Here is a 288,358-nt window from a genome sequence, read left to right on the forward strand (position 1 = left end):
CAAACCCTCCAATGTTTCCCTGATGAAAATAGAGATGTCCTTTTCTGTTTGTTTCTGTTTCTGTTTCTACGGTGGTACCTCAGGTTAAGTACTTAATTCGTTCCGGAGGTCCGTTCTTAACCTGAAACTGTTCTTAACCTGAAGCACCACTTTAGCTAATGGGGCCTCCCGCTGCTGCCGCGCCACTGGAGCACGATTTCTGTTCTCATCCTGAAGCAAAGTTCTTAACCCGAGGTAATATTTCTGGGTTAGCGGAGTCTGTAACCTGAAGCGTATGTAACCTGAAGCGTATGTAACCCAAGGTACCACTCTATATCCTATTTCTATTTCTATTTCTATTATTTATATTTCTATTGCTACTGCAGTTACTAATTACTTAAGAGTCAGTTCTCTAGTAGCCTATTTACTGAATGAACTTTTTTTTTAGCCTTCTCGGAAGTCCTCAGTCAAATCACTAATCCAAACCTTTTTCAATCTTACATACAGCTGAGATCATTGCTAATCCTGCTAGTTGTTCCTGTGAAGAAGAGTGCAGATATACCATATTTTTCTGTGTATAAGACTATGTGGTTTTTTTTAGAAAAATGAAGCTTAAAAATTGGTGTCGTCTTATACATGGATAGTGGTGAGGTTTGGCGGATGATTGGTGGCTGCCGCGAACCAGAGATTGTCAGCTGTGTTTTGGCAGGTGATTGGTTGTTGCAGCAATTGGGTGAGCGATTGGTGTTTGTTGTTGGTGAGCGATCAGATGATTGGTTGCTTCGTCAATGTGTGTGCGATCAGCTGTGTTGGTCCCACGGTGAGAGATTTTCAGCAACCACCCCAAAAAGCTCAACAAGTCTGGGCAATCTCTCCCCAAAAAAGCTGAACAACTCTCGGCAATTTCACCCCCATTTTCTCAATTTGGAGTCCTAAAAATGAGGGGACGTCTTATTCATGGGGGCATGTTATACACGGAAAAGTACAGTGTGTGTGTGTGTGTGTGTGTGTGTGTGTGTGTGTGTGTGTTGATTATATAACCTAAAAAAGCCCACTTGATCTCAGTCAGCCACTCTGTTGAATCAGCATCTCCCCTCCAGGTACACATATCCATCTTTCCTGCCCTTTGCAGTCCTTAAACTGCACCATTTGCTTAAATCTCTCATCTTGGTGATTGTTTCATCCATCATCAAATTAAAGAATTCTATGCGGACATTTGTATTTGGGCTCAAGAATGGGGTCAACTCATGTTTCCTCTTGTAGGTTAATTTAATGCAACCTCAACGTTTGCAACTGTGCTTGCCAACAGCCAGTGCAGTAGATAAGTCCTGCCATCATGTCTCATTCCCTAAAAGCCACTGCTCCACACACTAATCAAAAGAGGTAAAAGGCTGAAATCCTATGCATGTTTACTGAGACGTAAGTCCTGCTGTATTTAGTAGGATTCATTCTCACAGAGGTTTGTATAGGATTATGCATTTGTATAGGGGTGAAAGGAGCTCAGGCCTTCCCCTGGCCATAAGAAGATTTTCTGCTCAAAAACCAAGTTACCTTCCATGGCCTCTTCATCCTCCTCCTCCAGCTTCTAGTCAGAGCCAGTGGGAAAGTCTGAAGGACAATATTTGTGAAACCTGTGGAAGTGTGAATCTCCTTTCTCCTCTTACTAAAACAAAATGGCTCTTGCCTATCTGGTGTCCTGAATGAACTGGGTGACTGAGCATGCGCAGAGGAGAAAACAAGACATAAAGGACCACTTCTCCCAAAGGAACAGGTGCAGGAAGTATTGATACAGCATACCCTCCAACATTTCTCTGATGGAAACAGGGACGTCCTCAGGAAAAGCGGGACATTCCGGGATCAAATCAGAAACTGGGACAGCTTCTCTAAATCAGGGATGTCCCTGGAAAACAGAGACACTTGGAGGGTCTGATATGGATCTGGCTAAAGCAGGAGATGGAAGACCTTCTGCTTGCGTCTTTGTAGAGAGCAACTTGGTTGTCTGCAATGCATTTAGACATGGCATACCGCAAATGACTATAAAGGAGGCAGGATTTTGCCTAAGATTTTGGGGGGCCCTAAAGTGCGTGGGCCCTGGCAGTTGCCCAGTGTGCCTTGTCTGCTCCCAACATTCCCTACCAAATTTCTCAGATGAAAAAAGAGACACTATCCCATATCTGATCTCACCGCACTCATGTGTGTCATAAACAAATATACATCTGTCACCTTGAGCCAATTACAACCTCTCGGCCTAACCTACCTCACAGGATTGTTGAAAAGAAAAAAGGTGTGAGGGAAGGGATCATGTACCACACCTTCAATGGATAAATGGAATGAAATAAAATTTTAGCTGTAAGCTGCCTTGAGCCCCTGTCAGGGGGGGAGTGGGGTATATTATTATTACTATTATTATTATTATTAACTGTGAGAATGATTAGGAACATTCCAGAGCGTAAATCCTATTGAACTCAATGGGGCTTACTTCTGAGTAGACATGTAGAGGCTCAATTTACAACAAAGGAATAAACACTCCTTGTGTTTCCTAAAAATAATAATTGCTGGCTGCTGAAGTATGGCATTTAAAGAATTTTAAGTGGATTGGTTACATTTTCCTTCAAAATTATACGAAGGGGTTTGTATGCCAACTTCATCACTTCTTTCATCTGGTGCAGGTGTTTTATTTTCAGCATAAACAGGATTCCGCTTTTCCACGTACACAAACACACAACTTTTAATTCTTCTCCAAGACATGGAGGGGAGAGAAAAGGAAAACCGGAACATTCTTCGATCAAATCAGAAAAGCGGGAAGGCTTCTGTAATTCTGGGACTGTCCCTGGAAAACTGGGACACTTGCAGGCCTTGTCCCAAGTCGCTACTGTGAGCAGGAAAAGGAACAGAGACAGTCATTCTGACTAGTGAAATCAGAGAACCAAGACCTGTTTTTACTGCTGTTTTCAAAGATGCATATCCATTATTTTTGTCTCCTTAAGATTTAAGCAAAAGAAAGAAAGAAAGGACAGGTATTTCTGACAGCAGCTATCCGTTCATCCTCGTTTGCCTGGAAGGAGATCACTTTCTTCCTCGGCTAAGGAGAACGAAACGCACAAACCCCATTTCATAACACCGTACACTTCTCTGGAGATTAAAGAAATCACTATCTTTCATCATTCACATCTATATAGGGGTGAAAAATAATCTGTTATTATCTGGAGCAAAGAAAGAGTAATTTATAGCCAGCCGTGAATACTTAATCATCCAACCGAATGATGCTGCCCATATTAATACAGGCAAAATAAATCCATCTCCAAACCGACGGCAAGAACTTACCATAAAATGAAGATAAATCAGGAATGTTTGTGACTCAGAAATCTTTCCAGTTTGTAGACATAGTTAGCAGTTAATTGGTCTCTCTCCCCTCAACCCCACGCCAAATAAACAATCCAGAAATGACTTTGTAAAGGGGATTTAGCCAGAGTTGTCCAAAGCAAATAAAACCAATGCGGGGAGGGGGGGAAACAGAGGAAATTTGCAATGGATTTGGGGCATAATCTTTGTGGATTTAGGGGGCGAGACGTCTGAGTGAGGATGCTGGAATCCATCAAAGGCCTGGGAATCCTTCTTGCCTGATGGGTCTCACTAAATTCATGCCAAGGTTTGGTGTATCCAACTCCCATCCATACAAGCCAATGACGTCTCTGACCCATATTGGCCTCCTGGCTGTAGGCACTAACAACAACAACAACAACAACAACAACAACAATAATAATGATAATAATATAATTTTATGATGTATATGTCGCCCATCTGACTGGGTTGCTCCAACCACTCTGGGCGGCTCCCAACAAAGTATTAAAAACACCATACAACATCAAACATTAAAAACTTCCCTATACTGGGCTACCTTCAGATGTCTTCTAAAAGTCAAATAGTTGTTTGTTTCCTTGATGAGACGGAGGATGGGGAATCTCAGGCCCAGCACCCAAATCATCTCTATCTGGCTCTCAGAAGTTTCTTCAAGTCAAATCACCTCCAAAGCCACAACCTCTCCTTGTCCTGATGCACATCTTCCTTGAGTGTTTTTTGCCTGGCTGGAATGTGTCCTTGACCTCGGATAAGCCTCTTGCTTGTCTGGATGCAGAGGGGTTGATGGATTTATGTAGAAAGAAGTCTACCATACAAATGCAAAAGCATACTTTTACTGTCCACCCATCGTTAGGGTATGCTGTTAGGGCCTTTGTAAATTAACATAAGTTTTTTTTAAAAAAAAGTAAAGGCAAAGGACCCCTGGACGGTTAAGTCCAGTCAAAGGCGATTATGGGGTGGCACCGCTCATCTCGCTTTCAGGCCAAGGGAGCTGGCGTTTGTCCACAGACACCTTTCCGGGTCATGTGGCCACCAGGACTAAACCGCTTCTGGCGCAACGGAACACCATGACTGAAACCAGAGCGCACAGAAACACCGTTTACCTTTCCACCACAACAGTACCTATTTATCTACTTGCACTGGTATGCTTTCGAACTGCTAGGTTGGCAGGAGCTGGAACCGAGCAACGGGAGCTCACCCTGTTGTGTGGATTCGAACCGCCGACCTTCCGATCGGCAAGCCCAAGAAGCTCAGTGTGGTGTAGTGGTTAAGAGTGGTAGACTCGTCATCTGGTGAACCAGGTTCGTGTCTCCGCTCCTCCACATGCAGCTGCTGGGTGACCTTGGGCTAGTCACACTTCTTTGAAGTCTCTCAGCCCCACTCACCTCACAAGAGTGTTTGTTGTGGGGGAGGAAAGGAAAGGAGAATGTTAGCCGCTTTGAGACTCTTTGGGGTAGTGATAAAGCGGGATATCAAATCCAGACTCTTCTTCTTCTTCTTCAGTGGTTTAGACCACAGCCCCACCCGCATACTGTAAGTACTGTACCTTAAACTTGGTCCAGGAACCTACGATCAGCCAGTGCAGGCTTCTAAACGCTGCAGTTATGTGCTAGCAGTAGTCTGTCACCACCAGTCCAGTTCCAGAATTCTACAGCAGCTGGAACTTCTGGACCTCACAGACCATATGGCAATGATGGAGTTTTGAGGCTACCAATGCATGAATCCCTGTGACCAGGCCTATCCCCATCCAAGAGTTGCTGTAATTGACATACCATCATACCCTCCAACAACATTTCTCCGATGGAAAAAGGGGCGTCCCGTTCCATAATGATAATTTTACTATTTATACCCCACACATCTTACTGGGTTGTCCCAGCCACTCTGGGCAGCTTCCAACATATCTAAAAACATAATAAAACATTAAACATTTTTTTAAATGTTGGAAGTGTAAAGAGAAAGAGGGAACATTTTATCATATGTGGTGGGAGTGTAAAAAAGTGAAATGCTTCTGGGAAATGATATATAATGAATTAAAAAAAATGTTGAAATATACATTTGTAAAGAAACCAGAAGAATTTTTATTAGGAATAATAGGAAATGAAATTAATAAGAAAGAATGGAAGTTGTTTTATATGCAGTAACAGCAGCAACAATATTATTGGCCCAGAATTGGAAACAAGAAGAATTACCTACGATTGAAGAGTGGAGAATGAAATTAATGGAATACGCAGAACTTGATAAATTAACAGGAAGGATCCGGAACTGGCGAGACCAGAAATTCACTGAAGACTGGACTAAATTTACAGACTATATGAAAAGTATATGTAATGATCAGACAACGTTTGTGAGTTTTCAGGAAGTGTTGTGAAAAATTAATAGCAGAAATATTGTATAAAAAATAAGGTAGATTAAGCTATTATTATAGTGCAATATTAATAAGGGAATGTGAAAGAAGTGAATAAGACAGAGAATTATCGGACGAGTTGATGGAAGTCCAAAAAGATGAAGTTGGTGATAAATTGGATGTTTTATTTGTACAATTTTATATTGGAAAATTAATAAAAATATTGTCAGGGGTTCAGGAGCAGAGGGACAGGAGAGGGAGGAAGTAGAGACCGAGGGAGAGGAATCGGAGGGAGAAGTCAGCGAGGGTAGCCATCCGAGGTCTCTAAGTCTCTCCAGTGAATCAGAGGATTCACAGAAAGGGGCCCCAGTGGTCAGAGCCAGGGGGTTGCCAGAGGGTACACCCCAGGAAGGAGGGGCCAGAGGGGACTCAGAGAGCAGCAGCTGGAAATCGGGACCAACTTTCCCACCGGAGAGCAGTAAGGGGGAGGAGTCCCAAACATCGGCAGCAGGCAGCCTTCCGTCAGCGGAAGGACATGAGTCAGGGTTAGCCACGCCTGCATCAGAGAGCGAGGTAACGGTCAAAAGGAAGGTCAGGGGCAGCGCGCGCGCGCCAAGTTCAAATGTACAGGAGGGGGGCGCAATGGGCAGTCCGGAGAGAGAGCCGGGTCCCAAAGCCCGCCGGAGAGAAGGGGAGGAGTCCGAAGGGTCCGCTTCCGAGGCATCCCGGAAAGAAGGCACCCAGGGGGGTAGTAGGACCCAGAGGAGGAAGGAGAAACGTAGAAGGTGGAGTAAGGCTAGAGTCTTAAGCTGGTGTACAGGGGGCGGAGACTCAGACGAGGCTTCGCTGGTCTAGGGTTTAGACGTAGAGACGCACGCTAGTGTTTGGAAATGGAAACTAAATGCCAATAAAGACTTCTGTACAGTTCTAATGGCTAGCGTTGGTCTTCTGTGAGCTGAGACCGGGAGGCAGTCTCTGACAGTAAGCCTCGTCTCACAGTTACCATCGGTTTTCTTCGCCTCAAGCATCGCTAAGGAAGCGAGGCAGGGAGGGTGGAAGACTGGTGCCTTGCGAGCTCACAAGAGTCAGGCAAGATGACTACAGAACAGAAAATAGCTTCCCTGCAAGAAGCGGTGACGCTACTCAACGCTGAAATAATCGCATCCAGGAAGAGAGAGGAAGAAGCGGCAGCTGCATGCAGAGATCTTCAAGCCAGGTTGGAAGGGCTTGTAAAGCAGGGGATCCCAGCACCCAGGTCCGAGGGGATCGGTTTGGGGAAGAGAGGAGGCAGCATTGTATCTCATTTTGATGGGAATTTGCAGCAGTACCCCAATTTCCGAGCAGATGTGCTGTTTGCGCTGCAGCTGCTGGAAAGAGACTTTAGAGATGAGCGGGAAAAAGTGGGGTTTATTTTGTCTCATTTGCATGGGGACGCGAAATCATGGCTGCGCAACCTGTGGAGAGATAAGGATCCAGCGCTCCAAAGCGCAGATGCGTTCATTAAGGCGATGGACTCCTGTTTCTTATCCAAAATAGACCTGGACATTGCCCGGAGGGACATATTTGGGCTAAGACAAGGGAAAGCCAGCGTAAGGCAGTATCATTCCCGGTTTTTTGCATTGGTCAACGCGCTGAATTGGGATAAGGATTCTCCGCCGGTTAGAGACCTTTTTTGGGAGGGTCTGAATGCACAGATCAAGGATGAGATGGCAAGGGGTGAGAGACCCACCACCACTCAGCAAGTGGTTGAAAGAGCGTTGTCTATTGGGGTGAGGCAGGAAGAACGTCCGTGGAGCAAAGAAGAAGGGCGTTGGGGACGTTCACCAGCGAGAGTGCCCTCCCTCTTGCCCAGAGAGGCAGCGCGTGCGCAGTCCACGCCTCCACAGGGAGGGGGCGAGGAGCAGATGGAGATTGGCGGTGCTAGGGCTCACTCAGCTACCAGAGCCTTAACGCCGGGAGCAGTAAAATCGAAGCTGCCTAGAAGGAACAGGAAGTGTTATATATGTGAGAGTGCAGAGCACATGGCGAAAGAGTGTCCCCAGAGGAGTTTCAAGCACACTGCAGCTTCAGTGACAGTATTGGAAACAACTCAGCAGAGAGCACCACAGCAGGGAAACGACCAGGTCTGGCTGGAAGAGGAGGCACTGGGGCCCAGCCAGACGAGTCAGTGAGGAAGTCCCCAGAGATTTTGCAGCCCACAGACCCCCTCCCGCCCAAGCCAGTGGTGCAGCTAACCGCATCGCTTCAGCTGCCCAATGGACTCACCTTAGAAGTGCCTATTACAATTGACTCTGGCAGTAACGCAGACTTTATAGGATTGGAGTTCATTCAACAACACAACGTAGCATTACTGCCAGCCACACTGCCCCTGAAGGTTGTCACGGTGGATGGCAGGGAACTGCTAGGGGGGCAGGTGGTGCAGCAGACGCCGCCTATGGTGATGCAAATTGGGAATCACCGGGAAGTCATCAGTTTCAATGTCACCCAGCTGTCCGACACGCCTATAGTATTAGGCATGAGTTGGCTGCACAGGCACAGCCCAGCATTGGCGTGGTACCAGCGCCACCTGACTTTTGGCTCCTCCTACTGTGCAGAACACTGCATTATACCCAGCCCGGAAGGGGAAGAGGAGGACCCGCAGTTGCAGTTGGGCACGCTGCAAGCAGTACCCCACAAGTATGCGGAGTTTTTGGAGGTATTCTGCGAGAAGGAGGCGGACAAGCTACCCCCTCACAGACCCTATGATTGCAAGATTGACCTCCTGCCGGGGGCGACGCTGCCAACTGGGAAACTGTACTCCATGTCTGAGGATGAACTGCAAGAACTCAGGGAGTTCATAGATCACAATTTGAAGCGTGGGTTCATCCGGGAGTCGAAAGCGGTGGGAGGCAGTCCCGTATTCTTTGTGAAGAAGCGGGATACGCCCCAAAAAAGACTGGTGGTGGACTTCAGAATCTTGAATTCGAAAACCAAGCCCTCAGCTTTCCCCATGCCCAAGATAGACGACTTGCTCGCGACGGTGCGGAAAGGACGCGTTTTCACCAAGCTGGATCTACGTGGCGCGTACAACCTGATTCGCATGCGCGACGGAGACGAGTGGAAGACGGCCATGTTCACGCCACTGGGCACCTACGAATACAGAGTTATGCCCTTCGGATTACAAAATGGCTCTCACACTTTCCAAGCCTTTATGCATCACGTGCTGGCGGGGCTCCTTTACAAGAAGTGCGTATGCTTCCTGGACGACATCCTGATTTTTTCAGAATCGCGAGAGGCGCACGAGAGGGATGTCAGGGAAGTTCTGCAGAGACTGAAGGAGCACAGGCTGTACGCCAAACTGGAGAAGTGCCAGTTCGACGTGACGGAGGTGGATTTCCTGGGCTACAAGTTGTCGGACAAGGGGCTCGCCATGGACAGCGCCAAGGTTCGCGCAGTTTTGGACTGGAAGAGCCCACGCAATCGGAAGGAAGTCCAGCGGTTTGTCGGCTTTGCCAACTTTTACCGCAAGTTCATCAAGGGATTTGCCATGCAGACAGCGGCCATCACCGACACGCTCAGCTCCAAGAAGAAGAAATTCATCTGGACGGAGCAAGCGGAGCAGTCCTTTCAGAAACTCAAGCGTCTCTTCGCGTCCGAAGAGCAGCTGCTGCATGTGAATCCCAGCAGACCCATGAGGGTGGAGACGGACGCCTCAGACAGAGCCGTGGGAGCTGTCCTGTTGCAACAAGACCAGCAGGGGGACTGGAGGCCGTGCGCCTTCTACTCGAGGAAGCTCAGCAAGTCGGAGCAGAATTACACTATCTGGGACAGGGAGTTGCTAGCCATACATGCAGCATTCAAGGCATGGAGGCACTTCCTCATCGGAGCCAGACATACAGTGCAGGTCCACACGGACCACAAGAATCTGGAGTACTGGCGCACGGCTAGGTTCCTCAACCAGAGACACATTAGATGGGCAGAGTTCTTCGCGGACTTCGACTTCAAGATAGAGTACATCCCAGGCGACAACAACGTGATGGCGGATGCATTGTCCAGAAAGCCGCAATACCTGGAGGAGGCGGCACCGTCGGCGGCCAAGCACATTTTCGCACCGGAAGCGTGGGCATGCGCGTCGGCAACCGTGGACCTGGACGCCGTACGTCGCGCGCTGCGGGAAGACCCCTTCGCACGGGCCAAGATGGAGGAGGTGCACAGGGGCACAGCGAGGGCCGACGAGTTCCAGATCCGCAATGGGTTGCTCCTCCACGAGGGAGCACTCTACGTGCCGGGAGACGACCTCCGCGCAAGGGTCCTGCAGCAGCTACACGACGCTCCCACCGCAGGGCACTTTGGCAAAGAAAAGACTGTCGAACTCGTAGCCAGAGACTTTTGGTGGCCCAAGATGCGGGGGGAAGTAGCGGATTACGTCTCGAGATGTGACACCTGCCAAAGGGCCAAGTCAGTTCACAGACCGCCGGCGGGATTGCTGGAACCGTTGCAGACACCGTCTGAACCGTGGGAGAGGGTGGCCCTGGACTTCGTCACGGATCTGCCCAGCTCGAGGGGAAAGACAGCAGTGCTAGTGGTGGTGGACATGTTTACTAAGATGGCACACTTCATTCCGTGTGCGAAGGTAGCCACGGCAGAGCAGACCGCCAAACTGTTCATAGACCACGTGTTCAAGGTCCACGGTCTGCCACGGTCTATTCTTTCCGACCGGGGGCGACAGTTCATCTCGAACTTCTGGCAGAAGCTGATGGGCATTCTGAACGTCAAGGTCAATTTGGCGTCGGCGAGACACCCGCAGACCAACGGACAAGCGGAGAGGGTCAACGCCGTCATGCAGCAGTACCTAAGATGCTACGCCAACCAGCAGCCCACGACATGGGTGGACTACCTGCCGCTCGCCGAGTTCGCTTACAACAATACGAAGCACGTGTCGACGGGGGTGACGCCGTTCTTCGCCAACAACGGGAGGCATCCCAGAACCTTCCCGGGTTTAGAGAGAGTGGGGGAGGGGGAGCCACAGGCAGCGGAAGCCTTAGCGTCAGAGTTGCAGGAAGTCCACGAACAGCTCAGGAGGCAGCTAGAACTAGCAAAGCACGCATACAAGGTGCAGGCCGACAGACACAGAAGAGTTGGGGAAGACATACAGGTGGGTGACTGGGTCTGGCTAGCAGCGCAAGCAGTGCCGACCAGATCATTAGCTAAGAAGAAGCTAGGACATAAGCAGCTAGGACCTTACCAAGTCCAGGCGCAGGTCAATCCAGTGGCCTTCCGGTTGGCTCTTCCGGAGGGTTCCAGAATGCATCCGGTGTTCCATAGATCGGTGCTCACGCCCTACAAAGCACCTCATAGGTTTCAGGAGCCAGACACAGCACCAGACCAGAGCAGTGAAGGGCCCAGAGTGAGGGGGCCGCCTAGGAAGGGACACATCAATGAGGTCACAGAGATTTTGGACTCCAGATGGGGGGAAGAGGGAGTAGAATATTTCCTAGCCAGAGAGGGTACCCCGGCCAGTGCCAACAGCTGGGTACCGGACTATGCCTTGGAGGAACCGCTGCTCAAAGAGGAGTTTCATGCCCTCTTCCCGCACAGGCCCATGCCAGCAGAGTATTTCGATGACTGGCTTTTCACACCCACTCTTTCAGCCAGCACATTCCTGGGGTTCGACTCGGACGAGGAACAGGCACCAGTCACCAGCTCTCAGGTGGGTTCGCCACCGGGGTCTGCCTCAGACCACTCGTATTGGTGGGACGATCAACCAGAGGAGCAGTGGCGCAGGAAGTGGCTGAGGGGTCCTTGGATGGGACCACCCGAAGAGGGGGAGAGGGGCGAGACGGACATGGACGTGTTGGGGGACAACGTGGGGTTCGAGCATGAAGACAGAGAGATGGAAGCAGAGGAGAGCGACGTTGACGAGTACATGGGGGATGAACTGTATCCGGCAAGCACCCCCGCGACGACGGAGCACCCAGTACCCGCACCGGAAGGAGGGGAGGGGGGAAGGGGGGGCTTCGAGGGGGGGATGGATGTCAGGGGTTCAGGAGCAGAGGGACAGGAGAGGGAGGAAGTAGAGACCGAGGGAGAGGAATCGGAGGGAGAAGTCAGCGAGGGTAGCCATCCGAGGTCTCTAAGTCTCTCCAGTGAATCAGAGGATTCACAGAAAGGGGCCCCAGTGGTCAGAGCCAGGGGGTTGCCAGAGGGTACACCCCAGGAAGGAGGGGCCAGAGGGGACTCAGAGAGCAGCAGCTGGAAATCGGGACCAACTTTCCCACCGGAGAGCAGTAAGGGGGAGGAGTCCCAAACATCGGCAGCAGGCAGCCTTCCGTCAGCGGAAGGACATGAGTCAGGGTTAGCCACGCCTGCATCAGAGAGCGAGGTAACGGTCAAAAGGAAGGTCAGGGGCAGCGCGCGCGCGCCAAGTTCAAATGTACAGGAGGGGGGCGCAATGGGCAGTCCGGAGAGAGAGCCGGGTCCCAAAGCCCGCCGGAGAGAAGGGGAGGAGTCCGAAGGGTCCGCTTCCGAGGCATCCCGGAAAGAAGGCACCCAGGGGGGTAGTAGGACCCAGAGGAGGAAGGAGAAACGTAGAAGGTGGAGTAAGGCTAGAGTCTTAAGCTGGTGTACAGGGGGCGGAGACTCAGACGAGGCTTCGCTGGTCTAGGGTTTAGACGTAGAGACGCACGCTAGTGTTTGGAAATGGAAACTAAATGCCAATAAAGACTTCTGTACAGTTCTAATGGCTAGCGTTGGTCTTCTGTGAGCTGAGACCGGGAGGCAGTCTCTGACAAATATATTTTAAAAAAACAGTAAACATTTTTTTAAAAAACACACACACAAAAAAAACCCTTCCCCATACAGGATTGCCTGCAGATGGCTCGGGGGTCAAATAACTCCATACCTGCCAACATTTCTCCAATGAAAATAGGGACATCCTACGGAAAAGTGGGACATTCCGGAATCAAATCAGAAACCGAAAAGGTTAAATCAGTGATGTCCCTGGAAAATAGGGACACTTGGAGGGTCTGAACCATCAGAGAAGCCTCTAGGGCAGATGTCCAGAACCCTGCTCAGCAAAATCTTGCACCATCTTGGCTGTGAGTCCTGGAAAACCTGCCCCCCTGACTTGTAAGCCTTTGTCTACCTGGCCTGGAACCTGACTGACTCCAGCTACAAAAGCTGAGACTGCTGAACAGATTCTTGGACTGAGGTACTGTTTAGCAGGGGGTTATTCGAGGTGCTTGTTGCTGTTATCGATATTATTATTTTGTATCTCTAATCTTATTGCGATTTATGTGGACACTGTTCAGTTTGGTTGTGTACTTCTTGGTGTGCTTTCTTTAGTGTTTATGGCTACTTTTGTTATGTCTGCAATTATGCAAATCTTTTTATGTTGCAAGCCACCTTGAGGATGGTTTTAATCAGTGCTTTTTTCCAAAAAAAATAATGTTTAGGGGTACTCTCATTTTCCTACTCATATTGAAATACTGCCCCTCAATGAGAACAAACTTAGATTCACAAAATGTTTGATGGTATGCGTACCCCTGCGTACCCCCAGGAAAAAAACACTGGTTTTAATTATGGAAAGGTGGCATACAAATAAAATGATGGTGAAGCTACTTGAACCCCCAGTGGCAAATACAGATCTAGAAGCACCCCAAAACTGTGGACCTCTTCTTTTAGGGAAAATACAGAATACAGTTGTGTCTAGAAAGGCAACTGGTTGATTCTCCCGTGCAGGAACCATGCATCCATTCAGGAGAAGGGCTTGCAAAAGTGTACATACTTGGAGCGATTGCGTACCAAAATGTGTGCATTGGGACAAATGCACCCTAAAATGTGGGTAATTTTTTAAGGAGGATTTTTTTTTAAGGCAAACTGGTTCAAACTGACTGGGGAAACGAGAAATTGAGAAACTGAAAAGGCAGGTGTGTCCATCCCTGTTTTGGAGCATGAATCCATGAAACAAAAGTGCTTACAATTGTGTGCTCTTCTTTCGTTTTGTCCTTCTCTATTTCTGATATGCCACCTCCACAAGTGACTCAGTTGCACTCCAGGTCTACTCAACCTCAAGCTATTAAAAACGACAGAATTTGAGTTTTACAGGGCCTCAGTTCAAGTCCTTGCGCTTCTGGTCGAAATGGTTGCTGTCGCCAAGGCAAATCAGGATAAATGTCCCTTTTATCTCTCAAATGAAATATTCCATGTAGGGGGAAAGAAAAAGGAAAGAAATGCTTCCCTCCCCCCTTTAAGCTAAACTCCATTTTGTTAAAAGATCTCCCGATGTCTCCTTAAAGCAAGCACAAAGCCTTCAAGATTAAAGGGACAGGTAAAGACAGGGTCTGCAATAGAAATTCCCATTTGATTCGGGCAGCTGTAATCTTTCTTGGCAATGAAATGCATTTACTAATGAGAAATTCTTTTGAAAGCAGATTGGTAAAAGTAATAATAGATTCTTGCAGATTTCCATTAAGGGGGAAAGGGTCACATGCTCCAGCCTTACAAAGGGAGATTTAATTGAATAGAATAATGCACAAGAACTCCTAAAAGGGCTAAACATGTTTGCAGCTAACCCGCTCGATGGTTGCGGCTGCTGTCAAGCACGGCTGCCTGTGTTTTTTGTGCATGACAACCGCAGGTTTAGTAACATCCACCTGCACTGAGTTTTGCTGAAGGCTGGTTTGTTTCCAGGCTCAACTAAATAGGACAACTTTGGCTTCAAAAGGCTGAAATACCTGGGGCACTGTACACCATAGGGAGGAGATAATTAGAAATGCAGCCAAACCAACAATTCACGTTTTGCTGGATAGGCACATGAGAAGAGATGAAGCTCACAGAGTTTTCCTGTAAATTTGCTAGAGAGAGCTCTGTGAGATACACTCCCACTGTGCCCTGACAAAGGGTAGGAGTAGCTCCCTATTCTCCTACCTGCCTGGGCACATTCTCTGTCTCTTTCCATTTCTTCCACTCTTCACCAGTAGGAGAACTCTTCAGTCTCCCAGGACATTCAATACAGGATCTCAAAGCAGCAGTCTTATTACAAAAGAATATCAGAAACAGACTTGGAAGAGAAGTTGGTGAATTACAACTTATCAATAAACTGAAAACTATGGAGAGACCTGGTCACGTTAATAGAGATATTGGATTCCTGTCTCATTACATATACTACTCACCTGCATATTATCCCTTGCTTTTTCCTGTAGGACTAATGGCAGTTGTTGACAGACGTCAACAGGTTTACCATACCCATTGAGTCAATCACCCATCTCCTACTACCCTCCTGAGAAAAACCCCACCCTCCCAGTATATATAAGGGTCTGGTGACTTCTGTTTGAGTGTATCTGAAGAAGCGTCCATGCACACGAAAGTTTGTACCAAGAACAAACTTAGTTGGTCTCTAAAGTGCTATATTTCGACCTCGTCAGACCTCTTAGGATTTTTATCCATCTGTGCTGCTCCAGCAGCAGCACTATGTTTTGTGTATATCATATGAGTGACTGAGAGAGCGTGAGACAGGAAGTCTCAGTACTGTTGGAAGTTAGTTTCACTTCTGTTTGTGATGCTGTTCTGTACTGGTGCTCAATGAGCACAGACGTGATGATGGATTCTCTGTATATAGACTGTAAAATAAAGTAGTTTAGAGCTACTGATTGACTCTTCTGCTATGATATGCCAGAAGACAAGCGTGCTCCTCTCAGGAGGGAGAGGTCGCCTATCACCAGTCTCTCTGGACTGAGGAAGATTTACAGCCAGGGAGGACCATCGGAGAGATGCCCCGGTGGGAAGTTGGCGGCCTTCCCGGGCGTGTTTCCAACAAGACCAACACGGCTACCTGCCTGAATCTAGACTCATCACCATGCCAGCTGTGTGAGAGCATCTGCTAAGTCTGAGCCACATGTGCAGCTGTTACTCAGAAGCATCACTGGTTCCAGCTGTGGAGGCAGAGCATAGCCATATTGGCTAGTAGCCATTGATGGTCTTTCCTCCATGAATATGTCCAATCCTGTTTTAAAGGCTTCCAGGCTGTCTCCTGCGGAAGTTGTGCAACGTTGGGGGGGAAAGGCAGCACACTCCAGAAAGGCTCGCTCCTCCTCTATTCTCCATCTTCTCTTTTTCCATAACCTCCTGAGTCGTTTATCCCTTTTCTCCTTGGGTTGATGATAAATTCCATTGAAAAATAGATTTCAGGAAAGCAAGCAAGGCTTCCACCCACAAAATATCCCCCGTCCCCACACAAAATGTGTGAAATGTCAGTTTCCACATGCTCTCAGTCAGATCTCATGTGGCTTATTTATTGCTGCCCTACTTCCTACTGTTTTTTTTAGCAAATTTGCATTACAGTTGCGCTGCTTCATGAGCTTTGTAGTCTGTAGCGCATAAATCCCTTCATACACTGTTACCATGGATGTAAGGTAGACGTGCAAAGGTGTCTGAGGCTTTTATGTGGGGATGTTTACGGAGGCAGGAGAGGATAGATTATTTTATGATATCCTTCTATAACTTAGCAGAGTTGTTAAACAATCCCCTTTTTAAATGACACAGCGGTTAGCTAGTTGCTGGCTCGTCTGAGCCTCACTATTTAGGATTCCTGGTAAAATCCCTTTTTATATCCCTCCTAAAAGAATAGACACGACCATCTGATTAAAGTTAACATAAAACTAGTTTACTAACAATCATCCAGTTCACAATAAGATCCCTAAAGGCAGACTTAATTTACAGAACAACATATAACTATGTGAACTATCCCATAAGGGAAATAGTCTCAAGTGACTGCGACTCAGCAGTCACTTCTCCTAACTCTTAAGAACACAAAAATGGAGAACAAGAAGAGCAGAACATGGAGGCCGTGTGCTCCTCTGTCCAAGATTAGATCATACCCACATTAAGTCACATGCAAAGGAAGTCTGTCCCAGCTCAGGAGGAACTAGCAAGTTTTCTCCTGAATGATACAGTGGTACCTTGGGTTACAGATGCTTCAGGTTACAGACGCTTCAGGTTACAGATTCCGCTAACCCAGAAATAGTACCTTGGGTTAAGAGCTTTGCTTCAGGATGAGAACAGAAATTGTGCGGCAGCAGCAGTGGAAGGCCCCATTAGCTAAAGTGGTACCTCAGGTTAAGAACAGTTTCAGGTTAAGAACGGACCTCCAGAATGGATTAAGTTCTTAACCAGAGGTACCACTGTACAAAGCATTCCCCAGCATGCACATTGTAGGAATGTTGTATTTGACTCCAATACGGTTTTACATCCCACATTTTATACCCTTAAATATAGCAAGTACAGCATGCCCAAACACACACAAAACCTAGAGCAAAACAAATAGGCCAGTCACATCTTCACCCTTGTGCCTGGATTCAGTCATGCATCATAATTTTCTGCATGGTATTTTTAAAATTAATTGCTTTAGTAAATGCGCCAGCCATCTTACTCTGAGCTTCTTGTGGGGCACAACACAATGATTATCGTTTTAATCAAGAATGCCACCCCATATTCTCATTTCACTCTCCCGGAACCAAACCTAGCAATGCTCTCTGTGTATGCCCTTGTTTATTTTCTGTAGTTATTCATGGGCAGTAGAGGCAGTTGATTAACCATTTCTTTATCTTGGGATTTTTATCTATGGCTTTCCATTGTGTATTGCTAGGGATAGCTTTAACTAACTGGACTTAATGAAAAATTGGAGGCTTTTAAGCCTTCTTAGCAATATCAAGTTACTTTGGGTGTGCGAGGCTGGGTTTTCATCAGTCTAATGAGTTTCAGAAACATAAAGGATTAGCAACTACTCAAATCCCTGGCAGATTACATTGAAGCGGATCCAAAGGGCCAGCTTGGAAAGATTCAGGAACTTCAGAAGAATTCTTAAGATAGCCTGGAGCATGGAGGCAGGAAAGAGAGAATAAAGCTTAGGCAGAACATCATTTGGGACAGTACAGAATGCCAAGGAACTTCATATATTAACAAAGGCAGTATTCCTACACCTACAGTGTACACCATACGCAGGAAGAGCAGAGCAAAGAAAGTCTACCTTAATGCAAACCTTCTGTACACCCCAGATGTTCTGTTACCCCCATCAAACTGCTGCCATTACACCTCATTCATTGCTGCTACCCTAAACATGCTCTGACGTGGCCAAGCCATTATGGGAAAGCCCTTCTGCACTGGTGACAGGAAGCATCTAAAGTGCTCTTTTTTCTGCAGGCCATTGTGTTAGGGGATGGGCAAGTGATTCTGTGTGCACTCTGTGTGGGATGTGCAACACAAGAGCAGTCAAGTACAACATTCCTAGAGTGAACATGTTTACACATGGGGAGGAATGTTTGTCCAGCCACCAAGTAAACTTCCTGTTTCCTTCTGGGCTGGGACAGACTTCCTCTGCATGTGATTAGAGGTGGGTGTGGCCTCACCTGTGCAGGTAACAAAAACATAGGACTGGACGCCATTCTCTGACTACTTTCGTCGAAGAAGCAACATCTGCTTAGCCAAAGATGCCCTCTTGGCTCCAGCCAAGAGAGGACAAAGGGACTGTCTCCTTATGAGATAGTTTTCAGGTGTATGTTACTTTTCTAAGCTAAGTCTGCCTTCTGGGATCCGATTGTGAACAAAATGTGAGTAAACTCTTTTTATACTTTTATAGAAGACTGTGCCGTGTCTTATCTTTTATGAGGGAATAAGGGGGAAATACCAGAACAGTTATTATAGAGGCTTTGGTGAGCCTGAGCAAACACATCCGTTGTGAGTTTAAAAAGGGGAATGTTACTCTGCTAAATTGTGAACTTGTCTACACAATTTGGAAAGGCTATAATCAAATAATATAACCTCTCCTGCATTCCTGAACATTCCCACAGTCTGTGCCACTTCTCCATGGGTCGACCACTGTGCACCCCATAAATCTTCTTCCCGGTTCCACCCAACCCTCTGGAACAGAATTGAGGAGGGATTCCCTCCCCTGCTTCCATCCCCATGCCCTGGCCAAATCTGCTTCCTGGTCCCACCTCCAGGTGTCTTTCTTCTGCAATGAAGAAGCCTACACGACAGTGACTGTTCTTCAGCAGGCTTTCACATGATCAGCGACATTGGCACAATCAGGTGTCCACACTGTGTGGAGTCATAGGAGGACTTAGGCTCCTTCTTGACAGACAAGGGTCTGGGAATAAATGAGCAACTGGAGGTGTGGGGTGTGGAAGGAGCTCACCTGGCTTGTATTCCCTGACTGCATGCAATAGACAAGTGTGTCATAACCTGGAGGGTATGAATTTGAGCCTACAAGGGGAAGGCCTACCCTAACATATGACTTTCAGGTATCTCCTAAATACTATTTTCTGCCAACAGGTCTTTGTTGTTAAATTCTGCATTGCTTATATTTTTATGTTGCTGTAGAACATCCTGATTTATTTATTTTTTAAGAGGGTGGTTTATTATTATTATTATTATTATTATTATTATTATTATTATTATTATTATTATTATTATATACCCCGCCCTCCCCAGCCAGAGCCGGGCTCAGGGCAGCTAACACCAGTAAAATTACAGTAAAAATATAATGGGAGGGGACTAATTTAAAATACAGGTTAAAATGCAATTACAAAATAAAATTACAGTAAAACATAATGGGGGGGGGGACAAACAAACAAACAAAAAACCAGTTTATTAAAATACAATTTAAAATGCAACCTCATTTTAAAAGTAGCCCATAGATCAAAACCATAAGGGGAGGGGAACATAAGGGTCAGACTCAGTCCAAACCAAAGGCCAGGCCACAGCTGTCAACGTTTTCCTTTTTTAAAGGGAAATTCCCTTATTCCGAATAGGATTCCTCGCAAGAAAAGGGAAAAGTTGACAGCTATGGTGGAACAGCTCTGTCTTGCAGGCCCTGCAGAAAGATATCAAGTCCGGCAGGGCCCTAGTCTCTCGTGACAGAGCGTTCCACCAAGTCGGGGCCAGTACTGAAAAGGCCCTGGCCCTAGCTGAGACCAATCTAACCACCTTGCGACTTGGGACCTCCAAAATGTTGTCATTTGTGGACCTTAAGGTCCTCCGTGGGGCATACCAGGAGAGGCGGTCCCGTAGGTACATGGGTCCTAGGCTTTTACTTTTTAATAAAATAATGGCAAGGACATTTAAATGTGAAACATTATTCTGCACTGTGTGGCTATCTGGCTCAGGGATGATGGGAGTTGTAGTCCAACTGCATCAGGAGGACATCCCATTGGCTACGCAGCACTCTTACATTAATAGACCAGATAACATTTTTTTAAAAAAATATCTATGTGCTATTGCCAAATTGCTGTGCTCACAAAGGAGGAGGGCTCAGAGCGGGGGTGGTTAAGAGTAGATTTAGGTGCTTTGGGTCTCTAGAATCCATGCCAACAGCAGCCGTCAAATTCTGATTAACTCTGATACAAAACTGATCTTTTCAATTAATGGAAATGAGCCGGTCTTTTATGTAGTCTATTACCAGAGGCCATTCAACGATATTTTTATTCCTCCACATTTGACCTTAAAACTGTTTTGTAGTCGTCAAGGATACAATTTTTCACACAGTGGGGATGTAGGAACAGCTAATTAAATGGTGTTTAATGACATTTGTTCCTTAAAGCTGGGCTGATTAAATGTAGCATGTAATTTTTCCCCCCACTTTTTTTTTTTTTACCAAATCAAGCAATTCAGCCAATTTCCAAATGTGCTTAATAAGCCAGGCCAAAATAATTAGACAGCATCTGATGGGGCCCACCACAGTCATAAAGTCTGGAGAGAGGAGGTTGGCATGTTTTATGCCACTTATTGGAAAAGTTTAAAGGTTTGGAGGTGGGTAGCAATCGTGAATATTAAGGCTTTGCTGAAAATATTCCAGCTGAACAGTTGAACAGTTTTGATTCCCAAGACAAAAAATAGCAAGTTGGATGCAATGGAAATGTTTCCTGTTATACTTTCAGGCTAATAGCAATACAGGCTCAGCAGAAGTAATAATAACAATTATTATTATTATTATTATTATTATTATTATTATTATTAATACCCCATCCATCTGGCTGGGTTTCCCCAGCCACTCTGAGTGGCTTCGAGAACATATAACATATAAAACCATAATAAAACATCAAACATGAAAAACTTCCCAATACAGCACTGCCTTCAGATGTCTGTTAAAAGTTGTATAGTTCTTTATCTCCTTGATAAAGTGCAGAAGTAATGATTCCAGCATACATGAGCAAGCCAAGAGGTTCATAACCGAATGGATGTGATGAAGATGTCCCAATAGTTGGCACACCCTTCCTGCCAAGCTTTGAAAGAAAAGGCAGGGTGAAATCACTTCTTAGATTATATTATCCCGTGATCCTGCCATGGCTGCACATGCTTGCTCCATCTACACCTGAGTAGGACCCTGGCAGACACACATGCCCGACTGGCATGTTGCTTCCCTTCTGGTCAATCGTTCAGGAGCTTCAAAAGCTTTCTTCAGCCCAATCATCACAGTGACTGGTGCCAACTTACACCCAGCACACTTAGGGATCTGCACTTTGTGGAGTCAAAACATATGCCGTCATGTGATAGACAAAAATCCCATGACTGCAATCATGGAGCAGGAATTCTAACATGTCCTACCTACGAAGATGGTGCCTAGTTCCTCTGTCTTCAGCTTTGCCAGAAGAAGAAGAAGAAGAAGAAGAAGAAGAAGAAGAAGAAGAAGAAGAAGAAGAGTTTCGATTTGATATCCCGCCTTTCACTCCCTTTAAGGAGTCTCAAAGCGGCTAACATTCTCCTTTCCCTTCCTCCCCCACAACAAACACTCTGTGAGGTGAGTGGGGCTGAGAGACTTCAAAGAAGTGTGACTGGCCCAAGGTCCCCAGCAGCTGCATGTGGAGGAGTGGAGACGCGAACCCGGTTTACCAGATTATGAGACTACTGCTCCTAACCACTACACCACACTGGCTCTCGCTTCTTGCCACCCACTTCTCCTGCTCAGACCTTCCCTCTGGCTGGTCAAAGTCTTCCCCTCTCCCTGATTAGGCTGCTTCCCCCTCTCTGACATCCAGAGTCACAGGGAGAGGACAGCCCTCCTCCTCCATCCCTGGGTGCCAGCTTTCCCATCCTCCATTGGCTCCCTCTCAGCCCTCCTCCTCCTCTTCTGTCTGGGGCTGCCAAGCTAGGGCAAATCCTGATGGATCCGAGAGTCCCATGGAGATCTGTGTGAATATTCACCTTTTCCAACTCCTATCCAGAACCACTTCCTCGGATGCCACTGTCTTCTTCCTTGCCACGGTTTCTTTCGCTTCTGATCGTCAGTCACCTGGTCGGTCCTACTCAGTCAGGTACCACACAGCGAACAGGGTGACATCGTGGTGATACGAATCCAATCCAGTTGGATATGCGATGGTGGCGCTGGGGGAAATTGCAAGCCGTTGAGAGTAAGAGGAAAGCAGAGTGCTGTAATTGAGTAGGTCAACTTCCCCAGCCCGCCAAACGATGAGCAAACAATAATAATTGGTACTGACCACACTGCCAACAACTGTTTAGGAAAACGGAGTTGACTCAGCCCTAATTAGTATGCATTTACCCAGAGTCTACTTGAGTGCATGTATTCATGTCCAGCTATTCTGTCAGTGCGGAAAAATGAACTACAGCCGTACCTCAGAAGCTGAACGCCTTTAAACTTGAACGTTTTGGCTCCCGAAAAATTGAAAATCGGAAGTGATTGTACCGGTTTTTGAATGTTTTTGAGAAGCCGCACATCCAGTGCTCCTGCAGCCAATCAGAAGCCACGCCTTCATTCTTGAACCATTTTGGGAGTCAAACAGACTCTCGGAATGGATTAAATTCGAGAACCAAGGTACGACTGTTAATGGTTTTGGTTTCAAAGATACCCTGGGGGGGAATATTGAGGATCCTTACCACTTAACTTGTGGTGGGGCAATGAGACTTCTCTGAGATATTATAAGCTGTGATGAGTTGAAGGATGAACTGTGGGGAACAGCGGGAGGCAGGCAGGAGAATTTCCCTGAGCTAGCAACTGGCTCTGATTTAGGGCAGTGATGGGTTGAGATGTCAAGTGTAGGCGAGAGAGGGGATAGCGAGGGCAGGAGAAGGGGAACAATGTCTGCCCTGTGTTTCTAAAGGCAGGATAAACAAAATTAAATGAATAAACACCGCAAGCAACAGACAAGATAATAAACAGTGCACTTCCGGTGTTGTAGTATTTTTATTTGTAAGGTGTCTAAAATGGGCAGCTCCCCATGCGGTTGTGGGTCCAAAGGTTTTGTGTTGAGGCAATTGGGGGGGGGGGGACAAACCCTGGTTTCTAGCTCCTTCCAGAAACATCCCTCAGTTCCTCAGCATGAAATGAAACTTTGCTTCTTCTTTTTCCCTTTTCTGGGTGTTTTTTTTTAACTCCCCGTTCTTCTCCTCCCCACTCCCCCTCCCCCCGTCGCCGGCAAGCCTATGAAAGGAGCTTTGAAAGGAAACGCAATATTTCCTTTCATCATTTATTAACGTGTTATTATTGTACAATAAATTTGGGCTAAACAGATAAGAGGAGGCTTCAAATTAAAAATTTAATCTCTGAGAATGGCAAACAACAGAGGCGAAAAGATTCTTCGCCTAGTAGTTTTTTCGGGCTTGGCATTTATTTCCCTGACAGATTTGAGATCTCATAGATGTGTCAGGGTTTTGTTTTGTGGGGTTTTTTTCCCCACATTGGCAGGACCAGCTGAAGGAAACAGGGAGAGCAGAAGCTGGAGATGGGAGAGGCATAATTTGTATCAGTTCCATGGCACAATTCACTCTAAGGTGTTTGGGTCTTAAACACATCCTACCTGACTTTTGATAGAAAGGCAGCAGAGAGAGCTGTTTCTCTATTAATATTAATGTTGAGGGGGGGAGGAATCCAATCAGGCAGCGTTCCCTGTTCCTCGTGAAATTGTTTTATTTATTTTAAAGGGGGGGGGGTGAGGAACCATACACACCAGAATGAGAGAAAACGCAAGGAGCTGTATCAGAGGGATTCTCGTTCTATATTTATTCCGACAACTGGCACAATTTTGGGGGGGAAGCGGCAAACGAGTTTTGCATTGTGTTTTCAATAGCTGTTTTATTGATATAAATGAGCACTTGAAAAAGAATTGCAGAAAAATTAGGTCTCTTTCTAGGGTGCAGGTTTACTCACTCATACTATCTCTCTCTCTCTCTCTCTCTCTCTCTCTCTCTCTCTCTCACACACACACACACACACACACACACACACAGAGCCAGATTTAGTTTTGATGAGGCCCTAAGCTACTGAAGGTAACGGGGCCCTTTATATGTCCAGCTGTCCTTTGTCAACAACAAATTGTCACTGTTTTTTGTGTTGCATATACCATGCTATATGGTAATTTATGGACCTAATAGGTATCTAAAGCCATTTGCAAATAACAAAATGTGTATTTTCTCAAAGTAATTGTTGAACTGAAATACAATTAAGAAGAAGTATATTAATAGTGAAATACAATTAAGAAGAAGAATATTAATAGTGATAGTGATATCTTAGGGAGCAGGCTAGCAGGCGGGGCTCATTACTTACATCATAGGAGCCTACACAACACAAAACACTGTTGCTGTACCGTGGTACCTCTAGTTACGAACTTAATTCGTTCCGGAGGTCCGTTCTTAACTTGAAACTGTTCTTAACTATAGGAAAGCTTTTGCTAATGGGGCCTCTTGCTGCCGCTGCGCCACCGGCGCACGATTTCCATTCTCATCCTGGGGCAAAGTTCTCAACTCAAGGTAACTCTTCCAGGTTAGTGGAGTTTGTAACCTGAGGCGTTTGTAACTCGAGGTACCGCTGTATGTAGGTTTTATTTTATTTGTTTTTTATCTTATATTTTGGAAATGTATGTCCAGTTTTTTTTTCTTTAGTTTTTTTGGGGGGGCCCAAGAGAATGGGGCCCTAAGCTATAGCTTGTTTAACTTATACATAAATCCGACACTTAAATCCGACAAACACACACACAGAAAGAGAGAGAGACCTAAAACTGGGTTTTGGAAGCAAATGAGTCAAGTTTCCAGAAAGAGAAGCATCATAACATTATCCTGGCTTGAAGTGACTGGCTTCAGTCTGTCTGTTTGCCATAGAAAGAAGATTCCACCTAAACATTAGGAAGAACTTCCTGACAGTAAGAGCTGTTTGACAGTGGAATTTGCTGCCAAGGAGTGTGGTGGAGTCTCCTTCTTTGGAGGTCTTTAAGCAGAGGCTTGACAACCATATGTCAGGAGTGCTCTGATGGTGTTTCCTGCTTGGCAGGGGGTTGGACTCGATGGCCCTTGTGGTCTCTTCCAACTCTATGATTCTATGATTCTATTCTATGATTCTATGAATTATAGAATTGGAAAGTACTCTGAGGAACCCTCTCGTCCAACCCCTGTGATGCAGGAATCTCACCTAAAGCAACCATGAGAGATGGCCATCCAACCTCCGCTTAGAAACCTCCAAGGAAGGTGTAATGGTTCTATGGGTTGCTCGTGCGTAAGCCGGTGCAAACACCTGGCTGGGTTGCCTGAGTGAACCTTTCCTGTCCGGACAGCCACTCACCCGTGGCTGTCTCAATCGCTGGCAGAATCCGTCAGTGGGCGTTTCTTAAACTTCTTCCAGCAAAGAAGCTCTTTGACACCCAGTCTCCTCCTACTCTCCCTGCGCGGAAGCCTTCTGCGCAAGGAGGGCGTAGGCAGCGGAGGACCCTTCCTCTCCCCGCTGGTCCCCGGCAAGGAGTCATGTGACCGCCTCGCTGATTCCCCCATCTGCCCCCCTTCACCACTGGAGCTACGGTGATTCCCTTCCTCAGAAGATAGGCTGCCTCTCCCAATCCCGGGACGCTCTCTGGGATCCCTCTGGAGCTTGCTCTCTCCCTCCGGCACTGATGGCAGTTCCCTGACAGAAGGAGAGTCCACAACCTTCTCAGGGAGACCGTTCCACTGATGAACAGCTCTTACTGTCAGAAAGTTCTTCCTGACGTTTAGTTGGAATCCCACCTTTTCTTCCAAGGACCTCAGCGTGGTGCACCTAGTTCTCCCTGCTCCTCCTTCACTCTCCACAACAACCTTGCAAAGTAGGTTAGGCCGAGAGTGAGAGACTGGATCAAGTCTCTTGGTGGGCTTCATAGCTAAGAGATGATGGGCTTCATAGCTAAGAGATGATTCGAACCCTGGTCTCCCAGGTCCTCGTCCGGCACTCTATTCCCCCCCACACACCGCACCTTGTTTTTGAGACACATAACAGGATCAGGTGGATCCCATGTCTGCTGAATTGTGTGGCAGCACTGAAGGCGACCCTAGCATCTCAAGCAACTCGAAAGATAAATGAATCAGTTTGGAAATAGCAGAGCAGGAAAGGGGCTTGCTAGATGGTTGGCCTAAGCCATTCATTTTGCGGAACAGCTGGCCTGTCTGCCTGGAGCTCCACGAAGCCGTCGCGTTATGAGAGTCCACAATAGCAAAAAAAAAAAAAGGGCTTTTAAAGTTTTATTCCTCACTTATCTAGTACAATAGGAAATCAGCTTCTTCAGAGGGGGGCTGCAGACGTTTGTATCCTCGCCCAATTCTCCTTCAACCTGGAGGGCTGAGCGTTACAGATTCAGTCATCTGAAGACACACCAGGAGTTCATGTAGCCCACGGACTGTAAACTGCCCGCCACTATTTGAGTCGTTGACCTCTTTTGATTCTCTGTCCTCTCGCGGATCACGGTTCCCAGGGCAAGATTTGCTATGGCATTCATTTAGATAGTTTGGAGGCATTTGATTTATATATATCAGTATCTGTATATATGATTTCAGATGCAGTGCTGCCTAACTGAATTTAATATTGGGGGAAAATGAGAAACTGAGAGGACCAACGTTGACAGATGCTTCCATCTCTAACTGCGACATCGTTCAGGTATTCTGCTGCAATACTCTGGACACATTTGAGAATTAAAGAACGAGAATCTGAGGACAAGGAACTTCTTCTTTTTACAATTCTGGTCTCTAATAACTGCCTGCTTTCCTCCCTCTCTGATCTCTCACCACTTAAATCCCTAAACAGTAGGAAGTCTGGTGTTATGTCTGCTGCCTCACCATTCTTTGTTGCAAACAATATCCAAGGCGACACAATGACCAAATACAATGATACGATATCAATATACACTCTTATATAATATGAAATATATGAAATCACATAAACAGAAAGCTTATTGTTAAGTTGTGGGTGAACATATCAGACAACACAGCGGTTCTTCAAAACAGCTCTTGTTTATTCACAGGCCAGAACAGAGCTGAACTGAAGGGTTCAGCCAGCCTGCTTATATAGAGCTCCACTACCACGCAACTGTAACAACTTTCTGTAACTATCCAATCACTGAATGTCACTTTCAATCCCTTATTTGCATATGTGGACCTGAGTGAAAACTATCTACAGTATACAGCTGTTCCCCGACCTGCTCTTTGGGGCTAGCAGTGGGGGAAAGCAGCGCTTCCCCCCGCCAGCCCCAAAGAGCAGGTCGAAAGGAACCCAAAGCCTCCAGAGCCTGGTGGGAACTCCTGCCATGCTCCAGAGGTTTCGGGTTGCCTTCACTAAAGCCTGGAGAGCGAGAGGGGTCCGTGTGCACCGACCCCTCTTGCTCTCCAGGCTTCCAGGAATTCCCGCTGCGCTCTGGAGGCTTTGGGTGAATGCACCTTGTTTTAGAGGGGGAGAACAAGAAAAAAAAATTCTCCCCCTCTCTGCGCAGCGCCCCTTCAGCGAAGCGGCAGGAGAAATGGAAGGGGCTCCTATGGTCCGGTGCGTCCTATAGAACAAAAAATACGGTAGTCACTGCTGCCTCTCCATTTTGGACACAGCCTGGAATTAAACAGGCTGTTAATAGTTCAAAAACATACGTAGCTAAATAACTGAGTTTCTTTCCTTTCTTTCTTTACATGTGAAGTATCTGCCATGCAGCACAAATCCAGCAATCAGTTACATTTTAATGAATTTGTGGTCAGCTTATACCTGAACCCTGGGCACTAGGCACAGACCATGGAGGTAAAATATTACCTTTATAGTTTTGGAAAGTACAATGGCATTTATCTGGCCTTTTGGAGGGGGCGGGGTGTTATGAAAAAGGAGCAATGCAGAAGCGAGCTCCAGATGGCTGGAATGCCAGACAGGATGTTGATGTTTGTGACTGTACCGTGGGAACAAAGGGGCAGTCTATTCACTGTGCTGAGCACTGGATGTTAGCTCAAAGTGTCATCTGACCTGTACTGGAAGTACAGGGGAGGAGTTTCTTTCTCTGCTGTTGGTGTTAAGAGAGTACAGACACGTTTCTCTGTACTGCTGGAAAGACAGAAATAAAGGCATGTAAATACATTTCTGTCTGTCTCTTTCCCCTCCCTGGGGATAGCAGGGAGGAGGGAGGAGTAGCGTGTTCTTCTCACGTTGAGGAGGATCGCTGATAGAAGATCTCGCCTGGTCTTGCCGGGAGTCGAAGACGGGGAGGTCAACAAGGAATCATAGCCGGGTGCCTGGAGAGTGGCCAATTCCTCTGACAAGGCTTAAGATTCCAACACGGGGGGGGGGGGGATGCTAAGCTGGATGGAACTTGGCCAGAAACAGATCTTATCCATAGCTGTCAACCGTCCCTTATTTGGCGGGAAACTCCCTTATCCCAGCGCCGTTTCCCGCTGCTGTCCCGGATTGATGATATCCCGTAAATTTTCCAGGTTTCAAAGGAAGCAGCTCCTCTCCCTCCCTCCCTGCCAGCCAGGGAGGAGGGAGGCTCCAACTGTGTTGCTTGGCTGCGTTGCTCACCCAATAAGGAGTCTAAGATTGACTGGGGGGTGGAGCTTGCATGCCTTGTGCCGATCAAATCGGCCGCGTTGCCTGGGGACTCGCCTTTGCTCAGCGCTTCCCAGCGGAGAGGTGACAGTGGTTGTCCTTGCTGCATCCCCTTTGCCGGGTTGCTGCGCTGTGGGAACCACCGCTTGAGGCTTCGTTTGGCTGCTGGCTGGGCTTTCTGCCTTTGGCTCAGAGGGGCTCAGAAGTTGAATATACCTGTGCTCGGAATCGGATGGATATGTCAATGATGGCCTACTCACCCTTGCCGGGGAATAGGTCTGTCTGGAGTGGGGGCACATGGTGGGGCAAAAGGAAATCCTTTATTTTGGCTGCTGATCCCTTATTTTTGAGGCTGCTGGTTCCTTATTTTCAAATCTGTAAGCTGACAGCTATGATCTTATCTGATACTTTTACTTTTTGAAAGGGGTCCTCACAGCATCCTGTAGCAGGAACCTCGGGCCATTTGCAACCATGTTCAGACAGAAAATCAAGGGGATCTTGTGATGTAGTTTCCCAACCAAAGCATGCATAGAAAAGTACACTCTAAAATGCACGTGTTAGTGAAAATAGCAAATAAAATTGTACTGTATTTGATGGAACAGATTGTAAAACCATTTATGATAGGCAAAATTGCATATTTTAAAATGAGCTTATTGGCAGACATTTGCATGGAGATGTCTATAAATTTTTTGTTCAATTTAAAATACATATCAGAAAGTTCTACAGAGACAGAAACCAAAGTTGACAGAATTGCCCGTGTCTGATCAAAATCCATTTGTGCTTTCCCAAAATAAGAAACCTTGGAGATTTCCAAAGAGATGCTATCATCCACTGGATATAAGTGGATCTCTAACCAGCACAAGATCTTCCAGGATCTGTTTTTCAAATGTGTCTGAGGCATCATTTTTTTGGATTACATAGAAAGCCATAGCCAGCGATTCCTTTTATTGTTTCAAAAGGGCTTTGTCATCAGGCAAGCCCAGAAAACATGCAAAACACCTCCTTCCATTTGACACCTCCAGCTGAGGGTTTTCCCTTCCCTTTTTTCCCCTATTTTGTTCTGCGCGAGGCTTCCATTGGAGAAAAAGAATCCCAGCATGTGCACCAATTCAGTCACTTCCGATCAATTCATTCGAGCAATGCTTCTTCAAGTTGAACAAAAGCAATAAAGGAAAATGTGAGGTGCTCTGGCGATTCTTCCTCGATATTGGAATCTGGAGCCAGCCTGTTTCTACCTTTCTCCTTACCCAGTGGACACTTCCATCACAGATTAAGAACATAAAAGCCATATTAGATCAGGATAAAGAGAAATCTAGTATGGCAATCTGTTGTCACGGTAGCCAAACAGGTGTCCCTGGGAAGTCTGTAAGCAGAACCTGAGTACAACAGCACTTTCTCGTACAGTGGTACCTCGGGTTAAGTACTTAATTCATTCCGGAGGTCCGTTCTTAACCTGAAACTGTTCTTAACCTGAAGCACCACTTTAGCTAATGGCTTCCTGCTGCTGCCGCACCACCGGAGCACGATTTCTGTTCTCATCCTGAAGCACAGTTCTTAACCTGAAGCACTATTTTTGGGTAAGCGGAGTCTGTAACCTGAAACGTATGTAACCTGAGGTACCACTGTATTGAGATTCCCAGCATCTTGTACTCAGAGGCACATCGACCCCACAGTGACAGGGGAACATAGTCATCTTGGCTAGTGGCTATCGATGACCTTATCCTCTAGGATGTTTTGCTTAGCTGCTCGGCAACCTCTGACGTTGCTGCAGACATCTCCATTTTTCTTCTCCATTTCCCCCCAAAAAACATTATATATAAACAAGAACTAAAGTAGGCCGAATTTTCTTTTCCACCTTTCCGTGTTCTCATTTTTGACAGACAAATTCAGTGTGAAGATTCGGAGACGTTAGCAATTTGTCAAATATAAATAAATAAGGCCATTTGGACCATTTCATTTGGGTTCTGTTGAAAGATGTAGTGTTTGGGAATGGCACCCGGCGTTGAGATGCCAATTATTTCAGGAATTGCCTGAAATGGCTGGCAGATTTCTTTTGTTTTGTTTTTTCTGTTGCTGCTGCTGTTCATTCATTCATTCATATATTCAATGCCTGCATTTTGGTTGAAAGTTTAAATAGAGAGGGTGAGAGGAGAAAGTCATGTGGAGTGGAATGAATATTATTATTATTATTATTATTATTATTATTATTATTATTTATTACATTTGTATACAGTCATACCTCTTGTTAAGGGACGCAGGTGGCACTGTGGGTTAAACCACAGAGCCTAGGACTTGCTGATCAGAAGGTTGGCGGTTCGAATCCCTGTGACGGGGTGAGCTCCCGTTGCTCGGTCCCTGCTCCTGCCAACCTAGCAGTTTGAAAGCACGTCAAAGTGCAAGTAGATAAATAGGTACCGCTCTGGCGGGAAGGTAAACAGCGTTTCCGTGCGCTGCTCTGGTTCGCCAGAAGCGGCTTAGTCATGCTGGCCACATGACCCAGAAGCTGTATGCCGGCTCCCTCGGCCAATAAAGCGAGATGAGCGCCGCAACCCCAGAGTCGGCCACGACTGGACCTAATGGTCAGGGGTCCCTTTACCTTTATAACCCTTGTTGCGTTTGCTTCACATTGTGGCTTTTCGGGTTGCGAACGCGGCAAACCCAGAAGTGTATACTTCTGGGTTTTGCTACGCATGCGCAGAAGCATTCTGCATGCTTCGCACATGTGCAGAAGCGCATTATTGCACTCCGCGCTTGCGCAGAAGCACCACTCTAGTTGCAGACTTTTCGGGGTGCAAATGGCACCCCAGAATGGATCGTGTCCGCAACTAGAGGTATCACTGTACCGCCCTTTGCCCGCAGGACTCAGGCTGGTTCACAAGATGAAATCACAATATAAAAACACATAATCAATGCATAATCAAAGCAAAAGCAACCCAATATCTCTCCCCCCACAAAATATACATTTATACATAATATAAATATGTGCATAATATATACATAACATATATTTACAGAGCCACCACTTCTTGATTTTTTTACTGATCTTATTGTGGTATTGCATTCTTATGTGCACTTCAGAGACCCCAATCAAGAGAACCCGCCCTGAGAGCACAGGGTTCAAAGGTGGTGGCTCAGGGTCTGTGGCCGCAGCTAGCCAACCTCCTTGGACTTTTGGAAACACTTCAGATTTTGAGAGCAGAATCCATAATGTGGCACACAATGTGAGCCCAAAATTTGGTGCCCCAAATAGATCTTTTCAGTCTCCTTTTCTCACCCCCTTGGATCAGTGCCCTGTGTCTGTGGTGCCCTAAATCCAGCATTGTTTGAGAGTGAGGGCTGTGGGCACCGGTCACAAAATGCCTGCCATGGCAGCGGCATGGCCAGGCATTGTACAAAATTTAAGGTAAATAGTAAAGGTGAAGGACCCCTGGACGGTTAAGTCCAACCAAAAGTGACTATGGGTTTGTGGCACTCATCTCGCTTTCAGGCCGAGGGAGCCGGCGTTTGTCCATAGACAGCTCTCCTGGTCATGTGGCCAGCAGGACTAAACTGCTTCTGGCTCAATGGGATGGAAGCCAGAGCGCTCAGAAACACCTTTTACCTTCCCCCCTATTTATCTACTTGCACTTTGATGTGCTTTTGAACTGCTAGGTTGGCAGGAGCTGGGACAGAGCAATAGGAGCTCACTACATCATGGGGATTCGAACGGCCAACCTTCTGATCGGCAGGCCCAAGAGGCTCAGTGGTTTAGACCACAGTGCCACCCGCATCCATACAAAATTTAAGAGAGTACAGTGGCCTGCTGCTGCTTCCCCCACTTCCCCCAGACAATCTCACACTTACTGTGGGAAGTCAGCTATGTCCTGCTGGTCCTGGTAGTGGAAATAAAGCTGTCAAAGGCACAAGAACCCCGCTTTCCTCAATGCCAGCCCTAAACCCAAACCCAGGCTGCCATTTTGTACCCACTTAAGCCATCCATCTCCAGTTATGGCCACAGGCTCAAGAATGTTACTTGCCCAAAAATGGAAAGAAGAAGAATTTCCAGCAAAGGAAGAATGGATACAAAAACTTATGGAGTATGCAGAAATGGCGAAACTTACAGGAAAAATAAGAAATCAAGATGACAAACTTTTTATAAGAGAATGGAAATGGTTTATTGAATGTTTACTAACAAACTGTGAACAGAAAAGAACATTGGCTGGTTTATTGTGATAACCTGCAGTTTTATAAGAGTATATATTAAAAGTAGATGAATAAATGAGCACATTAAGTTAATTTGGATGTGCAGAAAATATTAAAAATAAATTTAAGGAACCGCAGAAAGAGGGGGAAGGAAGTCGAGTTTTGAAACGTTAGAATGATTGTAAAATTATTGAAATGTATAAAACTGAGAAATGAAATATATTTTTAAAAGTTGTGGCCACAGGATTGTGGTCTTTTTGAAAGGCTAGTGTGTTGAGAAGCAAGGCAGCTCACCCTTTATATTGGAAAGGAAGGGAAGAATTTGAGAAAAGAAAATGCACACAGCAGACAGGGCAGTTTCAAAGAATCTTTATTAGTCTGTTTCGTCCTTTTTTGAATCCTTCTCAGCAGTTCCTTTCTGCTACACGTTTTAATGAAAAGATCTTCCAGCTGATGTGAAGCCCCACGTGGTGCCATAATGGACAACGAAGGAAGGAAGAGCCCAGCTCTTTATTCTCCTTGAACTTGAAAGCATTTCCTCAGCGATAGCTTGGGGGCAAGGCTGAACTGGTGGGAGACTCTGCAATGTCATGGTTTCCAGCGTTCCAGAACATTTGCACAAAGCAAACCTTGTCCTGTGTCTTTCATTATATTTGTGTGTGTGTGTGTGTGTGCTTGTGTGCAATGAACATAGAAATGTACATCAAGTGTGCATATCTTAAACAATCAGAAAAAGAGTAGTTTGAGAAACGATGACCGGTTTTTATGGTTTATTTGAAGCAGAAATTTAAAATAGAACCATTTTGTGCATTATTCCTGTTGTCATTAAAAAAAAAATTGACTATATGATTATGATTAGTCAATTTCAGGTACTCTTAATTTCTATTTTTTCCCTAGTCTTGAGTTCTGTTATCCGCACTTCCATATCAGTTTGCAAGGCACTTTTAAGTCCTTGTGAAAATTCACCAGCATTTTCATGCAAATTTCTCCTAATAGACACGTTTTTGCAAAGCAGTTTCCCACTTTTGCATCTTATTTTCATTAATAAACTTATGCATGCTTCTTGGCTCGTAAATCAGCTATTGATACCATTGGCTAAGGCATCTTTCTGGACCATCTCCACGGGTTGAGAGTTGGAGGCACTGCTTTAGAGTGGTTCCATTCCTACCTCCATGGCCAGATTGGGGGGTTATGTGTCTGCATAGGGTAAAGGGTAAAGGGACCCCTGACCATTAGGACTAGTCGTGACCGACTCTGGGGTTGGGCACTCATCTCGCTTTATTGGCTGAGGGAGCTGGCGTACAGCTTCCGGGTCATGTGGCCAGCATGACTAAGCCGCTTCTGGCGAACCAGAGCAGCGCACGGAAACGCTGTTTACCTTCCCGCCGGAGCGGTACCTATTTATCTACTTGCACTTTGACGTGCTTTCAAACTGGTAGGTTGGCAGGAGCAGGGACTGAACAATGGGAGCGCACCCCGTCGTGGGGATTCGAACCGCCAACCTTCTGATTGGCAAGCCCTAGGCTCTGTGGTTTCACCCACAGCGCCACCCGCGTTCCATGTGTCTGCATACTGGCAGCTTAATTACGAGGGAACACAAGGTACTACTTTGTCCCCAATGCTATCTAAAATGTACATGAAGAAGTGGTAGCAAGTGGTCATTCATTCATTCTATCTATTTATATACCACCCTTTATCAAGAGATTCCAGGGCAGTGTGCAACATTAAAAACATAATTTATGCAGCATAATAATAATAATAATAATAAATCACACAGCATAATAATGCACAGCTAAAAAAAGCTCAGCTGAAAACTTGCACCAGATCAAAAAAAAATTTTTCTTTTTTTTTTTCATGCATAATTTTTATTGATTTACAGAAATCAAAATACAAATCAAACTATATCAATACTCTTGTTGTTTTACATATAAAAGAAAAAAGACTTCCTTCTGCCATTCCACAGATCATCCATAGTAACAGTAAAATAAATCCGCATTCCTTTGTATGTAATGCCGTAAGTCGTTCTCATTCTTCCATTTTCTTTTGGTATTACCCTTTACTTCTTACAGAGCGTCTTTAAAGCCCACTAGTGTTATCTGTTCATCGGATAAACTTTCCAGATATTCCGTAAAACTTTCCCAATCCTTTACGAACCTCTGATCTTTTTTATATCTAACTTTTCCTGACAGCTTGTCCATCTCCACATAGTCTAGTAATTTGGCTCTCCATTCCTCTATTTTCGGCAGACTCTCTTGTTTCCAATTTTTAGCTATTAGCACCCTTGCTGCCGTTATTGCGTATTGGAACAGTCTGTAGTCCTTCTTTTTTATCTCCGTTCCTACCAAACCTAGCAAGAACGCCTCAGGTCTTTTAGCAAAGGTATATCTTAACATTTTCTTTATTTCATTATATATGCCTTCCCAAAACTCTTTGACCTTTTTGCATTCCCACCACATGTGGTAGAAAGTCCCCTCGCTTTCCTTGCACTTCCAACATTTATTGCAAGATCCGTACATTCTGGCTAGTTTTACCGGGGTCAAATACCAGCGGTAGAACATTTTCATTAAGTTCTCTTTAAGTGACACACAGGCCGTGAAGTTAAGGTGTTGTTTCCAAAGTTTTTCCCACTCTTCGAAATGCACCAGATCAAAATTGGCCCTCTAGCAAGTGCTAGGAGAGGGAACAACTTTTAAGAGCTTTCAACAAACTGGAGGAAACTACCCCTAAAATTGGGGTGGGGGGGGATCATTGGGAAACAGACCACAGTGATTTACTATCCTGGTTTTATTTAATCTGTCCATCAGGGCAGCTGTAGACTAGCTATGCGATAAAATGCACAGGGAATGCATTATTTTACGATCATTTTAAATGATGTAAAAATATTACAGTTAATGCCGTTTTGATGGGATCTGCAAGAAGAATCCCCGCCGCCGCCATAAATCAATGGTCAAATTATTATCTGTGAAATTCGCTGGGCCTGTTGAGGTTGCTCTTGAAATTTTCACTGAAGTTGGTGGCGGTACTACACAGTCGTTATCATGATGCAGAATTCAATCTAGCTGGCTGGGATAAGCTGGGATGATTTACAACAGGTTAGCTTGACTGCCAAAAGTAGGGGCGGGGAGTCTTTCATTCTACACAGGCCCTTCAGGGAATTCATTGGGTCAGTAGCCTGGAGCCAACGATGAGTGGGCCCAAAGAATGTCAGAAGAACCTGGCTACTGAATCAGGCCAGTGGTCCATCTCGTTCAAGCACTCTGTTCTCAAAGTGCCCAACCAGATGCCCAGGAGAACCTCGCAGCAACTCTGAAATATACTCGGAGTCGAGTGTGGATTTCATGCTCTTTATTCAGCTCATAGTAGTGAGGAATGCAAGTTCCCCCTAAGTGTCTGCTTTATATACATTATTTACACAATGGGCCCCATATGATTGGCTAGTTCCAGGATTCTCCTGTAGGCCAATCAGGTTGCAGATTCACTTCCACCTGGAGCTGGATTGGGTGGCTCCTGCAGACCAATCAGACTGCTGCATTCTGGATCCTATTGTTCTAGGACCAATCAGACTGCTGCATTTTGGATCCTATTCAACTCAGTACATGACCTGTCCATCTTGGGTGTTCCTGCATGGCATAGCTCATAGCTTCTCTGAGTTATTCAAGCCCCTTCACCACAGCAAGGCAGTGATCTGCACCATGTATAATTTTATATCCGTCTATTGTGTTGCCCCTTACTCACTTTTCCCCTAAGCTGAAATGCCCCAAACATTACAAGCAGAAGTGGGGGGTCCGTTCCTCTTCTCTCTTTCCTACATCCCCCTTTGCTCCTTCTCTCTCTGCTACTTTCTTTTCTGAATTTCATCCACCCCTGATGCTCCCATGAAATCAGGCCCAATGTCCCTGACATAAGGATTAAATCTGAAGCAGGATTTACCGGTGCAAGAGGCTTTGTAATTGGTTTCTTATTCCAACCCATAAAAGTGAGATGATGATTATTGTTCCCATTTCACTGATGAGGAGCCAATGCAGTGAGACAGCCGCCTTGCTAATTCACACATGCATCACCGTCTCTTTATGACTGCAGCATTGGGTGATGAACTGAGCTGGTGTAGAAACAATCTCACAGGCAGGCAATACACATCACCTCACATCACCTGGAACTAGAGTTCCTTGAGGAGTTGAGTCCTTGCATACACCTGGGAAGGTGAAGGTCGGGGCAGATCTGCATCAAAATTTGCAAATGCTAGGAAGTAGCACTTGCACTTTCCAAATTTTCCATCGCAGTTATTGGCTTAAGAGAAACAGAGGAAAAATATTTCACATACAGTTTAGAATTAGGTGCAGTGTATATTCTAGATAGGGTTGCACTTTCTCTGAAAAAAACAGGTGCACATTTGGTATGCTACAACAGCTGCAAGAATACTTATCGCAAAGTACTGGAAGATGCAAGATTTACCCACTCTGGAAGAATGGCAGATGAAGATGATCGATTGTATGGGATTGGCAGAAATGACTGGCAGGATCCGAGACCAGGGAGAAGAGTCGGCGGAAGAAGATTGGAAGAAATTCAAGGACTATTTACGGAAATATTGCAAAATTAATGAGTGTTGAATGATGTTGGATAGAAATTAAGGGGTTCATAGCTGTAATGCGATATGGGATTAAAAAAATAGGGTATAGAAACAGGTCAAAATTATGGATAAGGATTTGCTGAACTAACAATTTGAATTGGAATACAAGAAGGGGAGGTATGAGGAAGTCAGTGAAATATGTTATTGAAAAATAAGTATTGTGAACCTTATGTGTTTTTAAACCTTTTTGCTTTTTGCTTTTTGATTCTTTTTTACTGTATTAAATTTGAAAACCTTAATAAATATCTTTTTAAAAAATATATGAAAAAACAGGTGCACATTTGCAGGGGACGGGGTGCTTAATCCATTACTGTCACAGGAATTGCCAGGGACACCTTTTCCCAAAGTTGGCTGATATTCCAGTGTTGGACCTTCCTGGATAGAAGGAGCTTCGCTACAGTGGCCCATGAATGGCAATCTCATGACTGGACTACTGTGATGCACTCTAGGGCGGTTCATAAAAAACCTTTTTTTTCCTTTCCTTTTTTTGAAAATGCCTGCTATGTCGTGAAGGCTGAAATTTCAATTCTGTAGAGCAGGGTCAAGGGCGGGTGCCACTACCGAGAAGGCCCTCTGCCTGGTTCCCTGTAATATTGTTTTAACTTCAAGAAAAGAGTCAGTATTGTACATGATGTTGGCTTCCTAGCTGCAATTTGGGTATTCTGCTAACAGTAGGGACGCGGGTGACGCTGTGGTCTAAACCACTGAGCCTCTTGGGCTTGCCGATCGGAAGGTTGACGGTTCGAATCCCTACGACGGGGTGAGCTCCCGTTGTTCTGTCCCAGCTCCTGCCAACCTAGCAGTTCGAAAGCATACCAGTGCAAGTAGATAAATAGGTACCACTGTGGCAGGAAGGTAAATGGCATTTCCGTACACTCTGGCTTCCATCACAGTGTTTCGTTGCGGCAGAAGCGCTTTAGTCCTGCTGGTCACATGACCTGGAATGCTGTCTGTGGACAAACACCAGCTCCCTCGGCCTGAAAGCGAGATGAGCACCACACCCCATAGTCGCCTTTGACTGGACTTAACCATCCAGGGGTCCTTTACCTTGTTTACCTTTTTATTCTGCTAATAGTTGTGGGGATTAAATGAGGAAGGAGAGATCCATGTTTGCCACCTTGAGCTCCTTGGAGAACAATGTAAAGGTAAAGGTAAAGGGACCCCTGACCATTAGGTCCAGTCGTGGCCAACTCTGGGGTTGCGGCGCTCATCTCCCTTTATTGGCCGAGGGAGCCGGCGTACAGCTTCCAGGTCATGTGGCCAGCATGACTAAGCTGCTTCTGGCAAAACAGAGCAGTGCACGGAAATGCCATTTACCTTCCCGCCGGAGCGGTACCTATTTATCTACTTGCACTTTGACCTGCTTTTGAACTGCTAGGTTGGCAGGAGCAGGGACCGAGCAACGGGAGCTCACCCCGTCGTGGGGATTCGAACCGCCGACCTTCTGATCAGCAAGTCCTAGGCTCTGTGGTTTAACCCACAATGCCACCCGCGTCCCTGGAGAACAATGTGGGATGCAATGTGGGACCAGAAAAATCCCCACAGAGCATTTGTGGATTCCAGCAGATAGTTATGGGGCATGCACTGGTTGGAGTAGGCCCATTCCATTCCGAAACCTTCGCAGGTGCAAAAAGTATTCAAAGCAGCATTACATATAAACGCCCATCATGAACACAAATCATCCTGGTGCAAAATAAAGACATCTGGAAGGGGGTGATGCTTCACTGCATTGCTTTACCTTGGACTTTTCTTTTAACTGAAAAACAGTATTCAAATATTTGTCAATAAATAAAATATGTGTGGGCGGGTAGATGCCTGGACTAATTGCTTAGGAGGTGATTTGGAGTGAAGACGTAGCAAGCAGGTAAATATTTAAGCACATTCTCTGAAAAGTGTTCTTCCCAACGCATCTCTCTGCTCCGTTTTAAAGATTGGGCTTTGTTACACATATTTGCATGCAGTATTTAGTTAGACCCTAAGTGTCTTAGGTTTATGGGGCTTTTTTTCCAATTAGGAAACGGGAACAGCCGTGTACTCTCACGGGGATAATATTCTGAAGTGGCAAATGTACTAAAGCGAGGCAAATGAATGCATTTTTCATTTTCTAAATTGTCAATTTGCCTCGCGAGCCCTTGAAGATGCTTTGCAGTCTGGACAACAGCTGAAAACCGTTTTGAAAATTCAGGACATGGGAAACGTGAGCTTTGTCTTTATTGCAGGGTGTTCAAAGAGGTGTCGAAATTCAAGCCTTCACCTGCCAGCCCCTGAGGTCTCAATCTCTCAATATTCTAACCACAGTGATAATGAAGGTTTTTATTTCCCTTTAATATTTAGCTTCCCCTGCGTGCGCACACACAAATGAGATGAGCATACTGGGGAAATGGCTAGACATTTCAACTGTTATTTAGTGCACCTTACTGCAGTCAATCCACACTAAACTGGACGCCAACATTCAACCATTATGCAAAAGCATTGGATTTGTGCAGGAAGTCTTCTTGCACAAGAGATCAGCAGGACGTTGCCTGAAGATGCTGCAAAAGTTCCTTCCAAAACAGGGGAAACTGGTCTGTTGGGACAAAGGAGGCTCTTTCTGCACCACCAACCTCAATCTCATAGAATCATAGAATCATAGAGTTGGAAGAGACCACAAGGGCCATCGAGTCCAACCCCCTGCCAATTTTGTTTGCTTGGGCCCAGTTCTCCAATCTGTTAAGGTCCTTTTGAATTCTGATTCTGTCTTCTGTGTTGCTAGCTACCCCTCCCAGTTTGGTGTCAACTGCAATTCCTTCATCCAAGTTGTGTTGTTGTTGTTGTTGTTGTTGTTGTTGTTGTTGTTGTTGTTGTTGTTGTTGTTATGCTCATCATCAGTAGAAGGTGACCTGCAAACTACAGCTAGACTGGTGACTGGGAGCGGCCGCCGAGACCACATAACACCAGTCTTGAAAGACGTACATTGACTCCCAGTACATTTCTGAGCACAATTCAAAGTGTTGGTGTTGACCTTTAAAGCCCTAAACGGCCTCGGTCCAGTATACCTGAAGGAGCGTCTCCACCTCCATCGTTCTGCCCGGACACTGAGGTCCAGCTCTGAGGGCCTTCTGGCGGTTCCCTCACTGCAAGAAGCCAAGTTACAGGGAACCAGGCAGAGGGCCTTCTCAGCAGTGGCACCCACCCTGTGGAATGCTCTCCCACTAGATGTCAAAGAGAACAACAACTACCAGACTTTTAGAAGGCATCTGAAGGCAGCCCTGTTTAGGGAAGCTTTTAATGTTTGATGCATTACTGTATTTTAATATTTTGTTGGAAGCCTCCCAGAGTGGCTGGGGAAGCCCAGCAGGGTTTAAATAATAAATTATTATTATTATTATTATTATTATTATTATTATTATTCCAGGTTGCAACAATTTAAAATTCAGAATTAAAAACATTTAAAACCCAGCCAGGTGGGCGGGGTATAAATAATAAATTAATTATAATCGATATAGATGATGATAGATAGATGATAGATAGATTAGATAGATAGATAGATAGATAGATAGATAGATAGATAGATAGATGATAGATAAATAGATAGATGATAGATAGATAGATGATAGATAGATAGATAGATAGATAGATAGATAGATAGATGATAGATAGATAGATAGATAGATAGATAGATAGATAGATAGATAGATAGATATAGATATAGATATAGATAGATGATAGATAGATATACAGTAATTACAATAGCTTAAGCCAGGTACAGCTATTATGAACCTGTTTTGAATCTTTCAGAGTTACCCCTAAACATTTTGTGAATCTTTATGCTTTGTCCATTTACCGTATTTATTTCCCCTGATTTGAAAATGGTGGTTTTCTTGAGTCAAACTCAGAGTATCCCTAAACATTTTCATTTTAGAAAAATAGCACTGGTTAAACTCATCCCCTCTCTCACACACACATACAAAAATCTTAGTAAAAAGGAGGGAAACTGCTACTGAACAGGGGATATATGGCGTCTTTGTGTCTGCAATTCTGTGTTGCATGCCAGAAAAGAAGAAAAACCACACTCTTCCTTTCTCCTTCCATCCCCCAGTGCAGGAGAGGACCCCTGCATGCCTGTGTGTCACACTCTTCTAGGAAATGTCAGAAATGTCATCATCAATGAGTATTAGCAATTAATTTAGCATTCTGAAAACCACTCATCTGCTCATCAGACATGGAAACAAGGGTCCCCCACGGTGCCGACTCCTTAGGAGATTTTATTCCATTTGCATATGGCACCAACAAACCCGAAAAGGTCTTGTAGCACATGCCGCAATTTGGAAAGGAAATCAGGGTTTGAAATGCACAGTCAACGTGGTCCAGAGATAAAGGGCCTTAAAGTGCTTGGCACATAAATGGAGCTGCCCCACCATCAAACTTAATTTTTGCATATTTCTTCAGCAAGGGGGTGTTAAACTTACGTTTCTAGTTGTGCGGAATTCAAATCTGCTTTTATTTTATTTTTGTGTGATTGGGCAACATTTAGCTCGGCAAGTCTACATTTGATGAAGAAGCACATAAAATGCTTTCGGAAAACCAGAGCATTTTGATTTTACCTTTTGAAGATGTCAGGTAATGCGAATAAATAATGGTAATTAATTAATGAATAATCACAATTTTAAGACAGAATATAACTGTGAGTACTTGGCAATCGTTTTCAATGATTTCTATGCCATTTTACAAACACGTTATTTTCCAAGTAACACTAAATTGCATTAATTTGACCAAAATATCTTTTGAGTTCCCATGTCACGTTACAACTTCATAGCATCATCTTCCTTTTGGGGGGAGTTGGAAGCTGAAAAATTCAACACACCACCACAGTAGGGCAGGCTTTGACTGGCTGGCCACACTGGGCAGTCAAGGGAAGAGAGAACTTAACTCTGCCTTAACTTAAACTGCTGTGCTTTGCCACAGCGTCTAGTGCACTAGACGCAGGTGGTGCTGTGGTCTAAACCACGGAGCCTCTTGGGCTTGCCGATCAGAAGGTCGGCGGTTTGAATCCCCGCGACAGGGTGAGCTCCCATTGCTTGGTCCCTGCTCCTGCCAACCTAACCGTTCAAAAGCACATCAAAGTGTAAGTAGATAAATAGGTACCCCTCCGGTGGAAAGGTAAACAGCATTTCCGTGTGCTGCTCTGGTTTCACCAGAAGCGGTTTAGTCATGCTGGCCACATGACCCAGAAGCTGTACGCTGGCTCCCCAGTAAATCGACATGAGCGCCACAACCCCAGAGTCGCCCGTGACTGGACTTAACAGTCAGGGGTCCCTTTACCTAGTGCATTGGATGTGGCATCTGTTTTGTGTTATGCCATGCCTCTTCACAGCTATTTTGTGTTAGGCCACAATGCTACAATAGCCATTTTTTGATTTCCCAACATCCCAAATGTGTCCACTGGCCCCTGAAAGGTTGGCAGCTCTTGGACCAGCTCTCTGGAAACCGAGGCTTCTTCGGCACATTCTCTTTCTGCAGCGATGCGTTTGAGAAGACCATAGCAAAGCAGGTAAGGGGCAGATCCTCTCGAAGGAAAGAAGCAGCAGAGCAGGAGCACGGTTGTGCCCGCCTGACTCTTCTTGAAATTCTGCTTTGAACACTAAGATGCTTGAGTCAATATTGTTTTCCTGCAGCAGATGCCAGTATTAATTATTAAGCACTGTGGATACTGATCGCATCCACGAAATATGACAGAGTCCCCAGAGTCATGCAGCAATGAGGTCTTCCAGACTTTATCTTTCCCACTGCAGAATACTTGATTAGCATCCTGCCCAGTTTGGTATTAAATAAACCACGAACTTTGCTTGGGAAACCATTCCGTAGTCAAATAACAGTAGGCATCAGGAAATTTCCCTTCTGTTCAGCCGAATCCCGAATCCTCTCTCCCCTCTCTCAGTCCCCTTTCTGCATCTGTGCAACAAATTCACTCTGTTGCTGCCATGCAGACATTAAAAAGAGTCGTGTTGAGTCTGGAAAACTGTCCACATGGAGGGAAGAGTTCAAACTTTCCCCCCAGCATTGGATATTCAGAAAGGTATACTGCTGCTTTCCATGGAGACTCCTTTTAGTGACCAAAGCTATAAATAGCCCATAGGGTCCCAGCTCAGTGTTAAATCATCTGTTTTCCCTGAAGGTCTCAGGTTCAATAAACTCCAACTTTATAAACTTTCAGAACTTTGAACATTCCTGAAATATACTCGGAGTGGAGTGTGGATTTCATGCTCTTTATTCAGCTCATAGTGGTGAGGAGGAATGGAAGTTCCCCCAGAATGTCTGCTTTATATGCATTATTTACACAATGTGCCCCACGTGATTGGCTAATTCAGGGATTCTCCTGTAGGCCAACCAGGTTGAGGATTCACTTCCACCTGCAGCTGGATTGGGTGGCTCCTGTGGACCAATCAGACTGCTGCATTCTGGATCCTATTGTTCTAGGACCAATCAGATTGCTGCATTTTGGATCCTATTCAACTCAGTACATAACAATTCCTGTTTACCTAGGCGTTTGGTGGTTGATTAATACTATTTCTCATGACCCCAAGGTCACAGGGTGGAAGAATGCATTTAAATGCTTTTAGAGTGTTTTCTAACTCTAGCTTTTAGAAGTTTTTAATTGCAACTGTTTTAAAAATATTTTGTAACTGGCTTGAAAGCAAACCATCAAACATTCCTCTAAAAGAATAACATCAAAAAGAAAGAAAGAAGCCCGATTTGCATCTCTCTATCAGCACAGATGCAAGCTAGATGTATTCCTTGGAATGTGGAATCATTTCAAGAAAATGTAGGGTTCCCCCCCTCCCTTTTCCTTCCCTGCTCCCCACTTTTGTTTGCAATTTACTTTCTTCATATTTGTTGTAAGGTCAAGATATTTATGAATTATAGATTTGTGAATAATCTTCAGTGCTGTACAATATAGAAAAATCAAGGAATCCGCACCAAATAGGATTCTGGCACTCATCTCCCTCATCCCCTTTAACCACAGTTATAAAGAAACTTGAATATTGTGAGGAGAGGGGTGGGGGTGCAGAATCCAGTTAGAAGGAGAACATATAAATATTTCATCGAGTGCCGCCACTCCGAAAAATGTGAACAAATTAAGAATACTGGGTCTCACTTGCAGCGATCTGTATTTTATGCAGTCTCTCTCGACAAGACTACAGAGCAGGAGAAAACCAGAAGGAGATGAAACCGTTGACTAAGGCAAGGTCTCCCGAGCAACATAGGTGGAATACACACAAATTTTAAAAATGCTGTGGAAATGCTTTTTTAAAAAAAAAAAACGTTTTGAAAAATGCATTGAATTTGCCATAGCTCACTGTCGCCATCTAGTGTCACATCTGTACTTTGTACTTTACAACACACTTAGAACGTTTCATTTGCAGCTGTATAGCTGAGTCCATACACTAGGTCATTGCTTATATCATGAGGGACCTGATGAGCCAGTGTGGTGTAGTGGTTAAGAGTGATAGACTCGTAATCTGGGGAACCGGGTTCGCGTCTCCGCTCCTCCACATGCAGCTGCTGGGTGACCTTGGGCCAGTCACACTTCTCTGAAGTCTCTCAGCCCCACTCACCTCACAGAGTGTTTGTTGTGGGGGAGGAAGGGAAAGGAGAATGTTAGCCGCTTTGAGACTCCTTTGGGTAGTGATAAAGCGGGATATCAAATCCAAACTCTTCTTCTTCTTCTTCAATTAATGGCTGCTGTATCAATGGCATCTGTTCACTAGGTTTTTGCCCCCTGGCAAAACCCTGTCCTAATTGTTCCTTTTTGGAGGAATGCCCCTTAAAATATTTTAGTGTGAGAGCCCCTCCAGAAGTCATTTGTATTGCACTCATGAATACTGCTTGTGCTTGCAAACATTTTGGGGTGGTCAAATGACTTCGCTGCCTATCAGTGCATATCCCATAATGTACTGCTGAAATCCCCTAACTTGGGCCACATTCATACCATAGATTGATAGTGTTACTACACCACTTTAAGCAGATATGGCTTCCCCCAAAGAACTCTGGGAGCTGCAGTTTATTGAGAGTTGTTAGGAGACCTCTATTCCCCTCACAGAACTGCAATTCCTCACAGAACCATCAATCCAGATTCCCAGGGAACTCTGGTAATTGTAGCTCTGCTAGGAGATTAGGGACGCAGGTGGCGCTGTGGGTTAAACCACAGAGCCTAGGACTTGCCGGTTCGAATCCCCGTGACGGGGTGAGCTCCCGTTGCTCGGTCCCTGCTCCTGCCAACCTAGCAGTTCAAAAGCACGTCAAAAGTGCAAGTAGATCAATAGGTACCACTCCAGCAGGAAGGTAAACGGCGTTTCCGTTCGCTGCTCTGGTTCGTCAGAAGCGGCTTAGTCATGCTGGCCACATGACCCAGAAGCTGTACACCGGCTCCCTTGACCAATAAAGCAAGATGAGCGACGCAACCCCAGAGTCGGCCACGACTGGACCTAATGGTCAGGGGTCCCTTTACCTTTAACTCCCAGAACCCTGAACAAACTACAGCTCCCAGAAGTCTTTGGGGGGAAGGCATGACTGTTTGAAGCGGTATCGTAGAGCTTTCAAACTATGGTGTGAATGTGGCCTTTGTTGACTTGTTTATTCCAGGGGTCCAGGCGCTTACTTGGGGTTCATGTTTCCCTTTGGGAATGAGGCACAGCAGAGACTGTAGTGTCTTTAGGATATATGGTTTATTTACACATATATACAAGCTGAGGCTATGTTGGAGGGGTTCAAAGCATTACACTCCAAGAGGGTTCTGTTTCTTCAATGTCCACAGTCCTGGATTCGAACTGTCAGCCCGAATGGTGCTCCGACCCAACTTTCTCCAGCCTGCCGCCACTTGCAAACTGACACCTTTTACCCTGCAAAACTTCCCCTAAAAACTCTTGCATCGTCTTCTGCAAACTACCGAGAGCCAAAGGCAGGGATCCACCCATTTGCTGGTTGTCACATATCCTGGTCTTTGCTGATGGCTTTCCTAATGGGTCGTAACAATTCCCTTGGTCCTCTTTTAATGGCCCATTAAAATGGCAATTTGCTGAACTTGGAAAACTGGTTTTGCTTTGTTTTGACACTGCTAAATTCAGCATCTGGAGCCCTGGACTAGAAGTGGAGTTCAGGAATTAGAAGGGGAGCCCAGGCTCCCCACAAACTCATAGCAATATACATGAGTGTGTGTGTAGAGGGAGAGATGGGGAGTGGTAATGGTTAGCTAGGACCAAGACCTGGATAAAAATCCTGACTTAACAACAAAACACAACTGGGTGACCTTTGGTTAGTCATTTTATTCTAACCTAAGCCTACCTCAAAGAATATCATCTATAATCACATTATAAAATGTTGGGGAGCAATCCAAGCATGACCCCTTCACAGCTCGCTGGAGGAAAAAGTATGAACGTAGCAAATAAAAATAATAAATTGTGCTTTTATGCTTTTTGGAGATCCACTGAGAACAACAATTACAGAGCAGCCTCTCCTTGAACTGCTGAGTCTGGCAGCAGCTGGTAAGATTTTCATTTGATACCTCAACTTTTCATAACAAATACTTTAATATGCTTTCTTGCTTCGACTGAGATCTTGCTGATGTTATGGCGTGGCTGCCAAATGCAGCTGGCTTGGTGAAGTGCCAGCTCAGCCATCTTGCCAGACCATCAGCTCACCCAGGTTCAGTCCCCAACATCTCCAGGGACATTTGGGGTGAAACTCCTGCCTGAAACCTTGCAGACCCAAGGCCAGTAGCCAGGGCTGAGCTAGCAGGGCCAATGGTCTGCCTTGGTATCATTGTAGTGTTAGCTTAAATTGGCACAATATGTTGTTGTTGTTGTTGTTGTTGTGCCCCACGGACCAAATTTTATTTCGGCAGCTCTTCTCCTCATCGAAATTGTCAGTTTGCCAACTGATGATTTGGAAGGAAGGGAGAAGTGTCAAAAACAGCAGTAGGGATTTCCCCTTAATTAGTCTCAAATAGAGACGGTGAAAGAGATATAGTGGAGTGCATTGGATGAATCCCAAATCCTGAACTAAAACCATGTGCCTCAGAGAGACTATGGATTTCACAGAGGTGAAGCAGGGTCTATAGGAGGCAGCAGAAGTCAAAGCAGTGATCCCTGAAGTGCTTTGTAGTGCCTTGGTGACCCAGGTGTTGGGGTGGAGGGGGAAAGCCGCAGACATGGCATCTGCTAAAAGTGGAACTAAACATCTCTAAGTTTACCATTTAAGAAAAATATAGGGTGGGGGAAGGAAGAACAGACAGCAAGGTGGAAAGAGGAAGTGGATCCATTGTAATGGATGGACATTCCTTGCATTGGAAACTCATAGAATCATAGAATTGTTGAGTTGGAAGGGATCGCGAGTGTCATGTAGTCCACCACCTGCAATGCAGGAAGCTTTTGTCCCACATTGGGCCTGAACCCTGAGATTTCAAGTTGCATGCTTTACCGACTGACCTACCCATGCACTGGTATAGACTACAGTGACATCTCTGAATGATGGACATAACAGTGGATTTCTTATGAATTGCAGTTGCCTGATCACTGCTCCAACTAAGGCCCCATCTGCACGATCCATTTAAAGTGGTATCATAACACTTTATACAGCCATGGCTTCCCCCAAAGTATCTTGGGAGCGGTAGTTTCTTAAGTCTGCTGAGAGTTGCTAAGGTAAAGGTAAAGGTACTTAACAGGTAACCCTGACAGTTAGGTCCAGTCGCAGACGACTCTGGGGTTGCACACTCACCACGCTCTATAGGCCGAGGGAGCCAGCTGTCAGCAGTGCGTGCAGGAGCCAGGCCCTGTGACCGGTAGGGCTTCGCTGGACTGGGGCTTTCCTAGGTTTGTTCTCAAGAGACAAGGCGTGGCTGCACAGGTAAAGCCGATTGGTAACTCACAGGACCTGGTGGCAAGAGCCGGGAAGGCATATAAGGTCAACATTTCCCTTTGGCTCTTTGCCACAACAACCTGCTTCCTGCCTAGCTGTGTTTGGCTTCTTGACTCCTGGCTTCTGGACTCTCATTCCTGCTCCCACCCCGCCATCTTGCCCCCAGTCCTGATGTTCTCCCCCAGGACTTCAACCACCCATGACCCTGGCGTTTGTCTGCAGACAGCTTCCGGGTCATGTGGCCAACATGACTAATCCGCTTCTGGCGAAACCAGAGCAGCGCACGGAAACACCGTTTACTTTCCCGCCGGAGCGGTACCTATTTATCCACTTGCACTTTAACATGCTTTCGAGCTGCTAGGTGGGCAGGAGCTGGGACCGAACAACGGGAGCTCACTAGGAGAGCCCATATTCCACCTCGTTGTTGTTGTTGTTGTTGTTTAGTCGTTTAGTCGTGTCCGACTCTTCGTGACCCCATGGACCAGAGCACGCCAGGCACCTCTGTCCTCCACTACCTCCCGCAGTTTGGTCAACCTCATGCTGGTAACCTCGAAAACACTATCCAACCATCTCGTCCTCTGTCGCCCCCTTCTCCTTGTGCCCTCCATCTTTCCCAGCATCAGTGTCTTCTCCAGGGAGTCTTCTCTTCTCATGAGGTGGCCAAAGTACTGGAGCCTCAGCTTCACGATCTGTCCTTCCAGTGAGCACTCAGGTCTGATTTCCTTAAGAATGGATGCATTTGATCTTCTTGCCGTCCATGGGACTCTCAAGAGTCTTCTCCAGCACCATAATTCAAAAGCATCAATTCTTCGGCGATCAGCCTTCTTTATGGTCCAGCTCTCACTTCCATACATCACTACTGGGAAGACCACCTCAGAGAGTTGCAATTTCCTAGAGTTCCCTGGGATGTGAAATGGATTGTTAAACCCCTCTGAGAATTGCAGCTCTTCGGAGGGAATAAGGGGTCTCCTAACAACACGCAGTGCCCCTAACAAGTCACAGTTCTCAGAATTCTTTATGGGAAGCCATTACTGTTTAAAGATGATGCCTAATGGGGCATAATTGATTGAGGCAGTAGTCTGGAGGTGGTATTCCAAAGCAGCAAATAATGGAGGACATAGGTGCCAACTCCTAGGGCATGAGGTCCCTTCATCCCCCACTAAAATATTTGAGGAGGGCAGCTCCCCCCAAAAGTTGATGGAAATTGCTTTTCCAATGGTGTGTGCACCAAGTCTTGTGATCGATTATGCAGGGTAGGCTTACCCTCCCTGCCCAGTGTTCGAAACTCCCATTGTTCTAGGTGCATTTTGCGACAGGGAATTTTCATGTGTGAGCAATTTGTGAGCTCTGGGCACAGTACCGCACCTAATATTTCAGATTAAAACTGCAGAGTGGAGGGAAAGGAGGAACTTTTTCTGCCTCCCCACTTCCAGCTACCCTCTGAAGACTGTAGAAGAGACCCTCTTAAGAATGTTAGAGGGGTGGGCAGGGGAAGGACTGGACCGTGTGAAAAATGAACATAATATTTTAGCTGCAGTTCATTCATTTTCAGCTTTGTATATCTCGAAGCTACCAGCGTGAGTTTGACCAAACTGCGGGAGACAGGAGTGCCTGGTGTGCTCTGGTCCATGGGGTCATGAAGAGTCGGACATGACTAAATGACTAAACAACAACAGCAAATATACAGTGGTACCTCTGGTTATGTATTTAATTAGTTCCGGAGGTCCGTTCTTAACCTGAAGCACCACTTTAGCTAATGGGGCCTCCTGCTGCTGCCGCGCCGCTGGAGCACAATTTCTGTTCTCATCCTGAAGCAAAGTTCTTAACCTGAGGTACTATTTCTGGGTTAGCAGAGTCTGTAACCTGAAGTGTATGTAACCTGAAGCGTATGTAACCCAAGGTACCACTGTATATAAAAAAGCACACCTAGACATTCCGTTGCAGTGCCCATAACTTAGGTTTAAGGTGCCATTTAGACCTGGCCTTCATATCTCAGTTTTTTTTCTTTTCTTTTTTGCACACTAATGTTTATTAACGTTCTTATGTTACATCGGTAAAGAATATCATATTACAATGGAATGCTTATTATCATATAGTGTTCAACATGTATACAAAATTTATATACAAAGTTTATATACCTAAAGATAACAAAAAGGCAAGAAAAAAACAGGGACAAAAAAACTAGTCCAAAGTCATATCTTTACGAACACTTTGGACTTCCTGTCTCTCCCATTGTATATTCCTTTTTTACAATTGAATGTACTCTTATTATTGTACATTTCTTTACATTTTGTCCAATACATTCCTATATAAATATGTACCCTTGGTCTTATTTCTCAACTCAGTCTCTCTCCAACGTCAATCAAATGCTCACATAGATAGCGAACCTTTACTGTATTTTTGAACATATATCTTATATCTATCCCACTTTTCCATTGGCCCCGCCCCAAATATTTTATTCAAGTTGGCACCCTTGGTGGAGGGGGCTTCCACTTCATGGCTCGGCCACCAAAATGACTTAAGCACCTCCTCCTGACAGAAACTGCAATCTTACCAACTGGAACCAGGTGTGTTGGGGGGAGAGGAGGAGGGAGGTGCTGCACAGAGATCTCTAAATCATTCCATACTGAGTTGCAGACTGAAAAGCTCTGTCGCCCCACCACAATAGGGACTGAAAGGGATGGGCACGCCATTGTTTCTCCCCATCGTGAAACTTGCTCACTTTCCAGATATATCCTTGCCCAGATTTTCCCATTCCAAGCACTGGATGTAATGCAAATCTGCCGGCCTGAATCATCCTAAGGCACAAAAGGCAAATCAGTGCATTTCCCCAGTGAAAGCTCCCTTCCTTGTGAGGGAGAATAAAATAATGCCCTCTGGGTTATTTAGCAACAATAGCCTGCCAAGGGTTTTTTAATTTTATCTCCAGGGCTCATGGCAGGCTGCAGAGTCATGAAAGGTCGCACCTCAATGGAATTCATTGTTATTTGAATCGGGGACTGAATGCTCCAAGCATGATGAGCAAGAAGACTTATTTAAAAACCAAGGAATGATTCAGAGCAGGGGGCGGTGAATCCTGAGACCCAAATGAATGGTTCAGAATGAGGAGAACAATTCTATATTTCCATATATTGTATTGCTCTTCTGAATTCACAGCTGCCTAAAGAAATTGTTTGACAAAGATTCTCACTCTGCAAAACACCAGGGCCCCGATCCAAAAGGAGGAAAGGTTCTAGATGTACAGGCGTGCCTTGGATCCTGAACGCCTTGGTACTCAGATGTTTTGGCTCCCAAACGCCGGAAGTGAATGTTCCGGTTTGCGAGCATTCTTTGGAACCCAAACGTCCGACGGGGCTTCTGTGGCTTCCGATTGGCTGCAGGAGCTTCCTGCAGCCAATCAGAAGCTGTGCTTTGGTTTATGAACGTTTTGGAAGTTGAACAGACTTCCGGGACGGATTCCATTCAACTTCCAAAGTACCACTGTACATTGGCTTTGCAATGCCCATTTAATGGTTCATTTAAAGATCTTGTTTGCACTATACAATTGTACATCATCATCATTATTACTAATAATACTACTGTTGCTGCTTCTATTAATTTAGGTTTTGCTTCCTATGAGGCATCTAGAATATAGAATCATAGATTTGTAGAGTTGGAAGGGACACAAGGGTCATCTAGTCCAACCCGCTGCAAAGCAGGAATCTGAACTAAAGCATCCATGACAGATGGCCATCCAACCTCTGCTTAAAAACCTCTAAGGAAGGAGAAGAGCATACATCATACAGTTGCATAGGTAAAAACAGACAATTGACAATATAAATACAATTTAGAAACAAAGAAGTACAGCTGGGTATGCAAAATCAATTTGAAATCCGATATAGATAGCAGCTGAGAAAGCAATCTCCACTTACCTGTATTACAGTCATACCTCGTGTTGTGTTCCGCTCTGGTTACAGACCTCTGGGTTCACCGCCCGCGCATGCGCAGAAGCGATCTGCGCACTTTGCGCACACACAGAAGGGCTTGATCGTGCCGCGCACAAACGCAGAAGATGCGCTGTAGTTGTGGACTTTTCGGGGTGTGAATGATACCTTGAAATGTATTAAGTCTGCAACTAGAGGTACCACTGTAATAGTGAAATACAATTAAGAAGAAGTACAGTGGTACCTCAGGTTACAAACACCTCGGGTTACAAACACCTCAGGTTACAGACTCCACTAACCTGGAAGTAGTACCTCGGGTAAAGAACTTTACCTCAGGATGAGAACAGAAATTGCACGCCAGAGGTGTGGCATCAGCGGGAGGCCCCATTAGCTAAAGTGGTACCTCAGGTTAAGAACGGTTTCAGGTTAAGAATGGACCTCGGGAATGAATTAAGTTCGTAACCAGAGGTACCAATGTATATAAATAGTGATAGTGATATTTTAGGGAGCAGGCATTACTTACATCATAGGAGCCTACACAACACCAAACACTATTGCTGTATGTAGGTTTTATTTTGTTTGTTTTTATCTTATATTTTGGAAATGTACATCCAGGTCGTTTTTTCCTTTAAAAAATTTTTGTGGGCCCCAAGAGAGTGGGGCCCTAAGCTATAGCTTGTTTAGCTTATACGTAAATCTGGGACTGTATCCACCTCACTCTGCCTAGTGGCAGAGCTGCCCCATTGTGTGTTCCCACAAAGGCACTCACACAAATCAGGATGAAAGTGAAGCATTTCTTTCCTAAGTGTGCTCATTTCTCAGGTGGCCAGTCAGCATCTCTTGACAGAATATTCCACTGCTGTAATTCTGTCCCCCTCCAGAACGTGGAACACCAGGAGAATCCGAAGTCAATAAGAATATTTAATAAACACAAGCAGTCCAGGAAGAGTGGGACTGAATTATTGCCAGCTTGTTATCCTTAAGGGCCCTATTCCATTCAATTTGATCCCCTTAAAAACTAATTTTCTTTTATTTCATTTGAGCAACTGCCCTTCCCCGCCATTTCGCAGCAATCACCTCTCTGGTGAAGAGATGAGAGGAAGCTCTGTCAGATGGGGGAGAAAGAAAGAGAAGAGAGAAGAGAGGAGGAGGAGGAGGAGGAGGAGGAGGAGGAGGAGGAGGAGGAGAAGAAGAAGAAGAAGAAGAAGAAGAAGAAGAAGAAGAAGAAGAAGAAGAAGAAGAAGAAGAAGAAGAAGACAACAACAACGGGAAATTGAAACAAGTGTCAAACCATATGAAAGAGTGGAAATAGGAAGTCTCTTGGCTGGAGATCCTTGCCTGATATGTTTTGTGTGGGGTTTTTTAGTGTATGTCTTTAAAAACTAATAAAGATTGAATTTTTTAAAAATTGCTTTATGATACCAAGATTGAACAAACTTTAAAAGGAACGTGCTGGAGACACAAAGCAATGACTTTACATCAGTGTTTCCCAAACCTTAGTCTCCAGCTGTTTTGGACTACAATTCCCACCATCCCTGACTACTGGGCCTGCTAGCTGGGAATGCTGGGAATTGGAGTCAAAAATCAACTGGAGACCCAAGTTTGGGAAACCCTGCTTTACATCAATCCTTTTAATAGTGAGTTCAGCTGGCCAGTGCCACTAGGACTGCTGCCAAAATGGGGAAACAGAGAAATAAGAGGGTGCAGGAAGTATACTGGGGGTGACCCCAGTAGAGAATGGTGCCCATTGGGACTGGTGGAGCAGAAGGCAAGTAGCGCAAGAGTAGACAGGCTCAAAGCCAATGACAGTCAGGGCCTGCCGACTCTAGCTTTGTCCTCATCCTCTTCCCTTCTAGGTTCTTCAAGGAAAATAAGGAGCTGACAGGCACTTTCACCCCCTGATCTGACTGCAAGTAAGAAGGCAATCAGTCAGGTGGGAGCTGGCCGAAGGCAGACTTTGGTTGGTGAGGCATTGCTTCATTTGCCTTTATGGAGCAGCCTTCACTGTCCCTGTGCGTTTTGCTGCTGCGCCTTCACGGGAACCAGCTGACTTGCGAGAGCACCGCACCACTACAAGTGCAGAATCATGGGATGGTTTCTGTAATTCTGGAGATGTCCAGGGGAAATCAGGACACTTGAAGGATAAGGCTTCCTAATAATAAATGTCATGAGCTAATTAGTCATTTCATGTTTGGCAGTGCCCCTACAACGCAACTCCTGGGCCTGCCTTGAATTAATGGAGTTCAGCGAGAGGGCAGAAAATCCCCGATCACTTTTAGTTGTTTGTGCTGGAACTCTCCAAAGGAGGACAGGGAGCCAAGGTACTTGGGCTTTGCTCAGACGAGATGCAGAATGACTGCTAATTTGCGAGGTCCTACAGAGACAGATTATAGCCGCTTGTATCGTAACTGGGAAATCAAAAGCTAGAGGGAGGACAGAGGAGAGCAAGCTCCATCACTCTACCACGCTCCAAGGATCCTTGTGGTGTTCTGCACGACAATCTATAGAAGGTATTAGCCTCATCTAATCCAGCTCCCATAATTCTTTGTCGGAAGCCATGACTTTTTAAAGTGGTATCATAATGTTTTTAATGTATGGTATGAATGTGGCCTACACAGTGAATAATTCAACTAAGGAGCTCATGTCCACAGGAGGCATTGATGTCCACCAACGTGGATGGCTTTAAAATAGAGAAATTCGTGGAGGAGAGGACTACTACCCGTGAGGGGTATCCACTGCCTCTGAATACCAGCTGAATACCAGCTTCTGGAGGCCATAGGAAGGCTGAGTGCTCTTGTGTTCAAATCCTGCTTGCTGATTTAGAAGGTCCCTTGACCTGTTTCGGTAGGCTCTTCTTATGTTCTTATGAAACTTGGTCACCTATGGTAGCAGCAACAGCTGCCTCCTAATTGTTGACGATCCTGCCCATCATGGAAACTGCTGCTTTGATAAAAGTACTCTTCTACTGTGGCAGACGGGAGGAGTTTCTGCTGTCCCTGGAACATGTGCAGAGGAGGGCAACCAAGATGATCAAAGGCCTGGAAACCAACCTTATGAGGAGTGGTTGAAGGAGTTGGGTATGTTTAGCCTGGAAAAGAGGAGACCGAGAGGAGATTGGATAGCCATCTTCAAATATCTCAAGGGCTGTCACATGGAAGAGGGAACAATATAGGTTTCCGCTGCTCTGCAGGGTAGGACTCGAACCAATGGCTTCAAGTTACAAGGAAGGAGATTCTGACTCAACATTAGGAAGAACTTTCTGACAGTAAGAGCTGTTCTTCAGTAGAACAGATCCCCTTGGAAGATTGTGGACTCTCCTTCCTTAGAGGTTTTTAAGCAGAGGTTGGATGGCCATCTGTCATGGGTGCTTTAGCTGAGATTCTAACGTTGCAGGAGGTTGGACTAGATGACCCTCGGGTCTTTTCCAACTCTACAATTCTATTATTCCATGATTCAGTGAAGCCTTCAGAGTCCAAGGGTGGCAACGCCGTAACCTGTGGCCAGAGGGACATGGACCACACACACCCCAGGCTTGTGGGAAGCAGGGACTTTTGTCTTAGGCTGCTGGCCTTCTGGTTCAGAGTTCTCAGCACCATCACCTGAACAGAAGTTGACTCCTGGTCCCTGACATTCCCCACTGCTAAGGGTTAGCGCAGCAGAATCAGGAGGCTGCAGAAGAGAGGAAGTTTTTTATTTAAAAAACCGCATTCCTTTGTGTTCCAGAAAATAATGGAAATGCCTTATTCTGCCCACAAAAGCCAGTCTAAGTAGCACTTCTGCCTCAGAAATGAAAGCCCAGGCCCACCTTTGAAAAGGTGACCTACATTTGCAAATGCAAAGGGCGGCAAAAAAAAAAATAGCAGGAATCTAGAATGGCAGAGACGGAGGAACGGAAGCTGTTGTTTTCACCGCAATGCTTGTGCCAAGTAATCGCTTTGATAGGAATCCTTTTTCATCTCTCCCGTTCCCTCCTCTCGCTGCTGTCGCTCGCCATCCTGTTTTAAAAGTCAAAAGAATAAAGGCAGAAATTTTGAGGTTTGACTTATTAAAAGCTCTTAGACATATATATATATATATATATATATATATATATATATATATATATAAGCATTTCAGGAAAACTCATTCTGAGATAAAAGTCTATCATCAGAGAATGAGAATTACAGCAGACTTAATCGATTCTGATATAAATCAGATTTCTTTTTTGCTCTCTCCACCCCTCCCCCATCCTGCTAGGATTCTTTTCTTTTCTTCTTTTCTTTTCTTCTTTTCTTTTTTTTTTAAAAAAAAACATTTTTCTATGCCAGCAGCATAAGGTATATTGTGCTGAATGCAATGGCAAATGAGAAACTTTATCTTCTAACCTACCTTTGTCTACAAGCCTCCGAAGGGAACCAGAGGTCATCAGCGATGGCCGATGGCTGAAAAAATTGTTCCCAGATGAGCAGAATATTACACACACACACACAATTTCAATTACACCAGTGTGGGAATTGTGAATGTAAAAAAAACTAGGGGAGTCAGGGAGGGATGTTGGATCTTAAAGTGCTGTTTTGCAAAGCATGATTTAGCCCTGCACAAGTAGGAAAAATAAATGGTTTTCCTGGAGTAACAGACAGTCTGACAGTTTTATATTAGATGGGGAGATGAAGCTGTCTCTGCAGAAGATATTGGCTAAGAGCAACCCAAAATGTCAGCAAATCTACGTATCTCTTTACTGCAGGAGAAATGTCTATGTGTGTGTATTGCAAACATACATATGCATAATCTGCTAAACGGGGGAAAAACCACATCCCATTTGTAGGAGCAGAACCTGGAGATTTCTTCTTGCCTCCAGAAATGATTCAGAAGGAAGAAATGAAGCACGTGAACGTAAGCCAGTACTCGCTTGGCTATAAAAGGATCAGGCAGACGCAGTAATGGAAAATAAGAAGGTGAGGTTTATTGCCAGGCAATAAGGACCCAGTTTGGAATCTCTTCCAAAAGGAACTGGGACCCTGATTGACAGAAATCCAGAGGTCTTTATACCTGAGCAGATCACAGCAAATCATAGATCATGAGACAACCATGAGGGATTCACGATATTGTCAGCGGAAATTAGCCAATTAGCAAGCTTCTTGTCACGCTACCAGCTCCTGGTCAAGCACTGGTCAAGCACAGAGTTCTAGTTCTGCTTTCCGTTGCTTGCAGTGACGCTCTGTCTAACCTCTCCCCTAGTTATGACAGGACAGGGAGTTTGGAGATTTTGTGGTTTTGCTCTTCCTGTTCTGTGGATTAATTTAGCCTGTATCTGAGGGGATTTTGTACCAGTATCTCTGATTCACGTCTTCCCCTTGTCCAGGGTACACAGATGTTTGTAGGGGAAAGGTCGGCTCCTAATTTTGCTGTTTCAAGCAATATGCAGTTAGCTAAGGCACAGCTTCCCTTTGATTCAAAATGGATTATAAAATACTGTAAGCCCTGATTATGTGTTAGCATATATGAATATATTGATTACTGATAACTGATTATATGGATAGCATAGGGGTAGCCCTTCTTCCTTGCCTCAGAAACAGCATCCTCCAGTCACACCTGGATACAGGCACTCCTTTGCCGGGCATGCATTAGACCCCAAAGACAACAAGAAGAAATCAAAGCGGACCATTCTAGTGCATAAGTACTGCATCACAGACTTGCAATGGCATTCCAGCAAGAAAATCCACGTCTTTTGGAGAGCTGACAATTCAGACATTTGCTTTCTGGTTCCAAGCAAGCCCACTTTTTGACAGCAGATTTCATTTTCAGCATTCAAGAGGAAAGCTTAGCAAAAACCCAGCCTCGCAATTATTATTTTTGTGTGTGCTGATCTTCCCATTAAAAGGAATTCAGCTGCCAGAGTCCCTGGGTACATCAGCGTACATGCTGGATATTTGCCTGGCCACTGTTAGAGAGAAAACGCTGGAGTAAATGGGTCCTTGGTCTAATCCAACAAGGCAATTCTTATGCCCTTATCATGTGCAGTCAGAGGGGGACAGGCCATAATGCCTGTTCATATATAACTGAAGTGTCACAGCAGCTGTTTCCACATGGCTGGGTCCTACACTGCTGGGGTGCGATCTGTAGAAAGGAACTGCATGGGTCAGGTAATTGACGTGGTTACTTCTGACACCAAGGTTCCCACTGGGAGTCAGTGACAGTAATATGGGAACGAACCTTCATTTACTCATAGTTATCACCTAACCAGGGAATTGGGCAAAAACATGTCAGGTGAGGTTGACTGTATGTGCAAAGTGATGCCTAATGGTTCAAACAAGTCCAACTTCACCCAAGTAAGAATTATTTCTATACAGTGGTACCTTGGGTTAAGTACTTAATTCGTTCAGGAGGTCTGTTCTTAACCTGAAACTGTTCTTAACCTGAAGCACCACTTTAGTTAATGGGGCCTCCTGCTGCTGCTGCACCGCTGGAGCACGATTTCTGTTCTCATCCTGAAGCAAAGTTCTTAACCCGAAGTACTATTTCTGGGTTAGCGGAGTCTGTAACCTGAAGCGTATGTAACCTGAACTGTGTGTAACCTGAGGTACCACTGTATTTCCATCAGTATATTTGTATCAGTACATGTGTATAGACGGAAACATACTGTTATGAGTTTGTGGACACTAGACACTTCTAAATTCCTAGACCCCAGTAAGTGCTAGAATTTAATCAAGCCTCCTGAACCCCTGGATCCAGCAAGGGCTGGAATATAAGCCTGGCCAGCTTCCTCAGGAGGTAATCGCCTGGGAGATGAGCCATTAAGAAAACAAAGGAAAGGTAATGAGCCCATTAAAGAAACCAAGGAAATGGGTTCTTTGTTGGACGGGAAATGGGTTGGACCCCTCCTCTAGTTCTAAGATAGTGAAACAAGCTAAAGCCAGAGTTCAGAGTTGAGAGTTGATTGTGACGTAACCTAGAGGAATAAAGGTTGCAGGCTGTTAAAGGCAGCAAGCTGGGGAGAGGATCAGGGCACGATGAGTGATGACCGTTTGAAACCAAGGCCTATGGGAGAAGCAATTTTTGGGGTAGTGATGCTGTGAACCCCTCCACCTTAGGCTCAGGTTGCATATATGTATAAATAAACTATATATTATAAACACGCCACAGTCTCTGCTGTGCCTCATTTCTAAAAGGAAACACGGGCCGTGCGTGAGCCCCTGGAAATCTGTATGCATTAAACATTGAGCTATATTTATGTAGCTGTGCATCATCCTTGATTTGATTTTTCACTAACAACAACAGTAACAGTAATAACGTGTAAGCAAAGAGCTGCACTGCCCCTTTCACTCAGCACTGCTGACCACTGCAAAATGTAAAATTGTTCACGCAGTTTATAGCAATCAGTGCTTAATAGCTATAGTCCTCCTTGGCCCATCTATTCATTTATAATTTTGCTATGTCCAAATGCCAGAAGCAAAACTCTTCCCCTCTCCGGTTGCCTTAACTGTGTGCTACGATCTTGGCTTGCATTCTCATCCACACTTCCCAATGGCCCATCAGCTTTGGTGTGATCTCTCAAGTAGACCAAACCAAACACTGGGCTATAAAGTCAGAAATCAAAGCCCTCATCAATTAGATCATTGTGTTTTCAAACATTCTACCTGGAAGGAACTTTTCCCACATTGACTGATGGTGCAATCCTGTGCATTTTTTGTTGTTGTTTAGTCGTTTAGTCTTGTCTGACTCTTTGTGACCCCATGGACCAGAGCACACCAGGCACTCCTGTCTTCCACTGCCTCCAGGAGTTTGGTCAAACTCATGCTGGTAGCTTCGAGAACACTATCCAACCATCTCATCCTCTGTCGTCCCCTTCTCCTTGTGCCCTCCATCTTTCCCAACATCAGGGTCTTTTCCAGGGAGTCTTCTCTTCTCATGAGGTGGCCAAAGTCTTGGAGCCTCAGCTTCACGATCTGTCCTTCCAGTGAGCACTCAGGGCTGACTTCCTTCAGAATGGATAGGTTTGATGGGAGTCCATGGGACTCTCAAGAGTCTCCTCCAGCACCAGAATTCAAAAGCATCAATTCTTTGGTGATCAGCCTTCTTGATGGTCCAGCTCTCACTTCCATACATCACTACTGGGAAAACCATATCTTTAACTATACGGACCTTTGTTGGCAAGGTGATCTCTCTGCTTTTTAAGATGCTGTCTAGGTTTGTCTTAGTAGCAATTCCCACTGTAATCAGCAATGTGTACACAGGATTGCAGACTCTGACTGTATGGTAATCCTACACTTAATCTCCTAGTGGTGCAGTCATGCAACTGTTTGCACATTTGCAAAGCTAAGCAGGGTCCAGTATGGTTTCAAATTGGATGAGGAAACTGCATAGTGAGATTCCTGCATTGCAGGGAGTTGGACTAGATGATCCTCAGGGTCTTTTCCAACTCTACAATTCTCTGATTCTCTGATTCTAAGAGAACCTGAAAAAGACATGCATTGGGGTTGCACTGCTAATTGCGGAGGAACATGAATTGAATATGATTCTGGGGTGCACATTATGTCTGTTGGGTCAGCATATTCCAGCTGAGAGATGAGCCCAGAAAAAAAAGCGTGACAACATGTTATTCTTTAAAGGAGAACTTACTTGAAAATGATTTATAGATGGTATTTAACTCCAAGTAGGCTTGCTAAGATGTATAAGATTGAATCTGATATGTGCTGGAGATGCAAAGAGGTTGAGGGAGTGTTTATTTCATATGTGGTGGACTTGTAAAAGGGTATTTAGAAATGATCCATAATGAATTGGAAAAAAAGGTTTAAAAGTACTTTCCCAAAAACCCAGAGTCCTTTCTGTTGGGGACAATCCAGACTGATTTTTAGTATTCGGTTGGAAGCCGCCCAGAGTGGCTGGGGAAACCCAGCCAGATGGGCGGGGTATAAATATATTATTATTATTATTATTATTATTATTATTATTATTATTACTGCGGCCTGTGTTTTGTTAGCCCAAAAATGAAAAACAAGTGAGGTCTCAACCAAAGAAAAATGGCAACTTAAGCTGACAGAATATGTGCAGCTTGCAGACTTAACATATAGAATAAGAGAACAAGAAGAACATACGTTTAAAGAAGATTGGAAAGCGTTTATCGAATATATGGGAAATAACTGTGTACAGCTGAAAATGCTTGCAGCATTAAGATAAATTCAACAGTGTGAATAAGTTTTGATGGATGCAATAATGGAATACTGAATGGTATAGTTTCTGTAAAATATGCAGGGATTTAAGATATGTAAAATGAACCATGGAAAGAGAAGAAGGGAAGTCATTGATATTTTAAAGATGTAAAAATGAGTGCTTTAAATTGTAAAACAGAAAATGTAATAGAAATTATATTAAAAAAGAAAAGGGGGGGAAGTGTTGTAATGGTTATGGCAGATCAATTCCAGGGTTCCAGAATAACCTGGGCTGTTCCTAGACCAGTTCATTGCATGACTTGCAGGAGGCAGACAGAAGAAATTGGAATTCTGAAGGGAAGAATGGCTGCCTGTATGTAGCTATGAGCAAGGAAGGAAATCTAAAAAAAAAACCTGTTCATCTAATAAGCATAGCGTGAATCCAGATTCTTATTTCAAAGAGTTCCAGGCCTCTGAATACTTGGGTGTTATTCCCCTGAAGGGATGGCAGGGGCCGGCTGGGATAGCAGTACATTGGTACCTCGGGTTAAGGACTTAATTCGTTCTGGAGGTCCGTTCTTAACCTGAAACTGTTCTTAGCCTGAGGTACCACTTTAGCTAATGGGGCCTCCTGCCACCACCGCACAATTTCTGTTCTCATCCTGAGGTAAAGTTCTTAACCCGAGGTACTACTTCTGGGTTAGTGGAGTCTGTAACCTGAAGCGTCTGTAACCTGAGGTACCACTGTACATTGTGGAACACCCTCCCTTCAGATGTCAAGGAGATAAAGAACTACATAACTTTTAGAAGACATCTGAAGGCAGCACTGTATTGGGATGTTTTTTAATGTGTGAAGTTTAATATGTTTTATATATGCTGTATGCTTTTGAATTATGGTGCTGGAGGAGACTCTTGAGAGTCCCATGGAGGACTGCAAGAAGATCAAACCTATCCATTCTTCAGGAAATCAACCCTGAGTGCTCACTGGAAGGACAGATCCTGAAGCTGAGGCTCCAATACTTTGGCCACCTCAGGAGAAGAGAAGACTCCCTGGAAAAGACCCTGATGTTGGGAAAGATGGAGGGCACAAGGAGAAGGAGATGACAGAGGATGAGATGGTCGGACAGTGTTCTCAAAGCTGCCAACATGAGTTTAACCAAACTGCAGGAGGCAATGGAAGACAGGAGTGCCTGGTGTGCTCTGGTTCATGGGGTCACGAAGAGTTGGACACGACTAAACAACAACAACAACATATGTGCTATAAGCCACCCAGAGTGACCAGGGAAACCCAGTCAGATGTACAGGGTATAAATAAAATAAGTTGTTGTTGCCGTTGTTGTTGTTGTTGTTGTTGTTGTTGTTGTTGTTGTCGTCTTTGGTTGGCTTTGTCAAACCATCTCCCTAACATGGATTTCGAAAATTTTCCTTATTGTCTGAAATATGTTTGTCTAATTATTTCCAAAAAATTGCTGGTCTTGAGGTATAGATATGAATAGCACCTCTTCACCAGTAGCACACTTTTTACATTGGGGTGTGTGTGTGGGCGTGTGAGGTATCTATTGTGTGACAACAACTCTAATATTAGAAAGTGGCTGAAATTTATTGGGTTATGTCTGCACAGTGAAAATCTGAAGTTGGATTAATGTCCCTCCAGCACATACTAAATCAATTTCATACATATGCTCATATTTTCGCTGGAGTGACACCTTGTCATGGTTGTATTTTAGTTAAAAGATGAGGGAAACAAGCCAACTACTGAGAACCTGAACCCCTGCCCTCTTTTTCTTTTTTAAAATGTTTTCTCATCATTTAGTCTTCAGTATGTTTCACACTTAAATGTGAAATAGGAAAAAATGCATCGTTTATTGAGCGAAAATGTCTTGTTATAAAAGGCTCCACATGAATCGTGTTATTGTTGCAAGTGCAACCTGCAACAGAAAGTTGCAGTGTGGCATTCTCCCTGTTCAGTATTTCAGCTGCACAATTCTCTCCAGTTTTCTGTCCATTTCAGGTGAATCTACCTGATTTGCACTTTCCAAAGCGAGTCACACTTCTCTGAATTTTGCAAAATGCACATACTAGGGTAACTTGTGCATATAAATTTATGTATTCATGAAAGCAGCGTACGAAAGTGAGTTTTATTAGGAAATATTGCTTTGCAAATCTGTGGATACAAGGCAAAATCGTATACAAACCTGTGTTTTAGAAATTCATACTAAAATGCTGGTGAGTACTCATTAGTTGTAGTTTTTTTTAATGCAAACTGATGCGGAAATGAGGGGAAAAGATTAAGTGGCTGGCAGAGATGGTATATAGAAATAATAATAATAATAATAATAATAATAATAATAATAATAATAATAATAATAATTTATACCCCGTCCATCTGGCGGCTTCCAACAAAACACTAAAATACAATAACCTAAAAGCTTCCCTAAACAGGGCTGCCTTCAGATGTCTTCTAAAAGTTTGGTAGTTATTTTTCTCTTTGACATCTGGTGGGAGGGCGTTCCACAGGGCGGGTGCCACTACCGAGAAGGCCCTCTGCCTGGTTCCCTGTAACTTGGCTTCTTGCAGTGAGGGAACCGCCAGAAGGCCCTCAGTGCTGGACCTCAGTGTCCGGGCAGAACGATGGGGGTGGAGACGCTCCTTCAGGTATACTGGACCGAGGCCAGTATAGAAACACAGGGTCATCTCGTTCAACCCCCTGCAATGCAAGAATGTCAATTAAAGCATCCACAACAGATGGCCACCCAACCTCTGCTCAAAATCCTCCAAGGAAGAAGGATCCACAACCTCCCGTTCAACTGCTGAACAGCTCTCACAGACAGAAAGTTTTCCTTGATGTTTCACTGGAATCTCGGGTGCTCAAAAGCTATTTTTAACTTAGCAAAAACTGAAGTGTTGACAAGAAACTGCACCAGGGCTGTTGACTCAAGGATCTTTCTTTTGTCCATTTTGATATCTGTTGTTTACAGCTTGCGCTGAGTGAATTATCTCCTATTTGTACATGGGCCTCCTCACTGAGCTGAGACACCTCTCCTGTCACACAGGGCAAAGGTGACGCCAGGTGATTGACACCGAGGATATAAACAGATTTCCGGGTGTGCTTAGAAGGCCCCGTTGCCCTACGTGTTAACAAGCCTCTCCTTGAAAATGGCCGCTGTTAAAATCAGTTGAAATGGAGAAAGGGTGTCAAGCTGTTTCTTCACCTAAGACAGTGATGGAGGAGCTTGGTCAGCCCCATGGCAACTCCTGGGGGTCACATGACAGGGCAGGGCCAGCAGTGGAAGCAGGTGAAGCAACAGATATGGAAGTCACCTTTCTGTAGACACAAAGACGCTTCTCTCTATTCTCCATCCAGGCCAGCCAAAGACATTGCCAGGGTTCAAAGGCAGAATGTGATGGAGAGGAGGAATGCTCAATGAGCGGCTAAAGCAGGATCAGTGAGGAGTGAGGACTGGGAAGAATTATGAGGTCAGAAAGAGAGAGTTGGAGGTTGTTATGCAGAGTCTGGATGGCCATCTGCTTTAGCTGAGATTCCTGCATTTCAAGGGTTGGACAACATGACTCTCGGAAACCCTTGCAACTCTACAATCAATTGGTATTGTCATCCGTCTGTCTCTCTTTTTTAAAAAAAATTATTAAGAATTTCAACAGTTTATCAAAAACATATCATCCTCATTTTTCCCCTATTTTTCCCTCCCCCCCCAACCAGAAACCCACCCTCCCACCCCCAGACTTCCCTCAGCTCCTCTCTCTGGTTTTTCAGCACATGTTAATCTCTGCATATTATAAAATTGTAAAGATCCTTAATTTATCTATCTATATGTTACCAATAATAAATTTGTTTAGGTTTATTCAAAACCTGCCAAGGAGTCCAATTCAGTTTGTTGTTCCTTTAAGTACAGTGGTACCTCGGGTTAAGTACTTAATTCGTTCCGGAGGTCCGTTCTTAACCTGAAACTGTTCTTAACATGAAGCACCACTTTAGCTAATGGGGCCTCCCGCTGCCGCCACGCCGCCAGAGCACGATTTCTGTCCTCCTCCTGAAGCAAAGTTCTCAACCTGAGGTACTATTTCTGGGTTAGCGGAGTCTGTAACCTGAAGCGTATGTAACCTGAGGTACCACTGTACTTTTCAAAAGGTTCCCATTCTTCTTTAAAGTCACAGTTGTCCTTATTGCGCAGTTTGTGTATCAATTTCGCCAATTCCGCATAGTCCATCAGTTTCTCTTGCCACAGTTCTTTGGTCGGGATTTCTTCGTTCTTCCATCTTTGTGCAATTAAGACTCTTGCCGCCGTTGTCGCATACATGAAAATGTTATTCAGTTTCCTCGGCAAGTCATTCCCTACAATCCCTAACAAAGTCATCCATCTGTCTCAAGAGACAATGGAGCACACCTGTAGGGGTGAAGTCAAACTGTTGAGGTAGCAGCACCAAAGTGACCTCTTTACAAGCCTGGGCAGTGTGTCTGGAGGTCCTGGGCTGCCCAGATAATAATAATAATAATAATAATTTATTATTTATACCCCGCCCATCTGGCTGGGCCTCCCCAGCCACTCTGGGCGGCTTCCATAAAAACCACAAATACAGTAAAATATCACACGTTAAAAACTTCCCTGAACAGGACTGCCTTAAGATGTCTTCTGAATGTCAGGTAGTTGGTTATCATTTTGACATCTGCTGGAAGGGCGTTCCACAGGGCGGGCGCCACTACCGAGAAGGCCCTCTGCCTGGTTCCCTGTAGCTTTGCTTCTCGCAATGAGGGAACCGCCAGAAGGCCCTCGGCGCTGGACCTCAGCGTCCGGGCAGAATGATGGGGGTGGAGACGCTCCTTCAGGTATACTGGACCGAGGCCGTTTAGGGCTTTAAAGGTCAGCACCAACACTTTGAATTGTGCTCGGAAACGTACTGGGAGCCAATGTAGGTCCTTCAAGACCGGTGTTATATGGTCTCGGCGGCCGCCCCCAGTCATCAGTCTAGCCGCCGCATTCTGGATTAGTTGTAGTTTCCGAGTCACCTTCAAAGGTAGCCCCACGTAGAGTGCATTGCAGTAGTCCAAGCGGGAGATAACCAGAGCATGTACCACTCTGGTGAGACAGTCTGCAGGCAGATAGGCTCTCAGCCTGCGTACCAGATGGAGCTGGTGAACAGCTGCCCTGTGAAACCCGTCTCTTGGCCTTGCTGATGCGGTCCAAAGGAAAGCAGAGCAATACATTTGGCACCAGCTTGGCTGCAGGAGTTTCCTGAAGGAGGCGTACAAGGCACCATCCAACTGCCTTGGGGCCTCCACTCTCGATTTGTGTGGGGTTTACTCTCTAGCCTTTTCTTCTTCTGAAGATATCCCACAAAGCAGCAGAGCTTTAGGATCAGGTTTTTACTTCTCCTACTCGGGCTGCCTTCCCAAGTTGACAAACCCCATGTGCCCCTCACTTCCCTCTTCAGCACATGCAGTAACCGCCTTCTTGTCTGTGGGACCCAGTTTTGATCTCGTCTGCTCAATCTGCCAAAGCGTGTAAAGGTAAAGGGACCCCTGACCATTAGGTCCAGTCGTGGCCGACTCTGGGGTTGCAGCGCTCATCTGGCTTTATTGGCCAAGGGAGCCGGTGTACAGCTTCGGGGTCATGTGGCCAGCATGACTAAGCCACTTCTGGCGAACCAGAGCAGTGCACAGAAACGCCGTTTACCTTCCCGCCGGAGTGGTACCTATTTATCTACTTGCACTTTGACATGCTTTCGAACTGCTAGGTTGGCAGGAGCTGGGACCGAGCAACGGGAGCTCACCCCATCGCGGGGATTCGAACCACCGACCTTCTGATCAGCAAGTCCTAGCCTCTGTTTACATGCAAAGAAAGTCCCTACTCACCGAGGGGAAGTCCCTAACTCAGCACACTTTATATCATGCAGGACGGTGTTACAACTAATCTTGCACTGCAACAGCTAAGGTGGGTCTAAAGGGTATTTTTTAAAAATGCTTCCAGATTTTTGCACCAGTTATTCCATTTGCAAAACTAGAGGTACAGCGGTACCTCGGGTTACAGACGCTTCAGGTTACAGACTCCGCTAACCCAGAAATAGTACCTCGGGTTAAGAACTTTGCTTCAGGATGAGAACAGAAATCGTGCAGTGGCAGTACAGTGGCAGCGGGAGGCCCCATTAGCTAAAGTGGTACCTCAGGTTAAGAACAGTTTCAGGTTAAGAACGGACCTCCAGAAGGAATTAAGTTCGTAACCCGAGGTACCACTGTACATGCAGAACTCTGCTTTAATATATTTTATATCTATATAGAGATATACACCCGCCTTATGCTGGATGAACTGCATTTGCAGCTACGAGCTTGTACCTTTGTGCATGTGTAATTTAAGATTTTCCCAGTTGCTAATCTGTCCGGCCACAACTGTGGTCAAAGACATATGCCTGATGAGGGGCATAATTAACTGGGTGCTGAGCCGATAATGATCCCGTGCGCTTCTGCCGAAACTGGATGTGAACCCTGCATCAAACGGTAATGGCAAGCAGATTTCACAAAGCACATTATGTGAGTCAAATAGCTACATGGGAAATACTCAGATCTGCTTTATGCTCAGATCTGTTGAATTACAAATACATAAAAAGAGGAAAGGAGGCAAAGAGACAGACCAAGCTATTTCCATAAGAGAACAATAAACAAGGCCAACACCCTGCCATAAAAAGGCAAGAAATATGGTTAGGAGAGAGGGGAGGCAAGAATACGCTTTGTACTTTTCCTTTGCTAACTGTCATGCAAATCTGCGTAACAAGCTGAGGTGAGATTTTCACAGCCTTGGAAACCTGCTGCTGTGGAACAGAAGAAAGAAAATGTTGACCTACGACCTGGAGGAACACATGTCCATTTCCCTGCCCCATGAGAGAACGGATGGGTGATCTTGGGAAATCTGTCAGCATCAATTTCCCTACCTACATCCACTACTTTTCTATCACATTCTTCTTTCTAGGAATTTGGAGGAAGATACAATGCGGGGAGGGCATCTTATTCCCCTCCATCCCTCACAACAATTCTGCTTGCATGATGAGGCTGAAAAATCGTGGACAGGCCTGAGCTGTGTGGCCTTGCAGGAATCCGAATCCAGTGATTCTATCCAACGTTAGTCAAACTCAGAGTAGACCTATTGAAATTACTATGTGTGCCAAGCTGAGGTCCAGTAATTTCAACTACTCTACTCTTAGTAGAACTTATCAGGGGTCAGCAAACTTTTTCAGCAGGGGGCCGGTCCAATGTCCCTCAGACCTTGTGGGGGGCCAGACTATACTTTTTTGGGGGGGGAAATAACGAACAAATAAACCTAGGCAGCATCTTAAAAAGCAGAGACATCACCTTGCCAACAAAGGTCCGCATGGTTAAAGCTATGGTCTCCCCAGTAGTGATATATGGAAGTGAGAGCTGGACCATAAAGAAGGCTGATCACCGAAGAATTGATGCTTTTGAATTATGGTGCTGGAGGAGACTCTTGAAAGTCCCATGGACTGCAAGAAGATCAATCCTATCCATTCTGAAGGAAATCAGCCCTGAGTGCTCACTGGAAGGACAGATCGTGAAGCTGAGGCTCCAGTACTTTGGCCACCTCAGGAGAAGAGAAGACTCCTTGGAAAAGACCCTGATGTTGGGAAAGATGGAGGGCACAATGAGAAGGGGACGACAGAGGACGAGATGGTTGGACAGTGTTCTTGAAGCTACCAGCATGAGTTTGACCAAACTGAGGGAGGCAGCGGAAGACAGGAGTGCCTGGCGTGCTCTGGCCCATGGGGTCACGAAGAGTCAGACACGACTAAATGACTAAACAACAACAAATGAACGAATTCCTATGCCCCAGAAATAACCCAGGGATGCATTTTAAAAGCACACATTCTACTCATGTAAAAATACACTGATTCCCAGACCGTCCGTGGACCGGATTTAGAAAGCGATTGGGCCGGATTTGGCCCCCGGACCTTAGTTTGCCTACCCATGACTTAGCTGATGGGAATCCCAGGTTTCCCCCCAAAACAGTTCTGACAGTTTGGGCTCAGGCCCAGCTGAAATGACAAGCCCACCAATTTGCAAATGGCAAAAATCGTAGAATCATATACAGTAACTGTAGAGTTGAAAGGGGTCCCAAAAGCCATCTAGTCTAACCCCTGTGGTGAAGGAATCACAGAGCGTGTTCTCCTTCATAGAGAGCATGTGTTGCAGTGGGGTCTGACAGGCCACCCTTCTGTTGCTGGGCGGGTTAGTATGGATGACCATCCGCAGTGATTGGGCGGTTGGGTTACTGGGCAAATTTTGGTGTTGCCATTTAGGGGGATGGACCAAAGGTTATAAAATCAAGTCACGCAGCACTGACTGGGCTCTTTTGCTGTGTGCATCGGATCACCCGCCCAACCTCCCTAATCTAGGGCTATTGCGTTGACCTTGCTATGCCTGTCATGGGGTCGCCTGCTTTTGGGGCAGGGGCCTGGTAGGAATTTTGTCCATTTGGCTGATTGGCTGGTGCCATTTGGTTTTTGCCTACTGCGTAGCAAATCGTCACAACTTGTAAGGTTGCGGTTAGGCATTGGTTAAAAAATTGGTTGGTGGAGGGGTAAGTGCCTACCCCTCCACATGCTGGTGCTGCAAGGGAATTCCGTTAAAGGAATCTGGGGGCTTGCCATGCTTTCGTCCAAGTCCCTGGCATCAGGCTTGGGCCGTGCAAGGCCTATGGGAGCATGCGGGGAGAGGTGAGGGTCTGGTGCCCAGCTTCATTTCTCCCCAATATTGTTTTCCCTGACTAGCTTTCCCTGAATCTGGAAGTCAGTTCTGTCCCTGGGCGTGGGGACAGATAGTCATAACCAATGCCTAAGCAACCACTCACATTTATGTATTTTAATAAAGTTGTGGCCAAAATTATGCCAAAAACCTTAAACAAAAATTATGTGTGTATTGTGAATTATTTAGGGGTGGCTTGGGGGACCTAGACACGCAACTAAAGAAACCTGGACGTGTGGTCCTCCAACCTTTGTTTAAAATTCTCCAGTGAAGGAGAGCCCACCACTTTCCACTTTAAACTGTCATGACTTTCTGCAAAGGATCCTGGGAAGGACTTTGTTAAGGGTGCTGGCAGCTGTTAGGAGACCCCAATCCCAATGTGGTTTAACAATCAATCCCTCTTCCCACAGAACTCTGGGAACTGTAGGGGAGGAGGTGGTCTCTCAACAATTCTCAGCGCACTTGAAAACAACAGTTCCCATGATTCTTTAAACCACCATTATGTGCAAAGTGGTCTGATACTGTTTTCAGTATTACGCAGATTGTTTTTTTGTGGAACACTTGACTCTTCCAATGCCATATTCTTCACACACACACACACACCATTCAGACAGAAATTCAGTGTAGAATCAGAACAAGGAAAAGAAGGAAAGATCACATGCACTTGCTCTATTGCCCTGCCTCTGAGCATTGATTGAGCATAGGGTCTCTTCAGAAGACCTGATCAATGCTTGGAGGTCAGAGGTGGGGTCAGCAGCCCAGCCCCACTCCCCCTGTGGACAGATTGAATTGTGGTCTGAACCAGATTTGCGAGCGCTTGTTTTTCTTGTTTTCATTTTAAGGAAGCGTGCGATCTCCGCATCACTGCGGCGAGCATCTTTTGACCCGGCAGATTTCTCCCAGCGAATGGTCTCCAACCACATCATTCCAGTTCAAAACACCTTCTTCTCCTCCTCCTCCTCGCCAAAATAACATGCAGCTCAAAACAGGCATCAGTTCTATAAAAGAACGGAAAGCAAAAAGGGGTGGCGTGGGGAGAGAGAACTGAGCTTTCAAGTGAGAAGGAAATTAGGACACCGACGTGGGGAATTGGGAAAGAAGATGCAACTGACAAGACAGTGGATGGAGTCTGAAATAGTACAAAGAACCTAAGAAGAATCTGGATGCAGGATTAAGCCAAATGCCCACCTAGTCCAGCATCCTCTTCTTGCGGTGGCCAACCAGATGCCCGCATGGGAAGCCTGCCAGCAGGACCAGAATGAAACAGCTCTCTCCCTGCTTGTGAACCTCAGAAATTGCCATTCAGAGGTTTGCTGCCTCTGGCAGTGGAAGGAAAGCATAGCCATTGACAGACTCTGGGCAGATCTATGCCATACATTTAAACCCTATCCAATACCCATTTAAAACATTCATTATCTGAGGCCCTTCTTTGTGTGCCTCCTCCACGTGAGGTCTGGAGGGTGGCAACACAAGAACGGGGCCTTCTCTGCAGTGGCTCCCTGTTTGTGGAATGTTATCCCCAGGGAAGTTCGCCTGGAGCCTTCATTATACACCCTTAGGCACCAGGGGAAAATGTTCCTCTTTAACCAGGCCTCTTGGCTGATTAATATTCTACAGCCTTTTAAATGTGTCTGTGGGAAGGGGGGAGGGTTAGTGTTTTGCTGTTTTGTTTTTAATTATTTACTTGTTTTTATCCTGTATTTTTTTTCCCTGTGAACCACCCTGAGATCTTATGTTTTATCTTATGGTATATAAATCTAATAAATAAATAACACATGACTTTCCCAGAAAATATTGGGAACTGTAGTTTGCTAAGGAATTGTAGCTCTGTTATAGGGAAACTATCCAGCTCCCAGGATTCTTTGGGGCAAGCCATGGGCTTTAAATGTATGGTGTGGATCTGTCCATGTTCTTCCATTAATTTGTCTAACCATCTTTTAAAGCTATTAAGTTTGGCGGCCATTGCTGCATCTGAGAATCATAGAATTGTAGAGCTAGAATGGTTCTCAAAGGTCATCGGTTAAACTCCCTGTAATGCAGGGCTATTGTGGGAGTGAATTCCATAGCTCTTTGAAAAACTTTAGACAATGCTTATGAGAAAATTAGTCTGTTAGAGAAGAAGGCATACGGAATCCATACTGTTAAGTTGTGGGCAAACATATCAGACGACACAGCGATTCTTCAAACAGCTATTGTTTATTCAAAGGCCAGAACTGAACTGAACTGAGGAGCTCAGTCAGCCTGCTTATCTAGAGCTCCAGAACAATGTAACTGTAGCAACTTTCTAAAACTATCCAATCACTGAACGTCACTTTTGATCCTTCATTTGCATAACTATCTACAGTATCCCCCTGCTGGCTCAGGGTGAGAACTTCAGTACATAACACCCCTCCCCACCGAGATAAGGCGTTAGTTACAATCGTAATGGTTTCCTTATATACAGCACTTGTTAGGAAAGTTGGAGGGCACAAGGAGAAGGGGACGACAGAGAATGAGATGGTTGGATGGTGTTCTTGAAGCTACCAGCATGAGTTTGATCAAACTGCGGGAGGCAGTGGAGGACAGAAGTGCCTGGCGTGCTCTGGTCCATGGGGTCACGAAGAGTCGGACACGACTAAACGACTAAACAACAACATATACAGCACTACACGTAATGGTTCAATTAGGCACAAAAGCATATCGGTTACATTTCACATACTTAGACCAACAGTGATACATGTCCAACAACATAGTCCTTTAAATAAGGTGGGTGCTTGGAAACTGCCAGACCGCCGGGGACTGGTAGCCAAGTTCGGGGGCCACCCAATTCTTGCTGAGGCTGTGGTGCGACCCTAGGTGGCGTTGAAACCAAGTCCCTTGGATCCGCTGCTGTGGGTGGAACCTCTGCAAGTGGAGTTGGCGGAATGTCAGGCACGGCAGTGGTCTGAGTCTGTGGGAAGTCCGGCAGACCCTCTGAAGTGGCATGGTTCGGCTCCACGCCGGCAGTTTGCGAGAGAGGTGTAGGTGGAGCCTCACCATCTGTAAGTGTCTGTTCCGGAGCCACAAGCACAGTTGGGGGCACCATGGTAGTGTCCAAGTCCCCAACCCTGCGCCTAAGCTGGTCTATGTGCCGGCGCCACAAGCGTCCATCTTCGAGTGCCACCTGGTATGAGCGAGGTCCAGTGACTCCCACTACTGTGGCTGGCACCCAAGGAATGTCCCCCACAAAGTTCCGGGCAAAGACCTGGTTTCCTGGAACAAATGAGAGTGGCGTGTTGGCACAGCCTGGGGGTTCAGCCACGGCAAAGTCTGGGTGCAGCCGGTCAAGCGGGGACCTGAGGCGGCGGCCCATAAGCAGTTCAGCAGGACTCCGCCCTGTGGCCTCATGAGGAGTGATGTGTTGTAGGAACAAGTATTCGGCGACCCGCTCGTGCCAGTCTCCCCGGTCCAGGCGCGCCAGTGCCTCTTTTGCCGAGCGCACCATTCTCTCTGCTTGCCCATTGCTGGATGGATGAAATGGTGCCATTAGGGCATGGAGGATGCCCAGTCCCAAAAGATACCACTCAAAAGTGCCTGACATGAACTGTGGTCCGTTGTCGGAGACAAGGACATCAGGACACCCATGCGTCGCACAGAGGCCTCATAGCACCCGGATGACGGCCTCAGTAGTGGTTGAGGACATCAGGGCCACCTATAGCCATTTGGAATAGGCGTCCACCACTACCATAAAGGTCCGGCCGTGAAAGGGGCCGGCCAGATCGATGTACACCCTCGTCCAGGGTGTCTTGGGCGTCTCCCAGGTGTGTCCCTTAGCTGCCGGTGGCGCCGGCCTCGATTCTTGGCACGCTTGACAGGTGGAAACCCAGGCAGTGATGGCATCGTCCATGTTAGGCCACCAGACGTAACACCGAGCCAATGCCTTCATTTTGACGATTCCCCGGTGGCCAACGTGCAGAGCCTCCAGGACACGTTCACTATGTGAATCTGACCAAGCCCAGACCATGTGTTTAAAATCATTTTACAACCAGATTTTGTACCCAAGTTTAGCCTGTGTTTTCTTGCTGCTGTATGGAAAGCACATGAATCTGACTTTTGAATAGTTTGTAAGTAAACTGTGTGGTGTTTTTTTAAAAAAATTACCAAACTGCATGGTCTTTTCTATGTTATGTTTTGAGTGGTTTTTAAATCTCTGCTGGTGCTCTTTTGCCAGAGAGTGCTTGCCCTGTGTCTGGATCTAGGGATCCAGGGAATTCTTCTTTAAACTAACCATAACAGACAAAGATAGGGGAATGAGAGGAAATTTTTATCTAACACTTAGAGCCTTTGCACCCCCACTCTCCATCTGAAAAGGCCCCTTGAGTGGCGCATATACATTTGATTCAAACAAGACAGTCCTTTCCCACAGATTTACAATCCAAAAGACATATGACAAAAGGAAAAGGGAATAGGGATGGAAGAAGGGAAAAGAAATTGCCAGCACTAGCTAAACCAGGGGCTAGCAAACTTTTTCAGCAGGGGGCCGGTCCACTGTCCCTCAGACTTTGTGGGGGGGGGGCGGACTATATTTTGGAAGGGAAAAAATGAACAAATTCCTATGCCCCACAAATAACCCAGAGATGCATTTTAAATCAAAGGACACATTCTACTCATGTAAGAACACGATGACTCCTGGACCATCCGTGGGTCGGATTTAGAAGGCAATTGGGCCAGATTCGGTCCCCAGGCCTTAGTTTGCCTACCCATGAGCTAAACAGTAGGGTTTTGTTTTTACAATGGGAGGAATACAAAGAGAAGAAACACCACGGTGCATCTGTAGCCACACAACCGGACACCTTCATCTGCCCCAGCTGCAACAAAACATGTCTCTCCCATATCGTTCTCTACAGCCAAAGCAGGCGCTGCAGCCTTCCAACAGCTTGACTTGACCCCCCAAAGTGCACCCTTCCATTGTCTCCTGAGATGGACTGATGTCAAGAACGATCAGCTGGAAAGGTCACAAAGACAGATGAAGCCTGATGGAAACAGATGGAGCCTTGTGGAGATAGTATTGTGGCAGAGCTGATGGGTTGGATTCTGCTTCTCCTCTTCCCCACTGCTGCAGCCAACACACACACACACACAGAGTCTTTGCTGACAGATGGAACTTGGGCTAACAGGATTTGAGACAGGTAACTTTTGTCTATCAAAAAGAATTAAGGAAGCGAGAAAGAAGCCAACATGATATCAGCATTAAAAATGGATCAAAATGAACCAAAGGCAGCACAAAGCAGAGCACAGACAGATGGGCTGCCCAACAGAGATCCAACTCTCTCGGCAAGAGATGTCATTGAATTAAAACATTTGGGTGTAGGAACCGTTTCTGGATGTTCAGTTCCCTCTCCTGCACCTCCACTCAGAGAAGAAGATGGCAGGGAGGAAGGAGGGAGAGAAATAATGTTCTGCTCAGGACGTTTCCTGCACCAAGCAGGGGAGTAAATCGACACCAGGCCTTTTTACAGGCAGGGCAGAGTAGAAATGGCACATGCTTCTACGAGAATGTAAACCCAGAATGGATGGGGCAGGCTAATCCCATTTTTCTCCCCACGGAGGGCAGGGGTATTTATTTATACCCTGCCCATCTGGCTGGGTTTCCTCAGCCACTCTGGGTGGCTTCCAAAAGAACACTAAAATACAATAACCTATTAAACATCAAAAGCTTCCCTAAACAGGGCTGCCTTCAGATGTCTTCTAAAAGTCTGGTAGTTGTTTTTCTCTTTGACATCTGGTGGGAGGGCGTTCCACAGGGCGGGTGCCACCACCGAGAAGGCCCTCCACCTAGTTCCCTGTAACTTGGCTTCTCATAGCGAGGGAACCGCCAGAAGGCCCTCGGAGCTGGACCTCAGTGTCCGGACAGAACGATGGGGGTGGAGATGCTCCTACTGGACCAAGGCCGTTTAGGGCTTTAAAGGTCAGCACCAAGACTTTGAATTGTGCTCGGAAACGTACTGGGAGCCAATGTAGGTCTTTCAAGACCGGTGTTATATGGTCTCAGCGGCCGCTCCCAATCACTAGTCTAGCTGCCGCGTTCTGGATTAATTGCAGTTTCCGGGTCACCTTCAAAGGTAGCCCCACATAGGGAGCATTGCAGTAGTCCAAGCAGGAGATAACCAAAGCATGCACCACTCTGGCAAGACAGTCTGCAGGCAGGTAGGGTTTCAGCCTGCGTACCAGATGGAGCTGGTAGACAGCTGCCCTGGACAAAGAATTTTACCACCAGGCCGAAAGGACAAGATGGAACTTCTCACCTGTTATTTATTTAAAGTTACTATGAATATGATTGTGATGATGATGATTCCACTCTTCGGCCAAAAAGGGAGGAGAGTCTCCCAGAGTGGTTTACACACATCCGTGATAATGAGAGTCCCTGCCCTCAGATATACAATCTAAAAAGACATGACACAAAAGAATCAATTGGGAGGGGAGGATGGGAAAGAAAACCCAGGAACAATGACTTAGATATGGAGTTCTTGTAGTGGCCATCTTGTCCTCTCAGTGGCTGCTCACAAACTTTGGAACTCCCTCCCTGGAGAATTTAGCCTAGCTCCCTCCTTGCTGTTCTTCTGCCAGCAGGTGAAGACTTCCTTGTTTCAACAGGAAATTGACTGCATTTAATGAAACAGCTGGTGCTGTTTTTATTGTGATTATCTGTTTTGAACAGATTTTATATCCAGGCAACGGCCATTTTACGCATGTTCAGTTGACCCGCAATCGCCGACGAGCAAGTCCTTTTGGACCCAGAAGAAGACAGAATGGGGTCAGAACAGGGCAGGGCATACTTATTTTGATGCATGTGGGAGCCAGGAACAGAACCCCATATGTATATACAGTGGTACCTCGGGTTAAGTACTTAATTCGTTCTGGAGGTCCGTTCTTAACCTGAAACTGTTCTCAACCTGAAGCACCACTTTAGCTAATGGGGCCTCCTGCTGCCGCCGTGCCACCGGAGCATGATTTCTGTTCTCATCCTGAAGCAAAGTTCTTAACCCAAGGTACTATTTCTGGGTTAGCGGAATCTGTAACCTGAAGCATATGTAACCTGAAGCGTATGTAACCCGAGGTACCACTGTAGTGTACATACCGCCTATATGTATATAGTTTTAATTCTAAAACATTTGATTGCTTTTTTCTATGTTTTTAGCAATTGTTTTCAGTCGTAAGCCACCTTCGGTCCCATCAGGTCAAAAGGCGGGGTATAAATAAATAAATATAGAAGAATACTTTCTCGTGAGAGGGGTCACCAAGGCAGTACTAAAGGAATAACAGCCTGGATGGCAATAGACATAGCAGAGTGAACACTATGTCTGACAGATTTGCCAACCCTTGGACTAAAGCCATCCTTGGTGCTGGATGGAGCTGGAGCTGGGTTTATCTGGCAGATCTGAGGACCGTGGGCTCAGGAACTTGCTCCTTCACTTGCCTCTGAGACTGAGCCCCATCAGTGTCCTCCTGACACCAAGCCACTGCAGAAATAACTGGAATAATAGAATCATGGTGATGGAAGGAACATTACGGGGTCCTTGCTGTGGGATCACATTCATCCAGTGCTTTACCAACTGCACTGGCTCCCGGTGGAGTACAGGGTCAGGTTTAAGGTGCTGGTTTTGACCTTTAAAGCCCTACACGGCCTAGGACCCACATACCTACGGGACCGCCTCTCCTGGTATGCCCCACGGAGGACCTTAAGGTCCACAAATGACAACATTTTGGAGGTCCCAAGTCACAAGGTGGTTAGATTGGTCTCAGCTAGGGCCAGCGCCTTTTCAGTACTGGCCCCAACTTGGTGGAACGCTCTGTCACAAGAGACTAGGGCCCTGGGGGACTTGACATCTTTCCGCAGGGCCTGCAAGACAGAGCTGCTCCGCCTGACCTTTAGTTTGGACTCAGTCTGACCCTTATGTTTCCCTCCCCTTATGGTCGTGATCCATGGGCTACTTTTAAAATGTGGCTGCATTTTAAATTGCATTTTAACCTGTATTTTACATTGCTTTTTTCCCTATTATGTTTTTACTGTAATTTTACTGATGTTAGCCACCTTGAGCCTGGTTCTGGCTGGGGAGGGTGGGGTATAAATAAAAATTATTATTATTATTATTGTCAGGGGCTCAGGAGCAGAGGCACAGGGGAGAGAGGAAATGGAGAGCGAAGGGGAAGAATCTGAGGGCAGCGGAGGGGAGAATGACAGTGACCCGAGAGATTCCATGAGCCTCTCCAGTGAATCAGAAGATTCCCAGAAGGGGGCGCCGATGGTCAGGGCAAGGGGGGTCCCAGGGGGGACGCACCAGAAGCAAGGGGCCAGCGGGGACTCCCAAAGCAGCAGCTGGAGATCAGGACCAGCTTCCCCACCAGAGCGTAGTGGGGGGGAAGAGTCCCATGTGTCAGGGCCAGCGTCTCCTCCAGGAGGGAGGGAAGAGGAGTCAGGGCTGACCACGCCTCTATCGGAGAGTGAGGGAACGGAGGGGAGGTCAGACCCAGCTAGCCTCCCCGAAGGGGGAAGCAGTGACAGGAGCAGTGTAACGGTCAGGAGGAAGGTGGCTGGCTGGGCGCGCGCGCCAAGTTCAAATGTACAGGCGCGCGGGACAGCAGAAAGCCCGGATTGGGAACCAGGTCCTAAAGCACGCCGGAGGCAGGGGGAAGACTCAGGGGACTCAGCGTCAGAAGAGTCTAGGAAGGGCAAGACCCCAGCGGACAGGCGGACCCAGAGGAGGAAAGAGCAGAGGAAGAGGTGGAGCAAGGCTAGAGTCTTAAACTGGTGTCTGGGGGGAGGAGACTCAGACGGAGCTTCGGCGGTCTAGAGTTTGAGACGTAGAGCTGCGCGCCACGGATGTAAAAGCTAAACTGAGCTTCAATAAAGACTGTTTTATATAACAACGAACTGGCGTTGGTCCTTTGTGAGCTGGGACCTAGGGCAGCTCTGACAATTATTATTATTATTATTATTATTATTATTATTATTATTATTAGACACTTAGTCTGACCCCACTGCGCAGGACAGCAGGACAGCTGCTGTATCCCTGTCAGATGACTATCCAGCCACTGCTTAAAACACCTCCAGTGGAGGAGAGCCCACCATCTCTGGTGGCCATCTGTTCCACTGTCACCCAGCTCTTACCATCAGGAGAGGTGCAGGCAACCTACTGCCCCCTTGATGCCATTGGACACCAGCTCCCATCATCCCTGGCCATTCGGACAGATGGGATTTGGAGTCCCACAGCATCTGAGGAATAGAGCATTGGTTACCCCTTCATTCAAAAGCTTCCCATAATGTTTAGCTGGATTCTGCTTCCTTGCCATTTTCACCCACTGCTTCCAGTCCTCCCTTCTGAGACATTTATGGAGATTGGTTGATTCATCGCTATCGATTCCATTGTTTATTTTATGCTCTGATTTTATTTGTTGGATTAACAGCCCCGGGCAAGTGTCATGGGAGTGCGATAAGGTGCTTTGGTTAGCAGAAGAAAAGCAGCGTTGAAATATATTCAATACAAAGGAAATAAAAGTGTTCCGCCTCCATATCATGGTTAGCAGGCGGAGGGCTGAAGCATGACATTGCAGGTTCCTCTGGGAATTGGGGGGTCGTGACCCTGCCAGCCAGCCACTGACTGCACACAGACGCATTGGCCTCCTTGGGGACAGTGTTAACTAAGGAGTATAAACTAGAGGCATGCAAAAGACTTGGGCTATCCTGAATCAAAAGACCTAGTCTGGCTACTTTGGACAGATTCAGAATTTGTCCAAGATGGAGTATGTCAACATGAAACAGATTCCACCCAAGTGTTTCTGAGTGCTTCACTGTGCCTACAAAAATGGGGCGGGGTGGGAACCTTCCATATAAGGAATGGGAGGGATGGGAGAGCTCTTTCGTGATTGATAGCTCTGGGTTCTAATGAGAGGGAATTGTTTCACCAGGGCTCTCCAGTCACAGTGGTGTGGGATGTTAATTTGAGGTACAGTGTTACCTCGGGTTACAGACACTTCAGGTTACAGACGCTTCAGGTTACAGACTCCGCTAACCTGGAAGTAGTACCTTGGGTTAAGAACTTTGCCTCAGGATGAGAACAGAAATTGCACAGCGGAGGCACGGCAGCAGCAGGGGGCCCCATTAGCTAAATTGGTACCTTAGGTTAAGAACAGTTTCAGGTTAGGAACGGACCTCCAGAACGAATTAAGTTCTTAACGTTAGGTACCACTGTACCACCTTGTTCTTGTCTGTTGTGTGCTCTTTGCTAGTTCTGTGAGTGCTGCTTGCGTGGAAAATTCTGGACACTGAAGTCCTTTTGCCACAGGCCTACACACCCACTCCTGTCAAAACAGCTTTGCTGCGGCTGTTGGTGCCAATTGAGCAGAACGTAAGCCTGGAGCTGTTTTATTCATTCATCGTAACTCCCTAGATCATGCGCTCATCGTTCTGAAATTATGCAAGCTACCTTCTAACCTTTCTACCCCAGGAGGAAAATCCCCAGATCACCTTTTCCCCCCTGTAATTGTGAAGTTGTGTGACTCTCTCTCTCTCTCTCTCTCTCTCTCTTTCTCTCTCTCTCTGCTGTGTTATTCTCACACAAATCACAAAACAAGAGGGTTAATGAACTGATTCCTTTTCAACTACTCTAAATTGTAAAGGTTGCTCATGCAGGAGAACCACTGCAGCTGTCCTTCTGAAATTTGGTGTGGTTTGTCCTCTCAGAAGGGGCTGCTAAGCCTGCACAGTTTATCCAATTCTACTGAGAAAATAAAAAGGTAAAATTTGTTCCTTACTTCCAAAAAACAATTTATAATACAGTGGTACCTCAGGTTACATACGCTTCAGGTTACAGACTCCGCTAACCCAGAAATAGTGCTTCAGCTTAAGAACTTTGCTTCAGGATGAGAACAGAAATTGTGCTCCAGCGGCACAGCGGCAGCAGGAGGCCCCATTAGCTAAAGTGGTGCTTTGGGTTAAGAACAGTTTCAGGTTAAGAACGGACCTCCGGAACGAATTCAGTACTTAACCCGAGGTACCACTGTATACTAATTTTATATTTTAATGGGGCCCAGCAAAAAAGCCCCTGGACCTATTTGTTTGTGATTTGGCTAGCTTTACTCACACATCACCTGCCTGCAAATTTCATTCAATTCTGCCAAAAAGAAGAAAGTTACAACCCTTCTTTGATTCTGCCATAATAGTGAATGAGTGTGGCATAAAGCTTCATTTTTCCATATCAGGGTGGATCCTAAGCTGAATCAGGCAGCTTCCTGATTACTGCAAAAAAGATCTTGCTATTTTTCTGAAGCACCTAATTGAGATTCAAACCAAACCTCAAGCAAAAATCCATCCCTGAATTCCAGTACTGGAAGAAAAGCTAGTTTGCAGTGTGCATCTACCCCACAAAATAACTCAATGGCTGGGGTGGGGGTGGGGAATGCTGTTTCTGTGGCTATGTTTAATGGGCTCTGCCACTTTTCTCCTGATGAGATCTCAAGTACAATAAAAGAATGTGTATACAGAAACCTCACCTTAAAATGCTTATTCACTCCAGAAAATTGCAATCCTCAAAGCAATTTGGAGTTCTTCCTTTTTAAATGATGCACATTTGTACACAACCCACTTTGTGAAACATCAAATCTACCTGTAAGTCCCAATTACATATTAAAAATATTCATCTACCCCTGAAATGTTAAACAGAGTTAAGAGCAAAACCGTCCCCTCCCTCCCCGTTTTCTCCACCACAACCCTCTAAATGATCTGACTGTTTTACTAGCGTTTTCCCCTACACTGACAGCCTGCTTTGATGGTTTTCCTTTAAAATAAAAAAAAGCCATCAAATAAATTTAATGACAGCTGGCAACCCTGCAAAGATGCTTTGATGGAATCTGACATGGCCACCGATGCTTTTTCAGATACATGCTGCTTGGGAGGTAAGAAGAGGGGCTGCTATCATTTCCGAAACGTAATCTCCTTCCAGTTATGCATATATCTAAAACAGATAATTTTTAAGTCAACATTCAGGGTCAAATTACAGTTTGTATTAAATACATGGATTGCATTTAATGTGTTTAGTTAAGTGGTGGTGGTTGGTTTGTTTGTTTGTTTGTTTGTTTGTTTGTTTGTTTGTTTGTTTGTTTGTTTGTTTTTACATAGGAGCTGGTCTAGGATGGAGTGTTGTTGTTTAGTCGTTTAGTCGTGTCCGACTCTTAGTGACCCCATGGACCAGAGCATGCCAGGCACTCCTGTCTTCCACTGCCTCCCGCAGTTTTGTCAAACTCATGCTGGTAGCCTCAAGAACACTATCCAACCATCTCGTCCTCTGTCGTCCCCTTCTCCTTGTGCCCTCCATCTTTCCCAACATCAGAGTCTTTTCCAAGGAGTCTTCTCTTCTCATGAGGTGGCCAAAGTATTGGAGCCTCAGCTTCAGGATCTGTCCTTCCAGTGAGCACTCAGGGCTGATTTCCTTCAGAATGGAGAGGTTTGATCTTCTTGCAGTCCATGGGACTCTCAAGAGTCTCCTCCAGCACCATAATTCAAAAGCATCAATTCTTCGGCGATCAGCCTTCTTTATGGTCCAGCTCTCACTTCCATACATTACTACTGGGAAAACCATAGCTTTAACTATACGGACCTTTGTTGGCAAGGTGACAGCTCTACTTTTGGGATGGAGTAGGAAGCATCTTACATAGGAACACAGGAAGCTTCACTGTACTGACTCAGGCCAAAGACCCCTGTAGCTTAGTACTGTTTACACTGTCTGGCAGTAGCAGCAGGTCTCCAGGTTTTCAGATAGGGATCTCTCCCAGTCCTATCGGGAGACCCCAGGAATTTATCCTGGGATGTTCTGCATGCAATTCAGATGCTGCATCACTGAGCTAGGGACTGCGCAATGAATTCCTTCCACAAAGCTAATGGAAGCTTTTAACTTTCAGAAAATTAGCTAAATCTGGGATGTTGCAAAAGGGCTTCAAACTGAGTGTCATGCAAGAAGTGTTTGGATTTGATATCCCGCTTTATCACTACCCTAAGGAGTCTCAAAGTGGCTAACATTCTCCTTCCCCTTCCTCCCCCACAACAAACACTCTGTGAGGTGAGTGGGGCTGAGAGACTTCAGAGAAGTGTGACTGGCCCAAGGTCACCCAGCAGCTGCATGTGGAGGAGCGGGGACGCGAACCCGGTTCACCAGATTATCGCTCTTAATCACTACACCACACTGGCTCTCTGCAAGTTATACACTGCTGCATTAGAGATTTGTACGGCATATAACTGTGATTTTAACTGGGGTGTGTGTAGGCGCATGGATGTGTGTGTTAATTACATTGTTATTTTGCTATATTATTCTGCACTATGCAGATATTGAATTCTATTTCGCAAGTTTCTTTGAGGGTCCTTCCGGGATCAGCATTTAAATATCACCATTGTTGAAAGCTGCCTTGCATAGAGCCACACCATTGTTTTTTCTAGCACGATATTGGCAGTGGCAGGGGCCATCCAGGTTTTCAGACAGAAAACATTCCCAGCCTTAACAGGAGAGGCTGGGGGTTGAATCCCTGGCATCTTCTACACACAAAGCAGATGTACTAGCCCTGAGCAACTTAGTCCTTCCCAGTTAGTGCCTGACCACCATTCATGTTTCTTCTGTCCCAGTTATATTATGAATTGGGTGGATTTGTAGCGGGCTGGCCAGCCTAACCCAAAGAGTGCTCACTAATGGTTCCTCATCATCTAGAAGGTCCCGGGCCACAGGGAGGTTAGGCTGGCCTCAACCAGAGCCTGGGCTTTCTTGGCTGTGGCTCTGATCTGGTGGAACACTCTGTCACAAGAGACTAGGGCCCTGAGGGACTTGACATCTTTCCGCAGGGCCTGCAAGACAGAGCTGTTCCACCAGGCCTTTGGCCAAGGCACAGCCTGACTCCCTCCTTTGGCAATCTTCACAGAACTCTAGCCCAATGGTTGCCATCAATTTGATTTGAATTAATTTTATAATGACATGATTTTAGAATGTTGTATTATTTTATTGTTGTTAGCCGCCCTGAGCCCGACTTTGGCTGGGGAGGGCGGGATATAAATAAAATTTATTATTATTATTATTATTATTATTATTATTATTATTGGGAAAGGTGACAACTGGGGTGCACAGGGGCTGACTCCTGGGGTCTGAGGTCCCTTTGCACCCCCCAATAAAATATTTGAGAGGTTCGGGTCCCCCCAAAGTTGATGGGCATTGCCATTCAAATAGTGTATGTGTGCCGTGTCATGTCATCAGTTATGTGGGGTGGGGCTTATCTCCCCCCCCCCCCAATATTTTATTCAAGTTGGCTCCCTTGGTGGGGTGTCACAGAGTTTTGCCCTGGTCCCGCTCTTGTCCCACGTCTTTATAAATGACTTGGACAAAGGAACTGAGGGGGATGCTCATCAGATTCGCAGATAATACCAAACGGGTGCAGAAGAACAGAATCAGAATTCAAGACAGCCTCGACGTCTTGGAGAACTGGGCCAAAGCTAACAAAATGCATCTCAATTCAAAATCAAATTAATGGCAACCATTGGGCTAGAGTTCTATGAGGATTACCAAAGGAGGGGGTCAGACTGTGCCTTGGCCAAAGGCCTGGTGGAACAGCTCTGTCTTGCAGGCCCTGCAGAAAGATGTCAAGTCCCCCAAGGCCCTAGTCTCTTGTGACAGAGCATTCCACCAGATCGGGGCCATGGCCAAAAAAGCCCTGGCTCTGGTTGAGGCCAGCCTAAGGACCTCCAATATGTTTTTATTTGAAGATTGTACGGTCCTCCGTGGGACATACCAGGAGAGGCGGTCTAGTAGGTACGAGGGTCCTAGGCCATATAGGGATTTAAAGGTTAAAACCATCACCTTAAACCTGATCCTGTACTCTACCGGGAGCCAGTGCAGCCTGAACAAAATCCTGACATGAGATGGAGTGGTATGTGCAACAACTGCCGGGTTGGGGAAAGCAGGCTAAGCAACCATCAAGATCCCTTTTAAATAATATCAACAATCTGGTAGGGAGGAGGTGGAGTGGGATGCCGACAGATGCACATTAAGAGCGTAATTAGAGAAGGAAGGTGGAAAGAGATGGGGAGGAATACCGAGTTCCAGGGTACTGTTTTGGTCGAGAGAAAGCTGCTGATTTCAAATGAATTCACAGCAGACAGATGGTTGAGAAGGAGGCAAGATCTATCCTTAAGAACTGCTGGGAGGAGAGGAGCATTTCGTCAGGAAGTCGGGATGAGGAGTCGGAAGACTTAGCACAGATAAACAGAGATTAAGCTTGAGGCGTCCCGAAAGCAAAGGAAGGATAGGACTCTGATAAAATACACTCACACACAGGTTTCACCAGCAAAACTCTGGGAGGGGTGCGTATAATAATAATTCCTGTCCACCCTCCGGCCCAGGTCATTTTATTCACAAAAGAACTTTTTACTCAGTGTTCGTAAGAACCAATCAGATTTCCTCTGAGCATTTCAAAAAACCCCTTGTGGGGACAAAGTTAGAGTTAAACTACAAAGAGCTAATTTCCTACTTGAGCATGCATATGCAATTCAGAGTAAATAAAAGAGGAAGCGAAGAGGAATGCTTTTAGGAAGGTTATAAACAGGAGTAAACAGGAGAGGATGGAAGGATGGCAAGGAAAGAGTATTTACCATCTCCTTGTGAACTCTTTTCCTGGCCCCTAAGATCTATCTAAAGATTAAACTACATCAAGGTAACCTACTATCTTTATGTACTGAGGATGCCTGATGAAGCAACTGGCAACTGGGCTGTGTACATGACTTGTCACGCAAGAGCAATAGGACAGGGATGCAGAGGAGTGGATTGATCAGAAACCATATCAAAATGTCTCAAACCCAGTCAACGCAGTGCTTTCATTGCTGACACAAATGGCTTGCTCCATATTTTTTATAATTCCTCATAGCAATCCCACCTGATCACTACATAAGGGGAACTGTGCAGGGTGCAGCTCAAAACGACTCCTTTCTTCGAAAAGACACACGTGCACCCAGCCAAAAAAAAAAATGAGGAAAGATGAAGGAGAACCCAAGAAAGAGCTTGCCAGTCTGCCTGGGCAGAAGGGGACGGAGGTTGTGCTTCTCAAGGGTGTATGCAGGTGTCAGTGACTGGCAGTGGGCATGGGAGGAGAGGGCTTGGAGACTGATTTGGAAGAAGGAATCAGTGATCTGGGGTTCCCCGTGACAGCCAGGAGATGAGAGTCAGAGGCAGGCAGTGGCGTAGCAATGTCAGGTGGTACCCGGTGTGGAAAATTTATTGCCACACACCCCATTGAAATCTAGTTGGACTCCCAAGAGCCTGTGATCTACTCACATTATAAATAGACTGGCTGTGATCTACCCATTGTCATTGCCAGGAGTTGTGGAGCTTTTTTGTGGTTGCAGGGTTTGGGTCCTGAGTTGAAAAAGCTTCTGCTTCTCTCCTTCCTTCCATCCTCCGCTTGTTTGTTTGTTTGTTTGCTCGCCTGCCTCCTTCCCATCCTCTTCCTGCCTGCCTGCCTCCTCCAGCAGCCCGGGAGCACGAGGCAGTCAAAAAGAAGCGGCGAAAAGCGGCGCAACTATCCCCCTTCCTCCATAGCTGTCAACCGTCCCTTATTTGGTGGGAAAGTCCCTTATCCCAGCGCCGTGTCCCGCTGCTGTCCCTTATTGATGATGTCCCTTAAATTTCCTGGGTTTCAAAGGAAGCAGCTCCTCTTCCTCCCTCTCTGCCGGCCAGGGAGGAGAGAGGCTCCAACTGTGTTGCTTGGCTGCGTTGCTCACCCAATAAGGAGTTTAAGAACGACTGGGGGGTGGAGCTTGCATGCCTTGTGCCGATCAAATCAGCCGCGTTGCCTGGGGACTCGCCTTTGCTCAGCGCTTCCCAGCAGAGAGGTAACGGTGGTTTTCCTTGCTGCATCCCCTTTGCCAGGTTGTTGTGCTGTGGGAACTTGAGGCTTCGTTTGGCTGCTGGCTGGGCTTTCTGCCTTTGGCTCGAAGGGGCTCAGAAGTTGAACATACCTGTGCTCGCAAAATCCCTTATTTTGGCTGCTGGCCCCTTATTTTCGAGGCTGCTGGCCCCTTATTTTCAAATCTGTAAGTTGGCAGCTATGCCTTCTTCTGAAGGCTAGGGGTAGGCAGGAGTCACAGGTGGATGGCACGCCGAATGTCACCCCCCTCGGTGATGACACCCCCCACCTTACTCCGCCCCTGGACGCAGGAGAAGCTGGACGTTTGGAGAGGGAAGAACAAGGGCAGGAAGAGGGAGAGAGAGGTCAGGCTGGTGTAGAGTCAAGGGCTTCCAGACCTCCTCCTCCTCCTGCTCCACTGTCTCCCAGGACCAGAAGAGGGATGAAGAGGGAGAAGCAGGTAGATACACGCAGGCGGAGTCTGCGCCTGCTTGCATATAGCTCCAGTGGGGGGAATATTGTCAGGGTTGGGGCCTCTCTGTTGCACCAGCTGCCGAGTGGGGATTTAACCCCCCATCTCCCAGGTCCTAGTCCAACACTCTGGCCCATATGTCTGTTAAGTAAATGTACAGTGGTACCTCGGGTTACAGACGCTTCAGGCTACAGACTCCGCTAACCCAGAAATAGTGCTTCAGGTTAAGAACTTTGCTTCAGGATGAGAACAGAAATTGTGCGATGGCAGCGGGAGGCCCCATTAGCTAAAGTGGTGCCTCAGGTTAAGTACAGTTTCAGGTTAAGAATGGACCTCCAGAAAGAATTAAGTTCTTAACCCGAGGTACCACTGTATATGTATTAATGAAGGTTTAACATGGAAAATGGCTAAATGTGTATTTCTAACACAGGATTTTCCCCCACAACAGTTTTTCTAAAGGACTCTGAGCTTCTTGCATCATTGATTGTTGGTTGTTTTCTGGTAGCTAACAGGTGAGGGTTGCAAACCTGGGATCACATGAGAGGTAAAGGTAAAGGGACCCCTGACCGTTAGATCCAGTCGTGGCCGACTCTGGGGTTGCGGCACTCATCTCACTTTATTGGCCGAGGGAGCCGGCATACAGCTTCCAGGTCATGTGGCCAGCATGACTTAAGCCACTTTTGGCGAACCAAAGCAGCGCACGGAAACGCCATTTACCTTCCCGCTGGAGCAGTACCTATTTATCTACAGTGGTGCCTCGCAAAACAAAATTAATTCGTTCTGCGAGTTTTGTCGTCTTGCGATTTTTTTCGTCTTGCGAAGCACAGTGTCGGGAAAGTTTTGGAAAAGCTTCAAAAATCACCAAAGTCTTTAAAAACCTCAAAAAAGGCTACCACACCGCGTTCTATGAGTTGCTCCTCGAAGTCAAGTCGCAACTGTATTAACGGTGTTAAGAAAAAGGAAACAAACTTGCAAGACGTTTCCGTCTTGCGAAGCAAGCCCATAGGGAAAATCGTCTTGCGAAGCAGCTCAAAAAACAAAAAACCCTTTCGTCTAGCGAGTTTTTTGTCTTGCGAGGCATTCGTCTTGCGAGGTACCACTGTACTTGCACTTTGACGTGTTTTCAAACTGCTAGGTTGGCAGGAGCAGGGACCAAGCAACGGGAGCTCACCCCATTGTGGGGATTCGAACCGCCGACCTTCTGATCGGTAAGTCCTAGGCTCTGTGGTTTAACCCACAGCGCCACCTGCGTCCCTCACATGAGAGGTAATGGGTTGTAATCGCCATTTTGAAAAATTTCCCTTAGAGTTCTTTGCCTCCCAAACTCTTCAAATATAATGGAATCCTGGGAATTGTAGTTTGGTAAGCATGCTGGGAATTGTAGCTCCATGAGGGGTAAACTACAGTTCCCGTGATTATTTATTATTTATTTTTTTGCAGGGGGAGGCAAAATGTGCTTTAAATGCATGTGCAGTCATAGTTATAACTCACCCAAGACTTTCAAGGGAGCTACACAGTTCAATAAATAAAATAAAGGCACCATGTACGTCTTGAGTTTGCAAGTCACTCTCCCATTATAACGAGGGAGCTCCCAGAGGACTTTTGATTGATATTGGTTATGAAATGTTAATAAGAGCAATCTGCCATTCTCTGGTTAGGAAAGAAAGAAAATCAAGCAATAGTCTGTTTTCTTTCAGATTTCTTTTTTAAAAAATCATTATTTTTTACTACATTAGTCCTATGGGGTTGCAATGATAATTATTACTATTATTATCATCACCAAAAGGCACACACGTCTCTGAGTGCTTTGCATTTTAATTAAAGAAAATAACAATTAAATAAATAAGTCATTAAGCTTCATAAATAACCCAAAGATTCCCAATTGGAAAAGAAGTAATAAAAGAACAGAACCATTTTCTGGGCCGCTTACACCCGGGGCATCAAATATTAAAAGCTGCGGTAAACAGGAGAGGAGACAAGCAATACTTTCTGCCTGGTGTTGCAGAGAAAGGAAAGAGGCTTTTAGACTGAGATTTTATAGAGGAAACTAACAGGAAGTACCAGGGACGCGGGTGGCGCTGTGGGTAAAAGCCTCAGTGCCTAGGGCTTGCCGATCGAGAGGTTGGCAGTTCAAATCCCCGCGGCGGGGTGCGCTCCCGTTGCTCGGTCCCAGCGCCTGCCAACCTAGCAGTTCGAAAGCACCCCCGGGTGCAAGTAGATAAATAGGGACCGCTTACTAGCGGGAAGGTAAACGGCGTTTCCGTGTGTGGCTCTGGCTCGTCAGAGCAGCGATGTCACGCTGGCCACGTGACCAGGAAGTGTCTCCAGACAGTGCTGGCACCCGGCCTCTTGAGTGAGATGGGTGCACAACCCTAGAGTCTGTCAAGACTGGCCCGTACGGGCAGGGGTACCTTTACCTTTAACAGGAAGTATCGAGGGCAATGCATTGTGGGCAGGTTTTCAGCAGAATGCTCCCATCAGATGTAAAGGAAATAAACAACTATCTGACTTTTAGAAGACATCTGAAGGCAGCCCTGTTTAGGGACGTTTTTGATGTTTGCTGTTGTATTCTGTTTTTAATATTCTGTTGGGAGCCACCAAGAGTGGGGTATAAGTAATAAATTTATTATTATTATTATTATTATTATTATTATTATTATTATTTCCTTATATGATAAGTTCCTTTCAGAAGAAGCTTCAGAATGAACGTCAAGTTCTCCAGCTATATCAAAACATACCCTCCAACATTTCTCTGATGGGGACATCCTATTCAATAATAATAATAATAATAATAATAATAATAATAATAATAATAATATCTGAAGGAGCGTCTCCACCCCCTTCGTTCTGAGGTCCAGTGCCGAGGGCCTTCTGGCGGTTCCCTCACTGCAAGAAGCCAAGTTACAGGGAACCAGACAGAGGGCCTTCTCAGTAGTGGCACCCACCCTGTGGAACGCCCTCCCACCAGATGTCAAAGAGAACAACTACCAGACTTTTAGAAGACATCTGAAGGCAGCCCTGTTTAGGGAAGCTTTTAATGTTTGATGTATTACGGTATTTTAATATTTTGTTGGAAGCCGCCCAGAGTGGCTGGGTATAAATAATAAATTATTATTATATATTATTATAATAATAATTTTATTATTTTTACCCCACCTACCTGACTGGGTTGCCCCAGCCATTCTGGGCAACTTCTAACATATATAAAAAACATTTAAAGCAGGAATCAGTTGGAGGAACACAACAGTGCTCCTAAGGGCTCCCATCTGCCCTTCCAGCTCAAACAAGGGAGAACACGGAATCAGCCTTTTCAAAAAAGAGCAACTTGCCATTCTAAGGTTGCAGCTCATTTATTTGGTGGAGCATCAAATTGCTATTATATAGTTCCTTTTGGGACCGACCAGAAGAAGATTCACGAAACAGAGATTGAAATCCACGTATCTCGTTGTCAGATGGTGCCGTCACGACAGCACCATCACAAGTATACACATAAGAGAGTCATTCTCATGGACTTCTTTTAGGAATATTTGAATTGTTTGGCTTTGAGATAGTGAGTTGCGTACGCTGGGCCGGATTTAGGTTTGATGAGGCCCTAAGCCAGGCATAGGCAAACTTGGCCTTCCAGATGTTTGGGACTACAACTCCCATCATCCTTAGCTAACAGGACCAGTGGTCAGGGATGATGGGAGTTGTAGTCCCAAAACATCTGGAGGGCTGAGTTTGCCTATGCCTGCCCTAAGCTACTGAAGGTAATGGGGCCTTTTATATGTCCAGCTGTCCTTTGTCAACAACAAATTGTCACTGTTTTTTGTGTTGAATATATGCTATATGGCAATTTCTGGACCCAATAGGTATCTAAGCCATCTGCACATAACAAAATATGTATTTTATCAAAGTAATTCTTGAATTTACGTTATATTTTGGAAATGTACATCCAGGTTTTTTTCCTTTAAATTTTTTGAGGGCTCCCAAGAGAGTGGAGCTCTAAGCTATAGCTTGTTCAGCTTATACGTAAATCCAGCACTGTACACATGTTATTACTATTATTTTGGGATTGTAGCTGTTATTCAAGATTCCATGTATTAGAAGGTGTTGGAACGTCGTTCATGAGTGTTAAGGTGCTTTTGTAAATCATATACAAAGTTGTTTAGTTCGTGATTTATCTCTCTATATTCCTTGGGCGTGCTTGTGTAGAGCACAGGACAAGGCAGTGGAACTGAATTCGGCCCCTCCCCCCCCCAACTTAAAACTACACCCTAAACATTTCATATAAATAAATAAAACCCGAATAAATTGTGCAGAATAAAAAGACACGTAATCATGTTTAATGAACGTAATCAGCAAGGGTGAGGAATGCTGGCTTTCTCGGAGGAGAGTTTGGCTCCCCACAGATTAGCAACTCTGCCTAACAACCATTAAAAGAAGAAGAAGAAAAAGAAGCTTTCACCTGAACAAGAACAAGAAAAGTCTGGTGTGTTTAATGCAGAATTGACTGTTTTATCCCCCCCCCCTTTCCCCGCCCCAGGAACATCGGACCACTTGGCTATATAGAGAAGCATTGCCTCTATTAGGTTCCCGCTGCTCACCGTATTAATCATAATCCAGCACACCTTTCAGAAAGTAAATAACATCTTTAAGATGATCAGACTCGGTTTCGAACAACATTTTTTCTTATTAAACAATCATGCGCGAAGAGAGCGAGAAATCAATAGGAGAGAGTGAGAGTCGCTTGCGACAGCAGCCAGGTGCAAAAGACATTTGTTATCACCAGCGCGGCCCTCGCAGAAGATGACAAAGCTGCCACATTAGGGGCAGAGGTAATCTTCCAGGGCTCAGCCGGCGAAAGTCCTTCCATATAGCGACAAAGTTCTGCATCTTTTGCTGCCACTCCAGGCAAAAGCTGAAGTTATGCTGCAGGCAGTGCTGACTTCTGCAATGCAAGGGGGGGAAATCCCTTCCTTCTTTCCTCTCGGAGTTCCCGCCTCCAACCACAGACGGAGAAGAAATTCAATTCATTTCGTATTTAAAGGAGAACTTATCTAATTTGCACTTTCTGAAACAATATGTGAATCCAAGCATAACCATCCTTAAAAAAAATATGCATTTCTCTGAATTCTGTGATGCGGTTTCCTGGGCACATGAATATATCAGTGCATATATTAGTAAGTATAACATACAAAATGGATCATAAATGTTTTGCAAAAAGATGCAGATCGGACAAAATTGCATGTGGAAATTTGCAAATAATGAGAGATTTATGAGAGAACACCTAAAGAGGACTGGTGTGTTGTTCCAAATTCTACTGCTTTCCTCCGGATCTTGAAAATCCTGGTTAGTGTCAATGTCTTGGTATTTTTCTTTTATTCTGTAGGTTTATTATCACTTTGTTGACTTGGGGAGAGAAAGAGAGAGGGAGAATGAGAGAAGAACCCTACAGCAACAGCAACATAAAATAAACTGGAGGTTCTGAGCACCAAATCCAAAATGCGGCAGGTCTTCGACAGAAAGTAAACAACAAATTGCATTTGGCAGGAAAGATTTCCCTCCCTTAGTACTAAAAACCTTGTTGAAAAATAAATTCCTGAGTGTAATTGAAACCGTTCCCAACTCTTCAGATGGATCAGCAAGAGAGCCAACGACCAACGGCGATGATTAATAAGTGCTGCCATTTACCAAGAAGCCGTTTGATTAGTGCCGCACTCACTTCTACGGCACTCCATCTGTGGGGCGTAATCAAGATCACTTAATGCAGATTAGCTACCCCTTAACGCACACTTCTTTGTACAGCCAATGAAGGTGGTTAAAGCGTACGGGAAGGAGGGACCCCCACACCCTGTTTTATGGGTGAGCAAAGGTTCTCCTCCAACGTTGGCACTTGTGAAAAAACAGGATTTTGTGGCCATTATAATCTAGACATTGGCTGCATTTATATAGTAAAATGTAAAGGTAAAGGTACCCCTGCCCGTACGAGCCAGTCGTGTCCGACTCTAGGGTTGCGTGCTCATCTCGCTCAAGAGGCCGTGAGCCAGCGCCATCCGAAGACACTTCCGGGTCACGTGGCCAGCATGACGAAGCTGCAGCTGGCGAGCCAGCGCAGCACACGGAACGCCGTTTACCTTCCTGCTAGAAAGTGGTACCTATTTATCTACTTGCACTTAAGGGTGCTTTCGGACTGCTAGGTGGGCAGGAGCTGGGACCGAACGATGGGAGCTCACCCCACCGTGGGGATTCGAACCGCCGACCATGTGATCAGCAAGTCCTAGGCACTGAGGTTTTACCCACAGCGCCACCCGCGTCCCACGCGTTTATATGGTAGCTTATTCCATTTCCCTAACTGGAAACCTAATGGAATCTACTTGACCCCCCCAAAAATTGGGGGGGGGGGAGTAAATTAGACCTTTGACGGTACACCAGCATTCAGTTCTTTCTTGCTGATTCAATGGGGAATTAAGGAGGAATGGAAGTGGAAAGACGAGGATGTTGTCCAATAATAATAATATAATAATTTATTATTTGTACCCCGCCCATCTGGCTGGGTTTCCCCAGCCACTCTGGGCGGCTTCCAACAAAGATTAAAAATACGTTAAAATGTCACACATTAAAAACTTCCCTGAACAGGGCTTCCTTCAAATGTCTTCTGAATGTCAGGTAGTTGTTTATCTCTTTGACATCTGATAGGAGGGCGTTCCACAGGGCGGGTGCCACTACTGAGAAGGCCCTCTGCCTGGTTCCCTGTAACCTCACTTCTCACAGTGAGGAAACCGCCAGAAGGCCCTTGGAGCTGGACCTCAGCGTCCAGGCAGAACGATGGGGTGCAGACGCTCCTTCAGGTATACTGGGCCCAGGCCGTTTAGGGCTTTAAAGGTCAACGCCAACACTTTGAATTGTGCTCGGAAACGTACTGGGAGCCAATGTTTTGCTGTTGTGCCACACCACACCCACTGGTGTGAGTGAAATTTGGCTTTGCATGGCGGTGCATCAGGCAAAAAGCCACTGCTTCATAATGCAACAGGTACTGCAATGTGAAAGGGACATTAGGAAACAGGGATAGAAGCTTGGGCATTATAACCAGGAAAATGAATGCAATATTCCTCAAGTCTGAATGCACCCTTGTTCTGGTCCCATAAATCCAAACTGCACAGATTTATACTCTAATCGACAGTGGCTAATAAACACCTACTAACTGAGGTTCAGATCGTGAAGCTGAGGCTCCAATACTTTGGCCACCTCATGAGAAGAGAAGACTCCCTGGAAAAGACCCTGATGTTGGGAAAGATGGAGGGCACAAGGAGAAGGGGACGACAGAGGACGAGATGGTTGGATAGTGTTCTCGAAGCTACCAGCATGAGTTTGACCAAACTGCGGGAGGCAGTGGAAGACAGAAGTGCCTGGCATGCTCTGGTCCATGGGGTCACGAAGAGTCGGACACGACGAAACGACTAAACAACAACAACAAACTGAGGTTAGTAGTACTAACTGCCAACCTAGCAGTTTGAAAGTATGAAGTGCAAGTAGATAAATAGGTACCACTCCGGCAGGAAGGTAAACAGCATTTCCGTGTGCTGCTCTGGTTCGCCAGAAGTGGCTTAGTCATGCTAGCCACATGACCCGGAAGCTGTACGCCAGCTCCCTTGGCCAATAAAGCGAGATGAGCGCCGCAGCCCCAGAGTCGGTCCCTTTACCTTTTTGACTGAGTGTCAGTGTGAAGCAGTGCTTAGAATGTTGGATGAAGACTTAGGAGACCAGGGTTCAAATCCTTGTTCAAGCCATGAGGTCCACTGCCTGACACTCTCTCTCTCAGCCTAACCCGAGAGAAGACTGTTGTAAGGATAACATGGAGAGGAGTAGAAGGAGAGCCCTTTGGATAAAAGGTGGGGTAGAAATGCAGCAATCAATCAATCAATCAATCAATCAATAGTCATGATAAGACTGTAGGAGGAGGAATGCATCTGAAAGGATCTCCTCTTGTACAGAGACAACTTCATCCGCTCTTTCCCCTGTGGTTCAAGTCTGTTGGAGGCAATGAACACAAAACAGTCGGAAGCTGGTCCAGTTGGGCAGATGGGGCATTGCAGTGGCATAGCGTGGGTTGCCGACACCCAGGGTCATGTGGAGGGAAACAGATGGAGTACACATACACATTCAACTACCTAACGGCGTTCATGTCACCCAGGAGATTGCAGCTGCCGAGATAAGAAAAGAGTCATTTTCTGGAGAGGTCACTTCCTGGTTCACATGGAGAAGCCGTCTTCAGTGGAGCCCAGCGATGGAAGCGTGCAGTTGCACCGACGCAGCACTGGGTGTTGTAATTTTGTGCTCCTAAAAATTCTGCCCCCAGACCAACCAGCCTGTACCTCCTGGTCTTGCTACAACAAGTCCAGGGATTGCCGGCAAGCCTTCCTTCTGTGAACTACAGCTAATTTATCTTAGGATCCAAGCCATTGGAGACAAGCGTACCAGTGTCGGTACAAGTGGGTACAAGCCCCGGTGCTACAAGACTCACGTGTTCCTGGCCAATCCACCCCTGCAAAGTGTCTTCTCGCTACACGCAAAACCAGGTCAGGACCAGAGTAAAAATAGAAAGCTATTATACCAAGCAGGCAGCTGTCTGTGAGACTCTGTGCTTCGCTTCCCGAGGCCAGCACGACTACCTCTTTGTTCGCTTCTCCGATAAGAGCTGGCTGTCACAGAGTGACGGGGCCTCGGCGGAGCTGCAGAGAGGATACATCAGTGCCTTCTCTTCTGCCACAGGTTAAGCAGCCTGTCTGGCACCCGCCTCAGGGCAAAGGCTTCCTTGAAATGCTCTCGGCCTCATTTGGGAAGGAAGCTACGAATGAAAGGGGTGTAAGCCAAGGCCTATAGCAAGCCACAACCACCACTGCTTCAGAGTCATGTACAGCCCCATATTTCCTGAAGATCACAAGTCAGCCTGCTGCATTATACTGGGTCAGACCGTTGGTCCATCTAACTCAGTAATGTTGGCACTGACTGGCAGAAGCTCTCTAGGGTTTCAGGCTGGGGGTATTTCCAGCCCAGCTTTCAGATGGCAGGACCTTCTACATGCAGATGTTCTATAACCCTTCCCCTGGTAGCCATGATTCTAGAGCAGCGGTTCTCAACCTGTGGGTCCCCAGATGTTGTTGCACTACAATTCCCATCATCCCTGAGCTCTGCCCTTGCCAGCTAGGGGCGATGGGAGTTGTAGTTCAACAACATCTGGGGACCCACAGGTTGAGAAAGGCTGCTCTAGAGCAAGGCTGAGGAACCTGCGGCCCTGCCAATGCTCTTGGACCACATCTCCCATGATCCCTGGCCATTGGCCATGTGATCTAGATCTGATGGGAATTGTGGTCCACTCCAGCAACATCTAGTCCTATCTCAGTCTAGTGAGCTGTGCCACCATAATCACAGACAGATATGTACCTGTCGGGCTTTGGTAACAAATGCAGATGTGCATCAGCCCAAGAGTGGATTGTTTTCCAACCTAACATGCATAGCACACCCAGGAGAAATGGACATGCAACATCCACATTGAGCCTGGGCAAAGGGGGATCTAGGAGAGAGAGGCTGGTCTGGCTGCATCAGGAGCAGAGCTTCTGGGGCACCACAGCAGGTGCCACAACTATGATATCCTGCAGAAGGCAAGAGGGACGCAGAATCTGACAATATAAAGTTACACATCAGAACTACTCAATCAGTCTCCATTGTTTGCTGCTGCCTGCTTAAAAAGTTGCACTTGGGGAATCTCTTTCACTGCCTCCCTCCTCAGCTCCTTCCCAAGCAGCAGAAGAAATGCTCCCCAGTGCTCTCTGCTTAATGATAGTTAATGCAGGTGGTGCTGTGGTCTAAACCACTGAGCCTCTTGGGCTTGCCAGTCGGAAGGTCAAATCCCTGCAAAGGGGTGAGCTCCCATTGCTGTGCCCCAGCTCCTGCCAACCTAGCAGTTCGAAAACATGCCAGTGCAAGTAGATAAACAGGTACATAAATAGGTATGATTTCTTTCCACAGGGCCTGTAAGACAGAGTTGTTCCACCTGGCCTTTGGCTTGGAATCAACTCGATCCTCTTCCCCTCTTCCCCTTTTCCTTCTTCCTTCTGTGATGGGATTCCTATTTGGGGACTTCCCTGGCTTTTTCTGGCCCACGTAGGACCAGTCTGGATAGTTAGCCTTGGTGAAGACTTGACGTTTTCATCCCCAAAAGTTTTTGAGTTTCTGCTGAAATGAGGCTGCATTTTAATGTTGTATTTTAATCTTGTTTTTTAAGTTGTATTTCAATCAATTGTTTTATATCTGGTGTTAGCCACCCTGAGCCCAGTCTTGGCTGGGGAGGGCGGGGTATAAATAAAATATATTATTATTATTATTATTATTATTATTATTATTATTATTATTACTACTACTACTACTACTACTACTACTACTACTACTACTACTGCGATGGGAAGGTAAATGGCATTTCCACACACTGGTTTCTGTCACTGTGTCCCATTGCACCAGAAGCGGTTCAGTCATGCTGGCCACATGACCCGGAAAGCTTTCTGTGGACAAACGCCGGCTCCCTCTGCCTGAAAGTGGAGATGAGCACCGCAACGCCATTGTCGCCTTTCACTGAACTTAGCTATCCAGGGGTCCTTTACCTTTACCTACCTGCTAGTTTTCCAGCATCACAGCATGGATGGCTAATGCTGTGCGTTAAACCACAGAGCCTAGGACTTGCCGATCAGAAGGTCGGCGGTTCGAATCCCCGCAACGGGGTGAGCTCCTGTTGCTCAGTCCCTGCTCCTGCCAACCTAGCAGTTCGAAAGCACGTCAAAGTGCAAGTAGATAAATAGGTACCGCTCTGGCGGGAAGGTAAACGGCGTTTCATGCACTGCTCTGGTTCGCCAGAAGTGGCTTAGTCATGCAGGCCACATGACCCGGAAGCTGTACGCTGGCTCCCTTGGCCAATAAAGCGAGATGAGTGCCACAACACCAGAGTCGGCCACGACTGGACCTGATGGTCAGGGGTCCCTTTACCTTTACCTTACCTGCTAGTTTTCCAGCATCGCAGCATGGATGGCTAACCCTTTGCCGGATGGCTAACCCTTTACTCAGCTCCTCTTCTTCATTAACCTGCACTTAAACACAGGTCAGGTGGCCCTGCCAATCTGGCAAACTGCTATTTATGTTAAAATCATGAAGTTGTAACGTCAGGAGACTGTTGTTTCCAATTGCTTTCTCAATCTGTTTCTTGGAGTGGCTTCTAAAGAGCCGAACAATGAGGGCGAGTCAAAGGAGTTTATCCTTCCACACGTATGAAGAGACGAGGTTTGACATTGGGCAAAGGAGCCTCGGCTGAAAGGGAAATTTCCTCCTTGCAAATTCAGCTCCTTCGGGTTTTCCCATCTCCAGTCGCTCTGGAATAAGCTTGTCGCTTTTGAGCACTTTGTATTAAGAGTAAAACTGAGGAAGAAAACAGAAAGCTAATGAGCTCACGGTTGTGCTGGTTTCTTATAAATAACCTCAACATGGAAGTAGCTTTGTGGACGGAATGTCTAATCTGACTACCTCCATTAATTCGATCTCAGGGGTCCCATTAAATAGGACTCCATTATGTTGCCAACAGGAAATAGAGACTCCATACATCTCATTTGCTTCAGTACCACTTGTGGTTTCTCCATCTTCCGACTTTAAAACTGTTTGCTTTTAAAAAGAATCCAAAGCAGGGCAGTGATGGATTTCTCTCTTTTTTAAATAAAATAAAATAAAGGTCTCTGGTCTCCCATTTGTCTTGGACAAAGGCTAAGTATGTTTAATGAGAACGGATCAATACATTCAAGGAAGGACACATGGTACAGTCACCTCCAGCTCTTCAGATACAGGTTTGCCCTTTGTAGTGCAGGGCACACAGCCACCCTGCCTGTGGTATCTAAAAGAAGAAGAGGAAGAAGAAGAGTTTGGATTTGATATCCCGCTTTATCACTACCTGAAGGAGTCTCAAAGCGGCTAACATTCTCCTTTCCCTTCCTCCCCCACAACAAACACTCTGAGGTGAGGCTGAGACACTTCAAGGAAGTGTGACTAGCCCAAGGTCACCCAGCAGCTGCATGTGGAGGAGCGGAGACGCGAACCCGGTTCACCAGATTACGAGTCTACCACTCTTAACCACACTGGCTTTTTAAGGGGCTTAAAAGCTTGCACAGGCTGGACACATGTTACTGGGCCAAGTTCAAGGGTCAAGGCCATTAAGAACTTGGGTCCAGGATACTGTAAGGACCTCCTGCCAAACCACTGAGATATTCAAGGGAGTCTTTGCTGGTGGTCCTCCATGTGCATTCATAAGAACACCCTGCTTGACCAGGCCAATGAGCTATCTGTTCCAGCATCCTGTGGCCAACCAGATGCCCATGGGAAACCAGCGAGCAGAGCATGAGCACAAGAGCCCTCTCCCCTCCTGTGGTTTCCAGCAGCTGCTTTTCAGAAGCATTGATGCCTCCAGCTGTGGAGAACAGAGCATAGCCGTTATGGCTAATAGCCGTCCATTGGCTTCTACCCCATGAATTCTAATCCTCTTTCAAAGCCATCCAAGTTGGTGGCCATCACCGCCTCCCCTGAGTTTCATAGCATGGCTTTGCACTACTTGAAGAAGTACGTTCTTTTTACCTGCCCCGAATCTTCCAATGTTCAGCTTCATTGGAGAAGAAGAGAAGAGGAGTTTGGATTTGATATCCCGCTTTATCACTACCCAAAGGAGTCTCAAAGCGGCTAACATTCTCCCTTCCCTTCCTCCCCCACAACAAACACTCTGTGAGGTAAATGAGGCTGAGAGACTTCAGAGAAGTGTGACTGGCCCAAGGTCACCCAGCAGCTGCATGTGGAGGAGCGGGGAAGTGAACCTGGTTCACCAGATTAAGCCTCTCCTCCTCCCAGAGGAGGAGCCGTTTCCCGTCTTTAGCAAGGGGCACACCGGCCCCTGCTTTGCAGTCCCTGTTGCTGCGCTGCACCCCCTGGCAGCCATCCAATCAGGGGGAGGCTTGGAGGCTGGGTTTAGCCCCTCAAAAGCAGCCGCGTCAACGCTTCCACCTCATTGCGCTGCTGGAATATGTTTGTGTATTGGAGGGCAGGGTGTGGCCATCGCCTACCCCTCTACTTTATGGGTATTCCATTAAAGGAATCTGGAGGTCATGGATCCTGTCCGACGCCCTTGCTGGTGGCTTGTTAGACTCACCCCTTCCTGAGGGGGTGGAGTCACGCTCCGTTGTTTTATCCAGTGCCTAAGCCAATACCTCTCACATGCTGTAATCAATAAAGTTGTGGCCTTTTTTAGCCCATTAACCTAATATTCTGCGTCCATGTGTCTTTTGTTATCCTCAAGCGGGTGGCGGGTCCTCAAATCGCAATGAGTTTACTGCTCTTAACCACTACACCACACTGGCTCTCCATTATGGAGGTTGTGAAAGAGGGAGAAAAACTTTCTCTTCTCCACTTTCTCCATGCCTTGCATGATTTTTAGAAACTTCTATCATGTCCTCCCCTCTTACTTGCCTCTTCTCCAAATTATTTCTGTGGGTCCAGTTTTGTGGGACTCCCAGTTGAGATCAGACAGGCACTCCTTCCCCACTGAATTTCAGGCACCCAGTGAAGGTCTTTCTATTTCAGAAGGCATTCTGCGTAAGTTCTGTTAGGGCTGTTTTATGTTATTAACTTTAGCTTTTATTGTTTTAAACACCATATTATTTGACTGATGCCTTGCTTTATTGATTGCCCTGGAATCTGCCTTGTGATCATTGACAGTCAAAAGCAACCAATAAATATTGGAAGTAAATAAAGTAAACAAACTCACTCCAAAAGTCTCCAAGTCTGCTTTTCAGAGAACCAGGGAATCAATACAAACCACAGGATATTTTTGTGGGACTTTTAATAATAAGCGATTCCATTGCTTGGAAAAGCAAGCGAGTTTTATGTTTTGACTCATCTGCATGTGTGACAGGACAAGAAGGGAGCAACTAACCTGTGATTTTTGCAAATGCCTTCCCCTCCGTTGGTTAAAGATTTTGAGATTGTGGGCATGAGTGAATGGCAACCTTTGAAAACACGAAAGCAAAGAACAGTTTTGAAAGGGATTTTTTGGGGGGAAACAACAAAGATACACTTCTTTTTAATTTGAGCCTGATCTCCCGTGTTCCTTTGTAAGTTCTAAAAAGAACTATAATTGGCTTTGATAAATCTGCCTCAAAACAAGCCGGAACCCAGATGCCTCATCATTAAAACACTTGGAAGATTAAGTGATTTTTATTTTTTTGGTTAAGTTTTAATTTAATTCAAAGGCTTATTCATTCATTCTGTACTTAAGACCTAGTTGTTCAGTATGGGAAACACTTTATGGAATTGCACACAGAGCCTGGTACAAAACCATGAAATTCACCCTGCAGTTTTCTTTTAAACAAACAAGGGTGGTGCATAGAAAGCAGCCTTATACTGTCAGACTATTGGAGGTTCTAAGTTCAGGATTGTCCACATTGATCAGAAGGAGCTTTCCAGGGTTTCAGAAAGGGGACCTTCCCAGCAATCCTTGGGAGATGACAGGGCTTGAACCGGAGAACTTTGGCATGCAGAGCAGATGGTCTGCCACTGAGCTATGGCTCTTCTGAATAGACATGACTGGGATTCTAGGCAGTGGGAGAGGCCAACAATCCATGTTGAAGGAGGGATAGAAGAAACCTAGGGCAGTCCATAAGAAGTTGCCTTATGCCAGGTCAGGCCATTGGTCCATCTAGCTCAACACTGTCTATACTGATTGACAGTGGCACTCCAGGATCTCAGTCCAGAAGTCTTTCCCAGTCCTAACTGAGGTCCAGTGCTGAGGGCCTTCTTGCGGTTCCCTCACTGTGAGCAGCAAAGCTACAGGGAACCAGGCAGAGGGCCTTTTCAGTAGTGGCACCCGCCCTGTGGAACGCCCTCCCATCAGATGTCAAAGAGAACAACAACTACCAGACTTTTAGAAGACGTTCTGAAGGCAGTTTAGGGAAGTTTTTAATGTGTGACATTTTAATGTATTTTTAATCTTTGTTGGAAGCCACCCAGAGTGGCTGGGGTGCAAATAATAAATTACTACTACTACTACTACTACTACTACTACTACTACTAACTGGAGACACCAGGGATTGAACCTGAGACCATCTGCGTGCAAGTCTACAACTGAGCTACAGCGCTTCCCCAAGAAAGTCTATCCCTTAAGGCAGTAGAAATGCATTTGGGCAGTCTGCAAATGGCTCCAAGGCTAAAGTGGGGGAAGGATAAGAATGGAGGTTGCTTTGTAACCTGCCCTGTAGCATCTTCCCTCCTTCTTGTCTATCAGTCACAGAGTCATCGAATCGTAGAGTTGGAAGCGACCATCAGGATCATCTAGTTCTAGGGACACGGGTGGTGCTAAACCACTGAGCCTCTTGGGCTTGCCAATCAGAAGGTCAGCGGTTCGAATCCACTTGATGGGGGTGAGCTCCCATTGCTCTGTCCCAGCTCCTGCCAACCTAGCAGTTCAAAAGCACCACAGTGCAAGTAGATAAATCGGTACCACTGCGGTGGGAAGGTAAACGGTGTTTCCATGCGCTCTGTTTTCCATCACAGTGTTCCGTTGCACCAGAAGAAGTTTAGTTATGCTGGCCACATGACCCAGAAAGCTAGCTGTGGACAAACGCCAGCTCCCTTGGGCTGAAAACGAGATGAGTGCCGCAACCGCGTAGTTGCCTTTGACGGGATTTAACCATCCAGGGGTCCTTTACTTTTACCTCTAGTTCAACCCCCTGAAATGCAGGAAGCTTTTGTGCAACATGGGACTCAAACCCACAGGCCAGAGATTCAGAGTCTGATGCTCTACCAACTGAGCTGTCCCAGTGTCATGTCCCCATCCTATGGTTTTCCAAGCACTCTTCCTATCAAGTTCCTATCTTCCTATGGTTTTCCAAGCACTCTTCCTTCTTACCAGACATTAACCATGTGTCAAATTTACGCAAAGCCTCACATTCAAATTCCATAGGATGGGCGTTCCTACAGATTTGGGCAGATTGCTGAAACATGGCTTCATTTGTATAGATACATTGAGAAAATTGTTGCTGCTGAGTGCAGTTATTATGGGATGGATTTGAAATTTGGTTCAGTGTGCATTTTAATGCAATGCTGCCTAATTCATTCTTTCTGGAAATATATGCAAACTTGAAACACCGTGATACTTCAAAAGTCACACTTTTCTCAATTTTTCAATGTAATTTTTTAAAAAACAAAAAGTGCATTAAAAAATAAAAAATGGAACATTAAAATGGATGTACTAGTGAAAACAACAGTAAACATGCATTATATTAGGGGAAATGGCTTGCAAAAATACGTACATAATAGGCAAAACTGCATTAAAAATGAGTATATTAAGAGAAACATGCACTAAAATGCTGGTGGGTTTTCACGACGACTTTCTTTAAAAAATATAAATTGCAAATTGACGCTGAAGTGTGACAAAACAACTCTACCATGCTATGACTTGAAAAATAAGGAACCGTGAGAAACTGAAATAAAAAGATCCATCCATCTCTAGTTACAACCAGAGCAAGCCTACTTTTTCAGGCCAACCTACACTGGACCCAAAGAAAACTCCTGGTCTTTTTTGACATCAGATTGCACCATCAGGGACTAATAGCTTTAGGAGGCAAGGCTTCTATAATCCTCTCTGAGCAGATTAGAAGCATTTGCCCGAAGGGAGAATGGCTTGAGTTCCTTAACTAGCCTTGCTGCAGGCATTTGGGAGGCCCAGCTGAGGACAAGATCCTCAGGCCTGACAAGCTGCCTTTTAAGAACTTCTTTCTTCCAGAGTATCACGAATCCAGTGGTGATAATAAGAGACAGCCCGACTTATTTCTGAACACAGTGCCTCCATAGATCTCTATAGGGCCGTGCTTGCAGACACAAGTTATTTCAGTTTAACAAATTCCTTAACAGTGCTTTAAAGGAAAAAACTATTTCCGATCTGTTCTCCCCAGGGTCCTTTTCTCACTTTGCATTTTCTACTTTGGGGTGGAAAGCAGAGAACAAACTGCTAGGCATGCCTTGCTGAACGGTGGAGAAGGGGCAGCACAAATCTTTCCAGCTTGCCCACCAATAAAAATATAAAAGGCTGCACCGAAGAGACCTTCTCTGGGGCGCAAGCCAGGGCAATGTGTTTGGAGGTCCTGGGCTGCCCAGACGACAAGACCCTCCTCTTTGCCTTGCTGATGTGGTCCAAAGGAAATCAGAGCAATGCATTTTGCACCAGCTTGGCTGCAAAAGTTGCTGGAAGAAAATGTGCAAGGTGTCATCCAGCTGCCTTAGGGACTCCGCTCTGGATTTGTGTAGTTTACTCCTGAGCCTTGCCTCCTCCCGATTGCCATTCTAGAAAAACCAAAGGTGTACATATTTTGTGGTCTGGTACACAGTCACTCACAGGGACGCGGGTGGTCCTGTGGTCTAAGCCACAGAGCCTAGGGCTTGCCAATCAGAAGGTCAGTGGTTCGAATCCCCACGATGGGGTGAGCTCCCGTTGCTCGGTCCCTGCTCCTGCCCACCTAGCAGTTCAAAAGCATGTCAAGTGCAAGTAGATAAATAGGTACTGCTCCGGTGGGAAGGTAAACAGCGTTTCCGTGCACTGCTCTGGTTCGCCATGCTGGCCACATGACCCAGAAGCTGTCTGTGGACAAACGCCGGCTCCCTTGGCCTATAGAGCGAGATGAGCACTGCAACCCCAGTCGTCCATGACTGGACCTAATGGTCAGGGGTAGCTTTACCTTTACCTTACACAGTCACTGAACATGTAGGCTTTATTTAACTACTTTGGTTAATAGCCTGCCAATAAGTTGCAGGCGTGCTGTAACCTTTCCCCCAAACATTGTCCAAATGAAAAAAGAGCATGTGCATTTTTTACTGGTGTCAGAGAAAACATATCCCTTACATTCTTGCCCACCTAATTGCTTGTTACATTCAAGGAGGTGCACACTGCAATTGTGATTGCTTTTGGGAAACTGTGGGGGACCAACAGCAAACAGCGTAAATCAGGCATGGCCAAACTTGGCCCTCCAGATGTTTTGGGACTACAATTCCCATCCTCCCTGACCACTGGTCCTGTTAGCTAGGGATGATGGGAGTTGTAGTCCCAAAACATCTGGAGGGCCAAGTTTGGCCATGCCTGGTGTAAATGAAGGCATACAGGCTTAAACACTCATGTTTATTGGCTCCCTTGTGCATCTATTTGGATGTGCTAAGGATGTGTGTCTGTTCACACTTCACAAGTGTGCACGGCTGCCATAAATACAATCATTTTGTACAGCCTGGAACTGCTTTGCGTATATTGAAGTGCTGCAGCAAATCAGCTTATACTCCTTCAGAGAATTAGGGCTGCCTTAAGCTTTGCCTCCCACATAGTTTAAAAGCTACTGATGTAGGTCGAGTTGTGGTCTAAACATGTGGAACGGTCAACCACAAATGCTTCGCGGGTCAAAGCTCTATTGTTGCTGGTGTATGATTGGGCCAGGGAACCTATGGCCTGTCAGATGTTGCTGCTGTCTCCAACCTCCATCACCTCTGATCATTGGACATGCAGTTTGGGCTGATGGAAATTGGTTTCCCAACAAGACCTGGAGAACCACAGGTCCTTCCTGCCTGGTCTATGACCTTAGAATGGTCCTCACAGGAGATGTGGGGCTCCAATCCTATGTGTTTACCTGGGGCCTAAGCTCCATTGAACTCAACGGGACTTACTTTTGAGTAGACTGCGCTGCTAAAACATTCCATTACATGGATTCCCCGTATGAGGAAAGACTTTTCAGCACTAACCACAGACTAACATCTAAAGTGGTTCTTAAAACTTGAGATTTGTGAGCCGCTAGGAGGTTGCAATCATTAGGGCTGTCACCCAAGTGCATACATTTGCATGATTAAAATAATCATTCTAATTATTTTTCGCGTCTGGATGATGCATGTGCGTGTTGAAGCCGACACATTATAGGAGGTGTAGTTTCCCTCTTCTATGTGAGAAAAGAGTAAAGGACTCTTTTAATAACTGCTTGCATTAAAAATACATGCGTGTTGCAGCCTGAGTAATCGAGGAACCTGTTGGGTGATCCCCCCCTCCCTTTTTTTAAAGAAATCAATTAAATGTTACAGGCCTAGTAATTATTGTTTAAATTGTACCATCAAGGTGCACGCTATTTAGAGCAATGGGGGGGGGAAAATGTATCTGCCCCAAGGAGCTTACAATTTAAAATTCAAACGCTGGAGGTCATTCAAAAAAGTGAAGAAGGGCAAATAGTAGGGTAATGTGCATCCAATTCAAGTTAAGCACACTTAGGCCTAGCTTCAAAACACCAATGCAAAGCTACACCTGGAGACACGATTCTGACACTGGAAATATCACCCCTACGGTGAATGAGATGCTAAAATCAGCAAGAGGCATGGGCAGTTCCCATACTTTCTTCTTCCTGCTGCAGCGTCTTCTCCAGAAAGCTGCTCCTGAGGGCTGGAAAATCCTCAAGATTGCTTGCACCGACTGGATTAACGGCGTCAAATAATTACCACTCTCTGCTACGCCACCGTGCTTTCGTTCTGGCTGCCCTGAAGTAGCTTAGCACAAACAAGTGGATTGGGGTGTGTGTGTGTACCCCCTTTACAACATGGAGGGCAGAAGGGTGGCAGTGTGGCTGACTCAAAAATAAAGGGGGTAAATCACTCAAGAATCTGATGCAGAAAGGTAGACTGTTGCAAAGTCTACTCTGCACCCCTGGAGTCCAACTATGAATAGTATGTTGTGTAGAAGTTGCAGCTTTTCAGATTTAAGAAATTAACGCTGACATGTTGTCTGCTGTGCCAAAGATAGCAAAGGGTATGCCGAGAAGGTCTGCATTATGGGGAAGAGAAATACAGTGGTACCTCGGTGGTACCTCGGGTTACATACGCTTCAGGTTACAGACGCTTCAGCTTACAGAGACCGCTAACCCAGAAATAGTACCTTGGGTTAAGAACTTTGCTTCAGGATGAGAACAGAAATCGTGCTGCGGCGGCAGCGGGAGACTCCATTAGCTAAAGTGGTGCTTCAGGTTAAGAACAGTTTCAGGTTAAGAACGGACCTCTGGAATGAATTAAGTACGTAACCAGAGGTACCACTGGCTTCAGAGAATAAAAAGCAGAATGGGCAGTGGAGGAGCCACAGTGAAATGAGGCAACTTTGCCGATGTGGAGAGAGGTTGGAACAAGAAGGATTGACAGAGGAGTTTGGCAAAGGAAGAGCTTGCAGGAAGAGTAATGCACGTTACAGCGTGAGTGAGGTCTGCCACTGAATGGGAGAGCAGGAAGAAAGCCTATGTATGTGAATTGCAGTTATGCAGGCTTAGCTGCATAACTGCCCACCTTGAGTTAGGAACTGTCATGTGCTTATGTTTTGCAGGGGGCAGCATGCACTCATATGTCGGGCACATTTTGCATGCATAATGAGGAAATCAGAAGCATTTTAGGTCACCTGACTGCTTATCCAACAAGTAAGGAAATCAGGTGTGGCTCCCCCTCCCATTCCAAAATCCTTCTCCCTTAGCCAGCTTGTGCTCTGGGCATGTATGTTTACATTTAGACAAGTGTTTCTGCAACATTCTTTGGTTTACTTGTCTTAGCAGCAGCTGCTGCGTGAACACACACACACAGCTGATAAGCCCTTTTTAGTAATGGGCTAGTTTGAAAGAGACTCCCCCAAGCTTATATGAAGAATCAATATTTCTTTGCGCGGGACAATGAAACGGAAAAAATCTTTTATTAATGTCTTCACAAAGTTACAGCGGTAAATGAATAAACATTATTATAGAGTTAAAACTGAGGTCTGAAAAACTATACATCTTGTCAAGTCTAGGGTACAGCAGGTAGCATAAAAAGGAAGTCAAAGTGGAGTTTCAAAGAGCTGCTGGCTATTGTTTCTGAGGCACGTCGGTGAGGGGGGGTGTTTCGAATCTGTCCGTAAGAGCGTGCAAAGTCCCTGGAAAACAGCAGAACAAAAGACACACATATGTATATATTCTTGGAACCAATAATTATTGGGGACGCTCTGGGGACGATCACGTTGCAGGTGGTGGAAAGCACCAATTAGAAATGATTTATGCGGGGAAACCTTTTATATCCGAGAACAAAACAAGTGAGTGGGTGTCCTGTGAAGCAGAGATGACCAATCGCAAAGGACAGGCTAAAGATAAATTTCGAGGAGAACAACACACCCTTTTCACACCCCGCTTGGGAGATGAAAACTAGCAGCGATATCCCACAGACAGGCCTATCTTGGCTGCAGCTGTCGCACATTCAGCTGCGGCATAAATCAGCAAATGCAAAACCTACCAATGCTACAGAGAGGTGTTTAACAGCCATCAGCTCAGGCCTGACCTGCATATGCAACAGGATGAAACAGCAGAGGGGAACCTTTCACTTTGGGTTGCAGGTGGAAGGTGACATTTCTCCTTGCGTAAACTAATTTCCTGGACATGTAAGAAAAACAAAGGTCTAGCAGCTCAGGAAGAAAGCTCAGCGGGGTTTGAGATGTACAAGTTTTCTACTTGCAGTGAGACATCATTCTGCTCTGTGCACAGAAAGTGTCAGAGCGCTTTTAGGAAAAGCAAATCTTAATGTTCAAGAAGCAGTCTTAATGCCTTTGAGACACAGGCACCAGGGAATTAAAGACCCAGTTCTTACTGAGGTTGTGGGAAGTGTGCAGCCCAGAAACAGGTTTACTAATCCCATGCGAGCCAGGCTTTGGGGGAAAGACTGCAAAGATCAGGCCCTGCTTGGGAACCTGTAACTGGACAGATAAAAACCTGAGCATCTCCAGATGTTGCTAAGCTCCTGCTCCCATCAGCCCCAAGTCCCAGCGTCACCAATGGATGATGGGAGATTCACTCTAGCAACATCTGGAGGGCCCGTAGTTCTTCTAGAGGTTCATCGTTACTAGAAAATAGGATGCTGGACTTGAATCTGGGTGGGCAAGGCAATTATTGTGATCTAGCAATTATGTGTTGACTGAACAAAGTCCTGGAGCATTAAACTTAGACCTGGATTGGCTTTCTGTTGTGCCAAAACAGAATAATTGTTTTACACATGCTCCTTTCAAACGCTTAAGTTTCAAAGAGTTGCTATATTCCTGTTTTGAGGAAATGGAGATTTGCTGAACATCGAGTCTGATCTTCTGACTGTTTCCATCACAGGTGATGCTGTAAGATCTTGTTTGGGATGTACAAATACACAAAAAATCTTTTTCAAGGAAGAAGGAAAAGAAACCTGCTTTCTTTAATGCTAGACTTTTTCCCACAAGAGAGTTTGCTTAAAGTTTGCTTATATGTAAATCTTCCACACACTTAAGGATTCAGAAACAGATCAAACCCTGCAAGACTAAAAAACGTTTCTTAGGTTGGGGAGCAATGTCTGGTTCAAGTGACTGCCAGCATTTTTAAGGTTATGGGGGTGAATTTAGGCCAAGTTATCACATGCTTGCATTATATCATGTCTTCAACCTCAAGTGATGGCTTTCATGTGCAAACAGCCATCCCAGGTGAAACACCAAATGCCAAGTTGTCTTATCATTTTGCTTCTTCTTTAAATATCTATAGGGCTGTCACGAGGAAGAAGGAGCAAACTTGTTGTCCCCTCTTCCAGAGGCTCCGGAGACCAATGGCTTCTGGTTACAAGAAAGGAGATTCTGACTAAACATCAGGAAGAACTGTCTGACAGTAAGAGCTGTTCGACAGTGGAACAGACTCCCCGAAGAGGAGGACTCTCCCTTCCTAGAGGTTTGTAAGCAGAGGGTGGATAGCCATCTGTCATGTATGATCTAGCTGAGATTCCTGCATTGCAGGGGGTTGGACTAGATACTACAATTCTATGATTCTTGAACAGAAACAGAGACAGTTCACATGTTCTACTGCAATAAGGAAAGTAGGCATGCATGGGTGAATCCATTCTTATTCAAAGGACCCACAAGAGTCTCCCAAGTGAGATCTGAACCTTGGCTTAGAATCGTAGAATTGTAGATTTGGAAGGGACCCACAAGGGTCATCCAGCCCAAACCCCCTGCAACGACGGAATATTTTGCCCAACGTGGGGCTTGAACCCAGAATTCTGAGATCAAGAGTTTTGTGCTCTCCTGACTCAACTTCTTAGGATGTTTCCACACAGCCATGCTCCCTGGGGATTAGTCTGCTTTGGCTATTAAAAAAGGTAAAGGACCCCTGACAGTTAAGTCCAGTCGTGAATGACTCTGGGGTTGTGGCACTCATCTTGCTTTACTGGACGAGGGAGCCGACATTTGTCCGCAGACAGTTTTTCCGGGTCATGTGGCCAACATGACTAAGCCGCTTCTGGCGAAGCCAGAGAAGTGCATGGAAATGCCGTTTACCTTCCCGCTGGAGTGGTACCTATTTATCTACTTGCACTTTGACGTGCTTTCGAACTGCTAGGTTGGCAGGAGCAGGGACCGAGCAACGGGAACTCACCCCGTCGCGGGGATTCGAACTGCCAAAGTTCCGATCGGCAAGCCCTAGGCTCTGTGGTTTAGACCACAGCACCACCCATGTCCCTGCTTTGACTATTAGACTAACACCAATCCAGGGTGTTTGGCAAACACCACATATATTGGCTGTTCAAAATGCACTAGCAGCGGTTAGCACTGCAGCTGTCTCTCCAAAGTGTCAATGGTAACACTGCCTTTCACCTACAGCTTCCAGAGAAAGAAGTCGGGACCCATTTTTTTTATTATTTTTTGTTTTGAACTGTTCTTTTAATAGCGCGCTTTAAGGTTGCAACCCAACTCTAGGATGAAGGACAGGAAATAAATTAATTAATAGTTCCTTCCCCGCAGATACCCAAGGAAGAAACAGCATACGTAAAAGGAAGAGGTAGCAGAATTGATAGAAGCCACAGAACTGAGCTTTCCTTGGTGCGTAAATTTTTAAAGCACAGCCCTAACACAGAGATAGGATGTGAAAACAGCTCGTTAGATGGTCTGGCTAGCTGGTTAACAGCAATCTATTTTTATGGAATGAGATGAGTGCATTTCTACCAAGTGTGCAACCAAAACAGGGGTGGGCAAATTTGTCTGGCCAGTGAGCCAGACTGTTATCTCCCCTAACTGTTGGGGTCCAAGTTTGACACACTGGAAGGTACCTTTTTTTGCAGAGTGCTATCTTGCAGGGTGGCGCGGTGGGTTAAACCACAGAGCCTAGGGCTTGTCAATCAGCAGGTCGGCGGTTCGAATCCCCGCGACGGGGTGAGCTCCCATTGCTCGGTCCCTGCTCCTGCCAACCTAGCAGTTCGAAAGCACATCAAAGTGCAAGTAGATAAATAGGTACCATTCCGGCGGGAAGGTAAACGGCGTCTCCATGTGCTGCTCTGGTTTGCCAGAAGCAGCTTAGTCATGCTGGCCACATGACCCGGAAGCTGAACACCGGCTCCCTCGGCCAATAAAGCGAGATGAGTGCCGCAACCCCGGAGTTGTCTGTGACTGGACTTAACAGTATCTTGTAGGGTGCATTGCAGGAGTCTGGACAAGACCCAACAACCAGCTGGTGGTTCTGCCTTGCACAGGGGTATGTGGTCACTGCTGAGCAGTGGATCGGCGGTGCCTGGAAACCCCCCTTTGGCTGACTCAGGTCATTACTTGCCCCATGCCAGGCATCAAATCACACACTTCGTTCGCTTTCCTACCCTCCCTTCCCCAAAAAGCCGCAGGGTGGATTGGAACAATCAAAGATAAAAAAACAGCTACAAACCATAAAACAAGTGTAAACACAAATAAAAAACAGTTCCATCTATACAGACAACTTCACAAATTCAGTTCCCACTTGCACAAATTTTGGAGGCGGAGCAATCGCTGTAAAAATGGTTTGCAAACCAGCTCTAATATGTCATGTGGCATTTTCGCTTGACATTCCCTCCCAAACCATGGCTTACAATAGACTCAAGTGAGGAATGACAGTTTGGCATGTTATCCGAAAACAGGATACCAATGCAGTATCTCACCCGAGCCCCGAGGAACAGAATTTAGTATATAGGCTTATTCCATTTCCATTGTAAGATGCAAAACAGATTGAAATGTCGTTTACTAGTTATAGATATTTCCCCCCAGCATACCATTAATCAAGTTTAAAAATAAGCACAGGTACCTACCAATGCGTCAACAGAAACATGTTTTTAATCTTCTTGGCTTCCCCTGGCATTCAGTGTTTCCTGACAAGAGAAAAGATTTCTTTTTACTAACTAAAACACCCCATAATTCTAAAAAATCTAAAATAGGTAGCAGTTCATAGTTATCATTATTAAAAGACATCAAACCAACAATTACGAAAAAGCTTTAGGGGGGAAAAACACACATTTGTAATGTTTTAAGTTCTTAGTTACATTAGTTGTCCATAAATTCTAGGATTACAAGTTACTAGTTATGAGGTTTTACATTTGTTTAATAGGGAATAATTTCCTCCAATTACACTGACCGAACTAAGGCTTTTTAGATGACTAGAACAAATTAAGCTTTTTAATATGAAATTTTAGGTGGTGATCTTAAAGCCTCCCTTTTCTATAATCTAAAATAGAATTTGCTAATTTGTACCCTTCCCTGCTTTTATTGGTTATATTAAGATAAATTAAGTGAGATTAAAATCTTATTTGATTTATTTACCTTTGCAAATGAAGACCGTTTTAAGGGTTACACATCCTCTGCCTCTGACGAAAGCGACCTCAATTAGTCAAGTCAGAAAGTCTTTAAAAGCTTTGTGTTTATTGCTTCCAGCACGGAGTGAGGTGGTCATTAAGGTACCAAAATTCTCAAAAAACAAACAAAAATTCCGAAGTTGCACTAAGTGAAGAAATGCTCAACAAGATGAAAACTAAGTCACAGGTGTTGTTGTTTTTTTTAATTTATTGTTTCAGAAAAAGCATTAACTATTTTAAACCAATAATTTGTTTTTTAAAAAATGTGGAAATCCAGTAGATCGATACCATTTGGATAACTCCTTTAAAAGCCTTTAAGTCTATATTGTGTATAGGTGAATAAATATATGTATATATCTATATATATATATATCTATAATATAATGAAATGCACCTTTAGGTTTATACCATTTTATTAAAAAAGCAAGTAGTTGTACAGTGTTTTAGTAGGAGCAATTTAATATTGATCGTTGTTAAAAATCACTCCCTCCCTGGTTACTACTATTTATGAAGGTTTTTAAATAAATAATGCATACTCTCACACACACTGATTTTTCTTTCAAAAGTTTATTTAGTATCAAGCAAGAGTAATCTTTGCTTAACACTACAGAACATTTCAAGACTCAAGTTACAAAATACCACATTATTTGCATCTGTGATCTGCCTCCCTTTTTACGTAGGTTTGCAAAGAGAAAGACTAGCAAAATGGTTGAAAGATAAAAACTAGAAGAACTAAATTGTCGAAAACCTTTAAAATAAAAGGTTACGCTTAGGTTAAAATCATGGATTAACATATTTAATAAACCTAGCTGTTTTTAACACTAGTTAATCAAAGGTTATATTTTCTCTGTCTCTCTTTTTTGTTTGTTTTGATCACCTATCGGTTCTCCCCCCACCCCCACCCGCCCGAATACAATCTGGAAATAACAAAGTTCCGCGTTTCAACGTGTCTTCCTGTCCAGGCTTTTCATTCAGCAAAAAATAGATTAAGCTCAGTCCGTCCATTCAGATTAAGCACTTTGATTTTAATAAAAAGGGATTGTTCATAGAAAAAAATTACTTTGAACAGTATACAGGACTGGTGGAGATTGGGTATTTCACAACATCAGACAGTGTAATCAGTATCTGGCATATGGCTGTTCTCTGTAGCCTCCTTTTGTTGTCCTTGCTGAAGGTGCCTTGTGTCTTGAACTGGTCCATTCTTCCTGTCCTGAAATAAGGAAGCGTAAACATGGTTCAGGCTTCTCCTAAATAGATCTGCGGCTTGTTTTTTGGGGGAGGAAAAGGGTGGCAAAGGGGCATAGCTCAGTGGCACAACTCTAGACAGGGGAGCAGGCAGAGAGAAGGAATAAACAGACAGAACTCCTGAAGGAGGGGTGCAGAAAGTAGAGCCCCCCCAAAAAAGAATCAGTATTGGAACCTGTGCTTTTTAAGTTGTTCATAAACCTTCTAGACTAGGGTTTCCCAAACTTGGGAGTCTCCAGCTTCTTTTGCACTACAATTCTCATCATCCATAGCTAGCAGGTCCAGTGGTCAGGGATGATGATGATGATGATCATGATAATAATAATTTATTATTTATACCGCACCCATCTGGCTGGGTTTCCCCAGCCACTCTGGGCGGCTTCCAACAAAACACTAAAATACAATAACCTATTAAACATTAAAAGCTTCCCTAAACAGATGTCTTCTAAAAGTTTGGTAGTTATTTTTCTCTTTGACATCTGGTGGGAGGGCGTTCCAAAGGGCGGGTGCCACTACCGAGAAGGCCCTCTGCCTGGTTCCCTGTAACTTGGCTTCTTGCAATGAGGGAACCGCCAGAAGGCCCTCAGTGCTGGACCTTAGTGTCCAGGCAGGACGATGGAGGTGGAGACACTCCTTCAAGTATACTGGGCCGAGGGAATCGTAGTGCAAAAACAGCTGGAGACTCCTAAGTTTGGGAAACCCTGGTCTAGAGTTAGGAGTCAGCAGTGAGCTGGCCATGTTTGCTAATGATACTAAACTGCTTAGCCTCGTTGAAACAAAAGGACCTATCTAAACTGTGCGAGCGGGCAGCAAAACCAGAACCGCCTTTCCCATAAGGCTTAGTGGTGTGTCGCGCCAGTGCGCCGGCCTCTCAGGGGTGCCCCAGCAAGTGAGGGAGTTGCGCGGCTTTGCCGGCGGCCTCCCCTTTCCCTGCACGCCCACCAACTGTGCCCAGCCAACCGTAAGGCTGGCGGGTGTGAGGCTTTCCTCCCAAGCCTCTTCGGGAGAAGAGCGATCCTCCCAGAGGCTTGGGAGGGAAGCTGCGCTCTCCTCCCATGGAGGCTTAGGAGGGGTGCAACTTCACTCCCAAGCCTCTGGGGGAATCGCTCTCCTGCAGCGGCATGGGAGAGAGTCACGCCCCCCCCCGGATGGCTGGCAGTGCGCAGCTACGGCCACCCCAACACTATCCGTGGTAATTTGGGGGCGCTGGGCCGATATTTGCACCCCAGCGCCGCATCTGCTAAAGGCGGCCCTGAGCAAAACAGCAAACGTTACACAAATCCAAGGTGTGCTCACACTGGTCGCTTCCCCTCAAAAAGGTTATTGCAGAGTGGGAGAAGGGTTCGGAAAAGGGCAACCCAAATGATCCGAGGGGGTGGAGCGACTCCCTCAAAGAGTTTGCAGCATTGGGGACTTTGTAGTTTTGAGAAAAGCTGCGTAATGGAATTTTACAAAAATTATGCATGACATGGAGGAAACAGGCAAAGATTTCCTTCCTCTCTAGTAACACTAGAACTTCTAGGCATCCAGTGAAGTTGAATGTTGGGAGATTCAGGGGCAGATGAAAGAAAGTACTTCACACATTCACCCCCCCCCCCCCCAAAGTGATGGCCACCAACGTGGATGGGATTTAAAAGAGGATTAGACAAACTCATGGAAGAAAAGCCTATCAATGGCTACTAGCCTTGGCTATACTCTGTGTCCGTGAGTGAGGCCAGTACAGGTGAAACTCGAAAAATTAAAGGCTCAGGAACCCATTGCAGGTGTTATGGATTGAATAGCTACTACACCTTTCCACAATATTCTAATTTTCAGAGATTGTTAATTTGGGGTTTTCATCAGCTGTATGGCATAATCATCACAATTATGACAAATAAAGGCTTGACATATCTCGCTTTGCATGTCATGAGTCTAGCTCATATATTAGTTTCACCTTTTAAGCTGAATTACTGAAATAAATGAACTTTTCCACGATATTCTAATTTTTCGAGTTTCACCTGTAGGCTTCTGAATACCAGTTTCCAGAAAGCACAGCAGGGGTGTCTATTTTTGTAAGGCAATTTTTTGTTCCATTCAGTGTGAAGGAGTAGGTGAGGACTACGGGACCTCAGGTCTAGGGGTTGAAATATAGCCTCCCCGCCCCTCCTCAGGACACGCCCCTCACCACTGCAGGGGGTTGGACTAGATGACCCTCGGGACCCTTCCAACTCTATGATTCTAACCCTGCTTCACACCCCCAGTATTTTTTCCTGTCTTGAATGTGCCCTTGACCTTTTGGGGAGCTACATAAAAACCTCAGAGATAGCGTGTAGCTTTCAGGCGGGTTGTTTTTGGTGTGTGTGTATTTGTGTGTGTGTTTCTTGAGATTCTCTGGTCCCAGACCATTTAAAGGTCAAAACCATCACTTTGAATTGAGCCCGGAGACGAACTGGCAACTAACGAAACTGGTAGAGGATTAATGAGTGTACCAAGATCCATTCTATCAGCCTCAGATCAAAGCTGGCAGCTACGACGACTGCATTAACAAAGAGGCAGTCGCTATAATTAAACAAAAACATCCTATGCACATAGCCTGAGCTTTCTCTCTTCACTCCTCCCTTATTGGAAAAGGGAAATGAATCGCAGCATGGCTGGGCTTAGCCTTATGCATTAAGATGCACACATCGTTTCTCTCCATGCTCTGGGTTCAGACGTATTCTGTGGTTTGGTTCCCTGCTTGGCTAAGGCAGCAGCAAAATGGGCTGTGTGCCCATACTGCATATGCTTAACTCCTGCTAAGGCAACCTTCTCAACCTTGTGCCTTCCAGGCCTGTATCTTCCATCAGCCCCAGCCATGATGGCAGGGGCTGCTGAGAGTTATGCTCAAAAAGATCTGGAGGACACCGGACTGGGCAAGGTTGGTTAAAGGCTTTTGATTACATGCTATGGACTATCTTCTGCTTGGACTACTGCAATGCACTCTCTGTGGGGCTACCTTTGAAAGTGACTCGGAAACTAGAACTAATCCAGAATGCGGGAGGTGGACTGGTGACTGGGAGCGGCCGCTGGGACCAAATTAACACCGGTCTTAAAAGATCTACATTGGCTCCCAGTAGGTTTCCAAGTACAATTCAAAGTGTTGGTGCTGACCTTTAAAGCCCTAAACGGCCTCGGCCCAGTATACCTGAAGGAACGTCTCCACCCCCATCTTTCAGCCCGGACACTGAGGTCCAGCTCCAAAGGCCTTTTGGTGGTTCCCTGACTGCGAGACGTGAAGCTACATGGAACCAGGCAGAGGGCCTTCTCAGCTGTTGAAAGCCATCCCATCAGATGTCAAGGAGATAAATAGCTATACAGTGGTACCTCTGGTTACGTACTTAATTCGCTCTGGAGGTCCGTTCTTAACGTGAAACTGTTCTTAACCTGAAGTTCTTAACCCGAGGTACTATTTCTGGGTTAGCGGAGCCTGTAACCTGAAGTGTATGTAACTCAAGGTACCACTGTACAACTTTTAGAAGACATCTGAAGGCAGTCCTGTGTCGGGAGGCTTTTAATCTTTGGTGTTAATTTATTATGTTTTTATATGTGTTGGAAGACTTGCTGGGGCAACCCAGCCAGATGGGCAGGGTCTAAATATTATTTATTATTATTATTATTATTACATCTGAATGCAGACATTTTGAACCAATGGGAACTTCCAGACCACCCTTCATTTAGATATCACTTCGGAAGCAGGGAAAGACGGCAAATCTTGCTTTCTGTGTTTGCATTAAGCCCATTGCAGGCCTCTTTGCTGAAACGTTTCGCCATCACGAGGCAAGCTGAAGCCAGGCCTCCTGCTGCCAGGCAGCTCATTTTAATGCCGAAGCATGAAAACGATCAAAGCTATGCAAGTCCGTGGAGACCAATTTAGCATGTTGCGAGGGGGGTGAGGAGGAGGCTTAAAGCAGTCTTTCCCTTTTGATACTATCGTGTAATCGGCTGCTCCCCCTCAAGGTGACTTGCGGACATTTAAGCCTGTGACATGCAGGCAGCCTGTGTGGTAGAACGATTTACTATGACAAACAAACCCAAGCGGGGGGTCCCGGTCGCTTCAGGTGGGAGGTGCGGTGGGTATTATTTATTTATTTATTTTAAGCACCAAGCATACTTCAAAGGTGTCCCCAGAAACGGGTTTCCAGACTTGCCGCTGAAAAAGTGTCGCAACATCCATTAAGCGGGGGAAATTGTGAGACACCTGCTCTGACAGCAGGCAAGTCATGAGGGTGTCATTTGCGGCAAGACGGGGAGGGGTGCCCGGCCTCGTGACAGGTCGGATCCTGAGCCGCTCTGGTCTCCAGCCAAAGGTTTAACGTTATCCCCAAAGCAAAGGTGTCTCTTAACATGCTTTGTGTGTCTAATCCGACACAGGTTTCTTTAATTAAACCTGTCACCTCTGCACTCCGGCGCGCGTGCGTGTTTGTTTTTAATTAATCTCCGTCGGGTAGCATGTGGATTCTGCTCTGGAAATTATTCTTTACCAACAAGAACCCCAGCTCCTCTTTTTCCCTTCTGTCTACCTAAAGCACCTTTTTTATATATATAACCTCTGTTTAATGACCTACCTCCTCGAATTCGTTCAAGTGGCGCAGAAAAGCAAAACTAAAGCACTGGGGGTTGGGAGAAACCCCGCAGGCCAAGTGAGAAGCGTTAAAAATATTCAGCAAGGAACTTGAGTTAAGAATGAGGTCAAGGGCGCTTTCATACATCCAGACACACCAGCTCGAGCCAAGGAGACGCAGGCAGCGGCCTGGTATACCCAGAAGCTAGAGGGCAGGTTCTCAGACATCATGACACACCTGTTCTATAAAGGTAAAGGGTAAAGGGACCCCTGACCATTAGGTCCAGTCGTGGCCGACTCTGGGGTTGTGGAGCTCATCTCGCTTTACTGGCCTAGGGAGCCGGCGTACAGCTTCCGGGTCATGTGGCCAGCATGACTAAGCCACTTCTGGTCAACCAGAGCAGCACACGGAAACGCCGTTTACCTTCCCGCTGGAGCGGTACCTATTTATCTACTTGCACTTTGACGTGCTTTTGAACTGCTAGGTTGGCAGGAGCTGGGACTGTGAAACGGGAGCTCGACCCGTCGTGGGGATTTGAACCGCCGACCTTCTGATCGGCAAGTCCTAGGCTCTGTGGTTTAACCCACAGTGCCACCCGCGTCCCATTCTATGCCCATGGCCAATTCATTCCACAACTGGGAGAATTCGGCTACTCTCTCTGTTTGTTAATCCCTACCTCAAATGGCTCCTCTTACGTGTATCCTTTAGCTTAAGTCCTCCTCTATCAACTGAAATGAAGCGTAAATATGTGAAACTGAATATGCACATGTTCATCTCTCCTTACGCCTTGCCCTCTATCAGGATTTAGAACAGTGTTCCCAAAACTTGGGTCTCCAGCTGTTTTTGAACTACAACTCCCATCATCCCTTGACCACTGGTCCTGCTACCTAAGAATCATGGGAGTTGTAGCCCAAAAAAGAGCTGGACCCAAGTTTGGGAAACCCTGATGATAAAAAAAGTCCTTGAGGCTTCTCTCCCCTGTGCACTTTTTTAAAGCTTGTACAGTGGTACCTCTGGTTACGTACTTAATTCATTCTGGAGGTCCGTTCTTAACCTGAAACTGTTCTTAACCTGAAGCACCACTTTAGCTAATGGGGCCTCCCGCTGCCGCTGTGGTGTAGTGGTTAAGAGCGGTAGTCTCATAATCTGGGAAACCGGGTTCGAGTCTCCACTCCTCCACATGCAGCTGCTGGGTGACCTTGGGCCAGTCACACTTCTTTGAAGTCTCTCAGCCCCACTCACCTCACAGAGTGTTTGTTGTGGGGGAGGAAGGGAAAGGAGAATGTTAGCCGCTTTGAGACTCCTTAAAAGGGAGTGAAAGGCGGGATATCAAATCCAAACTCTTCTTCTTCTTCTTCTTAACCTGAAACTGTTCTCATCCTGAAGCAAAGTTCTTAACCCAAGGTATTATTTCTGGGTTAGCAGAGTCTGTAACCTGAAGTGTATGTAACCCGAGGTACCACTGTATTACTTTAAAAACATTATTATATACAGCGTATGGATGTATGTGTGGGTATTAATAACATTATTTATATTAGCACATGTTTGCAGTCTCCCAGGGATATCAAAAGGAGGTGAATAGTAGCAGCAGCAACATGGAAGGAGAAACCAGTGAGCTGAGCTCCGTTAAGCTCTTTGTTGGGGACTTTCGGAGATACCTGACTTGGCTCAGCGCTACTGATGAAATGAAACACAGCACCATAAATTGGGAGGCACCTGTTGGCTATGCTAAAGTTTGTCTAGCTGATATTGTACACAGGCCAGACTGTTTGCTGTGTGTGTGTTCATGCACGAGTAGGAAACTACCATGTTGGGTGGGGGGCAGTCAGTAAATGGCAACAAGGCAAAGTGAAAGAAGCATTTGCAAGACAGGAGAACTCCAGACAGTGAGAACACAAAAATGCCCTGCTGGATCAGACCAAGGCCTGTCTGGTCCTGCATTCTGCTCTCACACTGACTGGCCAGATGTTGACAAGAAGTGCACTAACAGGACAAGAAGGCAAAAGACCTCTCTCGCTCATACTCTGCAGCAACTGGTGTGCTGCCTGCGATTCTGAATGTTCAGCTTCTTTGGCCTATCCTGGGATGGGTTCTAGTATTATGAACGACGGAGAAAAACGTTTCTCTACCGACTTCCTCCATGGCATGCACAATGAAATCTGCCGCTTCGGTGGAAACGGTGTCTTGTAGTGTGCAGATGTGAGTGAGAGCAGATTTTTCTTTTTCATGCAAGGCGGCAAATTCAAAATGCCTGAGAACCGTTCTCTTTTTACATGAAATTCGCTTCTCCCAGAACATTAAAGTTACTCACTGTAAGAATCGTATGTGTCGTCGCTCAGGCCATGGGCGTAATCATAGTAATCGCCACCACTGTTTGGAAAGAGAAAAACAACCCAGCTGTTAATAAAAGAACTGCGATACAGCAGGAACACAACTCACAAGAGCTTGTGAGAAGCTGCTTTTTGCAGCCGGGTTCCCCCTGCCCACTCAAAAACCAATGCCGAACCTGCTACCTGGGCAGGGGTCACCTATGTGGTGCTCTCCATATGTGGATGGACTACAACTCCCATCACCACTGACCAATGGCTATCTGCAAGACACCATGCTGGCTACCCCTGCACAGAGGTGACTGATAAAAAAAAATCCATAAATTTTTTTTAACGCTTTTCGTAATACAATTAAAAATGAACTAATCTAAATAAAAACAGAATGCTCTTAAGCCTTATCTCACACAGAGAGTGGTGGACCATTCTAGTTTCCACCTGGGAGCTTTCCTTTCCTCTCCCACCCTGGAACATCTTCCCTTCCCTGCCCATCACCAATTTTTTATAATTGCATAGATCCTTCCTCCCGCCCCCCAACCTCCACCTCCCCAGCAGAATTGTAAACTGGCATAGAAATTATTTATGCAACTAAAATATACATTGCCCTGGGTCTATTGAATTACATTACTAGCCACACATTTTTAAAATAAAAATAAAAATTGGGATGTTCCTTGGCCCAAACTTGGGCTACTGCTCAGGGATAAGGGCCATTGCACTGCATACAGAAAGTCCTAGGTTCCATTGCCTACATAACCATCCCAAAGTGGGGGTCTCATTGAACAGGGCTTGGGAATATTTTACCCTCTGAGATCCATTTCCCAGCTGAACAGACAGTTCTGGCCTGGGTGGAGCGATCATGTGGCTCAGTGTAAAATAGCTCTACCGTCATACCTCGGGTTAAAGTCGCTTCAGGTTGAGCGTTTTCAGGTTACGCTCTGCGGCGACCTGGAAGTAATGGAACGCATTACTTCCAGGTTTCGTCGCTCGCACATGCGCAGATGCTCAAAATGATGTCACGCACATGCACAGAAGTGGCGAATCGCAACCCGCACATGCACAGACGCGGGTTGCGTTCTGCTGTGGATGCGAATGGGGCTCTGGATTGGATCCCATTCGAATCCAGAGGTACCACTGTATTATGTTCATAAGGGGTTCAAGATGTTTTACACGAAGCCAGGTCAGCTGAAATATGTTTGTGTGGTTTGGTTTTGTTTTACCAGAATTGGGTCCAAAGCAGTTCACAAATTTAATCCATCAACACGTGATAACAACAAAAAACACGCGATAAAAACCACTGGCAGATGAAACAGAAGCGATCAGCTACGTTTTGCAATACTCTAAAAGCCTGGGAGAATGAAAAGGCTTTCATCTGGCGCATAATGGGAAGCAGCCAGACAAACCACCATGGGAGGGTGGTGCCATTGATGGGAGGTCACAGCACAAAAGTCCTCCATCTCTGGCCTCTTAATGAGGAAAAGAGAAAGGCCTTTTTATACCTGCTTTGCTGATCTGAATTATTCTGCAATTAGTGGACAAATTGGTTCACAAAGGCAAGTTGTTCCAAGCACATTAGAAAGAAACAGAGGGGCTCTTGCATGCTGTTGGGTCAAGCGGCTAACTGGTCTATTATGACTTGGCCTTGACTGGCAACATTTTCTGTCTCTTCACCCAGCTAATTGAGATAAGAGAGCAGGGCCGTTGCGATCTACTGGTAGATCGTGGGACCCTTCCCAACAACCAACAATGTTGACTTCCTAATAAAAGCTCAACAACTTTGGTAGATCACTGCCAGTTTTTTTTATAGTGGGAGTAGATCTCAAGTTGGACATGCGTGCTCTAGAGGATGCGCATTAAATGGAGGGTGATTGATAATTGTGGACAATCTTTCCTCCAAGCCATCTCCTCACTGAGGAAACCCAAAGAAGGTTTCCAGAAACATAGCCAGATCAAAAGGACCACCAAAAATCTTTATAGGAGGGCATGTTGCAGCATCACTTTTTAATTCCACGAAAGCAACCCCCCCCCCGCCCAATGGACACTCATATTTTGATAAGAGAATTTTATACTGACATTTGCTATCGCTCCATACAGTATCCGATTACTTATTGTACCACTCATCACGTCTGCAGGCCTGAACGCAGCTGAGCCCCCATCCCCTTACCTGTCAATCCTGTCAGAATTACTTTGGCTGGGCTTCATTTTACAAACCTAAGTGCCTGTTAAACCGAAAGCGACTTGCCTTTCATGGCATGTAAACAGCAAAACCAATAATCCTTGGTGGGAAGGGAAAATTCGCTTATTTACATTGAAGGTATCTGGAGGGCGGGGGGAAATCCTCAAAACTTTATTAGCAGGCAGACCCTTCAGCACCAATAACCACATCAGAAAGTTATAACGCGAGGTGGCTGGAGCTGTTTGCTCAGGTGCGGCCTGCATTTCTGTGTACCCTTCTCAGCCCACACAACACGTAATTGAATTGTGCTCCTGTAAGCCTTCATTTTGCAGGCAGATTGAAATGAACCTGGCTACTTCTTAAATATGGAAACATTATGGAAGGTGGCAAGATAAAGTGAGGCACAACCGAAATATACCTAGCTGGCCACAGGGATAATTTAAGGGGTGCATCCTGGCCAGGAGTTCACCTACCAGGCCTAGGGGGAAAAATGGATGTTCAATGAGTCTATTATTCTCCTGAGGTATGTTTTCAAGATGGTGTTTATCACAGGGAAAGGCATTCTGCATTGCACTTTAAAATGCATTCTTAATAGCAAATGTAGGGACATGGGTGGCGCTGTGGGTGAAACCACAGAGCCTTGGACTTGCTGATTAGTAGGTCGGCGGTTCAAATCCCCGTGACGGGGTGAGCTCCCGTTGCTCGGTCCCAGCTCCTGCCAACCTAGCAGTTCGAAAGCACATCAAAGTGCAAGTAGATAAATAGGTACCGCTCCGGCGGGAAGGTAAACGGCGTTTCCGTGCGCTGCTCTGGTTCGCCAGAAGCAACTTAGTCATGCTGGCCACATGACCCGGAAGCTCTACGCCGGCTCCCTTGACCAATAAAGCGAGATGAGCGCTGCAACCCCAGAGTCGGCCACGACTGGAACTAATGGTCAGGGGTCCCTTTACCTTTACCTAGGTGCTATAAAAGTGTGGTTTGTTTGTTTTTTAAGCCTTCTGTCAGAAGGGGGGAAAAACACTCTGCACAAGCTGACATTAGGTCCCTTAAAAGATCCGGCACTCAGTGTTAGAAACTCAGATAAATAATCTAATCGTTAAATGGCACCTTAAACTTAGGTTATGGTTGCCACAATGCAATGTCTAGGCATCTTTTTTTCTTTTTACATTGAGGTTTGTATGGTTGTTGTAGTTAATTTCATTTATATACTGCTTTATATTTTAAAGAACAAATCTCAAATGCCGGCACATCAAATAAAAACATCCATAATAAAACAAATTCAACCTTCAAGGAAAATATTACAGATCCTTCTCTAAGGGATATTCTGCTTTCCCCAGTTGCCTATCTGGCATCCAGAGATCTCCACACGGTCGCAATCTGACCCGTGCCAGTTCCAAAATGCACCTGGCTATTTTCTAACATTGCTGGCACTCTGCACATGCTAAGAGGCACGGCCCCAGAAAACAGAAGTGGGCAGCTTCAGGAAAACTTGTTGTGTAGGCTGCCAATCTTGAGAGTCACACAATGTGTAGCACTTGCACAATGGGAACTGTGCTGGCCTGAGGACAAGCTGCAAGTTTTACTGAAAGCATGCAGAGACCATGCATCTATCCCAAGCTAACCTGCCAGGAAACATTCACTGGGAAGAGAGTGCAATGTGACGTGCAGCTAGTTCTCAGTCACTCTTTCTGGGTGCCAATAATCCTTTGGGTCACAATAATCCTTTGGGTCACACATAAAAGTGCTCAGAGACTTGCCTAAGACAACAAGGGACCGTCACCGGTTCCCTTCTACCCCACAACAAGTTCCTGTCCTTGGACCTCAAGAAATAATAGCAAGTTTTATACAGTGAGGGAAAGCTATTAGGCAGGGAAGAAAAACCAAGTCCCGCAATCATTCATGAGCCAAAGAGGGAGAACGATTGCTTGTTAAAAAAACTGCACAGGCCTAAACAACTTTCAACCTGCCAAGCTGAACATGCCCCACTAGCTGTGTACTTGCTTGGTGTTGAATTTTGCAATCCAGGGCTCATTTGTTTATTTAAATAACATATAGAGTTTCAGCCTCGGAGAAAGTGCCCGAGCAGAAATAGCGGTGAAGTACGGGAATTCAGAATGTGCCCATCCTAATCAGAAGCCTCTGTATAAAACTAATAAATATGCTAAAAACCACTTTGGAAACAAGCTGTCAGAATCGATGAGATTTTATTTGTTCGTGCTCCTCGCGTTCTGCCTTTCCAACACATCGCCCAGGGTGGCGGACAAATCAAAATAAAAACACTGCCGCAAAAAGCAAAGCCACCTCGGAGGAGAAGGCAAGCTTTAGAGGGGAGTGCAGCGCTACAGGGCTGAAATGGGCCGGTTTTCTCCATGGATCAGTCAACGTTCTCCCCTCAATCAATCCACAGGAACAGTTGAATGAACAATGCTTAAGAGAAGATGAGCGCTGGGAGCACAGATTGGTTGCCTTAACTATGGAAGGGCTGTGACGGTTACCCAACCCAATATTCGGCAGATACATTCCAACTAGAGATTGCACTCATCAAGAGAGACATGCTCTAAGGCAGTGTTTCCCAACCTTGTGCCTCCAGCTGTTTTTGGACTACAATTCCCATCATCCCTTGCCACTGGTCTTGCTAGTCAGGGATGATGGGAGTTGTAGTTCAAAAACAGCTGGAGGCACAAGGTTGGGAAACACTGCTCTAAGGCACCTGTCCCAGTGTGGCACTCCCCTGAGGTTTCACACTACAACGTCCATCATCCCACAATGTCCAGGACAAGGTGCGCAACCTGGGAGTTATTTTGGACTCACAACTGTCCATGGAGACACAGGTCAATTCTGTGTCCAGGGTGGCTGTCTACCACCTCCATCTGGTATGCTGAATGAGACCTTACCTGCCTGCACACTGTCTTGCCAGAGTGCTTATCTCCCACTTGGACTACTGCAATGCGCTCTACGTGGGGCTACCTTTGAAGGTGACCCAGAAACTACAGCTAATCCAGAATGCGGCAGCTACACTGATGACTGGGAGCGACCACCAGGACCATATCAACACTGGTTCTAAAGGATCTACATTGGCTCCCAGGACTTTTCTGAGCACAATTCAAAGTGTTGGTGCTGACCTTTAAAGCCCTTAAGGTCCTTGGCCCTGTATACCTGAAGGAGCGTCTCCACCCTCATTGTTCATCCCAGACACTGAGGTCCAGCTCCGAGGGCCTTCTGGCGGTTCCTTCACTGTGAGAAGTGAAGCTACAGGAAACCAGGCAGAGGGCCTTCTCAGTAGTGGTGCCCTCCCTATGGAACGCCCTCACATCAGGTGTCAAGAAGACGAGTAACTACTTAACCTTTAGAAGACATCTGAAAGCAGCCCTGTTTTTAATGTGTAATGTTTTTGTATATGTTGGAAGCCACAAAGAGTGGCTAGGGCAACCCACACAGATGGCAGGGTATAAATAATAAAATTCTTATTCTTATCCCTGACTACTGGTTGTGCCAGCTGGGGAGCAGTTCAATACTTAAAGCTCTCTTCCTCTGAAGAGAAACGGAAACCATTTTCCCGGGGTGGCTGGGAAGCAAGCTGTGCTGCTGTGATTTTAGAAAATGCTAAGCCAGGACAATGTAACGCTGCTTACGTATTATCAGAAAGAAACGGTCTGCATCTTCTGTACAGCTGCTAATCCAGTTGTTGGTAAGAGTGCTATTATACCAAGTTCAGCTCCTTGGGTCAACCGCTCTAGCCGTTTAGCTATTGTGGATCTGCTTGACCTTTGCAAAGGCTTCCATGCAGTGCTTAACATGAGAGCTTGTGTGGTACTACTGGGAAGCTCAAGGTAAAAATATTCAGAGTTCTGGCTGAATAGAGCCTCAAGTCCAAAGCATCCAGTCACATAGAAGGAGAACTGCCTATTCACATTACATCAAGAGCCACTGAGATGTAAACCAGGAAAAGTACTGGCTGCCCAATGGAATTCTGCTAAACTTGAAAACACACATTTTTCTAACGCAACCCAAGGGCTTTTTCGTTTAATCTCATTCTACTTTTAATCTGTATACCGCCTTTCTATCTCTCTATACACAAGGCGGTCTACAACAAGCTGAAGAACCAACAAAAATATGCAGCAAAGTTCTTGTAACAATCCGATCCAGTACAAATTAAGTCATAATAAAAATATGACTTTTAAAGAAGCAACTTTATATCAGATAAAGTACTATTCAACAACCCACTGCACTTCTGCAAAGACAAGTCTGTCTTCACTAGAACTTCGCATTTTTTTTCAAGTATGCACTTATAATATTTTAGGTATACACCTAAATAAAAGTGATGCACGAGGCAGCCGAAGTTGTTAAAATGAAGAGATATTTCAGTCTCCCCTGCCCTTAAACATGGCAACTTCCACCTAACAGTCACAGAGATCTCCCCATTAATTCAGCTTGCTGCCTTTTATGCTTGTGTAGTATTAATGATGCTCTTGTCTGGCACCAGAGATAACATCAACCTTGATCTTCGATTCTTCTCTGTGTTGGCAGTTCTACCAAACCCCAATTCCCCATGGTTCTTCCACAAGCTATGAACATGAATGCGATTAGGACAGCCGCCAACTGAGTATTCTACTCTCTCCCCCCCTCCCCTTTTTCCTCTGAGAACTGCAAGCCTCAGCCCCCTCCGAAATACGGTTTCATCAACGTGGGTAATTCTTTGGATTGTTCGTTCTAAATCTTATTTTAGCTAAACACCAAAAATGCTCTGTCTATATCAAGTGTGAGAAGGGGGCTTGAATACACTGTCCAGTACACCTGTCAGGGTTGAATACGACACAATGAAATGGCTCCAATTGCCTGCTTTATTCTGAATTAATTACTGCAGATTGGTGCCAAGGTACAGGAAGATTGGGGGCCGTAGGTCTTGATGGGCAGTGAATTTTTGTTTATTTCTATTATGTTTCTATTCCACCTTTCCACCAAGGAGCTAAAGGCAGTGTACATGGTTCTTTCCTCTCCCCATTTTATCCCCACAGTGACCCTGGGAGGTAGGTTAGGCTGAGAGACAGTGACAGCCATAGATCAACCAATGAGCCTCATGGCTGAGTCAGAATTTGAACTCTTGTCCCCCATGTCTTAATCAGACACTTCAACCGCTATACCACACTGGCAACTGGAAAGTTCTCTCCTGAAAAGCAGCATCTCACACACTTCTTCAATCTAGAATGTGTGAGAATCATTGAGTTGGAAGGGGCTCCAAGGGTCATCTAGTCCAACCCCTTGCAATGCACCCGTGGCAGGTCCAACCTCTGCTTATAAACCCCAAAGGAAGAAGAGTCCATCCCTTCCAGAGGGAGTCCATTCCACTATCGAACAGCTCTTACTGTGAGAAAGTTCTTCCTGATGTCCAGTTGGAATCTCATTCCTTGTAACTTGACGCCATTGCCTCAAGTTCTACTGTCCAGAGAAGGGCTGGTTTCTCTATTGCAGTGGCGGGGAACTTGCGGTCCTGGAGATGTTTTCAGACTCCCATCTCCCATCATCCCCAACAAGTGGCCATGCTAACTTTGTTTGATGGGAGTTGGAGACCAGTAAAACCTGGAAGTCGTGGTGGGTGGTACTCATTGGGACTGGTAGGGTGAAAGGCAAAGAGGACAACAGCAGTTGGAGTCAGTGGCACCTAATCCTAGTTATGACACTTGTCCTCTTCCCTGCTGAATTTTACAAGGGGAAGGTGAGGGCTGCCTGAGAATGGTAGGGCAGTTCCTCAGTTGCCCTAATGTACCAATCTCTGCTGTGTGGAGGGGCCACAGGCTTCCCAGCCTCAGTCAGTAGAGCACGAGACTCTTAATCTCAGCGCTGTGGATTCAAACACCGTGTCAGACAAAAAGATTCCTGCATTACAGGCGGTTGGACTAGATGACCCTCATAGTCCCCTTCAACTCTACGACTCTACTAATGAAATGCTTCCTTATATGACATGGAACAGTATTTACATATTGCTTTTTAAATGATCAAAATGCTTCACAAACATTGCCGCAATGGTCTCTACAAAGACTGTGTGATGTTGTATCAGTTGTGTTATCCCTGCAGTATACTGCATTGAGGGGGAGAGAGAATAAGGCTAAGAGAGTGAACAGTGGCTTGCTAAGAGACACCTATTGATACAGCAGCAGAGGAGATGCTCTTACTTAGACCACTACATCAAACTACAGTGGTGCCCCGCAAGACGAATGCCTACCAAGATGAAAAACTCGCTAGACGAAAGGGTTTTCCGTTTTTTGAGTCGTTCCGCAAGACGAATTTCCCTATGGGCTTGCTTCAAAAGACAAAACGTCTTGCGAGTTCTTGCAAGTTTGTTTCCTTTTTCTTAAAGCCGCTAAGCCACTAATAGCCGTGCTTCGCAAGACAAAAAAACCGCAAGACGAAGAGACTCGCGGAACGGATTAATTTCGTCTTGCGAGGCACCATCTTTTTCACCCCATAGGGCGCACCGGCCCATAGGGCACACCTAGTTTTTTGGGGGGGGGAATAAAGGGGAAAAAAAATTTTCCCCCCCAGGCGTGGGGCTGGAGCAGGGGAAGCCTGAGCTTCCCCCGACCCCAGCCCCCAGAACAGGCTGCTATCCGCAGGGATGCAGGCAGCTCTCCGCAAGCCGTGGGAGCCCAGCGCGGGAACTCCCGTGGGCTCCCAAGGCTTGCGGATAGCTTCCTGAAGCCTGGAGAGCGGTCGGTGCGCACCGACCCCTCTCGCTCTCCAGGCTTCAGCAAAAGCCTGCATTCGCCCCATAGGACGCACACACATTTCCCCTTCATTTTTGGAGGGGAAAAAGTGTGTCCTATAGGGCAAAAAATACGTTAAGTTTCTGGTGAGAGAAAGTGAGTCTGCAACTCCCAAACTTCTCCCTCACTACCACAGAGGCTGGAATCTTATTTGACTATTGAAAGGAAAGCTTCCGTTTTGTGTGAATGTTGTTGCATCTCATGCACAATGTTTCTAAGAAAGTAAGCCTTGTAAGCATCAGCCTTTCGGGTGTTGGAAGGGGATTAGGTCTCAAGTCTTTCTTCCTCGCATGCCTAACCAGGAAGGACATGTGAAGACCTGCATTGCTCCCCTGAGCCTCCTGTGATCATGAAAGAAGAAGCCCAAGCGTACTTGTTGTGACTCAAGCCTTCCACATTCAGCTTATATCCACAGGACAGCATCTGCCGCGTGGAGCTGAGGAAGTCAAAATGCATATTTTGGTTTTAATATAGAACTGCTTTATTGGGAACAGAACATTTTCAAAGGATAGAGAAGGCAGATGGCTCAATGAGGCCAGCTCTTACCTCTATTACTTACTTTTCTGGTAAAAAGAAAAAGACAACCAATAACCTAGGCCCAAGAACTAGATTTTTAAAGACACATCTACACCTGTTTGCATACACATGTCAACTAAATCTTTACGACCCCATCTCGCAAACACCTAAATTCATACATGGGAAAAAGAAAATACATCCTGTTTGAATGTTGTGGTTTTACGTACCAGGACATAATAACAATAATCTGTTCCTTAAAAAGGTAAAGGGACCGACTCTGGGGTTGCAGTGCTCATCTCGCTTTATTGGCCGAGGGAGCCGGCATTTGTCCACAGACAGCTTTTGGGTCATGTGGCCAGCATGACTAATCCGCTTCTGGTGAACCAGAGCAGCGCACAGAAACGCCATTTACCTTCCCGCTGGAGCGGTACCTATTTATCTACTTGCACTCTGACGTGCTTTCGAACTGCTAGGTTGGCAGGAGCAGGGACCAAGCAACGGGAGCTCACCCCAGGGATTCGAACTGCCGACCTTCTGATCGGCAAGTCCTAGGCTCTGTGGTTTAACCCACAGTGCCACCCATGCCCCCAATCTGTTACTTATCAGGTCTCAAATTTAGGAAAATGCAACCTTGGGTGAACAACGCATGACATATGACACTGTGTCATGATTTATTGAACAGACAGCTAGGACCTAAGCCACCAGCTATTCCTGACAGGGAAATCAGAGGAGGTAGGAAAGAGTCTTCTATTTCATGTTGAGTGGGTGAGAAAGGAGTGTGTGGAATAGGCTGGAGGTCTCATACTGGTTTCAGGGGGTACTTGGAGCAACCAAACCTTTTGCCGTTTCCTGCTCCAAAACTCAGTACGAAGCCAGAGAAGAAACACCATCAATTCCCTAGTCTTCTATACATGCCAACAGCTACCGCAACTATGGCAGGCCTTGGTAGTCTTAACTGTTTGCTATGCTGACTGCCCACAGGGAAATGGCTCTTTCAGCAGCAAACTCGTCTGGCTGGCAACATCCAAATCAAATACCTACATCCAGAAAGCTCTCTCATTCATACAAGTGTATACAGAATCAGGTGCTTGGTCATGACATCATTTATATTGTCTCTCAGGAACAATCTTAGGAGGTTATTATTTCCAAGTACCAGGTGTATCAGGAGTGATGCGTACAGATTTGTGATGACCAGAATGCCTACAAAATGCCTGTGTGTTGTGTCAAGTTTCAGTCCCAGTACTTTTTGCTTTACAACCAATTCTACAGTACATTCTGCTCAGTTGGAGGCCATCAACTATAATTTTGGATGTGATAGCAAGCAAGAGGAGCAAGAATTGCAACCGGCTTATGAGTCCTATTCCTTGCTGTACTCTATTTTGTCCCAAACCTATCTTGCACATTAATGGCAAGGCACAGAAAAGAGAAGTGTCAGTTGCATTGCCTCCCCACACCCTCAAAAGTCACTGCTGAAATGGCTAATGGCTTAAGGAATTGGTGTGGATGTTGTTGTTTGCATGACATTATTGCCCCTGCTTATCTGAATGGCACAAATCAGCCTGTGCACTTCATCAGTGCTATTTCACAAATCATGGTATAATGGCATGCCTTCTTTCTCAGTTCAGCACCACAACTGGGTCATGTAAGGCTACAGTTCTATGCACAGTTAAGATGTGCCTGAGTCTCATTGAAGTCAGAACTAGGATTCAGCCCCAGAATGAAAGCAATATATCTAGGCATGTCCAGTGGGCCCTTCCATCATCACACAGATCTGGGATTGGAGATTAGATCCTTTGGGTCAGAGAACTTAAGTTTCTTCTGACAGGATTGAGCCTCAACATCTCTCTTCTTAGGCAACCAAGGCTCTGGGACTTGTAACTGCATACAAGATTGCAGCTTTAGTGCAGTAAGTATTTGGGTATGCCCTGAAGGTGCACAGTCGACTTAAATATAATTCAGCGCACTGGAAGCACAATGCAAGCAATTAAATTTTAGTACAACTTTTAAATCTCAACACTACCACTTCTAAACATCTGCCTCCAATGAGTATCTCCAAAGTTGAATTTTCTAATTAAACACAGAGTAAAACAAAAACAAGAAGAATGTTGCAGGTTGCCTCTGCAGCAGCACGAGGCCATTCAGCCTGTGATTGATAACTGCAGGGTGGTACACCACAGCTTTGGTGCTCTCAGCCTCTCAGAAAGGTACTACGGCTTTCATGTGTGAAATCATTTCTCTGCAACACACTTGTTTTGCTTTAGACTACCGTCATTCTTTATCGGTCTCAGGTGCTTAATTTAGCCTTCAACTGTATGAGCCACCGTGGCTTCGAAACTTCTCCAGAATCACATCATTTGCTTATAGGTGCGTTTGCAGAAAAAGGCGATTCTGTACACATTCCTCCTACCACAAACGAACGAATAAAACCCACAGCCCTACTTGCCATTTGCAAAGAGTGTGTGATAATTAAGAGAAGGGCTTTATACCTCCAGAGCATTGGTCGCATGGCACCAAGCAAGCTGTTGAGACCAAATTTTGTGATATGTATGTGTGTATAAGACGTGTATAAGAGGGACGCGGGTGGTGCTGTGGGTTAAACCACAGAGCCTAGGACTTGCCGATCAGAAGGTCGGCGGTTCAAATCCCTGCGACGGGGTGAGCTCCCATTGCTCGGTCCCTGCTCCTGCCAACCTAGCAGTTCGAAAGCACCTCAAAGTGCAAGTAGATAAATAGGCACCGCTCCGGCGGGAAGGTAAACAGCGTTTCCGTGCGCTGCTCTGGTTCGCCAGAAGCGGCTTAGTCATGCTGGTCACATGACCCAGAAGCTGTACGCCAGCTCCCTTGGCCAATAAAGTGAGATGAGCGCCGCAACCCCAGAGTCGGCCACGACTGGACCTAATGGTCAGGAGTCCCTTTACCTTTATAAGAGGTATAAAAAGGTAAAGGTACCCCTGCCCGTACGGGCCAGTCTTGACAGACTCTAGGGTTGTGCGCCCATCTCACTCAAGAGGCCAGGGGCCAGCGCTGTCCGGAGACACTTCCGGGTCACGTGGCCAGCGTGACAAAGCTGCATCTGGCGAGCCAGAGCCGCACCCGGAAACACCATTTACCTTCCCGCTATAAAGCGGTCCCTATTTATGTACTTGCACCCGGGGGTGCTTTCGAACTGCTAGGTTGGCAGGCGCTGGGACCGAGCAGCGGGAGCGCACCCCGCCGCGGGGATTCGAACCGCCGACCTTTCGATCGGCAAGCCCTAGGCGCTGAGGCTTTTACCCACAGCGCCACCCGCGTCCCCTTTATAAGAGGTATATCTACAGGCATATTTACAGGAGGGCAAATGGAGCACTTGCTCAGGGCAGCAAATCTGAGGAGGCGGTGTGACGATGCCCCAGTTTTCCCTACTGTAAATATGTCTCCTACTGGAAGTTCCCTTCCCACACAACAGGAAGGTGCAGAAGCCTTGTGATGCTCAGCACCATGCCGTGAGTTTGCCCCAGTCACTCTCTTTCTCCCTGCTCAACCTTGTCTCTGCATCATAGTCACCTGGACTCCCTTGAAGGAATCCTCAACGCCCGTCTGACCTCCAGAGCAGGACAAACTCTGGACCAGAGAGAGGAAAGGAGAGGGGGAACATTTTGCGCCCTGGCTGGGAGTGTGATCTGTTGGTCTCCTTTGGGCAAATTGCCTTGGAAGAGTGTGCTGGAGAAAACAGTGCTGGCCTCTTGTAGGCACCCTTTCACCCTCGGCACTTGGGTGATATGCATTCCAGCCAAATGCCAGGTTTCCATTTGCAGTTAAGGAACAGCAACCATCCCTAAAGCTACGCTAATCTCACATAAATATTAATTCTAGCAATACCGTGAGGTCCAGAATTGTTCTTTGGAGACAGCGCCACTCAGTCATTTGGACCAGACCTTAAAATGGTTCCAAAACTGCCTTAGTATCCTTCAGCCATCATGAGTTGAGATCCCAGACTCTACAAAGCCAGCTAGCTGTTGCTCCATCAGTAACTGACCTGGCCTGAAGCAACAGTGTTAGCACAGTCCTACCATGTTGAGTTTACTCAGGCAGCTAGTGTGAATACAAATCAACCTCAAAGTCAACATGTCTGTACATTCCTTTAGATCGGTAAGCATTTGTGCAAAATGACTAACTCAATATCAATCAGTTTTGTCAAATCTGTTAAGCCTTTTCTCATATCGGATCAGACTGAGAACCTGGAGGGCAGCCAACAGTCAGGTGATAATGCAGTGAAAAGGAAGCATTTCCGTGGCAATGGGCAGGTACGCAGCCACTCCTTCCCCTCCCTTTTTCTGTAACCTTGTCACATAATCCAAATTTTAGTAACAAAGCTCATTCTCTGCCATGTTAACTCTCTGCAGCATCTGTCACTGCTATGAATGGTTGATCATAAGTACCTCGGTAGTCATCTCAGTGCTATTAAGCAGATGGCAGTGCTAAATCCAAATGATGTAGTACATCTCCCCGGTGGACTTTGTTTCCATACTCTACCATTATTCCACAATTCCTCTGTGATAAATCTTATGTATTCTGGAGAACATTAAATAGTGAGCAGACATAGGCAATTGATTTATTAGCAACAGTCTGCATTTGCCCCGTTACCAGTCTTTGGAAACACTTGTGTGGAAAACGTGGGAAGCCCTCAAGGCGCATAGACCGCTGGCCTCATTTTGTGTAATGTAATGTTTCTAAACAGATTCCACATTTCAGCACAATTTGTCTTTGCAAAGTGCTAAATTGCAGTTTGCAGGGGGGTTTTTTATAATATATATATATATAAAACAAACCAAAGAGACCCAGACTTTGCATTTGGTTCTAGGAGGGATTTGGTGATTAAATTGCTCTAGTATGGTTATTAGACCAATTGAAGAACAGAATTATTGTGACTCTAAATCTGAGTAACATTACTGGGATCAAGGAGTATCACGGTGTCCCTATAAATATACTGAGCACAGGGAAGTGATCAAAGCCAGCATAAAGGCATTTGGGGTGCGTGCATCAACACGGGGAGGAAGCTAGGGTTTACAGGGCGTTTAAACTTCTCCAGTTCAATGGCCAGCTAAATTTTGCAGAAAACCAAGTCACCCATCTATATACAACAGTTTAAGATGAGTCTTGCTCAACCCATCACACAAAACGTAGCTGCCAATCTCTCATATAGCCATCTGGCTGTTTTGCTTTTCTTAACCTGGTATTGAAAACATAGCTTTCGACAGTCTGGAAATCAAACAGCTTGTCCCAAATCACCAGAGAGCAATGTAAACAAGTGCCTGGTAGTGTACAGCCTTCGAAATCTACACCAATATTGTTGTTCTCTCCTCTTTCATTGTGGCACACTGGACTGGCTTAGCACCGGCTTGTCTCATTAAACATGTGTAAATTGCTGCGGCTAATTTCCACTGAACGTTATCCCTCAACATTAAAGAGTTACGTCATCTTTCTCACTTTAGTCAATGGAGCTGAGTGACTACAGCCAGCACAAATCACAGCAGGCCCAATTTGCATTCTAATCAGCTGCCAAAAGTAATTCCTTTAGAAGTCCACTACATTGCCATGAGTTATGCTGCTGGGAATCTACTTCCTTAGGGCCAGTGAAAAGGCTAGGCTGCAGGAACCCAGAATGATACTTACTTTGCAAGCCATCCCAATCCAACCAATGTGGGATCTCCATAGCTAAGAATACATGAATGGATATTTAACAAAAGAGTCTTCCAGCTGAGTTGGACAAGAAAGAGTCTTCCAGCTGAGTTGGACAAGAAAGCTTGCAATAAACTTCTCTGTGAAAATCCAGAGACTACCCCAAATTTAACAGCTATCCGCTAGCACAAAAGCCATGCAAGGTTGAAGATTTGTGTATAATAAGGTATCACATCTATTTACTTAGTTCACTTTCAAATAGTATAAATTTTTTGCTTTTGCTGAAAATAAACCGCATGTTTAGGGACGCGGGTGGCGCTGTGGGTAAAAGCCTCAGCGCCTAGGGCTTGCCAATTGGAAGGTCGGCGGTTCGAATCCCCGCGGCGGGGTGCGCTCCCGTTGCTCGGTCCCAGCGCCTGCCAACCTAGCAGTTCGAAAGCACCCCCAGGTGCAAGTAGATAAATAGGGACCACTTACTGGCGGGAAGGTAAACGGCGTTTCCGTGTGCTGCGCCAGATGCAGCTTTGTCACGCTGGCCACGTGACCCGGAAGTGTCTCCGGACAGCGCTGGCCCTCGGCCTCTTAAGTGAGATGGGCGCACAACCCTAGAGTCTGTCAAGACTGGCCCGTACGGGCAGGGGTACCTTTACCTTTACCTTTTAAACCGCATGTAGGCTGGTTTAGTTATGTAACAGGATGTCTACTACTATCACACTCCTGTCCAAAGGTGTGGTCACTACTGGTTGCGGGGATGGAGGCTTCCATCTGACATCCAGTCACGTGCACCACTGCTGCATGCCGCAACAGAAAGAGAGAGAGGTGAGGCAGGGGTAAGCCTGACATGGGGCAAATGCACTTGTGAGAGCTCTGAATTGGCTCAAATGGTGCATTTTCATCTTGCTGACTTCCCTGCTGCCTTGCCCCTCTTGTGTGCATCAGTGCTGTGGGCGAAAAGAGGTCAAGTGAGTGCCACACACCCTCAGCCCCCGCGTGGCCATCTGCTCCTCAATATGGTCTGCTCATATCAACCAGTGGGAGAGGTATGTTGGAAGTGGAATATTTGCTGCTGCTGCACGTTACACCTAACCCTGTCAAAAATAAATGGCAATCAAGACCGTGCAGAGGAGGGCAGAATGTGACCTAGAGAGGAAGCACTTCGTCTCATGAAGGTATCACAGCATCTCTTGTGTGGAAAAGGACCTAGTATACCTGAAGGAGCGTCTCCACCCCCATCGTTCTGCCCGGACGCTGAGGTCCAGCGCTGAGGGCCTTCTGGCGGTTCCCTCATTGCGAGAAGCCAAGTTACAGGGAACCAGGCAGAGGGCCTTCTCGGTAGTGGCGCCCGCCCTGTGGAACGCCCTCCCATCAGATGTCAAAGCGATAAATAACTACCTGACATTCAGAAGACATCTTAAGGCAGCCCTGTTCAGGGAAGTTTTTAATCTGTGGTATTTTACTGTATCTTTGGTTTTTATGGAAGCCGCCCAGAGTGGCTGGGGAAACCCAGCCAGATGGGCGGGGTACAAATAATAAATTATTATTATTATTATTATTATTATTATTATTATTATTATTATTATTAGATTCAGTTCTTCACATCTCCTGCCAAAAGGGCCAGGTAGCAGGTGACAGGGATGGACAGATCAGCTGATTTCCACTTCATTTCAGTTTTGCATGTGTTGGCATGGAAAGGGGGAACCCACAAATATTCACATTGTGTGCATCTTCCTAAAAAATAAGGTTTTTTAAGATGCTTTCATATGCATCCCCCCAATTTAAATGTAAATGTTTTTTGAGCTTGAACTACACCATAAAATTATGAGAACTGTGTAGTCCAGGTAACAACTGCATTCCAAACAGTGTTTAAGTGCGGGGACTGCAAATTGGATCTCTTTGCTTTAAAATGTGGACCGAATAAAATTCTCCTCCATCCGTAGCTGGCGAAGGGGAAGACCTGAAACCCTGAACAGCCACTGCCAGTGGCAGCAGACAATATTAGGCTGTGATATAGTACTGAATGGACAGTCTTGAGTGGCTTAAACAGCTGTTCCACTCCTACACCAGGGATGAATCTTCTGCCTGTTATCAAAGATGGGTATTTCAAGACTGATCACAAATCAAAACCACTTACTCCCAGAAATATATGGTGACTCATGCAACCATTCTAAATGAATTAAGCCATCTTCCTTACCTTTGTGCTGAAGTACTATAGCTGTTATCATAGGAATCGTAGCTCTGTTCATCGTATGAAGTGCCATATCCATCATCATAGTCCTGGGGAAACAATTTCAATACAAAGGCGGCATTACAATTCAAGGAACTACTACAGAACTCAAAACACCACCTATTTTTTCCCAGTCAAAATGACATCTCCAGGAATATGAATTTACTGAAGGTGTTCTGGACCTTAGTTAAACAGGCCCTGAGCACAAGTAGGTCCACAACTGGTTCTGTGTACCAAAGGAGTCTCCGGACTTCTGTTTCTTCCTTCATGCAACACAGTAAACAGATAAGTTGTTGTTGACATGAATTTCCATTCCAAGAAAAAGACAACATGAACTTGTGCGGGCAAGCCAAATAGTTCTTTGGCACAACAATGGAAGGCTCTTGAACAGATAGTGGACTGCAAACTTTCTCATCATGGGCAACCGTCCTGTTTAATCTGGTGAGTAATCTGAAGACACATACTTACTGCTCTCCCTGAAAACACCTTTTAACGGAGACATTGAAGTCACTGTAGCTGATCTCAGTCAAGAGTAGTGAAGTGTTCTGCTTAATCCTTTAGAGGAAAGGGCCAAACTGAGGTGGTTACGCTAAACTTTGGGGTTGGGGATTATCAGAGGATTTACTGCAAGAACAGTAAGTAACCATCTCTATAAGAGGGTGATTTATCTTAATGGTATTCTTGAACACAGCACCAAAACAGAATGTAAGAAACTCATCTCTCACGTTATCTTGCAACTCACAGACTCCCTTTAAATAGCAATCAAGTAGAGCTCAAGGATGCTTTCAAGTTTGCCCTTAATTAGATTTGACATCTTCCTGTTAATGTTTTCTGTGTTTGAGGTTTCAAGTGCAGCACGTTTATTCCTATTTGGCCAGTTCTGCATATAAATTGATATACTTTGGTGTGTTTTTTTAAAATGTATCCCAGAGATATGAATCTGATGAGAAATTAGACTCACAAGTGGGTTTCTGAAATGCAAAACCACCTGCAGTCCTAGAGAATTATGTCTGGATAGGTGTATGTGTTGGAAGAATGGAGAACTATATAATTCTGTTGCTGTGATGCCTTAGAGAAAATGAAGTGAAAATGTTTGGCTGTGTTAATACAGGTCACCTAATAGCAATGAAGCTGGAATTCTGTGTTTATGGAGTGCCACACTGGTTCCCTCCTATCCTGCTGCTGCTCTCAATAGGAAATCTCTTTCTGTTTTTAGCTGAGTTAGCGGAGTTATGGGGAAAACAGGTTTTCAGGTTCCTTAGAAAGCCTCCTGTGGGACAGCCACTTCACACCTTCCATTTTTAAACATACACTTAATGTAAAGTGTGATGGTGATAAGCAGGTGCTCATAAATGCATTACGCCACTGTATACAGGAAACCCAGGTTTAATGCTGCACGATGTGTGACAACAGCCCTGGAAATTGCACATGATGACTGCCTGGGCTTACAGAAGTGAAGGGCAGCATACTTGGGCTTCTGCCACCGGGCATAGGGACCTAAGGCCACTTGAAGGGCTACTTCCCCAGTGTTGCAAGAAGAATACCATGACCAGAGGAAGGACGGTGTGATCCCATCTGTTGGTGAGAGGAGCAGGGAACTGGCTTTCCTCTTCCCTGCTAGATGAAACATTATTCCTATGCTTGCTTTCTACTTCCTCACCCTGTTGCTTTTGCATCATGTCTATTTGACTGTGTACGTTTGGCCTCTGTGCAGCACTCAGAAAATGTTTGCCACTTTGTATGTGATAAATATAAATAGCAACCCCCCCCCCCAATGTTTCTCAGCTGATGGAGAGCTATAAACAGAAGAAACCAGTCCTCCAATCAGAATATGAGGTGGTCGGCTCCTTTCTCTTATTAACTACACCTAGAACGACCCATGTTCCTGTTGCATAAATGCTCAGGTTTCTATGAGTCACCTGACCAGGTTCCCACCAACTACCAGAGAGCTGAACTGGCCTGAGTAGATATATTTGAGGACCGGAACACCATTGCTGCATTTTTTCTACTGTGTCCTTTTTTATATATAGCTTTGCTACGTTGGGTCCTCGTTAGCTACTGTAAAATCATCATGTTTATTATAATAATTAATCATGCTCTCTTATGAGTCAATTTACTTCTGTAAACTGCAGGTGGCTGTGCCATTTTCTAAGGGGAGCCATTCCTGGAACTGCCCACCATTTTAATTTGCCCCAAATGCAATGCCCATGCTTGTTTCCCATTCAAAAATGATGCCATGCACTTGGGGGGGGGCAAACCAAACCAAACCAAAAACCAAATAGTAACTATAATAAACAGCTGTGTTGGGCCCCAGCAAGGAGGGTGGTAACAGGATCTGTGTGAGTCATTGTTTTGCAAAGGCTCTCTTGTGTCAGGTTATTTCCTTTATGCGTCTAAGAAAGTCTTAATTTGGCTAATAACACAGTGAGGTATATGCTCAGTCTTAATGTTCAGTCCTAACAGGTTTGTTTTCCAACAGATGTTGCTAACAGTGAGGCAGAGTGTGCCATGGGAGCACTTTGTAAAAAATGGATCTAATGAGAAACAGTTGGTTTGAGCATCGTTAATAAACATCCAAATATATTCATCGATCACCTTGACACAGTATGTTAAGGCAGGTTAGATTTATGGTATGGGGATATATCTTGAAAACGACTTCCCTGGGGAGAACAGCCATGGGCTTCCCTGAAGCATCATGCTTCCCCAGAGTCTTCTAGCAGAGTAGGTACGATATAATCACTACGATATAATCCCATGGAAAAGTTGCCCCTAACAAACAAACTTCTTAGGGAAGTGGAACTACTAAGAGGACCCCTTCCGCTGATTGCAACATCCATGGGGGTCTGGAGGGAAAGAGGTTGTCTTTCGGATATTTGGGGCCCAAGCCATGTAGGGCTTTAAACCTCAATGTGAGCAACTTGAATTGGGTCAGGAAATGACCCGGAGACCAGTTAGATGGACCAACGGTCTGTTTTAGTATAGGACAGCTTCCTGCAGTTTAAGGTGGGTTCTACTTACGTATTCTCCATAGGTGTCTTGTGCTGGAGGAGGAGGAAGGGGTCGGTAGCCTGCAGATGGTGGAACCCCTCTTGCTCTGGGAGTTAGAAGACCCCGGCCACGAGTGATGGGACCTCTACCAGGGGGTATTCCTCTGGGTGCGGGTGCCCCTCTTGGGATGCCTGCAGGTGGGGGTGGCACACCTCCGCGGGTTCTAAGAACAAGAGAGTAACTTATATTAAAATGGCACGTTCCAATTCTTCCCTATCATAGAACACAAAAACATTACGTGACTATCATAACCAGTCAAAGCCCCCTAAACTGGGAGCCAGCTTAAAGAACTTTTCTGGCGTTGAAATTTGAAGCAGGAAACAAGAGTAAATTCAAGACTTATTTGAAAGGAGAAGTAAATGAACGGTGCTAAGTGGGCAAGCTTGTGCCCATGTTGCAACCAAGTGAAGGTGCCACTAGGGATATGGTAAGTAGGTCTGCTTTTAGGTAGACGATGCCTCTGTTTGAGAACTGCTCATCATCATGAAGTTCTCCTTACGCTGTTTCCAGAGACTTGGGTACATCCTATAGCTAGGATGGGCACATTCTGGAGCTTCCTCCCGCTGTGAAATCCTACTAGCCAGTAATGAAGTAAAGTAAGCCCTCAAGTTATATGGAGGTTACGTTCAGGGGACTGCGTCTAAAACCAAAATTGGGTAGTCAAGACTCATTGGGTTCAATGGTTGGTGGGACTGCCAAAGTCATCTTCCCCAGAACCCTGCCTCCTTTTTAATTTTTTGCCATGTGTGGAAATCTGGATGCAAGTTGAATGCACACCAGCTGAATGCACGTAAGTTATGGGCTTACTGTAGCAGCAGAGTTCCCCCTTTCCATGCCATGCATGGAACAGAAGTCACAAAGTCATGGTTTTTGGTTTTTGCAATGTGCACACACGCCCACAAAGACACACTTAGGTGTGATGTGCATGCCCACAGGGCAATTATGTATTATTTTCTGCACAAAGGTTCTTCCCCCTTAGGAATTCAAAATGCAAACGTATATTCAGATACAGAACACACATTCCTCCAGCAGGGAAGCCACACAAGTGGTGACCTGTGAAACTGCTCAACAAGCAAGACACGGATAGATTTAATGGCAGGGAGCCAACCTTCATGTTCTTTCCTCGTCTTCAGAGCGCTTATTCTCCCTCCTCCCATTACAGAGTATATTCAGTCACTTCCAAGTATCTTGTTATGTGTTCTAATTCAAACCAGCATAATATTAAGTGTGTTTTGTGGGAGGGGGAGTTATTGGTTGGTTTTGGGGGGGGGGGGTATTTTATGACGTATTTTGTGTTTTTATGTTGTGAACCTCTCGGCAATCTTCGGATGAAGGTCGGTATACAAATTTAATAAATAATCAACAGCCATTATGTAAGTCAGCAAGAGGTACTCATCTGTATGACCATTTCTCCCGTTTTGACTGCTAACCTCATTTGTAAAACAGACGCAAGTGTCCAGCAGATAAATCGGCCACTTTATAATGAGATGCTGCTTGGAATTAGTATGCAAATACGCTAGTGATGGGCTCGTGAAATGTCCCCCTAATCTCAATAAGCAATCATCATCAAAACCCTTTTGGGGAGTTGAAAGCCTCCAGCTTCATCAGCCCTCAAGCATGCAACGTACATCAATATGAATACAAGATGTTTCGCAGATTTCAAATAATGTTTTATGTGTGTGCTACTTGCAACCATATGGTTCCCTCTCTTGAGCGCAATGGCACAGATGACCAAGAGTTAATTTTAATTCTAGTTTGAGATTTAAGCATTTTCACCTTATCAAGCATGTTTCTGTAGGCGAATGTTGGAGCAGTTGATCAGCAGCAGTTGCGGTTACCTTCTTTTAACTTTGACAGGTTCAAACCCCCTGAACATCATTATGACATCAGGTGAACTGCAGGTAGATGGACTGGCCTACAGAGGGGCTGAGGGAGACCCAGTTCCCTATGCTTGCATCAATCTATACAATGACATTGGCCAGAGGACTACTTTAGTAAAAGGTAAAGGGACCCCTGACCATTAGGTCCAGTCGTGGACGACTCTGGGGTTGCGGTGCCTATCTCGCTTTATTGGCCAAGGGAGCCGGCGTACAGCTTCCAGGTCATGTGGCCAGCGTGACTAAGCCGCTTCTGGCGAACCAGAGCAGTGACGGAAACGCTGTTTACCTTCCCGCCAGAGTGGTACCTATTTATCTACTTGCACTTTGACGTGCTTTCGAACTGCTAGGTTGGCAGGAGCAGGGACCGAGCAAAGGGAGCTCACCCCGTCGCGGGGATTCGAACCGCCGACCTTCTGATCGGCAAGTCCTAGGCTCTGTGGTTTAACCCACAGCGCCACCCTGAGGACTACTGTATCACAAAGGCTGCTTCTCCATGGGCAACAATCAGGTGTTAAAAATAGCATGCATGAGGATTTGAGCCTTGTGTGTGAAAATGCCCTGGTTTGCTGGTCTATAGCACACTATTCCTTTGCTCAGCTTCTTAGATGGCTCTAACTCTAATAGGTGAAGACAACTTGGGGAACCAATCCAATTTGTTTCAACCACTTCAGCTGATTGGATCAATTGCTGATGCCTCTTTCATTCCCCTCCTATTTTCTCCCTCCTTAACCTTTATCCAGAAAGGAAATCTGCCCTTTTTGCTTTTGGTTGTAAATAAATGCAGCACAGGAAAAAACAACCCCAAACTGAACTGAACCTAAACAATTTGTCCTAATTAATATGCACATCAGCATTACCTGTTCTATTTTTACATTGTTTCCTTTGATGTTCAAATCCAACTTCCAGTTACCTGTAATCTTATATTTTGTTCAAAGTTTCTAATGCATGCTTATGCAAGTTATGATACAGCTGTTCAAGATCTCCTTTGTTTTAGATGCATTCCAGAAAGATTCACAGGGCCAGTATGGAACCTTGTCATCATTGTATTATATTCTGCAAATTCGCATCTCTCTTCCCAAACAAACCAAAACAAGTTCCTAGATCTCACAGTGACAAAAAGAAAGATGAAGTGTACCTGGCGAAGGCTCGGGTGCCTGAAGTGACATGGTCAGGATTTTGTGATACATGTAGAGCATCTGTGGCATAGTCCCCTCCTCCACATTGTAAGTTTTCTCAGACGCACAATTTTGAGGCTGGGGGAATATCTATATAGATTTAGCATGAGCTATATGTCTGGTGTTCCACTGACTTGAACATTCAAGCGTTCCTTTAAGCAACAGCACTGGCCTCCAGCTGCACATACTAAAATCCTGTGACGTTAACATCTGTGATATTATCCTTTCATTCCTGTGAATGCATCAGGATTACAACAAACAACAACAGCATCCTACCATTCATGTTATGTTCTACTTATTACTACTGATCGCTGCTTGCATAACTATCAAAACAGAGACAAACAAGCAGGTACTCTTGACAATTCACGTGCATGTGTGCGTGTGTGTGTTTGTATGTATGTGTGTATTGTGTGGACACGGAGGAAAAATCAGACAACCTCCCCAACATCTTTGAAATGGTGAAATGAGAGGGGCCCAGTTGCTGCCCCGAGGATCTTCTGGAAGGGCAGAGAGCTCCACTTCCTTGCCAACAGCTTCAGGACTGAAGTGGAGAGGCAAAAGCTCACTCATTCTTTTCGTAGTTTTAGATGTGATCACGGGGCTTTGTGCCCAGCAAAATGGAGGCAAGCGGCAGGTTACTTGTTTATGTTCACCTACCCAAACGCCCAGAACTGACTGGCTGAGAGCAGTTGGCCATACACATGGTGGGGCCCTGCTCCACTTTGAAGAAGAAAGCAGGCTGTTGTTCTCTACCACCATTATTTTCCTGCAAGGGTAAAGGGTCTTCTTCATTGTTATAGACCCTGACCTAACCTTACTCTCCTGCTGCTCTCCCTCGTTTAGGTTCAAGGGACATCCAACCACAGACAAACCACTTGACCAACATATTTTGACATCAATGTACCGTTAAAAAGGCGTTTGCAATGCTTCTGAGTGACCTTTATCATGCAGTGACGCAGCTAGAGTGTTCAACTTGCACTAGAGGCCTAATCATGCCTCCAGGTTTTTTGGAGTGCAAGTAATACAAGTCCCAGCCAACACAGCTGGCTGGAGCTGATGTGGTCCAAGGTACCAGATCAGGGTCACCAGGCCGGCAAAGGCTGCAAGTACGCATGCAGGGTGCTTCTGGCCTCACAAACTTTAAGTGAATGTTGGCACCTTGCAAAAGTGGCTTGGGTCAATGAGAAAGCTCTCAACACTCTCTTGAGTTTGTGACTCATTTGACGTCCCCCAAGGCTCTTGTATTGTTTTTCCTTGGTGCTCTTGGAACTTTTGTCTGCGTCCAAGTTTGCTGTCAGGGTTGCCAGGCAAGCTGTGCCCCATCTGTTCAGGGCGGTCCTTTGTTCTGAAGACTGTGTTTTCAAGAACCAAGCTGAACAACAGGATGAGGTCACAGAGCCTGAAGGAGCAGCAGCAGCAACAACAAAGGTGTCTGTGAACCCCTGAAGACATGCAAATCTATCTGCTTCACATTCAAGAGCTGCTATCAGTCACTATAAACAATATTGAACTAGATGGAAGAACGGACTGACCCTCGGATAAAAAGGGATTGTAAGAAACTCCAAAATGGTCTCCAAACTGGGTGAACGAAATGGTAACGTGATTCAGTGCAAGCAAGCATAAAGTGATGTGCATTGGGATTAAAAATAAATAAATGCCCAGGCTCCTTTCTGTGATGGTTCCTGGTTTCTGGAGCTCTAAAATGGATTGATGGGACTAGGATTTGTGGGCCGCTGCCTTATAAGAATGCAAGGGAGCATGGTGATTTTATGAAGCAGCTGTCAAGTGGCCCAATACCACACTCTCTATCAATCAAATCCCCAAACTATGCCTTAAGGGCATTAGTGGGGAATAATAAAAGCGGAGAATATTTGAATGGTTCCAAAATGAGAAGCTCACATTGCCTCACGGAAGTCCAAGTAGCAAGTACATCTATTCATCATACCCAACGAAGGGTTCTGCCAAACTCAAAACACTTGCAAGTGCTGGAAAAATCCCCGTCACCCAAGATGTTGGACAAGGGTTCCTCAAATATTCCTCATTCCTCTGGGAATTTATGGTGTTTCTCACACACACACCCCAACGCAGCACCTGTGCTAATAAAACTTAGACCTATTAAAGAATTGTGTCCACCTCCATTCACATCCCCACTGCTAAAATGCAGCAAAGCTCTCCTCAATATAACTACGCTATCTGGGAAAGCATATACAGTGGTACCTCGGGTTACATACGCTTCAGGTTACATACGCATCAGGTTACAGACTCCGCTAACCCAGAAATAGTACCTCGGGATAAGAACTTTGCTTCAGGATGAGAACAGAAATCGTGCTCTGGCGGCGCGGCAGCAGCAAGGCCCCATTAGCTAAAGTGGTGCTTCAGGTTAAGAACAGTTTCAGGTTAAGAACAGACCTCCGGAATGAATTAAGTACTTAACCTGAGGTACCACTGTATAGATGCAGCCATGAACAATGAGCCTGGGCATATAACCCAAATTTCAAAATGTACCAAAAGTTGAAGAGCAATTAAAACCAATAATAGAAACTTGTGAAGAGAGATTATCTGCCACACATTTCTTACACTAAATTTAAAAGATCTTACAAATTCTAATTTGTTAAAGCACCAGAAAAAATAATTAAGTTTCCTCACATACCGCCCCCCCCCAAGGTTGCAAAGACAGCTGAAGTATTAAGAGAACATTTATTTTATCTAAGGGAAGGTGTGTGTTTGATGGGGAGGGAAGTATGTTTTAACACTTTTGATGGCCATGTTTTAAGTCCACGTTTTCCTCAAATTTAACAAATGGAAGATACCCGCTCCCTTCGCTCTGTTCCTGGCCCTAAAATGTAGTTTTCTCTACCATTTTGGCAACGGTGTTAATTGTGCTCCAAAACAGTCATTATAACTCTCACCTCGTAAACAGCTGTTAAAGGTAAAGGGACCCCTGACCATTAGGTCCAGTCGTGACCGACTCTGGGGTTGCGGTGCTCATCTCGCTTTATTGGCCGAGGGAGCCGCCGTACAGCTTCTGGGTCATGTGGCCAGCATGACTAATCCGCTTCTGGTGAACCAGAGCAGCGCACGGAAACGCTGTTTACCTTCCTGCCGGAGCGGTACCTATATATCTACTTGCACTTTGACGTGCTTTCGAACTGCTAGGTTGGCAGGAGCAGGGACCGAGCAACGGGAGCTCACCCCGTCGCGGGGATTCGAACTGCCGACCTTCTGATTGGCAAGTCCTAGGCTCTGTGGTTTAACCCACAGCGCCACCCGTCCCATTAAACAGCTGTTAAGCCTTTGCAAACAGACAATACGCTTTTCAAGGTGAGCATGCTATGTATGTACACACACACACACACACACCACAAAATCAAACAAAAATCATGCACCATAATGGACACACTTATGTTCTCAGGGATTCAGTATACCTTTAACTGCCAGTTTCTAGGGATCACAAGCAAGGAAGTGCTATTGTGCTCAAAGGAATGTATTGAGTCAAACCATTGGTCCAGGAGGCTCAGTACTGTCTGCACTGACTGGCAGCAGACTGGAGACATTCCCAACCTTATCTAACTGGAGATAGGACCAGAGACTTTCCTTTTGCAAAGCAGATGCTCTACTGCTGAATGAGGGCTGCTCGTGGTTGTTTCATAGGCATCTGACAGACAAGGATGCTAGACTAGATGAGCATTTGATCAAAACCAGCAGAGTGCTTCCTGTCTTCTTACAGAAACAGCTAATGCGTGTGTTGCTGCTGTATAAGGTTATGAATATGGTTGCAAATCGCGACTTGACGCCGACTATGGTTAGCGAAACTGCTTGTGTGATCATGGAAGCAAGAAGAACTACCGACAAAAGAAGAATGGAGGACGAAATTGATGGACTATGCAGAATTAGATAAATTAACAGGAAGGATTCGAAACCTGCGGGACCAGAGATTCTTAGAAGACTGGAGTAAATATATGAACTATTTGAAAAGTAATAGTAATGAACAGATTACGCTAGTAGGATTGCAAGAAGTTTTGTAAGGATGACTATTTGAAATATTACAAGACTACGATGAGAATTATTAGTTAATGATAATTAAGAGTAATAGGGAACTTAAGAAATGCAGAATAAGTGATAAGAACGGAAAATCATCAGAGGTGTTGACGGAAGTCAAAATATTGTATAAGATAAGAAGTTATGTTGTATGACTGTTGGAAATGATATGTCAAAAAAACTAATATAGATATATAGATAGATAGAAACTGCTTGTGTGATGTAATGCTAATTAACAATAAGTGTGAAACTGAAAGACGGGCAGAACATGCTGTGTGAAGAGGCTTAATGGTGCTCCCGATTACGTAGCCATCATTAGGAGAGAAGCATTACATCTGCCAAGAGTTCTAAACAAGTTAGCAGAGAAGTATCTCGGAGACGAGGAGTAGATATAAACAGACACACAGTGCAGAGAGATCCCTGCATTCTCAACAGGTGTTGACAACACTTCTAATCTCAAATGCCCAATTGCAGCCCTTCCCACTTTATTTCATCATGCAAACCTCTGCATAAACAGTGAGGCTATAGTCTGTTTCTGGGTTCTTGCTGGGAAGCTGGGGTGGGGGTAAGAAAAGGTAGAGAGTTCAGCATAAGAAGTTCCAATAAAGGAAAAACCAAGAGCTGCATGCATGGTGACTGACGTGTGTTTTGCATGATGAAATGCATCAGGGAAAGCTGCAATCTTTTGTTTCAGAGAGCCATTTCTGATTAGCAATTTAAACAGAGATGGTGTTAAAATAAAATTGGTTTTCCTTCTCCAGTAAGGCATTTTGAACACACACATGCACATACACACACGTCTGCGCATATTGAATTTCAAAATTTCTTCCTCTTGCAGAAGCACATGTGCAAAAAAAACAACAACCCTACTACACCAGGCAAAGAATCATCTGGTCTAGTCCAGCATCAACCATTTTGACAACCCTGACATTCATTTAATGAAGAAAGCCTAAATGCCCTCAATGCAAGATATAGTGCGCGTGCGCGCGCGCGCGCGCGCACACACACACACACACATATATATATATAATCTCTAGAGCAACCTTGTATGGTAGGTGTTATAAGCATTGTAAGGTGTCAAATATAGAATAAATATTCATAAATGCACACATATCTAAATATATAAACCATGTGTCTGAAATAGTACAGGAGAGCAAACCTGAAGCCATTTTGACTCACCCAATGACCTCAAATATTCCTCTGCAGAATGGGAGGCAAATAGAGAAAACCTTCCCATTGTCTTTTCCATTACAAATCCTGTCTTAAAGGCGTATTTGTGTATGAATAGGGTGAGCCTGTGACCTGGATTCAGGAGCTAAAGTATTAACCATCACAAAAGAATGGCCAGGCTGCCCAAGTAATGCAATCATTATCAGGGTATCCTGGCAGACAGGATTTCTGCTGTGCACCACCTCCTATGATGCTTGTATAATGGCTTTGGGGTGGTCTTCGGCTAAGGGGGTTGGGCAATGTCCAAAGTCTTTAAAAGTTCCTGCACACTTTTGTTCAGGGTCTCTCCCTCCTTGGAAGTAGGGGAAGGAACTCTGTTGCAACAGAAAAATAAACATCTTTCTTGCTTTCCAGTCTCCATCCATTTTTCTCTGACCGATCATGGATTTAGGGGACTCAGAATCCCATGGGAGTTGGGCAGCAACCTACATCAGCAGGTTAACATTATCCCCCATGTCATAGATGGAAAGAGACACTGAGTTTCCTAAGGACATTTTAAAAAGTTTGTGGCAAAGCTAAGATTGGAACTGGGATGATTTCAGCTAAAACCTCATGTTCCAACGAGTGACGTCCACACCAGATGGGCCATACTGAATGGTAAACTAGGGCAGTCACAGAGCATGACAAGATGCTGACAGTACACCAGGAGGAGAAGACAGACCGAAAAAGCCGGCCTGCTTTTCCAGCTTGTGAAGGAGTTGATTTAAAGAATCTGCCTATACAGAATGTTACTTTGGGCAGCCTTTTTTGGCATCGTGTGCTGTACCAATTGGCCACTTTCAAAGAAGCATGCTTAAATCAAGGGGTCTAGGCATCCCTAATTCACGTGGGATTACAGTCCATGGAAGGGCATGAAAATGGGTCAGATGAAAGGCCTAAGTCCAGCATTCTCTTTCCTACGTGGTCAAACCAGATGTCCCTTTCGTATGGGGTCAACAAGAACACAAGCAGAACGAGAGCATGTTCTCACTGCTGCTCCAGCAAACAATACAGTATTCAGGAGCACAATGTCTCTTGTCCTGAAGGCAGCATAAAGAATCAGGACCAGTAGCCACTAATCCCCTGATCCCCAATGAATTTGTCCAATCCTGCTTGAAAGGGATCTAAGTTGGCAACCATAGCTATATTTTATGAGAGCGAATTTCACCGTTTATCTGTGTGCCATCTGACGTTGTTCCAAGTATCACTGGGGGGCTTCTCTACCTCCATTTTCTGTACACCCATATTGTGTCCTTTCCCTCTAAACTAGAGAGCCCCAAACATAGTTGCAACCTTTTGTTGTAAAAGATATTGCTCCGGTTATTCCGGCTGCCCTTTCCTGCACGTTTTACCAGCTCTGCAGTATCCTTTTTGGAATGCAACAAGAAGAACTGGACAAACACAAGATTCCAAGTATAGTTGCCCCACAGATTTGTATACAGGCATTGTGACCCAGGTAGTTTCTTTTACAATCCCTTTCCTAATGATTCCTAGCACAAAGTTTGCATTTCTCACAGCTGTTGCAACCTGGCTTGATATTTCCACCACAAATCCCAAATCTCCTTCAGAGAGTCAGTCACCACCAGCCCAGACTCACTTCCATAATAATAAAATAAATAATAATAAATTTTTATTTATACCCTGCCCTTCCCAGTTCAGAAAACCGGGCTCAGGGCTGCTAACAACAAATTTAAAGCACTTAATTGATGCTACAAAAAAACAGCATAAAATGTGGTATAAAACGTGAATAACAATAAAATAAAAAATCAAAGATCAATGCATATGTGAAATCAGTAATTCCTTCCCTCCCTGCACCACTCACAAACCAATGACATTTGCAATTTTAATCCTCATTCGCCACTTTGGATAAATCCTTTCAGAGCTCTTCCGCTCTCTTTTTGTATTTACCACCCTGAATAATTTAGAGATATCTGCAAACATGGGCATCTCAGCGCTCATCTCTAACTCCAGATCAGAGTTTACCAAACTCAGGTCTCTCTCCAGCTGTTTTTGGACTGCAACTCCCATCATCCCTCGCTTGCTGGACCAGTGGCCAGGGATGATGGGAATTGTAGTCCAAAAACAGCTGGAGACCCAAGTTTGGGAAACCCTGCTCTAAATCATTTACGAACAGGAAGAGCACAGGTCCCAATGCAGATCTTTGGAAGACTCTACTTCTTACATTCCTCCATTGTGAGAACTGTCCATCCCCCCCCCCATCACCCCCCACAGCTGGCACTTCCTCCCAAAATTAACACACTCAAAGTGCTGGTAAAGAGGAAAACACTTTGTAGGGAAGGTATGACCCCATTCATTTCATGCTTTTTTCTAGTACAGTGGTGACTCGCAAGACGAAATTAATTTGTTCCGCGAGTTTTTTCGTCTTGCGATTTTTTCGTCTTGCGAAGCACGGTTTCGGAAAAGTTTTGGAAAAGCTTCAAAAATCACCAAAGTCTTCAAAAACCTCAAAAAAGGCTACCACACCGCGTGCTATGAGTTGCTCCTCGAAGTCAAGTCGCGACTGTATTAACGGTTTTAAGAAAAAGGAAACAAACTTGCAAGACGTTTCCGTCTTGCGAAGCAAGCCCATAGGGAACTTCGTCTTGCGAAGCAACTCAAAAAACCAAAAACCCTTTCGTCTTGCGAGTTTTCCGTCTTGCGAGGCATTCATCTTGCGAGGTACCACTGTATATATCAACCAGCAAACCTGGTTTCTTTCTGCAAAAGCCTTACAGAGAGGCTGTAGAGTCGCACAGATAATGGTTTCACGCATGTGGCTAAACGTGTAGGGCAGGGGCAGGCAACCTCGTGTCTTCCAAGAGTTTTTGGATGATGCGAATTCAGGAAGATCCCCATGTTGGTTACTACTGACTTTTTTTTAAAAAAGACAATTTTTAATTGTTTCTTTAAACAAATACAGAAACTGATGACTTATGGGTTTACCTGGGTTCAAGCCTGCATCTACCCCAAACACACCAAGTGGCAATGCATTAAAGACAAGGTCACACAGCCACAGTTCCCCATCTGCAAGAATATAAATATGCCTGGAAGTGTGGCTTGAGTGAGTGGCATGAGGAGACTTGAAAAATGGAGTTGCTTAAGCATCTCTGCAGAAGCAAAAAGGTGCAGAAATTAAACACCCGCTACCTTGCCAATGCTGGAGCTGGCACTCCCCGTGCCCGCAAAGGAGGCTTTCCACGAACTACTGGAACGTCTGCATTTTCTGAGCCACCATTCAAATAAGTTAATTCCTGTAATTGTGCCTGTCTGATTTCATCATTGTAGTCCTAGACAGGAAAGAAGAAATACGGTATTCAGTCATGTCTGCAGATACTTATACCACATACCTAAGACATTTTAGATTTATTCCTGCTACAAATTTTCCATACACAGTCTTAAAGACAGGGGCACAGGACTGGCACAGACTTACTTTTACTGAGCTGATTTAATGGGAAAGTTTGAAATACATTCCTCGTAGGATGCAAGAAGTCACTTAAATTATTTTATCTCTGGCCTTATTAAACTGATGCCAAGATTGAGACGCACTATCTTCTCTTGAATCTTGGTCAGGGAGCTGAGGCAAGTGTCAAGAACATAAGAAATGTCTTGATGAATCAAATCAAAGTCTATCCAGCACAACATTGTATTTTCTACATGCCTTTGAGAATTCACAGGCAAGGTGTGACAGAGACGGGTTTCTCCTTTTTTGCAGAAGTGGTTAAACCACAGAGCCTAGGACTAGCCGATCAGAAGGTCGGCGGTTCGAATCCCCGCGACGGGGTGAGCTCCTGTTGCTCGGTCCCTGCTCCTGCCAACCTAGCAGTTCAAAAGCACATCAAAGTGCAAGTAGATAAATAGGTACCGCTCGTGTGGGAAGGTAAACGGCATTTCTGTGAGTTGCTCTGGTTCGCCAGAAGTGGCTTAGTCATGCTGGCCACATGACCCGGAAGCTGTACGTTGGCTCCCTTGGCCAGTAAAGCGAGATGAGCGCCACAACCCCTGAGTCGGCCACGACTGGACCTAATGGTCAGGGGTCCCCTTTACCCTTTTACTGCTTCTACCAATGGATTGATTTTCCAATTACTTGTCATCATTGACAAGACTATTGATGGAATCGTTAATTCCAATACCCCTACACAGAAACACCCCCCAAGAAAAAATAGCCTTCTATGAGGAAAAGCACAGTGATGTCAACAAAATCTGGAACCCTCATGAATCTATGGGTTTGACATAATGTCTATGCATCAACGGATTTACAAATTAAACATGCACATATGCAGACCAAGTTAAAAGAAGTCCCAAAGGTACCCCTGCCCGTACGGGCCAGTCTTGACAGACTCTAGGGTTGTGCGCCCATCTCACTTAAGAGGCCGGGGGCCAGCGCTGTCCGGAGACACTTCCAGGTCACGTGGCCAGCGTGACAAAGCTGCATCTGGCGAGCCAGTGCAGCACATGGAAACGCTGTTTACCGTCCCACCAGTAAGCGGTCCCTATTTATCTACTTGCACCCGGGGGTGCTTTCGAACTGCTAGGTTGGCAGGCGCTGGGACCGAGCAATGGGAGCGCACTCTGCCGTGGGGATTCAAACTGCCGACCTTTCGATCGGCAAGCCCTAGGCGCTGAGGCTTTTACCCACAGCGCCACCCGCGTCCCTAAAAGAAGTCCCAAACTGTAGCACAAATCTACCCAAAAGAAGATATAATATGGTAGTAGTCATGTTTAGCATAAGGTTAATTATTATTATTACTACTACTACTACTATTATTATTATCACTATAACTATTTCTAGATGGATAACCTGCCTGAATTCCTTACTCATATTCCTCTGAACTGTCAGTTTGAGAGTGGTTTGACTTAAAAATACCCAATACTGAAAAGACTCCCAGCCAGGAGCTCTAAGTCATAAATAAGATTCTGGCAGTAAACTTCCCTACTCTCCACAGAGTTCCCTTTTCAAAGAGTATTACAAAATCCAAAACAAAGTTATTTCATAGTTCACAGGATTCCTCTCAACCGTATGGAGGACTTCAAAGCAATGAGCACTCCTCCATGTTCAAAGAGGACACACTCTTCCTTGCCCAGGACACACAAAAAAAGATAAGCGAGCTAATGTTAGCACTTCAGAGTTCAATTTCTATTCCAGGGGATTCTATAATTGAGTTAGATAGCGCTGTGTGAAGGAGTAACAGGGATGACAGAGTCCAATATAGCTCCTTTCATCTTACTCCAAACCTTGCTCTGTGTGGGTTTCCTTTCCCACTGAAGAGATTTATTCGGAATGCTAGTAATCCTGGCAGAATTTAGGGTTTTAAACAGTTCATTAACCAAACAACTGGAACAGACTGGATTTTTTTCCTTCTTCTTAAAACAAATGTCTTCTAAGACTATTGGGTGAAGCTGAGAGAGAAGGCAATGCAGAGATCTAAAATAATCTCCCTAGTTTCCTATGTATGGCTGCATACACATTGTTTACTGTGCATTTTTAAATAAAAAATGAGCAAACGCAGGTCTGTGCGAACCTCCTCTTTACTTGCTACCAAATGGAATATCTGAACTGCAGCTGAAGGCTCTACACAGATAATTACCAGAAATTCTGGTGATGGGTTCACGACCTAACACAAATCTCCTATGAACAACTTCATCAGCGCATCCTGGTCTAATAATAATTTAAAAAACAAAACAAAAGCATTTTCACACCTTCAATACAGTATTCACTGAATGCATTGGGGGAGCGATAATAATTGTGCCAATCCCATCATAAGCTCTTAGCTATGTTCACCAGGTGTTAAAATGGCTCGAAGTAGACACTCATATATCACAGACACAAACCACAACACACTAATTGCATTAATACAACACCAAGTACTGAAGCACAGCTATTGCTTGCCAAAATATACTGATGCACGCATGTTGGCTATTAATAAGCATTGCCCAATAGTACCCAGGAGTATGAATTTTAAAGGGGAACAAAGCTCTTAAGGATGCCACGTAACAAATACCCAATGCGCAAAATTTCTGTGAATTTTCTTTAAGTTGAGGCTTGGGGCTACAGCTAGTCCATGTTTGGTAGCAGGTTTGCTCAGATTCATTAAAAAAAGTTCTAGTCTGCTTTCCCAAACCATCATTTTAATGTATTTTTAGTATTTTGTTGAGAACAGCCAAGAGTAGCTGGGGAAACCCAGCCAGATGGGTGGGGTATAAATAATAAAATTATTTATTATTATTATTAGCATCATCATCATGACAGCTTACAGGAACTTCCTAATGAAAAACTGGTTAACCTATCAATCATTTCAAAATCAGAAAGACAAAGTCTGGTAAAACAGAAATCCTATTCCAACAAAGTGGGTAGCTCCAACAAGACTAAGCCTGGCAGGAAACACTAAGGTACCCCTGCCCGTACGGGCCAGTCTTGACAGACTCTAGGGTTGTGCGCCCATCTCACTCAAGAGGCCGGGGGCCAGCGCTGTCCGGAGACACTTCCGGGTCACGTGGCCAGCGTGACATCGCTGCTCTGGCAAGCCAGAGCCGCACACGGAAACGCCGTTTACCTTCCCGCTAGTAAGCGGTCCCTATTTATCTACTTGCACCCGGGGGTGCTTTCGAACTGCTAGGTTGGCAGGCGCTGGGACCGAACAACGGGAGCGCACCCCGCCGCAGGGATTCGAACCACCAACCTTTCGATCGGCAAGCCCTAGGCGCTGAGGCTTTTACCCACAACGCCACCCGCGTCCCCTAAGCAGGAAACACTACTAAGTAGCAAATAAATTTCTTATCTGGAAGCTGACGAATTGATGCTAAAGTCCTGGTGCAAGCTTTGTATGAGCTTTGTATGAGCAGGAAATTCCACCCAATGTGGGTAGACATTATTAACCACAATCCACGGAACCCACACTAGTATGTTCCATCATTGAACAGACAGGGACATAGATGGAGCACTGTGACACGTAGATGTCCCCCAAAACTGCAATGGGATGAGGCACATTGTCTACTGAAAAGAAAACAGTAGCACGTGCAGAAATTTCAAGGGATGCTTTTGATTTTGCACAGGGCAGTATCTTCTACTCTTAGTCTTCCATGATGGCAGAACAGCTCTAGTATGTTTCTAGCCATGAGCAGATGGTGCACAACACACATGCCTGAATTCTTCCTGGTGACAGCTTAGGGCTTTGTAGGTTTGGTGGGGAAAACATTGCTATGCTATTGTAATGGAAGGAAATCATGTCTCTACCAGGAGTGTCTAGCGGAAATACGACGTCCAAGATGTTCACCAAAGTTTTGGCCAAGGGAGTCCTTCAAATTGAAATTTACATTCCAACCAGAAAATTTTATGGGGTGGGTTGGGGAGGAAAAATTCAGGAAAGCTAAGGTGATTCTTCATGTGCAGTAAATATTGACATAAAAGAGGTTCCAATATGTACTAACGGGAATGAGGAACTTCTTGATTTCTTCCAGCGCATGCCCCATTCTGGCATATGCTTCTGCGGGTGGGGCAAACACTTCAATTAACACATGCAGGTCATCGTTTAGGTGGAAGTATTTTGCTTCTCCGCTTTTTCTCAACTCTTCTTCCTGGGAATACAGAAAAGTTACATATAAACTCATCGTACGGGGGAAAGAAAGCAAAAAGAGAGCAAACCTTTCATTAATGGTTTCCATTTTCAAGACAATATCGAGCAACCTCCTTGATCTCTAAAGCAAAACAACAGGCCCCGAACAAGCGGAATCCTGCATTTATTTGCTCAAGCTGGCCAATGAAAATCATTAATGAGTATACATTGAACTACTGTATCTATTACATCAACTGTGGGTTTCCCTACCTCCAAGCAGTTTTCTTGGAAAATAACTATTTGACAAGGTGGAAGGCTTTGATTAAATACAAGGACAATGGGTCAGCGTGAGGATTCCCTTGTTTGGGAACTATATTAACTGCTTACAATCCAACTCAATGAGAAAAAACAACAACAACATTAGACTAACTTTGCCAACCTGGTACCCTCCCAATGTTCTGGACTGCAATGCCAATCAGCCGCAGTCAGCATGGTTGCGCTGGCTACAGCTGATGACAGTTGTAGCCCAAAGCTTCTGAAGGAGCACGGGGTTAGCAAAAGCCAACTTAAATTATGTGCATATGTGAGTTACTGGATTTTTCTAAAGCTGTATTGTTTGTTTTTCCCCATATTAATGCAAGCTGACTTATGAAGGCCTCCTCTAGTCTAAATCAATGATGGATAAGTTGTGGCCCTCAAGAAAGCTGCTGGCCTTCCAACTCCCACCAGTCCCAGCCAGCATGGCAAATAATCAGAGGTGATGGAAGATGTAGTTCACCTCCATCTGGAGGGATATAGCTTATTAGCCATCCCAGCTCTGAAAGGTAGGGGGTGGTACATAAAACAAAACAAGCAGAACAAATGGAATCGATACACTCCAGAAGCAACCAAGGATTAGGGTTTAGACCAGCGGTTCTCAACCTGTGGGTCCCCAGATGTTGTTGGACTACAACTCCCATACAATACAGGTATGGTCATCACTTCCATGTCATATGTGCAAAACCCCTAAGGCACTGAAAAACAATAGTAGATTAAAGTCATCCAACCCCAATCAGTGATCAGACATGGACTCTCTCACACTGTGTAGAATTAAGGGAAAATTTGTATCCTGGAAAAGAAATCCACGCCTCTCAATGCGCTCGGCCAGCCATTAACCCTTCATCACACACCTCTAGAAGTATGTTAGATGGTAGCCAACCACATGCTGAACCAATAAAATTAAAACTATATTTTGTTTTGATGGAAGCTTCCTAGAAAAGAAGTACAGTATTTTTAATTTACTCAATTTAATTTACTCAACCCAAAAAGTTAAACGGTATTTCTCTTCTGCCCTGCTGCCGCCCAATAAAGTTGCCAACCAGCCAAGCATCTTACTCTTCTGGCAGTTCAACTAGAATGAAATACAGGCTTTACCACCATCCTTCATCCACAAGGAACGGAGCTTAAAAAAACAGAAGCTGGCAGCTCTGGGGAAGTCTTTTTCCTATTTTCCTCCTGGGCTGCCGATGACTCCCCACCCAGCGCCTTTCATTCTGCTCCAACTTTTTTCTTCCGCTTTCCATTTTGCCAAGTACTTTTACTTCCGCTCCGCTTCATCTTTCTTGCCTCTGTTGCTTGGCAACGGAGATGCACAGATGCTTTGTAGATGCCCCTGAGCCTCAGAATCCATACTGGTTAAGCAAAAGGTGAACCATGGAGAACTGAAAGGGTGGTGGCGGCAAGATTAAGTCTGTTAGGGTCCCTATGTCCCTGTCTGTTCCACACTTTTACGCAAGGGGAAAGAGGCAAAATAAGCAAACTCAGAACCAGGGGGAAAATGCTCCCGTGGCCCTAGAAATCACTATCAGATAACTGCAGTTAGATGGGCTGGTCCATCTTTTTACAATCTCTTGCTGCACCCATGGGTCAGAACAGTGTTTCCCAAACTTGGGTCTCCAGCCGTTTTTGGACTACAACTCCCATCATCCCTAGCTAGCAAGACCAGTTGGGTCATGGATGATGGGAATTGTAGTCCAAAAGCAGCTGGAGACCCAAGTTTGGGAAACACTGGGTCAGAACAAGGTAAGACAACAATAGCGTTTATTTCTTTACTGGGAACGTCGTAACATACTGCCTGTAGATTTTTCATTTCAACACCAACAAAAATGGATGTAGATTTTAAGAAATAAAACTGAGGGAAGTGGGAAACGGGTCTTGAACACTGTTTCAGAGTGGGGTCAAGGCTGGCAGCCCCGCACATAAAAACCATGTACAACTCCAGACATACTAAGCAGAGCATATTTCACTATGCGCTGTGGCTCTCCAACTTACAAAGAAATGGCATGTTTGTCTGTGCCATGTTAAGGTATCATAACAGTATCCCTTGTTCTATTTAGCAAGTGTTAAAAATACTCTTGAGCTGGCATCTTTCACTTTGAATAGGTCCACAAATAGAAGTTTTGACTGACTGACTTTTAAAAAGCTCTTGTGTTTGCTCTCGGTGTGTCGTAATTATGAGTTACTTAGAAATGACAATCAGCACCAGCTTATTGCCACTAATCTTTTTGTTGTAAAATTTAGAGCATTCAGGCTGCCTAAATTGGATGGAAAAGCAAAGCAATCTGATTAGTTGATTAGCAAATTCAGAGCAGGGGGAATTAACACGCCATAATTAGCTGTCTGAAACTTGTCAAAGCTGGTAATAAAAGGAATAGCAAAACATATATAAATGAAAGCCTCCCTCAATATTACCCTTTTTTTGGCTGCTCCCCACTCCTGTTTACAGCATAAAGTTGGAAAGTCTTCAGGCTTAATATTTGTATTCAACAGTTTTAGCAGCAGGTTGTCTTGCTTGCATATAATGACGTAAGCTTTTGAAAGATGAAGATAATTCTTTGCTTATGAGTAATTTAAGGACGTCCGGAGGCAGAAGGGGTAAGGCCAGCGAGAAGAAATTTAAAATTGAGAAATCTAAGGCAGCTATCACAAAATCCTTCTTAACGGTGAGATCCGTTAGACTCTAATAATCTCCCTTGGGAAGCTGTACAAGCTCCGATCTCCTGAATAATTTAAGACTAAACAAAGCAGTGGAAAAAGATAAGTCTAGTGAACGATCCTGCATGTCCCAATATTATCTGAAAGCAACACTCAGAATTCAAAACAAAACTGCACATTAAAAAGATAATAAAGTCTTGGTAATGTGCATAGGCCAAGTAAATTGAAAAAAGAGTGGTTTTGTTTGTTTGTTTTCTGCAAAGACACTTGGCTTATTCATATGAAGGGTAAGCATAACAATCCCTGAAAAACATTGTATTTGAAATTTGAAATGTCTATTTGAAATGTCCAGCCAATGAAGTGGGATTTAGACATCCAGTTCTATATTTGTGGCAAACCAGTAATAGATACAAGAGAGAACTTTCCAAGCATCGTTCTACTCGGGATTTTCAACCAATCCAACGGGGAGCTCTTCCATGAGAAGCAAATGAGTAGTAGGACTTAACACGATTGAGAGCTTAAGACACTCTCACACTCTAATAATCATAATGGCAATTCACTATACAGTGGTAACCTCGGGTTACAGACGCTTCAGGTTACAGTCTCCGCTAACCCGGAAGTAGTACCTCAGGTTAAGAACTTTGCTTCAGGATGAGAACAGAAATCGTGTGGTGGCAGTGGGAGGCCCCATTAGCTGAAGTGGTACCTCAGGTTAAGAACAGATTCAGGTTAAGAAAGGACCTCCAGAATGAATTAAGTTCTTAACCCAAGGTACCACTGTACTTCTGATATATACTTCTGCGAGCACAGAGCCTCTACAATTTGAATCAGTGCAGAATTCAAGCACATAGTATGGACACATAGTATGGACACTAACAAGGCAGATCTCAGAAGGCATTGAACAATTATTCAAATTAAGCAAACTTGTACAGATGGTGCATAATTTCGCTCCTGGTTGTAGACTGTAAGCCTGATAAGCCACTCTTAAGATCCCTTTTGGCTGAAGGGTGGGGTGTAAATGCTTTCAACACACCTGGGAGAGTCTTAGGACAATCACAATAAATCAAAAATGCCCATTTTATGGTACAAAATGGTAGTGGGTGGGTGAGACTGAGATTGATAGGTTCCTAATGAACAGAGTGGATGATATAGGAACATAGGAAGCTGCCTTATACAGAGTCAGACCACTGATCCAGCCAGCCAGCAGCTCCCCAAGGTTTTAGACAGAGGACAGTCCCACTTCTACTTTGGAGATGCTGGGGACTGAACCTGGGACCACATGCATATGGAAATAAGCTATAGCCCTTCTCCTACTAACACTTTCTGCTACGGAATAGTAGTGGTGTTTTCACATCCGCTGGACACCTGTATTTTGCTACAAACTCTAGCTCTGGATTTCTTGAACTGTGCAGGGGGGCTGGACTAGAACGGCCTCCGTGGACCCTCCAACTCTTATCCCCAATACTCCGCGGAATAAACTTACGGGCTTCCTCACTCCTGGATACAGCAAGGAGTAATGTGCCTCATTCTGAAAATAACAGCCTTACATTTCCTCTCTTCCAACCCCACTCACTCCCTTGGCAAAGCTCGCTAATACAACGTGTGCGATGTGGCATCACTGCAACGCAACTGTCTCCACCCCTTTGCAAGTGGCAGACCTCGAAGTGGAGTAGACAGGGAAGCATGCAGCACAGTGACATCACACCACCCATTTCATTGCGGGATGTGATCAGGTAAAGAGGGCGGCTGCTGGTTTCAGAGACCACCATGAGCCTGCCATTATACTCCAGCAATACAGCTGCCTGCATCCATAAAGAAGGTATTGCCACAGGGGATTTCCTCTGAAGTGAGGAATATATACCATAGACGGAGGACCAGCATGTAGGCAGAACTCAAGAGGAGGGGTTATAATATACACCTTGATTTGTGTTTGCTTTGAATCTCCCCAGGCTATACTAGAAACAGTGAAGAAAGGCACACACAGCAGTACAGCGCACACTAATGATCTTCAGCTAGCAATTTTACCTTTGCCTTGTCCCTCATGGATCCTTTTCCCAATATTGACATTTTTGTCAATGTCTCTTCTTGCAAGCGCTTCAGAGAATTGCCACGTGGGCCCAAAAGTTTCCCCACAAAGTTGAACTGAAAGACAAAATAAGCAACAACAAAAAAAGGCAATAAAAAACTACCCACAGTGCTGAGGAGCTGTAAGAGTGACTTAAGATTCATGCCAGGTATGAAAAATGTTGCTGAAAACAGCATTTGGCTGTTTCTGCAAAATAAAGAAGGGTATTGGGTTGTAAATTTTAGAGCCACTGGAAAAAGAGAAAAGGGGAGGGGGAGGAACAAGACACAGAAAACAAAGCTACCATCATTTCTGTGGTTATTCCACGCTGAGCAGCAACTGCGTTAAAAAGTTTTGGGAGAGGAGAAGACTGCATAAGAGTACAGTTGACACAGGCAAGAAGAAGAAAAATGCAGGAACGTAAAAGCAGCAGCATCCATACAAGACCACAGCCCCCAATCCAGACAGCGTTAGTCAATTCACACCCCTTTGCTTCGTGGATTTCTATGGAAGTTGGACAGACATAGTCTTGGGGTCATGAGAACTGGGATCATGAGAACTGGTGAGCTGGAACGTGCAGGGCTGCTGATACAGCTCACAGGTGGGCTTTGCTTTCGCAAGGTGCCTCCAGCTGATGTGGGAAAGTTCCATGAGCTCCCTTCTACTTGTGGTTAAGGTTCCAAACCATGATGTTCTTCTCCAGCTCTGCGAACCCGGCTTCCTTCCAGCTTTGAACTTTGGCAAACGTAGGAAGCAGTAAACTTAAAACTGGCTCAGCAGTCAGCCTTGCTCCCACGCTCATTCCTTAAGTGTGAAACCAACACTGCGGCTATCAAGTGCGTCTGCATTTGTTTGGCAAAGCAATGTGTGCATTCCTGTTCTTACATTTTTAAATTAAGAAACGAAAACACAAAAAAATTAAGCATGTTTGTGAAGCTTCTCTAGGGACCGGAAGGAGCTGTGGGAGGAACAGGCTGTGGGCACCACAGTGTGAACCAAGAAATACCTTTCACAGAAGGCTCTTCCTCCTTCCAAGGGAAGCTTGCAGAACAGTTTTCAAGAGTTCACATTGGGGCTGAAGTACCTGTGTTTACAGCAGCCCCAAACAGCCTCGATTACCCTCGAACTAGTGTGCTAAGTTTAAGGAGATTGGAATTGAATGGAAGCTGCGGCACTCGTTCCAACCCATTCTGCCACATGACATTTCCCCACTAAATCGATGCACACATGCTCACTGTGAACTGCAGCAGTGCTAAGCGTAATTCAAAAACTCAGGGTGGGTATATGTGTGCATGCTCAAAACACCAAAGCATGAAACTTTGGAGGTTGGTGCCATCACTATAAGGAAGCAATCTTAACCACAGCCCTCCCTGCTTCCTTCCCTTAAGATTGTTAAAGGTTAGCACATAACTTGACCACGAAGGGGGCCAGGGTAACTTTTGTGTTAGTCCCTCACTCCTTTGTCACTGGCAAGAAATCCAGACCTGAAACTTCTTAACAACTGATACAGGATTAGCACTAGCCTCTTCAAATTGTTCCCCACATCCAAGCAGCTGCTGGAAGCGCTCCATCAGGTTTAAAAGATTAGGAGATATCTTGCAATGAAGCTACTCTGCCGTTTTGTACACCAAGCCTTTAAGAGTGACTGATTGAGTTCAACTCCTTTCAATATCTGAGTAGATTGGAAGAGGAAAAGCCTCTGTGGATAATAGAAGTCAGTAAAGAGATCTCTGCAGATACTATACACTTAATCCCTGGAGGCTTCCTAGAGGAAGCGGGCTCAAAAAGGCTAGCACCGACAGAGCTCTGCTCTCTTAACACATCAGGCCAATTTAGGCATGCATAATTAAGGGGAAACGTCCCTTAACTGCAGACACAGGCAATGGTTGGTAGCAACATTAACTGGTAACCGAATTACCGTGGAAAGAACATTATTAAAATGGGAGGTCATCACTGCCAAGACAAGTATCAACCAGTTTATACTGCGTTGCACTTGCAGTGCATAAGCCTCTGACACAGGGTGGTTGAGCTGGTGTGGTATCTGTCCACCTTACCTCCTCTCGCAATCCAAATAAGGTAACAGCAAGCACATGATCTTCACACTGGATGACTTTCCCCTCCAAACTGAGAATATTTTAAACCATCCTTCAAGACAAGACCGTGAAAATATATACCCATCTGGGAGTAAACAGTCTGAAACAGGCTCAAAATGTATTGAAGAAAAAGGAGTCTCCAACATATAGAAAAACAAGTCTTGATGAATAGGAATTTGCATAGTTTCTGCAAAGGTCAACGCCATCTCACCAACATTTTAAGAGTTGTTTTTGGAAGGATGGGTTGTTTTGCTGTTTTGCTTTTCAGAGTATCAAAATGCATTTAGATAGTGGTGACCTGGTAGACACTATATACTTGGACTTTGAAAGAAGTAGTTCAGAAAGCCTGTCACTCAAAATGATAACGAAAGAAGAGGACGTATCCTTTTGTGTATTAGTAACTGGTTAAAGAACAAGAATCACTACTAAATGGAGACTTCTGAGAATGCATCATTAACAGGTAGTGCTCCCGCAAGAGACTTGTACTGGGACCAGTGCTGATGAGTCACTTTATTCAAGGGGGTAAAAAACAAAAAGGGACCGTGAAGATCTCCTAAAGGATCTCTCCGAAATGGGTGCATGAGCACTAAAATAGGAAATGTGGCTCAATGTTGTGAAAGTTAAAGTGATGCTTGATAAGGCCAATAATAAATAAATAAATAAATAAATCTTAACTTCACATGCACCATTATGGGGCTTCAGCTAGGAAAGAATGGGAATGTTAGAGTTGGAGGAAAAACAAGGCAATTAATGGACATCAGTTCCTTTGGTGCAAGCCCTGGTTCAGATGTCCATGCCCATATGAATATCAGCAGCTAATGAATAGGGGGAACGCTCAACTAAGGTAAACTGAAACAGGATGGAGTGTGAACAGAGAAAGAGTGGTGTAAAATCGATGCCAAAACAGTATTCTCATGACCTATCACAACATACCAACAGGCAGTAAGTGAGGGGAAAGATTTGCAAGACATCACCTGAACGACACAATACCTCTTAACAGAAAAGTTTACTTGAAACTGTGTCAATATAAGTCTGGTTATCAGTAATCGTTATGGCGAGAAATGCATCTGTGCATTTATGTTAAGAAACATGCATTCCTGTTAAGACTCTATGCATATGGAAGAACTCTCTTCTGCCTGCAGGTCTAGGATATTCTCTGCAGCCTCTCCACCCACACCCTAGTTTCCATTTTAAGAAGACTATTAAAAAAGAAGAAGAAAAGCTGTTTGTGCCTATTCTCTTGCTCCTGTTCTTGGCCTCATAGGTTTGTAACTGGTTAAGGGACAGAGGGAAGGACAAACAGTTCTCACAGTGGTAATCAAAGGAATCCCCCTAAGATTCTGTACTGGGGCCGATGATATAAACAATGTGAAGTCAAGGGCGAGTAGTAGAATGGCCAAATTTTCTGACGCCAGCAAATAAATCATGAAATCCAAAGCAGTCTCGCGAGACTCCAGAAGTGTGTCTTCAAAGTGGGTGAAGGTGCAAGAAGAGGAGAAATGAGGTTCAACAAGTGCAAAATGATGCATAGTGGGATGGGGAGAATTGAACTTTATAGATGTAATGATGTTATCTAAACTGGCTGTGACTACCGAAGAAGATCTTTGAGGCACAGTAGAGAGAGCAATGAAAGTGTCGACTCCAACAGCGTTCCAGCAGTGAAAGATGTAATGAAACAGGTTTTTATTTCTACAGATTTCATATCTACAGTGTGACTGCATTTGGAATACAATATATAGCTCTGGCCACCCTCTCTTAATGTCCTGTTCCATTCAGGGTGGGTTTAATTATTGGAATGGTTTTAGCTGGTTTTCATAATTGTATATTCTATTGCTGTCACCTGCCTTGGAACCTTACAGTGAAGGTTGGGTAAGAAATCTTTTAAATGAATAAATCTCCAGGGGAGGATGACAGCACCAGAAGATATATAGAAAAGAGCAACAAAAACAAAGGGCTAGAGAACCTTCCCTATAAAGGATAAAACGTTTGAAGCTTTTTAGGTTAGAAGATATGACTGTTGGGTTGGCATAATTAAGGTATAAAAATAACAATTGCTTGAAGAGAGTTGATGCCAGGGAATCCCCTTCTTATATAATACTTGAAATTTGAATGAAGTTGATCAGATGGCTCTTCAGAACAGACAAAAGGAAAGTATTTTATTCACCCTATGGATTGTTGACCCTTCCACAGGATAATGCCACGTTTCAAGAAGAATGGGACAAAATTCACAGGTGACAAGAGGGAGATCTTTGATGGCCATTAGCTGAGACAGCTGAATGAAGACCCAGAATCAGAGGGGCAATGCCCAATTCAGGAAACGGAACACTAGACTTTGTGGATCTTCAGTTGAATCCAGAAGGACCTTTATGTTCTTACTAAGCTCTTCTAATCAGTAAACATTATGGAAGATCGATAGGAAGTCACCTTGTATCCAAGCTTCTTGAGGAACTCGGACCATCAACACATTGAACTAGCATCAACTGTTATGTAAAGAAGCACATCCAACTGAGCTATCCAGGCTGCATAAGAATCCCTCTTTTGAGATTTCATGACATGGGGAATTGATTGTCACCATGTAGGAACAAGCTGTAAGAAAGGCTAGCCAGGATAGTAAGGAAGTAAAGACTTTTATTGTGTCAAAAATGACCCGCGGAATTTGCTTTTCAGCCAGTTTTATAATATAAACCTAAACTAGTTTTAAGCTCATGCAAGGCTGACGCAGATGTAATTCTAGCATAGCCATTAGGTGATCATGAATAGTTTGCAGGATCATGGGCTCCTTCCCTTAACTCCTTCCTGCTCACTCACAAGTTCCCCTTCTTCCTGTTTCATCAGTACTGCATGTGTCCAACATTAATCCTTGGCCAATGAAACTACAGGGTCACTCAATGCTAGCTAGCTTCTTTTTAAAGAAGTTTTGACATTAACTCCAGATGCCCTACTGACACAGGGTAAAGGGAAGAAGGAATTAGGGCTGCAGATTGGTCCTGAATCACTCCCACATTCCTCTTCCCTGCTAGCAAGCAGGAACAAACAAAATCCTTTGTTTAGCCAAGACCCAGCCTTGACTTCAAGCGTTTTTGCAAATTAAATTTTTATTGATTTTCAACACACATACATACATTTATAAATTACACATATATAGGTTACATATTTAACTTAGGCTCTATCATGCCTCTGACTTCCCTCCATTTCTTTGGTAAGTATCAAATAAAGTTCTAATATCACATACTCTATATATCTTATTATCAACTACACACTGTAAGAGTTATTCCAACCCTACCAGTGTCTTCAAAGATTTACAATTGTTTCTTATATGCATCAAATATTTACTCCAATTTTCTTGAAACTTCTGCTCGTCCTGATCTCTTAATTTTCCTGATAGTCTGGCCAGTTCTGCAGAGACTTCAAGCGTTTTTGGAGCAAAACAAACCATGATCCCTGGTTTGAATCCAACTTCAAGCCAAGGGTTGTGGTTTGCTTGCTCATGTTCACTTTTCATAAGGAGCTAATAAATAATTATTATTATTATACCTCACCCATTTGGCTGGGTTTCCCCAGCCACTCTGGGCAGCTTACCGCATATATAAAAACATAGTAAAACATGAAGCATTAGAAACTCCCTGATACAGATGTCTTCTAAAAGTTGTGTAGTTCTTTTATCTCCTTGGCAACTGACGGGAGGGTGTTCCACAGGGTGGGCGCCACTACTGGTTCCCTGTAACTTTGCTTCTTGCAGTGAAAGAACCAGGAGAAGACCCCTGGAGGAGGACCTCTGTGTCCGGGCTGAGCGTTTGGGGTGGAGACGTTCCTTCAGATATACTGGGCCAAGGCTGTTTAGGGCTTTAAAGGTCAGCACCAACACTTTGAATTGTGCTCAGAAACATACTGGGAGCCAGTGAATATCTTTTAGAACTGGTGTTATATGGTCCCGGCGACCAGACCCAGTCATCAGTCTAGCTGCCGCATTCTGGATTAGTTAGTTAGTTTCAAAGGTAGCCCCACGGAGAGCGCATTGCAGTAATCCAAGCGGGAGATAACCAGAGCGTGCACCACTCTGGTGAACCAGTCTGTGGGCAGGTAGGGTCTCAGCCTGCGTACCAGATGGAGCTGGTAGACAGCTGCCCTGGACACAGAATTGATCTGTGCCTCCCTGGACAGCTGTGAGTCCAAAATGACTCCCAGGCTGCGCACCTGGTCCTTCAGGGGGAGTGATGAGGGAAAGATCTGAATGATCATGATAAACCATTAACCACAGCCTACACCCCTACATCTGAACCAGGGCTTGCACCCACAGGCAGGGGTACCTTTACCTTTACCTTACCGTGGTGTGAGAACACACCCAGTAAGTGAGCAAGGAGCAGTTAGGGGAGGGAATGGCCCAATCCCACAGTCTACTCTATTTGCACAGGCTCTTAACTATCATGACCTCTCCATGGAATTTTAGGAATTACAGGGGAGCCAACAAAACTTCAAGATTAGCAAGCTTCATGCCCAGGATTCTTTGAGGGAAGTAATGACAATTTGGCGAGGGAAGCTGTTGTTGGTTTTTATTTTTGGTAGATGTAGCCTCAAACAATTAGTAAAAGCACCATAGCGGGGGGGGGGGGGGGGAGAGAGGAACCCTCCAGACATCAGTATTGCCTTGTCGACAATTCCCTCATTTTATTAGAAAACAATCATAGCTTAAAATGGTGCTCCATAGTTAACTTACATAAAGATCTGCTTTTTAGTTTAATGGAACAGTGGTCAATATATTTCAAACCCTGTCATGATTTAATGATTACAAGGCTTCTTTTGCAGTAATAGAGCCGTCTGAAATACACAGCCAGGTATGCTATTAAGGGAAAGCAATATAAATAAATCTTCAATGCATTCCTAAATGAGGAATTATTCATTTACAGTAAACCATGCAAGAAATCTATATCACAATGTCAAGTAGCTACTTTAAGATATAAATCTGAAGGCAGAACATTCATACAGACCCAAAATATCAATTAGGAAATATTAAACTTCAGCTCTGTTACTGATGCAAGCAATTTGGAAAGCCAAGACTTTTTCTTTTTCATTTTTGAAGATACACAGCAATAATGATGCTGCTCTTTGCAGTCTTCCCACATAACCACAGCCCTGTGAATAGTGTTTACAATCTAAAATATAGATTTCAATGCATAATTAATTGCAGTTGTTGAACTTGCATTCCCTTTGATATCAATAGAGATATCCTGTTCATGTTGCTCACTTGATACTTATTACTGGGATGCATCAGATGCTACAGAAGCTGGGACTCTTCTTCAAAGAATGATGGAGAGCTATAGTACACATAACACTAAAACAATGAACAACAGTCATCTTGTGTACTCATCTCTTCAGGTGTCAGCAATATTCCTAAGAAATAACTGGCACAAAGGAGACCTGAAATAAGCTTCTGGGTTGGCTCAATTACAACATGTCTAAAGACCTAACAACTCTTAGGGTGTATCTGTACCATAGACCAAGCTACCCCACCTGATGCCCTGCAAATGTTTTGAAGTTCCAACTCCCATATTCTCTTACCATTTGGTAATGCTGGCTCAGGGCTGAAGGAAGTGGAGCCCAAAACATCTAGAAGAACCAAGTTGGAGAAGGCTGCCAAAGACTTAAAACTGGTTTAATGTGAACTCTGGGAACTGCAGTTCTGGGCTAAGCATCCCCAACAGAGAATATTCTATGGGCCCTCACCTAAGTATAAATGCTAGGTTACTTTGCAGAAAACCCAAATAGTTAAAACCAGCATAAAAAGGATATAACTTTTCAGCATAGATGTTTCAGTTACTGGGCTGCCTCGCTGCTTAGTACTGACTCCAGTTCGTTAATGAATAAGTAAATAGTCTCCGGTCTCAATATTTAATGTATGTCCCATATTGCTATTATAAAAATGTGCTACAGATCCTTGGGACACCCCAGTTCTTTGCTTTCCCTGTACTGTGAAAACCATCCATCTATTCCAGCATCCTCAAAAGAGACTAAAAATGCAAGACGCGAAGAATGACATGAATCACTGAAGGAAATTGAGGGAGCCCCTTAGTTAGCAGGAGAATTGCTCCCAAATAATTCTTCAGCAAATAGGGAGGTTGTTTCCACATTATGAGAGATCTATTCCCTGAACCAAGAAGAGCCAAGGGACAGGCCTTCAACTCATATACTCAATCACGAGGCAAGAACAACCAAATCAGGAAATTCTACTGCCATGCAGAAGAATCAGTGTGGTGCATTGGTTAGAGAGTTGGACGAGAACCTGGGAGACCAGGGTTCAAATAGCTATTCAGGCATGAAGCTCACTGGGTGCCCTTGGGCCAGCCACTCACTCTCAACCTAGTCTACCTCACAAGGTTGTTATAAGGATAAAATGGGGAGAAGGAGAATTATGTATGCCACCTAGAGCTCCCAGGAGGAAACATAGGCTACAGTTGGGATGAATGAGTTTCATTTAATGATGAGGAAAGAGAATTTCTAAGGCTGGTTTAGGTACAAATCACTCTCTGATCTAAGAACTCTCAGGTCTGCTGGATCCTAACCCTCTGGTCCTTGCTGACCTTGCTATAGGACTGCTCTCATATTAATTCCAACTGCATAATTCATCTGCAGTGTTCACTCGTCAACAGAAGTGAGCTTGCAAACAGCCTGGGCACTGGAACTTCAACAAAACTCATTTCTGAAGCAGAGTCACTGTCGGCAAAAAGGGTCCAAAAGGCTGGGTTTTTTTAAAAAACAACACCTAATATTCATGCAAAAATTTATTCGTTACAAAGGAATCAGTACACAGCTCGATACAACAAAATAGCCCTGTAAAAAAAAAAGTGACCTATCAGGTTGTATAAGATAAAATAGCCTCATTTTGTTGTATCAAGATGTACATGTTATAATTTCACCTTAATTTTATTTTTATTGTAAACTGCCCTGTGATCCTTGGATAAAGGGTGGTATAGAAATTTAAATAGTAATAATAATAACAATATTTTTAATGAGGTAGTAGCAAAAGATTGCATGTGGCCTTACAAGTTTACTGTATTTTCTGGGGTAAAAGACTACTTTTTAACCCAGGAAAATCTTCTCAAAAGTCGGGGGTCGTCTTATACGCCAGCTACAGCAGCAGCTCCTGCAGCAACTCCCCACCAAAGGATAAAACAACAGCAAATTAAATCAGAGGACACCAAGCTCTCTAGATGAAGCAGAAATAAGCTTCAAAATTGGCCCCAGAAGCCCCCGGCCACTGGGAAGTAGAGCGGGTTTCCGAGCCGGACTGGACACTGGTTTTTTAATTTTTATTTGGTGTGCATTGGAAGAGGGGTAGACTTATACGGCGAGTATACGGGGTGGCATAAAAAGCCAAAAAGGAACTGGGTGGGGTTGAAAGAGCTCTTTGCAAGCAATCAGTTCAGACCTGCCCCTTCCCAATAGGGAACAGGAGAGAGAAAGAGGAGTGGACCTCAACATAAGGAGGTTCCCCACTCTTGGGTTTAGATTACAGAACTCCCATAATAACGTATTGAGTTGGATCTTAACGTTGCAAGTTTTTACACACCCAAAATTAGGTTCGCCTTTTCCTCGTGCCTACAGAACTTGAGGATTTCTCCCACAGCTCTGAGGGGCCTGGAAATGAACCTGTGGGTTTCGGACGAGGACAGACCTACCTGTCTAATAGCCAGCTTTTGTATTTGCAAAGATCCAGGCGCAGCCATTGTAGTTTTGTGTGTCCCAAGAGGTGTCAGTGCAACCTGACACTTGTGCTGCACCTAACCCTGCTTCCTTTCTCACACCATCTTATTAAGTAAGATGCAGACACAGAGGATTTCACTATCAGCAAAGCATGTTTTCTCTTTCTTGCTCTGTTTTCTCTCTCTCACACACACACACCCCACAACAGTTCTGCAAAAGTTGAACGTTTGCACAAGTTTTTGGCCAAATAAAGAATACGCCCTGTGGTGGATTTTTCTTCTTCTTGTGGGTCCACTTGGATGCTGCTGCTGCTTTAAATAAACAAATAAACAAACAAACAAACAAACAAACAAACAAACAAAGCAAGCAAACTGCCCGTAACATCCAAAGTGATCAGAAGCAAAACAGGTGGTGTTTAATGACACTGAACTTACCTTGGGGAACTGTTTTACTGGAATTAATACTTTCTGTCCCAATTTCATATTTTTGTTAATCACTACATCAATGTACTTTTCTTCTTCCTTGCCTTCTTCCCCTTTTTGGAATTTTTCAATTTCTGCAACAGAAAGAACACAATTTGTTTTTAGCGTTAATTTCCCCTAATTGCTTTGAACTTATCTTCTGATTTATCGTATTTTTTTGCTCTATAAGACTCACTTTTTCCCTCCTAAAAAGTAAGGGGAAATGTGTGTGCGTCCTATGGAGCGAATGCAGGCTGCACAGCTATCCCAGAAGCCAGAACAGCAAGAGGGATTGCTGCTTTCACTGCGTAGCGATCCCTCTTGCTGTTCTGGCTTCTGAGATTCAGAATATTTTTTTTTCTTGTTTTCCTTCTCCAAAAACTAGGTGTGTCTTGTGGTCTGGTGCGTCTTACAGAGCGAAAACATAAAAGTTTTTCTTCAGGGCAATTTTGAAAAATCTCACAGTACGCAACACAGGAAGCTGGTCTGTTTGTCTATCAAGTCAAGCACTCTGTTCTGTGGCTGACGGAAGCACCTTCAGAAATCATTTAATACTTGGTCGCTTTAACAGGGGGTGCCGTGGATGTAATCTGCATGGGTGCACCACTGCATTTCGCTATGCTCCTTCCGCTTACGTACATTGCCCTGATTTAAGCAATGGAGAGCAAAGTACAGCTGTTGAATCCCAGATTCCACTCCAATTTATGGCTGTCTGTCCTCATGGTTCCAGGTACACTTGGAAATCACATGGGCCAAAGATTTGAGGTTATATAAAAAAAGGAGGTGGAAATATGCCTCTATCTGGTTGGTTTCTTCATTGCTGCTCAAACTCACACAATTTAATAGTCAGGGAGGCGAATGAATCCTCTGTCTTTCCTTTTTAAGAAGTCATCTAATCTAGCAGCTACCAAGTGGAACCTACAATGAAGCGTTCCAATGCATTGTTCCTGTTAGGGGTTCAAGAATACTATATACTGTAAAGGGCTCAAAATCAGGGCCTTCCAATCTCCAGCTCCCCAGCCCCAATATCTGTTCTTTTCCAAATGACCCTCAACATCCCATGCCTCCTAAAAAATGTCAGGATCTCACTGGGCTCTTGGAAGGGGTTGTCCGCTTAGGTCAGGGGTAGGCAACCTAAGGCCCGGAGGCTGGATGCGGCCCAATCGCCTTCTCAATCTGGCCCGCGGACGGTCCGGGAATCAGCGTGTTTTTACATGAGTAGAATGTGCCCTTTTATTTAAAGTGCATCTCTGGGTTATTTGTGGGGCATAGGAATTTGTTCATTTTTTTATTATTTTTTTCAAAATATAGTCCGGCCCCCCACAAGGTCGGAGGGACGATGGACCGGCCCCCTGCTGAAAAAGGTTGCTGACCCCTGGGCTTAGGTTATGTGTTGTTGTTACTTCCTACAAAGCGCTGGGCCGGATCTGGAAGTAGCCTTCTGTCACGGGAAGGGAACCTTTGGATTAAGCCCAACAAAGAAATTCTGGGACAGTTCCTTTCTTTTAGGTTTAACGCACACTGTGTAAAACTACTTCCTTCCATACGCTCTTCATCCTCCTAAGAGGAAAGTGTTCTATTCCTGGGCTTTAATCAGCTGCTGCCTAAAGACATTTAGGACTTCATACACACTAAAAGAGGCAAGGAAAGTTGTCAGCACGTTCAGAACTTTGCAGTTCCAAATTAGAAGCAGGCGGATTTGAGAAAGGAAGGAATTAATCCTACACAACTCTTCAATTATTCTCAAATAGTTTTTTTCGCCATTTAACAAGGGCTAAACCTGAACACAGTATTCCTAAGTACCTCATTAATGACGCCGATACAATGAATATTCATTATCACGGAGAAGTATATTTAGCCATCATTTGTTCCGCTTTCTCCCAAACTCTTCATTAAACTCAAAAAGGCCTCAATTGAGGCTTTGGTATCTTATCTAGAACGTAAAATATCCCATGTGAAGAGGGCAGCCTTAAAATAAACCCATTCTGTACCTATGGAGGCACATTCCCGATGACAGCACTTAGCATTTATAAGGCACATAGTCGTGATCAAAGTGCGACACATGCAGTAATCCCTGCAACTGCTCTGTTAAGACAGATGGGTGCTATTATCCTCATATTGCAAGCTGGGGGTGAGACACTGCTAACCTGCCTCGGGGCAATGAAGTACACAGCTGACAGCAACACACATATTCAGAATTTCCCCTCAAAACAGACGAGACAGAGTAAACGGCCACAAAGTTTTTATTGGCTACTTTATTTGAGTTAGGAATTTAACTTCGGTTTGGAACCCCACTGTCAAACTTGCAGGCAAGGCTGCTCTCCTAAAATGAAGTTAGGACTGCCAACCTCCGCAACTGCCAACGTAACTGTATTTGCCAGAAAACATTATTTAGGAAACAGGACCGAAATAGACAAACACGCGCACACACAAAAGCCGTGTAATAAGCAAAAGTGCAAACATCTGCTGTTTTGCTTCATTATCAAGCTATTTCTCCCCCCAAGAATTCTTAAGCTGAAACCAGTTCCTAAAATACGTTAAGGGTGAAACAACTGCAGGTATGCAATTAAACTTTTAAAAACCCAAATCGTATCGGATCAGCATTCCCCCCCCCCAAAAAAAAGCAGCAGAAAACTTGTTTCCAAGAATATGATGGAAAACTGAGGAAGCTGGCATTTCCTTGGCAGAAGAGCAATCCTAAAGTTGAGACAGCCCTACAGATACCAAAGACAGAATAGTGTTAAACTGCAGTAAAAAATACTATAAGGAACAAACGATACTGGGAGCTGCTATGAACAGCTGCTATAGAACCTGTTCACTAGGTTAGGTTAGACTAAGACTGCATACAAACCATTCCTTTAAAGCACATTCAAAGCACATTTCACCCCTCAAAGAATTCTGGGTACCGTAGTAAAAGGGCTGCTGGAAACTAACTTGCAGTGTTAGAAACTGAGATACGAAAGCTAGGAGTTAAATGGTATCTTTAAATCTAGGTTATGGGCGCAACAACGGGATGTCTAGGCACGCTTTTCTAATAACAAGAATGCAAAGCTGAAAATGAATGAACTGCAGCTAAAATATTATGTTCAATTTTCACATGGTCCTTCCCCTGCTCACCCCCCTCATATTCTTAAGAGGGTCTCTTTCATGGGTAGGCAAACTAAGGCCCGGGGGCTGGATCCGGCCCAATCGCCTTCTAAATCTGGCCCGCAGACGATCCGGGAATCAGTGTGTTTTTACATGGGTAGAATGTGTGCTTTTATTTAAAATGCATCTCTGGGTTATTTGTGGGGCATAGAAATTCGTTCATTTTTTTCTTCAAAATATAGTCTGGCCCCCCACAAGCTCTGAGGGACAGTGAACCGGCCCCCTGCTGAAAAAGTCTGCTGCCCCCGGTCTCTTCTTTAGTCTTCGGAGAGTAGCTGGAAGTGGGGTGGCTGAAAAAGGTCCTCCTTTCCTTCCACTCTGCAGTTTTAGTCTGAAATCTTAGGCGCAGTACTGCGCCCAGAGCTCAGAAACTGCTCGCGCTAATGAAATTCCCTGTCACAAAATGCGCCTAGAACAATGGGAGTTTCGAACACTGTAACTCTGTGAAGGAGGGTAACCTACAGGGCCCAGAATTCTTTTTTTTTTACCATAATTTTTATTGAATTTTCCATGTTTCATTTAATTCAGTACACATATTCACAACTTATAATATTTGCTCAAAACGAGCTTAGACCTCCTTCTATCTCTCTTTCTGACATCCCTATAGTCTACAACATATTTTTCGCATTCCCGTAATCATTTCTTTATCCTATAATCACCTTAAAATATCACGTTCTTGTTTATAAATCAACATCTTAATTTCACATTGCAAAACATTTCACGTTAATGCTACAAATGTTTTTAAATGAGTACGATTTTCTTTCAGATAATTAATAAATTTGCTCCAGTCCTTTTGATATTTTTCTTCGTGCCGATTCCCGATTCTCCCTGTCATCTTCGCCAACTCCACAAATTCTACCATTTTTATTCTCTGTGAACTTACAGGGCCCAGAATTATTTGAGGGGAAGAATGTGCTTCCATGGTGTGATGTGTACACAGCCTAAGTTATGATTGGCTGAGCCTAGGTCAGTCTTTCCCAATTCAATGCCCTTTTCCAGACATTTTGGGCTACTGTTCCGGTCAGTCACAGCCAGCATGGTCAACAGGAGGCAAAATATCTGGAAGGCATCAGGGTGGGGAAGGCTAGCCTAGGTAGACTTGGTCCAAATCAAATGGCACATACGCCTTCAGAATAGCCTGCACTTGTTTTGACTACAATGCCACACATGCATAGCTCCTGCCCAGCGCTTAGCCAGGCATAGGCAAACTCGGTCCTCTAGATCAGTGTTCCCCAACCTTGGGCCTCCAGCTGTTTTTGGACTACAATTCCCATCATATTTGACCACTGGTCTTGCTAGCGAGGGATGATGGGAGTTGTAGTCCAAAAACAGCTGGAGGCCCAAGGTTGGGGAACACTGCTCTAGATGTTTTGGGGCTACAACTCCCATCATCCCTAGCTAACAGGACCAGTGGTCAGGGATGATGGGAATTGTAGTCCCAAGCATCTGGAGGGCCAGAGTTTGCCTATGCCTGGCTTAGGCACAATGGTGACTCCTTCTAAGTATCTCAAAACACTTTAAACACAACACAACTTAGGCAAACATCCTCATTTCTATCAGCTTGAGAAAGGATATGATGCACAACTCTTTCTATTTGCTAGAGTGAAACAAAAATGAAGATGCTTAGTTTAAGTTCGGGTTCCACATGCAAGTTTGATATGAAGCAAGTATTTTAGCCTGGGTTTTTATGCGAGCCGCACAACCAGTTCTGTGAATCAAGACTTCGATTTGGCTCGTTCTGCGCATCTGTTGTTTTGTTCTGTGCTCCTCGGGCTCTGCTTACAAATTAGTAAAACGTGTATGTATTCTCTCCTACATTTCCTAGGGATGATAACCTGGATAAACGAATGTAAATTTTAAAAACTACCAAAATTATCTAACACTGTATTGGCATCCGCCCACTGGTCCAACTGCATCAGCATTCATTGATTATGGCTACAGAATTTTACGGCGTGAACCTTTAAAAATGGAAAACTTTCCACGGATATATGAAGCACTGGGGGTGGGGGTGGGGAATTCACAGAAAATTTGCCATTCCCATTTTACGCTACTCAGCAGAATTCTTCTATGCAGCCATAGAGGGCTATCACGATTACCATATTTTTCTGTGCATTAGACTATATTTTTTCCTAAATTTTTGAAGTTAAAAATAAGGGGTCGTCTTATACACGGAGAGTGCATAGTGCATTTTCTTAATTTTGGGTAAAAAAAATAGGGGTTGTTTTATACATGTGGACGTCTTATACACGGAGAAATATGGAAACTCTTGTAATTAATATTATTTATTATTAAAAAGTAGAGACATCACCTTGCCAACAAAGGTCCGTATAGTAAAAGCTACGGTTTTCCCAGTAGTGATGTATGGAAGTGAAAGCTGGACCATAAAGAAGGCTGATTGCCAAAGAATTGATGCTTTTGAATTATGGTGCTGGAGGAGACTCTTGAGAGTCCCATGGACTGCAAGAAGATCAAACCTATCTTTTCTGAAGGAAATCAGCCCTGAGTGCTCACTGGAAGGACAGATCCTGAAGCTGAGGCTCCAATACCTGGCCACCTCATGAGAAGAGAAGACTCCCTGGAAGGCAGTCTTCTGCAGGAGGCAGTGGAAGACAGAAGTGCCTGGCGTGCTCTGGTCCATGGGGTCACGAAGAGTCGGACACGAGTAAACGACAACAAATTATTAATATTAATATTTACTTTTATTTATTATCAATTGAGGACAAACTAACATAGAATCATAGAATATTAGAGTTGGAAGGGATTCAAGGGTCATCTATGATACAATGAAGTCTAAGAAGAACCCCGTGTAGAACCAGAAGTTGCAAGCTGCCTACTGTCACTTTGACCAGTTTCTCGCTACCACAAAATAAATGTCAAAGGTGACCTTGTCCATTCTCCTCATTTCCACTTCTGTTCTGAGGAAGCATGAAACCCAGGTGCTATCAAAGTAGCCCCAAAACTCACTTCAGGATTGTTTCCACTATATAGCATGCTAAATTAATAGTGGATAGCCAAGCCAGAGCAATGAGGAAATCCAATCAGATTTTCAAGGTCGAATGAGCAGGCGGATTTGCCTTCCCTTAATCCCTAGATTACATTCTGTACTACTAGTAGGCTTTGTGCGTCTCCTAGCTCAAATATAATAGATGAACATGTGATTAAGGTTTCTGATAATGCTAAGGATTAAAATCCCCGTGTTCCCAAACCATGGACCCAAATGTTTATAGTAGTCCAGAAATTCATGTCGGTGGAGGAATTACTGGATTTTGTTCAGAGCAGAGTAGGCTAAGCAAGGATTGCTTCCCACTGAACCCACATGGCAGACCATAATATAATTGAGTGCATTAGATAATGGAAAAGTAGACTTGTTTCGCTTTAATCTCAAAGATAGAATTAAATCTTCCTCTGGGAGGACTATTATTGTCGGCTATGTTACTTCTATTAAAGTTGCGTGCAAAAGAATTTAGGGCCTTATTAAAGTGATGTGCTGCTGTTTTTTCCTGCCGCACGTACTTCCCGCTCTAGAGACTTCCATCAGTAGCCAAGGCCAAACAGGAAACACTTGGATCAAGTAGGCACTTCTGCAAAACCCGGAGTCCTTCTGCTTTATCAAATACAATTTCCGCGAAAATGAGCTCCACATTCAAAATATTCTAACTGGTGGTGCCAGTGGTTGGGTCTTCCTGGGTGACGCTAACCCACAACAGTGCCTTCTCGGTGGCAGCCCCCTACTTGTGGAAGTCCCCTCCCTGGTGAGGTGTGTCAGTCTCCATCACTAACTTTCAGGAGGACTTTGGAAACATTCCTGCTGACCCTGGCATTTGATGGTCGAAAGATACTCTTCCCAGCAATCTTGAAATGATTGGCTGTGAGGGTAATGTGGTTGTTTTACATCTTTTTAGACGTTTCAAGTATTTCAAGTTTCAAGTATGCTTCTACAATTAAGTGTTTTAAATTTGTTGTTAGCCGCCCTGAGCCCGGTTTTGTGAACCGGGAAGGGCGGGGTATAAATAATGTATTATTATTATTAATAATTTTTTATTATTATTATTCATTCTACCACTTATATGTTTGTCACCCTGGGTTCCTTTGGGAGGAAAGCTGGGACAGAAATGTAATAGAAACAAATATTCAACGCCCTTTCGTTCTGACAGCATTCAAAGACTCTTCTCAGGGCTCTGCCAGTGGGGTTTTATTTATTTAATTTTTATTTTAGCATGACAAATCCAAGTGGAGAGTTATGAGAAGTCTGAAAATGAATCTGTCCCAAGGAGTAGCTTAAGCTTTGCTTATGGCATTCATTTTGCCTAGTACATTATCAAAGTTATTATCACAAAATAAATCTTTAATGGGGTTCATAATGGTGCTTCAAATCACAACAGTAAGCTCTACAGCTTGATCTTAAAGTTTAGCTTGTGATGGACTGCAATCGTAATGGGCTGGTTTCTACGTACAACTACAAACATACCTTGGAGATACTGTAAGTTCAGTTCCAGACTGCCACAATAAAGCCAATCACACTTTTTTTGGTTTCCCAGTTCATATAAAAGTTATGTTCACACTATACTGTAGTCTATTAAGCCAGCCCCCGCAAAACCCCAGCTCCAGCCCTTGCCAGGTCTACCCCATGGCCAGTAGAAGGGTGGAGGCCCGTGTTAGAAACTCAGAAACAACAGACAAAAAAATGGCTCCTTAAAGCAAGGTTACAGTTGCCAAAACAGAGTGTCTAGTTGCCATTTTGGGGCAAGACCGCTCTAAGGTATTATTTTTCAAATGATGGGCTGACTATGATTGATTCCCAGTTAAACATCTGGCTAGTTCAGATGACCACCTTGAGCTCGGTTAAGAACTTCGAGAACTTAAAGAAAAGTCACTTGATCCAGGGACAGTCCTTGTATATATAGATAGAAACAGTGGTACCTCGGGTTACATAAGCTTCAGGTTACAGGCGCCACTAACCTAGAAATAGTACCTCGGGTTAAGAACTTTGCTTCAGGATGAGAACAGAAATTGTGCTCTGGCGGTGCGGCAGCAGCAGGAGGCCCCATTAGCTAAAGCGGTGCTTCAGATTAAGAAGAGTTTCAGGTTAAGAACGGACCTCCAGAACAAATTAAGTTCTTAACCCAAGGTACCACTGTATACTTATTGGCATATCACTTTTTCTTAATGGTGACTGCTCCTGCTCAGAAAAAGCATTTTGGTTCAAGATATTCTGATTGTGCAGATAAAATATAACTGACTGAATTCTACAGGATGTGGTATTTGTGTGTGAAAACAGTCCAGATCCAATGATCCTCAGGCATACATCTCCAGATGGTGGAGATGTCAGTCGCCATCCTGGAACCCGGACATCTGCAATTGGTTGCAAGTGGTCAATAGTAAGGCAAAGATACCCCTGCCGGTACGGGCCAGTCGTGACCGACACTAGGGTTGCGCGCTCATCTCGCTCAAGAGGCTGGGAGCCGGCGCCGTCAAGTGGCCAGCGTGACGAAGCTGCAACTGGCGAGCCAGCACCAGTGCCGCACATGGAAACGCCGTTTACCTTCCCGCTATAAAGCGGTACCTATTTATCTACTTGCACTTAAGGGTGCTTTCAAACTGCTAGGTGGGCAGGAGCTGGGACCGAACAACGGGAGCTCACCCCGCCGCGGGGATTCGAACCGCCGACCTTACGATCAGCAAGTCCTAGGCACTGAGGTTTTACCCACAGCGCCACCCGCGTCCCTGCAAGTGGTCAATAGCCAGGTGCAAAATGCGCCTGGCACCTGGCTAATTTCAAACAGTGGCAGTGGCAGAGGAGGACTTCTTTTTCCTAGAAGTGGCTGTGCTGCCTGCTGCTGCACTTGTGTCCTTGTAAGGAGCAATGTCTGTGAAGTTCAAAAAGCAAAGCGCAATAAAACGAGCTATGCCTGTAGTTCCAAACAAGATCTACACACCATGGGAAGACTACAGAAATCCACTTCCAGTAAGATGCTGTTTATAGAGCTGCCTGCTAAAAAGGTAATTCAGGGACAGTTACCAGGCAGGATTCAAATCACTGCTTAGGGCCCACACAACAGGCTTTGTACTAATTCAGTGGAAGATTAAAAAGGAACAAAAACTATATTTAAATGCATCAGAAACCCCCATGGCTCATGCTATTATCCGTTTCAAAAGCAGTTTCTTTTGCTCCCCAGTTCTAGGAATTCTGGCTACTATATCTGCAGAAAGAGGGGATCCTTCCCATGCCTGCTTTCATGAATAAATCAATATTATACAAGTCAAATTTGGGACTAGCAATAAAAAATTAACAAAATCAGAACAGATAGATGGATTTGCAACTCTCAGACACTCCAACTAAGGACATATTTACACTGTTAAATCCCTGCATGCAAGTGTGGAAAGTGGGTATCCAAGCCAAATCTGTTCACATGCAAGTATGAAGTGGCTGTAAGTTACATGGCAAACATGGGCAGAAAACTCACAATGACACAACTTACTTGATATAGGATTTAATGTGTGCTGAAGGTAAGTTAATGAGATGATAAGAATCTGGGCAAGTTAGCCATGAATGCTGGAGTGGTATGCTGGAAGAAATATCATGTATGTAACAAACAAGCTGTGTCTATATTTGTGACCTGTTCCGAGTTATATACTCCCTTTTGTAGATGCAATAGCAAACTCATTTGGCATTACTGGTTCTCCTTGCTGCTTCATAATGCCTGCTCTTTAGATGTCTGATATACACCTAAAGTCATCGCTTTCATTTCTTTCTTCTCTCTAACCTCTGAAGAGCCCAGCAAATTTAGGTATCTAAAGTCCTCCTTGCTGGTTTATATAACAGCTTCTAGCTATATTCTCTTCGTTTTATGGCTATCAGCATGTCCCGCTTTCATCTGTTCCACAATTCAGAGACATTTATTTCCCTACCCTTTCGGTTATGCTTCTTTCCACATTCAGCACCATTTCCCCTCAACAGGATTCCACTAACTTCCTAAGAAATCTTTTATTTTATAACCTGTTCTTCCTCCAGAAAGCTCAAGTCATTGATGGGACTCTCTTCCTTCCCCCAAAAAATGGTACACAACCTTCAAGTCTCTCCTATGCACACCTGGCCTGCTTCTTTACCAGGTCAAATTTCTTGTCCTTCAGTGGGTAACTGAACATTTTCAAAAAAAGACAAAGAAAGATTCCTTCCCCTCTCTCCTTTGCATTTACACAGTTCCAAAGCAGATTACATGAAAACAAATATTTATGAAATATTTATGAAAACGAAGCAGATAAAGTACAACCAGCTAATAATTTATATACCGTATTTTTTGCTCTATAAGACTCACTTTTTTCCCTCCTAAAAAGTAAGGGGAAATGTGTGTGCGTCTTATGGAGCGAATGCAGGCTGTGCAGCTATCACAGAAGCCAGAACAGCAAGAGGGATTGCTGCTTTCACTGCGTAGCGATCCCTCTTGCTGTTCTGGCTTTTGAGATTCAGATTTTTTTTTTCCCTCCTCCAAAAACTAGGTGCCTCTTGTGGTCTGGTGCATCTTATAAAGCGAAAAATACGGTATATCTCAACCTTGCCACTAAACTCCAACCAAGGCCTGGATGAATAACCAGGTATTCAACTGGTGCAAAATACTCAAATAAGAGTAGGTGTCAGCCATTCTCAGAGGAGGAAGATTTTCAAAGTTATGCTCTGCTTCTAAAAAGACTCTCACCCACTTTGCTGTGCAGGAGATATCAACTAAAGGCACCATAGCCAAAAAAAATCCTCTGCAGCAGATCTGGAACAGGATAAACTGTTCTCTTAGGAATCCAAGTTCCAAACTGTACAGGTTTAAGAAGCACATTGGCAGCGACTGCAGAATTCTGCTAAAGGCCATTAATAAACTGAACAAATCTAAAAAACTCTTTGCGATGGAAACTTGAGTAAGCAAGGCCTGAAGTAATCATGGACTCAGAAGAATATATGCCCATATCTGCAGGTATTTTGTAAGACAGCCGAAGTTTATTGCCTAATTTCTACATCTTAGGCATTGCTAATATCAGATGTATTTGATTTAAATCACGAATTTTACCAATTACAAGCAGGTTTTGTAACACCTATTTCTTTTTAAAAGTACTGTCAATATACTTCAAATGATTCGAGCTGTTCAAGACATAGGTAAAGGTAAAGTGACCCCTGACCATAAGGTCCAGTCGTGGCTGACTCTGGGGTTGCGGCGCTCATCTCGCTTTATTGGCCGAGGGAGCCGGCGTACAGCTTCCGGGTCATGCGGCCAGCATGACTCAGCCGCTTCTGGCGAACCAGAGCAGCGCACGGAAACGCCGTTTACCTTCCCGCCGGAGCGGTACCTATTTATCTACTTGAACTTTGACATGCTTTCGAATTACTAGGTGGGCAGGAGCAGTGACCGAGCAACGGGAGCTCACCCCGTCACGGGGATTTGAACCGCCGACCTTCTGATCAGCAAGTCCTAGGCTCTGTGGTTTAACCCACAGCGCCACCTGCATCCCTGGAAGAAGGTACAGGGTTATAAAGACTAGGACTAGCCGCCTAAGAAACAGTTTCTATTCAAATGCGATTTTGGTTTTAAATGCAGTGTAAGGTAGTCTCTATGGGAGTATATTGGGGTATCAGAGTTTTTAGGGAGTTAACCAGGCTGGGATAGCTGGGATAGCAGGCTTGTTGGTTTCTGAATGTCTGATGTAGATTTTCAATTTCGTTGTTCTGTATGGGACAATGACAATACAGTGGTACCTCAGGTTACGTACACTTCGGGTTACATACGCTTCAGGTTACAGACTCCACTAACCCAGAAATAGTACCTCGGGTTAAGAACTTTGCTTCAGGATGAGAACAGAAATTGTGCGGCGGCAGCGGGAGGCCCCATTAGCTAAAGTGGTGCTTCAGGTTAAGAACGGACCTCTAGAACGAATTAAGTTCTTAACCTGAGGTGCCACTGTAAAGATTATAGTATCGTATCCATTTTCTCCATATTTCTCATGATTTGACAAATTTTTAGCATTGCTGAACACTCCTTATTCAGGAACAGTCCCACTGAATACAATACAGATTGCACTGAAGCTTTTTCTGTCTTTTCACCGTTATTGTGCAAGATGCATGTAGGATATTGTGTGTGTCTGCTCGCCCCCACCCCCCCCCAAAAAAAACAAACCCCACACCCATACAAACAGATGCAACTAAAAAAATCCAACCAAAAATAATACATGGAGAGGAGGATTTCTCTTGGTCTTAACCCGATTCAACAAAACTGCTTCCGTAACTTCCCTCTGTGTGAACCACAATTAAAGCAGTCAGTCGCTAATTAGTCGTAGCTTCCCAACTCATCTGAACCGACAAATTAGTTATCTGCTTTGGAATAAGCGACTTTTGTAAACAAACTTCAGACTGTGGTTTAACATCCTGACTTGTTCAGAAGCTCCTAGCCAGCTTTCCAGTTCAGAGGAAGTCAGAAACAATGGTTGAGGATTTCCTGTTTTAATCAGGCCTCACACAATGGGGGCAAAAGGGGCTTGTTCATTTCTGAGCATAAGCTTTGATCATCAAACCACAGCCAGCCATTTTGCCTCGTGTTGATATACTCTACTTTTTTGTATTTATATACAAAACTGAGTAAGAGGAACATAATGTTGGCAAAACAAGTGTCATTAGGAAATAAAGGCAAAATTCGATTCTTTTAAACAGAATGTGAATTCCTCAAGTTTCTCCTAGTAGAAGAGTTTTTTCATTTCCCCCAAGACAGACATACCAGGAATAAACAGTACAAGAACACAGCAAGATAAAAAGTATCAGAAAAATGGAACGGCTTGCTATACACATGCAAACACTATTCCCCCATAACTATGTTTCCCCTGCTCCCATCTGTTTCTGTTCCATCTTTGTTAGTTATTTTGACATGCAGAAATCAAGGCTAGACATTAGCTCCCCGCCCCCCTCTAAAATCAAGGCAGCGAGAGAGTTTAGGTCCTGTAAATTAGCTAGATCAGCGCAGTCTGCCCTGCACTGCTGCTACAAACTCAGCAGAACCCAACTACAAGCAAAGGATGTTTTGAATCAGCATTTTGATGCAGTCCAATAATTCCTTAAGTTTCACCTCAAAGGTTACTTATCTGTGCAGATAAATATGTACTTTTTAAAAGAAAAGGTGATGCGGACAGAACTTGTGTTTCTGCATCTGGAGATGGTCTAGGGCAGGCATTGGCAAACTCGGCCCTCTAGCTGTTTTGGGACTACAATTCCCATCATCCCTGCCCGCTGGTCCTGTTAGCTAGGGATGATGGGAGTTGTAGTCCCAAAACATCTGGATGGCCGAGTTTGCCTATGCCTTGTCTAGGGCAGGGGCCTGTAAAATATGAACTGAGATAGTGTTGTGCATTATTCTTTGGATTTCCTAAATCTAGACATCCCCTGGACTATGCAAGCACACACCCAAACATGGCCCCTACACTCCATTTCTAGTTTATTCTCAATGATTCGATTGGTTAAAGTAAGCCCAACTTTTGCTCAACTGACAATGACCACATGCCAAGAGCCGAAACAACTGATCAGATCAAAATATTGGCAGAACAAGAAATAATAATAATAATCATAATAATCATAAATTTTATTTATACCCTGCCCTCCCCAGCCAAGGCCGGGCTCAGGGCAGCTAACAAGCAATAATAAAAACAAGTTGAACGAATACAACTTAAAAACAAGATTAAAATACAACATTGAAACATTAAAATGCAGCCTCATCACAGGAGGAGAAAAGAAAAAAGGAAGAGGGGGAGGGAATCAAATTGGCTCCAAGCCAAAGGCCAAGCGGAACAACTCTGTCTTACAGGCCCTGCGGAAAGAAATCAGATCCTGCAGGGCCCTGGTCTCATGAGGAAGAGCGTTCCACCAGGCCGGAGCCAGTGTTGAAAAGGCCCTGGCTCTGGTTGAGGCTAATCTGACTTCCTTAGGGCCCGGGACCTCTAGGGTGTTGCTATTTATGGACCTTGAGGCTCTCTGTGGGGCATACTGGGAGAGGCGGTCCCGTAGGTACGAGGGTCCGAGGCCGTGAAGGGCTTTAAAGGTCAAAACCAGCACCTTAAATCTGACCCTGTACTCCACCGGGAGCCAGTGCAGCTTGAAAAGCACTGGGTGAATATGCTCCCATGGCAGAGACCCCGTGAGGAGCCTCACTGCAGCATTCTGCACCCGCTGGAGTTTCTGAGACAGCTTCAAGGGCAGCCCCGGGTAGAGCGAATTACAGTAGTCAAGCCTGGAGGTAACCGTCGCATGGATCACTGTGGCCAGGTCGGGGCGGGAAAGGTAAGGGACCCACACACCATGAACGCCGGCAAACACGCCATAAACGCCAGCAACATTAACCATGCTGTGTGCCAATCCCTTGCAGATATCCACGGCGCCACGTTGTGTATTCACAGCATTGACCAAGCACTGTAACTCTCCAATGGTTTGACCTCCCCCCTGAAGACACTCTTCCACTGTCTCTCGAGACAGACAGATGCCAACCAACACCAAATGCAGGAAAACCTCTGAGCCTTGGGAATGCAAACCTCTTAAGGGATGGAGAGAGCAGAGCTACTGCCCTTGGTCATCATCTCCCTTATTTGTGGGGGATTTAAATGCCCAAACAAGGCCCAAGTTCCAGAGAGAATCCATTCCGAAGTCTCCTGCCTCCCACACTCAACACAAAGAACTCATTTTCCGAGATATGAAAAATAGCTATGAGAAATGTAATTGATTCTTTCCGTAATTATAATAGTAAAAGATGGACCATTACTGAAGAAACGATAATAAAAGGAACAGCTTTCTACTTAGCTGCCTTTTACAAACACAGCAGGTGCCATGGTTTGAGGAGGCTTGACACACTAAACCCTTTTAACTAAAAAAAGAAATGCCACCATTTCAGAAATTTGAATACTGTACTTAATGAATATTTTCAAAAAAACACAAAAAAGAAAGGTGCATTTTGATGGTGCCCACAGGCTTACTTCAACAGAAGCTAAATAAAATTGTGAAAAAAATATCCCCTTTAGAGAGCTGACCAAATATATTGCTACAGATTTGGGGTAACAGAGTTTGAGGGTTGCAAGGGCACCTTAACTGCCCTGCTTGAAATTAATAAATGGTAGAATTTAGATAATATTTGGAGTATTGAAGGGGAAATGCCAGGCCAGTAAAAAAAAATACAGGCTAAGCTTCTTTTCCAGGTCAGGGCCTCAAACGTGTAAGAAATACAATTACTTTTATAAGAAAGTAAAGTACTTTTGTAAGAAAGAAAAGGTGCTAGAAGCAAGTCATTAACCCATCAATGGAAACCATCAACCAGGCAGGGGGCTCGCCGGTGAGAAGAGGAGGTTGCCAAGTTGTCACACAGAAAAAATGTGTCCTTTTGGAATTTAGAGGGGAGGGAGAGAGAGAACTCAATCAGCTGCTGTGAAAGCCAGAACCATCTTGGCAGGCTGGCTGAAGCTGAGAGAGAGGCATGGAGATGTCTGGGAACCCGGTGCTGGGCTGCTGTGAAGGACGGGGTCCTCCTGAGATGCGAATGCTGTGAAATTTCTCTCTACTTAAAACATTTGGTGTAAATAAATCATATTTCAAAGACCCTGAAGACTCCGCCGTGCCTCATGGTTTTAAGTTGTAATCATTCAACTTGTTTTTATTATTGCTTGTAAGCCGCTCTAAGCCCGGCCTTGGCTGGGGAGGGCGGGGTATAAATAAAAATTGTTGTTGTTGTTGTTGTTTTCCCCAAAGGAACACAGGCCCAGATTGGGTGCCAAACGGCTTGGAATATTGTGCTGGGCGGTCGGCAGAGATTGGGGTGGCAGGTAGCAATATTGTGTGGCAGACTGAAGATATTATTTTTAGCAGTTCATGCTTACAGAGCTCAAGGCAGGCTTTACAACATCTAGGCACACAACATTGAGAAGGGATGGTTTAAGAGACAGCAAGAGGCAAGGCACTCCATTAGAATGGGTACTCAGCATCTTTCTTAATAAGAACCACCTTAGGAAGTTAGACAATGAGCTTTGAAGCCCAGGGCTCTCCAGAGAAACCAACAGAAGGCATGAAGAATAGCTGTGGTGGGACAGACCAGAGGTCTATCTAACCTAACATTGTTTTCATAGTGGTCAACCAAATGTCTATAGGAAACCACAAAGGCAGGAGATACAAAAGATACGCCTATGTTGTACTCAGTAGATGCACTATCTCACTAGCACAGGCTTCCTCAACCTTGGGCCTCCAGATGTTTTGAGACTACAGTTCCCATCATTCCTGGCCACTGGTCCTGCTAGCTAGGGATCATGGGAGTTGTAGGCCAAAAACATCTGGAGGCCCAAGGTTGAGGAAGCCTGCTCTAGCAGAACAGAGCCAGACCACAGAGTCCACTGGCACTAGAGAATCCCACCCACTTCCATTCATATTCTGGAACGGTATATTTCCTCAAGATGGAAATGTTTCAGATGTGTACAGCGCCACACGCATGCCCCAAGCAAGTGTGGTAACAGTTCTCTTGAGATCAGACTGTCATTGCACCATGAAAGTGGGAAATTATTGTTGTGCTCTCGTTATGTTCCCCGGCGTACCAGCAATAGTTCAAAAGCTTGAAATATTCTCAACGTTTTCAAGTCCGAGCTGTTACTGAAGGGAAGCGCTCCATCTCTTTCGATCGTAATGATCTGGTCGCCAAGGACAGCATACAGATGATTAATGCTACGGCCCAAGTCAACTCCTCCTAGCAAGATCAGGATAAGGGTTAAGCTACATTTCTCACTTTTAATTGCACAGACCATTTAGGTATACTGTGTGAGACCAGCTATCTTCTACAATTATCAGACTCCAGAGGTCACCAATTAGAACCCTGCAAGGATTGGAATTAAAAAGAAGGCTTCGCGATTAGGTGAAGTAATGATCCAAAAAAGAGATTAGTTCTGTTCAGCCTGCACTCATTATAAAAACCATTTCCTTTGTGTGAAGATTCAATGTCTTGTTTATCCTCCTGGCGTTATCTCACTATGGGACAGAAGTACAATTGCGTGGATGTCGTCTAGAGGAGGCACAAGAGGGCATTCAGATATTGCCGGATGCGAGAGAAAAGCCTTTGATTTCCACTATTTCTTTCTAACCAGGGATGTGGGCATGGCTGGCAGCGGTGTGGAGGGGACTCTGAATTGTAGGCATGGCTCATTGTTCTTCTCGTGGTGGTGAATGAGAGGGGCTCAGGGTCAAGTCAGATGGCCAGAGCTTCCCAAATATAGTCAGAATAAATCTGCAAGGCATCTAACACATTGAGAGGAGCAGATGAGGGAGCTCAAAACAGCAGCCCCTGAGGAGACCACAAGTGTCAGAACTCAGCCCCCTACCCCACCTCTTCTCAGAGATACTTAAAGGCACTTAAGCCCCAAGATGATGCAAACCATCAGCAACCTTGTTTGGTCTTTTGTATCTTGCGTTTCCTCTCGGTTTTAGCATTTAATTTGTCAGTACTTTTCTATGTTACCTTGAGCACCGAAATGCACTGATGAGTCTAGCTTGTTGGGTAAAATAAATGAACGTAGATTCTTCTGGCCTTGAAATATTATTATTTTTCTGGCACCGTTAACAATCCTTGACTTGCCCAAGATAGGGCACCAAATGCTAAACTCCAACAACACACTTAACATTCCTGAAAACATTCCTCTTTTAAACCCAGATTTCAAGGTTGGGTGCCAATAAAAAAATAATATATTTGTGTTACTATGGGATGGAGCTGGTGACCAGGGGGAGGGAAAACATTTCTGAGAAATTTTTGCTCTTGTGTCATTACTGGAAAAATATATCCTTTTTGCGTATCACATCCTACAGGCCCTTCTTCCAGTTGATGCCCCGCTCCAGAGAAGAAACTCAGCTGTAGAAATGGTTGTTTGTGCTGATAGATAAACATCTGTAACCAAATACAGTGGTACCTCGGGTTAAGAACTTAATTCGTTCTGGAGGTCCGTTCTTAACCTGAAACTGTTCTTAACGTGAGGTACCACTTTAGCTAATGGGGCCTCCCACTGCCACCGCGCCACTGCCATGCGATTTCTGTTCTCATCCTGAAGCAAAGTTCTTAACCCGAGGTACTATTTCTGGGTTAGCGGAGTCTGTAACCTGAAGTGTCTTTAACGTGAGGTACCACTGTACACATCAGACTTACTGGGTCCTAATCCAGACAGGGAGATCCGCATAAGGAAATTAAGATCTTATATTAAGATCCCTCTTGGATTAGATCATGGGTAGGCAAACTAAGGCCCGGGTGCCGGATCCGGCCCAATCGCCTTCTAAATCTGGCCTGCAGAGAGACTGGGAATCAGCGTGCTTTTACATGAGTAGAATGTGTCCTTTTATTTAAAATGCATCTCTGGGTTATTTGTGGGGCATAGAAATTCGTTCATTTTTATTTATTTTTTCAAAATATAGTCCGACCCCACCCCACAAGGTTGCTGACCCCTGGATTAGATCAATGGGCACAGCACAACATCCTTTGCTTTTTTGTACTCATTTTTCTCTTTTATTTTCCCTCTCCTTTTTCGCTGCTCAGAAATGCATGCTCATCACATGAGGGGGAGAAGAGGTTGTTTTGCAGTCGCAGAGCTGAAAATTGAATTCCTGTTTCCAGCTCTGGGGGCAAAGGAAATTCACTCCTGAGAGTGACAGAAAAGAATTATAAAGGGCAAAAGAGAGTTGCTACCAATCTGCCTGAGTGACTGATAACACAATCCTGCAAATGCTTACTCAAAAGTAAGCACAACTGAATTTATTTAAACGGGCTCAGAGGGAAATGTACAGGACTGCAGTCCAAGCATCTCTTTCTGTGCACCTGGTGATTGCAAGAAAAAGCAAAACATCCAGTAAAGAGCTCTTCCCTTCTTTGAGAAGTATTGCACAACACAGGGGCAATCAACATGGTGCACGGAAGGTCAAGAAAGTCTTCTGCCCTTTTAAAGGTAAGTGTGGCCTTCTCAACATATGTGGTTTGCTCTTTACAAACCAATTGCCCTCATTAACTTACACAGCTTGTGTGCTCTTATGCTGTAGTTTTCAGTGTTAATAAAGAGGTCACCTGAGGAAGGCTTCTGTCACCCCCAGTAGGAATGACAAACATAAAACAACAGCAGAATACGCTGGACTCAACACCATCAGCAAACTAGGAACACACCCGAGCAAGAGGTCAAACTCAATTAAATGAATTGCGAAAAAGTGTTAAAACTCATGTTGATATACGGATAAAATTAACCTTTTCTGCACTTTGAGGCGTTAAAGAACTTCAACTGCAATTTAATATCATACAGTAAAGATTATCGAGTTTAGCTGCAGCTGGGAGCAAACAGCCTGACAATGAATTAAGTCCCAGGTGACACAGAACTTCAGCCTATCATGTATGTTCTTTTTATAGCCATATAAGTAGCTGTCTTCTGAGCAAGGAAGATAGGTATCTGTTTTCCGCTTTAAAACCTAGAGCGAGAGGCAGCTTGTTTCTACCTTGTTATATTGCCTGAGACACGTTGACCTATCACTGGTCTATGATCCTTCAGGGAGTTCCGCATCTGCAATCAGCTATATTTGGACAGGAGCGACTCCAAGTGCGTGTGAGCCTTAAAGAAATGGGTCCCTATTTGTTGCTTGCCAACCCTTTAACTGAGACGAAAAGGCTGGGCAGAAATCGTACACTCCATGATGTTTTGAAGTGGTGCCTTGATTTGCTAGTAATCGAGACGGGGAAGTGAAGCCTTAACATGAAGACGCTGGAAAAGGCAGCGAAATGTAGTTTGTTTCTGAAGGTCAAACTAGATGTGAGCAGGAGTAGGTCTCTCCCTCCGTTTTTTTAAAACAACACCACCTTATTGCAGACCTTATGCCACAAGCTATCAGCAAAAAATTGCCCTCCCTAAGTCTCTCTACTCCCTTCAGAAAAGGTACGTGAACCTGCAGCAAAGGAAACAGGCAGAGTGGTATTCCCTGGGGAAATCGCCTGCGGGAAAGGGGTATTATTATTTATTGAATTTATATACCGCTCTATGGCGCTGTGGGTTAAACCACAGAGCCTAGGACTTGCCGATCAAAAGGTCGGCGGTTGGAATCCCCGCGACGGGGTGAGCTCCCATTGCTCGGTCCCTGCTCCTGCCAACCTAGCAGTTCGAAAGCACGTCAAAGTGCAAGTAGATAAATAGGTACCGCTCCGGCAGGAAGGTAAACGGTGTTTCCGTGCACTGCTCTGGTTTGCCAGAAGCGGCTTAGTCATGCTGGCCACATGACCCGGAAGCTGTGCGCCGGCTCCCTCGGCCAATAGAGTGAGATGAGCGCCGCAACCCCAGAGTCGGTCACGACTGGACCTAATGGTCAGGGGTCCCTTTACCTTTACCCAGAAGTCTCAGGGCAGGCAGAAAGGAAAACCATCCAGTGTTGGAGTAGAGATTCTGTTAATTTATTATCATTAATCACCGATGTGACTGGGTTGACCCAGCCACTCTGGGCAGTCTAATTCCTCCAGAGGTGGAGTGCTGGGATAGCTCAGTAGGTAGGGCATGAAACACTTAATATCAAAGTCGTGGGTTTGAGCCCCTCGTTGGGCATAAGATTCCTGCATTGCAAGGGGTTGACTAGATGACCCTTGTGGTCCCTTCCAACTCTACAAAGCCTATGATTCTACAAAACCTATTGGTAGCAGCATGTTTTTAATGGGTGAGGATGAAGCCAGTGGTGGATGTGGCCACCACATCCCCATCTTCCTCCCCCCCCCCCGATATATGAACTGATCACTTGCAGATGCCTCTCCCCACCCTCCTCCCATGTCTACATCAATTCTGATGACCTCCCTCCATTTCCTCCTCACTTCATGACTCTTGTCACTTCATGACTCTTGTCACCTGCAAGAAATTAGGCAGAGTGCAACCTGTGACTCTTGGGTTGAAGATAGCCCCCTTCTAATAAATGCGAGTTCACTTATGGCTTTATTATTATTATTTGAATTCATATAAGACCCACAGGTCTCATGGCCACAAAATCCATAATCAAAATAAAAACAACCCAATAACACCCCCCCTAAAACCCCCCCACATTTTAAAAGGGCATAGGATGTTAACCAAATCAACCAAAGGCCTGGTTTATTAAGAGTGAGCATGTACATAGGCATGCATATACATAGATGAGAGATGCTTCATGAGTCATTATGTGCATTTTACCCATGGCCCGACACTTCAAGTTACCTTGCTGCTTCAAATGCCATAAAGTGAACCATATATCCACGTTCTCAAAGCTGAGTGATAAACCATACATCTAGGAGGAGCGAAGTTGGGGAGAGTCTAATAAAAATTGCACTAATGAAAGTAATTTAGCAAAGTGTATTTTACCGATTTATGAAGTGCACAGAATGCTTTTTCACCACAGTGTGGTCCCCGGTCCCCAAACAGATACAAATACAATAAAACCAGGACAATTAAAACTCAACACAACAAAGATCTGCAGGCAGCAGTTAACAGGACAGCAGCCCAGACTTGGCCTGAGCAGGCTTCCTCAAACTCGGCCCTCCAGATGTTTTGAGACTACACTTCCCATCATCCCTGACCACTGGTCCTGCTAGCTAGGGATCATGGGAGTTGTAGGCCAAAAACATCTGGAGGGCCGAATTTGAGGAAGCCTGGGCACAGATATGCTTTAACCAGGCAGTAGCAGCAGCAGCAGATCATCAAAGGTGTAGCCATCAATGTTTTCCTGGGCAGGGAGGGGGAAATCCCAGAGTTAGGGTCCTCTTAGTGATTGCCTTTTCCCTTGTATCCTCCCGGACAGCAACATTCACCAGCGGGATGAGAAGGGCTGGCTCTGCGTATCTGAGAGTCCAGGTTAGCTGACAACAGGGAAAAGACAAGCCCATCAAAAACCTATGTATGTAGCCAGGGCAGATCCTGCAAAACAGCTCTGCACCAAAATGCACCCAGGACTCTAACAGAAGCCTGTGCTAGCTGCAGTTTAAGGCCCATCTTCAAGGTCCTTTGGTTATTTGCCTTAAATTGTTTTTTTTAAAGAACTGTGCACGTGCGCGCGCACACAAGTACACCATAGCTGTCAACGTTTCCCTTTTTTAAAGGAAAATTCCCTTATTCCAAATAGGATTCCTCGCAAGAAAAGGGAAAAGTTGACAGCTATGAAGTACACACATACGACAGCTGCAATAATTGGTAAATTCTCAATGTGTTTCAATTAGTAATTTTATGAAGCAAAAACATTCCTATTGCCCCTTTTTTAAAAGTTCCATCAAAAACTGCACACTGAAATAACTTTGAACACAGTACGAACATTGAATTGTTGAGCTATTTTCATGGAGTAATATGGGTTGTTTTTCAGTGAAAAGGACGGTGCCAAAACATGTGGGAGCTTACCAATCCCTGCAGCTGTCTCTTTTGTGTCTATAGTAAGTTACAAGTGTTGATCCCCTTTTGTTTCCTTGCTTATAAAACGCCTCCCTGCTTTCTATGCAGCTATGTATTGCTAAAGGTCATTTATATGAATGGAATTAAATAAAAGGGGGTGGTGTGCTCATGTGTCCAAAAGAATCAGCTTTCTTTCTAACTGCTGTCCTCTAGTGCCATCCTATCTGAAAAGGACTAAGAAAAAGTGCATTGGCAGAGTAAGGAACACAAATGGTTGATCTAATACAGTGGTACCTCGGGTTACATACGCTTCAGGTTACAGACTCTGCTAACCCAGAAACATTACCTCGGGTTAAGAACTTTGCTTCAGGATGAGAACAGAAATCGTGCTCCGGCGGCGCGGCAACAGCAGGAGGCCCCATTATCTAAAGTGGTGCTTCAGGTTAAGAACAGTTTCAGGTTAAGAACGGACCTCCGGAACAAATTAAGTACTTAACCCAAGATACCACTGTAATGTTATGGTGACCGAAAGCCAAATCCTATCCATGTTTTACACAGAAGCAAATACTGCTGATTTCAGTATAGGACTGTACCAGGTTAGCATGCCTGAAGCATTTGCACATCTATCTTCTCCTCAGGCATGCAAATGTTTTCCCTTTAAAAGGGGAAAGGAAATGGGTACCATTTTTTTCTATTGCCACAACTTGTCCTATTTTGAACTATAATATTTCCATAACCACCAAATAATTAGTTCAGAGAGGAAGGAGTGCTTGTGAATCTATTCCAAAATTGACTTATCTGGGAAGGCGGAGACAATTTATCTTCTCAGACAGATTCTTGCTTCAAACTGCATGTCTCCGAAGCAGTGTATGTGTTAACCAAACCAAACCCTGTTGCATATACAGTGGTACCTTGGGTTAAGTACTTAATTCATTCCGGAGGTCCGTACTTAACCTGAAACTGTTCTTAACCTGAAGCACCACTTTAGCTAATGGGGCCTCCTGCTGCTGCCGCGCCGCGGGAGCACGATTTCTGTTCTCATCCTGAAGCAAAGTTCTTAACCTGAAGCACTACTTCTGGGTTAGCAGAGTCTGTAACCTGAAGCGTATGTAACCCGAGGTTACCACTGTATTTGCTTATTTCCTTCAGAACTTGCTTGATTCAATGTTATCATCTTAGTGAGTACGCACGCATACAGGTTTTGAAAAATCCTCATACTAACCAATTGCAGGGTTCTACGGTAGGAAACTGGCTGAGGTTATTTTGGAACGGAAACGACATTGCATGTAGCAGAAGCCCACCGAAAGAAACGGACGTGACTCGCACTGCACAAATTCTATGTGCTCACAGTTGGGAGGTACAGCAACCAAACTGCATGAGGTCTAAGGACCTGGGGGCTGTTGCTGATTCATGCACACCGTACCAGACAAAACGCATTGTCTTGCTCAGTCACATGCCCTTCCAAACAATGAACTAGCAGAGTGGGGAGTTTTTAAAAAATGAAACAAACCTGGAGGTTTGAGCTATCGCTAAGCATTGAGAGTAGGTCCTATTACTCTGAAACTAGTTCAATTAACTGGAATGGCCGAACAGCCTCATTACTGGCAATTGCTCATTGCAACTAAGGTGACTGGAAAGCAGGTGTATTAAAATAGGTGAAACGGGCTTCTAAGGCAGCGTGGTTAAGATCAAGCTTATGTTTATAATGTGGAAAGTCAATTTAATTAGCAGCATTTATATACACTACCTGTAATTTGGATGCAAACCTCTGCATCTTCACCAAGGTGACTATTCAAGTAGGTCTGCTGGAGGGAGGGAGAGAGAGCACAGATTCCTCCCTTTCCTAATAAAGAGTGAACATATGCGCTGAACTTGCAAGAGTCAGCTGGGCATGTAGGTTGTATTGTGTTTGCAAGGTTCCTACAAGTTGCCTTATTGCCAGCTTCCCCAAGCTGCTCCTCTCTAGATGTTTTGAACTACAACTCCCGTTAAGTCCCAACCGCAAAGGCCAATTGTCAAGAATGTTGTTTTAGTCCAGGGGTCAGCAAACTTTTTCAGCAGGGGGCCAGTCCACTGTCCCTCAGACCTTGTGGGGGGCCGGACTATATTTTTGGGGGGGAAATGAACAAATTCCTATGCTCCACAAATAACCCAGAGATGTATTTTAAATAAAAGGACACATTCTACTCAGGTTAAAAACATGCTGATTCCCGGACCGTCCGTGGGCCGGATTTAGAAGGCGATTGGGCCGGATCCGGCCCCCGGGCCTTAGTTTGCCTACCCATGTTTTAGTCCAACAGCATCTGGGGGTCACCAGGTTGGTAAAGGGTTACCTAGAGCACACATATTGATTATCCCATATAGTTTGACCCAAACAGGAGGGTCCAAAGACAGCAAAGCACCTGCATACAGTTAGACTCAACTAGAGGCAACTGACAAACCACACACGCACATTCTGCTCCACTACATTCAGCAGTGTTGTGTGTGGCCACATGTGCGTACACAGCAATAACTATGTGCTTGCATGCCATTCAATGGGGAAAGCTCCAGCCAGATGTTCCTGTCCCACCACCGCAACTCATGTGGTCCAACATCTAAATGAAAATATTTTAATACACTTAATTGAGTAGGACGCACAGAGATTCTGTAGGAAAGATCTGTACCCTTCCCCTATGCTTCTTTGCTGCACTTAAGCAGCACACAGACACAATGCACTTTGCTTGAGAGCAACCTTACCCCCACTTCCTTTGCAAGGTTACAGATTGATAAAAGTCGTTTTGGCCAGCAGCCACGGTCTTTTTAAAAATCACTCCATAATTACAGCAAATAAAGACTCCCCAAAGGCACTAATGTTGAATGTTTGCTATACAAGCTATTAACATAAGTGGCATCTGTAAAAAAGGATTCTCCATTACTGTACATTTAAAGCTGTATCCTCGGGTCTCTCATATTCCTGTTGCCTGCTGCTTGCAAAAAATGAAGTGTCTTTTTCTCCATCTCTCTGGAAAAGCAATTTTATAGACTATTTGCTTCATTTTAATACAACTTTAAGTCTTAAGGACAACACCTAACCACCTTGAGTTTCTTCATAAAGTACAAGGGCAGAAAATTTCTATCATTTATTTTCTTCTACTTCTAACCCCCTTCATTATTTTCAAACGGCGAGCTATACTTGTAGTATTTCTCATGATCACAGGCAATTGGGAGACTTAGTTGACAGCCAGGAGCATCTATTCTCTAATCTATTTTTCTGAAGGGGCCATCTGGTCCACTCTCTTAATTCCCCCACACGCCACATGCCCCCACACTCTAGATTACATTCACTATCCTGGCATATTTCAATTACGGTTGTTTTTTTTAAAAAAAAAAACATTTCCATCATAGGATAGCTGCCCTGACTGATGCAAGGTAAAATTTTATTACTGAAACCTGATGCATTAAACCTTCCCACAGCTCAAATGGCTAATTAGTTTTCAATAAAACTGAAACAAAATCCCCCAGTTACACTTTATTATGCTCTGCAGCACGACATCCATTACAACTCAGTGCGGTCAGCCTTCATCTCCTCTCTCTTTTTAATAATAATAATAATAATAAATTTTATTTATATCCCGCCCTCCCCAGCCGAAGCCGGGCTCAGGGCGGCTAACAACACTAAAACAGTACAACATTATAAATACATTCTAAAAATTAATTAAAATACAAATTGATGGCAACCATAGACTAAAGCTTTGTAGAGATTGCCAAAGGAGGGAGTCAGGCTGCGCCCTGACCAAAGGCCTGGTGGAACAGCTCTGTCTTACAGGCCCTGCGAAAAGATGTCAAGTCCTGCAGGGCCCTTGTCTCTTGCGACAGGGCATTCCACCAGGTTGGAGCCGCAGTCGAAAAAGCTCTGGCTCTAGTTGAGGCCAGCCTAACCTCTCTGTGGCCTGGGACCTTCAAGATGTTTTTATTTGAAGACCGTAAGTTCCTCTGTGGGGCATACCAGGAGAGGCGGTCCCGTAGGTACGAGGGTCCTAGGCCGTATAGGGCTTTAAAGGTTAAAACCAGCACCTTAAACCTGATCCTGTACTCCACCGGGAGCCAGTGCAGCTGGTATAGCACCGGATGAATGTGATCTCGCAGCGAAGACCCCGTAAGGAGTCTCGCTGCGGCATTCTGCACCCGCTGGAGTTTCTGGGTCAGTCTCAAGGGCAGCCCCACGTAGAGCGAGTTACAATAATCCAGTCTGGAGGTGACCGTCGCGTGGATCACAGTGGCTAGGTCAGGGCGAGAGAGGTAAGGAGCCAACTGCTTAGCTTGGCGGAGATGAAAAAATGCCGCCTTTGTTATAGCTGCAATCTGCGCCTCCATGGAGAGGGAGGTATCGAAGATTACACCCAAACTCTTAACGGACGGTGCTGGCACTAATTGCACCCCCGCAAGAGAAGGGAGTTGCCCCCTCAATCTCATATCGTCCCGTCCCAGCCAGAGGACCTCTGTCTTCGAAGGATTTAACTTCAACCGGCTCCCACGTAACCATCCAGCCACAGCTTCCAAGCATCTGATCAGTGTGTCTGGGGCCGAGTCAGGATGGCCATCCATCAACAGATAGAGTTGGGTGTCATCAGCATACTGATGGCAGCCCAGCCCAAAACTCCGGACAAGCTGGGCAAGGGGGCGCATAAAGATGTTAAAAAGCATCGGGGAGAGAATCGCACCCTGAGGCACTCCACACACCAAGGAGTGGCGGGATGACAATTCCCCCCCAAGCGCCACCCTCTGTCCCCGACCAGAGAGAAACGAGCGCAGCCATTGAAGGGCTGTGCCCTGGATCCCCACGTCGGCAAGGCGGTGGTCCAGGAGTTCGTGATCGACCATGTCGAAGGCTGCTGACAGGTCTAGAAGAATCAGCAGCCCCGACCCGCCTTGATCCAGCTGCCTACGGAGATCATCTGTTAAGGCGACCAGAGCCGTCTCGGTCCCATGACCAGCGCGGAAGCCGGACTGGAATGGATCCAGAGCCGATGTTTCATCCAGAAACCTACCAAGCTGTTCCGCAACCGCTCTCTCAATCACCTTACCCAGGAATGGAAGATTCGAGACCGGGCGGTAATTGGATAGATCTAAGGGATCTAATGATGTTTTCTTTAAAAGCGGGCGCACCACTGCCTCCTTCAGTTCCCCTGGGAATGTCCCGGTGCCAAGGGACAAATTGATGATATCCCCCAGGGGGCCCCGCACCTCGTCTGGACACGCTCTAATCAGCCAGGACGGGCACGGGTCGAGAGGACAAGTGGTGGGCTTTCCAGCTCGGAGGAGTCTGTCCACATCGGCTGGGGATATCCGGTCAAAGTGGTCCAATACTGGACCCGAGGACAGTCGAGGGGCCTCCAGTTCCTTTATTGTATCGAAATTGGCGGGGAGGTCATGGCGGAGCAACAGGACCTTCTCCGCAAAAAAGCTCGCAAATGCCTCACAGCTGTGTGTCCAATTGTTATTTAAATTTGGCTGTCCTTCGAGGGACGTTAAAGACCGAATTATACTAAATAATTGCGCCGGGCGAGAGCTAGCGGATGCAATGGAGGCCGAGAAGTAGGACTTCTTAGCGGCCTTCACTGCCATCTCATAGGTTTTCATAAAAACTCTATAGGATGTTCTTGAAGCTCCGTCACGGGCACCCCGCCATACTCGCTCTAGCCGTCTGAGGTCCCGCTTCATTTTCCGGAGTTCCTCGGTAAACCAGGGAGCCCGGTTTCTGCGGGGTCGCAGAGGGCGCAGAAGACTCCCAGCATCAGTGAAGGCAGATGAAGATCCCATGGGTTTGAATAGGAGTTCCTTCAAGTATCAAGCAGGCCAGTGAGGAAGGCAGGGGCACTACCGAGCTACTGGATAGCTCGGTTGGTTAGAGCATGGGGCTGATAACACCAAGGTTGCAGGTTTGATCCCCGTATGGCAGTGTTCTCCAACCTTGGGCCTCCAGCTGTTTTTGAACTACAATTCCCATCATCCCTGACCACTGGTTTTGCTAGCTAGGGATGATGGGAGTTGTAGTCCAAAAACAGCTGGAGGCCCAAGGTTGGGAAACACTGGACTAGATGGTCCTCAGAGTCCCTTCCAACTCGATGATTCTGCCTACTACTCATGGAAGTAAGGTCACAGTGAGGCCTGAGAGAATTCCCAAAATCAACTACAGTGGTACCTCTGGCTGCAAACGGGATCCGTTCCGGAGGCCTGTTTGCAACCTGAAAAGAATGCAACCTGCATCTCCGCGTCTGCGCATCACGATTCACCACTTCTGCGCATGCATGTGATGTCACTTTGCGCATCTGCGCATGTGCGAGCGGCCAAACCCGGAAGTAACCCTTTCCGGTACTTCCGTGTCGCCGCGGGACGCACCCTGAAAACGTGCAACCTGATCAAACGTAACATAAGATATGACTGTAGATATGACAAGGGGCCGCTGAGTGTTATTATCTGTTGATGCCATTCCTTGCAGTTTCAGTGTAGGCTTAAATTCAGACTAATTTGACAGAGGAACAGCTTGGGCCTCCTGCCAGCCAGCAGAAGCAGGAACCATTTAGAAGTCCGGCTCACAAGAGGCAGCGGTTTCGAAAGTGGTCTAAGAGAGGGAAATAATGTGTTACATCCTCTGTAAAGAAAACCTTCTTGTTTCAGCCTTTCAACTGATAAAGCATGAAGATAAGTCCAGATACTATTTCACTGAGATAAGGCACCCACATTTGTAAAGATCTGCAGCGCCTGTTAAGCCACTCTAGCATATTTCTGTGGGCTAAGGTTAAGTGAGGTAGAGGCAACATTTAGTCTGATATCAAAAGGGAACATATGAATTTGCATTACTGTCTAATTCAGGCATCCCCAACCTGCAGCCCTCCAGATGTTTTGCCCTACAACTCCCATGATCCCTAGGTAACAGGACCAGTGGTCAGGGATGATGGGAACTGTAGTCCAAAATATCTGGAGGGCTGAAGGTTGGGGATGCCTGGATCCCCAAAGTCATCTTTGCCAAGATTAAGGCTGCCAGTAGCAAAGCTGTTAAGCTATAGGTGACCCAAAGCACGGGGTGCTTTAGTATTTAAGGGCAGGGTTTTACCTGCATTGCGCATGAAAATAATGGGGGAGCAATGCGCACATTGAAGCACTACTGCAATATAGTTCTGACGACCCACACCAGAGAAGTATGGGACCATCCCATTCTGACCTGCCAGTGCCATCAATGATCCCACTCAGGCATAAAGACTTATCACAATGTGGGTGACTATTCAAAATAAGTAGTTTCTCTCTTTCTCTCTCTCACCCATCAAAAGTGAAGCTATAGACAAGAAACAAAAGCTTTAAACTATTTAAATGAAAAAACACACTTAGCTGGACATGGGGAACTTATCAAGAATAGGAGCTCCCATGCACCATGAATGCACTGCCCCACATATTTTTCCTTATTTGAACAGAGGAAATGTATATTGAGGCAAAACTAGTGAGTTGACTGTCTGGGATACACTAACACCTTTTTTACAGCAACACACAAAAGCTTTCCTGGAATACTGTTCTTCTGTATAAGTTACTCCTGTTGCTTTAACGCAGCATTACATTTTTAAGTCCAAGAATTAGCTGCAGAAAATGCAGCTAATTAGCTGAACGAGAGAGCCAAACAGATGGGAGACGGGAGGGATTTGCTTGAAATTCTGAACTGGAGAGACTGAAGATGACGAATAGAAGCAGGAGACCAAACTTATAGGGACTTGTTGGATTTTACAGGGAGTGATTCCAGTTTAAGACCAATGGAAGGCTTAAGGAGCCTTGTTACAGATTGGTTAAAGTACTACCAAGTTACATGACATGTTTAAAATAGATTTTAAAAAGAGAATAAGGATAAACTATTGTCTAAAATTGCATAACTTTTTATTAGAATGGGAAACAGAAGACGAGCTAGCCAAAGCTTCAACGACACACTGGGCAATAGATATAGGACACAATATAGATTTAAACTTCTGGGAGAAACTTTGGAAGAATGATTTGAAATTTACCGCATGTTACTCATTGAAAGAGAATTATATGAAAATGATTCACAGATGGTATTTAACTCGGAGTAAGTTGGCTAAGATGTATAAAGCAGAGTCAGATATGTGTTGGAAATGTGAAGAAACAGAGGGGACCTTTTTTCATTTGTGGTGGAAGTGTAAAAACGTAAAAGAATGATCTATAATGAGCTGGAAAAAAATGTTTAAAGTAACTTTCCCAAAAAGACCAGAGTCCTTATTGGAAATAACCCAGACATAAATTCCTAGGTGTCAGAAAAACTTTAAGTATGCAACAACAACAGCTTGAGTTTCGGTAGCCCAAAAAATGGAAAGTGAGGGAGGTCCCAGGCAAAGAGGACTGGCAACTAAAGATGTTAGAATATGCAGAACCTGCAGGTTTAACACATAGAATAAGAGAGCAAGAAGAACATATATTCAAAGAAGAGTGGGGAATGTTTATTAAGCATATGGAAAATAATTGTACACAGCTGAGAACTCTGGCAGCACTAAGATAAAAACAACAGTGTAATTGATGTTTAAGTGATGTAAGAGTGGGAAACTGATTAACATGATTATAGTAAAATCGTAGGAATGAAGTATAAGTGGAATGAACCATGAAAGGAGGGGGTAACTCACTGGATACATAACAGTATGTAATTTTTTTGTTTTGAGATGTAAAATTGAAAATTACTTTTAAAAAAAAAAAAAAAAGCAGGAGACAAAGCAGGACAGACCTACTTAAGGAACAATGATCTGGCAATTGTTAAATATGGGTTGTACTGATCTTGTGCTTTCCATTTGGTTTACAATTTAAGCAGGTTGCTCCTGCTTTTTAGAAGACTTCAAAAGTATTTTTAGCCTCTGAAAATTATTGAAAATGTACAAAAATCAATTAGGCGCAACTGTGCACAATAGTGCATACACTGAGTGAAATGCACAAACAAAGGTGAAATGTTGTGTACACTTTTATAAAAATTTGCAAATTGGTGGAGAAATCAGGCAAACTCTAGTTTGAAAAAATCAAAAGCCGAGAAGCAGAAAGTGAAAGATCCAGTTTGCCTCTATTCAAAACAGCTGGCAGGAGAAATAGACAGAATTAAAGTCCAGTTTTGTGACAGCCATGCTCTGGTCTGGTGGCAGCAGTGCTTTATGTTCTGGAAATGTATTCCCAATGCTACAAACTGGTCACTGATGGGCTACTCCTAGCAGCAATAGCAACAACCGAACTGGGAGGTGGGATGAGAGTTGAATGGAAGCAAACAGTGCAAGATGACTGTTGTCCCATTTTAGATGTTTGCTTCGCCGCCACCGATTGCAAAACTGACTAGAAGCACTTCCTTTTCAAGAGAATTGGAATGCTTTAATTTTAGAATGACTCATTACATGATCAAGAAGGCATGCACTTCAACTGAGACTGCCTGCTTAGGCTGTTCATGAGCTGCAGCTTCACGCATTAGAGCAAGGAGACTTGAAGTAGATCCTGTGAGTTTTCAGCCATATGCATCAGCGTCCCGATGAACATTTCTGTGCCAGCATCCTGCTCCTCAAGCCTTAAAGCAGAGCATTTCACACTTCAGCATTCCTGTACTCCTGGCATTCAAAAAGTCTATGTGAATGCAACAAGAACTAAAGCTATGATGCCACACACCACTCATTCATTAATCTGAATCAGCTGCAGGGGAGACTTTGCTTCCAGGGTTGAGTCAGTAGCAAAGACCAATAGCCACAGGTAAGGAATGGCGCTGGACACAACTCTTCCCAGCAAGCCTCTTCTCCTGCCCTCCCCATCGCCACCACACAAAACAGGAATATTAAGCCCCTCTTCAGACCAACAGCCCCATGCTCCTTATAGGTTCAAACACTCCATGTGATCCTTCCCTCTCAATAATTAATTTGCATTATATGAAATTCATACTCTGCCCTTCCACCCAAAGAAGCACAAGGCAGCCAACACATTAGCAATAAAATGTAATAAACTTTAAACATTTTTGAATATTTCACAACAATTAAGAACCTCAAAAACATAGTTATAAATTAAAACACCTAAATATTTGAAAGACCTCCCGCAATCAGTTATCACTGGTTTAAACATTGGTGACACAAACTGTTATTTGCTGCATCTCTAGTGAAATAATAATTTATAACATCTGACTGGGTTGCCCCAGCCACTCTGGGTGGCTTCCAACATATATAAAAACATAAAACAGTACACCTTAAAAAGCTTCCCCATACAGGGCTGCCTTCAGATGTCTTCTAATCAGGCATAGGCAAACTCCGGCCCTCCAGATGCTAGGGACTACAATTCCCATCACCCCTAGCTAACAGGACCAGTGGTCAGGGATGATGGGAATTGTAGTCCCAAAACATCTGGAGGGCCAGAGTTTGCCTATGCCTGGGCTATATAGTAACATCTGATGGGAGGGCGTTTCATAGGGAAAGTCCCACTGCCGAGAATGTCCTCAAGCCTGGTTTCCTGTAGCTTCTCGTCTCGCAGTGAGGGAACCATCAGAAAGTCCTCAGAACTGGACTATAGAGGTGGAGACACTCCCTTCAGGTATACAGGGCTGAGGCCCTTTAGGGCTTTTAACAGTCAGAACTAACACTCTGAACTGTGCTCGGAAACACACTGGGAGCCAATGTAGGTCTTTCAGGACCGGTGTTATATGGTCCCAGCAACCACTCCCAGTCACCAGTCTAGCTGCCACGTTCTTGATTAGTTGTAGTTTCCGGGTCACCTTCAAAGGTAGCCCCTCATAGAGCCTCTTGCCACCAGTTAGTTAACTATGGCCTATTGAGGAGGGACCACCAACATCACCCCCTCTCTCTATGCAACGATAGGTTAAAAAATAAAAAGGTAAAGAGCAATAGACCCATGTGTGAATGCATGGAACTGTCACCAGTCTGAAAGTAACCCCAAATCTTCAGCACTGCACAAAAGTGCTATGCTGGCGTATCTAGGCAGACAAATCCATGTAGAAAAAGCTCTCTGAAGGAAATTTGGGGGGGGGGGACCAAAACAAACCAGAGCTAAATTGTACAGGTGCACCAGCATAAAGGAGCATCTTTACTAGAGACGTGGTTTTGGTGTTTACCATCACCAGTCATGCATTTTTGCAGCCTACAGGGGAGGAAACAAGTATCTGTATTTACTTCTAGAGAGATCTGGAAACCAGGTCTATTCGTACGACTTTTCTATTACACTTTAGCCTGTAACATCTGCTAACTAATCCACCCTTACATAAAGCTCTTAATGGGACAGTCTCTTGCCAACGTTATTCCATTTCAAGACAGCTAGATTTATTCTTAAATGAATGTGGACAGGTATTCAGGGACTCCTATGAAGGCAAGCTTAGATGACTCACAGGATTAAGATTAAAAGCTTGTTCACGGGAGAGAAAAACCTAGGATTTTAGTACGCGGAGTTAAGCTTACCACACGAATCTGAAGTGTTTGCCATCTGCACATACTAGTTACTTTTCTGGAAAATACCTGCATGGACTCAAAGGCATAATTCCATCCATAAAACAGGGACAGGACTCCACTTTAGAGAAGTGCTCTGAAGTACATGGGTAGAAAGTTGAGGGGTTCTGATGTATCTACGAAGTTGCCCAGTGAATATAGTTGCCCAACAAAATGTTGCTGTGTATCCCCAAGCCCCAAGAGGGGTGCTCCAGGCATCAAAGATCCAGGAGCCTTTCAAAGGATGGAGTGGCCCACATTTCCTTTCCAATGACCCACCCTTGCTGGACTAAGGTGGTGCAGAATTATTTCTGGTGCTCGATTTTTCAGGAGTCGCTTGTTGTTCTGCAGCCCTATTTTGTCTCTACAGTGGTACCTCGGGTTACATACGATTCAGGTTACATACGATTCAGGTTACAGACTCCATTAACCCAGAAATAGTACCTCGGGTTAAGTACTTTGCTTCAGGATGAGAACAGAAACCGTGCTCTGGCGGCATGGCAGCAGCAGGAGGCCCCATTAGCTAAAGTGGTGCTTCAGGTTAAGAACAGTTTCAGGTTAAGAGTGGACCTCCGGAACGAATTAAGTACTTAAACCGAGGTACCACTGTATTCCTGCCATACTTGCCCCTCCCCCAAGTGCACTACTGAATGAATTCTAACAACCACCACCACAATAATGTTCAAAAACATTGTTGTTCAGGTACTACGTTCTCCTGTAGTGGCTTGCCCCAATGCTGAAGTTAGAGTTCTCCTAATACAGTGGTACCTCGGATTACATATGCTTCAGGTTACATACGCTTCAGGTTACAGACTGTGCTAACTCAGAAATAGTGCTTCAGGTTAAGAACTTTGCTTCAGGATGAGAACAGAAATTGTGCTCTGGCGGCTCAGCAGCAGGAGGAGGCCCCATTAGCTAAAGTGGTGCTTCAGGTTAAGAACAGTTTCAGGTTAAGAACGGACCTCCGGAACAAATTAAGTACTTAACCCGAGGTACCACTGTATTTAACTAATATCTCTTGAAATAGGATAGCAAGCCTGCGGGTTCTGACTTAGCTTAAACTAGAGGAACTAAACAACTGCGGTGGCTTGGTCTATGGGAATTGTAATCCCAAGCATCCGGAGGGCACTAGGATGGTGAAAGCTGCTTTAGGCACTGTATCAGCAGAAAGTAGTATTTAATACACTACCAGCCTCTCCCCTTTTCTCTAGCTGTGTGTAAGCCACCTAAACAGTCATTTTCTGAAGGGGTAAACTGGAAGTCACTGCCCAGAGAGAGGCTACTTTTCCAATGAACAAGCTTACTGACTTTGCTTGGCTAAATTTCGTCAGATGCTTGCCTGAGCAGACATAATTGTCTTCCTATCTTGAAGTGGATAGATTTGATAGGCTAGTAGATCATTACTTCGGGAAGTGAAGATTCTGACTTTACTCTTTTTTTAATGTACTTACGGGGTGGAATTCTCATCTGAAAAGCCTTCAAGCCAATGCTGGATAAACAACTTGTCTCTGGGAAATATTCTGTGCCAAAAGCTTGATTCAGATAAATATGACCCATCATAACCAACTTTGTGAAGCCTCCAGTTCCAACTGCCCTCCTCCCCAGCTTTTCCAAAAAATTTGCCCAGTCTGAACTCTGAACTATTTACCGAATGAACAGGCTACCCACTTAAGCCTCCTTCCTAACTTCTGAAATGTGCATGGATTCCAGATTTGAGGATTGAATTTCAGGAAAACAACTTTTCTTCTCTGGCAACTTTCTCCTCAGCGCAAGCTGCTCTAGAGTCAGCCTATGCCAGCTGATAAACTTCCAGTTCATTGTGGAAGGAATTCAGAAGAACACAGTTATGCAATTCCACAAACAAGTGCAAGGCCATGATGGATAACAATGATTTTTAAAAGGTTAATCATTTTGAAGATGCCACTTTTAAGTGTTAATGGTTTTAAAATCAAGTATGAAGTGAATACAAAAGAGTTAGTTTTTATACTGCCACCACAATTCTTTAGTACAATGAATTACATTCTACGCTCCTTTAAATAAAAAGTTACAAGCAGTAACCAAGTTGAAATATTCAAGTATGATACACAATTACTGCAGACCATGATGAATATTTGACATATCAACAAGACAACGTGGGCATTTTGCTTTCTAGGAAAAACTGACTTTGCTGCTTGAAAGTTCTGGACATATTTCAGGCACTTACCGGTAAATTACAAATTTTTGGCTATATTTTAATTAGTTTTCAAGAGCCACTTGTCTAAGCAAATGTAACTCTCTAATACAAAAAAGGTACATGGGCTGAATGACCAGACACTTTTTATTCTTTTCCTCAGAAATATATTACTTATTTAGCTCCAGTCAATATGTACTGATACAACAACTCTTGCTCAGGAAAACACTAAGTAGGCTTACTCAGGAGGAAGCTTGTGATTTGAAAAATCACCTTCTACCAGCAAATCAAAATGATGTTTTAAATGCACAGACCCAGTGAACTTGGGACAGGACTGCAAAATATTGTGATTTCCAGGCAACAACCAATTTAGGCACATCCAAAATACTTGAATATTTCAAAATGTCATAAAGACGTCATAAAAAGGGGTACAGCGGGATTATGTGCACTAACAGATAATGGTCAAAAGGCACAGTTCTATTCCTATATAACCTCAGAAGCCTCATGGATGGGAGATTATCTGGGCTCCTCAGAAGAGCAGGGCATTTATGTCACAAATGAGCACACAAATAGCATGAAATGACTGCTTGCACAGGCATGTACTTTTTGCACGCAATGAAAAAAGAACTAGTAACCTTCATTTGTGCTCAAAGATGCTTGTTCCTTCCTTTCTGTCTTGTTGCCTCTAGTTTCTATTTCCCTGGACAGAAGCTCTGATCACACATCACCTGCTTGTCATCAGGTTTCCCAACCAGCTTTGCCTGACGTTTACCACCACTTGAATTTCCTCCACACCTCCAGTGGATAATGCCATTTCTTCTCCCAGCCTTATTACTCACAAACAATTTATAAACTGCTTAATTTTTGTTTAAATCTCTAAAGCAGAGTACAACAAACCATGTAATTAAAACCAAAAGCACAACCTAAAACCAACAAAATAGCCAGGTATTCAGCAAATAACCTTCATGAATTTCCTTAGAACATATGATAGAATTACTCTTCACATATCTTCCGTAGCCATGTAGGCAGAAAGCAAGCGGTGCAATTCTTCAAAACCCTTTGCCAAAATCACCAACTGTAAGGAAGCATGCAGGCATAAAAACCCATTCTAGCTGTCTTGAATGACTTCTACCATTAGGAATAGAGTTAGAGCAGTTCAAACAGCTTATTCAAAGTAACCGGACACGGTGTGCCGGTACCACAGAGCTGCTGCATGATTTATGTAGAGGAAAGTCTAAGTTACTATCAAGGATTAGGTGCACAGGATTAGAACAATGAAGCAGAGACTAATTTTAGTGAGAACCTGATTCTTAGTAGTTTAAACTGAATTAAATCAGCCATTTCAAACTGAACTTGCACCAAGTTCTTGGCAGTTAACTTTCCAGAATGCTAGGCAGGCATTCTTTTCAGCACCGTGACAATACTTGCTTTTAACTAATCCCCTGATTTCTGCTACTTAAAAGCAACTGCGTGCCAAAACTGAAGACTCCAGTGTTTGCACCTTTTGTGATTTCTATGCTAGTTAGCTGAATAAAATTAGGGGTTTTTTTTTCTTTTGAAAGGGTTTCTTTTTTCCTCTCTTCAAGGAAAAGCAAGGTATCCAGCTTAAAAGTGTATTATTCTCTTCTCATTATCTCCTGCTGGACCCCTACTGTTCTACAAAAAGTTAACAGCAGCAGGTTTCAAGTGTTTAACAATACTTCAGAAAATCTTTTGCATGCATGCATGAATTTCTGTTCAATGCACTTTTTAAACAAAGGCCCAGTTAAACTACAGTTTAAAACAAATCATGCCTTAATGTGAACAAGTAACATACTGGTACACATGGCTCAAAGGTTCCTGCTCTGCTCCTTACCAGGTACTGCCAACAAGGTGAAACAAGGTAGAATCTGGCTTGTTTTATTGCCAAAACCTTGACTCGTTTACTTATAACCAGAGGTGAAGAAACTGTGGATCTCCTGTCATGCTTGACCTTCAGCCACACTGGCAGGGGCCAATGGAAACTGTAGTCCATCACCACCTGGAGAGGCACAAATTCCCTGCTCTTAAGAAACCATGAGAAGTAAGCATTTTCTTGGTGCTGAAAACTTTCAAACTATTGTCTGATGTGATGTGTAGTCCAGACAAAGACCATAGTTCACACCTCCTGGAGGTGAACATGGAACACAACTACACCAGTTAGGTGTTGGGTTTTCTTAAGTGCCATTGACTTCAATGGGAGTTTAATGAAATGCTTAATTCAAGAAGAAATCAATAGGACCCAGATGCCCAATTGTGGCTGAAATAGGCTGACTTTATACCCAAGCAGGGAATGTTTCAGATCCTTTAAGCATCAAAAAGCAGCTTCTCTCAAGAGGCAGGAATGTGGAATCCTAGATCTTGTGCGTGCACTTTAACTATGTAACTCTGTGAATATTTTAATTCTGTTTGTCTCACTGCAGCTGAGAAGCCAGTGAATTATCAGAAGTGACCTTCTAAATACAACACAGAAGAGACAGGGTTTTCTAGTATACTCTTTGGCAGATCAGGCTTCTAAAAACCTGTCCTGCATATGCATAGGCGTTTGTGCTGGTCCCAGAAACTACTCAAGCAATATTGCCTACTGACATAACTACCGTATTTTTCGCTCTATAACACACACCCGGCCATAACACGCACATAGTTTTTAGAGGAGGAAAATCCGTAGGCATGCCACCCGTAGGCATTCCCTCCATAACACGCACAGACATTTCCCCTTACTTTCTAGGAGGAAAAAAGTGAGTGTTATGGTGCAAAAAATATGGTACATGCATGCAACCGTTAAGATACAGAGTTCATCAGGGGGAGCGGGGGAATCTAGTTTATTCACAGCACACCAGCCCAACTAATCCAATATTCCTCATCAGATAAACTGCCCAATTTTCCTTTTAACCCCTCAAACCAATGCATTCCGAAGTTGGCTATTGCAAATAATCAATATTTCATCCAACCTGCTGTTCTTTGAATTCTACATAATAAAGCATTAAACATGTTGTTTACTGTTAAAGATACAAAGCTCGCCTTGGAAGACACATGGAAGACTACACAAAGTACAGCAGTACCTCGGGTTACAAACACTTCGGGTTACAGACTCCACTAACCCGGAAGAAGTACCTCGGGTTAAGAACTTTGCCCCAGGATGAGAACAGAAATTGCACGGCAGCAGCGGGAGGCCCCATTAGCTAAAGTGGTACCTTAGGTTAAGAACGGTTTCAGTTTAAGAACAGACTTCCGGAACAAATTAAGTTCGTAACCAGAGGTACCACTGTAATAATAATAATCCATAACAATTGCATAAAGCATGCAATTGCATAAACCAGGTCTTACAGAGTTCAGTTCTGTCTACTCCCAAATGGCAGGGTCTCAGGCAGAAGTTTTTCCTATCAGCTAATCCTTTTAGAAAATGTCAAGGACTGGCGCTGGGACTTCCCACATGCCAACAAGAGGTGCTTGAGCATGGGTCGAAAAACTAAGGTCCGCGGGCTGGATCAGGCCCAACTACCTTCTAGATCCGGCCTGTGGACAGTCCGGGAATCACCAGGGTGCACATTCTTTCCTTCTCCCTCACATGGCGGTGCTTTTCTCCTCAGGGGCGGAGCAATCTTTTCCTACACCGGGCTCCATTGATGGCGGGAATCAGCTTGCCCACCTGCCCACCTCAGCAGGGCGGCGCTGTCAAGCGGGCATGTGACACTGGCTGCGTTTTCTTCCTGCTCCTCCTCCCTCTCCCTCAGTCCGCCCTTCCTTCCTTCTCCACGCAGCTTCCTCGCACGCTTTATTTAGCACTGCATGCCTGCCTCCCTCATTCCTCCCATGGCATTCAGGTGAGTTGTTGCGGTGGCTGTAGCCGCAGGTTGGCAGGCAGCTCTGTCTTCTCCGTGGTGCCTCTCAGGAAGCAGCAGCAGCAGGTGTGGTGGGTAAAAGTTCCAGCGACGCCCCGCTTCCCCTACCTCCATCCATGGCTCCTCCGTCGGGGCTGCTGCTTCCGTCTTCGCCAGCCAACGCAGCCTCCTACCCCGCCACAGTGCCTGGCTGGCTGGCTGGCTGAAGCCCAACTGTGGCTATTGGGACGACAACTGGGACAGGTAAAGCGAAGCATCTTCAGGCCTCTTTGTGGGTGGGCAAAAATAGTTCACCCCCCAAAAAAAAATATAGTCCGGCCCCCCACAAGGTCTGAGGGACAGTGGACCAGCCCCCTACTGAAAATGTTTGCTGACCTCTGTGCTTGAGGAATGTAAAGTAAAGGTAAAGGTACCCCTGCCCGTACGCCCATCTCACTTAAGAGGCCGGGGGGGCAACGCTGTCCGAAGACACTTCCGGGTCACGTGGCCAGCGTGACAAGCTGCAGCTGGCGAGCCAGCGCAGCACACGGAAACGCCGTTTTCCTTCCCGCTAGTAAGCGGTCCCTATTTATCTACTTGCACCCGGGGGTGCTTTCGAACTGCTAGGTTGGCAGGCGCTGGGACCGAGCAGCAGGAGCGCACCCCGCCGCGGGGATTCGAACCGCCGACCTGACGATCGGCAAGTACTAGGCGCTGAGGTTTTACCCACAGCGCCACCCGCGTCCCTGCTTGAGGAATGTAGCATCTGGCAATTACGCTATGAACCGGCCTGATCTGAACCTCCCAGTTTAACGCACAAATCACTATTCAGAATCTATTGGCTTTTGTACTTCGCACAAGTGACCACACACAAAGAACACCATTAGCAAAACTATCTAGAAATGTCTATCTTGAGAGAAATGGAAATGTTTGTGTGGGTTTGTTGCTTTAAAAAAAATGCAAGCCAATATACAAATGAGATGGAATGGACTTTAAACCAGAAATAGTCCACCACCAATGCAACTCTAGAAGAGGCATAAGTTAGAATATGATCAGCTGGGTTGCTGCTACGCCAGAACTTTGGAATAATATCTTCAATTGTCATTTTTTAGGGGGGAGGGGGAGCTTAGCCTGCCTTTGCATGGAGTCTGCTCCAAACATTTACACCAAGAACGAACCTGTTTTGTCATTATCCGTCTATCCTCCAACAGTGAAGGCCAGGGCTAGCAACTTGCCCTGGGCACCAAAGTAAAGCTCAGTATTTGAGAGTACTGTCTGCGGTGAGCTATGGTGAAGGTGAGAAGGTGAGAAGTAGCTCTGGGCACGTTTAATGGACATTGTAAAACCTAACAGCTTAGCGGGTTTTTCTTTGTTTCTTGCAAACTTGAAAAGGCACACAACTTTGCAAGACTACAAAACTGACCACTGTGTGAGGGAGGTGGTGGCATTTTCACCTAAGGTTCTATTTATCTTGGGGCCAGTCCTTGAGAAAGCAAATACAACAAGGCCACCCTAGACTGACAACAGGAAATGTGCAAGGGAAATTGCATTTCCTAAAATACCCAGTGCCCAAGCTATTTTAAGTTCTCAAACTTGGCACCTTAAAACGTTGCGCCCAAGCGTGCAACTCGCACCAGCTAAAGTCAGGCAGCTTCCCACAGCAGACTTCAAGAGGAGCCCGTGTAGAGCAAAGGTGGACAGGAAGTAGACTGTAAATGATGACTCCCGAAAAGCCAGCATCAAGACAACTACTTTCCCCTGCTCAAAATAAAGGTCCTGGAGATCTTGATCAGTAGTAACTCAAGATACAATTTGTACAGTGGTACCTCGGGTTAAGTACTTAATTCGTTCCGGAGGTCCATACTTAACCTGAAACTGTTCTTAACTTGAAGCACCACTTTAGTTAATGGGGTCTCCTGCTGCTGCCGCGCCGCTGGAGCACAATTTCTGTTCTCATCCTGAAGCAAAGTTCTTAACCTGAAGCACTATTTCTGAGTTAGCGGAGTCTGTAACCTGAAGCGTATGTAACCCGAGGTACCACTGTACTTAAATACACAGGTTCCACTCAATGACTCATGATGTCCATTGCGATACAACGTTCACCCTCTCAGCCACCATTTTGCATCTGACTGCACCTGAGCAAATATCTGCCCCAGCAGATGGTTCTAGAAAAAACATAGGTCCTGTAATCCCGAGTTCTGCTCACCCATTTTGTAGAGCAAACGGCTTCAACCAACAAGTCAAGATTCACATCCCCAATGAGTCGAGGTCACATCCTGATCCAAGGTTGGTCACAACAGCAGCACTCTCACTATACAAACAGGTGGGAGAATCTCCTAGGGAGGGAGCCTGGGGAAATACAGGTAAGCTTCCAGGTGACATCTGGGAGGGCTCACTTTTTTGTGTGTGGAACAAGTTGTGCAGACTTAATTTTGAGAGAGGGTTTTGTAATTTCCCTTTATCTTTCTTTTCTTATTTTGGCTGGTGTGCTTGGGTACACAGCAGCAACCCATCTGCAATAATTCCTACACAAAACAGATTCTGAACTTCAGTCAGGTTATTACAGGCCTGCTTTGGGAGTGGGGAGCCTTGGCTGCCCTAAGTTGACTATTTCTTTTCAGGGAGAAAGAGAGCAGAGCATGTTCCTGTTGCTCCAGTCTGCTTCGCATTGGAAGGGGCTTGGGCTGTCCTTCCTTGCAGGCGTGTCTCAGAAACTACTGCTCAGGAACCAGTTCAATCTTATCCCCATGCTGAGGAAACACAGCTCTGTATCTCCTTGTCATCTCATTCCAGGGAAGTTCTGAAGCTGAGTCAGTGATAGGCTGAATGAGGGTTTAATGTACTGAAATTCTATCAAAACAAGGCAAAGGTGTTCTTGGTCATTTCACCTACTGGTGCAGGGACAGGGTGTCAGTTTGTTCCAGAAAGGGTTGCACAATGCTTGAAAGATCATCGTCGTAACCAGAGAGAAATTCTGAGCCCAGTCTTGTCATCAAATGGCCAGGTGTCACATCTGGCCAGGAGAACTTATGCCCAGTCTTGGCTGGTGTGCCAGTTGCACCTGCTCCTGGTCCTGGCTTGTATTGCATGCAGTGTTAAGTAACCAGCACAATGATTTACACTTCCCCACGCCCTTAAATCTATCCTGGGGCTTTGACTGTGGCAGCACCCAATGTGAAACTCCTTGCCCCAAAAAGCTATGTCATCTCCGTCTTCGCGTGCCACCAGTGTTTGGAAGGCATTTTGGTCTTAAACAAGCCTTTGATCCTGTTTACTACATGACCTGGCTATTTGTTTTATTGGTACTATTTTTGGTCCTGAATTGCTTAGAAGAAGAAGAAGAAGAAGAAGAAGAAGAAGAGGAGGAGGAGGAGGAGGAGGAGGAGGAGGAGGAGGAGTTTGGATTTGATATCCCGTTATATCACTACCCTATGGAGTCTCAAAGCGGCTAACAATCTCCTTTCTCTTCCTCCCCCACAACAAACACTCTGTGAGATGAGTGAGGCTGAGAGACTTCAGAGAAGTGTGACTAGCCCAAGGTCACCCAGCAGCTGCATGTGTAGCGGGGAAGCGAACCTGGTTCACCAGATTACGAGTCTACCGCTCTTAACCACTACACCACACTGGTCCTGTTAACAATCACATCATTAAAAACAATTTAACTTTTGTTGTTGTTGCCTGTCTGTTTACTTTGCAAGCAGCTTTGAGTGACTTCTACTAAATGTAAAAATTGGATATAATTTCTAGGATAAATAAAATGCACGTCTAGTTGTGACTTCCACTTGGGTATACTGGCAAAAACCTGGAGCTACAAAGCTGATTGCCACTCCAAGAATGAGATACTTCAGTGGAGTGAAAGCCTCAACAAAACAATACAACAATTATTCCAACAGCTTGTAAATGTAAACAAGCATTTTATGTTACTGCTATGCTGTTCTTTAGGAAGAGCTCATCCTCTTCTGTGCAAAAAGGGGGAAAAACAACATACCATGCAAGGAGTTTGCTTGTCATTTCTTTTCACCCAGTAGCTGCTTCACACTCTTAAATCTGAAACATGTACTCTGGGTCAGCTCGCAGGCAGGCAGTTATAAAGGTTACATAAGCCTGCCTTTTAATTGAGACAGTACATTTGCGGCTACAGTGCTTTGCTCAGTACATACTAGGTGAAAATCTTCAGTGATTCATCACTGCAAAACTGCTCTTGCAGAATCCTAGACAGATGCACAAACAGAGCTCTCCACACTCTGCATGCCTCAATGAGGGCATTAGAAGTGTCATTCTGATATTATTAATAGAGATCCAAGTACATGCGGCTCTGGCTCAGCAGACTGGATGTGGAAATTCTGTCCAACATTTTTTTAAAGACCTTTTCAGATTTGTATTAATCCCCCAAAAGATAAAGGTAACCAGTTATTGCCAGCTCTAAATCTCTCTTTTCCATTCTTAATTTCCTATTGCTCCTACAGCTAAATCAACCTACTTTTTAAGTTCTACTGGCATGTCATGCAGCCAATGTGCAAACTGAGAGTTGCAGTAGCCTGCATTCAAGAAACACATACTCTTCATTCCATTTTGGTTCATTGCTGGCAAAAATAGTCAGAGGTTAACCTAGTATCACAAGCAACCTGATAAAACTTGATTTGCTAAGTTATCTTCCTAGTCCACCATTTGCTTTTAAAAAAGCAGTATCAAAAATTAAAGTGTGTGTTGTATAGGGTCTTGGCTTCTATCCATCCTGAAGCTACATACAGTGAACTTTACTGGGTAACCTCAAATTCTAAGGTGTAGAGACAGAGGTTAACAGTGTTAAAAATACACCTTATTTTCACCCAATGTTGCTTTAAGGTTAGATTCCAGCAGAACCAAAACGGCAGTTTTCATGGGTGCCCAAGTCATACTGAAAGCAGTAGAGATGTACAGCACTAACCTACAGCTCAGGTTACCTGTTGTGACAGGATACCTGCTGCAAGTTGCTCACTCTTGCAAAGGTAATTTTCAAAAGATGCAGATTTAATTTCCAGAGCAGCTACACCTGAATTAGTTTTTGGGGAGGATACATAGGTACTTCCTTTTTTCAACTCCCCAACTGTTCAAATTAAATACCAAATCTTATCAATGAAGAGTAGGGGTTCTAGCACTGTGCAGAAGGGAATGATATGACGTCTTCTGTGACGCAAACACACCGTGCTTTGTGCAGTTTTAATAGCTTGCATCAGAATGAACTGCCCCATAACTGAGCAGATTTTGGCATCAGTCTAACAGAGAAGCCCCACCAGATCATGCGAAAGGTTTATTGTTTATTAATTAATTGTATATCCTGCCCTTCACAGGGACACAGGAAACTGCCTTATACCAGGTGAGACCATTGGACCATCTAAGTTTAATATTATCTACATTGACTGACAACTGTCTCTTCAGACTCCAGGATCTCAGACCAGAAGTCTTTCCCAGCCCTACCTGGAGACGCTGGGGATTGAACCTGAGACCTTCTGCATGTGAAGCAGATGCTCTACCAGTGAGCTACAGCTGTTCCCTCAATCCCCAAGGAGCACAGGGTAGCAATCACAAAGAAGTCAAAACAATGCCAATTGAAAATGAAGCGTAGCATCCAACTAAGTTTCACTTGGAATAGATGCACTGGAAATCAACGGCCTTAAGTTCATCAGTGGGCCTAGTTGGACAAGCACAGGATACAACCCAGAATACGTAATCCAGCATCCCATTTCCACAACACCAGCTAGCTAAACGCTTCAGGAAAGCCCACAAGCAGGGCACAACAGCAAACGGCATTATCAACCATTGCTCCCCAGCAATGACTATTCAGTGGATTGACACCTCTGAAGATGCTATCACAGCAGCTGCTAGACCTATTTCCCACTTTTCCAAGCTATGTCTAGGTATTAGCCACACATCATTATGGACCTTAAAATAACTGGTTGTCTGTCACAAGCATGTCCCAGACAGATCACACACAATGAAGCACCTCTCTTCTGACAGTTCCTACTGAGAGGCGTCAGAAAAATATGCAAATCCCAAGTTGTGTGAGCCATCAGAACATATTGCCATTGTCCATCATTTGACTTTCAGAGATGCAAACCTGTCCTACAGGTTGCAACCACCCTAAAGATGCTAGCAAGCAATCCCCATTGGACTCATGGGGCCGCAAGGTTTGTCTGGAATGCTCAACAGCCCTTTTTCAGCCTTATTACATAATAATTTTATTATTTATACCCCGCCCTTCCAACTGTTATAAAGCACCCTTTTAGGAATATAGGAAGGAGCTACCTTATACCAAGTCAGATCCATGGGGCCATCTAACTCAGTATCTACACTGGCGGCAGCTCTTGAGGATTTCAGACCAGAGTCTCTATCTATAGATGAATGGGACTGAAACTTGGGACCTTCTGCCTGCACAGCAAATATTCTACCACTGAGCTACAGCCCTTTCCCTATTTTTCAGAGCCTTGTCTTAAAACTAGAAGCTCAGAAACAAGCACCGCTTGCCAGATTTGCAGGATTAGTTTTAATATGAGCACGATGTCAATAGGAAAGCATCACTTCAAACTTTGGCAGCTCCTGGCAACCTATTGTTTATTGCAAGTCCCATCTGTTATTCTCAGCTTCCTAGCTAATGAAGGCCACTTTGCTGGTGATCAAGACATCCATCATGCTTCTCCCATGCACACACAGCCCAACAGCAACGTGAAAACATCAAGGTCAGGAAGAAATCATCCAACTGAAAATTGCTGTTTTTTAAATGGGGGGGGGGGAGAGGGAGGGAGGAAGAGAACCAATACTTAGTAAACGGAAGCAATTCCATGTCCACCACCCCCCCCAAAAAAAAAACCTTTCTAATGTCAAGACACACCTTTCTTGGTATATATACAAGATGCCTCGAAAGAGCAAAATGTCAAAGAGCTATTTAGTTGTGCAGTTCGAGTACGTCGGTAATATGTGATATTTAGATGCCCTCTCCACCAAAATGAAAAAAAAAAAAGCTACTGACCAGAAGATGTCAGATTCCCTTTTAATGTGAAGGTGACACAGACTATAGAAAAAGATACCAACTTCACAGCTGCATAGTTTGCCGAAGCACCTCATATTCCGAGATGCTATGGAAAAATAGGGTTGGGGAGTTTGGTTCCACTCCAAAGAAATTGGAGAATTCAGAGAGGGAAAAATTCCCGAGGCAGCAGGAACATCCCTCTGGGACTGGGTCCAGTGACGGTGAGACACACTTGAGGGTCACAGGCACACAGTGGCTTCCTTCGCCCCAGGGAATTGGCCAGTACCAATGGGGGGGGGGGGGACCAAGCTCTGGAGTATGCCACTTGATTCCCACCATGACAAATTCTCATAAGCAGATGTGAGATCAAAGGCAGGAAAGATGAAAGTACCTGCTCAGGCTAGCAAAAAGGGAAGGTGTGTGGATCACTGATCTCTCAGCCTATTTGAGTGAGTGAATAACTCACACAGACCCTAGTTTCGGGGGGGGGGGCAAGGTATCATCACCTGATGCATTCTTATTGTGTTTCCTTGCACACCAGTTTCTAGAACACAACTCTAATGACCTCTCCCAAACATCATGGCACTGTACTCCCTCCTTTAGCAATTAACCACTAGAGCTTTGGGTGAAGAAAAAGGTTATGTTGCTCCCCCCAAAAATCTATTGCATCACATGTTCATTCAACTCCCCAGAGAGCTCAACCCCATTTCCTCTAGTGTGGATGGGGGAAACCAGTTTTTTATCCACTGCTGTCCACCCCCTAAAGGACTTTCTAGAACATAAGCTTGCCTGCCTTGCCCCGAGGGAGCCTACAAATCTTTTGTTCCTACAGAGTGCTTGTTCTTCCATTCCCTGCCCCAAACCCTGTAAATACATGTCAGAAACACAAAATTTCAGCAATAATCATCCAGTGCTTTACCAAGGGCTGCTTCCCCAAAATCAGTACCAGAAAGAAGATCACCCCTCATGTAGCACATTTCTAAAATGCCTGTTATGAACAGTTGTCTTTTAAGATGCATCTGGTCAAAGCCTGTAAATGAAGTTTCCACAGAGGGAACTTTTGTCTGAGAACTCCCAGATGCATTCAAGAACCTCCAGCTCCTTCTGCTAAAAGGCACTTGTCAACAGGAGGGTGTGCTGCTGTCCCATAAGGACCCTCACGAGGACGTGGCTCTCATTTCCCATACTTTTTAAGAAGCCCTCCAGTCCCAGACAATACAGACTCCTTGCACCTGAATGAGGCTGCCTATCACTCAGAACCCAAACACACCATCTCCGCTTTTGTTTCACACTGGGAGAGCCAGTCACTCAAGCAGCTTTTTACAAAATCCCAAGCCGTTCTAGCACACTTCCTGCATCCATCTCAAAATATAACAAAGGCAGCCTTGCCAAATCATACCAGAAGGCTCCAGCAGTGGCGATCCAGGTACCTACAGGAAGCTTACAAGGAAGGCTACACCCCCTTGTTGCCATCAGCAGCTGGTGTTTAAAGGCATGCTGCCACTGGATGCAAAGGACTAACAGCCCACATCCTATGCTGCTTAACTGTACAAGCAGGAAGAGCACAGCTGAAAGCAAGGTGCAGCAAGACCCTGATTGCAAATCTCAATTCTAGTTGGAACTCATTGGGTGCATAGCCACAGTTGCAACCATTCTCTCTCTCTCTCCCCCCCCCCCCACTTTGCAATATAGGGATAAGGAACCTTGCAGAGATGCTGCTAGGATTACAGAGAGGACACCCAACAAAAAGCACTTTTGAGCACCCCGGGGTGCCACGTTATCGCTGGAGAAATGCAAGCTCACACACACAAACACACACTCTGAAAGATGCAATTGCCTTTGCAGCTCATGAGCTACCCATCCAATGCGGACTTACCCAGAAGCCCCTACCTAGTTCACGCTTCGGAGTTGCTTCCAAAGTCTGCGGGCAGCCAGTTTAAAGGGATCTCCTGCACTTGCAAGGAACGACACCCCAAACACAAAACCAGCACCTTTCCAGGGTGGGCAGCCGTGCCATGGCACCGCCCCCTATTTTTCTTACCAAGCGCCTATTGTCTACCTTTCTCATTATTCGCGCGGAGTAATGCAACACAACAAGAACAAAAACAAATGGTTTAGGGCGGTGCAATCCTACTTCCGTACGACTCATTTAATTACTTCCGAGCGGACACTGCACCCGATTTGCGTTGCTCCGTCCAGAAAATAAGCTTGCATTTTGTCTTTCCCCCTCACCCCAAAAATCAAGACACCCCCCACCCCGTTTTGTTTTGCAAAACGCCCATTCCCTCCTCAATGCAATTTGCAGGCTTTCTATGTCCGCACCTTGGTTAACCAGTCTCAGCGCGTGGGTGAAGGACGGATCCAGGGAGTCCTTCTCCGCCATCAGCTCCGGCAGGTACTTCTCCTCCATGGCCCGCCCGCCTGCCCGAGGGAAGGTGGGGGGACCCGGGCTCGCCTAACACGCAGGCAGAAGAAAACAAAAAGAGGAGAGGGAGGAAAAGCGGGAAGGAGACAGAGGAAAACAGGAAAAACACGCGCGCACGAACGGCGGTGCAGCGGCAGCCGCGCAGCAAATAAATCCTCGCTTGCAATGCAGCCTCGGAATGGAGAAAAACGGAAACAAAATAAAAATAAAAATATTAAGGTGCAAGGTAAGGGGAAAGCAGCAAAAATACGAAAAAAGGGGGGAATCGCGGAGGAAGCGACACTTGTTACGCCCTCCAAGCCGGGCGCATCCAGGAAAAGCCACGCGCGCCTCTGCTTTCCCCACCAAAATCCTGCTTATCCAAACCAGCAGCGCAGCAGCGCCGCTTCCTTCTCCAGACGCAGCCGCCAGCACCGGCTACGAGCCGCGACTGAGCGTTCGAACGCCGGCGCAGTCCTCTTTAAATAGCCGCGCACGCCACGCCCCCGGCTGTCAGGAAGCCACGCCCCCCTGCTCTCCCTTCTCAGGCAACTCGGAACAAGGCGGAGGTGGAGCTTCTCGAGCCCGCCCACCTTTGTTGCCTACTGGGTAGGAGACGCGCTTGTCTGCGAAAGAAAGCGTAACACGGTCTCCGATTGGTTGATTCCCCCCTCACCCCAACCCGCTGCGTTCGGCTGGAGGACGGCGGGGCGTCTCCTCTTGCTCCTCGCTGGTGTTTTGAGACTTGCGCGCCAAAGTCAACGGCAAAAGGGCGGGAAGGGAGCTTGGGTGCGAGCGTTTCCCGCTGCGGCGATTGGGCGGAGAGAAGCGAGGGGGCGGGCATATAGCGCGCGAGGCTGCTGTCATTCACTGAAGCGGCGCGCTCGCGCCAATTGACAGTGGGTGGAGCCGTCAAAGCCGCCTCAGGGCGCATTCAACGCCTCGCTCGCTCCCTCATTTATTTAGTTCACAAAATTTATACGCCGCTTCATTGTTATTTTTTAAAGCAACCTCAAAGCGGTTTACAGAAAAATAAAACAGTAAAACTGAGGGGAAAGTCCGCAGTCATGTTTTGAAACAAAAATCACGAAAACAGGTTAAAATCGCCTCAGCTTTCTAAGCTTTTTCTAAACAGGAATGTTTTCAGAGCGCCTCCCTTCCTTATTATGGAAAAGCAAAGATACAAAATAAAGGTCATCAAGGCTATAATAAAATGCTGCTACATTAATGCATTTGGACATACATTCTATTTAAATACTTGTATGCTGCTTTTCCAACATCCAAGCTGAGCTCAAAGCACCTCAGGACAACAATAAACACTTCCTAATACTCTATATATATATATATATATATATATATATATATATATACACACACACACACATCACAATAATGAAGCCATAAGTGCAATAAATTGAAACAGTAGTTAATGACATGCAATGCTATATAAAAGTAAAACTCAGAGAAGAATGATTAAAATCTAAATCAAAAGAATGAATGCAAGCCAATTTAAGTAACAAAACCAAAGTCTTGCTGGACACCTGTTGCTTTTAATCAGCTACATATATGAAAACGGTTAAAACCGCATTATACCTCATGGTAAAGCCAAATAAGTGCCCTGCCTCAAATTTATTTAGATTTTTTTTTAAAAAAAAGCTTTAGAACAGTAACACAAAAAAGACAGCAGGCTTGGAGGAGGAGGAGGAGGAAGAAGAAGAAGAAGAAGAAGAAGAAGAAGAAGAAGAAGAAATTACACGAAAGGAAGATGGATTGGAAGGGAAGAGGAAAAAAGGAAACTTAGTTCTAAAAGCCAGCCGACCTGGAAAAGTAAAAAAAATTCTGTCTCTCAGTTGCATCATCCCTTCTCCATATGAGATGCCTATGATTATAATACTATAAAAAATTATTGTTTATATGCCACCCATCTGACTGGGTGAAGCAGGTCATTGGCCACTTCAGAGGCAACTTGAGTTAGGAAAATGGTGTCCAAGGAAAAGACCAGGCTTCTTGTTCTCTCCCTCGTTTCTCACTTCTCATCTTGATCAACTCTCCAAAAGCAGAATATCTTTTCCTTTTTAAAGGACAGACCATCAGAACACATCTGTTAATTAAGTGATCCTAAGGAGTAGTTTGTCCTGCTTATAAGCAGCAAAAGGAAGCCACTGGAAATAAGATAACTTAAGATAACATTACTCATACAAGCCACAGTGGGTTCATTTGGGGAAAGGAGAGATACAATTGCAATTAAGAAACAAGAGGCTGCTATTATCAGGTACATAAGTTTACAATGAAATTGAACACTGAGGTGGCCAAAATGGACTCTGCTCTCCATTGCTTCCACCAAACCCATCTGGCACTTGATAGATTATGGCACTATTTTTACTTAAGACCTTGGATAACTTTCTCCTTGGCCTTTGTGAGTTCTATCAATGAATCACTGTTTCCTGTGTTCCAAAGAGAGATAGAAAACTAAAAACAAACATCTTTGTAAGTAACATTTCTGGAACAGCGATGAAAGTTGTCAACAATGTTAAATAAAGTGGTCAGTAAGAGCAGATACAAGCACTATTAAGTTTTACCTGATTTGCACAAATTAACAATTTGTGTGACATATCTACACACTATGGAACAGCATTAATGCTGGAGAAAAATACTCAAGAAAAAGGCAATGGAAACTTCCACGAGCGTAATGTGCTGGGTGCAGAAGTCTCTGCTCACAAATGTTTCCATTGCTCCTTGTATGTATATATTTAAATTATTGTTACCATGCTCATGCATGTTAAAATACTTGGGTGAATGGTTATAAACCAAAAACAGAGCCACTACATGGTATATATGTGCTCTGGGTGATCTAACAATAGAGCAAGGAAAAAAATGCATTGTTTATGATAATTCTGATTTTCAAGTATGATTGCAAAGTAAACACAGCTACTGTACTTGATAATCAGAAAGAAAATACTAGTTCATGAGGTAAAATGCAAGTACGCTTCTAGGAGGGAATTTTTTTTTTAAAGGGCCTGTTGGTATGCTTTCACATAGAAAAACCAACCTCCTATCATCTCTTTAGCAAAACTAGAACAATCAATAGATTACTGAAAAATGTTTTGCAAAGCTAACTCTAACAAACTCTCATTAAGACCTTTGCAAACATCAGGTCAAGGGTTACTGTGTAAACCAAGTGTTAAACAAAATTCTGGAACTCTGGGCTCAATCAACCAGCATCACCAAAGTGAAAACACATTTATATACCCTTGAAGCACATAACTTTTGCAGAAAAATGGTTGTGGAAAAGCTGAGATGTCCTATAGACTTCTGCTAAAATCCTGCTCACAAGTGGCTTCCCTGTATGCTCTACAAAATGTAGCAACAGGTCCCTTTCTCCTCTCTCTCCCATTGACTGCCCAAAGTACCATAAATTGCTATAAAACCGTTGGATCCAATCTGAGCCAGGCCCAGCCTCACAATCTGTTTTCAGTGTTAGGACTGAACCATGTTTAATTTTTGATCATTTTAAAAAATGTTATGTGCTATGTGACTGATTGTTCGAACTAGTTAACTGTTTTGAGTGTTCTCTATAGAAAAACAGAGTATCTATGCCTTTTAAAATAAAATAAATCATGCAGTGGTAGGAACAGATGGCAAATACATATATTTTTAATCCCTGAATCATACCTAACAAAAATAATTAACACATATACTTTAACACACTTGGTTCTCTGCAAGTTAGCCATCTTTTGGAGTGCCACACCACACCAAAAAAAATATATCAAAAATAGCAGTACGAGACGGAAATAATCTTCAGCCAAGGGCACAAGAACAAACACGCCTTGTATAATAACAGCAATGCCATCTGTAATGTCCTTGTTGAACAAACTGAGCTTTAGTCTCAAGTGTGCACAGTGCATGCAACTCAATTAATCTACCCTGAGAAATGGAAAATCAAAGTTCTGAGTGTTTAAAAACAGAATATTGCTATTAACACAGGAAGGAATCCTTAGAACGTGCATATCCTCTTCAACACAAAGGCAGGTGGTGACTTTTCCTTTAAATCCATGCATCCACCTTTCTAGTAAAGATAAAACTTGCACGCAAAGGTTATTCCTGTCCTTACTGTGCATTAAGTACAGAAGCGGAGGATGGAGTTAAGACTTGATCATTCAATTACTCCACCTTTCCTGACGCACATGCTGGGACTGGAGGATCGAGCATTGCATGCTGTTCCTGGCATGTTCCTCAACTCTCGTGCTTCAGAAAGTGAGGGCAGCAGAATTCAGAACTGACAGAGCTCTACTCCCACAGTGCCAAATCTGTTTGGAACTGCTAAGAAGCATGGTGCCAAAATTTCTGAATTTAGATGAGTCTTACACTCCAATCTTAAAACACCTTCCTTTTGAAGTCCACCTTGACCCCACACAGAACAAACCTTCAGCGAGAGAATCAGGGCATCTCCAGACTGTCAGCATGTTCAAAGAAGGTATTCATATCAGGCAAGAGTTTTAGGTTTGCACAATTAATGTGGATCAAAGCCCTCTGTCACCCTAGCAACACACTGATTTTAAAGAAGAAACAGCCTGTTTGCAGTTTGGAAAGTGATAGGGGAATGCATTGAAAAGTGTGGAAGGAATAACTAACAGGAAGATGTATGTACATCCAACAAGGAAATTGAGATGACTACGGGATGAATGCTCATATAACCTCCCTGCAAACAAATCAGAACCAATGCTCAGTAATGACCAGATGCAACTAACTTCTGTGTAAAGTTTAACTAAGCAAATCAGAATAAATGTTCAATAAATAGGTCATATGAAGTAGCCTTCTATCCTTTTATTTACATTTATCTGCCCTACGCTAGGAATAAGAACCACAGAACTCAATGGAGCTTACTCAGGAGTCGTAATCAAGTGTCTACACTCGCTAACCTAGTTCCTGGGTTCCCCCTCCACTTACACACTGAAGAAATGGGCTTGTTTGCTGGCTTCCCCTTCTGAGTTTCCATTTGTTGCAACGCCTAGGTAGATTGCTATCCTGCATTTGCAGCTCACATGATGTTAGATTAATATAGCAATACACTGGAACATTTAACTGATCACATCTTAGTTCCTCAGCCACTTTCAGACTTCTTCATCATTTCTTGCTATAAAAGACATTGATGGTGTTTCTGTGGCACAGATGATGCTATAGCTATCACTGTCTGCTGCTGAGCAGTTATAAATACCTGTCTGCCTGCGTGAAACATGCAGCTTTCCTGACAGTATCCAACGTTGTTTAAATAGGTCAGGCTGAGGGCCTAAATTGTAAAGTACTCCGGTAAGATTAAGTGGTCTGCTGCAAAGGATAAACACCAAAAGTAATCCATAAGCGGGAAGAAAGCTTATGAAAAGCATGTGTTTTAACATTTATCTGAGGGTTTATCAACAATACACGGGCACAGATATGTTATATGCAGCAATCTTTGGAATAGTAATGCCTTCTGGTGCAAAGTATTTGAAGCTGCAGGATCAGCTGTTCTCGTCCTTTCCCAGTAGCTTTTTGTAGCTCGTGAAAAGCCATGCAGACGTAGGTTATAGTGAACACGGAGATGACCAGCAAGCCTTCCCTAACCTGCTACCCTCCATATGTTCTGGACTACAGCTCCCTTCGGTGCCCGCCAGCACACAGAATCATAGAATTGTACAGTTTTGGAAGGGACCCTGAGGGTCATCTAGTCCCACCCCCTGCAAAGCAGGAATCTTTTGCCCAGTGTGGGACTTGAACCCACAACCCTGAGATTAAGAGTCTCCTGCCCTACCGACTAATGGTGGCCGTAAATGAAGGCATAAATTCTAGGTCCTAGCAACATTGGGGAGCCTTTCTCAGCCTAGTCAGTGATGGCCAAACTTGGCTCTCCAGCTGTTTTGGGACTACAATTCCCATCATCCCTGACAACTGGTCCTGTTAGCTAGGGATGATGGGAGTTGTAGTCCCAAAACAGCTGGAGGGCCAAGTTTGGCCACCACCGGCCTAAGGGCTATATCCCCTTCTGGGTAACTTTGGGGCGGCGAGGGGGCACATGTCAGTGTTGGGCAGGGCCAGAGGCAATAGAATAGCAAATGCTGATTTTGCCTCAGCACAGTTGGCTTATTTCTACAAACACTCACTCATCCCTCTCCATTCTGCATCCAGGCAAGCAAGGAACATTATCAGTTTCAAAGGACACATTCCAGCCGGACAAGGGCACTTAAGGAGAGGACAAAGTAGAGATGGTAAGAGGTGTGACCTAGGGAGAGAGGGTGCAGCTGAAGAGGGGTATGGCCTGTGAAAGAGATTTGAAAGGATCAGACAGAGAGTACTGTATAGCCACATTCCCTCCCCCTGCCCATGCCTAAGATCCCCACATTCCTGCCCTGGACTCCAGGGCAAGCACTTTACCAAAGGTGACACCTGGGCTTCCTAACTCTCTCAACCTGCCCCTTTGCTGGAATGGCTGCTGGAGAAGGCATTCCACCAGTGCCCCAGTACCAAGCTTCCCATTGCATTTTCTCGGCATAATTTTAAAAACTGCTGGTTTTGAGTTATAACAAGAGATGCTTAAGGAATTGGGTACCTGTGAATTCCAGCGTGAAATGGATTGATCCACACCTCTTGGGCCAATGTGTAAACTGGAACATAAGACAATAGCTTGGTTGGTTGGAGCGTGGTGCTGACGATATTGCCAAAGTTGCAGGTTCGATCCCCATATGGGACAGCTGCATATTTCTGCATTGCAAGGGATTGGACTGGATGATCCTCAGGGTCCCTTCCAAAGCTACAGTTCAATGCTTCTAAGAGTGTGCTGGATCAGGCCAATGGCCCACCAGCATCCTGGCCTCACAGTGGGCTGCCCAAACACTTCTGGGAAACCCTCCAGCAGGACCTCTCCTGCAGTTTCCAGCAACTAGCGCAAAGCATTACTTTGAAGGCAGAACATAGTCACCATGACTAGGAGCCATTGAAAGCCTTTTCCTGCATGAATGAAGCCTCTGTTGTCATGGTCTGAGGAGCAGTCAGGACATAAATGCCACATGGAGTTTGACCCTCAGGGATATGGTCTCCTGGAGGTTCCAATTAACTATCATGGTTAGCGGTTACTGACAAACCTATCCTGAACACGAATTTGTCTAACCCATTTTTTAAAGAAGATTGGTGCTTGTCACCACAGCACCTTGTAACAAATCCCACATATTAAGTATTCACTGTGTGCTTCCTTTTACCTGTTTTGTACTTATTGCCAATCAATTTTACTGGGTACAGGCAGCCTCAAAGGCTTCTCTACATTATTTATGACTTTGGGAGGGGGGGGGGATTCCTTTGAAGGCTGCTAGTATCCCAGTATGATTCTCAGAAGAATCTCAACAGCATGGGAAGAACCCTCATCCGGATTTAGGAAGCAGAATTGCAAAAAAAGGGGGCGGTTTCCAGGAGCAGGGCTTATTCCAAAAATCAGGAATCCAAGGGAGTCTGAATCCATAATGCAAGCAAGCTGGAAAGCAATTAGGTATCGGGGACAAGAAGGCCGAAAGACCATGAGCAGAGAAAGGCTGACAATGGCCACACACACTTAAAGGTAAAAGTAAAGGACCCCTGGACCAGTTAAGTCCAGTCAAATTCAACTATGGGGTGCAGCGCTCATCTCCGCTTTCAGACCGAGGGAGCCAGCATTTGTCTGCAGCTTTCCCGGGTCATGTGGCCAGCATGAAAAAACCACTTCTGGCACACAGAACACCGTGACGAGTGCCAGAGTGCATGAAAACGACTTCCCGCCACAATGGTACCTATTGATCTACTTGCACTAGTATGCTTTTGAGCTGCTAGGTTGGCAGAAGCTGGGACAGAAGAGCAGCAGGATTTGAACTGCCGACCTTATGATTGGCACGCCCAAGAGGCTTGGTGGTTTAGACCACAGCGCCACCCACGTCCCTAGATCACACTTGACTTAAAGCACTATGGTAGCACTTTAAAGAGTTATGGGTTCCCCCAAAGAATTCTGGGAGCTGTAGTTTGTGAAGAGTTGTTAAGGAGTCCCCGCTATTCCCCTCCCAGAGCTACAATTTCGAGGGGGATTTAACAATCGATCCCTCTTCACAGGGAACTCTGGAAATTTTAGGGAGAGAGTAGGAGTCTCCTAATCAAGGCCGGCACAGGGCATTTCACCACTGCAGGCAAAACAGAAAATGCCATCCCCACCCGCCTCTGCCTCCATGCCTACCTGCTCCTATGGTCACCTCTATACCTGCCTGTCTCCTCTGCCATTTCTCGCTGCCGCTGCCGCTGCAGCCTCCAGCTACTGCTTACGGCTTGGCTGGCCACATGCAAAGTGAGGTGATAGACTGAGGGGGCACAGAGCTGGAGTGCTGCAAAAAGAAGAAGTCTGGAAGTAGTTCTGGAATTCGAAAAGTGAAGGTGAAGATGAAAAGGCAAGGAAGGTCAAAGCAAGGGAACGTGCACTTTAATGCTCAGAAGGGAGCCAGAAGAAAGAAAAGCCAGGTCCTCATATGAAAAGCAAGCAGCGGAGATAAGATACTTCTTTGTGTAGCCCTGACCTGATTTAAGTTTTAAATTTAGAGTCGTGGGATTCAGGGCTTGCAATATTCATTTCCCAGGTCTTACCTGCACCGTCGAAAATAAAACCACTTCTTGCCTGTGAAATCTCACCATGGGATCAGACTGAGTAAAAGCGCTGTCAGATCACGGAATATAAGCAGCAGGGATCCAAGCCTCTGCAGGTGCTGGCATCCTGGGCCAAGGGGGAACAGCAGAGCTGAGGGCTGCTGTCACCTGACAAAGAGGGCAAGATAGGTCTTTCTGAACAATCTCCCACACCTTAACCTTCCTTAAGTGGACAGACAGATTCTGTCCTGAGAACCATTCACCCCTGCACTTGCCAGAACTGTTGGGCTAATGACCATCTATCTCCACCCAGAAAATACTTTTGCACCCAAGGTCCTCCAGTGTTAGTGGAAATGATAGTGCCAAGAGATGGCAAGCCTAGGAAGAGCTTCCTTCCTGTTTTAAAATCCTTGGCCATGTGCTCTCCCTAATATCAGAGCCTTTGAAGGGGAAAGGAGCTCAATTTAACATGCTTTCTTTATTGCAAAAAGAATGGCTTTATTGTTATTGCTATTATTATTATTATTATTATTATTATTATTATTGTTAAGTATTACTGAAGTGCAATGGCTGGTGGTTGTTGTAGTCCAACACATCTGGAGGTACAAAACTGTACAGCTGTTTTACAGCCAGTCAGACAATTTGCCCACCTGGTGAGTAATCTGTACCCTGACTGGCAGCTGCTCTCAGTTCGTGGTCTTTCTCAGCACCTCGTAGCTGGTCCTTTCTTTTAACTGGAGATGGCACCAATTTGGCAGACAGCGAAGGCAGGATCACAGAGAGCAAGGTTTATCTGATAAATGAAGCCTCACACCTCATTCCTAACACTGGAAGCAGTATAGTAGAGACTCGTAGACTAAGAACCATAGAATTATAGAGTTGGAAAGGACCACAAGGCTTATCTAGTCCAACCTCTGCAATGCAGGAATCTTTTGCCCAGTGTGGGGCTCAGACCCATGACCCTGAGGTTAAGAGTATCATGCTCTACCAACTAAGCTATCCACAAGGCTAATCGAAACATGCAGTAATGGTTAGAGTGTTGGGACTATGCCCTGGGAGACTAGGGTTGGAATCGCCACTCAGCCATGAAGCTCACTGGGCCAGTCACCATCTCTTAGCCTAACTTACCTTGCAGGTCTGCTGTGAGGATGAAATGGGGAGGAGGAGAACCCTGTATGCCACCTTGAGCTCCTTGGAAGATAAAGGTGGTATAAAGGTAAGGTAAAGGTACCCCTGCCCGTACAGGCCAGTCTTGCCAGACTCTAGGGTTGTGCGCTCATCTCACTCTATAGGCCGGGAGCCAGTGCTGTCCGGAGACACTTCCGGGTCACGTGGCCAGCGTGACAAGCTGCATCTGGCGAGCCAGCGCAGCACACGGAACGCTGTTTACCTTCCCGCTGGTAAGCGGTCCCTATTTATCTACTTGCACCCGAGGGTGCTTTCGAACTGCTAGGTTGGCAGGCGCTGGGACCGAGCGACGGGAGCGCACCCCGCTGCGGGGATTCGAACCGCCGACCTTTCGATCGGCAAGTCCTAGGCGCTGAGGCTTTAACCCACAGCGCCACCCGCGTCCCAAAGGTGGTATATAAACGTATTAAATTGTGATGGCCTGGGACTCGGGCTCGGACTTGGAACCAGAGGAGTCTCAGTCTGCACAGGCATCAACTGAACCAAGTCTGGGGCCTGATCCTGAAGAGTCCCAGTCTGCACAGGTTCCCCTGCAACAAACACCAGCTGGGCCGAGTCAGGGGCCTGAGCCTGCCCTGGCTACAGATGCAGGGATTACCTCGTTGCCTCCAGCTGGGCCATCACTTACAGATGCTCCACTACCTGTTTGGTCAGGGGAGGCTGAGGTGGCCCCTGGGTCTAGTAACCCACCGACGACCCCGAGCTGCAGAGACTAAGGTCTGAGAGAAGGAAAGATCTGAGTACTTGCAGGAAGAGTGCTCGCCTTTGTGCGAAACAGGGAGGTGAGTGCCCGGGGGATCAGGACTGGCCATTACCCTGAGAAAGATAAAAGGCTGTCGGACCCTGCCCTAGGTTGCGAGAGCAACATTGCTGTATGCCAGACCCTGTCTGAGATCCTGTACCTGTCCTTACCTGGTTTACTGCCTCGTGTCCTGCCTTGACCCTGTTGGACTGACTCCTCGCAGAACTTACGGATTCTGAACCAGACCTGGACCGCGGTTCTTGGGTTACCCCCAGGCCCAGCACATAAAGAACTCAAAAATAAAATTGCAGTGGGGCTTTTCTGTATGCGAAACATGAGTTATGTGTCCCTTCACTACTTTAACAGCTCCATCTTGTACATTTGTTTGTCTGTTTGTTTGCATTTATGTCCCACATTTTCCTGCAAGGAGTCCAAGATGCTTCACGTGGTTCTCCCAGTAATTTCATGCCCACAGGAACTCCTTGAGGTAGGTTAGACCGAGAGGCAGTGACTAGCCCAAGGTTTCACCCAGTGAACTTCATGGCTGAGTGAGGAGCTAAGGATGATGGGAGTTGTAGTCTAACAACACCTGAGGACCCAAGGTTGAGAAAGGCTGCTCTAACCACTACACCAAACTGGCTTTCTCTTTCAGTCCCACTGAGTTTACTGGAGTTTGGTCCAAATAAAGCGTTGAAAGGATTGCATCCCTACAGTTATATTTTAAGGCAGTTGCCGATGACGGTGATTATCATAATTCTGTTCCATTCTCTGGATCTCTGGGACAAGGTAATCTGGAAAGCTAGATGAATATAAAACATACAGACCAAGAATCACATAACTGACTGTGACTCTCTCCAAGCCCTCTGCCTCATGAACACCAACCAAGTGGACATTTCCTGCAGCAACTGTAAGGGAAAGAAGTTAATACCTCAAATCCTTAGCCCTATTGATAAACCATTAGTCACTTTTCCTTAGCATTAGTAACAAATTAGAACATGAAACTTTCCAAAGAAATCACTCTCAGGCTTGAGGCTTCCCAGCAAAAAAAGCCATCCGCTGTATTGACTTTTGAACAGTTTACCTTTCACGTAATGTCGGCAGAAGTGCAGCGCTTGAAAAATAGGATATAAATGAGCCTTTTAAATTAGCTGAAGGAGCTAAGGATATCTTTATAGCATCAGTAGTTAGTAATTGATGCATTCCTCCTAAATCTCAACTTTGCTGCTGCTGCAAGTCTGCAAAATTAGCATAACAATCCCAAGGAAAAGAATGGGTCCCTGGCTGCAAGTTTTTCTGCATCTCCCTTTCTGCATTCATTACCAGAGCTGGTGTCTGGGGCTTTGCCATAAATGTTCTGTTCACATGATAAAATGCAACACTTAACATTCTTCCTCCCCAACCCCCTCCGATGCTTTTCTTCCTCTGCAATTTGAACGTGTCACACTAATGCACTCTGATGCCGACAATACTGTAAAGCCAATAAGGACTCTATAAACGACACGTCCCATTATGCCATTTTAATGTTAGTTTTCTGCTCCTATTACTTGAGAAACCTCCCTTTGAGATGGAGAGGGAATCATAATTTTATAGTCATTCAATTCACTTTTCTAATGCACTGTATTAGAAGGAACAATTTCCGCTGTGGATTATGAAACAATTGCCAGCAAATGCTGAAAAATACCATTTTGGCTCTATTTATTTAGCTGTTTTGTATTACGCAAATAGCACAAACATAATTTTATGGCTACAAATGAAAGCTGAGCAGCATGTGGACACCTCAGATGTGCTGGAACAGGGGGAGAATATGGTGCAGTTAGGTACCGTAGTTTAGACTGCGGAATTTAATGGTCTTACAGGGGAGGGTTTTTGAGCTGGTGTTTGGGGGCTCTCCCACTCCTTCTGACGAACGTGGCCTCAGCCTTCTGCCATAGTGCAAAAATCAGTTTTGAAAATAGCAATCATAAAATAAAAATGGGGCAATGGGTGGTATTCAACGAAGTTTTACTCTAATTAGTGGATCTGCTGAAATCAGTGACTATGACTATTAAAAAGTTAGGTCCCATTCCAGTGAGTTCTACTCTGAGTAAAAGTTAGCTGAAGACCAGTCAATGACTCTTAAAAATCCAAACAAGCATAAAACCCAAAGGCAAAAACCCCCCAACCCAATAAAATACAAATCACAGAAGTTAAATAACAACCAGAAAATATAGCAGCTAAACTAGAGGTCAGCATCCTAAGGCCCATGGGCTGGAAGTGGCCCATGAGGGTCACTTAACCAGCCCATGAGCTGCCCCCAAACTGAGCCGCCCACTTGGTGAGTCCCAGCACCAGTGGCGTAGCGTGGGTTGTCAGCACCCGGGGCAAGGCAAGTAATTTGCGCCCCCTAACCCGTGGATTTGCTCCCCCTAACCTGTGGATTTGCCCTAACCCCAGATGGTGCGCCTGGTGCGGCCGGCCCCCCCTGCACCCCCCCACGCTACGCCACTGCCCAGCACACTACGCTAAACCGGCGCAGCACAGCATGGGGACTCTCTTCCACGGCTTCGGAAATCGCTTCTGCTCATGCCCAGACTCCAGAAATCGTGTCTGTGCATGTCCACAGCACCGGAAATCACTTCTGCGCATGCCCAGATGCGAAAAATCATGCCTGTGCAGGTGTCTGGGCATGCGCAGAAGCGATTTCTGGCACTGCGGACATGCACAGATACAATTTCTGGCATCGCAATGTGCTGGTCCGGCCCATGGAGTATCTCTGTGGGAGTGATCCAGCCCAGCCCAGTAAGTCTTGCCAACCCCTGAGCTAAACCTACTAGCCATTCCACAGGGATAAAAGAACACACCCTTGGAAGGACAAAATTGTAGAGTTGGAAGGGACCACAAGGGTCATCTAGTCCAACCCCCTGCAATGCCAGAATATTTTGCCCAATGTGGGGCTCAAAGCCATGGCTCTGAGATTAAGTCTCATGCTGTATTGACTGAGCTCTCTGTTAATTCTTAGCCAGGGAGCAGATGGGCAACAATGTAGACACCGGGCAAGATTTCTTAGGGAAAGCATTTCATAGCTAGATGAACCACCACTGAAAAGGCTCTCTTTTTAATGGCCACCCATTAGATTGAAGGGGCACACAGAGAAGGACTTCCATAGATGACCTCTTTGGTATGGGTAAAGGTAAGGGGCCCCTGACCATTAGGTCCACTCGCGGACGACTCTGGGGTTGCGGCGCTCATCCTGCTCTATAGGTCAAGGGAGCCGGTGTTTGTCCACAGACAGCTTCCGGGTCATGTGGCCAGCATGACTAAGCCGCTTCTGGTGAACCAGAGCAGCACACAGAAATGCCGTTTACCTTCCCGCCGGAGCGGTACCTATTTATCTACTTGCACTTTGATGTGCTTTCGAACTGCTAGGTGACCAAGCAACGGGAGCTCACCCCATCGTGGGGATTCGAACCGCCGACCTTCTGATCGGCAAGCCCAAGGCTCAGTGTTTTAGACCACAGCGCCACCCGTGTCCCTTTTGATATGGGTAGGGAGATGCAATAGGAGGTGTTCTGTTAGGTACTGATATCCCAAGCCATGCTGTGCTTTATTGATCAAATCCATCACTTCGAAATGAGTCCAGAAATGAATAGGAAGTCTGTACCTCCATAGTGCCTCTTCTGAGAACAAAATATGCCTCTGGCCTGCACACAATGTGTGCTTCACCATGGGAATCCTGAGTGCTGTTGCACTCAGTTGCTGCTTGTAGCTTTCCCATAGGTCAGCCAGTGTGGGAACAAGATAGGGGACTAGAGTAGCCTTTGGCTTCATTCAGCAGAGCTCTTCTTATGACCACCAGACCAAAGCTGGCCCACAGCTGCCATACAAGCTGCCTGATAACCTCTGCTTTTTTTTGCATTTCCAGGAAAACAACAAAACCATGATAGGAGGTTTATTGATCCCCTGGCGGACTGTGTTTGGCTTGGTGGGGGACAAGTGTTGCAGCCTGATATAAATTAAGCTCAAGTCTTACAACGTGGTAGCTCTTTGGAACTGAAAGCATTCCAATATTTATACACAGCTAGAAAGTTTATCCAAATATTAGTACTCAGCTCCTTTCCTAATGGGATTGGCATTCTTCTCTGTTTGAGTAGCATCCAACAATAGAGTAGATGTGGATATTTTTCTGTAGAGATGACATTTTTTTTTAATTGTTGTTCCATTCCATTTTTGAAGCACATTAATGGACTAGTCCTGGAGACGCTGGGATTTTTTCCCCTTCCCTGCTTCTGCAGACACTAGCACTTCCAAACACGTTTCAGTGAGCATTGAGCCCAGATCCATTAAAACATCTGTCCCAATGTGATTTTGCCTTCGTGAGGATTTCACCTTGCAAACAGGATTCTTTGCAGACATTCTTTGAAACAAGTCATGCAGATTTAACTTTCCTCTACCCGCAGTGGCTTGGGGATCAGGGTGTACTATAAATAAATGACTTTTACAACTTGTAATGTTAACAAATGTGTCATTATTTGACTAGAGCAGGCGAGTGCCAAAGAAGCAAATGTGTTGAACAATGCGCTTAGATTCTGTTTTAAAAAAAACAAAAACAAAATGAAAACACCAAACATTTAAGTACTTCTACGGTGCTTTGCATGTTCAGAGCACTTTACAAACACTAGCTAATCCTTATCACTCATGTGGGCAGGTGAGTGTTACTATGGATCAGACAAGATAAAAATAGGCTCTCTGCTTAAAAGAGAAGTCAGGATAAAAATGTCAGAGATGGATTATTGGATCTCGCGAGTGGCATCTGCAGGATTATAGCCAGACAGGTAAGTGTAGGAAGCATCATATCTAGGGTGAGATTGGGTCTGAGGCAGAGCAAGGCTCCTGTTCACACAGACTGCTTACACTGTGGTTGAGATGGTGCTGCAACATTTTATTAGATGTATTGGGAAACGCTTCACACCAGGTCTCAAAGAGTGAGCCGGCAGTAAATCACACCGTTCCAAGTTGGAAATAACTATTAGCAAAAACACAATCTTCACAGACTTGTCTGAGTGTCAGGCCTAATAAGTGTCAGCAGCAGGTCTTGCCCCATGAATCAGTTGCTGACACTGAAAGTCCCCACCTCTCCACAGCTGTCTCTCCTCTCCAGTCCTCTCCTCTCCAGGGCTTTCTCCAAACAATCAGAGACTGTGTCTGAATGCTGCCTGCTGCTGCTGCTCCACCCGTTTCATCCCTCTTTTGGTTCTGGGAGACAAGAGGGGAGAGGAGCTTGTCACAGCAGGAGGGGGAGACCCCCTTGACTCTTCACCAGCCTGCTTCATCTCTGCCTCTTGGCCTCCCTCCCACTTGCCTGCTTCAGCTTCTGCCTCTGATTCTGAACTTCTTTCTGCCACTGATTCTCTCAGCTCACTAAGCACTGTTACCAGCTGGAACTTGCCAGAACTCAGTTCTGGCACCTCCCATTATAAGAGAACAAGGGAGGTGTTTGTAGTGAGTTTTGGCACCTCTTTTTCTAGAAAAACAGCACTGCATGTTACCCATTCATCTTCAAACACCTCCTCTTCTCAGTCTTCTTCATCTGACCACTCATCAACGTCCCACCACCGCTTGCTGGGCTGAGAGCCAGTGTGGTGTAGTGGTTAAGATCGGTAGACTTGTAATCTGGTGAACAGGGTTCGCATCCCCGCTCCTCACATGCAGCTGCTGCGTGACTTTGGGCCAGTCACACTGCTCTGAAGTCTCTCAGCCCCACTTACCTCACAGAGTGTTTGTTGTGGGGGAGGAAGGGAAAGGAGAATGTTAGCCGCTTTGAGACTCCTTAGGGTAGTGATAAAGCGGGATATCAAATCCAAACTCTTCTTCTCTTCTTCTTCTTCCTTTGGTGATTCCTCAGCTGGTTCTTCCCAGCATTCCTCTGCATCCAACCAGTCCATGATACCAGGTCAGAACACTGGCCTTGTTTATCAAGGGGTAGCTAACATACTGACTTCCAGGTGTTGGTGCATTACCAGTGCCATAGGTAAAAGGTAAAGGACCCCATGACGGTTAAGTCCAGTTAAAGGCGACTATGGGGTTGCGGCGCTCATCTAGCTTTCAGGCCGAGGGAGCTGGTGTTTCTCCACAGAGAGCTTTCCAGGTCATGTGGCCAGCAGGACTAAACCGCTTCTGGTGCAACGGAACACCGTGATGGAAACCAGAGCGCACGGAAATGCCGTTTACCTTCCTGCCACCTATTTATCTACCTGCATTGGCAAGCTTTCGAACTGCTAAGTTAGCAGAAGCTGGGACAGAGCAATGGGAGCTCACTCCATCGCAGGGATTCGAACCACCGACCTTGTGCCCTGGAGGTGGAATAAATGGTAATGTGTACACAGCCTTAGTCTGACGGGGTATAAGGCAGCTTCCTATGTTCCTGCACATTGCCCCCAACTCCTTAGGGAATGTCGAATAAAAATGTAATAAATAAAAGAAAGATAAAGTCGTACAACCCTGCCTGCCGTCTTTTAAGTGTGTAAGACTGTAAGTCATTGCAGGGAGTTGAATGAGATGACCCGTGGGTCCCTTTCAATTCTACAGTCCTATCATTCTATAAGTAATTTTAAAAAAAGTAGTAGAGAAAAGAAATAGGTAAAACCAAGAAATTGAAGGAGAAAGTTTCGTGAGGCATTTGAAACGACAGTCTAGAGCACTAACTCTCACTGAGGCAGGACTTCATGGGAGAATGCAGGACAAACAGAGAGAAGTTGGGGGTTTTAAAAAAAACTCTCATATAAGATTAAAGTAACTTTACTGAGAGAGGAAAAAGAAAACCCTGTTCCTTTAGGCATTGGCTTTGTAATATGGAAAAGTTTCTGCCGGCAGCTCCTCCCCTCCCCCCAGCTGGAATTCATAAACCTCTGAGAATAATATGGCATTAAAACTAAACATCAATAAGTCCACAGTACAAATGACAACTGGCATCACCTAATTAAACTGGTTTCAGCCTGAAAAAGGCAGGAGGTAGACGTCCAATTTCTTATTTAAGGTCGACTTTTGCAATATTGTTGCACAATAATAGTCTTTATTCCCGATAAATGTCAAGGCCCAGCCAAGGCACTGTGGGAAAAGTTAACATAAGAATTACAGGCTTTCTGGGGGAAGGAGAAGCAGCTGAATGGCCAGCTGAACATTGTTACTTTCTTTTTAATTAAGAGCCTGTCGTGTCATAGCTCAGTGCACTGGATTATGGGAGACATGGCCAGAAACCAAATTTCCTCTCCTTGTCACCCAAAGAAGAGCCAGCACAGAAATTCTCTTTTTGAAAAAGTACCCAAAATAGTAGTAAACCGGACAAGTATCCAGTCTGTAAATGCAGCAGATTTGAATTGTTTTATATACACGGAATTGTTTCGGTTGCTTTTTACATATGAAACCGTTTCATTTTTATTTATGAAAATGCTTTATGTGTTTTTAGTCTGGGTCTCATTAATCCATTCAGTCAATTTTATTGTATACAGCCAAATGCCTTTACAAAGGAAGACAGAGAATAAAAGGAAAACTTTCACCTAAAAGAGATTTACAACATTAAAATTTAAGATTGGAGCGCATCCACATAGCTGGAATGGAGCTTCTTGACTGCCAGTGCAAATTTGGCTACCTGGTGTGTAATGTTTGGATGTTTATCTGGTAGGAGTTCAACTGTCACTTACTGTGCAGATCGACCGGGAAGCCAATTAAGAACTGGCGATATAAATTTTCATCTGGGTGTTGTATACAGGGGGCAAATCAGCAGATAGTGTGTGATGTCCTATACCTGATTGCATCATATATACATTTGCAATCCGTATGGGGAATTCCCCGATATCTCACCTCCAAATATGCTGAGGGCATCTGTTGGAATCTTAGTTCTACAAAGGCCCTGCATAGTTGTGGGAAGGCCAGAGTCTGAAGGTAACGGGGCCTTAAGTGACTGGTCTTAATTTGGGGGTACCAAGTAGAGTAAGGGAAGGCTCTGTCTTGGTTGGCATCCTGATCAAAAATCCAATTTGTAAGGTCACGTGGGCTAAGGGCTAAGTAGTTCTCCATTTGAACTTAAAAAGCAGAGACACCACCTTGCCAACAAAGGTCTGTATAGTTAAAGCTATGGTTTTCCCAGTAGTGATGTATGGAAGTGAGAGCTGGACCATAAAGAAGGCTGAAGAATTGATGCTTTTGAATTATGGTGCTGGAGGAGACTCTTGAGAGTCCCATGGACTGCAAGAAGATCAAACCTCTCCATTCTGAAGGAAATCAGCCCTGAGTGCTCACTGGAAGGACAGATCATTAAGCTGAGGCTCCAATACTTTGGCCACCTCAGGAGAAGAGAAGACTCCCTGGAAAAGACCCTGATGTTGGGAAAGATGGAGGGCACAAGGAGAAGGGGACTACAGAGGACGAGATGGTTGGACAGTGTTCTCGAAGCTACCAGCATGAGTTTGACCAAACTGCGGGAGGCAGTGGAAGACAGGAGTGTCTGGCGTGCTCTGGTCCATGGGGTCATGAAGAGCCGGACATGACTAAACGACTAAACAAAAACAAGCCCTAAACTTAACTTGGCACTTTTGTGCCCACCCCCCTGCCCTTACTTGCTCTAAGAGTAAGAGTAAGAGTAAGAGTATGATCCCCGAAGGCATTTAGTCTGCACCAGTATTTTAGATAGGCTAGATCAGGGATGTCCAACCGGTCAACCGCGATCAACAGGCGGATCCCCGAGTGATAGTGGTAGATCGCGTGCTCATTTTCCTCCGCAGGGGAAAAAGAGTATACACGCACATGCTGTCCTGACCTGGTGATAGCTGGCTGGCACTGGGCCGGCGTTTTGGAAGCCCCTGCTGGCAGGCTGAGGTAAGTTAACTCCACCAGAAGGCTTCGTGGATCCCCAGCCGTGCTGGTCTACCCATGCAATTGGGCAGCGTTCCTAGCGGTCATTCTCTCCTACGGTGCAAGCAAAGAGGAGCACGGAGCGGGAGCGTTCTCAGGGCCGAATGCCCGCCTAAGTGCTGCGTCAGAGGCGAGAGCGGTGGAGTTCTAAATTATTATTTTTTAGCGAGTTGTGGCAGAATAAGTACTGCCCCCCCTAAAAAAAAAAAGCTCTACAAATTTGGCCCAGCCCCCTAAAAAAAGCTAAACAACTTTGGATCCCGCCCCCCCAGTTTTTTTTCCGGGAGTAGATTGCAGTCTCTTGGGAGTTGGACATCCCTGGGGTAAATCAATTCTGGCTGCTAGTTGTGTTGGAGGGTCAGAGATTCAAACGCCTGCAGTGGGAGCCCATTGGAATCAGAGTAAGTGGCATAATAATAATAATAATAATAATAATAATAATAATAATAATAATTTATTATTTATACCCTGCCCATCTGGCTGGGTTTCCCAGCCACTCTGGGCGACTTCCAACAAAATATTAAAATACAATAACCTATCAAACATTAAAAGCTTCCCTAAACAGGGCTGCCTTCAGATGTTTTCTGAAAGTCTGGTAGTTGTTTTTCTCTTTGACATCTGGTGGGAGGGCGCTCCACAGGGCGGGTGCCACTACCGAGAAGGCCCTCTACCTGGTTCCCTGTAATTTGGCTTCTCACAGTGAGGGAACCGCCAGAAGGCCCTCAGCACTGGACCTCAGTGTCCGGGCAGAATGATGGGGGTGGAGACGCTCCTTCAGGTATACTGGTAATGTGTGGACACGGCCATAGGGAGTTGCTTCTTCGAAATCAGACCAGGTGCAAGTATGGCTGGGGCAAACCTTGGAGAGACACTTCCAGTCAGTGTAGGTAGTATATTGAGCCAGAATCCTGTGCTCCAGGTCATTTGCTATACCATTAGTTTGTTAAAAGAATGAATGGAAATACTTGGAAATGTTGTTGCTTCTCTCCCCCCGCCCCCCCCCCCCGAGCCAGAGGAACATGGCAGAATTGCAAACAGGATTAAGACCTTTGTTTGTTTTCGCAGACCCTTTTTGTGTTGAATTAATGAGGATACGGTATAAAGTTAACTTTCTGGGAATGGAAGCAAGTGCCGTACATCGCCGCTCATCTGAAGGGCTCGGTGGGCGTCCAAGGCAGGCAGATAAACAGAAAATTAGACAAACACAAATGGTGTTTGCACAGGATTACACCAACATGCCGGGTAAACAATGAATTTGAACATCAAGGAGTTGTGGATGACAGATTGAGTGAGATACCGTGGCAAAGGCTGAAGCATAGGACTATCTTGTTTTATTTTTTAATTTTTTAAAAATTACTTTTTTATCCTACCTTTCTCCCTCAACCCCACTTCATTTGATCGCCACAACAACCCTGTGAGGTTGGTTGGGCTGAGAGAGGGAGAGACTCGGCCAAGGTCACCCAGTGTGTTTCACAGTTGAGTGGGTGATTTGACTGAATTCTTATGCATGTAGGGTTGCCATGTGTCCTCTTTTTCCAGGACACACCCTCTTTTTCAGGGGTAGAATTTCTGTCCGGGTGGATTTTTTAGATTTGCCAAAATGTCTCTGGCTGTATTTTCTGGATGAGACATAGACAAACTGGTGGTTGAAGACTTGCTTTCCTCTTCTCTGCTCCTACCGCCCTCAGCAATATATCACAGCTTCTATAGCCTACATGTAAAGGTAAAGGTATTAGGTCCAGTCATGGCCGACTCTGGGGTTGCAGTACTCATCTCACTTTATTGGCCGAGGGAGCCGGCGTACTGCTTCCGGGTCATGTGGCCAGCATGACTAAGCCGCTTCTGGCGAACCAGAGCAGCGCACAGAAACGCCGTTTACCTTCCTGCCGGAGAGGTACCTGTTTATCTACTTGCACTTTGACGTGCTTTCGAACTGCTAGGTTGGCAGGAGCAGGGACTGAGCAACGGGAGCTCACCCCGTCGCGGGGATTCAAACCACCAACCTTCTGATCGGCAAGTCCTAGGCTCTGTGGTTTAACCCACAGCACCACCCGCGTCCCTCTACATGTAATAGGGATATTTAAAATGAGAGTTGTCATAGCGTCCTCTTTTTTATTCTTCAAAATATGGCAACCCTAATCTGGGAAGCCAGACCCAGAGGACAGCAGCGGCACCTGGTGAGCAGAGCAGTTTCTGTGCATATTCGGATACTCTACATAGCACCTATCCCAAAGAAGGATATGGTCCTGCAATACATTGGCTTTTTTCATCTCAATGATTTATACACTGCTTGACGCTGGAGTCTCTCAGCAGTGTGCAACAGGACTGCAAAAGATGCAATAAAAAATAAAACCAGGAAACTTACCTCTGCTGAAACAAAAAGGGCTTTACCAGGCGCTGAACATTCAGGAGGCAGGGGAGCTCTGCCCGATCTCTGCTGGTAGGGAGCCCCACAGAACTGGATTCACAATACAGTGGTACCTTGATTCTCAAACGCCGCAAAACCGGAAGCGAGTGTTCCAGTTTGCGAACATTTTTCAGAGCTCCTGCAGCCAATTGGTAGCTGCAACTTAGTTTTTGAATGGTTCTGGGAGTCGAACGGACTCCTGGAACAGATTAAGTTCGACAACCAGGGTACCACTGTACTGAACCCACAGCTCTTGGTAGATACAGTGGTACCTCGGGTTACAGATGCTTCAGGTTACAGACTCCGCTAACCCAGAAATAGTACCTCGGATTAAGAACTTTGCTTCAGGATGAGAACAGAAATCGCACAGCGGCGGCACAGCGGCAGCGGGAGGCCCCATTAGCTAAAATGGTACCAGGTTAAGAACAGTTTCAGGTTAAGAACGGACCTCCAGAACAAATTACGTTCTTAACCCGAGGTACCACTGTACATGATATGCACCTGAGCCATGCAAGGGACAACTAACAGTGACCTACCTGAAATCTTTTGCTGTATCCCCCAAACCTCCATCACCTGGGAAGCAAAAGAGATCGCAGTGACAGACAGGATGTCATGAGGAAGCAAAGGACCGCAAATATAATGTAGGCAGCAAGTGAGACGTTAACAAGGCATGCTGCTGATCTTTCCTGAATACACCTTCCTATCTTGGGGTATCCAATTTGGGGTATCACTGGCTGGGCATCCCCTGAGTATCATTATTACAGCGGAACTATTGTTTTGTTTTCTGGACAGTAAGATGATTCTTTCTCTCATTTTTTTTAAAATCATTATTTCTCTGTGATCTATAGCAAAGCCATATACCAAGGAGTCTATCCTCAGAACTAATCAGGGCCCCAAACATCTTGCCACTGCCTGTTTCCACTCACCCCTACAGGAACGCACATTACTCAGTTTCACTATGATTGATTGCTGGCAGATGAATGTCTCCGCTGACTCTCTGGAAAAGTAGCAAGATGCATGTCTCCTGCAAAGAATGAGAAATCAAACCAAATGATGTCCCTTTGGTTCAATTTTCATTTATCGCCCGGCCCCCTCCCCCCAAAATGCCATGAATAATGAATGTGTTTGTTGTTCTGTTCCAAAACCAACAAAAGCAAATTTCAATAGGGACAAATGTAAGCTTCTACACTTAGGGAAGAATATTAATCACGTGCATAAATATCGGATGGGGGACACCTGGCTTGACATCAGCACATGTGAAAAGGATGCAGAACACAAGTTTAACATGTGTGAACAGTGTGCGATGCTGCTGCAGCAGCAAAACACTCAAACTCAAAACAAATAAAATTGAATGTGGTTCTAGGCTGCATCAAGAGAAGTATATTGTCTGGATCAAGGGAAGTAATAGTGCTGCTCTAGTCTGCCTTACCGCATGTGGGATATTGTGTCCAGTCCTGGGAGCCACAGTTTAAGAAGGATATCCCCTGCTTGGACTACTGCAATGCGCTCTATGTGGGGCTACCTTTGAAGGTGACCCGGAAACTACAACTAATCCAGAACGGGGCAGCTAGACTGGTGACTGGGAGTGGCCGCCGGGACCACATAACACCAGTCTTGAAAGACCTACATTGGCTCCCAGTACATTTCCGAGCACAATTCAAAGTGTTGGTGCTGACCTTTAAAGCCCTAAACGGCCTCAGTCCAGTATATCTAGAATCATAGAATCATAGAATAGAATCATAGAGTTGGAAGAGACCACAAGGGCCATCGAGTCCAACCCTCTGCCAAGCAGGAAACACCATCAGAGCACTCCTGACATATGGTTGTCAAGCCTCTGCTTAAAGACCTCCAAAGAAGGAGACTCCACCACACTCCTTGGCAGCAAATTCCACTGTCGAACAGCTCTTACTGTCAGGAAGTTCTTCCTAATGTTTAGGTGGAATCTTCTTTCTTGTAGTTTGGATCCATTGCTCCGTGTCCGCTTCTCTGGAGCAGCAGAAAACAACCTTTCTCCCTCTGAAAGGACCTGAAGGAGCGTCTCCACCCCCATAGTTCTACCTCGACACTGAGGTCCAGCACCAAGGGCCTTCTGGCGGTTCCCTCACTGCGAGAAGCCAAGTTACAGGGAACCAGGCAGAGGGCCTTCTCGGTGGTGGCGCCCTCCCTGTGGAACGCCCTCCCACCAGATGTCAAAGAGAAAAACAACTACCAGAATTTTAGAAGACATCTGAAGGCAGCCCTGTTTAGGGAAGCTTTTAATGTTTGATGTATTGCAGTATTTTAATATTTTTTTGGAAGCCACCCAGAGAGGCTGGGGAGGCCCAGCCAGATGGGTGGGGTATAAATAATAAATTATTATTATTATTATTATTATTATTATTATTATTATTATTATTATTATTGACAAGCTGGAATGTGTGCAGAGGAGGCTGACAACAACAACAACAACGGCAGTAGAAGTAGTTGGCTCCCATAAGAGGTAGTGACAGTGGCCAACTTTGGATGGCTTTAAAAGGGGATTAGACAAATTCGTGGAGGTTAAGGCTTTCAGTGGCTGCTAGCATGATGAGTATGCTGTTACTTCAGACTGCCAGTAGCAGGGAATCAAAGGTGGATGGAAAGATTACTGTTATACTTACATTCTATGTTTGGCTTCCCATGAGCATCTATTTGGCCACTGTTAAGAAACCGATGGAGGGACGCGGGTGGCGCTGTGGGTTAAACCACAGAGCCTAGGGCTTGCCGATCAGAAGGTCGGCGGTTCGAATCCCCGCAACGGGGTGAGCTCCCATTGCTCGGTCCCTGCTCCTGCCAACCTAGCAGTTCAAAAGCACGTCAAAGTGCAAGTAGATAAATAAGTCCCGCTCCGGTAGGAGGGTAAACGGCGCTTCCGTGCACTGCTCTGGTTCGCCAGAAGTGGCTTAGTCATGCTGGCCACATGACCCGGAAGCTGTACGCCGGCTCCCTCTGCCAATAAAGCAAGATGAGCGCTGCAACCCCAGAGTCGGTCATGACTGGACCTAATGGTTAGGGGTCCCTTTCCCTTTTTAAGAAACCGATGCTGGAGTGGATGGGACTTTGGCCTGATCCGGTAGTGCTCTTCTTAAGTTCTTAACCAGCACGCTATACCGGTTTGGGGGCTGACACGAGTTGTAATCTAAAACCTCTGGAGGGCACTAGGTTGGAGAAGCCTGTTCTGCTGATAGACCCTCCTTCTCCCCAGGCAGCCTTACAAAGGGACTCTTCCTAAAAGCAGATAAGACTTGCAGTTTCTTAAGCGCAACCTCTGCTTTCATTAGACCAAGAGTTGCATCTGATTAGGATCCGAGGCTGATGAAGGGGAAATGCAGCATTGGAAGAAAAGGAAAAGGAGGAAATGAAGGGGAAGAATGGTGAGCAGAGCCCACCTTAGATGTGGGTCAATTGCACTGAAGCTCACCGCTTCAGTGGAAATGCTTTTCAGTACAGTTCAAGTGAGATTCAGATAAACCGGCCTCTAAAGATCAGGATGCGGTATGTTTTTTGGCGCTTTGATGTGTTTATTTGGGAGCTGACCTGCGCGCTGCACCCCTCTGCTTTTCTCATCTGCCTCCTGGATAACTTGCGCTGAAGGAGAAGGGAGGGCAGCCTGCTTTAGACAGTAACACAACACTGACTCCTAGTGGGGGCTTTCGCTTATCATTCCCACATCAATTAAGACACACACACACACACACACATGAGAGAGAGAGAGAGAGAGAGAGAGAGAGAGAGAGAGAGGACAGAGCATCATTTTTTAGGAAGGAAAAAGATTTGCTCATGAAAGCGGTTCCGGTGAAGAAAACTGACCAACATTGCCACTATTCGTTACTATTAGAATTTGTAAATTATGACAAAAGGTGAAATAAATTACATGCAAACAGAATGAAATAATGAAAAAGGCCCACACCAAAATAATACCAGCAGGAAAAGACAAAAGAGTTACACTGTTTTCCATGGAAGTAGGCATTTCCTCAAGGAGTCCCTAAATGGAAAATAATAATAATGAAAGAATGTTTCCCTTTCTCCCCAATTAACAGTTATCTGATTTATATATAAAGAGCCTGTGTCTGCCTACGTGTACTTTCACATAATCCACACCTTGACATAAACAGGAGGGAACCTGTGGCCATGGGCTTCTTCACTTGTAACTAAAATAAAGTCATGCCATATTGTGGAAAAAAATGGTGTCTAATAATAATAATAATAATAATAATAATAATAATAATAATAATAATAATAATATCTTTATTGTCATTGCCCCCTCTCGGGGACAACGAAATTACTTGAATAATCATAGAATCGTAGAGTTGGAAGAGACCCCTTCCACCTAGTCCAACCCCCTGTAATGCATGAAATTAAACTAAAGGACCTTCTCCTTGGGAAAGATGGAGGGCACAAGGAGAAGGGGACGACAGAGGATGAGATGGTTGTATAGTGTTGAAGCTACCAGCATGAGTTTGACCAAACTGCGGGAGGCGGTGGAAGACAGGAGGGCCTGGCGTGCTCTGGTCCATGGGGTCACGAAGAGTCGGACACGACTTAATGACTAAACAACAACAACAAACTAAAGGATCCATAATGCTCCTTTCAACATGTGGGAAATATCTTCCAGAAGAGGAGTTTGCCAGACTTGTGAACTCCAGCAATCATTGCCAGTATTCTTACACCAATACAGCTATACAAAAAAAATAATAATATGGCAGTAATGCAATGAAATTTCTCTGCTCTCTTCCACCTGTGGGAACCACATGCCTGTTCTAGAGGGTTGGTGGAAACCTCAGAACAAATTTAGGGGGTGCACAGGGGAGGAGATTTGGGGAGTCCCAATGCAGAAGCAGAAAACCCTACGCTAACAGAAGGATTGGCTTAGTGCTGCATTCGATGCAAGCCTGTGTCTCTCCCTGCCATCCCAATCCTGGTGCCATCAAGACAAATGGGGTTGCATCATATTTATAAGATAATTACACAGAAGTTATTGCAGTTATTAATATGTTAGCTGAAGACCGCAACACCGCTGAACGAACTAATAAAAGAAAATTCACGCTTCCAGATCTTCTCAGCAAAAGCATAGCTGCAAAGGAGGCCGGGCGTCAGGGACGCTCACTGCAAAATGGGAGGAAAATAGCGTGCATTTATTTTTGTTAAAAGAATGCCTGGAGGATATTATAGAATAACTTGGCAAAAACAAAAACAAAGAAAGCGAAAGTATGTTCAAAGCCATCCATCTCCCCCCCCCCCCTCCTAGTGCTCAGGACTGCAAGTATTTTCACAGTAGGAAATGAATATATTGGTAACTTTCCTTTGAGAAACTGCGGGGAAGCTGTTGGTGATTCAGAGAATGTCACAGAAGCTTCCTATTTCATATACAAAGCTAGAAAAAAACAAAACAACACCCCAGAAATGTAGGTTTCTATGATTTATAGACAAATAAGCAGCCCGCAGATGGGAGTCGCCTCCAAGGCAGGGGCAATGCTCATTCGGAGCCCCGCTTAATAGTAATAAACTGGGATTTATAGAGTGCCTTTCATCCCATCAAAGATCCTGAATCATTTCAGAAAGCCAGGCGACTGCTAGGCAGGAAAATGCCTCATTCACCAAAGACTGGAGACAGACAATAGTCAGCCCCCCCCCCCCAGGAGAGGTGAAGTTGGGAAGAAACAACAGCCATTGTCCCTGGTCTCTGCCTGCAGTTGTCTATGTCCACCAAAGCATTGAAGGTTTTCACTGTGTTTCACAAACATGTTTAGACAGAGACAAAATCAACGAAGGGGCGTAATTGCGAGGAAGGGGGAAGGAAGGCTTTGTCTCTGGCGTGCCAAGGTCCAACTGGAAGGTGAGCCAGTCAGACTGGAAGTCAGAGTGTGGCAAGTGTATGCTCAGCTCCCAGTGATGCTCAGCCTGATAGAGGATAAAGGCAAGGCGTAGAGCATACCCTCCAACATTTCTTTGATGAAAATAGGGACGTCCTATTCCACAATAATTAGTTTTAGTATTGTTAAGGGGGAAAAATCCAGGGTGGGGGACTACTCAACAGCCCAGCTCATCTGGTTGCAAGTCCCCCACGAGTCCATGTGGTCAGTAAAAGAAGGAAGTTCCAGCCAAGTAATTTAGAGCAAAACAGCGGTCAGTAGACCATGATCTTTATTGTTGTGCAACAAGTCCCCACAGGAAGAAGAAGAAGAGTTTGGATTTGATATCCCGCTTTATCACTACCCAAAGGAGTCTCAAAGCGGCTAACATTCTCCTTTCCCTTCCTCCCCCACAACAAACACTCTGTGAGGTGAGTGAAGCTGAGAGACTTCAGAGAAATGTGACTGGCCCAAGGTCACCCAGCAGCTGCATGTGGAGGAGCAGAAAAGTGAACCCGCTTCACCAGATTACAAGGTTACTGCTCTTAACCACTACACCACACTGGCTCCCTGGAGTAAGAACCCCGAGCATAGGGTGACATCCTCTTTTAAAACTTCCCTCTTTCCCCCAGAATACACTACGAGGAGCATCACTGATACATCATCGCTACATCACTACCATGTCACAAATGGGGAGGGGTATACAAGGGACATGGGTGGCTCTGTGGGTTAAATCACAGAGCCCAGGACTTGCCGATCAGAAGGTTGGCTGTTCGAATCCCCACGACGGGGTGAATTCCCGTTGCCCGGTCCCAGATCCTGCCAACCTAGCAGTTCAAAAGCAAGTCAAAGTGCAAGTAGATAAATAGGCACCACTCTGGTGGGAAGGTAAACGGCATTTCTGTGCGCTGCTCTGGTTCGCCAGAAGCGGCTTAGTCATGCTGGCCACATGACCTGGAAGCTGTACACCGGCTCCCTTGGCCAATAAAGCGAGATGAGCACTGCAACCCCAGAGTCGGTCACGACTGGACCTAATGGTCAGGGGTCCCTTTACCTTTACTATACAAGGGTTACACAAGTTCAACATTAGGTCAGTTTATCAGACACCTTTCCCAACACCTCTTAAGTACCCATCACTGAAAGAACAATAAAACTCATTACATATCATTACCCTCAAGAAGACTTGTCTGGAGGTGGGCTTTCAGAACACCTGACTTGCTAAACAGTCTCTGCAGATGCCTATTGTTACCCCCTTGGTCACTCCCTGTGTGGGGAATTATTATAATTATAATAATTACTTGGGGAATTATGGCAGGATGCCCTGCTGCCTACGTGACTTCCTGCTTCTTGGTTCATGGAGGGAGGTGGAGCCCAAATTCACCTTTCTTTAAGGGTTAAAATGGCGTTGGAATGAGGAGAGTCGATTAAAGTATGGATTTTCTACAAATTTACAAAGCTAGGTATCTTCCTTAAGCTGTCAAGTTGAAAGGATACATTCAGGCATAACATTTGTAACATTGTAACATGTAACAACTTTAAAGATGTGCCCCCCCCCGTCATTTCCGTAACACTATTTATACCCCACCCATCTGACTGTGTTGCCCCAGCCACTCCATGCAGCTTCTAACATATTTAAAAGCATAATAAAACTATACAGGGCTGCCTTCAGATGTCTCCTAAAGGTTGTATAGTTACTTATCTCTTTGGTTTGGGAGCTGCATAACTCCATACCCCCCAACATTTCTCTGATGAAAATAGGGACATGCTATGGAGAAGAGATCTCCGAAGAATTGATGCTTTTGAATTATGGTGCTAGAGGAGACTCTTGAGAGTCCCATGGACTGCAAGAAGATCAAACCTATCCATTCCTAAGGAAGTCAGCCCTGAGTGCTCACTGGAAGGACAGATCCTGAAGCTGAGGCTCCAATACTTTGGCCACCTCATGAGACGAGAAGACTCCCTGGAAAAGACCCTGATGCCGGGAAAGATGGAGGGCACAAGGAGAAGGGGACGGCAGAGGACGAGATGGTTGGACAGTGTTCTCGAAGCTACCAGCATGAGTTTGACCAAACTGTGGGAGTCAGTGGAAGACAGGAGGGCCTGGCGTGCTCTGGTCCATGGGGTCACGAACAGCTGGACACGACTAAATGACTAAACAATACAAGATGGAAAAGCGGGACATTCTGGGATCAAATCAGAAACTGGGATGGTTTCCGTAAATCCAGGACTATCCCTGGAAAATAGGGACACTTGGAAGGTCTGTGAAGGTGATAGGTGCCCGTTGGTAGGTTGAAAGGGAGGCGATATGGGGCTTGAGAGTAATTTCTTGTTCCAATTTTATGGTTTCAGTTCCCTTAAAAAAAAAAAGAAGTTCTCTTCGCTTCTGTATAGGAGAGCCTCTGGGAATCATTTATTTGCAGACAAGCAAAGAGAGGGTTTATCGGGTAGCAGAAATACAGCTTGGTTTTGTTGCTGTTATTTCCCAGCTTTTGTTTTGAGAGATTAACCTGTACAAGAAAAGCACTTTAACAGAACATAACTGTTTTACGAACACAGCCCAAGGAGATCTCTATGCAGTATTTATATGTTTTCCTCAATTACCAAAGTGTGAGAGTTCTGATGATTCAGCAGGTAAGAGCGTGAAGATTGTCTGCCACTAACTCCTTGCTCCATTAAGATCCGGGCAGGGGAACCCAAATCTATACTTAGAGCTCAGCCTTGTATTCCCAGTTGACTGTTTTTTTTTCAGCACAGTAGAAAGGAGAATGTTATCTGCCGCAGGGCTGAAATGCAGACGGGCTAATGAAGCAGAGCCAAAGGGAACCACAGTGCTTTGTGGCCCCCTGAAACAGCAGGGCCTCCCCTCAATGCTGGAGACTCATCTATTCCATTCAACAACAAAAATGAAGTTCTAGTTTCTGCACCAAGGAGATCCAAATGCTACATATGGCATACATTATGCAGACAAAGAACATCTGCATATAACTGCATTTGCATTAGCCGGCTTGCAAGAGTGGATTCATAGGGAATAGCTGTTCTAGGTCACACAAAACAGAGAAGGTTCAAGTAAGACCACAACAACTTGACTCTGTGAACAAAGTAATGATCAAATCGGCTGTTTCTTAAGGCAAACTTCAAGGGGCAGATTTCCATGGGTCAGGGAAATAATAACAATTCAGTGGCCAGTTGCTTCCCCTGACAGTGTACAGTTTGCCCATCAGTACAGGCGTGTGAAGTAACACAAACACACACCTATACACAATGCCCATCTCCAGGGTTCCTGGATATAGATACAGCTAGCATGGTTGAGAGCCCAACTGCAGAGAAGTAGCAACCAAGTGTCGGGGTTTAATCAGGCCTCCTTTTTCCTAATCCTTTTCCCCCCAGAGGACAAAAGCAATTTGTGGCCAGCAAAAAACCTGCCTTCTTATTGATCAGGGCAATAAGCTATGTAGAAATAGCCAGGGCTCAACAGCAGAACATCTGCAGCACATGCAAAAGGTTTTACATTCTTGTGTTCTCAGGGTCAGTCCCTGGCCTCTCCCAGTAAGGCTGGAAGATAGCTTGTTTTGAATCTCTGGAAAGCCTCTTCCAGTCAGTGTAGCCAATACTGAGCAGGATGGACCAAAAGTCTGACTCAGTATAAGGTGGCTTCCTAAACTAGCCTAATCCAGAAGCTTTCAGATGGGTCAGGGATTATCAGATAATCTGTTGCAATCTGTTGGTGCAAGGGATCTTTGCTGGCTATTTGTCCCTTGTGTCTGGAGCCAGCCCAGCCATTAGGCAGTGTGAGGTCACAGCCTCAGGTGGCAGAAGTCCCTGAGGCAGCGCTTTGCATGTGCCCTGTCTGCCCTGCCACCTCTACCAGTGGCGTACAAGCACCACCACAATCAGCACTGGTTTGGGGCGAGATTCCATCCATTGGCCATGAGATCTTGCAGTGTGTGTGATACCTCATGCGATTCGGGGCAAAATCTCACCCAAAATCAGTGTGCCTTTGCCTGATATCAGCCCTGCTCCAGTGGTGGATGTGGCAAGGTGCACAGCAGCCGCAGAGTGGGCAGTGCAACTGTTGGAGGCAGCAGGTATGGTGGTAGTGGGAATGCTGGCAGCAGTGGCACAGTGTCAGGCTTCGGGGAATCGGATCCCTCCCCCGGTGGCGGTGGATAGACAGATCAAGCGAAAGGAGCATTCTTACCAGCATGTTTCTTTAATAATCACAGCGAGAGAGAAAGGAATGCATATATCTTCTGGAAATGGCGTTGCTCCCAGTAAAGGTCTACCCCCTCCATTAATCTACGCCACTCCTACGGCGCGTAATCTGAGCTTGTTGCTATTGCACTTTCTGTTCCATTTCTCTCCAAGCCCGTCTAGTCTTAGGCAAAGGGGTCAGGAATGCTGTCTAAGGACACTGAATCTGCCAGCTGTCTCTCTCCTGGTGTTTCCTCTTTTAGCTGTTCCTCCCCCAATATTTCCCAGCTTTCCCCCCTCTGGACTATGCCCCTCTGCAAACCACTGTTCTAAATCAATGCTGTCTTCCTGCCCTTGGGAAGGTTCAGAAAAAGGGAGGGGGCGGTTCCAACCATTCCTCCTTAGTCCAGCCCCTCACAAACCAGCAGGGCAGCTCTTCCTGCTTCACCTCGAGTGGCAAAATGGAATGTGCCACTCCTGCGGGCATCCTTTCATTAATAATAATAATAATAATAATAATAATAATAATAATAATAATAATAATTTATATCCTGCCCATCTGGATGGGCTTCTCCAGCCACTCGGGGTGGCTTCCAGCAAAATATTAAAATACAATAATGCATCAAACATTAAAAGCTTCCCTAAACAGGGCTGCCTTCAGATGTCTTCTAAAAGTCTGGTAGTAGTTGTTCTCTTTGACATCTGGTGGGAGGGTGTTCCACAGGGCGGGTGCCACTACCAAGAAGGCCCTCTGCCTGGTAAGCCAAGGGCTGGGTAGAGGTGTCCATTGTGAATCTCTGCCAGGTATTCCTCAGTTCAAGACTGAAAATTTCCCATTTTCATCCTTTTTCGAATATTTGCAAGGTTTAACGAAATCCTCTTCCTTTGGTCAAGGCCAATGCTTCATCTCAATCTCCCCAAACGGAGCATCACGCCTCCATTGGAGCAGAAATCACGGATGAGCTGAATGCCCTCTCTCTCTCTCTCACACACACACACACGCACCACTTAGAGGAGTGCAGAAGACATGATTAAGCACTGCATTCTAGGCAATAATGCATGCTGACAATTCCTAGAAGGAAACGAAGGTATTGCTTTAAGCTTGTTTACCCGGTTCAGGATGGAACCTGGGCATTGGGGGCGGGGGAGGGAAATGTCTCTAAAACAAAATGCAGAGAGTTAAGACATGTGGGGGCAGATGGGTGAAAGGATTTGTGCGTGGTGCTGCGTGGGAGGTGCTATGAAGAAGGGATCTCTCTTTGTGTCTGTGTCTGTGTGTGTGTGTGTGTCTGCCTGTCTGTCTCTTTGTTTTACCTTACCCAAACCAGAATGCACATTTCCTTCCATAACACGGCACCGGGGGAGTTGCTAGCAAGTGCTGCTCGCCCAAGGAATACGTGAGAAACCGCTGTTAAGAATATTGTGAAAAGTTATATGCATCCCCGAGGGTTGCTCTTGGACTTGATCAAGAGTGAGGCAATTGCTCCTTTCGTCATAAAAGTGCCGTGATAGTAGGGAAAGGCTGTAAAAGTAATAAAGGAATGGTGAGAGGGAGGTGTGCTTCCGAGGCTTTTACTCGTCTTTTTCAAAGTTGGTGATGGCATGGAGTCCTCTGTAAAGCCTTTCTGATCAGGAGGATGGAAGGGGACGAGCTCTGGGGAGTGGTGCAAAAGAAGTAAACAAAGATTGAAAAAAATCTCACTGCAGATTCACTTCTCTAAGGGGCTTCTCCGGGGAAGTTTTGGGGTCTCCTTTCCCTTTGACCTATAAAACCCCCCAACACTTCAGATTTTTCAAAAACACACACACAATACTTTGTGTTATACTCAGCTAAGTCATAACAGCATAAGATCTGTTATGGCCTGGGATTCGGACTTGGAGGCTGAACCTGAGGAATCCCAGCCTGCACAGGAGTCCCCGCCTCCAAAACCAGGTGAGCTGGGGCTGGGGCATGAGCCTGAAGGGTCCTCACCTGTGCTGGGTCCTCAGGTGCAGGCACCAGCTGAGTCTGCTCTGGCTCCTGAGGTGATGGAGGACCCATTGCCTGCAGGTGCTCCACTCTCAGCCCCGTCAGGGGGAGCTGAGGTTGCCTCTGGGTCCGGTAACCCTGCAGCCTCTCCTGAGCTGCAGAGGCTCAGGGCAGAGAGATGAAGGGAACTAAGTTCTCGCAGGGGGAGTGCTCCCCTCCAGGCCAGGAGAGGCGAGTCACCCTATGCCTTGGGCCAGAAAAAAGCCAGCCAGCCCAGTCCCAGGTTGCGGGAGCAACATTGTTGGTAGCCTGTTCCTGTCCTGCTCTTCTGCCAGAGTTCCTGACCTCACCTGACTCCCTCCCTTGGATCCCGCTTCAGCCTTGACGGACAGCCTCCATACCGCACCCTTGACCTCGGACTGGACTCGGACCTTGCCGCACAGTAACCCCTTGGGACCAGCACAAGACCAGTGTCCCCATAAGGTCAGCATCCTGTTCTCACAGTGGCTGACCAGATGCCTGTTAGAAACTCGCAAGCAGGATTCTTATTCAGAGTGGGCCATTGCAATGAATACACATAAATTAGGCATGCCCATCAACTTCATTGAGTCTACTCTGCTTAAGACCTTTGCTTACAGGGTGACTCTCCCTCTGAAAGTTGGCCTAAACTTGCATCAATGCACATCAATGAACATATTCAGTTTTTATGCAAAACTGTGCCATGGTCCTGTGCCCCAAGTCACTTAAGGAACTAGTGCCTGGGTGTTCTGGATCAAGGAACACAGACATGAAGGAGGAGTAGCCCAGTGTTTAAAAGATTTGGAAACAGATAGCAAGAAGATGCTGCCGTCTCATATTCTCCTTCCAGTTTACAGCACCATCTTAGCCTAAAATTACAGCTGCCCATTAAGGATCAGACTGCAAACAAAGTCTTCTTGATCCAGTGGAGCCTGGAGATTCTCCAGCTTAGTGATCATAGAATCATAGAGCTGGAAGGGACCCGTGGGTCATCTAGTCCAACCCCCTGCAATGCAGCAATCACAGTGAAAATCTCATTACTGATGCTACACTGGTATTGGACCACGGTTGTAACAGGTGGGAAATCTGTGGTCCTCCAAATGCTGCTGAACTACAGCTCCAATCACTCCTGACCACTGACCAGACTGGTGGGGTTGATGGGTTTTGGAGTCCAACAACATATGGAGGTCACTGGTTCACTGTCACTGCAATAATAATAATAATAATAATAATAATAATAATAATAATAATAATAAATTTATTATTTATACCCCGCCCATCTGGCTGGGTTTCCCCAGCCACTCTGGACGGCTTCCAACACAATATTAAAATACAATAGTCTATTAAACATTAAAAGCTTCCCTAAACAGGGCTGCCTTCAGATGTCTTCTAAAAGTCTGGTAACTGTTTTTCTCTTTGACATCAGGTGGGAGGGCGTTCCACAGGGCGGGCGCCACTACCGAGAAGGCCCTCTGCCTGGTTCCCTGTAACTTGGCTTCTCGCAGCAAGGGAACCACTAGAAGGCCCTCGGCACTGGACCTCAGTGCCGGAAATATCCTTGTGAAGACCCAGCCTTTGGACCTTTCTACGTAGCTTAGCTTTCAGAAGAGAGAACGGCTTCTCACTTGTTGAACAGGCGTCCTCTTTATGTATGAGGCATGAGGATGTCCCCATCCAAACATCTACCTCAGAAGATAGAATATCTTCTAATTCTTCTAATGTTTCTATGACCTAACACCCCAGCCAATGGTTGGGGAGCTTCTTATTGATAGGGAACAGGCCATTTTTTGACCTTTCTTAGATAAAACATCTTATCAATGACTTATGTGGGTGGCACGTCAGCATGTTGGGGGACAGACCTTAGATTTAGATTAGCAGAGTTTCTATAGGAACTGGAGAGGAACCAGCATCTCCCCTCTTCATTTAGTCCAGCTTGCCATATGTCCTCTTTTTTCCAGGACATGTCCTCTTTTTCATGGGCAGAGTCATCATAGCGATCCACAGTTAAAAGTAGAAGTCGGCAAATGTGTCCTCTTTTTTGCTCTTCAAAATATGGCAACCCTAGCTTCAGCATCATGATTAATCCAAACCTGCAGCTGTCCCTTCCTTTCCTCATTCTGAAGGCTATATTTGATCAATTTTGAGTTAAAGGGGAACAATAAGGTGCGCAACCCTCTAGAAGACTTTTTATTATTAAAAAAATTGTTATCTTAAATTCATTCATTTGGAATATATAAGACCCCGAAGGCCAAGGTAGCAAAGAACAAGTGTTAGATAATATATGGCTTTGGAAAAGGAGTTGTTTAGTCTCTGTGATTAATGAGAATGGTGATAGCTCTCTGGAGATGCATAAAAAGCCATTAATGACTGGTTCATTTATAAGTGATGAAGATCTCTCAAGATCAAAGTACTTCAAAAGTACAATAAATGGGAGGCTTTGAACTATGCAGAAATTCTGGACAGTGTTGGGTTCTAATTGTCACCTAATTACTGGGATTTCTGATAGGTTAGATTCACTATGGGGAATATGGGGCAGTGGGGTTATTGTTTGGTGTAACTTCTTTCTCAAATATGTTCACCTTGTTCCCTTATGCCAATGGGTTCACCAGTTTGAAACTTAAAGGTGGCAGATGCTTCTTGGAAGAGCTTTGCGTAAAGGAGTCATCCTGAAATTTGCAAAGCCTGAAAGTCTAGATATGGGAGGTGTCATGGTCTAGGGATCTTAACATGTGCAATAGACAACACTGCCAAGAAGGAGGTTCATGCTTTCACCCCAAAGAAGACACAGCGTGGACACCATCCTCTGACTCAGAGTATGAATACTTCTGCTTTTTGAGCCCCACAGAGCCCCTACAAAATAAAGCAAAAAATAAACAAACCCAAGCACTCTCTTCTCCCGTGATTTGCAGCAGCTGGCATTCATTATTGCATGACTGTGGAAGCAGATCAGAGCCATCATGACTAGTAGCCACCCATAGCTTTATCCTCCAGGAATTTCTTTCTGACAGTATATGAGGTGTTCAACAGTGGAACACACTCTTTACTTTGAGGTTTTTAAGCAGAGGTTGGATGGCCACCTGTGCTGGACCCGGGGGTAACCCAAGAACAGTGGTCCAGGTCCGGTCCAGAATCCGAAGGTTCCGCTAGGAGTCAGTCCGACAGGATCAAGGCAGGACAAGAGGAAGGAAACCAGGCAAGGAGAGGTACAGGATCTCAGGCAGGATCTGGCATACAGCAATGTTGCTCCCGCAATCTGGGATGGGGTCTGACAGTCTTTTATCTTTGTCGAGCTATTGGCTGGTCCTGATCCCCTGGCGATTCACCTCCCTGTTTCGCTCGAAGGCGAGCACTCCTCCTGTGAGTACTCAAGTCTCTCCTCTTCTCAGACCTTAGTCTCTGCAGCTCGGGAGACGTCGGTGGTTTACTAGACACAGCCTCCCCTGACCAAACTGGTAGTGGAGCAGCAGTAAGTGATGGCCCAGCTGAAGGCAACGAGGTAATCCCCGCACCTGGAGCCAGGGCAGGCTCAGGCCCCTGACTCGGCCCAGCTGGTGTTTGTTGTAGGGGAACCTGTGCAGACTGGGACTCTTCAGGATCAGGCCCCAGACTTGGTTCAGATGATGCCTGAGGCAAAGGATCCGGTGCAGACTGAGACTCCTCTGGTTCCGAGTCCAAGCCCGAGTCCCAGGCCATCACACCACCTACCATGTATGATCTAGTTGAAATTCCTGTGTTGCAGGGGATTAGACTAGAGGACCACTGGGATTCCTCACAGTTCTACAGTTCTATGATCCATCCATGTTGGTGGCCATCACTGCCTCCTATGGGTGACAGTGTCTAACATGAAGATGAAATTTGAGGACAGCTGTCATGTCCCCTCTACTTTAGCTTTCCTTTCCCAGGTTAAACACACCTAGCTCTTTCAGTGGCCTCCTACAGGACTCAGTTTCCAGATTCCTCACCATTCTCATTGCATTCCTCCAGTTGTGCTCCCATTTGCCAACGCCTTTCTTAAAACGTGGTGCTCAGAACCAGACACAAGTCTCCTGGCTTCCCTTTTGCTCTCTGTTGGACTGTTGCTTTTCCTTAGTGGTCAACCTCCAGTGATCACTGCTCAGCTCATCTCCCCATTCCGAAAGAAATCAGAAGCCTCCTGGACTCCTGTGAACTCCCTTCACAACGCTCCTCATCAAATATCCCAGCACACCAACAAATCCACTCGCCCTTAAAATCCCGCAAACCCAGTTTAAAGTGTTAATGAATAAATAGCATTCATAATCGTTATACAATATCTCTCAGATTTCAGACCCATTACCATATTTTAATAGGGAGCAAAGCCTGATCAAACAAATCAAGCAAATAAGAGTATTGTTTGATATTTACAAGAGACCTTCCCTTCCCCCTTACAGACAAACTAAGGAACTTGCATTGATTCACTGTGGCCCTACCATAAGGACGTGGGGAGACAAATCCGCAAACCAGCATGGATTAATGTCTTAGAAAACATCTGGCAGACTCTTAAAAGTCCACTCCAGAACAAAATGCTTCCCTCTTTGTTATCGGTCAATTGCCGCATTTTCTGTGACAAGGGCCAGCCCCTACAGTCAGACCCATATGACACATTTGCATCTTACACTTATGAAGTGTTATACCATTTTACGAGTCCTGGCTTCTCCGAAAGAATCCTGGGGACCATAGTTTGTTAAGGGTTGGAGAGCTACACTGATCAGAGTGGTTCAGGCACGCCAACTCCTAGGGGCAAAGGGGTCTCTGGCCTCCTCAATATCTGCTGGCAGGAAACTGGGCCCCCTTGATGTTGAGGGGGCAGAGGAGGCCGAGCATGGCATGGCATGATTCAGTAGCTGGCTCCTCCTGAGTGCAAGGAGGAGAAGAAGAAGAAGAGGAGGAGGAGGAGGAGGAGGAGGAGGAGGAGGAGGAGGAGGAGTTTGGATTTGATATCCCACTTTATCACTACCCTAAGGAGTCTCAAAGTGGCCAACAATCTCCTTTCCCTTCCTCCCCCACAACAAACACTCTGTGAGGTGAGTGGGGCTGAGAGACTTCAGAGAAGTGTGACTAGCCCAAGGTCACCCAGCAGCTGCATGTGGAGGAGCGGAGACGCGAACCCGGTTCCCCAGATTACGAGTCCACCGCTCTTAACCACTGCACCACACTGGAGAGAGGAAGTCGCATGGGTCATATGGATCTCATTGCCGTTCCCCCTCCCCCTCCTTCCTTCCCATCCTTGTTAAAACAGTCTTCTTGGCAAAGAAATGATGAACAAAAATCACAGGGCTTGCTATGGGATAGTGGTAGCCATTCCACCAAGCTGCAGAGTGGAGGGATGAAAGCAAATCAGGGCTATTTCATTGCCTCTGCAAAGAGATTAATTGCTTTGGCTATTGCCTAGAGGTGGCCATTCCATCATTCTACCTGAACTAATTCTATCCCAGCTGGTCAGTATTCAGAACCATAACATTAAAAACCTGAGCTTGCTTTCACTCCTCTTCCCTCCCCATTCCTTTTTCCTTCTATGCCATATCTTTTAAATTGTAAGCCTGAGGGCAGGACTTGTATTCCCTGTTAAACTACTTAAGCCTCTCTGAGAGCCTGTTTGGCTGAAGAGAGGGGCAAAAATGCTATCAATCAATCAATCAATCAATCAATCAATCAATCAATCAAGCAATCACTGTTTATATCACCAGTTCCACTACTCTGTTTTCCTGTCCTGCACAATGATCCCATGTTCACATAAGCAGCAAGACGGAGGGCTATTTAAACATCATGTATTGAAAATGCCATCTATGAAATCTGCCAAAATCCTTCCTTCCCTTCATCTGTTTTGACTCCCCTTGCAAAATATAGCCAGAAATGTTTTATTTCCCTAGGTACTTAGTTTTCCATGTATATAAACAACAGGGCTTGTAAATTTTTTAAAAAATAAAAATAAAAATGGCCCTCTCCATATGGTCACCCAGCTGGTTTAGAAAAATCCCCCAGTGAGACACCAATTAGTGGCAGCCGAAACATAAATTAAGGAATAGCTCCAAAGGTGATGCTGTTTGTAAAGCTCACAAATGATGACTAAGATGGCTTGCGGGAACTATCAGCTCCACATCAAATGCTTCCCCCTGTCCCCATCTTGAGTAACCCCATTAGATGGGTTGTAAATATAACAGAGCGGTGGGTTTTCATGGATAGTGGAAGGAGAGAAAAAGGAGGCTCAGCACATTTCAGGGAGTGGTAAGCATAGATTTGCCAACTGTGAAACAAAGAAAAAACTTAGAACAATCTAGTTCACATAGATAGTTTCTCCAAAGGTGCATTTGGACATGCGGATTAATGTGGTAAGTTCTAATGTGTTAACTCCATCTCCTCAGAGTATTGTGAAAGAACGATGTCAATCAACATTTAATGATCTCCTTCTACCGGTCCACAATAGAAAGTGTCCTTTCATACTGCATCACGGTGTGGTACGCTGGTTTGACATCAACTGATAGGAAGTGCCTACAGAGGGTGGTGAATACAGCACAAGATATTATGGGCTGTCCCGTGAATCTGCTGGATGACATTGCGGAAGAACGTTGCCTCAGGAGAGTGAGGAAAATTCTCAGGGATGATTCACACCCTGGCCGGCACTTTCTTGATCTCCTGCCCTCAGGCAGAAGATACAGAAGCATGATTAGTGGCACCAACAGGGTAAAGAACAGCTTCTATCCGAGGGCTGTTAGGCTGCTGAATGAAAAGATAACAGCAGGGCAGCCATGCCCCACACCATCCCCAAATCTGCTCTGGGTGGTTGGGGCAAACCGCAACAGATATAGGGATATGTGCAGGGGGAGGAAAGCCAAGTGTGCACATGCTTAAATTTTGCTCATTGAAAACAAATGCTACTTGAAAGGAAGGATGGACCTATCTGTCAATTACACTGTCTCATTTTCCCAGTCCTAAATTTGCAGTTCACCACATCTCTGCATCAGTTTGTTTTTTGTTTTTGTTTTTTACAATTCATTATGAAAATTCATCAGCATCTCATTTCTCCTAACAAACACATTTGTGTATGTGATTCTGCGTAATGGACACATTTTAAAGCAATTTCCCCTAATTCAATGCATTTTGCATGCTATTTTCACTAATGCAAGGTTTTTCATGCTTAGTTTCCCATAATATACATATATTTTGCCCCAGACAACCCAGGGAAGTGTGAATTCCAAAGGATGGCTGCATTTTGGTCCACGTATTCCTTTGAGAAGTGCTAATCGGATTTTCACAAACTCAATTTCTCCCATATCCCTACTCTAAAGGGCATAATTGCAGCTGAATTGTCTCCAAGTTGTTTTCAAATCATTATTTAAACTCCTGGCTTGACCATTTTTTATATTAAAGAGGCCAATTCATGTTCATGTTTTGTTAGGAATATAAATACTGATATCTCCACTGAAGCTGCCTAGTACAATATGCCATTGTCTCTGTTATCCTCATTCATCTCCATCACATTTACGTTCCTCAATATCAGACATGTTATTTGGATCTGGGGAGTCCGCTCCTGAACATTGCCATGAGCAAAGGTGCGATGGAGACTTAATTTTCTGTGAGAGAATAAATTGGATAAAATTCAAAGCATTATGCATCGACCTGAAGTGCGAGACATGCTCTTCCAGATTGTCTGTGATTCATTCTTCTGTCTTAATTATATCAAGAGATATTGAGTTGTATGCATAGAAGAGTGAGAGGGGGAAAGCAATGAAGGCATGTTTCAAAGAGGCAGAGGAATTTCCTGGGCTCGTGTTTCAGGGGAATATTTCACATACATGGAATCACGGGTCATTTGGTCCAACCCCCTGCAATGCAGCCATCTCAGCTAAAGCATCTGTGATAGAGCACATCTTCCAGAGTGTTTTTGTGTAAGAAATGTTTATGATGCAATTTGTTTGAGGTTAAACATTATGGTGCCCCATAGTTCACAGCAGGAATGCATGGAGTGGTGGGCAATCTCTGCTCATCTAACCTCTGGTTGGTTGCATTGCAGAGCCAGCATGGTGTAGTGGTTAAGAGCAGTGGACTCGTAATCTGGTGAACAGCGTTCGATTCCCCGCTCCTCCACATGCAGCTGCTGGGTGACCTTGGACCAGTCACACTTCTCTGAAGCCTCTCAGCCTCACTCACCCCGCAAAGTGTTTGTTGTGGGGGAGGAAGGGAAAGGAGATTGTTAGCTGCTTTGAGACTCCTTATGGGGAGTGAAAGGTGGGATATCAAGTCCAAACTACTACTACTACTACTACTACTACTACTACTTCCTGAGAGGTATAGAAAGCGGGGAGAGGTAGCTGCGAGGTCAGTGCAGTGAAAACACATCAGCAGGAACAATATGATATTGCTGCTTTTCGCAGCTACTTTTCTCACTAACACAAGAACATAACTGTTGGATCGAGCCAATGGCCCATCTAGGATAACGTGTAGGTCCATCACAGTGGTCAACTAGATCACAGAGATCATAGAATTGTAGTCGGAAGGCATTATCAGCACCATGCTCTAACCAACTGCCATGGGGAACCTGTAGGCAGGATTTGAGCACAAGAGCGCTCTCCCTTCCTGTGGTTTCCAGCAACTGGTACTGGTACCTCCAACAGTGGAGGCAGAGCACAACCATCACATACATTAATTGATTAGTTTGTGCTTTCTATTCAGAAACATTGTACAGTCATACCTCAGGTTACAGCTGCTTCAGCTTGCGTTTTTCGGGTTATGGACCAGCCGAAACCCGAAAGTACCGGAATGGGTTACTTCTGGGTTTTGGGGGCCGCGCATGCGCAGAAGCACTAAATTGCACTTTGCGCATGCACAGAAGCACTGAATCGTAACCCGCGCATGTGCAGGTGCGCCACTGCGGGTTGCGAATGCTGTGGGTTGCGAACGTGCATCCTGCACGGATCACGTTCACAACCCAAGAGTCTTCTGTACAGTGGTATCTCAGGTTACAGACGCTTCAGATTACAGACTCTGCTAACCCAGAAATAGTAACTTGGGTTAAGAACTTTGCTTCAGGATGAGAACAGAAATTGTGCAGCAGCGGCAGCGGGAGGCCCCATTAGCTAAAGTGGTACCTCAGGTTAAGAACAGTTTCAGGTTAAGAACAGACCTCCAGAACAAATTAAGTTCTTAACCTGAGGTACCACTGTATAGCCTTTACTCCAGTGCATTTAAATGTTCTACCATCAGTGGAGGTTCCCAAAAATAGACCTCCTCTTATCAACACCAATGACCTTGCGAATCTGAGGAGTTTGAATCAATAACTTATATGATTATGTACTGTTCCTTTTATCATGTTATACATAAGATTTATTACTAAATGCTTTCTACAAAAATTCCCATGATGACCATATGCATTTTATGGTTTTTCACTCCTTTCAGATCATAATGCAACCACCTTCTCAAGGGTGGCTAGTCTGCTGCTGCATTTAAAGCTCACCGGCCACTGATTTCAGCAAACTTTCAATTTTGCTTTGTAGGCCTGGTGGTCTGTAGCATGACACAGAGAACTAGTAATTTTATTGTTTCGGTTCTCTATTTTCTTCTGTTTGGTACTATTTCAGATATTTGGACACAAATATCTGATCTTTGAATACCGGCCATTGACTGTAATACAGAGGTTTATAGATGGAGAATGGCAATGTTGGTCATGGAGGAAATGCAGGAGAATTTTCCAGCACAGCACTAGAAAGATCACATCTCCTCTAAGCAAGCACAAATGTGGAGATAAGCAGGTCACCTTCCCATAACTTTGCAATGAAACGGAGACCTTGACAAATGGCAGCCGCTCAATCTTCAAATGTACGTTTTGTGCCAGCAGAACAGTTTTAGCATCAAATATCGTCACAGTGAGCATGAAGTTGTAAGAAAGGGATAAGAAGGTTTCCGGCCCCACACAGCTTGTGACACAGGTTCCTTTAACCTTAGAAGACTTTGTGGCATTGTGAGAGACCTCAGTATCTGTTCTTTCAGGCAGCACCTGTCCCCAATGGTCAGGTAGCAAGTGAAGAAAGCCCAAGAGTTGTGAGGATCTGGAAGAACAAGTTTCCAAACTTAGCAAAAAGTTTGTAGGGTTTTTATAGGAGCAGGTGAAAAACCTGCCTCTCTCCTTTCTGACCTGAAAACGAAACTGGAAATTGCATATGAGCAGAGTGCTGTTGTTGAATGCCAACTCGCATCAGCCTCAGCCAGAATGGCAATGGATGGGGATGATGGGAGCTGTTTTTCAACAGCATCTGATTACCTGTTCCTGATCTGGATTAAGCAGCCTAGCAATTCAATTCTGAACTAATGGAATCTTCTGGTTCGTCTTCAAGGGAAGTCCTGCATATAACACATTACAGTAATCTTGTTGTTGTTGTTTAGTCATTTAGTCGTGTCCGACTCTTCGTGACTCCATGGACCAGAGCACGCCAGGCGCTCCTATCTTCAGTAATCTACCACAACGTAAAAACACAAAATACATAATCAAAATTAAAAACAAGAACAACCCAACAACACTCCCCCCAAGTTTTTATCTATAGCTCTCAGTTGCATACATTCCTAAGGTCAAAATAGGGACATTTCTTACTCCCTCAGCTGACCCTCCTTGGCCTCTCATCTTTGTCCCCATCCTGCAGAGCATTTCCTATCAGAAAAAGTGAGAGTGCCACCACAATGACACTGACGGGACACAGCACACACACCCTCCACCGTCCTGAGAAAACCCCTTAATCCCGGTTTTATTTTATGTTATTCTTCGGTAGGTTTACAAAAAGAAAAAGACCACACACCAATAAATAAATTTTAGAAAAGGGGCAAGATTGGATGCAGATGCACAGAGCATTTCTTCTTTAAATTCAAGGCTCCTTGAATTTGGCCCCGCTTCTCGCCCTGCCCTCTGCCTGCCCCTCAGAGCTGGTGCATCACATGAGTCTGTGCCTTGATGGTGGCACTGGTGGAGGAAGAGCAGTGTGGGAGGAGTGCACTGCCCCGGCAGCACAATCCCAGTGGGGTGCCATCGCTGCTGTCCCCTGCCAGAGCTGGGCACCACGCCCCCAAGACGCGGGCCAGCCCTGCCCCCACCTGCTCTCTGCCCCGCAGTGCTGGAGCATGACACTCCCTGTCATGGTCTGGTCTACGGGTGATCAAAGTCCCGGCCTGAGGACGTCGGGACCGGGGGCAAGATGGTGGGGTGGGAGCAGGAACGAGAGTCGAGAAGCCGGGGGTCCGAGGGTCAGGAAGCAAGGAGTCATGAAGTCAAAGGTCCGAGGGTCAAGAATCAATGAGTCACGAAGTCAAGGGTCTGAGGGTTGAGACGCAAGGAGTCACGACATCAAGGGTCTGAGGGTTGAGACGCAAGGAGTCACGAAGTAAAAGGTCCGAGAGTCGAGAAGCAAGGAGTCATGAAGTCAAGGGTCTGAGGGTCGAGAAGTAAGGAGTCAAGGAACGAAGGTACGAGGCTCAGGAAGCAGGAAGCAAAAACCCAAACGCAGCAAGGCAGGAAACGTGTTGCTGCGGCAAAGAGCCAAAGGGAAATGCTGACCTTATAGCCCTTCCCAGCTCTTGCCACCAGGTGCAGTGAGTTATCAGGCAGCCTCACCTGTGCGGCTGCACCTTGCCTCACCAGAACAAACTTAGGAAGGCACTAGTCCTGCAAAACCCTACTGGTTCCAGGGCCTGGCTCCTGCACACACTTTTGAGAGTACTCGCCCACTGGGTGGTGGCAGCCTCTCCTCCTCCTTGCCTGCTGTCCATCAGCTGCTATGAGCTGCCCAAAGGAAGAGGCCAGTGGTGGTGGCCATGGAGGGGCAACAGGCTGCTCCCTCGCAGCTGCCACGGCCTCTTCTGCTCAGCAGAAGTGCCAGCCTCTCCTCAGTGGCGGCAGGGTTGGTGGGCGAAATAGGGACATTCTGGGGTCAAATCAGAAGCCAGGATGGCTTTTGTAAGTCCGGGAATGTCCCTGGAAAACAGGGACACTTGGAGGGTATGCAGTTGGACATCTCTTCCTCAAAATTTCTCCAGGATAGCTTGTTTTGGGGTCTGACGAGCCTTCCATTCTGAGTTTCAAGTATCCACAAAACTCACTTAAAATACCTGGCTACACCTGTGTTGCTCTGTCGTGAACATTTGGCCAACCCACAATTCCCCTCAGTTTACTACAGATTCTGGATGAATGGAATGGGATTCATCCACCGCAAATTTCTCTTCTGCCTCCCTGAATCACTGTCTAAAGAACCGAGTGGTCTTCCAGAATATGCTCCCCTCCTGCTTCACTAAAGTAATGCTATTAAAAACAACGTGATTGCTCCAAAGTAGGAAAGCTGTGCATTGAGGCTTTAATTATCATTATCATATTTCTCATTATCTCACTCCTTACAGCTTCTGAATATCAACTCTTTCTTAAACTCAGTCACAGTTACTCCTTAACTGTAGAATATACAGCATAATTAGCTCAGCTTTTCTTAAACTTTGCAAGTGGGGGAAAAGGGGTGTGTGATGAGGTGCATCTTTTCAAATGAAATATTCATGTATTTTCAACTGCAAGGGGGGGAAAACGGGATAATTCAGCTTGTCATTTCTGCTGATTTCTCCACTTTAAGTATGCAAACATTATCTTCATGTGATTTTGGTAAATCAGCTAACTGCAAGAGCCTCGGCTGAATATTTTGGAAATGTAAAATGATTAAGGCTCCAGCAAGATCTAAGAGAATTTCTAATTTATGGAGTGTTTTGATTGGTAGTCATGAGGAATATATCCAAAGGTCAGGAAAGAGGTGAAGTGCAGAATTAAATACAGATTATCTAGGGGAAAATGGGAGGCTGTGCTATCAGCAGGGGGGTTATTGCTAGGGTTTTTTTTAAATAAAAAAAGGAGTTTGAAGTTGTTTATATTTTTCCGCATTCCCAAATTGGCTACATTTCCTGCTTTGCAGAATGCAGTGAGGAGTCACAAATTACCATGCTTATGATTAAGTCACGAATGGGCAATGTGTGACCTTCCTGATGTGACTGGACTATTGCTCCCCTTCTTCTTCTTCTTCTTCTTTAAAAAAATAGATTTTATTAAAACCTTTTCATAATACAACAAGATAAAAGAAACTAATCTAAATAGAAACAAAAACCGAGAGAGAAAGATTAAAGAAAACACAGAGCCCTCACTCGAAGAAGAAGAAGAAGAAGAGGAGGAGGAGTTTGGATTTGATATCCCACTTTATCACTACCTGAAGGAGTCTCAAAGCGGCTAACAATCTCCTTTCCCTTCCTCCCCCACAACAAACACTCTGTGAGGTGAGTGAGGCTGAGAGACTTCAAAGAAGTGTGACTAACCCAAGGTCACCCAGCAGCTGCATGTGGAGGAGCGGGGAAGCGAACCCAGTTCACCAGATTACAAGTCCACCGCTCTTAACCACTACACCACACTGGCTCTCTCTTGAAGGTAGATCTTAACCCAGGGGTTGTCAACCTGGTCCCTACCGCCCACTAGTGGGCGTTTCAGGATTCTTGTGTGTCCTTGGACCCCAATAACGGCCCAGAGCAGAGGACACCAAAGAAAAGAGAAAGAAGATAAAAAGAAGGAAAGAATAAGACATAGAAGCAGGGAACGATTGTGGAATAGGGATATGAAATTTACAGCATGCTATGGTTTAAGAGAAAATGATATATTGATGGAATCTAACACCAAGTAAACTGGCAAAAATGTATAAAACTAAATCAAAGAAGTGTTGGAAATGTAAAACGAAAGAAGGTTCTTGTTATCGTATGTGGTGCTCTTGTGGTAAGGTTAAAGCTTACTGGGAAATGATATATAATGAAATGAAAAGGATGTTTAAAATAACGTTCGTAAAAAAAAAAAAAAAAAGCCTAGAAGCTTTCTTCTGGAAATTATAGGGATATAACTACCTAAATTGTACAGAAATTTATTCATGCATGCAGCTATAGCGGCAAGAATGTTACTTGTCCCCAAATGGAAAGAAGCAGAAGTCCCAGCAAAGGAAGAATGGATACGAAAACATATGGAATATGCAGAAATGGCGAAACTTATGGGAAAAATAAGAAATCGAAATAAGAAACTTTTTATAAAAGAATGGAAATGGTTTATTGAATATTTACAGATAAATTGTAAACAGATAAATACATTTGCAGGATTATTGTAATGACCTGCAGCTACATAAGAGTATATATATAAAGAAGATAAATAAATGGGAAAGTTAAGTTAATTTGGATATGCAGAACATACTAAAAATAAATTTAAGGAACCACAGAAAGAGGGGGAAGGAAGCCAAGTTTTGAAATGTCAAAATGATTGTAAAATCAGTGAAATGTATATATCTAAAAAGGATAAATAATATTAAAAAAGAAGGAAAGAATGTAAAAAAGGAAAGGAGGAAATACGAAAGAAAAAAAAAGACTTCCAATTTTCCGTCTGTCAGTTACATGAAATAATTATTCAAATCATTCACTCTCTGTTAAGCATTTCCCCCCCAATCTTTGGACCCAAATGTCTCAAATTCATTCATTTTCCTTTTCACACACAAAAGAAAACCTCCCATTATCCCTGACCCATGGCCGTTCTTTGGCTTCTCTCTCCTTCCAAAAGAATCACGGAAACTGTCCTTTACCTCTCAAAGAGCAATAGTTCCCAGCACCGTTAACAAACTGCATTTCCCAGGGTTCTTTGGAAACTGGGAAGCACTATATAGTGTGTCTGCAGCCTCAGTCTGACCAGGTATAAGACACCAACTTGCGGGGAGAGATGTAGGTGTTCATTTTATTTATCTAAACATTTCTATCAGACAACCTTAGTATTAAAAGAAAAAAGAGGACACATTTTTACTCCACCCAAAACCACTGTTTTCAACCCAGAAATAGAAATCTGGGGAACATTTGGCACAGCCCTAAGAAACACATTTAGGCTGTGAATCTGCCAGTCATGTCAGGGCGGTGAGTTTTCTGTGCTAACAAATAGGTCGATAAACCAAAAGACAATGGAAATTCTGTGTCACCATAAAGACAAACATCTGTGGCCAGAATACATTATGCAAATCGAGCACCACTGCCAATATTTACTTATTTTACATAATTTATTTTGCTTGTCAGGGTGGGTGAGAGGGAAGCAGGGAGAGGCTTAGGAATGTGAAATCCCACACGGCAACTATTGATTCCCTCCTTCTAAAATTTTCCTAGTCGCCATTCAAGCATCTTCAAGCAAATGACACAAGGTCTAGAAACCTTTCTTAAAAACAAAGTAGCAACCCTAGATCTTCGATATCCTGAATTCTGTCGCAGGAATCAGGAGAGGAACCAGGACATTCTTCCTCCATCAATCTGATTTTTTTGTTCCAAATTATAACCTGGATGCAATGAACCATATTAAAGCAATGCAGTTTTGGAACAATTGCTTTGATCAGTCACTCTGCCACAAGTGATGGAGGCAGGAGATGGTGCGTCCCCTGTGCTCAAATAAAACAAAGCTCTTGAGATGTTGCTAAGGAGAACAGAGCCTTGCAATCATAACAAAGGAAGATGCCAGGTGAAAATAAAAAGAACAGGCATGACCTGTGTTTGATGCATGATAAGGTCCCCATCCCCCTGCCCGATCTTTCTTTCTTTCTTTCAAGAAAGGCATGGGATAAGGAAAATGGAAGGTGGTGTGTGTGTGTGTGTCAACAGGCAAAGTAAAGGTTTAGTGGAGGCGAATGAAAATCGCAGCCCTTGCACAGGCCCACTGATGTGCAAGAATATGCACACTCAGCAGACGAGTCTCTGGGATCTCAGTGGGACAGTTTGTTCTTTCTCTCTTTTCTCTCTGCTTGAGAAAAGGGAAAAATATCTAAACTCCCTAGGTTAATAAAGAAGTCCATGTTTGTGGGTATCAGCAAACTATGAAAAGGGACAGGTGTCCAGAGATTTCCCACATATGAATATTTGCCTGGAATTCTAGATTTCCAAAATCCCTCTTAAAAAGAAAAATCTGCAAGTTTCTAGCACTCACGATTCCTTATCTATCTATCATCTAATCTATCTATTATCTATCATCTATCGATCTATCTATCTATACCATCTATATCTATATCTATATCTATATCTATATCTATATCTATATCCATATCCATATCCATATCATAATCTATCTATCATCTATCTATCTATCTATCTATCTATCTATCTATCTATCTATCTATCTATCTACCTACCATCTATCTATCTATCTATCTATCTATCTATCTATCTATCTATCATCTATCTATCTATCTATCTATCTATCATCTATCTATATCTATCTATCATCTATCTATCTATCATCTATCTATCTATCTATCATCTATCTATCTATCTATCTATCTATCTATCTATCTATCTATCTATCTATCATCTATCTATCATCATCTATCATCTATCTATCTATCATCTACAGTGGTACCTCGCAAGACGAATGCCTCGCAAGACAAAAAACTCGCTAGACGAAAGGGTTTTTTGTTTTTTGAGCTGCTTCGCAAGACGAATTTCCCTATGGGCTTGCTTCGCAAGACGGAAACGTCTTGCAAGTTTGTTACCTTTTTCTTAACACCGTTAATACAGTTGCGACTTGACTGCGAGGAGCAACTCATAGAACGCGGTGTGGTAGCCTTTTTTGAGGTTTTTAAAGACTTTGGTGATTTTTGAAGCTTTTCCAAAACTTTCCCGACACCGTGCTTCGCAAGACGAAAAAAATCGCAAGACGACAAAACTCGCAGAACGAATTAATTTCGTCTTGCGAGGCACCACTGTATTAAGTCCAGTCAAAGGCTGGGTTTGTAGCGCTCATCTTGCTCTTAGATTGAGATCTATCCAACTATCTCTCTCTCTCTCTCTCTATCATCTATCTACCTAATATCTATCTATCTATCTATCTATCTATCTATCTATCTATCATCTATCTATCATCTATCTATCTATCTATCTATCTATCTATCTATCTATCTATCATCTATCTATCTATCTATCTATCTATCTATCTATCTATCATCTATCTATCTATCTCTATCTATCTATCTATCTATCTATCATCTATCTATCTATCTATCATCTATCTATCTATCATCTATCTAATCTATCTAGTCATAAATGTATTAGCTGCAAATGCCAGGGTATGGGTGTAGCAATTGAGGCTCTGGGCTTGGGCAAGCTGGATTATTCCAAATCCTCATTGTGAGCAATGAAACAAAGCAAATGAATAATGTGAAACAAATGTGATTTTTCTTTAAATGAACGCCTAATGGCATGAATGACATTTGCAAGAATGACAATGAATGGAATCACAAAACAGAGAGGGGGACAGCAGTGAGGGGGAGGTGTCTTGCTCACTCCTGTTCCCCCCACCTCACTTGCCAGCCCGCAAGGTATTAGGAGCTGATGAATGGTTGTGCTCCATTCACAAAGCCGTTAACAAGATTCATTGACGGAGCTCCATCTCTACTTAATCACCAGCTTGCAGTCAAGAAAATGATGTGCCCGGTTCTCTTGGGAATTGGACATCAGAAGTGAAGGAGCTTGGGGAGAGGGGCCCTGGTGTTTCCACCAGTTTCCATCACTGCAATCGAAGAGGGCACCTTTTGTAACAAGAAGACGGAAGAAGGCTGCTCTTTTGTTCAGAAAAAGCACAATGAAGTTGCTAAAATAAGACATCTGGGCACTTCACCTTGTTGGCAAGAGCGCCAAAAGATGATTGATGGCTTGGGCCTCCATAACAAGTGCACAAAGCCGGCAGCGTTGTAAATTCCCTTACAGTCAATAGATCCAGATTAAATTCTCAGCACTATTTTCTACCGCTGATGAACTAATGCAAGTCTCAGGGCAGAGCGAATCCACTTGTCTAAGCAAAATTTACTTAAAATAAATTAAACGGAGAGCATGGCATTTAACGGGGCCAGGTTTTGAAGCATGCATAACAGAGAATCCCATGATTCCTCTCCCCCCCCCTTTCTATGCTTCTACATGCCAATAAATTGTACAAGTTAGTTTATGCATTGTATAAAGCAGGAACGGGGCATCCCTTTTTTTCAGCCCCAAAGCTTCATTCCCTTGTGGGCAATCTCCTAGGAGGTCACATGTCACTGACAGGTGGGGTGACCAGAGCAAACCAACAGTAAATCTCACTGAGCAAGTGGAGTTAACTATTAGCAAAAACAGGAACTTAAAAGGAGTGTCAGGCCTAATGAGCACAGGAACTCAACTCCAGCAGGTCTTGCCCCCGCCCCCCATGAAGCAGTTGCTGAGACTGAAGGTTACCGCCTCCCCACAGCTGCCTAAGTCCCTTACTCTCCAGGGCTTTTCTCAAGCAATTAGAGACTGCGCCTGCATGGAACTAACTTCTTGTCTGCTCTTTTCATGCCTCTCCTGGTTCTGGGAGAATGGGGGGAGGAAAACTCATCACTGGAGTACAGGGAGATACCCATGCCCCTTCATCAGCTTGACCTGTCTCCTTGGCTGTTGCTCCCATTGGAGGACAGAGCTGTGCTTGCCACACAGCCTGACCTGGAGTGTGTTGTTTCAGATGTGGTGGAGGACCCTATCCCACCATCAGTGCTGGAGTCACATTCAGCCACCACTTCACCCAGCTTCTATTTGTCAAGTGGGGAGACAGGGATATCATCTCCTCTGTCCTCCATGGGCAGCAAAATATCATGGGCCAGCCCTGGGTGAATGATGTCCTTCTGAAGCTGCTACACTGGTGTTTGGAAGCACGGTTTGGATTTCCCCTTGCATAGAAAGGGGGAAAGGAGTCGGCCGAGAGGTGTGCAGATATAGGATAGGCCTGGTCCTGCTGTGCACACGAGAGAAGAAAGATTCTTGTGGTTCTTTCTCTTTGATGAATCAGCTCTGATTCATGGGAATTCATGGGAAATTGAGAACGAGTTATTATTTGTGGTTGTTGTTTAGTCGTTTAGTCGTGTCCGACTCTTCGTGACCAGAGCACGCCAGGCACTGCTGGCTTCCACTGCCTCCCGCAGCTTGGTCAAACTCATGCTGGTAGCTTCAAGAACACTGTCCAACCATCTCGTCCTCTGTCATCCCATTCTCCTTGTGCCCTCAATCTTTCTCAACATCAGGGTCTTTTCCAGGGAGTCTTTTCTTTTCATGAGGTGGCCAAAGTATTGGAGCCTCAGCTTCACAATCTGTCCTTCCAGTGAGCACTCAGGGCTGATTTCCTTCAGAATGGATAGGTTTGATCTTCTTGCAGTCCATGGGACTCTCAAGAGTCTCCTCCAGCACCATAATTCAAAAGCATCAATTCTTCGGCGATCAGCCTTCTTTATTGTCCAACTCTCACTTCCATACATCACTACTGGGAAAACCATAGCTTTTACTATACGGACCTTTGTTGACAAGGTGATGTCTCTGCTTTTTAAGATGCTGTCTAGGTTTGCCATTGCTTTTCTCCCAAGAATCAGGCGTCTTTTAATTTCGTGGCTGCTGTCACCATCTGCAGTGATCATGGAGCCCAAGAAAGCAAAATCTCTCACTGCCTCCATTTCTTCCCCTTCTATTTGCCAGGAGGTGATGGGAGCAGTGGCCATGATCTTCGTTTTTCTGATGTTGAGCTTCAGACCATATTTTGTTATTATATACACCTGCAAATTCCACCGGGGGGGGGGGGGGGGGTTAAGCCCTGTACCCTGCAAAATCAGCAGCTTGCAAACAAGCTCACTCCAGATCAGAGAAAGCACCCTTTGGTTTCAAAATATCAAAGGGGAGCTCGGCTTGTACGGATGCTTTTTCGAAATGGCTCATGGGATGCAGGAGACTCACTGCCTGTCAAGTAGGCAATACTGGACTAGCATTATCTGTTATAATTCCACCCCGCTGTTCCTCCAAGGAGCTCAAGATTGTGCATCTGGTTTTTTCCTCCCTCTGCTTTCATCCTTTGAACAACCCTGTGAGGTATGTATGGCTGAGAAATGGTGACTGGCCCAAGGCCCCTCAGTTTCACAGCTGAATGGAGATTTGATCCCAAATGTCCTCAACCCTAGTATCTCTAAGCACTACGCCATGCTGACCCTCTCAATGAGGTGTGGGGAGCCTTTGGTCTGGGCCAATGGTCATGCTTGCTGGCACTGCTGGGAGTTCTAGTTCAGCAACACCCGGAGGACCAAAGGTTCCCCACACTTGCTGGAGATGAAAATGTTCCTCACCCCTGCTCTAGATGTTGTTGGACTCCAATTCCCATCAGTGATGACCATTGGCCATGCTGGAAGAGACTCATGGGAACTGGAGTCCAACAACACCTGGAGATTGCCAGGTTCCCCATCCCTGAATTAAACTTTGCAGTGGAAGGAAGCCAAATCAGTAGAAAGCTATCATTATAATTAAGAGTACAAAAGTGCATGACATGTCTCAGCAGGAAACACAGGGAAACAAAGCTTGTTCCGGTGCCTTTGCTCCCTTTAAATTTCTCCTTTGAGTATGGTTTTGTGTAAAAGCCTTCTATATATTCTTTCCGACTGAAGATGCAAGGGCTTTGTTCATGTCGATCGTGTATTCCTAGGTTCATTTGAAATTATCATTCTGGTACCTGTTCAAAGAAAAGAAACAATATATTTATATATATATATCTATAAAGTTTCAAAAAACATTTCCATTTAAATGGGGATTGTGAACAGCGGTTGTTGTGTGGTGTTTGGCCTTTCTAGTAGGACAGAGAGGCATAATTTGTTAAGGCGACGAGAAAGGGCAGTGGGGGGGAGAGATAATGTGCGTGTGTTGCTCAAAATTAAGGGGATTACCAAAATAGGACATCTTGCTCTTTAAAGTACAGGCTGCAAAAGAGAGAGAGAGAGGGAGTGAGAGAGAATGATGTGATGGCAGTTTAATCCCCATAAATAAAGGCTCCCTTCAAGCTTTCTCTCTGATATTTGCTCTTCCAGCACTTGCTACTTTTGCACTTGGGGAGGATGAAGCCAAGGACGAAACTTAAGAGAAGCAGTTTGATTTGATATCCATCCTGTCAGCCCCCGACCCCCTGCAATGTCTGGAGATGCGATGAGGAGCACATCATCTACGGCAAAGGTGCACGTTCCAATGTCTTGATTTTTAAGGCACATCATGGCTTCAGGCTGAGGCTGGATTTTTATCAGGGGGGACAGTGAAGCGAGCAGAGGACGAGAAAACGAAGTGGGTTGAGAGCGAGGACAAGGGTTTTGAGCCCTCCGAATCTTCAGAAGGAAAGCTGAAGAATGTATCTCTCCATGTCGGTTGAAGGGGACTTGAGGAGAGTCTCAGAAAGCAGCAGAAAGTCTCAGCAGTGGAGCATTTGCTATGCATGCAAAAGGTCTCAGGTTCAATCGACATCATCTCCAGGTAGGTCTGGTGAAGACCAATGTCTAAAACCCTGGAAGTCCACTGTCGATCGGTGCAGATGATACAGAGCTGGAGGGTAATGATTATAGCTCAAAGGTAGAGCATCTATTTTGCACACAAAAGTTTCAAGTTCCGATTCCAACATCTGCAGGTAAATGTCAGGGCTGGAGTCAGATGCAGGTTGGCAATAAAGGAAGCAGATCTCCCCTTGTCAGTGAAGTTAAGGAAAAGGAAGCTCAGCCTAGTGGTCTCAGCAACACTTTTCAGTAGGTCTTGGCCCTATGGGGCAGTTGCCAGGACTGAGGGTTCCTGCCTTCTACCCTCGCTAAGGCTCCTCCTCTCCCAGATATTTCCCAAGCATACTGCATCTGTACATTTCTGGCTTCTGTCCTGCTCTTCTCACAATCCTGTGTGTCGTTGGAGACCAGTGGGGTGAGGGACCCTCCCTGGATTCTTCAGCAGCCTCTTCACGCCCCTCCTCTGCTTCAGCCTCAGAATCTGAACTGCTCCCTGTCACAAGTGCTTCCTGCTCTCTAAACCCTGCTTCCCTTCCGGCACCTCCTCCCAGTCTGATGTTTCAGTGTCCCACCACCAAACCCCTGGCTCTGAGCCTTCCTCCTCTGGGAGGAACCCCCCTTGGGGGTTCTTTGATTGGTGCCTTCCCTCCCGCTTCATCCAGGGAGTCCCTGACGTTAAGGTTGGAAACCTTAAAGCATCTTCCTCCAATCTGATATCCTCCAGAAGTTTGGGACTGCAGCTCCCATCAGCCTCAGGCAGCACAGCCACTGGTTAGGGAAGATGAGATTTATAGTCCACAACAACTGGAAGGCACCCGGTTCAGGTGACTGGTGTTGGCAATGCTGAGCTATATACTGTTTTTTTCGCTCCATAAGACACACTTTTTTCCTCCTAAAAAGTAAGGGGAAATGTCTGTGTGTCTTATGGAGCGTCTTATATGTCTGGCTCCCTTTCCAGCCCCGCCACCTTGCCCAGGCCTCCATTGTTGAATGTTCTGCAGATGGAGGCTGTTTGCTTCCCTAGTGACATGTGACTGGCTAATCTGATTACCTGTCTGGAAACTGTAGAAATGGCTCCCTTTCCTAAAGAAGCTGCAGAACTGTGAGTTGAACCCCATAAAAACAGGATTTTTTCCCTTTGCAAAAGAAGCTGCACAACTCTGAGCTGATCCCAAAAACAAACAAACAGGGCTTTCCCCCTTTTCTCTTCTAAAAACAAGGTGTGTTTTATAGTCAGGTGTGTCTTATGGAGAGAAAATTACGGTATATGGTATGACTAAGAATTAGGCTAGTTCAGCATTCCAGAGTAATGGGCATTGTGCTCCATTCAGATCCCTGTTGCAGCAGCAGCTCATATAATTTGTCTACAAGATTAAACACACAGATTCCCCCTGTATTACCAAAGAATCCCTTGCAAGGGCACGTTAGCAGTTCATTAAACAAATGGCAAAGCCTCTTCCCCTTTTGCTTTTCCCCAGAAATGGACACACCAGGCACACCGTCGATCTCCTGGTTTTGTAATTATCAATTTGCAATCAGTAAACTGTCTTCTGGCCATTGGATTGCATTTAACCAATTCAGATTAATTTAGGGAAGTGGATCACAAGCCTCAACTATTTGCATGCAGTAATGAATTGACATTTAAATGTCCTTGTCAAATCCTCAGCGTCCTTTGGAACAGCCTGGCTGCAATGGCACTCTCAGCCAGGAGAGAGAGAGAGAGAACAAACACCCCATGAAATAAATCCAAAATTAAACAATTGCTTTTCAAATGTAGCCCAAACATCTGAGCAATTTGTTTCATTCGGCAAAAAGGGCACATCCTTGTTTATATAGGGGCCAAACCAGAGGAGATGTTAGAAGTGTGTGAATTATCTTCTCTCTTTTTTGCTAAATGCATTGCAGGGTGGGGGTGGGGAGTGACTTGGATTGGCAGTGGAACAAGGTTTAAACGCCCCCCCCCCCCAATCTTGCATCCATAGCCCTGATCCAAATCTCATCTGAAATAATGTCTGATTTAGTCCAGAAATGGTTTGCGCCAGACATTATCATCATATTTTATTTACAAAACAGTGTAGTAGGAACTGTACAAAAGTACAGTCAACAGTGCGCTCTCTCCCTCTCTCTCATGATCTCTCTCTCTCTCATGATCTCTTTCAGAAAACCTGCTTATTGAGCATTCATCCAAATTTCTTTGCACAAAGTTTCTGCAGAGGTTAGACTATGTCTGGTCTGTGTTTTGCTTGCAGACAGGTTGTATGACAATCAACAAGCATCCTGATTTGCTTGTATGGTGCTTAGATGTCTTCTCGTTAATCATTTGTCCACACTTCAGTGCATTTCCTCCATCGCTTTCCTAACAGCAAAATGTTAATTTTTTTTTAAAAAGGTGGCCTTGTTACTCCTGAACAACAGAGTACATTATTCCACTTTAATTGAGCCAACCTCAGTTTCCGATCCAGGCTTAAATATCCCTCCCACAAAATACTGCCATTCTAGAAGTGACCTATGTTTTAGGAAGATAACAAGCTGTGATATAGAACGTCATTCTTCTAGCCCAGTGGCTACTGTAATGAGCCTGGGAGCAGGGCCATTGTAAAATAGGAGCACTGCTGCTCATTCAATCATTCTCTGACCGCCTGGTCTGTGATCAGCATCTGGTGTGGAGACCGAAGGGCAAATTGAACCAGGAAGAACTTGGAGGCTGGTGAGCTCAGAAGGGAACTATTAGCTCAGCAAAGGTTCGGATGAGTCTCTATATAGGCACTGCCAGAGCCCCCTCTATCTGGTCCTCTTTTGGGTCATTCCTTGCAACTTCGTCTTCTACAGGGGTCAGCAAACTTTTTCAGCAGGGGGCCAGTCCACTGTCCCTCAGACCTTGTGGGGGGCTGCACTATATATATATTTTTTTGGGGGGGGGAATGAACCAATTCCTATGCCCCACAAATAACCCAGAGATGCATTTTAAATAAAAGGACACATTCTACTTATGTAAAAACACGCTGATTCCCGGACTGTCTGCTGGCTGGATTTAGAAGGTGATTGGGCTGGATCTGGCCCCTGGGCCTTAGTTTCCCAAGCCATGGTCTTCTACCTCTTCTGAAGTAGACCAGTGGAGGTTGGTGCAGCAGGTTAACTAGGGTGCTGCTTATCACCTCCACCTGCCTGTCTTCTTACTTACATCCAACTTTCAGCATTGCCTTTGTAGAATTCAGCAGGGAGGAAGATGTGGGCAAATCTAGAATTACCTGGCTCTGTCTGTCATTGCCTACTGCTCCACCTGCTAAAACAAAACAAAATTCCTTCCAGTAGCACCTTAAAGACCAACTAAGTTAGTTCTTGGTATGAGCTTTCGTGTGCATGCACACTTCTTCAGATACACAGTATATCTGAAGAAGTGTGCATGCACACGAAAGCTCATACCAAGAACTAACTTAGTTGGTCTTTAAGGTGCTACTGGAAGGAATTTTGTTTTGTTTTGACTATGGCAGACCAACACGGCTACCCATCTGTAACTGCTCCACCTGCTGTTAGTCTCCCTGCCCTACTAAGTTATAATCAGAACCAGTCAACCTGTATTCTTTAGTAGATTTATTGTGAGAGTGCTGCCTGGCAGCCAAATAGGCACTTATCTGGCAAATCTGTGATTTTTGTTGGGTCCGCTACTGGTTTCTATCTTGGGGCACAATAATGTATCAAGGCAGGTCTCAGGATGTCATTGAAAGGGTTATTGGGGGGCCCAGATGAAGCATGCCTGAGATGGGGCACTTCAGCCTTCCTTGGGGCTACTTTGGGTTCCTCCAGGTCTTTTGGTGGGATATGGTTCTCCATGAGTTACAAGGTTCTTCTTCCAAATAAGTATCTCCAGGGTCTGGGCCAGGTGGCATCTTGGCAGCTTCCTAATACAACAACTAAGGCCTCATTAGGGACGTGGGTGACGCTGTGGGTTAAACCACAGAGCCTAGGACTTGCTGATCAGAAGGTCGGTGGTTCGAATCCCCACAACAGGGTGAGCTCCCATTGCTCAGTCCCTGCTCCTGCCAACCTAGCAGTTCGAAAGCACATCAAAGTGCAAGTAGATAAATAGGTACCACTCCAGCGGGAAGGTAAATGGTGTTTCCGTGCACAGCTCTGGTTTAATCATGCTGGCCACATGACCCGGAAGCTGTATGACAGCTCCCTCGGCCAATAAAGCGAGATGAGCGCCACAACCCCAGAGTCGGCCATGACTGGACCTAATGGTCAGGGGTCACTTTACCTTTATCTAAGGCCTCATGGCACTATTCATTTAAAGCCGTATTCACAGTCATGGTGAAACTAAGAGTTTCAAAAGTTCCCTGGAAAGAGGGAATGGTGGTTATACCATTCTGGAAACTGTAGCTCCATGCAGGGAATGGAGATCTTCTAACAATGCCTAGATCTAAAGGCTTGCTTAGCCACAAGGCTCCCTGGATTACCCTGAGACAGTTGCCACATCTCACCCTTTGCTAGGATAAAATAAGGGACCCTCCTTGGTGAAAAGCTGGGGCAAATCCAATAGAACACATTACTAATATATAAAAACCAACAGGCCTTACCCTTTGTCAAAATTTTCGATGATTCCCATTATTAAATCTTCTCCAGCTAAGAATTTGACATAATCAGGTAAGTGATCGACATGTAAATGTGGATGCACAGCTGAGCTCATTAATTGATTTATTCATAATTGCATGAAAGTGTCTGAAAAAATATGGTTATTCATATAATCAGTTGATTGTTATGTAAGACTTTGCGGAAAGACTTTTTTTTTTAAAAAAATGTTTTCTCTGCAAAATTGCTCTGAGGAGATAAAAGTTGGTGAGAAGTAATATTTCCACCTTATTCCCCTTCACTTAAAATATGGGCAGGGAACTAGATCGGGATTGTGGCCCTGAACCTTCCCTTCCCTCCTCATGACCTTGAGCCTGGTTTGATATGTGACTCAAGTTTGACAGGCTGTCTCATTATCAATCCCCTGATGTCACAGTGATGGCACATGACCCACTTTCCTTTGCCCCTCTATCCAGCTGTGATCTGGACATAGAGCCAGGGACTGCTGGGGTACCAGATGGGGGTCATGTCTGGATCAGGGCTCAGAGCTGACTGCAGAAGATAAGGTGACCATTGCACCTGAGTCAGTTAGAGAAGAGCTACCATAAGAACCTCCCATAATCCCAGGGCCTATGGGGACAGAGCCTGGACTGCCATGGACACTCTTTCCTGCACCTGAATAACCAGATGAATAACACATCATCAGTCCAGGAGCGCACCAGGAGGGAGGCTATGGAATGCAGGAGGAGCACCCATCTTCAGGCCAGAGGGCTGGCGTTTTAAGGCTTTGAGGTTCTATCAAGTGGTTGGAGCCTGAAGGAGGTGGTCTAGAGCAGTGTTTCCCAACTTTGGGCCTCCAGCTGTTTTTGGACTACAACTCCCATCATCCCTAGCTAGCAAGACCAGTGGTCAGGGATGATGGGAATTGTAGTTCAAAAACAGCTGGAGGCCCAAGGTTGGGAAACACTGGTCTAGAGACAGACACATAAAATACCTCAGTCCACACCCAAGCTTTGTCAGAGCAAGTTGCTCATTTGGAGCTGTCCATGGTCCTGCAGCCTTGCTGCTTTCCCTGTAGGCACTGGAATCAGACCAGAATGTGACACTACACTGCACAGTTTTACGTCAAATTGTGTGGGCAGGTGAAGTGCCCTTGCAAACTCCTCTGATCAACTGATGGCTGTAATGCCCCAGTGTCAACGAGCAGGTTGATGGACAGTTTGGCCAAGCCATACCACTTGTTCTAAACGCCACAAAGTGTGGGGCAGGTAAAGATGTGGCTCAGTTGAAAACTTGCTTTGGAGGCATTCACAATCCGCTGCATATATCACTCAGGGGGGCAGGGGTGTGTGGATATGGCTTGGCAAAAATGGCCTCATGGGCCAAATGAGGAGGACTGGTGGGCCTGATTAGGCCCACAGGTTGCAGGTTTCCCACCAGTTATATGACTTGGCTCAAATGTAGTGGGTGAGCAGATGAAAAGACTAAAGCCCTCTTTGATTCAAATGCAAGGTGGACAGTGAGTATCAGTGTGCTAGCTCCAGCCCCTCTGCTGCGATTCCTCTCACCTTCTAGTTCTTGGGAAGTGAAAGTCTGAAGCAAAGAGCTTTCTGTAGTTATGGATTGTGCTTTAGAACCTTGGAATATCAGTGTTCTAAAACTCACAAGCAAAAAGCAGAGACATCACCTTGCCAACAAAGGTCCGTATAGTTAAAGCTATGGTTTTCCCAGTAGTGATGTATGGAAGTGAGAGCTGGACCATAAAGAAGGCTGATCGCCGAAGAATTGATGCTTTTGAATTCTGGGGCTGGAGGAGATTCTTGAGAGTCCCATGGACTGCAAGAACATCAAACATTTCCATTCTGAAGGAAATCAGCCCTGAGTGCTCACTGGAAGGACAGATCCTGAAGCTGAGGCTCCAATACTTTGGCCACCTCATGAGAATAGAAGACTCCCTGGAAAACACCCTGATGCTGGGAAAGATGGAGGGCAGAAGGAGAAGGGGAAGACAGAGGACGAGACGGTTGGACAGTGTTCTTGAAGCTACCAGCATGAGTTTGACCAAACTATGGGAGGCAGTGGAAGACAGGAGTGCCTGGTGTGCTCTGTTCCATGGGGTCACGACGAGCTGGACACAACTAAACGACTAAACAACAACAACAACAAAAACTCACAATACAGCTCACACAATACTAGTGTGCCGCGAGACGTTGCCTGGTGTGCCGCGGGAAAAATTAAAAAATTTGAAAGATATCCGGAGAGGCGGCCTTCAGGCGAGTTTTAATTTTAATTTTCCTTCTCCCACTTAATGCCCCATGCTCGCCCGAGCAGCTTGCAGTCCTCGGTAACCACGGCGACCCGAGGGAGGGGAGGGAACAGGGAAGTCGAGGGCGGCGGCGAGCCGCGATGACGTCAGTGGGCCGCGCCGCCTCGCCCTCGCACGGTGTGAGAGCCCCGGCTAGTGGCGCGAGCTTCAGAATAAGTGGGATCCGCGTGCGCGAGACCGAGATTGCGGGTAAGGAGCTCAGCCCTGGGCAGGAGGAAGCGGGGCCGCGCGTGCGGGCCACATCCCCACAGAGAGCGAGCCTCCCCCAGCCCACCACTCTGGGCAGGTCCACTTGCATGAGGGGGCGGCGATGGCGACGGCCGGCAGCTTGCCTACAATGCCATCCCTCGAGCAGGCGAGGAGCCCGGAGGCTACCAGATGCGAGTCCTCTTTCCCACCCTGCTCGGGAGTCCAGAGCACTTGGTCGCATTCAGGATCTAGAGTGGGGAAGCGGGGCTTGTGTCTGGGCTGGACACATTGGGCTGCCTGTGCCGCTCGACCTGCGGGGAGAAATCAGGGTGGGAGTCACGACCGTGAGGCAGGGCTGCCAAGTGTGGCAGAAGAGGACACGGCCGTCGCACCTGTCCTTAGGTAGGAGCTTCTTCCGTGTCGACCTGCTGCCCTAAAGTCTTGGCTTTTTTCTTGGCTTTTTGGCGGTTGGCACAGAAGGAAGGCAAGGGGGAGGGGAAAAAATTGAAACTTACACTTTCGTGCGTCCCTCCCGGCGTGACGCTGCGCGCTGACGTCACGGGGCTGTAATGGTGGTGTGCCTCGAGATTTTTTTCATGAAACAAGTGTGCCTTTGCCCAAAAAAGGTTGGGAAACACTGTCCTAAGGGTCTACAACTCTGACCAAAGAAGAGTGGCAGACAAAACTGATGAACGACGTTGCGATGGCAAACCTTACAGGCAGAATTAGAAACCCGGAAGAGGACCTCTTTAATAAAGAATGGGGAAAGTTTATAATTTAATTGAAAAGCTATTGTAAAGAGTTACATACATTGGTAGGATTGACAGAAAACTTGTAGTAAAAATTTGAACTATGGATGGACAAATGATTTATAAAAATAGAGTTATGAAAGGGATGCAGAGGGGGAAATTACTACATTAAGATGCTGCACTGGTTGGAGGGTATGCTAAGCAGCACGTCGGGGCTGCCATCGTCCTGGCACGAGGAGTTCCATCGGCCCTTCCCTGCCCGAGAGAGAGGGAGGGAGGGAGAGAGACTCTCGCCCATGCCGTCTGTGAGCCTGGCATGAGGCGCCCTTCTGCGTCCCTCCCCATCCCCTCCTCTTCCTCCTCCCCCAGGCCGCCTCCTCAGCCACCACCGCCGCTGCTGCCTCCGGCTTCCCCTGGCAACGCGGTGGAAGTCTCGCAAGAGAGGGGCTGCCTGCCCGCCCGCCGCCACCCATCTCCTCACGACGAGCCCCTCAGGGGGAAAAGGGAGAGACAGAGACACGGCAGCTCATGTGCGCTCTCTCTCTCGCGGCGGAGGACCCCGAGCCGCTGCTTCCCTCCCGAGCCGGGCCAGCATGAAACCCGGGAAATTTAACGGACATCATCAATAAGGGACAGCAGCGGGACACAGCGCTGGGATAAGGGAGTTTCCCGCCAAATAAGGGACGGTTGACAGCTATAGGGCTATCTAGTCCAGCATCCTGTTCTCACAGCGGCCAACCAGATGCCATTGGGAAACCCGCAAGTAGGATTTAAACACTCTTCCCTCCTGTGGTTTCCAGCAGCTGGAGTTCAGAAGCATTGCTGCGTCCAACTGCGGAGGCAGAACATAGACGCCATGGCTGGTAGCCCTTTCCTCCATGAAAAGTCCAGGAATCCTGCCTTCCCCTCCACTGCCAGTCTATTCAGTATTTTTCGCCTTTCTCTTTCTAACTAGGCAGGGATCAGAATACACCGCACAGCTGCTAAACGTCCCCCTGATCTTGATATGAGCCGGTCTGCAAGAGAGACCTAATGGCTCAAAACTCTCCCACAAAACTTCTGCGTGTGCTAAATCTCCGCTCCAATTTTTCGGCCTCTAGTGGCTCATTATGTCTGGAGAGGCACTTAGTATTTGGGAGTTTCTCCCAAATTGAATCCAAATGGTGGATATATATGGTTCTGTGTGTTTTTTCTCCCCCTAAGCCAGGACTGTTGCTAGATTCTGATTAAGAGAAAATAGAGCTCCTGGGGCCACCCCAGACAGACATCTGGAATCAAAACGCAGCAACGAGAGCCAGGGATACTTGAATTTTCAACCTGGCTCTACTGCAGATTCATGGCATCAGGCGATTGCACCTGCTGTTATCCCAGTGAGCTGGTTAAAAGCCAGGAGAGCTTAAAGACACTGTGGAAATGGTGCCAGGAGCTACGTTAAGCAGGTGGTATCTGGCAGCCCTCTACCTTGAGCCAGGGAAGTTGAGCGTCTTACCCAAATCACAAAGGAGCACCAGGTCAAAGAGTTAGGATGTCTGGTTTTGCTACACAGGCCAGTTTTTGTGGGATATAAATTCCCACTTCTTTCTCTGATAGTGACTGTAGGCGAGGGGTGGGGACTGGGTGGTGCTCTCCTGGTGCCTTTATCTGGGCTCTGGGACCCTCTCCCCAGGTTGCACCCTTCATAATGATGATGATGATGATGATATTCTTATCTGCAGGGACTCGTTTTGTACTGAGAATCCAGACTTGTGAACCTCTGACTTATTGCCTGAAGTGATACAGCCTAGGTCAGGGATTCCCAATTAGCCAAGTACGGTGGACCCCCTGTTTTTCAAAAGCCAAACCATGGTCACCCTACCATATCTCTATGGTAGTTTTTGTTATGTGAATGGTGCTTCGGACATCCTGCGGGAACCATCTGCGGACCACCAAATGGGAACCACTGGCCTAGGTGGTTTGACATCTTGCTGCAAAAGAGGCCTTGACCTCCTTCCCCAGCAAACGTTATCAGTCTTAACAAGATTCTTTTCGCTTTCCATGAAAGGATCACCAACGTTTTTCCCTGGGTTATTTGCACCTCTCTAACTGATGCAACCCGCCCCACCTTAATTTGTAATGATATAAGAGAAGGGGAAGGAGAAACTTGCAGAGTCTTAATAAGTTGTTGACACATTTCTTCTTAGTCAAATGCTGTGACTGCTTCGTTTTTAAAATTTGGGGGGGGGGGCGTGCAGAAAAAAGAAAGAGGGAGTAAAAAGATGCAAACTCCCAGATGGCACCATCCTTTATACAGAAGAATGAGCTGTTTATCAGTTACCGGCGACTCTCATTATGCACTAATCAAACTGTTTTGTGATCCAATTGTTGCAGCTGCCAATACGGATCTCCCATCTCTATCAAGAAACCGGCTGCTGTTGATTATTATGAAAGGAGAAAAGGAAGGAGGCGGCCAGACAAATGAATAATAATGGAGGCAGTAAACCGAAGAACCCAGGGGCAGCCCATTGGAAATCCCACAGACTTTTAGATCCCCAAAGTGTTGAAGGCAAGAGTGGCATTTTTCAAGGAGAATGTGGCCAGGGAGTCATTGCTATCAGCTAGCAAAATGTTCTGTGACAGCAACTTTGCAAATAGAAAGAACGACTTGTGCTATCAGATGTGTAGTATTTGCGGGCTCTGTTAGGAGCCATTCCAAAATGATTAGCACCACATATTGAAAGCAGAAAGCTCAGAATTTTATGTTTCCAACAAGGCTGAGAGTCAGACAAGGGTCACCACCAGAACCCAGAGTCATCCACTGAATAAACACCATCCATTTAAAGCACCTGACTTCCACCAAATAATTTTGCTTGTTTTTTAAAATTTTATTTATGCTTTTCAGGTTTATACATTTATACATTTCACAAATTTTACAATCATTCAACATTTCAAATCTCGACTTCCTTCACCCTCTTTTTGCAGTTGCTTAAAATTATTTTTAATATCTTCTGCACATCCAAATTAACTTAATTTGCTCATTTATTCATCTACTTTAAATATATACTCTTATAAAACTGCAGGTTATTACAATAATCCTGCCAATGTTCTTATC

General features: G+C 45.2%; 1 protein-coding gene across 3 annotated transcripts; it reads right to left on the reverse strand.

The window, feature by feature from the left end:
* Positions 1–108,129: 108,129 nt before the first annotated feature.
* KHDRBS3 (KH RNA binding domain containing, signal transduction associated 3) lies at positions 108,130–222,640 on the reverse strand. Of its 3 annotated transcripts, none has more exons than XM_077932722.1 (11): positions 222,095–222,640; positions 172,721–172,842; positions 162,456–162,572; positions 157,333–157,479; positions 153,055–153,194; positions 141,576–141,768; positions 138,525–138,607; positions 121,213–121,271; positions 114,137–114,286; positions 112,537–112,596; positions 108,130–108,367 (listed from the first exon to the last, which is right to left on the reverse strand). In XM_077932722.1, exons 1-9 carry the CDS (start codon positions 222,180–222,182, stop codon positions 114,195–114,197), a joined length of 1,041 nt encoding a protein of 346 aa, XP_077788848.1. In that variant the 5' UTR covers positions 222,183–222,640; the 3' UTR covers positions 108,130–108,367; positions 112,537–112,596; positions 114,137–114,194. The 3 variants fall into 3 exon arrangements, with proteins under 3 accessions (XP_077788848.1, XP_077788847.1, XP_028591942.1); XM_077932721.1 differs by having other exon boundaries at positions 113,045–114,286; XM_028736109.2 differs by lacking the exon at positions 114,137–114,286.
* Positions 222,641–288,358: the final 65,718 nt, after the last annotated feature.

Source organism: Podarcis muralis, chromosome 8 (genome assembly GCF_964188315.1).
Source record: "Podarcis muralis chromosome 8, rPodMur119.hap1.1, whole genome shotgun sequence".
Classification (NCBI taxonomy): domain Eukaryota; kingdom Metazoa; phylum Chordata; class Lepidosauria; order Squamata; family Lacertidae; genus Podarcis; species Podarcis muralis.

Coding starts and splice junctions, on each gene's coding strand:
- KHDRBS3 (XM_077932722.1), bottom strand. CDS start 222,182: ATGGAGGAGAAGTACCTGCCGGAGCTGATGGCGGAGAAGGACTCCCTG. Junction 141,769..153,054: donor CCAGCTCCAGCATTGGCAAG/GTAGCGGGTGTT, acceptor TCTTGTTCTTAG/AACCCGCGGAGGTGTGCCAC. Junction 121,272..138,524: donor TATAGTACTTCAGCACAAAG/GTAAGGAAGATG, acceptor CTTTCCAAACAG/TGGTGGCGATTACTATGATT.